Genomic DNA, 288,358 nt, shown 5'->3' on the forward strand with positions numbered 1-288,358 from the left:
ACAAAGCCATCCAGGTGCCCCTTGTGAAGATTTTTTAAATGCAGGGTTTTGTTTTGGTTTTTTTTAACATTAACTTTGGAAAACTATAAAGAGCAAATTTTTTTTACTTTAATTTTGGTAATAATCTGATTTTGCCGTATCGATTATAGGAGATACCATCAGCAATTTGAACTTTAGGATTTATAGAGGAATGCAAAGTGATTTCTTAACAGTATACAACATGAAAGCAGCTAGGTTGATTTTGTGATTCTTAAAAACAAACGAACAAACCAAGAAACAAGGAAAAAAAAAAAAAACCAAAAAACCATGTACTGCAGGTGAAGGAATTTTAGCCAGTGTCTCGGGTTATCTTTTTCTAGATTCTGCTGAAGAAACTGAAGTATTTCCTGCTTATTCAGATCCAAGCAGGTTGCTTTCCTTCAGGCAGGTGCTATCTCAATTCATCATCTATCCACTGCTGGCTTTTGCCAGGCCTGTGGAGTTTGAAACTCTCACTGGAGCCTTCAGAGTGTCCGTGTTCCTGCTCACCATGGTTCTCCCTCCCCTCCAGCCGGTCACCACCCCCTTGTTTCTTTTCCTACAAACTCTAGAGTCTGTGCAGAGCTGCTCTGAAGTCCGCGTGTCTTCTGTAGAGCTGAGAGTGAAAGAAAAAGATCTGCAGTATTAGTCTTGTATTTTGTTCCATTCTCAGATGAGTGAGCCATTTGGACACAATCTTTTTAAAAGTCACCTCCTTTTTAAAAGTCACTTTTTAAGGGAAAGTATTTTCTTAATAAGTTAAAATAAGCTTTTTCCTCTCTTATGTTCCTACTAGGAAGTGGTAAACTACTCAATTTTACTGTAAGATACACTGGATATTCTAAACAGAAGAGATACATTTTTGAGAACTGATTCTCTGGAAATATAACTTCTGGTGAAATGCTGAATAATTTCTACACATCTGTTAAATGGTTTTAAATATATCCCTTTTAACTCCAAGCTTCAAATTATCATGTGTATAAAATCTTTATAAATCCCTATAAGGTGTAGTGATGGCACATTATTGAATAACAAGGTGATGAAATTCAACCTCATAAGACTTCAAATGAATAAGAGAAGGTTCATACTAAGTGTAAGGGAAGAGGAATTAAATATTCAAACAGTAATTCTCAATAGCGGGATTGTTAGTGGGGGAAAGTAGTAATGAGCTTCCCCATTAGGAATTTGTCACAATATTTGGTGCAAGGTACAGTAAGGGCACCTTTTGATTCACATACATTTAGAGGGTGCTCCTTTCATTCCAATGAAAGATGTTTCTCCTAGGACATTTTAGTACACACAGTGTGACAAGCATAAAAAAAAAAAAAAAGCTGCAGATAATTGTACCAGATACTTTAGTTATCAATGTATTTTTCTCAACTACACTAAATTTGAAGTTTGGATTACCAATATTGTAACTTTGTATTTCACTACTGTCTCTTAGAAATAGAAGTCTAGGGGCGCCTGGGTGGCGCAGTCGTTAAGCGTCTGCCTTCGGCTCAAGGCGTGATCCTGGCGTTATGGGATCGAGCCCCACATCAGGCTCCTCCGCTATGAGCCTGCTTCTTCCTCTCACACTCCCCTGCTTGTGTTCCCTCTCTCGCTGGCTGTCTCTATCTCTGTCAAATAAATAAATAAAATCTTTAAAAAAAAAAAGAAAGAAATAGAAGTCTATCCATTTGATATGGATAAGTACTTTGTTCTGGATTGCTTCAGCTAGTGCATACACAAGTGAACACTCAGGGGTCAAGACTCCCATGGATTCCTTCAACATGATGTGGTACAACCTTGAAAATGGTTTTCATAACTCTTATTTATATTATGTTGAGGACAGAAGATTTAGAATTTTTTTTTTTTTAAGCTGAAAACTATAGGTGTTAAAACAGTGAACTGGGACTAGGTAATATATGAAGGTGACACCGCTTCTCACAGAACATGGAGAATGACAGGGGGTGTCCTTCATGAACTTCAGGAGAGGCTGGGTCACAGTGAGAGTCCTAGGCTGCTTCCAGGGATCCAGGTCTCCTTGGAGACTGAGGCATATGTATCTCATCCTTAGATGACCAACTCTGTCAGGGAAAAAGGTATCAGCAGCCACCTAGCCTCCAGGTAATCACCAAGCCTCCTTCTTTCCTTTGTCAAGGAATAAGCCACAGATTAAATCTAGATAGAGAAAAGTAAGGTCAACCCACCAGTAGAGTGCAGTGTGGCTTGAGCCTGTCTCAGCTGGGGAGTTTCTATACTTCCGCAGGGCAGAAACTAGTCCCAGGCTGTCCAGCACATGAGGCGTGGGGTATAAGTGTGGGAGTAACAACCCCTATCTTATCAGAATTGAGAGGACAATGGTTAGAAGTTGTTCTGAGAACAAGGATCTTGATGTCTTAGAGACCGTCTCCGAACCCATCACCCAAGCAAAGCTGAGGCAGGGTAGGATGGCTTACGGAAAACTGGGGGGATCATGTTAAATTCTGCACGCTGAACATAATCCTCTCGCCCAGGAAAGCCTCTGACATGAAAGACAGAGACAAAAATAAACTCTGCAAGAAATGCAACGGAGGGTAAACTAGGATGATTCAGGGAACAGGAGAAAACTTCTAAACAATATATAGAGAGATAAGAGAAGATTTTCCATTTGTGAAACAAGAGTAAGTTTCTATAAAAGAAACTATCAGAGAACAACCAAAAACTTTTGGAAATCAAAAATATGACCAAACATTTAACAGAAAGGCTGGAAGAAAAAGCTAAAGAAATCTCCCAGAAAACGTATTTAAAAGAGAGAGAATGTAGAGGGGCAGGGAACGTAGAAAAAATGAGAAAGATAAGAAAATTAAGGATCTCTGAGGTTCTACATCCAGAAAATAGGAAAAAAAGAAGCCAACTTGTATCTTCTCTGGTTAAAGCTTAAACTATCTCATTAACATATGGATAGAGTTTGTTTTCAATTTTGAAAGGGCTATAATTACAAAAAGCCATTTTATATCATTTCCAACCTTACAAAAATAACTTAAAAGGTGGAATTTTTGAAGTATAATTGGTTTTTAATATTTTTTGAAATAACAATTTGAGAACTGGGAATAGCAGCGCACATCCCCACCAGCAAGCATCTCAGAGTGAAACTTTCTTACTGTTGATGATGACTTGCGTTTATCAAGAGCTGTGCACATTCTGGGAAAGGACAGACTGAACTGTCCTGGATGACTTACTTACCAGTTACCCGGTTGTGGGGTCCTTCCTGTCAGTTCTGGATGCTAAAAGGAAAAGGCTATCCCACGCTCTAGTCCAAATTCCGTGGTTTTTTGTTTTTTGTGGGGTTTTTTGGTGCATGACTCACTTCTAAAACTGAAAAAAAAACATTTATTGAGCAATTACTAGGATTATGACCTTGCCCTGGTCCTGTAGTTATGCCACAGTCAACATTCTGTCCACATCATGAGCAGGTGCCTTCGTTCTTTCCTTCTTCTGATGTCCAGCTGTGCCCATTTGTCCCTGCCAGCTGCCCATCCCTTCCCTCATAGCCCTGAGGACCAGAATCCTCAAAGAACTCTTCTCTCAACTGAAGACATCCCAGGTGCTAGGAGGCCTCCAAGGGTTTGAAATTTCCTACGGCTTGGTAAGGTACTTTGAGAATGCAAATACATGCTTATTATTGGCTGTCTAACAACTTTAGAAGTGAGAATATTCCCATCTCCTGCAAACACATTTTTGAAAAAGCTTCTCAAGGATGATTCAAAATAATAGACCTCCCAGAAAGAAAATGCTTATTTATGATAATCACTCAGCTCTTTTGAGCTATGGAAAGAATGAATCACACAGACATACATTATAAATTCTGTAATAAATGGGACTATTGTTGATTTTTTTACATTCACTGTTTAAAAGGGAAACTTGGACTATATCTTCCCAGATTGTACTGCAATGTAAGAAATCATCTATGAATGATTATGGTGTGTTTAACTGAATATAATTTTCTGAAGTATCTATGGATGAGCATGTGTTGCCTTTGCAATGGAAGGATAAATATGTTATTTTTTAAATCCGTGGACAAGTGAGGGGAAAAAAGGAGAACGATTTAATAAGCAGAAGGCAGCTTGTTGGTTATGCCACATCATTAAAATGTGACTTAACTTTAGGTACCAAATAATCATTCCTCTTGTGAGAGCTGAATCCACAGCCTCAAAGAATACCATACATTTATCTACAACTTCTCTCTGAAGAATTAAATAGGCTTTACTGACATTATTTTTTTTAGACCACTCAGCATTTTGTGAGGAAAGTGGAGTTATTTAGGTTCTATAGGTAAGAAAACGTGTAAAGAAATTAAGTGGCGTGTTTAAGATTATTTAGCCACTCATAGATCTAGGAAGAGAACAATGGTCTCCTGAGTCCAGGGAATACTTTATCAACTGACTGGAATGTCACTGGAGGAAAGGGCACAGAGTCAGTATAACCTCAGATACTCTAAACATTGACAGTTGTATTTCGGAACCTTCCAGAAGGCAGAACTTTGCTTTTAAAAGGACCCAAGGACAAAAGTTTGGCACAACTAATGTTACCAAAATCTTCAACACGATTTGTTTTCTCTTCTGAAGATATGTTTATATTGAGAAATAGCCCTTCTGATTCTTAAGTAGTCCAAAGTGCTGCTGTTATCCCATAAGCACCCATGCTTCCCACACAGAAGGTAGATTTCTTGAACATCATGCAAATTATATTTTCCCAGATACAACTAATATTTAAGCAGGACTCTGAACTCAACTATGAAATCTCAACTCTGGGAACACACAGAAAGTCGTTTGAGAAATGACAGAAGTCAGGTTTACTGGAGAAAAGTTCTAAGCCACGTAAGTTTTAGTCCTGGTCTTCCTATTATCAGTTTATGAGGTAATTCAAATATGAATTCATTTTCCTATATAAAATCAATACATTAATACTGAAGATCGTTTCCTACTAATACTTCATATACTAGAGATATTTTTTATGCACCTTGTAAAGCCACCAAGTATTTATTACTTTTGTCAGTCTGTGGGATATTTATTCAGCCATTACCACCTACATTAGAGATTTCGTGTCCCTCTGTAAAATTGGTTCCTCCCAAACAAAACTCTGATTCAAAGCCTTGTTTGTTTTAATTGCAGATAGTACTGGAGGAGGTGAGAGGAGCATTCACTGAGATTCCTCAGCAACTCCACTTCAAATCTCCAATGGAAGTAAGCATATTTAACACACATATACATAAAATGCCAAGTCCCTATTGTGTTCCACTATGTTCATATCAGGCTTTCTTAAGGAATATTGATATATTATCCACATTTCAGAGGTAATGAAAAGGAGCCTTAGAAATGTTGAGAAACTCACCCAAGTTCATAGAGCTAGGTCCACCCAAATTCAAATCCATACTCTGTTTATTATACCATTCTAACTTCCAGAAAGGGATTGTTTTGCAGGGGGGAGGGAGGGGTGTTCCTTGTAATATAAAGGCTGCTTGTGAATTACCTCCCTGATCATGGAAATGTATAACTCCTTTATTCACTTACTTGACCATATGTATTTCAAGTTACTTACGTGGTTGTATTTTCCATGGAAACATTGAGTTGGATTTTCAAATACTAAAAAAATAAAAATAAAAATAAACATTTTTTTAAAAAGGAAAGACAGAAAGAAAGGTGAATAATATTTCTAACCCAAGTTTTTCTTCTAGTATTGGAACAGATGATGACTTCTCTGGTTGAGTACCAAATGAACAGCTGGCTTGTACTCAGCAGCCAGATTGTGTGAAAGATAGGAATCTTGAGGGGGTGCCTGGGTGGCTCAGTCAGTTGGGAGTCCTACTCTTGATTTCAGCTCAGGTCATGATCTCAGGGTTCTGGGATCAAGTCCAGCGTTGGGCTCCACGCTCATCATGGAGGCTGCTTGAGATTATCTCTCTCCTTCTCCCTCTTTCCCCCTCCCAGTCTCCCTTTCTATAAATAAATAAATAAATAAATAAATAAATAAATAAATAAATAAATAAAATTTGAAAAAAAAAAGATAACAAATCTTGAAACACCAGAATCACACTAAATATGGTAAGATGATCACACTGAAAATGGCACTTGAGAACTGAGACCTGCAGAGAGAAAAGCAGTTATGAGCCCCGTGTTACATATATTGCAAAGAACAAAATAGCTAAGAGAAATAGTGGACAAATCCCCAGCCTCATTAAGCTTTCTGTTTCTTTTTTCTTCCTTCTCTCTCTCTCTCTTTCTTTCTTTCTTTCTTTCTTTCTTTCTTTCTTTCTTTCTTTTTTTTGTTAAACCTTCCTCTCATTCCATATCATTGATTTTTCCAAAGTTAAAAGGGACTCTCTAGATTAATGTAAAGAGCCTAGAAAGGACTGGGAGTAAGAAAAGCCATATCTCATTGGGGTTCCATACTTGCCAGCGGGTAGCCTTGTGTACCTCTTTAAGCTTCAGTATTCCTGGAAAATAAGGGGGTTGCACAGATCATCCTTAACTTTGATTTAGAACATTCCATAACCCTATAAAAGGGGTATAACCCAGCTAGTTCAGCTTTAATACACTAAAGCTAATTGTGGAGAAACTTGCAATGTGAGGGCCACTTCCTAAGGGAGAAGGGACAATCCTAGCTTGCCATGGGGCTTGGGAGAGAAGGAGGAAAAGTCGAGGAGTGTCTTCATTCAATATTTGGGAAGGATGCTTAGCAGGGTAAAGGCAAGTATGGTTCCTGTCTTGGAGCTGCATGGGGTGGGAGGGAGGGAGGTTGTAGGTGGAGGTGCTGCAGATAGACTACTACTATTTGTTGACAAAGTGAGGACGCTTTTTTACAAATACACGATGTATTTGTTAAGTTTAGCATCTCCTGTTTAAGAAAATACACCACAACAAAAAAGTTATGATTTTACTTTGAAATAAATGTTTAAAAATAAATCATCATGGTATCTATGTACATATGAAAACTAGCTATGTGTGCAGGACACATCGGTTATTCAGTCTGTCCACAATGGTTGGTGCACATATTTATTTGCAGACCTCTTGTAGTATCAGCAGCGGCCCACAGGCCAGAAATCAAGGGATTACACTGATTTTCAGTCTAAGAGCCCAACCCTAATTTTTATTATTTTCTTGTCTTCTTCCCCTTCCCCTACCACCTGGCTGTTTCTCTGGGTCACTGCCAAGCCCCCTCCAGCCCTGAAGGCTGATGGAAAGTTGGTCTTCTGACTGACAATGCTGTGATCCGAGGCTGAAAATCTTAGAGTTTGGTCACCATTTGCCCATAGGAATGAATGGCCCCATTAGATTATTTCAACTATGGTGCAGAGGAGGCAGGGCTGTGTTGTGTGCCAAAGTCAACACTGGATCTAATTTTATTAACATCAAATGGATGCACAAAGTCTCCAATAACATGATTTTAGACTAGGCTATTCCTTCTTGTGATAAAAGGCTGATTAGTAAGATTTGGCTGACCATGTGATCAAGTTCATCTCAGGCAAGTTTCCAAAGCAATTCACAACCACTGAAAAATGAGAGGCATGCAAGTTGGACCAAATTAAAAAAAAAAAATGCTGTAAGTTCTTATCTGTATGATCAAAAACTATTGGAATCAGAGAATTAGTTAGCTGATAGGCATTCCAAAGCAGATTTTGAAGTCATAATACGAGTTTAATTTATAAGGGGCATGATGTTTAAAGCTTCTAGCAAATAATGCTAACAAGCAATAGAGTTACTCATGCTGAAATCTGTTCTAACTTTAAATCAATCGGAATGGCAATAAACATCAATGGCTACTGCTGGGAGTGGGGAGGATATAAACTAAGGTCTCATGTCCAGGATCACAGCTTAATTCTTAGGCATGAAGATGGGATCTATAAATGCCACTTGGTAATAAGATAAACAATATCTCCATATTGCTACTGAATGTTTTACTATTATGCATGCCTCCTTGAGAGTGCAATTTATCAATACCCTATTGCAAGAAGCTCAGGAAGCAATCGTGTGACAATAATATTTAGCAAAGAAGAAAAAGAGAAAGAACAAGCCGAGCCTTTCATCCTTAAATTTAATTAACATGACCTTCCTTATTCTTTTGAGAAGGAAATCCAGGAATTTTTTTTGAGATTCATTTTAAAAATGGCCTACAATATTATGTTTTAATTAAAATTGAATAAGCCTCCCTATGAATATTAAATTTTTAAAAGCCTAGCCAGCAATAGTACATTATTAAAAGCTGCATCACTCTTGTCAAAGAAATTAGTACTTGATTTTTAGAAATTCATCATCAAGTTCTTAAATGATCAGTATCCTGAAACTCAAATTCAAATAATGTTAGTACTTCAGTTACCCAAAGTAGAAGAATAATGTTCATTAACTGCAACGAAGTTCCACGACCTCCAGTGTGGAAACGCTTAAATAAAAACCGGTATTTTTATTTACCTGTAAAACCTAAAATAAATAAATAAATAAGGTTCTGGAAAAAATTCATTATGTAGCCAAAATCAATTACTCTTCACCCCTCCCTCCATTGCACAAATGCTTGTATCCCAAACTTGTAAAGTCTCTCACTTTTTGTATACCATTCCAAGTTCATGCCTTAAGGAGAGGAAGCAAAACTCCTTTACTTGGTGCGAACTCTGTGTCAGTCATTGTATCTTTCAGATAATCCTATTTTCATCCCGAGTTCTGGCCTTAGGTTGTTTACCCCATCTCTTTCTTTTCTGTTTTTCTTTGTTGACGTTGTTGGAGGTGGTGTGGGGAGGAAGTCCAAGTCCCTGAAACTGTTTACTAAAAATTGTGAACAGTACCACTAACGAGTTAGAAATATAAAACGGGAGGCTTCAAATAAAATAACACGCACTCTCAAACTCTCAGAGGGAACAAAAGAAAACGAAACAAGAACACACAAACTTGGGCTGTTCCAGCACATTCGCAAAGGTGGGAGAAGTACGAGCGCTGGAGAGAAACCGTGGCCTCCGCCCTCCCCGGCCCGCAGGTGGCTCAAGGCAAGCACCTCAGACAACAATGGCCAGGAGGGGCTCTGCCTGCCTCGCCAGTTTGCTGTGTCTGCCCCTACCCAGAAAAATAATCTATCTCGAAAGAATGACAAAACAGAAAAAGAAGCGTGTGTTAGGCTACCTAGGAGGCACTCTTCCGTCTCCTAATCTCTGATTCCCCATCGCGGTCCAACGAGGAACCTGCCAACCATCAAGTTCCCGTGCAAGTTATTTTATTTCCCGCAGCTCCTCCACCTGCCGGGGCGGTGCTCCGCGCACCCCAGACTTCCCTCCGGCGACCCCCCGCGGGCTGCAGCAAAAACGGGGTGCTTTGGGGGGGTGGGGGCGGGCGGCTGCCGCGGATCTGGCCGGCTACCGCCGCAGCTCGGTGGCCTCCGATTGGCCACGACGCGGGCGGGGAAGCTTGGCGGAGGAGGGAGGCGGGGGCGAGGGCGGCGGCGGCAGCGGCGGCGGGAGGGGAGAGGAGAGGAGAGAGGGCCGCGCAGCCTGGCAGCGCGTGCGGCGAGCGCGGGGAGAGTGGCGGCGGCGGCTGCGGCTCGCGTCGGTCGCGCTCGCGGAGGCCGAGCGGGGTGCGCGGGCGGCAGCGGCGGCGGCGACTGGGGGTGGGGCGGCGCGCGCGAGTGAGCCGCGCCGGGCAAGGACCGGCAGGCGGGTGCCGGCGCGCAGGCAGCAGGGGCGGCCGCGGCGGCAGCTGCGCGGGACGGAGCCGAGGCAGTAGCGGCTGCGCCGGCCCCTGGCCTCACCCCCGCGCGGCCGAGGCCGGAGAACAATCTCCAACTCTGCGGGGAGCCGGAAAGGGGCTCCGGGAAGCGGCGCTCAGCCCCCACGCAGCGGAGGCGCCGGGCAGCGAGACTGCTGCCCTTTGTGGGCGCAGTGCGCACGGCCCGGAGCGCCCTCCCCGCGGCGCTCTCCTCGGCATCTTCGTCTTGCAGAGCGGCCCTGGAGAGGGGACCCAGAGGAACCAAAGCCACGAGCCCGAAACCTCGCGCTGCGGAGCTCCTCCGGAGCGCCAGCCGCTCCACTTCCACCTCCGCATCCTACACCGGCCAAGGTCCCCGCCGCCTGCATCCCTCCCGGCTTCCGCTGCGCTTAGGGCCGGAGCCTAGCCGCCTACGCTGCCACCGCGGCCGCCTACACACACGCACGCACACACACTCTCTCTTTCTCTTTCTCCCTCTCTCTCTCTCTCACACCCTCACACGCACGCCCGCCTTCTCCCCCGCCCCCTCCCCAGCTCCTTGATCTCTCGGTCTGTTTTATTACTCCTGGTGCGAGTCCCGCGGACTCCGCGGCCCGCTATTTGTCATCAGCTCGCTCTCCATTGGCGGGGAGAGGAGAGCAGCGGTGAAGGGGGTGGGGTGGGGAGGGGAAGGGAAGGGGGTGGAAACTGCCTGGAGCCGTCTCTCCGCGCCGCTGTTGGTGCTGCCGCTGCTGCCGCCGCCGCCTCCGGCTCCTCGCTCGGCCCCTCTCCGCCTCCATGTGCCGGATAGTGGGAGCGTCGCGGACCCTGCTGCCGCTGCTGGCGGCCCTGCTTCAGGTACGCGGCGGTCTCCGCGGGCCGGGCCGCGGGCGGGGTGGGGCGGGCGGCGCCGGGTCCCTTTGTTCCCCGCGCCGCTGCGGGGCCAGGCTGCGCACCCGGGAAGGGAGGTGCCGCACCGCGCGGTCGGGAGCTGCGCAGGCACGAGGCTCGGGCCGGGCGCTGGGGCAGGGCTGGCCGGGCCGGCTGGTCTTCCGCGCCGCTCCCGGCGGGTCCCGAAGGGACCGGTCGCCGGCCCCTCCTGTTCTTCCTTCCGGGCCGGGCGAGCTTGTAGGGGGTGTCTCCAGGCAGCAGAAGGGTGAGGCAGGATAGCTCCCAGGTTTTGCAGTTTTCTATGCTTCTCGCCCCTCGCTTTGCACTTTGCTCCAATTTTTTTTGTTTATTTCTGCAGGGATGGGTCGCGAGTTTGCAGTCGGAATTCTCACTCTAGTGTCTTAGTTACGGGACGTGCCTCCACCCCACCCCACCCTGGCACCCGCGCGCCTCCCGGTGCCCGAGGGCTCCACTGTCCTATTGTCTTTTCGCCAGCCCAGAGTTGCTTTCTCTTCTTGTCCTCTTGCCCTCCCTGTGTTCTGTGCCGGTCCCACCTGGAAGAAAACCTCGTCGTCCCCTTGCCCCGAAGAGTCTATGCGGGCCGGGGCCTCCGCACCCAGCCGTTGGCCCCGCACGCCCCTTATCCTGGCGAGCGGGGAGAAGTTCCGTTACTCGGTTATTATTCCTCTCCCTCTGTCCGCTGTCTCTCTCCTGCTGCGTCTTCGGGGACGCCTTCGCGGGGAGCCTCCGCACTTTTCACGCCTTCGGGAGAGCGCCAGACAGCCTCTTCATGGAATCGGTACTAGGAGGCTTTTCCGGGGCAGGAAGCACCTGCTTCAGGCAGGTCGCAGGCTCCCTTGCCACTCCGAGCCACCGGTCCCCAGCCCGGCTGACCGCCCAACTTTCCCGCGGCGTCCGGCCGGAGGATACTCCGAGGCCCCTCTCGGCCGCCCACAGGGTCCCGGGAAGCGACGCCGCGCGCCTCACCGGCGACCCCCACGCAGGGCGGGGGCAGGGCGGGGGTCCAGAATCGGCCCCCGCAGGAGATGAGGTTCCAAAGAGGCTCCAGGAGAGGGGCGTGCCCGCCCTGAATGCAGGTCAGAGTCTCCCGGGAAATCCGCCCGAGGGCCCCCCTGCGCACCCTTGCAGCTGGGGGTGGCCAGCGGGTGGCAGCTCTGAAAAGTGCGGGCGCGGCTCGGAAGTGCCCTTGCGCCGGGGGCGGTCTGGGCTGGGACAGATGGTGCGGATCTCCCCCCTCCGTGGTCTTCACGGGTCAGGGCCTGGCGCGCTCTGGCCGGGGCGCGGGGCGGTGGTGGGGGGGACTGCGGGCGCCGGGGGCGGGACGGGGTCGGCGCCCGCGGTCTCTAGCGCCTTCTCCCGCCGCCCCCTAGAGGGGTGTGAGCAGAGGCGGATGAAGCCCTGTCCATGGTGCGCCGTGGAGCGGCGCGCCCTGCCCGGCTCTGCGCTCTCTTCCCCCAGGTCGTGCTCTCCTGCTCCCCGGCTCTCTCTCTCTCTTTCTCTCTCCCTCTGACTCCGTGGCCGCCCGGTCCCGTCTTTTCTCCTTTCTTGGGTTTCTCCTTTTGTTCTTTCGTCTCCTGCTGGTCTCTCCCCCTTCCCCCACTCTCGAGTCCGCCCCCCTCGGCTCTCCTGACTCCGGGGTTTCAGAACTATTAGACTAGCCGTTTTCGGCCTCTGCAGTTTTGGGAAGTGGATGGAATTTCTTCTAACTAGGGGAGGAGACCCGTCAGTCACTTGCTAACAAAAGTATCTCCTGTTATAAAACCGTCCTTTATTCTTGGAGTGCGCACTCCTCATTCTTTCACCTCTTGTCACTTCATTTATTGTTTCTTCTTCTCAAATAGGGTTTACCAAAGAGGTTAGGCTGAAGGGGAAGAAGGAAAAAAAAAATGCTACTTCAGTGGTTTGAAGTTAGGGAGAAGGCAAGATAAACTTAAGAATCCTATGGACATCAGCTATTCTCTTTTCTAAACAAAGAAAATGTCATAGATCAAAAAAATCTGATTTTTAAAAGCATTAATTTTGAACATCATTGAGTGGTCTTGCTAATTTACGAACAACTTTTCATAAATTTTCAGAGTGTGAGACCAGCAGTAGATGGTATTATGTTCACTAACTTTTTGATCTGAAAGTAAGTTCTAATTGAATACTGTGCAGTGAAGTTAGGACAGGAGGAGAGGTTTGTTGGTCATTGGTACAGCAGGACTAAGTGTTGTACCATTGGAGCATTCTCGTTTTCTCTTAGTCATCTGCCTTGAAGTCAGGTGTGAATTCTCTAAGTCATTTTCTTCTTGAAGAATTTTTTAAAAATAGCATTTATAAATATCACATAATGCCCTTATCTTTACCATCCCATGTTCTTTCTCAGTTTCTTCTAGACGGATGTCACGTTGACGTTTGTAAACCCCCAGGAAAGGGGAAATCATAACTTTGTCATAAAGTTATTTGGCATCTCCTAATTCCTGGGTGCCAGTTAAGTAATCACATTGAATGATTTGCAAGGTCATTAGGAGGGAAAGGAGAGCAGTTTATGCAACATGAGTTTTAGGGTTAAGTACGCCATGTGGATTGTACAACTGAGATTAGAAATGACTTTGTGCTAATGGCCTGCTTTACACACCAGAATAACAAAGATCTATCTGCAAGGTGAAAATGGCCCCTCTGCAGTCATCTGCTATTCAAGTCTAGTTTTTTTTTTTTTTTTTAAGGTCAGACTAAGAAGACAAGAGTTTTAGGAAGAGAATGAATAGGTTATTAATGTAGATACAGAGCAACCTTATTTTTTCAGACCAGTTAAAGAATAATTAAATATCCAAAAGGACTTTATGAGTTTATGTGTTAACTGAAGTGTTCCTTGTTTTACTTTGAACACTTTTTTTTTTACTTTGAGAGATTCTTTATTAGTTTAGTTGTTCTATTATTTAGACTTACATAATTCTAGTCGATTTTGCACATTATGATATTCAGCTTTAAGATTTTCTCTGTTCTTCCTCATTTTAACCTATGGCATTAGCATTTTCCTTTGCACTAAACACAAAAAAGTCAAATTTAACCATTAAATTTCAAGGATCAAAGGATATCACAAAGTTACGACAAACTTTCGTTTTAAATTATACAAGTGACTTTCAAGGCCTTCGATGGATTTATCATCAGGCAAAAAAAAAAAAAAAAAGGAAAAGAAATCAATTTTATTTTTACTACCTACCCAGTAATTACTAGACTAGAAACCTGCTTTGTTTTTCTAGTTCACATTTTAATTGCATAGTTCCTTTGTTCTAATTTAAATACACTTGTATTGGTTATGAAGCATCAAGGACATCACCTTAATATTTATAGATACTCTGCATTCTTAGTCTTATCACATAGGTCCTGCTTTCAATGCTGGGTGAGGAATTATGATAAAAGATGCATAAACCATATGTGATTTTCACCTGTTAGGTGTATACACTTTGAAGAGATTAATATTCAACATATGAAACATGTTAAGAAGAAGCCTTATTTTAAGATGTGGGGAATCTAGGATGCAGTAATCATTTTAGGTATAAAACATTTATTCTCAGTGTTTATTTGATTTTCATGTGCCTTTGTAACAACTTATTGTAAAAGTAAGGAGAATTAACATAGTTAGTATTCACAGTTTATTCTACTTAGTGGCCATAGTTATGCATATCTTTGCTCTTTTCTTATCTTGTGGTATGTGGTCATTACTCACAGATGGTGCATTGCAAGCATACTAGGTGTGATTTGAAAAGTAATAAATTGTGCATCCTAGAATATTTTATGGGTACATTTAAAATATATATATGGAGATATAGATAGATAATTTATATCTATCTATTGATCTATATACATATATAATTTTTTAGGCCCCAATGGCAAGTTCAGAATTTACATACAGTTGTACTTTTTGACTTTCATACCTTCCGGAAAGTCTGCTCTGACCTTCTTCTAAAAGTTCAGACTGAGATTTTAAGAGGAAATTCTTTTCAGATTATATTTTTTACATATAGAGACTTAAGTCTTCTTGGAACAGATTATTTTGGTGACAGTGTATTACACCAAACTGTCCTTAATTTCCCTTTTCATTAAAAATTCTCAATTCTTAAATCTGTTGTGCCTCATTAAGCTTTAGGGTTATTAATCGGGAAATGTCAAGACTTAAAGCAACAGTTAATCTTGCTTTAAAATGCCTTAAAAAAATCCTAAGTAACTCAAATCCCCATTCTGTTTTCAAAGGGATATTCTTAAGTTAGAAGAGTGATTTTTAAAGAAAAATCCTAGATATTATTTAAGAAATGTAGTGTTTTTGTGTATACTCTATGGTTTTGCCCAAGTTAACATTATTCAAATTTGTTCTTTTGGCTCAAATACAAAATGTAATCAAGTTTAAGCACTGCACAGACTGGTGGTGAATTTTATCAACCATTTAAAAAATATGATAGATTTGGAGTTTGGATTTTGTCATTTGAGTATTTCATATCTGCCATTAGTATACCTAAAAATCTAAGCATTTTCAAGTTGGGTTAAGAACTGTAAGTTGAAATGTAATTTGTATCAACAAATCATTATGCCCCACATTTCTGTCTATTTCTACCAAAAACTTATTTTTGTTTTAATTTTTTAGCTAATTATATCAGTTAATTTGAGCAGATGCTACGTCTTTGTGTATTTAACTAAATGTAGATCCGTTTTAATTAAACAACCCTATTCATGCCAGGGAAGAGGTATATACAGATAAATGTTCTATTTAGAACCACATCTTCTGCCTATGTAGAGGGATGCCTTTAGGCAGGAGAAGGTGAATTCCAGAGCTAAATAGGACCTTTTAAAATATTTGGATTTAAAAGATTACGATTTGTGTTACAGCAGAGTTTCTTAAAGGAGAATTTAGGTTATAAGTAAATGCTTCTCGGTTCTTATTTCTGGTTACTCTCTTTCATACTCAGGATACTTCCTTATCTGAGCTTCCCCTGTAATAACAGAAGCGCACAAGCCCTTGGGTTGTGTATGTGTATATAACATGCATGTTGAGGATTGCTCTCTACACATGTGTCTCCTGCAACATTTATCACAGTTTAGCATGAAGTGTCAATCCATAGTTAATTGACATCTTTGTGTTTTTTCCAATCCAAGCTGATTTGGGCACCAAAGGTGTCATTCTGTGCAAACGAGTTGATGTTACATAGTGTCAAGGGCAAGAGCTAGTGTCAAGGGCAGGAAGCCTGGGGTTCTAATCTAGTCCAGATGTAGTTTATGCCCTGAAACTCTCATGACCTCATTTTCCTCAACAGTAAAATACTGGGCCTGGTTGGATTAGTTGATCTCTAAGGGACTTTCCAGTTCTAGGACTCTTGGGGCTGCTTAAAAATATCCCCCAAATGACTCCTTTTCAAAGGCTTTGGAATGACTTTAATTTTTAACCTGAAATGCAAAGATTTCCACATACCCAGAGTGGTAGAATATTACTTTGAAGGTCATTAACAATAGTTTATTATATATGGTGGGTGAGAAGTCATCTATATTTTTTATATGCTTGACTTTCAAAAATTATTTTTTTTCATTGGCAATTCTGTTTTTACCACTAAAAGTAAACTATTTTTTTTGGGTTAGACTTAAAGGAAGGGGAATAAAAATTATTCCTTTTATTCCTTTTATTCTTCTATGTTTCTTTGAAAGAAGATAGCTTCCATGAGAACCTTTGAATTGAGTGATATTTTTAGTCAGCACTAAAAATATAGCCCATTGACCTAGCAAGTTATTTTTCCACAGATATGTCTGTATTCATGATGTACACATGATATATAAATATATATGCCTAGATAATGATATGTATTAAAATGTTTATAATTACAAAGAATTGGATTAGTTGAACTCTGAATGTCATTAGTAAGAATTGATTTAATGAAGTATGTGTAATAGGCAGTCAGATTTGAGATCCCTTACTGTGTGGAGAAAAGCATTTTAGTTCTAGTTCCAGGTCAAGAAAATGACTGTTAAACCACCCAATGTTTATGGCATAGCCACGTACCTAGAAATGCTTCACAGAAAGAGCAAGAATGATCAGTGGGATTTCAGGGCTTCTGAATGAGAAGAACTTGGATGAAGACCACAACAGAAGCTATAACAAAAGAATAGAAAATCAAGCATTGTAGAAATAGGATGAAGATGACCTAAAGTAACAGTAGAACGTCCTAGAGTTGTGTTGAGAACAACCTATAGCAGGCTGAGCTACAAGTAGGTCTAAAGAAGATTGGCTAAGTTAATGGGTAGTTAAATAATAGATTAGTTTCCATGTTGTATCATAAAATGACTACCGGTGCTGAGTTATTTGTGCCTGAGAGATTACGTTAGTTGGTTAAACCATTGTGATATTTCTTACATTCCTTTGACCGAATATTTAATTTTTCATCTATTCCTGGTGGTCTAAAGTATAGTCTAAACACCTTACTACTATCTAGAGCTTGAGATGCAGAAGAATATTTAGTATAGGAATCAGACGTTCTGGTCTCCTGCCTTGATTAAATAAACTGTTTAACTTGGGTTTTTCCCAAGTAGCATTGGAAAATTAATCGTATAATGCCTTTAAAACAGCTTGAGCTATTTAAAAGGAAGTGCTATTATAAATACAATATGGTAGTCATATAGGGAAATGCTTGGAGATGTACTTGATCCATGATCCGTTCTTTGATTTTCCTTTATAAAATATACCTACGCATAACAAAAATAAATAAGCGCTGGAGTAATAATATATACTTCTATATATTGGAATTTTCATATTGGTTTTTATGTTAACTTAAAAATCTACTTGACCACAGTGTACTGATGTATATTATAGTTTTAATATAGGTTTTTGTGTTAATTTAAAAACAATTGTTTACTTGACCATCATAATTGAAAATATTTATACCCAGATTCCCTCCCCCCATTCTGAGATATTACTTAATTTAATGTTTCAGTGAATTAATAAAAGGAATTAAAAAAAAGTTAATTGAAGGGGCATAATTTAGAATATTATTCTAGAAATTACGGGAAATGAAAATGTGAATGACCATTTTTCTGTCATTATTAAAATAAATTTTGAGCCTATTCAAGTTTCTTCTGTTGCATTAAATATTGAAGTTTTTAAAAAGTGTATTTATTTATTTATTTAGGTAATCTCTACACCCAACACAGGGCTCAAACTCAGGACCTCAAGGTCAGGAGTCTCACACTCTACTGACTGAACCAGCCAGGTGCCCCTAAATATTGAACTTTTCTATTACGCTTTCAGTAACGGTTGTAAGCCTGGCCCTTCAGGGTTTTTTTCCCTCATATGCAGTTTTAAGACAGCTCACAATTTATTTTATTTTTATTAATTGTCAGTAGGTCATTCATGTAACTCAGAAAAGCACATACAACAGAGAAAGCCGTTAAAACTTCCCGATATTTGCTGCCACTTCTTCGAATCTTTTTTTTTTAAACTAATGTCTGATAGTACTAAACCATTACAATAAAATATTTTTAATTTCAGTGGAGGAAACTAATATGTTATCCCAGTTAATTATTTCGATAACCTCGTGAGATAAAATTCCCATTTTAGAGATGATGAAAGTAGAACTCAGTTTGAGTAGTTTTTCTGAGAATCCAGAGTGAAATGGTATCTGTTAGAGTAGATTGAGTCTGACTGCAAGATACATGGTTTTCTCCCTCCGTCAACTGAGACCCTTTCAATACAATGGTACTCAAGGAACGAATATCACATTAGAGAGGAATTTCAATTCCTCTATACCGAGTTGGTAAGATTTTTTTTTTTTAAATAGCTTCTGAGTTATATTTTCTCTTAATTTGACCTTAAATATTTTGACTTATTTTGGCATCTGAAGCCAAAATGTAATGCTTGGTTAGGATTTTCACTCATTTTTAAAGTATGTTATCTTAGAGAAAGAAGAAAATATCATAGGGAAATGATTCAAAATCAGTTTTATAATGTTCTTCAAATTGTCTCGATCAACAAATAATATGCTGATAAGTGCTCAAAAATAATTTTTTTGCACGAATCCTAGAACTTAAAATACTTCCGAAGAGCCTAGAAGCCCTCAGGCTATGCATGTTTCTTTTTCGTTTTTTGATACTGTTTTTTCAGCGTTCTTTTCTGTGAAAATAAATTCAAGAGACTAGATCACCAAGTTTTGAAATACGTTTAGTGCCACCTTTTCCATGTTTGAATCATCTGAGTTACTTTTTCTCCCACAAATGAAATTATTTGGGGCCTTTTAAAATATATATGTCCACGTTCCGAAAGAAACTACTAAAGCAGATTCATGCGAATGTTTTGTGGAGGGACAGAGTAGAGATGCAGATTTGTTTTGCCAAGGAGAAAGCCTAGAACTATTTTGCTTGTAACTTGACCTATTGTAACTGGGCGGATTCAGTTGGCTTGACTATAATCGCCAATAAATTGTCTCTTGGTTGATTGGGAAGCTATTAAGTGAACTCTGAAATAAATGACTAAAAAGCCATTCATTTTACTAAGTTTAAAGGGTATATAATCCACTCCCTCTGCTTAACATAAATCTTTCATAAACTAGAGACTGTGACCACTTTAATGTTTTTTTCTTTTGTTGTCTTAATTGGTTAACACAATGGTTCGAAGTCTGAAGTTCATTCTTTATGGCTTTCTGGTCCAGTAAATAAAGAAAAAATGTGTTTTGTGTGGCCAAAATATTAGCCTTTTGCAGCTCCTTTGGCATCCACTCCCAGTGGAGTCCATTTGGTGGTAACACGTTCAAAATTAGCTTCTCATGTCCTGCTTCCCCAAATTGTGCTTCAGGGAATTCAAAATTCAGATTTGACACACACCTCAACATAGACACTCACACTTTATGGAACTATCAAATGCATCCAGGAAAGTGCACATGTAAGTGGATAAGCTGCTGAATGTTCATAAAGTGAACACGTTATTGAATCAGTTTCCCCAACACCTCGTAAGTACCCTCCTCCAATTTTAACCATCCTCCAGTGCTGAGTATTTACTTGACTTCTAGTAACATCTATTACTTTTGCTTATTCTTATGGAATCTTAGTACTTTATGAAATCATATATTCCCTTTTGTGTCTGGCATCTTCCGCTCAATTTTAGAATAGTCCATATGTTTGTGTCATATGTGTTTTAATAGAAATTATAGAAGATTCATGGATGTTATAGAAATATCCAGGAAGTTAAGGAAGTTGAAAACTGATTAAAAAAAAAAAGAATGGAGTGAATATTTCATTGCAGCTAAAATTTGCTTACATATTTATGGCCTGTCAAGCCATGAAACATCTTTTGTGGGTTTTCCTACTCAGATTTTTTCTTCTGTAGTTCTTTCAATTTGGCAGTAGTGTTTAGCCAAAAGCCAAAAACGTTTAGACCGTAGTAAGTTACAGCCTCTATCAGAAGGAGGATGGAGGCAAAGAATCAAATGTCTTTTTGATTCGAAGTCTTCAAGCAGAGGGTTTGGGTGTTAACGGATTCTAATCTTTTCAGCGATGCTTCTTAATACCCTCTCTGAGCTTACCGGTGACCCACTTCTCCAGGAGATCTTACCCAGATTTAATTTTAATTTAAAAAAAGGTTAAATGGAGGGGTTATAATGCCCATAAACTGCTAGTTTTCCAGCTGTTCAGTGCATCTTTGGGTTCAGTTGACCCTCTTTTGTGTTTGTATAGGTTTTTTTAAAGATCTGAGAGGGCGCCATGAAGGATGCAGAGTGCCATATTTGTCCCAAGATCTTTCTTCCCAGAGGCCTTTCCTCTCCATTTATAATGGTTTTTAGTAGATCCAGATTCTAGGTGGCGGATTCCGTGCATGGTGATGAGGACTAAAGAATCAAATTCCAGCCCCTCAAGGATTTGTTTGCTTCAGGGCAGCTCTAATTTTTTTTTCAGGTTTTTAAACGTGTGGACTTTATTTTGCAGTATCTAAAGAGACTGTACTTTTTCCACGGGCTTAGCTTATTGATACATAATATGTATTTTTCACTTCTGTTTCACCCCAACCCGTGGCTTTTCTCCCATAAAAGTAATTGTTTGCATTCGGTGTTTGTGTTTTTGGCACTACGTTTTATTTACAGTTCTGTCTTTTCTGTTTGACAAATACTAAGAACATTTGGGGGGAACATCATAATCATTGATTTAATTTACAAATCGATTTATAGTTAACTTCTTCGTAAACGAAACTGAGTTATCCATGATTTGGTTTATGGCCTTCCCTTTATTTGAGGCTGTCTCTAAGGAGCTGTGTTTAAAAGGGGGATACTGGTATATTTAAATGTAGATAACACTGGACTCTCTGCAGATGGCTTATAGCCTTTTATGACCTAAAATAAAGGCATTTTGGAAAACAGTGAGGTTACTTTTTTAGTATTGGCATTTGTAATGGATAGTGTCATGATTCTTATTCCTTATTTTCTTAAGTCTTGGTTCTTCATAATTTAAATTTATATGTACGTAATTTAAATATATATACACATACATAGTTACATACACACACACATACATACATACGGTGTGTTTATGGAATACTACTCTGGTGGTTGTGCCGATATACGAATTGAGACCATGCACCTCCCAACACAGGCTTCTCAGACCTCATGCTATGTCAAATTGTATTTTTCTGTTTATATTTTCACATTTCGATATTTACTTACCTGAAATTTCTTTTGGTATGTGGTCTGAGGGTAGAGAGTCTTGCTCAGTTTCTCCCACCAAGATTTTGTACGCAATACACAGACTAACACACGAGTGACTGTTGTTTGTCAAATGAAGCTTCTCGTTTTCTGACCTGAAATGCTCCCTTTATTACGTTTAACATTTCCTTAGATTTTTGGTTCTTGTCCTTTTTTCTCTCCAGTTGTACTGATTTAGTTGCCTAGAGAGGCAGTGAGGCAGTGGTCAAGATTGGGGTCTCCGGGCTAGTTGACCTGTGTTTGTGCCCCCGTTCTGACACTTGCGTGTTGTGTGCACCTGGACAACATGACATTTTTAGGATGGTCTATCATAAGGCAGTAATGAAAAGTAAATGAGTTAATATATACATATATATATATATATATACAAATCACTTAGAAAAGTGCTTTCATATGGTAAACAAGGTATAATAAGCTCTTTAACTGAAGATTGTGGGGCGTAGCCATTACCTCTGTTTTACGCAAACACAATCAAGGGACAATTTAATTATTTGAATACATTTGAGCTCTTATATGTCCAAAGCTTTGTTCTACATTCAGCGTTGTAGCCAGGTATCTTGTAACTCTGAAGGGACTACCACCAGTGTCCCTTTGACCCCACTGGGAAGCCACAGTTGAAGGACACATATTTTAACATTCCTCCTTAAATTCTAACAGATGTTGTCTAGGCTGACAGGATTAGGGAAAGGGGTTAATATATATGGAGTGTTATTTTGCCAGCAATTTGATTTGGGAATTACAGGTAATCGAACAGAAGCTATTCTGGTGTCTTCCAGGTCTGTCTCTTTGCTTCTGTGATTTAATTCTTTAATGTTCTGATATTGATGCGTGTGTGTGTGTGTGTGTGTGTGTGTGTGTGTGTGTGTGTGAGACTAGCCTGGAACCAGAGTAAGTTACTCACCTCTGAATAGTTTCAACATGATGAGGACCTAATAGGAGGGGGTTGAAGGTAATGTTGGTTGGTTTCAGCACAGAAGCTGCAAAAACGGAGTGAAGATTCATTGTTCCTGTAGATGCTGATGATTTATTGGCGATTAGATGCAGGAAATGTTACTTTTAACTCAGTTTCATCCTGTCCTAATAATAGCACATCATTTTTGAGTAATTACTATGTGCCAGGCACTGTTCTAAGTACTTTAAGTGTATTAACTCATTTAATTCACAAAAGATTATACTCGTTTTACATATGAGGACACCAGTGCCCAGATAGTTTAGAACAAGGTACCCAAAGTGATTTTGTTAAGAGAAGGAACTAGGATTCAAATGCCAGCAGCCTGATGTCAGAGCCTGTGTTCTGGTTTGGTGTTTATTTGAATGCAGGTAAAAAAAAATTAAGGCAGGATTGGCATTCAGTTCTATTTTGTATATATATGAAGTTCAACCTTTAAAAAAATCTTTTTTTTATTGTAAAATGTGGTTCTTGCGGAGGAGTATATAAAGCATATATGTGCAGTGTAAGAAATAATTATAGTATACAAATATGTCAGTGTAACTACCAGATAGGTTAAGAAATGGAATATTGCCAGTACCTTGGAAGTCTCCAGAATAAGGTTTCCATTCCCCCTTTTTGCCCCAGAGGTAACCACTATCTTAATTTTTCTAATTAATTATTCATTGCTTTTCTTCACAGTGTTACCATCTATGTATATATCCCATATATATGGGGGAGGAGAGATGTGTTTATGTAAATGTGTGTGTATTATGCGTTTATAAATGTACCATGCATATGTGTGTATTTATGTGCACATATATATAAAATGTACTTTTTGTGATTTGCTTCTTCTGCTTAGCATTCTGTCTGTAAGATTCATTCAGTTGAGTTGTGTAACTATAATTTGTTCATTTTCACTGCTCTAGGGCATTGCATGCTATGAATATGGTAGAATTTACTTATTCAATTTATTGTGATGGGTTTGTGTGTGTGGTTTCAGAATTTTGCTACTACGAACATTGCTGTACTTGCCACCTGGGCATTAAGTGTCAGGGACACTCCAGGACTGCATTTCTCAAACTTGAGCTCATGTAAGAATGACCAGAAAGCCCGTTAAACGGAGATTCCTGGCCGCACCCTCTGAGCTTCTGGTTCCGTAAACCTGTGGTGGAACCCGAGAATTTGCATGTCTAGCAAGCTCCCAGGTGATGGAAAGCTGGGCTGCTCTGGGATATGTACCAAGGAGTAGAATTTCTGGGTTGAAAACAAGAATGTTTTCTAAATCGGTCCACCAGCACCATGTATGTATTTCTGTTTTTCCATGAATTTAATGTATGTGTTATAGCCAAACTTAAATATTTTTAACAACGTAGTGGACTGTGTAATAGTATCTCTTTGGTTTTAATTTGCGCTCTCCTGGTTACTAATGAGTTGAAGCTTGTTTTGATATGTGTTTTGGCCTTTGTCTCTTCCGTGAGGACCAGATGAAATTTGTAATTTGCCTATAGCTTGGCCTTGCTGTTTATTGCCTCTTCTTTTTGCCTAACATTGTCAACTGTGGCTTGTATGGGATGTTGCCAAGGATTGAGCCTTCTTGAAAGCTGACTCGTGATTAAATCTAATATTTGCCGAGTGCTTACTGTGGGCCAGGCCAAGCCCTTTACCTGCATTGTCTTGTGTAATCTTACATCAGCCCCCTGAGATAAGGTGGGCTATTATCATCACTATCCATTTTACAAATGTCTGAATGAAGTCTGGCTTAACCCATTCACTCAAAGACATACCTCTAGGATGTGGCCAGTGGGGACTTGAACAGGGTTTTGCCTTGCTGGTCACAACCAGTTTCTTGGAAGTCTGCAAGAGTGTATGCAGTAGGAGCAAAGTAAGCTTGTCTGTTCTAGATTTTGAAAGATTGCAGCCGGTGTAGGATTTGGACTTTAGAATCCAGACTTTAAGGATCTATGTTTCAGAGAGCAACGTTGGCCTTATGAATGGGGAAATTTAATAGACTGAGCCACCATGAAGATCAGATACTATGGAAGGAGGCAGTTTCTGTCACTGGCCACATGGTCCCTTGGTGGTGATCTTAAGAGATGCAAGTAACTGATGAGTGGTTGAGGGTTCTCTGAATTGCCCTGTTTTTCCTGACCTCAAGCTGGCTGGGCCCAGCACCATAGTCACTGAGCAATCTGGAGGTACATGTGACTTTCTCTTCCTAGCACCTGGGCTCTCCCAAGAACTTGAAGAGACTTGGATGTCTGCTCTCTCACCCTCAGTGTTCAGCCACCCTGGTGGGCTTGTGGCCCTGCTGGTGGTATCAGGAAGTTATATAGTCTGGCCTCTTTTCAATCTTTGAGCCTTGGCCTTTGAGTATTCAGTAATATTGAGACTTTGTATGTAATTTTGGTGTCTTTGAAGAGACCTAATAAATAGTGCTTCTTATCCATCTAAGTTCTGGACAAATAAGACAAAAGCGTCAGTAGGTACAGAGCCAAAATACAACCTTTATTACTGACAAAGGCAAGGGTGGAGAATGTGGGTTAAATATGTTGGATCTCTGAATTAATTCCCCCACCCCTTACCTCCCATCTTTAGCAACGCAGTCCTCCGGCCTGGGGACCCTGCTCTTTGTATCTGCCTCATTATGATATCTGCAGCATCAGGTATCTGCACTGTGGAGGCAGCCTGGCTCCCAACAGAAAAGAGGTGATGAAGGTCCCAGTCTACAAAGTTAGAAGGCAAACCCATCTCGATCCTAGAAGAATTATCCCAGGCGAAGTTAGGACCCCACGGCCTGTCTCTAAGTGTCCCAACGACCATGATACAGAGCCCATGACGTCTGAGGGAAAGACTCACAGTGGGCGGAGAAAGCCTTCTTCAGTTTAGCCTTCCCCCGTTGCTAATCAGGCTAAGCCTCTTGTCTATCATCCATGACCTTTGAACTGAACACAGAGTTCAAAGGGGAAATGAAGACTTAAAGATATTCAATCTGAAGGATGGAAGTCAAAGAGGACAGGGATTGCCACCTTCGGATATTTCCGAACGTTGCACACAGGGGACAGTATCTCAAATGCCAGCTTTCTCAAGGAGAACCCAGAATGTGTGGGTGCATCCCCTACCCCCGAGGTAAGTGCAGAGTGCTGAATATAACCTCCCACGGGGAGCCTCTCCCTGATGAGTTTCGATTTGCAACCAGCACATTGAAACCTCCTACTTTACCTTTCCCTGTGAGCCCCTGGAGACTGCCAGCCTGGTGTTGTCACTAGCGTGGGCTCTGTCGGGTGGGTAGTCGTGGGACGCGTGGTCTTGGGAGCAAGTGTTTTCAGTCTCTTGCCACTGGTTGTGGGATTGCTTTAGCCGAAAAGGCCCTCGGCAAGGCAAGATTTCTCCTCCATTTGTCAAGACCAGTTCAGACGAGCTAGTTCGAGGCTGATCCTGGAGCCCGTGGGCAAATTAAGAGAATCCAAGATGTGCCTTCTTTTGCCTCTGAATGCAGAACAGAATTAGAGGCAGCCAGTCCGGTGCTGCCCTCCAGACCTGTCCATAATTTCATGTGAGAACCTTGATAAGGCTCGGGAATCCACGGTCTTTTAAAAATGGCCGATATTATTCTGCTCAGTAGTCTTTAGGCAGTAGCTGTTGAACCATCTTTTTCCGTGCCTCCGCTGTCCCTGTATATTCAGCCTGGGGCCCATGGGCACCTGCAGAAGCTCTGAGCCGCCCCAAGCCTTCGCCAAGGGGCCAAGCTACGGTGGCCCTCACCCAAAAGTGTTCGTCCTTTGGCTAAGGTCACCCCATGTGTCCTGCCTCTTTTCCGAGATCCTTGGCCTACAGCCTTTCCTGAGGCCCCCTTGTCTGCGCTAGACCCTACCTACCTCTGTAAACAGCCACTTCCCTGGGGAATAACCACCATAAGTTGTGGTCACACATCAAGATCAAAATACCCTGTGGTTTAGGAATTAAAGCCTCTCGATGTTAAAAGCTACCTGCCCAACTATAAAAACCAGCCACACTGCACAATCAAGGCTGCAAACCACCAAGTTGAGAAACATGCAGGGTCATAGTAAAACATCCTTTCTCTCCTGCCCAGAGACCCGGTACTTCCATGAGTGTTTTCTTCCCCCAGTGTTGGATTCTGTTTTTTTTTTTTTTTTTAAGATTATTTATTTATTTATTAGACAGAGAGAGAGAGAGACAGCCAGCGAGACAGGGAACACAAGCAGGGGGAGTGGGAGAGGAAGAAGCAGGCTCATAGCGGACCAGCCTGACGTGGGGCTCGATCCCATAATGCCGGGATCACGCCCTGAGCTGAAGGCAGACGCCCAACCGCTGTGCCACCCAGGCGCCCCTGGATTCTGTTTTTAACATTTGCCGAGATCTCCAGATAATATACCAAATGCAAGTCTCTGAAGAGGCCCAGGAAATAGGACCTTTCCTCCTGAACCAAGTTCTGAACCAAGTGAAATAGAAGCCAGCAGAGCCAACACTTGGGAAAGGAGGGTATCACGTGGTTCTGATGAAGGCTGGGCTGCAGGACGTGATGCTAATAGGGGACCCCGGAATTCCACCGACATGTGCACTCAGTTGCAGGCAGTTCTGGACACCCTCCCCCAACCCCCAAATGCTGCAGGGGATCCGTGAACTCCCAGCATGGAAAATGAGATCACCACACTTGTTTTCTGCGGGCCTGTGACTACCCAGTGGGAGCAGCAGGAGACAGAGCTGGGCACCAGCTGCCCAGACTGTTCTTTTGAACTCAGCCTTCAGATCAGTCCAGCCCATCCTTCTCTCTAGCGCAGTCGTTCACAAACTTCTCAGTCTTAGGATCCTCTTACGCGCTTAACAATTACTGAGAGCCCCCGTGAGCTTTTGCAATGTGGGTAATATCTGTTGGTGTTTAGCATATTAGAAATTAAACTGAGAAAACTATATATTTAATTCATTTAAAAATATTAAACCCATTATATATGTAACATAAATACCAATTATTATGAAAAATAGCTGTATTTTCCAAAACAGAAAAGAGAAGTTAGTGGGAAGACTAGCCTTGTGCTTATATGTTTTGTAAATCTCCTTAATGTCTGGCTTACTGGAAGACAGTTGGATTCCTGTATCTGCTTCTGCATTTGCTCTGTTATGATATCACACTTCACTTGGCCTCAGGAATACTCCACTTTATACTTGTGAGAGATTGAGAGTGAAAAGACAAATAGCGTTATTGTATTAGAAGAGGTTTTACCTTTTCAGATCTCCTGGAAGGATCTTGGGGACCCCTAGCGTTCCCCAGCCCACACTTTGAGAACTGCCATTCAGGGTAGGACTGGCTAGTGGAGTGGAAAGAGGTGGGAGTGTTCAGAGTTAGCCGCGTTCCTTCCACATGGAGAGAAGCTTCTGGAGGGGAGGAAGCACTCCCCCTCCACAGGTTACGCAGTGGAACCGTCCAAATGCCAGCCTTAAATCACTCACCATGGCCAGGGGTGGAAAAAAACGCTAGTCTTCAGCCCCCGAGTTGAGACCGGAACTGATGATATTAGCTCTGTAACCTCTGAGTTAGCATGCAGGGCTCATGGGTTTGCTTCTTTATTGCTTAACCTATTAGAACACCACTGGGCCGGGTGCAGCTTGGGGAACGAGTTCAGGAATGACTTTGAACTCTGATGTTATTGACAGTGCCCTCTTCTCACTGCAGTACATTTCTGGAAGCTGTGCTGTGAATGTTATTTTCTCACAAGAATAATGGTATAATTGGGTTGGGTTTATCTTATCAAGGACTTAGAATTAGATAAATCATCACTATGGCCAGCTATTCAAATTAAATCAGAGTTATGGGGACTGTAAACGTCTGTAACCATTTTTAAAAAATGAAACCATTAAAAAAAAAAAGAAAAAGTGAAACCATGCTCCAGGTTTTATGAAACGGGCCTAATTGTAGATGACTGCAAGGGAGCCTGGAGTATAGGAAGTACACAAAGCGTCTATTATAGACGATGATTATTTCCCCATCAATATCACCTACTGAAAATTCATATACTCACTATGATATGTATTTGCTAATAATTTTTCCACATGTACTTTTAGAAGAGCTTGAGGGAGGTGGGGTTTTGGTTTGGATGGCTTAAAAAAACAGAAGTTTATACATGTTTGCGCTATCTCTTTCTCTCCAATTTTTCCCCTAGTGTACAGAAACATTGGAATTATTTTAAAAGGAGGTATCATATCATCTCACAATCATGTGAGAACATTTTAGGAAAAAATTTACAATGGTAGCAGGTAGATTTGTCATGTGGTCTTAACTCATAGAGGACAAGTTCCAGCCCTTACTCAGTTAGGTAATATGTGTCGTTATGTGTGGATACTTTCTGATGTTTTTGTCCCCGATTCGTAGTGGGGAAGGGTGGTCCCCAAAGCCATTTCGCGCTGGTTTGAATACCATCCCTAAAGGGACTAGCTGAATAACCTAGGGCAATTTCCTTTTACTTTGCTTCCTTGCCTGCAAAATGACACTATTATCGCACCTACCACATAGGGTTGTTGTGAGGATTATTGGGATATAATGCGTGGAAGGCATTGGAGTGTAGATCCTGAAACGTGATAAGCACTCCATAAATATTAGTAATCAGTCATACACAGTGCGTTTAGTCAGATGAATTCCCCAGTTGGTTATAAACACCGTCTAATGCTAAGTAATATACTATTTGATGACATTTCGAACATTGTGTCTAAGCCTCTTGCAATCTCTGGTGAGTGTAATGAGTTGATGGGGCAAAATCAATGTAAGCCGGGATTGGTTGTCTCTACTGAATTGCCTTAGGCACTTGTGGAACTTTTACCGGCAGTTTAATTGCAGAACGGTCCGAGCCACAATCTCTTGATAGTGTTACCCTTTCATAAGCCAAGTCTGGGAGTATCTGTAGGGTTGCTAACCATGACATTAAATCCACGACACTACTGGTAAACTCTTGGCTGTGTTTCGGGATTGCACTCCACAAAGCCTTGATGCCTCGAAAGCCTCTTCTCACGTGGCTGACGAGCTAGGGGATGGCACAGATCTCCCCGGACTTGATCGATGTTTGTGTGTGGTCCTGAGCTTTGATAGGTCCAATTCCTGAGAAGTTGATGATCTAAACCACCTTTTGCATGCGGAACTCAGACTTCTGTCCATCAGGCTCTTGTATTGTGGTGCTGTCCTCTGGCTTTGAGTTCCGTTTCAGCAGAGTCATCAGGTTTCCTGGCCAGCATCGACGCTGTTATTTGACTACTTGCCATTAAAAGAAATGGGAATCAGAAAAAGAAAAGTACTGATGCTAGAGATATTCAAGGACTCATCCTAATAATATAATGGAGGCAAAGGCGGAAATTACTAGGTGGGTCACAGGGCTCAGTGGGTGGCCTTGTTCAGGGATTCTTTGCATCCAAGCTGGTCTAGATTGTGTCATGAAGTCAAGAAAGAGTTAAAGAACCAGTTCGAAATGCTGGGCTCTCCCTTCAGAGTAGTACCTGGCAAAACAAAAATATCAAAGGGCAGGGTTAAACTTCTGCACATTTCAAGCATGTTTCCGGGGATATGAAATTCAAAGTGTCATCGGTGGCATGGCTGACACAGAGAAAAATCTTTGAAGAGTGGCAGCAGCTCTTGAATAATCTTCTTAACGTAGCCTCCAACATCATGGATGGAATCCTGTGAAATGTAGAGAATCTGGCAAATGTAATTGTCTGGTGATAAATTGGATTAAAAAATAAAAAATTAGTCATGCAGACTTGGTCCTGAACAGTCCATTATATTATTACCGTGTACCCCACTAACCACTTAAAAATATCTTCACTAGTTGTTTATTTTTGCGTCTAGCGTTTGGAGGACCTAACTACATAATAAACGTATTACCATAGTTGTCCCCCTTCCTTTTCCAACACTGCCCGCCCCCACCCCACAAATACACATCAGGGATTCTACTTGTTTTCTGGGTTTTTTTTTTTTTTTAAGATTTTATTTATTTATTTGATAGAACACAAGCAGGGGGAGCAGCAGGCAGAGGAAGAAGCAGACTCCCCGCTGAGCAGGGAGCCCAACATGGGGCTCCATCCCAAGACCCTGGGATCATGACCTGAGCTGAAGGCAGACGCTTAATAGACTGAGCCCCCAGGGATCCCTCCACTTGTTTTCTTTTGCACATGAATGAATTTTTGTCACTTGGTCTTTGTTGTTTTCTTTTTCCCTTTTTATTTTCCCGGAATTCCTACTTTATAAAATGCTTTAAAAATACTTCTCAGGTACTCATGTAGCAAAGCAATAAAAGTCTCCACAACAGAAAAAACAACAATATCATAATAATAGCTACCCCTTGTCTTGTGGTGAATCCGGTATTATCTTTAAGCCCTTTACATGCTTCCCAGCAATCCCATGAGGCTGGTACTCCGTGAGTGGTAGTAGTCGATGGTTGTGACAGGAGAAGAAGCCGGGGTACGGGTGAACTTCTGTAGCTTGTTCAGCTCGCACAGGTCACACAGGGAGTGGGGACAGGGTTTAAACCTAAGCAGGTTTGCTCCAGAGCCCTGAGTCTTAACCAGGACGCACATTACTGCCTTTATTTCCATGAAAAGGTAAGAGACAAACATAAAGAAAAAGGAAGTTTCCAGCTTTGTTGACTGAATTATATAATCTACTTCACAGAACTTAAAATTCTTACTAGATTCTGACCTTAGAGTATCTGGAAGGGAAAAAATGAAGAGATTGATGCTTTGGGGGAAAATATCCAATTGATTAAATTTGATAAGCAAGAGAGCCTAGGTTTTCGTCAGGCGGTCTTCAAAGCCAGAAAGGAAAGATAAAGATTCCATTAGCTTTGGGCTGCTTTCCGATGTGAAATTTTTAGCCAATAATCATAGATAATCTCAATCTGGTGGAAGATGGAGAGGCAAGGAGATTGACCACTGTGGCTTTCAGGGGAATATTTAAAAGCTTGGATTTAGGAGTGATTTGGAGGAAAGTGGAAAGCGGAGCCGGTGACCGCGGAGGACTATAAAAAAGAGTCACGATAACGGGGCCTGGAAGAGTAGTGGACTCAGGGCTTTAAAGCTCACAATATTGAGACTACGGAAAGAATTCTAACGGGAACAAAAGTGACGTCATTGCGAGTGCAGGACCGGAACAGATAGACTAATACTAACAGGCAAGCAGTACTCCTCAACTCCTGTTACACTTGTCCTTTCTAGACAAGGAGCTCGGTCTTCCGCCTGGGAGGAGTGGAGCAAATACTTGTAAGAGGAAATTGAAACTCAAGATAGGTGAACCGATTGTGCGAAGGCGCGGGGCGGCTCTGAGTGAGTCCAGCGCCTCCGGCCGGCGCGCACATCGTCCTAGTGGGCCACGGGGACTTTCGCTGCCTGCTGGTCATCTTGGAAGAATTGCGGAGACGAGGAGAATCACTAACGGATCAGGGGTGGGATCATGCCCGATTAAGAGCAAAGCCAGGGGCGCCTGGGTGGCACAGCGGTTAAGCGTCTGCCTTCGGCTCAGGGCGTGATCCCGGCGTTATGGGATCGAGCCCCACATCAGGCTCTTCAGCTATGAGCCTGCTTCTTCCTCTCCCACTCCCCCTGCTTGTGTTCCCTCTCTCGCTGGCTGTCTCTCTCTGTCAAATAAATAAATAAAATCTTTAAAAAAAAAAAGAGCAAAGCCAAAAACAAAATCAAGGAAGTACAGTTTTCCAAGAAAAGAATAGAGAGCCCCATGCCGACCTGGGGCAAAATTCTGGAACCAGTAATTACAAAAGGAGGGCTTGCAGATTCAATTTTCACATGTACACGGTAGCTAGGAGACCGCATGGGATTGTTAAAAGCAGGAAAAATAATTGTTTCTTTATTGCTTTTTGTTGCTAGGTTCTTAGACTTGAAGGCCAGGGCACACAGGTATGCTGTGCCTGAGTCCAGGGAAGTTTCAGGAGACACACGGGGACTGGATGTGTGGCCACTGCATGCTGTGTAGGCACTTGCTACGTGTACCGGTTTATCCACCGCGTGTCTTGAAATTCTGTTTTAGTGAGTCGTGATTTAGATCCAGGAGTCTGGATTATAGGCCAGTGTTCCAGAATTCTTGCTATGCTGGAGCAAGTTTGGGAAGTACTGAGCTGTAGAGACATGTCGTGCACGTTGAATTTATGTTGTCATCATAGTGTTAAAACTATTACTGACAGCTGATGCATTGAATAACCACGTGCCAGACACCATCCCCAGTGCTGTACACATATGATCTCAGTTAATCCCCACCCAGCGCAGTGAGTGGGTGCTGTCTTTATTGTACATATAGTCCAGATGGGAAACTGTGACGTCTCTGAAGTCTCACAGGCATAAGTGATGGGGCAGGATTCAAACTTGGAAGTCTGGCACTTTGAAAGTCTGAGCTCCGCACCATTCAGCAGATAGCCCCTCTTTTTTTTTTTTTTTTTTTTTGAAGATTTTATTTATTTATTTGTGAGAGAGAGAGCACAAGCAGGGGGAGCTGCAGGCAGAGGGAGAAGCAGACACCCTGCTAAGTAGGGAGCCCAACGTGGGGCTTGATCCCAGGACCCTGGGATCATGACCTGAGCTGAAGGCAGATGCTTAACTGACTGAGCCACCCAGGCGCCCCATCGGATAACCCCTCTTAGGCTTGGGGTTGGAGGGAAGGGTGATGTGTCACACCCCGTCTTTAGTATCTGAGTAGCATCTTTATGAAGACATTGAGGAGTCTCAGACTTTCTTGATGCAGAGAACTGGAGGGTGGGAGATGACTAAATCTAGGTGGAATTATTAATTTATCACGATCAAATCTGGGAAGGTTACATGTAAATTGCTGCCCCTTGGGACCCCAAATCAGCAGCACAGATACTGGAAGCCATGACTTAATAGTTTTCTGGTAAAAAAGATCAGGGTTGTTTGGGTGGACTACAAGCTCAGTATAAATCAGCAAGCCTTTGTCTGCTCTGCTCCTCTTGCCTGGAATGCCCTTTTCTACTTCCTCCTCTTTGTCCTGGCAAATTTTTAATCATCTTTAAAGACAGAGCCTAAATGTCACTTCGGCTATGGAGTCTTCTTTGATTTCTACAGGCAGATTTATCATGCCATTCTTTCTGCTTCTTTAGCACCTTGTTCCCGGTGTTATAATGTTGCGAGTATCTTTCTTAGTTTGTGCCGCCCAAGTTCACAGTCACTCAGCTGGAAACGTGGGGGAGGGCATCCTTCCCTCCCTTTCTCCCTTCCACCCCAAATCCCTGCCCTCACTAAGCCTGTCAGTTTTAACTGTCTGCATACTGATACAATCTGCCCCTTCCTCATTCCTGCAGCCCCTGTCGGACTCAAGGCTGTGTCCTGACTTGTACCCCAGCTGTCACTTGTCCCCGCCCCCCCCATTTTCCCAGGAAGCATCAGAGACTTCTCTATCAAATGTAATCTGCCTGTGATTAAAATCTATGCCCGACTCCCCACAGCCAACAGGATAACCCCACGCCCCTAACCATTTATGATCTAACCCTGTCTAACTCTCCATCCTCAACTTTTGACTTCCTGCCTTGCTCCTTGGACTCCAGTGACACTGAACTCATTGTAATTCTCCAGGCAGTATGCTGTTTCTTGCCGCCTTGTTCCAGCTCAACAGCGACTGCCTGGGATGGCTTCCCACCACCCTACACCGCCTGGCTACTCCTGGGCTCTGCGTGGGAGGCCCCCAGACCTCTGCCCTGGGCGCTGTGGGTCTCTACCTCCTGGTCGCCCCTTTCTGTAGCAATCACTTCTTTATTTTGCACTCACATTAAGCCTTGAACTTCTTAAAGGCAGTGAGGCTGTTTGGTTCTGTTTCCATTGGCAAATGGATCCTCAGTACAAGTTTCTGGAAAGAACTGTGTTGTAATTATTTGCTCTACTTGGAAAGACTGTAGGGTTAGCGTCTTGCCTCTTCCTCTTCCTGTATGTGAGGTCTTGAGTATTTTACCACTCCTCCGAGTGAGAACCTGTTTGCTCATTTGTAAAATGAGAATAATTTCACCGCCCCCACGCCCACCCCCAAGGGGCTCTCCTGAGAATCAGGTGAGATAGTAATGTTTTCTAAATCTTAACATGCCGTTCCAGGGATGGCAGACTACAGCCCTGATGCCCGTTTTTGTATGGCCAAGAATGGTTTTCACATTTTTAAATGCTTATAGAAAATCAAAAGAAGAAGAATATTTTTGCCGCTCGAAAATTAAATGAAAGTCACATTTCAGTGTGTATAAATAAAGTTTTATTTGAATGAATAGAGCCGTGTTCATTCCTTTCCCATTGTCTATTACGGCTTTGGCCTTGCAACAGCAGAGTTCAGTCATTTCAACAGAGTTGCTATGGCTTGTCGAACCTCAAATATTTACTATCTGGCCCCTTATACAGAAAAATGTTTGCTGACCCCTACCTTGTTCAAATATAAGGAAAATGCATTTGATTCACAGCCGCCTCCTTGTACCACAGAGTACTTTCTGAGAGGAAAGTTTCTCTCTCTGAACTTTTGGAGCCTCATACTGGGTCCAGCAGAGTGATCAGCCGATGTTGGGGCAAGCCACAGGGGCATGGCTTTGGTTTTCTGAAAACGAGGATGTCCCAAAAAGAGTATGGAGTACTGTTTGAAAAGACAGCGACCTTCCTACTACTGGCGGGGTGGTGCTTAAAGGGTAGGTGGACACCAGTTTTCATGGGTTGCTAAAGAATAGGTTGTCTCACTCTTGGCCCTATTGACATTTTGGGCTGGATCATTCTCTGTGGCAGGGGCTGTCCTGTGTGTTTTGTGATGATTCGCAGCAACCCTGGCCTTCAGCCACTAAAAGCCAGTAGTACCCCCTCCCCAGTGGCACCAACCAAAAAGGCGTCCATACATTTAATAATTTTTGGAGCTTGTTTTTAAGAAAACACATTATGGAATAACAGCATGTTATGTTGTGAATCCTTTTTGTCTCGGGGAAGAAGAATTTAGAGAAGTTTTAGCTATTTAAAATGAGTATGAGTGGCTCAGTGGGTTAAGCGTCTGCTTTTGGCTCAGGTCAGGATCCCAGGGTCTTGGTATCGAGCCCTGCATCGGGCTCCCTGCTCAGTGGGGAGTCTGCTTCTCCCTCTCCCTCTGATCCTCCCCCTGCTTGTGCTTTCTCTCTCAAATAAATAAATAAAATCTTAAAAAAAAATGAGTATGAAAATCTCAGAAAGTAATATATGACCCATGGGTATTTAATATCGGTAGCCAGTATTTGTTAGAGATGTGCTTTACAAGCAGGTTTCAGAAATTCTCACAGCCACCTTATGCAGTTAGGGCCCTTTTGTTAGATGAGGAAGCGGGGCAGAGAGGTTGCGCAAAGGGTAACATGTTGAGGACAGAAATTCCCTTCTTCGAAATAAGGTGGAGACGGAAACTCAGAAGCGAACATACCCAGGATCACTGATGGACTTTATTGGGCCTTGAAATTCCGTTCCTGTAGGTTTGGATGAGGGGCATACATCTCCCACCTTAGGGCAGATCCACTGGAAAACAAGACCATAGCAGTGGAGCTCAAGAAAAGGTTACAGTTTTCCTCTAGTCTTTAGACTTCATGGCTCTCTGGGTGCTTATCCAGCTGCGGGCTGCCCTAACCCGAACGGTCACGTTGGAATGTGACCCCTGCTACTGCATGCTGACCATTGTTTGCCTCTGCCCTGCTGCCCTTCCAGGGCCCTGCTCCCACCTGTCTACGATTGGAAACCTGCCACGGCCTCCCTCTGCAGAAGCCTGGACTGGAGGGCAATAGGCCGACTTCTGACCCATCGGTGGGACACAGATTTACAGCACATTGGTCCATTTTATCTGGTGAACCGGGGAGTTCCCTTCAGTTGTTTTGGTTAGCTCAAAGCAAAAGCTTTTACTTACTGAGTGCCTGCTCTTTGCCAGGCCCAGTACAAGTGCCTGAATATTTCCAGCTGGCAAGAATCAAAATAGCATCCAGTGTCCCAAACTTGATGGGTGTTGGAAGCCCTACTCCTTACTTCTCACTTAGCCCCTAATGTTTGCTCTTTCTTATTATGGAGTAATAGAGCATACAGGATAAATAGGGAATAACAGAATTTGCACCCGTGTTCCTGTGCATATCTTCACATTTTACTGAAAGAAATGAATTATTACAAATAAAATCAAAGCCACCTGCCTGTACGACCCTTCCTGGGACCTTTCCTATCTTGCCTCCCCCCTCCTGCACTACCCCTCCTGCTGGGGGGTGGGGGGTAGCCGCTGTCCTCAGTTCTGTGTTTATCACTACCTTGTGCATTTTTATATTCTTGCTTTATAAGTGTCAGTAACTTCACATCTTTTATATTAAACTTTATGTATAAAAAATGGAGTCCTCAATCATGCTTTTATTTATTTATCTATTTATTTATTTGCAAGATTCATGCTACAGAGTGCTTTGTCTCTGGTCTGAGTTTGGAGTGTTGCATAAATAGGTTTCTGAACTTACTTAAAAAGAATAGTCATCCCTAGGTTGATTTAGAATTAAATTTCTCTTGCAGTCTTGCATGGAAGTTCAAGAAACTGACTGTTTGGAAATGGAACCCCGTGGATAAATGCAGCTTCTATCCTTCTGTTCTAATGCTGTCGAGTGCTCCTTTTTTTGGCGAAGTGAAAATTTTGATGGCTGTTTAGGTAATCTTCAGGTCCCGCCGTTGAAACCGTGCCATGTGGACGTGAGAACATGCCCTCACGTATTGACGAGAGCACCCACAGGGAAGTTTCCACAGGAATATACCTAGCACATAGGCTACGATATATCCACATTCGTTTTTACTAGAATTTCCCAAACAGTACTCCCGATGTGCCTGTTCCAGCTTCTGCTAACACCTGTGTGAGCGGTTTGGTTGCTCCAGACCCTTGACCTGATAACACTCCTTTCTTGCACATAACAGACTTAAAACTATTTGAAGGGTCTGAACTATTCTCTCACTGTGGCTCCTAATACTTTTTTTTTTTTTTTGAGATTAAAGACTGTGTAATATTTAACAAAGTTCAAATTGACTTTTTTCTTTATTTTCCCAGATCAGAAAATAACGGTTTAAATATTAGATTAGTGTGGATTTTTATGACTTTAGTATTTGCACAACTTCTCATGCAGAATCCAGGTAGGCCTTTAATTGTGAAGCTGTGTGGTATTGCTTTGACATCGGCTTTCGGGTCTCTCTCTTTCTGGGACTTCCCTTCCTCCTTCCTCCCAATTTCTGATTCTCCTCGCCAGGGCAAACTGCGCCTAATGCTGGCCCTGCAGCTACTTCGATCCCTCCCGCAGCCCGTGTCCACTCCTCCCCCTCCTTGTATATGGGTGCCCACCAGTGCAGGGCGAAGTGTCCTGTGATTAATGGAAGCGCTGCAGGAGTTCTGTTGAGCGCTCTGAGGATGTCCGTAGGGCTGGAAGACATAGTGAGACTGCCTTGGAGGGCTAAGTGGATAGCACTTCCTACGGCTGAGTTGTAACCACATGGGGTAGTTAGCTGCGTATGGGATAATCGAGGCAAAGATGGCAAGAGAGACTTCCTAATCTTTACGTATAAAAAGGAAACATAATTATATTAATCTTTGTTTATATTTTTAATGTGTCCCTGCCTTTCAAATTAGAGACATACCTACTATTGATCGATTGGTTTTAAACTTGGTACAAAGTACTCTCTATCGTGCAGTAAGTATGTCGTAGTTTTGTGATTTAATGAACAGGGTATATCCAAACCAACTTCGCAGCCAGAGAATTGGACGAGAACATAAAAATCTGTATACTTAATGTATGCATTTTTCTTGAAAAGTTAAGCTGATGATGGAGATTTGTGGAGCCTAGAAACTAGTTGGCTCTCCCCTCCTCCCAGATCCACTTGATAATACTTCAGCCACAATGCCCATTTTAATGGAAATGTGCGGTCTTTAGAAGAACCTAGAATGTGTATTATTTAGATTTTACTGGACAAGACAAGTGGGATTTGTTTCTTCTACTCCAGTTATCAAAAAGATTAACCCTTTGCCCTCTACATTCTAATTGTAACCGTTCGGAAACAAAGGGGTTGTTTGTACAAGATAGCTGAAAAATTGAGGCTTTATGCCAAGTGGAATGTTTCTCGGTTGAAGGAGGTAGCAATCATTGCACACATTTTTTTTCTTGTGTTGCAGGCGTCTGTAGATGCTTCTGGTGAAATCGCATTATGCAAGACTGGATTTCCTGAAGATGTTTACAGTGCAGTCTTATCACAGGATGTGCACGAAGGACAGCCTCTTCTCAATGGTACTATCTCAAAAGATATATTTGTACATACAGTGTCTATGCTCTTGAAACAAATTAGCCATTAAAAAGTCTCTAAATCATCCCTACTGTATAACAAGTATGAATTTTTCACAATCACTATAATGAGACTGTAGGGACTTTATTTTAGGATTACAGAAGAGCTTATGAATCTCTTATGTACATAATTGGAAGGCTCCTAATCTCTTGAAAACTTCCGATTTCTTCCATTTTTAATTTCTAGTAGAAACCATTATGTAATTAATTTTTAGTTTTTCTGCACATATTTTACTTATTTTTGAAGGATATTTGCCAAATATCTGATTCTAATAGTTTTGGGAATTATTTACAGCAAAAATCCACTTAGTATTTTGAATTAAAGAAATAAAGAAATATTTATGATATTATCTTTGATAAAACACATAAACTTTAATATTTAGCTAAATTATAATAAACGACTTAGCAGGTTAAATCTTGAGGCAGGAGCATGAGATCCATATTTTTGTTATGACATTGTTTATAGAAATTATTAGATAGCTAATTTATCTGTTAACGTATGTGAATTTCGAATATAGACACATCTCCTTTTTAAATGTGGCTCAAGTTCATTGTGGTCATCATGCCAGTAAATCTAGATAAAACCTGAGATAAAACTTTGCTATCCTAAGCAAAATTGAAAGCCCCTTCCTTTATCTCTAATTGAAAGCAAAAAAAAAATTTGGTTGGTAGTATTTTCATGGACTTATTTATCATTACACAAAATGTCATTGAAATGTGAAAGCAAGAAGAATTGATTAGTGAGTTGTATTTAAATTGTTATTCCCCACAAATCGTGCATATCTCTAAGGCTGTTTTAGAGAGCTCCTTTTAGAAAATCCGTGCAGCCTCAACTAATTAATTTACACAGGGCTCTACCACACAGCCTTAACTGAAGTGTCTCTGCAGCACTGACAAACCTTGGTGGTATGATACTTAAGACCATAGGCAGAGGACTTTGAAATGTAAATGGCCTCTTAGCTACTATGGTTCTTTAGTGCAAGATTATCATTTTATTTTCATTTCCATTCTAATTGTGATTTGCTTACACCTATGTATTCTTTCTGAAGTTGATTTTTTTCTAAAGACTTCTTTCTGCCCTTGCCTTATTTCATGGTATTTTAATGAGTAAGTGTTAAATTAGTCTGGCTCCACACTGAATTGCTCAGCTAGTAGGTCATGGTTGACACGGTAGAGGTTTAATTCAAATCAAATCACAAGTGTAGATTTTGAGTCTTGGGGTTCATTTTCTTTAGATCTGTGAATTATTATGTGGTATCCTAGGACCTATGTGACCAGTAAATATTATTCGAATACTGAAAAAAATGTATCGATGACGTTTCTCTAGAATAACCCCGAGGAAAAAAAATGTCAGTGGAATTTGTTGCATTTTTGCAATTTATTTCTGAGATTCATTTTTAAATGGATACATCTTTCTCCCAGTCTCTTTTCGTAAGAGCTTGTTGAAATTTGCTGGTTACAAATCAACACACGGTCTGTCATTAAAAACCCCGGATTTAAGATGAAGTACATTGGCACGTGGAATGGTTTTGCAAATGAAAGCCTGTTTTCTAATTATTAGATAATGCCGGTAAGAGTAGAAATTGGGCGTGGTTGCTTGCCAGGGTCTTTTTAGTATAACCTAGAAACGGATTTTGCTAGAGTTGTAAATGTGAAAGACTGAAACGACTTTTGACTTTGTGCCCTAGCCGTCAGTGAGAGAAGCATGTACCGCAGTCTGCGACAGAACTTCATGCTTCTGTACACCCAGTTACCTTCTCTATCTTGAAGCTTCCCCCCCAAACTATTTCTCTCATGCCGCACCATTACTTTTCTCTTTATCATTCATAGAATATGTGAAAGGCCAAAATATTGGTTAGAGAAAAAGGTGTTTTGGAGTGAGGAAGAAAACTTACACAGGCTTTTGTGAAATATCCACTTTTTTGTTTTGTTTTTTTAGCAAGAGTGTTGTCACCAGTATGTTTCCTTTGGAGAATTGTTATTTAGAAGGATTCTACATTTTTTACCTCTTACGTCTTTTTGGAGTCTTTAGTGGGATAATAACCCAAAGATACATCTATACCCTGAATCCAGATCCCATGCCCTGACTCTGTTCATGAATTCTGTGCCCTGCAGGAAATTCGTTACCTTGCTCGTACTAAATCTGGAAGGGATCTATTGCTAGGCCCACCTTTTGTCAAGTTCAGTGGTCTACGGTGTTTAAGGAAAGAAGTAATTGTACATAAAATATGTACAGCAATTCTCTAAGGCATTTGCTTCACGGCAAGGTCTGCTGTATTAAATTTAGAGTTCACAGCAGAGTCCGCAAGCCTACTGAAATCATAACTCCTGACTCTTGATGCTTCCTCTGATTTCCCGCTGGTGACATCTGGGGAGAGGGCAGTCCAGCCATATGTATAGTGGTTTCATAGGATACATCCCTGGCACGCTAGTCCTTGTACCAGACTTTGACATTTTGATGTAGAGGTGTCACGCGTGCTGGTTATTTTTCAGACAACAAAACACCATAATCTTTGTGAAAGTGCTTGGAGAACATTAAGCATGAGATGGAGATCTAAGCTGGTATTGGTCATGTTAGCGAAGCTAGGTAGAAGAAGCATAGAAATGCCAAAGCTAGGCCGTAGCGCGGAGAGCATCTTTTCCTTCCATCTGCCTTTTGTTTTTTGCTGTTGTGATGAATTTCATAGGAAGAATGGACCCAATGAGCTAGTTCGGTCCCTCCAGTTTCTCCTCCGGTTGTCATCGGTATGTCTTCTCTAAAATCATAAAGAAGACAAATGTATTTTGTGATCGGCCTTTACATTTCATGTGATACCATGTTGAATATTTGCACTCTTTTGAGACTAGTTCAGAATTTAAAAATGGCCGTGTAGACCTTTGTTCCATTTTGTAAGCAAACCCAGATTTTGCTTAACTGGGCCTCTATTTTTGCACTTCCAGGTTGTTCCCAATTTTTCTCTCTTACATAGAGTGCTGCTATGGAGATGCTTTTTTAGAGAACTTTGATTTTTCTTCAGGGATATTTTTTAGGGGGATTTATACTCAAAAGGAGAATTACCAGGCCAAAGAGAACGTAGACTATTGACGGAATTTTTTTTTTTTTTTTTTTACATTTTTGTAGGACACTTCCTTCCAAGGCTGAACGTTAGTTCTTTTCTACATCCTCATGACCATTTAATTCTATAATAGTTTTCATTTTTCTGTTTCCCCTCGAGTGAAAAACATTCCTTTTTTTATCCTGTGGTTATTCTCTGCTTGCCTTTATAAGTTAGGATCCATTGTAACATGTTGAGGTACTCATTTTTATCTTGCATTTTTCTCTTCCGTTTTAAAAGCCTTTATTACAACCCCCCTCATTTTACAGATGAGCAAATTGGAGCTCAGAGAGATTTTAGGCTTTTCCTGTGATTATACAGCTCTTTAGACAGTTAGCTGCAGATCTGGACTTAGAACCCGGGTTTTCTGATTCCTAATTTAATCCCGATGATGGCGATGATTAAAAAACAAAACAAAACATTATGGTATAACCCAGGAAAGAGTGAGAGCTAAGGAGAGCTAGCCTAACTGGCCAGGTGTCTTAGGACAAGTTCATCGTAGAGCTGGTCTTCTTTATTCCCACTTCACACCATGACTCGTGTGTTACTGGACATATCTGGGAGTTGGTGACTATGGGGCAACCAAAGCTCCCTATAATTAAAAAAGACATTTCAATTATTGTCACCATTCGTATTTTGTGCATACTTGTTTACAAGCAGCAAACTTTAGGGCTTTGGAAAATAATATTTAGTCTTTAGTATTTAACTTCTACTCCGCTGGACTAGAAAAAATCTGTGGTGGTAGCGTATTACCTGGAAGTAAAGTAACTGCAGTCATAAATTTTCATTTTGTCACCAACAGTGTGTCTGACACTGTGAAATAACAACCACACAGTGACACGGCAGAGAGGATGCAGGCTGTTCTTCATGTGGATGTCAAGAGTGATTTTCCTGTGTGTTGCACATTGGTGGTCTGCGTGCTTAGACATTTCACTAAGTAAACTCCTCCAACTCTGGTCAACATAAATAGCAACCTGCAATTACCAAGAATATTTTCAGTAATCCATTTATACTCACCAACTCTGGGCAGGACATGATGATTATTTTCAACTGGAGGGAATTTGATTTAGATTAGTTTACTTACTGATTGAAGCTTGCCTGCATTTACAAGCTCGGGGGAAGCTGTAGCGTATGGTATCTTTAGATGACAGTACCAAAATATTTTTTATTAGTTTAGCAGGACTTTACAACGACACTACTTCTTTTTTTAAATAACATGAGTACTTTGGTGTATGTGTTACTGAATTGGGAAGCCATCTTTATTTTAGCTCGCTGCGTTCAAGGCTTGTATTGAATTGTTGTGAAAACCTTGGGTTTGTTTTAAATTCTTTTTTTATTTTGACACATATTTTTTTGGTATTAAATGTGGAGATGTTTTTAAATATTTGAAAGGTAGGTCTATACACATTGTATTTATACAGTTGGCTAAGCGCTTGAACTTTACTCATTTCCGATGATTGGGGGAAAAGGCCGTAGGTACTGAGATTGTTCTCTTGGATATTATGATAAGCTCTAAGGAGTTACAAATGAAATGCAGCCCTTTGGATTCTCAGGGGTGGAGACCTTGTTTTAATACCGCGAGGCAGTTTTTTTTTTTTTTTAAGAGCAATTAAGTATGTAATAAGATCAACATAAGAACTAAAAAATTTCATCCTTGTTTTCATCATCTCATTTAGACTTTGATACCTGGAATTTTTTATATCCCTTTTGATGTATTTTAGGTCCATTTTTCTTAATGCAATGCTGCCAACCAAGATAAGCCAGTGTGAGTGGTTACTTTTTTTTTTTTTTTTAAGTCCTTTTACAGTTATTTATAGCCTTCAGTGATTTGGAGTAGGTGAGGCCTACTGTCTCACAAACTTACAACCAGGTCTGTGTTGAAGACAGTAAGTAAGTCACAGTTCACGTAGGCAAACATATTAGCAAGCAGGCACCCAGGTGGTTTAAAATCTGTCCTTCCAAGATCCAGAGAGCCCCTTTCTCACTGTCCCTTGGATTTTCTAGTAAACATCTCGTGGGGGATAGAAAATAGACATACTAGGGGCACCTGGGTAGATCAGTCGTTAAGCATCTGCCTTCGGCTCAGGTCATGATCCCAGAGTCCAGGGATTGAGCCCCACATCAGGCTCCCTGCTCAGTAGGAAGCCTGTTTCTCCTTTTCCACTCCCCCTGCTTGTGTTCCCTCTCTCGCTGTCTCTCTCTGTCAAATAAATGAATAAAATCTTAAAAAAAAAAAAAAGAAAATAGGCATAGTAAATACATAAAATTTACTGTATGTTAGACAGTGTAAATGCTATGGAGAAAAGTAATGCAGAGAAGAGAGATAGGGAGAATGTGTTGTTCTGGAGTTTAAATAGGATGCTTAGGGGAGGCATCACTGCATAGGAGATAATTGAGTAAGAACTGATGTTGGAGGAGATGGTCCAGAGCCATAGATATATATGGGAAGAGCATTCAAAATAGAGCAAACATCAAGTGCAAGGGCCCTGAAGCAGGAGTGTGTTTGGGATGTTGGTGGAGCAGCAAGGACCCAGGTATGATCTGTGAGGAAAGAAGGGGCAGAGTAGTCAGGGATGAGGTCAGATAAGGTTAGAGCAGTAATGGACCACACTGTGAGGGGCCTTGTAGACCGCTGTAAGGACTTTGGCTTTTACTATGAGGAGGTAAAAAGCTATTAGAGAGCCTTCAACAGAAGAAAGACATGATCTGACTGACAAAATGGCATCATTCTGGCTGTCGTGTTGAGAAAAACCAAAGGGGATAAGACGGGACAAGGAGACCTCTTAGGAGACTAGTGATAATGTCGGTAAGAGAAGATGGCAGCTTGGACCAAAGCAGTAGAAGTAAGAGAAGAGGTTGGATTCTGAATATCTTAAAAAATAATTTATTGACGTGAAATTCACATAACATAAACTTAACCATTTTAGTGTGAACCATTCAATGAATTTAGGACATTTCAATGTTTTACAACCACCATCTCTATCTAGTTTCACATCGCTTTCATCACTTAAAGGAAAACCTCTTCTCCATTAAGATTTTTCTCCCAAATCATCCTCCCCCACCCAGTCCCATAAACCTTTTGTATGTGGCTTCTTTCACTTAGTGTCATGTTTTGGAGGTTCACCCACATTGTAGCCTGTGTCAGTACCTCATTCCTTATCATGGCCAAATGGTACTTCATTGAATGTATATAAATTTGTATATGGTTTACCATTTGTCTGTAAACTATTTACTCATTCATTGGTTGATGGACATTGGGGTGTTTTCACCTCTTGGCTATTTTGAATAGAGCTGGTAAGAACATGTGTGTACATAGACTTTTTGAGTACTCGTTTTCAGTTCTTTTGGGTATATATCTGGGAGTGGAATTGAGGGGTCATATGGTAATTCTGCATTTAACTTTTTGAGGAACTGCCAAACTGTTTTGCACAGCAGCTGCACCATTTTGCATGCCCAGTGGCAATATACAAGGATTCCAGTTTCTCCACGTCCTCGCCAACACTTGTTATTTTCCATTTATTTTTATTTCTTTTTTTTAAAGATTTTATTTATTCATTTGAGACACAGAGATACAGAGAGAGAGAGCATGAGCAGGTGGAGAAGCAGAGGGAGAGGGAGAAGCAGGTTCCCCGCTGAGCCAGGAGCCCGATGCGGGGCTCTATCCCAGGACCCTGGGATCACGACCTGAGCCAAAGGCAGATGCTTAACCATCTGAGCCACCCAGGTGCCCCCAAACTTGTTATTATCCATTTATTTTTATTGTAGCCATCCTAGTGAGTGCGATGTGGTACCTCTTTGTGGTTTTGATTTGCATTTCCCTAATGACCGCTGATATTGAGTATCTTTTCATATGAGTCATTTGTGTCTCTTCTCTGGAGGAATGTCTGTTCAAGTCCTTTGCCCATTTTTAAATTGGGTTGTTTGTTTTTTGTCCTTCATTTGTCGGAGTTCCTTATATATTTTGGATACTAGACCCTTAACAGATACATGATTGACAAAGATTTTCTCCCACCCTCTAGGTTGTCTTTTCACCTTTTTGGCAATGTCCATTTATGCACGAAAGTTTTTAACTTTGATGAAGTCCAATTTATCTATTTATTTTCCCCTCTTGTTGCTCTTGCTTTTGGTGTCATACCTTAAGAATCCATTGCAGAATCCAAGGTCATAAAGATTTCTCCGTTGTTTTCTTCAAAGATTTTTTATGGTTTTAGCTCTTTTGTGTAGGTCATTGACCATTTTGAGTTAATTTTTGTTATGTAGTGTGAGATAGAAGTCTTAGTTTATTCTCTGAATCTGTTTTGATAATAGAGCTGATGGGATTTGATGGCTTGGATGGATGGTGTGTAAACAGAGTCAAGGATGACTATTTGATAATTTTGTCCGAACAGTGGGAAGGATGTTAGTCACTGTGATGGGGAAGATCAGGAACTTGGTTTGCCCCTATGGAGAAGAGTATCAGAGATGTCAAAGGGACATTTGAATATAGGTTTGTGGTTCGGTGGCATAAGCTGGGCTGCAGAATGGGAAGTACTAAGTGTATAAACAATAAGTAGAACCAGGATTCAGGTTGAAGTCACTAAGGAGCCCAGTGTGAGAAGTAGAAAACCAACGAAAGTAAAGAAATGGTTTCGTATGACGAATTTGAGCACTCCAGTGTTTGGAAGTCAGGATTAAGAGGTGGAGTAGAGACTGAGAAAGAGTGACCAGGGAGGTAGGATAAAAATCAGTAAGGTATGGTGTCTCTGGAGGCATGTGAGGAAATGTGTTAAAGGGAGGGCCTAATCATCTGTGCCAGATGCTACTGTGAAGGATCAACTCGGGGATGAGGACTGGAAGTTGACCATTGATTCCACAACATGGAGTAACTGGTGTCTTTGATTTGGGTGTGTTCAACAGTCAGGTGGAGGCGGGAAGCTGGATACAGATTGAGTTTTCCTTTAAAAGGAAGAAGAGAAGTTAGGTGGTGGTTGGAGAGAGAAGCGGGGTTAATTGAGGATATTTTTTAAAGAAGGGAGTGACAGGTTTGCACGATGATGGGGTACAGACTCCAGTGTGGGGGGGTGATGGTGCTGAAGAGAGGAGCTAATTGCTAAGACAATGTCACGGAGTAGACTAGAGAAAGGAGATCAAGTGGGACTTAGAAACCTGTATTTATGACAAGCTCCACAGATGTTTTTATGTACCTGCATTTGGGAACCACTCTAACACATTTTGTTGAGTCACTCCTAAAATGGTTTAAAATCCTTCATTTCAGCTTGATGATTTCATGTCAGCAGAAGGTTTGCTCTACAGAAATGGCAGATAGGATAAAAATGAAACCCTTGTGGTGTTCGATGATGTAAACAGTGTTTTCATTGCTGTAGCATCCTTGACAGATGGTTATCCAGTTTCTGCAAGAATACCACTGCTGCTCCCTCCCCCCAAACGAGGAGGAGATCCCTCCCTTACAAAGTCTGCTCCGTCTTTGGAGAGCTCTAACTGTTAAAAAGTGGTTTCTTAAAAAGTTTAACTGGAGCATATGTTCCTAAAATTCTTACCCACTGGTGCCTGTCTGATTTCTTGGCACCGTACAGAACAGCAAGTATATTCTCTTATGCTCCGAGGTCATTCATTTCATCGTTTTTCATTCAACAGTATTTTTGAGCATTTGTCATATGTCAGGCCTTTTTCAAGGAGCAGGCAGTGGTGGTCAACAAGACAGGCGAAAGCCCTGTGGTAGGAACCTACCATGTAGCGATCCTTCGCATCCCTGAGCGTAGTCACCTTGGCTCCTTCAATCTGGTCTGCCACAGGCTGAACATCACATGGTTTCCTGTGGTTTCCTCGGTGGTGTTTGGGCATTCTGGCCAACTCCTTCTTTTCAGTAGAGGAAACTGGGTTCCCGCCACCACTGAACTCATTCCTTCTGTGTCCTGCCCACGCCGCAGAGGCGTTCTTGCCTTTGAAGTGGATGCGGCCCTTCCAGCGCAGCCCAAGGTGGACTTGGCATTGTTTCCTGCTGCGTGATTCTGTTGGCTTCTGTTAAGACCGTGGTTAACTAAAACTCCTGGGTCTTTTTCAGATGAACTGCTTACCATCTTGCACTTGTAAAATTGATTTTTGAACTCAAATGTGAGACCTGTAAGTTGATTCTTTTTTCAAAAAGGCCCTCGTTTCAACATCATCTGGAGACCCCACTGGCAACCCAAACACATAGTAGCCTCAGAAATCAATGCCGGTACTTACTTTAAATCCTCATTTGAACAAAGGGTGTACGATAACATCTACAAGTTTCAGATGACATAAGCTGCCAAATCGATGGGAGTAAACCACACACACACACACACACACACACACACACACACACACTTTAAATTGTTAAATAACCAAAAAGGGGTTAATGAGTTTCAGCCTACAGCAACTTCAAGAGACATATTAAGACTATATTTCAGTTCATGGCCTACAATTTTCTTAAATAAGATTTCTTAACATCAGGCAATGGAGAAAAGGCCTATTGTAGATGCATGAAGGTATAAATAACAAGGGATTTAGATCACCCCAGTTACTACTGTTTCAGATTCCTGCTGAAAAATGAATTTCATTAACTTTAACAAAAGGTAAAAAATGATCTGTTTTCAAGAATGCATATATCTTTCAAAGCACATCTAAGTTGCTACCAAGTCTCTTTTTCTTCTTGAGGACTTTTATGTCAGTAAACGGTTGTGCCCTAAACTGATAGAACATATAACAAAGGTGAATCCATTATGGCAAATTCATTACATTTGCAAATTGAGCACTATTGGGGGAGGCCTTCAGTAACGTCGTGTTTTGAATCTTATCTCTGTAGGAGTTTCAGGTTTACTTCTTCAGTTGTTCTTTGTTGAATCTTTTATAGATCACTCTGGTTGGGGTTTGTTCACTCGGAAGGGAAAGTCACTGTCCCCTTGACCTGTTATTTTTCCTTCTTCCACGTGGATGAATTTCCTTTTATGGATGCTATACTTTGCTGTTGTTTTGGGGGAAAAATGTCTTTTGGCTTTTTTCCCAAGTGGAATCATCTTTGATGCTAATATTCATAATCTGAGTTGTATCAAGAATGAAACTGAGAATGCCAGCCACTTTTGAAGATGTGTGTCCTTACACCTGGTCGTGCGTTCCCGGTGTCCCCCTGTAGGAGCAGATGGTTCTTTGTGACAATGCGTCCTCTCACCTCGTTTTGAGATTTCCAGCAGTATGAGGGAGTATCCCTTTATGAAGAGAACTCATCAGATTTCAATCCGACTGCTTAAATTGACGGTTACATAGTTCTGTGCTGTGTCTATGCTTTTATTATTTCCAGTTTAACTTCTGTTGCTGGTGTCTATATTAAAAAGTGCAGGCAATCACTCTAACAAAGTGCTCTTGTTTTAACTTTTTTTAAGCCAATATCATTGGCCTTCAGATTTTGGGGTGCTTGAGAGTTCCCCTGGGAGGAGCTTGTTAAAATTCAGGTTCCAAGGCCTACCCTAGATTTTAAGGTCTTAGTCCTAAGAACACACATTATTACAAGTGAACTCCAGGTGATTCTAATAATGGTGGTTTTCTACCAAACGGACATAGTTGGATTTCGTGTGTATTTCCATGACAGAAACACAGATCAGATGGAATTTTAGAGGTATCATATTTTGGAGGTTGTCTCTTACCTCCTCTTTCTTGTTTTTTGTTTTGTTTTGTTTTGTTTGTTTGTTTAATATAGAAGCCTACTTTCTGTCTTCAGACAAATACTATCTGCATTTAAAATAGACATTGGTGACACCTTTGTTCATGTTAATGATTGATCAGGACATATCTATATACACTATAATTACATTTCTGTTTATTTTAAAATATCTTGATACTTATTTCACCAGATGCTCAAATAAGGAGACTAGTAAATTCTAGTATAAGTGTGAATAAATAGACTAAGATTCTGCACTTACCTGGTTAAAAAAAAAAAATTATGGCAAAGAAAATGGTTCATAAGTTCTACTTCCAGTTATTCCTAGTGCTGAAATCTCCTCCTTTCTGGCTGCTTCATTTACTTGCTGATATTATGGTTTAACTAAAGGACTTTCTGTCCGGAGGGGAAGCACTGGTATATTGCATTTGATTTTCCTCTGACATCAGCTGGCCTTCCTGATGTTCTCCTTTCGTATTGGCACTTGACTTGATTTAGCAGATTGTCGAACTACATTTTATTTTTCTTTAAGATTTTATTTATTTGTTTGAGAGAGAGAGAGAGAGCGAGGGCCTGCACGAATGGGGGAGAGGGAGGGGGAGAAGCAGGCTCCCCGGTGAGCAGGGAGCCTGAAGCAGGACTCCATCCCAGGCCCTTGAGGTCATGACCTGAGCCAAAGGCAGACACTCAACCAACTGAGCCACCCAGGCGCCCCTTGAATTACATTTTAAAACCTTACAAAAAAGGGTCAGTTCATTATTACTTTGCCTTTTATTTTAGAAATTCACTTGAAATGAACTACTCTGGATTAGCAGGCATTATGAATTTAAGAAAGTGTTGATATGGAAATTTCCAGAGCCTGGCATGGCTTTGTGTTGTATATGTTTCTTCCACAAATATTTGTTTCCTGGCATGTATAATGAAGTCAGTGTACATTGCCTTGGAAAACGTCAGTGCCCAGCTCACACTTACTAGTTGTGGTGGTGGGGAAAATAGTCACAATCTGTGGGGATCATTTAAATGATAAATATTTCTGTGTAGAATCTCTGTGTGGTTTTCAAGGCCAGAAAGAATGGGCCACCTTAATGAAATGATGAGAGAAAAATCTCAACAGCACTGAATATTTGTTCTCCTAATTCCTTTGTGAAATTAAATCCTGCAGATTTTCACATTCTGCGTCTATGTAATTATTCCTTCAGTTCAGTCACTTAGATCTGCGATGACATCTTTTGTTGACTTGTCATCTATTCTGTTGATGCTGAAGACATTTAGTAAAGCGTCTTGTTGCATTTATGTTGTAGGAAAATGGTCCCTTATGAGGTAAGCTCACACTAACTACTCAAACTGAGAAAGCTCTGGTACGGGATTGTCACTGCACTAATGATCCGCAAATTAGCAGAAAGCATGAATTCCAGTCCACATTAGTGCCCCCTTGTCCGACGTTTGGTAGTCTTCCCTTCAAATGTCCTAATTGTTTAATGCATCTCAAATAGTAATTGTAATTTATCATTTTCCAGGCAGCCGTTTAAAGAAACTAGGCAATTAAGAACAGATGCATCTTTTATTTCGCTGGTTATTCATATAGAATGTCTAGTGGGTTCAACGGGGACCTTTCATCTGGGCTGTATTGAAATTTGTGAGGCTCGCTTTACCTTTGGCATTCAGAATGGTTTTTTTATAAATGTGTTACATTTGCATAGCCTTTTCTACTTCTTCAGAAATTTAATAAATTTTATTTAGCTGCTGCAACTCTAAGTAGGACAAGGGGGTGCAGTGGGGGTGTGTGGTGGGGGACATTTCTATTTTCGTGTAATGAAACTGAGTTCACAGAGGTGAAGTGATTCACTTAGAATCATAAGATTAGTAAGTGGCTGAATGTGGTCTGGATATTGTCTTCTAATTTCTGTCCATTATACAGTCCTTCCCCTCAAGCCTATGAAGTCAGTGTTTCTCATAAAGGCTGGTTCTGATGAGGCATTTCATGTACCATCAGCTTCCCATCCCCCACTTGCCAGTACTCTGTTGCTTGTTTGGTGTTTTTTTTAAATCTATGTTGCCAGTGCCTGTTCATTTTACCATTCCTTTTTTCCCAAGAATGATCACAAAACCTTGCTCAGTTTCCTTGAGGTATTAGTAAGTGCCCCAGAGTTTTACCTTTTTTCCTGCCATTTTGGTCTCAACATTCTACCCAGAATACTCTTATGCCATGAATGTTTTCTCCTTAAGAAATAGCAAGTATTTTTTATGGAAGGTGCTAGAAGACAAATGTAGCCCCCGTGAAGCAGCATCTTGGTTTTACCAGACCCAGTGCCCGGCAGTTAGGGGATACAGATAGAGAGATGACTCTCCTGCTTGCCCCAGATTACTTGTTGAGTGAAGACCTGGTGTATGAGAACATGAGAGAACCAGAACCAGAAGACTGCATACAAGCAAGAGATCTCATGATTCAATAATGATGATAGATATTTAAAAAATTTATCAAGTGACTGTATGCACAAGGTCCTTGATAATAGGGCCTGGCAAAAGCGGTAATCCAGTGTTGCAGGTAAGGAAATTCAGAAGTAAGCAGTTGTAACATGATTTACCCAAGGCATACCATTAACAGGTGGTGGTACCAAGAGTTGAACCCAGGTCTGTGTGATTTCCATTCCTGTGCCCCTTCTGATATACTGTGCTCTCTCCATCGGGTGTGCCTGGAAATTCAGACCAGCGAGGAACCAGATCTGCAGGGATGACTTCATGGAGAGGCCGATGGGCTACACTTTGGAGAGTGGCAGTTTAGATAGAGGAGGAGAGATGGATAAAGGAGTATGTGAGTGGGATCAGATTGACACGGGAGGGAGATTTTTATTGGAGATTACTTAACCAAAACCGTAGACTGACGGGACCAAGTCTTGAAGGCCCTCGAGTGCCAGAGGGAGGGATTGAGTTGGCTGATGAGGTGGGAGTCTTCTAGAGCTGGGAAGGAGAATTAGGCAATCAGGAATTCTGCAGAGGACATTATGGATGGAGCTGACTCTGAAGGCTGTAAGCAGTAGGTGAATAATGCTGTGTGTGAAGTCAGTTATGTAATAGACATCATGGTGACCTCTGCTGAGAGTCCTTCCTCAGTCACTCTTTGGGTATCTACTCCTGGCAACTGCATAGAGTTCGTAACTTTAGGAGAAGCTCAGTCCTCCTCTGGTTCTAGGGAAGAGGCATCATACTCCTCTTCCTCGGACGACATTGGAACACTTGAACTGAGCTCACGTTTAAGGAAAGAAATATTGTTCCCTCTCAACTTGTGTCTAGATCTTTTGCCCCCTCATTGCCCCCATCCCCCCCACCTCCTTCCCTTTCCCTCCGTGGTTCTCACCCTCCCTGGATGGGGACAAGGAAGCAGATAATGTCAAGAGCTCTTGTTAGTCATCCGCTTCCCAGCAGAGTGGAGAGAAGGAAAGAAGCAGTTACTCAACAGCTGAATTACTATGATCCAGGGCTTTTCCTATTCCTGGGCTTCTGGTCATGTTAGCTGATAAGCCCCATCGATTGTGTAAGGCAGCATGAGATGAGTTTTCCGTTATGGGCAGTGAGTTGCATCCTAGCTGACAGTGGGTTTTGCTGAAGGTCTCAGTCAAGATGGAGCACAAACTTCATAAACTTTGGGGGAATGAGAAGCTGGTGTATGTGGTTATGGCCAGAAAGGGGAAATATCAAGGTAAGGAAATGAAAGGTGTCACTTCCATCAGGGGTCTGTGCCTTTCTGCCATGGGCCTGAGATAGTGCTCATCGCTGTGAGTGAGGACTGTGCAGCTTATTCTTCCAGTACCCTCAGTGCCTAGCGCAGTGCCTGACAAATCCTTCCTAGAACACTAGTTGGTAGATCAGATGAATGAATGCGTGGGAACAACAGTTTGGCGATTTACTGAACAGTAGGAAATGAGGTCAAGGAGAGTATCATCTATTGAGGGAATAATATGGAAATTAAAAGAAAAATGAAGTACTCAGTAACTTAGAAAGGTGGAAATGCGATGATAGTTTGTGAATTGGTGGAAAGTATCTGGGTAAAAGGAAATTTTAACGAGGCCGTAGGATCACACCGTTTTAGGCTACACAAAACTGCTTTGGGAACAATTTCTTCTTTCTCCTTAATTTTTTCTCTCTCTAAATGGACCAATTTTTCTAAATGTCTTCCAAAATATTTTGATTTTCTTGTAAGAATATATTGTAAGATAAAGTAGAAAGAAAAATTAAGGGCTTTTTCTAGGTCAGATCTTAATAGAAAATCACCATGGCATTGAGAGATGTTGCTATGCAAAGATTCTATCAAAGTGTTCCTGTAACTTGCCTAGGTGGGAAGTGAGGTGTTGTCATCAAAAACCTGCAGTGTGCTTGCATAGACGCCTTTCTAGGATCACTTTTACTCCTATGCCCTCTTTTCTTACAAAGTAGGGATGCCAAAGCCATTCAGAGTGTTAGATTTTTAAAAATTGACAGAAAATTCACTATCTGAGACTTTTTTTCTTTAGTCCATTCGGGATGCAGTAAGAGAATACCATAGACTGAATGACACGTAAACAACAGAAATGGATTTCTCACTGTTCTGGAGGCCGGGAAGTCCCGAGGGTGGCCGATCAGGTGAGGGCCAGCTTCTTGGTTCATAGACAGCTGTCTTATCCACTCTGTCCTCACATGGTGGAAGTGATGAAGGAACTCACCTTTTTTTTTTTTTTTTTTTTTTTTAATATGAGGACACCAATCCCCTTATGGGGGCTCCACCCTCATGACCTAATCACCTCCTAAAAGCCCCACCTCCAAATGCCAGGTATCAGGGAATAGATTTCGACATAAGAATTTTGGGTGGCCGCAAGTATTCAGTTGATAGCAAATTCCTAACAGAAAAGATAAATTTTAATATTTTTGAAAAACATGTGATTATATTTTAGTAGATTTGTGAAGAGGTCAGAAGAAACTTGTAATTATCACTGTCAGATACTGTAGGTGGTATTTATTGGTCCAAAATGACATTTCCTATCTCAGAATTTTGGAACTGTTTTTTGTTTTGTTTTGTTTTTGGTTATATGTCTGGTTAGCTAAGGAAATGGTATAAAGAGCCTTTTTAAAAATAAAGATTCCATTGAATGGATGAATGTGTGTTCCCATATATATGTCTGATGGTAAATGTTTCACTAACTCTTAGGGAGCTCGTTGAAATTTGGGATTATGGAAGCTTCAGTTTCTCATGGAAATTTAGTTCTTTCACTCTTCTGGAGAAGTTCTTGCTCTCACAGTCAAATTCTACTTTGGAAAGTATTGGCAGCAATACAACTCTCTACGCCCCAGAGGAGGTAACACAATTTTAGACTTTAGTCACTGGGGACGGAGCCCAAATCCTCTCCGACGGGGCTCCCTGGAAGAGGCCTGCTCAGCTGCTATGCTCACATCTTGAAGCTCTCTGTCGTGTCAGGACTTTTGCCAATGAATTCTGCCTTAGAAACCTTAGCTGGGTGTGGTGTGATTGCTTCACAGGTGTCCTAGCTGAGTAGGTAGAGAGTCACGTCCATTAGAGCACTAGTTTGCAAATCGTTATGACTGGGAAACGTTGTCAGCAGTGCATTTCACATCACAATTCTGTTTTTACATATATATGTGTTTACGTGTGTATGAATGCATGTGGGAGTGTATATAGACACACCACACATCTGTATGTCACAAGACAATATACTTACCGTGGACGGCGATGTACTCCATTTTCCATTTCATTCCATTCCAGATGATACTAATAATCTGTTCTTATATCTGCACTTTGAAAAGCATTGCCTTCACCCTGCATTCTAGGATAGGGGAAGTACTCAGCCTCAGAGACTTCTGTCTCTTTTCCAGTAGAAATGGACCTCTGATGCCTGGCTGTGATGTACCCACCCGTGCCCGTGGTCGCTCTGTTAGTGATAATACAATTCCAGAATGTTCATAATGCTTCTAATTAATATTTATTTATTGGACACTGTGTACTGGATCCGAAAATGTTTTTTTTGTGTGTGAGTTGGCACCTGTGTGCCTCACAGTCCTGTGTTAGGTGTGAACACTATGATTGTATATCATCTATTTTACAAATGAAAAGAGAGGTTCATTATTCTGCCAAGGAAGAAGCAGAGCACAGGGACACTGCTTAATGCTGCACTATTCCAAAAATTCTGCTTTTTGACCTAATAACACTTTTCTTATGAAGTTCTAAAGGTTCTAAAAATGGGTAATAATAAAGTTATATAAATTATGATTGCTGACATACAGAATCATCACTCAGTTTTCATAGTTAATACTTTATATTTTCCAAATTGTGGCCAGAACTACAGTCTTAACTGATACCCATCTGTTTTACAAATTATTGGCTGGACATTGAGAAAAATAAACTTTTGATGTATTATCTTTGGTTTATGCTTATTGAAGACATCAAGGCCAACTTCTTTCCCATATTTTTTTTCTTTTCACTTTTTTGGATAATTACTACAATCAAAGTGTATTTGCTTAAGTGTAAGTAGATAGTTTTTTATATGCAGGTAGTTAGGTTTTTCTTTATGAGCTTAAAATCTAAAGCTATGATTTAAAAGTATTAAAGCGAAGGAAGTAAATTCTTTCTAAGAGAATAGCTTTACATTAGGAATATGTCAGTCTTGGACTCGATGATGTTTTGAAAGGCAAATTATAATTTTCAGTGGAGTAGCTGTTAACCAGATCACAAAATGGCAATTCTAATGCCTGTTTGCAGGTAAAAGGGACAACAATCACATAATATATGATGCCTAGTTGTTTTGAGTAGGATGGATATGTCTGAAACCCATAAGTAAATGTCTAATGTCATTAGAGATTATGGGCGTGACCCATCTGGTGTGGGCTGCACGTGAAATTAATTTACAACTTTACTTTCGAATATAAGCAAAACAGCAACTCAGATAGGCTTTGATTTGTACCACTGGTGTATCTGCCAGAACTGAATAATAGTGTGTGTGTTGAACGTGTGGCAAAGCTCAATCTATTTATTGTGTGTTTGCGTCCTTCCGTGGGAGGCAGCCTCGTTAATAATGGGGCTAATGCTAAACCCAGTCTTCAGTTAGCGCCTTAATTCACGAATGCCATTGAGACATATTAAAATAACCCTTTGGATATTATAGTTTAGCAGTGAAGGTTCTTTGGAGGGTAGCCAAATATATGAGGAATAAATATATATATATCTGATATTTTAGGCACAGACATTATATTGTACACATAGAGTTCTTGATGCATAATCTATGAAATAATATAAGTGATAAGATTATGAGACTTCGTTTAATTTAAGAACTTTTCTAGAACCTAATTATATATTCTGGTGTGGCCGATTAAGTCACTTTAAAAAATCCACTTTAATTTTATATTTGATTATGGAAAAACCAAAGAAAAAACTACATGAGATTTCATGATAACATTTTTAAAGTATATCAAAAGTGTGGGGTGCCTGGGTGGCGCAGTCGTTAAGCATCTGCCTTCGGCTCAGGGCATGATCCCAGTGTTCTGGGATTGAGCCCCACATCAGGCTCCTCCATTAGGAGCCTGCTTCTTCCTCTCCCACTCTCCCTGCTTGTGTTCCCTCTCTCACTGGCTGGCTCTCTCTGTGTCAAATAAATAAATAAAATATTTAAAAAAAAATAAAAATAAAGTGTATCAAAAGTGTAATAATGAGTTGCGTACTCCATTTAGTTGTTAGGGGTGTCCTGGCATACTCACCAAACAGTTTCAGTGTTTCCTTTAGTTGTGTGTCCTGGGAACATTGGAGGTGTCCCAGGATGGCAGCTAACTAGTCATCAGTCATTTCTTTATTTTCTCTTTCATTATCTAAAATATTTGTTCCTGAGCATTCTTTTAGGATTACAAGTTACTGGGTAATAGTTCAGCTTGGCAAAATATTTGAGCACCATCCTCTTTGGCCAGCATCACCAGACACTTTGATGCCTAAGCACATAGGGCTTCGCAATATACTAGCCATACAATTAGCTGAGTTCATGTGTATATATGGAATGAAAGAGGAAATGTGACACATTTTTGTTCCTTTGTGAAGTAATTTTCTGATTGCATGTGTACTATAATAGCCTTGAAGGACTTGTAAGCAGTAGGGCAGCACTGTCTCCAACCATAATTAAACCCCACTTTTTTTTTTTTTTTTTAGATTTTATTTATTTATTTGACAGAGACAGCCAGCGAGAGAGGGAACACAAGCAGGGGGAGTGGGAGAGGAAGAAGCAGGCTCCTAGCTGAGGAGCCTGACGTGGGCCTCGATCCCAGAACGCTGGGATCACACCCTGAGCCGAAGGCAGACACTTAACGACTGCACCACCCAGGTGCCCCAAACCCCACTTTTTTTCCAGATCTAGTTCTAGCTATATATAATTGTATATATATAATTGTAGTAAATTTTCTTCTCTTGGCATGACTTAAATTACTGTATCGTAATCAGTCTTTGTGCTCTGTTAATATATTATTTTCCTTATTAAAAAGAGGAATGAGCATTATTTTGAGAAGGTTAAATAAAATCTTAAGTGTGTTTTTGAATATATGTTGAATACTTGTTGACTATTGTTCAGGAAAAAGTATTTTTCCCTTACTTGAGGGCCTTGCTTTTGGTTGCTTCCCAAACTTCAGATAAGGCTATAATAACCTGTCACTATGGCTACCAGAATTTAAATTTGCTGTTATTAAGGGGAAGCTTATAAATTCCCAAGGCCCTCAAAAGTTGAATCCATCAGCTAAATCCCTACGTGCTCCTCTGGGAACTGGGGGAAAGCCCTGTAGATTTTAGTGTTGTTCCCTCCATATCAGCGTGGAGGATTTGGATGACTTGCCAATTTTTTTTCTATACAAAAGAAGATGATTTAATAAGTAACAAAACTTAATCTTTTTTTTTTTTTTTTTTTTTTTTTTTTTTTTTTTTTAAATAACACAGTTTCTCTTTGAGCTATCTCTCCCTCATGCTGCTGCTGGAATTCTTTATACAAGGCATATATTTTGTCTGTCTCCTGCCCAAGGACTCACAGTGGGCCTACATGGGCCCCCAGTGCCTTGAGGAGAAAGTCTAGCCACTTGGGCCTAAAGTAGAAGGCCCTTTCTTGCAGGGTCTGGCCCTGGAGCCTGCCTCTGCAGCTTCTTTGCCCTTTAGCCCTTGTGGACATTCTGGGCTCATTTGTGGAACTGTTATTGTTTTTTTAAGATTTCTTTATTTGAGAGAGACAGAGAGAGGAGAAGCAGCCTCTCCACTGAGCTGGGAGCCCAATGTGGGCTCGATCCCAGGACTCCGGGATCATGACCTGAGCCGAAGGCAGATGCTTAACCGATTGAGCCACCCAGGCCCCCCATGTGGAACTAATTGATGGGTCCTGGCTGCACCATTTGGTCACGTTGCCTTATCTTTGCTTGTGCTGATCTGCCTCTCCAGAACCTACTAGCCCCCTCTGTTCACCTTTCAATGCTAGAAAGTCGCTTTTCCATACTCACCTTGTAGTTCTTCTAGGATGGCCTCTGTCTTATTCACATCTCTATCTCCAGTGCCAAGCACAGCATACTCAATAATGTTGGAAATCAGTGATGGCTATCACTCACTCGTTCTATTTCAGAGATTAGAGAATTGGAGAGATTTACCCAATCTTAAGATTTTTTTTCAAAGGTAACTATTTGTAGGCAAAAGATTGGAAACCCTTTGACTGTGTTTTATATTTATGTAAATGTACCAAATTTGCTTGAGTTCCAGATACTGTTAGGGGCTTTAGATGGTTATTTAGCTTAATTATCATAACAACCAGTTGGGATACATTTTATATATATTTTAAAGGGATTGGGTAAACAGATTTTATTTATTTATTTATTTATTTATTTATTTATTTATTTATTTAACAGAGAGAGAGACAGAGAGAGAGAGCACAAGCAGGGGGATCAGAAGAGGGAGAAGCAGGCTCCAGACTGAGCAGGGAGCCCAATGCAGGACCCTGGGATCATGACCTGAGCTGAAGGCAGACACTTAACTGACTGAGCCACCCAGGTGCCCCGAGTAAACAGATTTAGAAAAAGCTAGAGAATTTGCAGAAGTACCCAGTTATTAATATATGGAAGATTCCATGTTTTTTCCAAAGGCAGCGTATCATCTTTCCAAGGCTAGCATAGACACTGTACTGTATTTTAAAGAAATGATTCATTTTGATTTTTTAAAGTTTATTATATAGTCATATAACCTCCCCCAATTATTCTATATAAGTTTAATTTTGTATTCCCATTTGAGAACAATGTATAATTGAGCCAATAGTTATGTATTTCTAAGGTCCATTTTTTTTTCAGAATGATGACAATCTCCAAAATGAAAATACTTGAGGACTTTTAAAACCATAGGCATCTGGGTGTTTCCTCTAGAATAACAATATATGACCTTTTTAACAATGTCCATTTACTAAGCGTGAACCATCGTTGTTTCAGTCTGAGCAGTTCCAATTGTCAGACAACGCAATTGACCGTGAACTCCCTCTTTTCCTATAAAGATACTATGCTTAGGGGTGCCTGGCTGGCTCAGTCAGTGAAGCATGCAACTCTTGATCTTGGGGTTGTGAGTTCGAGCCCCATGTTGGGTGTAGACATGACTTAAAAATAAAATCTTAAAAAAAGAGATACTATACTTACGGTAAGCTTTCAGTTTCCCTACTATTTTCAGTGCAAAATTAAGGAAAATGATTAAATTATCTTTCATATTTTCCACACCCCCAAATATTTCTCAAATGTAAATGCATATTTTGTAATCAGGATCTGTGAGCTCTAGGTCATAAACGATACCCAAGATTTAGCCCCTTCAGTTAACTTCAGTTTCCTGAAGATAAGGACAGTCCCTATTTACATGCCTATTAAGATGAGTAGATGAATTAATACCTATAAAGTGCTTAGAACAATGCCCACTACATAAATAAATATTCATGGTGATAAGTTAGCATTTTTTTCTTACACCCCTTCCTTTTCAACATGAAGCATTTTCAGAAACTGAGTCAATTAATGGTTACGTTTAGTAAATTAATATATTAGGGTAAATAAGTCCATTTTATAAAGCAAGGATTTGGGTTCACTTCCTCCTTACTGCCCCTTTGCAGTGTATTTCTGATTAATCCCGGCCCGCTTTTTAAGAAGAAAATGAATTTAAATATCTTCTTTGAGTCTTACACCCTTCCACCTCCTGTCTTCTTTGGAATCACTGCTGGCAGATAATAGCTTTTGCATTCCGTGTAGTCACTGAACACCAGCCGCTACTTTATTCATTCGAGGTACTTTGTAAATATTGGTTAAATGAATCAATGGCTGAACAGTAATGTAGTGGGTTTCTGGCTTCTTGACCTTCCGAGGAAGGAACTTGAAGAGTTTTCTCATATGTGATATACTGAAACATAAATATTAAAGCAGAAGTCTCTCTGCTCCTCTTCCCCAACTAAAATGTCCTCAATATTTGTGTAACAGCTATGGCTTTCTCCTGATAAAGTGGACATAAAGGTATTAGAATCTAAACCCTGGGCAGTTTTTAAAATAACTAATATTTGTCTCTAACGGTAATTTCAAACAATTATCTTCAAACTTTAGAAGCAACCCAGCGAGTAGGCAGTGTCTGCTCCATAATACAGAAGCTCGGAGGCATAACAACTTGCCCAAGATACTGTACCGTGCAGCTCTTCGGAAGCTAAACCAAGATTTGGATTGCATTCAAGTTTGGATTCAGTCCCTAGGCTGGTCCCCTCCGCCCCCCACCTCCCGACTACAGCCAATTACTTTATTTCGTTAAGTGAGTCATCCTTGAATCATTATTAGTCAGTGAGGTTGAAAAGACAAGAAAAATCGGAGAGATTCATGTAGTGATTTAATACTAAATTATTGCCATCCTCTCTTTTAAATACCAAAATATTGGAGTAGTAATGGTAGAGTAAGAATAATGGGTAATTGTGGTAGTACGTCAGAGTACTTAACCCTTAGAATTGGGAAGGAAGGTGGAAAAGCTTTCTGGAAATACTCCCTTGGCTGATGTTTAAAAAAACATTTATTGTTTTAAAATCGAGAACTTTTTGAAAGTGTAAAGATGAGCACTAACAACATTTGGAAGCACGTGCTTGGCCTGTGCTCTGAAAACCAGGGTAAAGGGGCATGGTTTCTCTTTTGCTGAGATTAAAGCCTCCTATAAATTTTGGCAGCAATATTTTATTGTAATAAGATCCGTTCGCAGCACATTCAGGCTTAGTTTGAATGAAAATTGAGTTTGACTAAAGAAAATCGTGTTCTTCCAAATGAAAATGAGCAGATGTACAAAACTAACCTTACCTTAATCTCGGATTTGCCCCTCCCTGTGTGCACCATTTTATAGTAATAGTGGACGTGACAAGGTGGGGGGAGCCGCTGCTGCGTGAGAGTTAAAAAGTCACTACAGACATATTTGGGGGTTTCAAGGGAACAACTCTGTTAAGGAGGCGGAATTGCCTTTCTGTTTAGTAATCTGAAAAGCAAATATTCCTCTCTTAAAAAAAGTCATTTTACCTTTACGTTACCATTACATCACTTTTTAAAAACGAGAAATCTTTGAATTGAACACGACTTTTACCTCCCGGCTGTTCTCTAGCTGCATGCTATTATTTTAATCATGTCCATCTACTACCTAGTGTAAAATGTGCTCTTTGGCTGCCCAAGAACAAAAGTGCTTTGTGCTCTTCCTTGTTCCGTGAACCGGCTTTCACATCATGCAGGGTCCTGCAAACAGCTAGGGGTTTAATCCAAGCCGATCAATACATGTAGACCCCTTTATTTAGTGAGATCAGCACAGTGTAATGAAGTCTGTGTTCCAGTTCCCTTCTAAGCATCACTGCTGGGCTAGGAAGGCGTCTGTTTTCCTGTTCTAAGCACAATCAAAATTATGTTTGAGGGTTTTTTTTTTCCTTATTACCCGGGACGGAGCAACACTTTGCAACCCCCTCCGGACAGGCTCCCCAAAACTCACTCCCCAGGTTGGTCCCAAGACACGTCCTCTAGCATAATGCAGAAGGAGTGAAGAGAAACCATGGCATCCCGGGAAGAAAAATTAAGTATCAGCAAAATAACTGTTTCAGTTCATATCTATGACTTAATCACATAAGATGATTGCTGCTAAATGGTTTTGAATAAAATCCTTCGTTTTATGAAAGTATGCCCACAGGTTAGCAGCATGATTGTGGAAAGTATATGGATTATCGTAGCGCTGAAGAGGTAATCTGTCAACTGTAATTTTAACACAGATTCATTTATATGCAAAATGAATAAAACAAATTGGAATCTATTATACTTGCTTTCTGGGTTTTTATGCTTTGTTCAGGATTTGCTCTTAGACTTTTTAGCAGCTTTCGTCTTAGCTTCAAAAATCTCTGTGTATTTGTAGGAGTGTTTTAGAGTATTTGGGATATCAGTTTTCTGACACTTGCGTTGAGATAGACAGAACTGCGATGTGAAAATTGATCCCTTGTACAAGGCGCTAAAGCAGTTTGTCACCTTGTTGGCTCTTATATCTTCGTGTGTTTTTTATGAACTTTCATCATCACCCAGAAATGTCCTCAGATTGTTTTTGCTGGAATAATCCTATCTCAATAGAGGTGGTCCTATTTATTAGAAATGGCTTATTTTTAATAGAAGATAGTTAAATCATTAATATAAGGCCCATTGAAGAATTTCTGTTTTTTTAGTTTCCCTTTCAGGGTTGTAAGATGCTGTTTATATTCTTAGGCAAGAATGAAGAGCATGACTTCAAGTGTGCTAAAAGAGTTGTGTTTAAGTTTGGAGGAAGAAAAAAAGAAAGTTTGGAGAAATCTTACAACGTGTTGATTTAAAAGCTTACTTCTCAGTGTCTAACAATTAGAAATAGTAACACTAATCATTTTTGGTTAACCATATTTATAAGGTGGAAGACTAGAATTCTACACTTGGAAGGAATTTGGCAAATGGCCTAGGCCCCCTTCCTTCCATGGAGTGCGTTAATTAAAAAAAAATAAAAGACAACTTAGCCAACTGAATTTATGATGGCTTCGCTAATAGAGTTATATGAGAGTATTAAAATACTCTCCATAATAAGAGGCAGTGTAAAGTAGGAAATTTTAAAAAGTACTTCAAGAAAAGGCAACATCTTTGAGTACCTGCTGTGTAAAAACACCGTAGTGCAGATGTGACTAGACACGGCTACGCATTCTGTGAGCTTTCTGTCAAATCGTGGCGCTGAATACGAATAGAGAGAGTTGAAGTATTTGAGATCCCTGAAGGAGTTATTACTTGTGTCTGTGGTGGAGATTGGAAAAGCTTCCTGGAGACATGGCAGTTGAGCTTGGCCTTAAAACTTAGGCATGAATTGGATGAAACCAACTGGGATTTTCTGCTCAGCATTTGTTGGGCATGAGGTACCAGGAGAAGGGAGCTTAAGACTTTCAAGATAGAAGAAATTAGAACAACATTGATGTGAAATATGGAAGCACCAAGACTAAAGATCAAAAGTGATAAAGGAAGACCATCCTCCTCTCCTGACATCTTGAGTTATAGTTCTGCTGAGCAAAGTGTGTACAATTCCTGCCCTCCCTCATCGACACACCTTGGTACATATCGCTTGTAGCCTTGTTGCCCTGTCTCCCACTCTGTCCTGCTAATTCCTCTGCTTGTGGTTTTTATAAAACTGAGGTCAAATGTGGCAGCTTTGTGGACCACCATGGGGATAGGTGTTCTCATCCTCCCAGTGCAACTTTTTATGGTTGACCGCACTAATGTGAGTGTGGTTCTATTTTATGGCACTCTGGCGATCTTATTTTTCTTGGTAACCCTAATCCGGGCACACAGTCAATACTCAAATTTCTGTTGGATTAATGAAAAAGGATAAAGAATTCCGGTTGTTGGAAAGGTAACTAAGGGGAGGACATCCAACAGCTGTGGCTTAGGTTTACTAGAGTGGAAAAGAGTTTCGAGAATCTAATCTATAGTTAGAGTTGGCCCTTTGAGACTAGAATCTAGAGAAAAGAAAAGCATGTGGAAGACTGAATCATGGGACTGAAATGTGGAGCTGAAGGAGGTTAGAGGGAAATCAGTACATCAGTTAAGGACAAAGAGAATCTCGAAAATTGAGGAATGACCAAAGAGTTGAAATACTGCAGGGAAGCCAAGAAAAATGAGACATAATGAAAAGGTTGCAGCTGGTGAAGGCGCAGTCTTTGAGGCCCCCGAGAGTAGTTTAAACTGAGTGGTTAAGATGAAAATATGTGTTTCTCTAAGAAAACATTCACATGTTTTTGTATGTCATTTGTAATGATGTGCTGGACAATTTAGTTTATTTAGGTGTTTTCTATTGACCCTTCACCTCTGGTAACCAGAAGGCTGAGGACGTCTTGTGGTCGTTTTTAGCTGATTGAAAGCTGGAGATTGAGTAAAACATATTCCAAGTACTGGATACTTAGGTGAAACTGCACAGAATAACATTAGTGTTTCACTGTGGTTTCCATGGGTTTCTCTATTTGTCCTTGACTCATAATGAGCCTATTAGCTATCAGCTGACACACTGCCTGTGGGGACAGTTGGATTCCATGAGTAAAAGTTTACACTTGTGGCCAAAGGGGCTTTCTCTTGAGAAGGGCTGAAATCCTTGATAAACAATTTTAATTTTCTAATCAGGAAATTGTTCTCGAAGGAAATAACAACAAGACAACTTCTTGATAGTCTGGGTGATATCTGTGTCCAGGGATGACCTGTGTATGTTGTGTCTGAGTATTTCTTCAATACTGTTCTTTCACTTTTAGGTTACAATTTAGGACAGGATAGATGGGGTCGATGAAGTACCATAGGTTTTCTGTCCGGCTTGGGCATAAATCATGCCTTCCTTTTATATCTATCTCTTTTACATTACTGCTCATCTGTCTTCTTTATTACGGCCATGTCTCATCTTCTAAAAACACACAGGCTGTCTAGCCATGTACTATTGGATGAAATATCAATTTTGGTCATAAACAGGCATATATTTGTTTTATGTCTAGGACTACATAACAGCAAAACTTGGGGGAAAACTAAGTGATGCATACAACTGACGTATCAAAATCTATATCTTTTCTATGACTGAATATTCTGTAATTTCTTTGCTCAGATTCTCAACTAGCCATATTTAAAAGCCTCCAGTGCAAATGAATGCATTAAGGGGGAGAGAGTTTGAGAAATATGTTGGGCCTTTGATATGGACCAGATATGGCATCTGAAAATGATTGGGACCTATACACACACACTACAGACATATGTGTCTCTCTCTCCATTGTTCCAGTCGTGTGTGTGTGTGTGTGTGTGTGTGTGTGTGTGTGTGTGTGAGAGAGAGAGAGAGAGATTTTTTAGCTAGAGTACTTAGGAATAATTAAAAGGAGTGGCTTTTGTTCACTTGCTTTATGAATTATGTACTACGCAAATTTGGCTGTGTGAAACAAGACCTAGAAATAATAGTAACTTGGGAAAGAAGTTTATTTCTCTCACAAGTGGCCATTTGGATGTTAGCATTCAGGGAAAGTAGGGTGGCTTTCCTCCATGAAGTTATCCAGAGATCCAGGCTCCCTCTGTCACCGTTTTGCCTTCCTAGAGTGATGCTCTCATTTGCATTCCAAGATGGCTAACGGTCAAGTTCACAGTCCGGGCAGCTGGAAGGCAGAGAATGCCCCTTCTTTCTAAAGGCATGATCTGGAAGTTGCACATATCCCTCACCCTGGCGTCCCATTAGCCAGAGGTTTCTTCTGAGGCACAACAACTTAAAGGGAGGCAAGGAAATGACCTCTGTATTCTGAGCTGCAGTATGCCCAGCTAAAAATTCTTTTACTTTGAAAGTAGGTGAGAATGGATATTGGGTTACAGTTTCTGTCCCCGGGTGCGAAAGAGTTGGTAATTATAAATAGCCGAAATGCCATTTTCTATAGCTACATTATTATAGATCATTTATTGAATGTCCACTCAATATTGCTCCATACTAAGGCATTACTGAAGGGTTTATAAATTATGCATAAGACATCTCCTTCAATTGGAAAACTCGATGATCTCAAATTCCAGAATTTTCATCTCTGAGGACTTTGGTCGTGTGGTAGATGGCACTTAATTACTGATGGAGATCTGTTTGTTTCCTAGCAGGTGAAGGGTGGTCTGTGTCTGATTACTCCTTGAATATTGCTTTATTTCTTCACTCACTTCAGTTCTTTATTAAGCTCTCTTATGTGGGGGTCCTGTGCCAGGCACTGCATGACATACAAAATGAGTTGGACATAAACTGCAAGCGATGAAGTTTTTACAGCTGTGTGTACATCCCTGTGAAAGGCTGGCCTTGGCAATAATGGCTGTACCTGGTGGAAATCAAGGGAACTTTTCCCCAAAGTCTCTTCGTCATTCACTCAGAGCCTGCTCTGCGCCATATTCCCTGAACATAATCCACTCTTGACCTTGTGGAATGGTGGGAAAATTTCTTGAAGGTTTATTTATGTTCCTTGGATTGTTTTTTGGTTTTGAATTTTCTGATGGATCGTGAGGTTGACCCCAGCATTGCTAGTGGGTATGTCTGGGAACAAGGAAAAAGCTTTATTGATGTCTATTTAAAAAGTGATTTTCAGGATTTGGAAAATTCCTTTTTTTTAACATAAAATATTCTTTTAGTTAGTAATTATGCATATTCTCTTTTCTTAAGCAACTCAGATTTAAAATTTTCCCATTTAGGGGGTGCCTGGGTAGCGCAGTCATTAAGTGTCTGCCTTCCGCTCAGGGCGTGATCCCGGCGTTCCGGGATCGAGTCCCAATCGGGCTCCTCAGCTGGGAGCCTGCTTCTTCCTCTCCCACTCCCCTGCTGTGTTCCCTCTCTCGCTGACTGTCTCTCTGTCACATAAATAAATAAAATCTTTAAAAAAAATTTTTTTTCCCATTTAATCAGAGTGTAACTTTTAAACTTTTGGAATAGTCTTTAAGAAATAAAAAGCTGGTTTTAATACATATTAGTGCGATACATCAATAATCATTAAGGTGTATTGACTAAGCCTTCCTTAGGTGCATGATTTGGGTTTTATTCTTAAAATTCCCAGCAAAACCTTGTGTGACCTTCATACTGCTTATAACCTGAAGTCGGGGCACGCGCGCGCACGCGCACACACACACACACACGCACACGCACACACACACACAGCCAAACAGCTACTAATCAAACCTTAAATGCATTATAAAACAACAATAAGGGAACACCGGTTCACCCAGTTTTACCTTTTTTTTTTTTTTTTTGGTCATTCTTTAATGAGAACTCTAGAACTTTTTTTTTAACAGTATTCTTTTGAAATGGGATGATCATTTTTTTTGTTACATTAGAATAGTGAGGAGTAATATTAATGTTATTAAAAATCATGTATAATAGGGGTGCCTGGCTGACTCAGTTGGTAGAACATGCAACTCTCGAGCCTCACATTGGGTGTAGAAATTACTAAAAAAAAAAATAAACCTTAAAGAAAAAAATCGTGTATTCTAGAAGAAGGAACCCTTTACTTGGCCGTAAATATGCTACAGTACATGGAGCACAATCAGCACTTCTTCCTAATCCCTGTTTCCCTATTGCACTTCTGTCCCTTTGTTTCTTACTCTTCTTGTGACCTCAGTTTACTCTATGTCTGATATAGAGGCATGTGAATATTAATTATCACATAAACAATTCTTGAAAGATTTTGTTTTATGATATGGATAGAATCAGATCATTGGGAGAAAACAAAACTCAACAGAAAAAAAAACAGAAAAGGAAAATGTCTGTGTTGCCCCAGACTTGTCAGGAGGGCAGGTAGATAAGGTTTAAATAAAGATGGAGATATCACATCCCTATTCTTTGCTTTTATTTTTAATATAGTAAGTCAAATGAAGTGCTTAAGTTGGTATGTATGTCAGCTCTTAAACTCTTTCCCGCAGGATTGTGCATATGAGTTAGACGACAGGTAGTCTAGCCTGCTAGAAAGCAATCATCCCCGAGTCCAGACACTTGGGTTTCAGGGTCAGCTCAGCAACTAACGTCCAAATAATCCCACTATGGTGTGTACTCTCGGGTGCCTGCTTTCTCATTTGTAAAATGCAGGGCTTGCACTCTGTCATTACTAAGAGTGCTCTCAGGTCAGTGATTAGCATGGTACCGGTCACTTTTATCTTAAAAATAACACAAAATACAACAACAAAAAAATCAATGTTTTTAAAAGCCATGTCCTATAAAAGCAGGATTGGTGCCCAAGTCTGTATAATTCATCTCAAGGCTGCATAACTTTCTTGATGGTTTCAACTGCTCATGAATAAATTTTGTGACCTACCAATGTTAAGCTCCAGTGTCGGAGTGTTGGCATGGAGCCCCTTGCTGCTAGTGTATTCTAGGAGCATTCTAGAGTCTCCTTGAACCGGCTCCCGAGTGAAGCTGTTGGGGGGGCTCTGTGCAGGCAGACCTGCAGTGGCGCGTCCTCTGCTGCGGGTGAGGGGCCAGCTGGCCAGCCTGGAAGGGCTATCTCTGACCTGCTGGTTGTGAACAGTTGTCCCAGTTGTATATTTTGACTTTAGCCATCGTCCCCTTGGATCACATGTCTAGCCATATGGACTTAGTTTACTTAATTTGAGGTTGGTATTTCCAGTTTCAATTAATCTCGTTTAGACCAATTTGGTTTTTTACAAAGAGGTAAATGGATTTCTCTTTGTGTGTCATCGCTTCCCTTTTTGTGAGTAACAATCAATTTCAATTTCAGGGGAATATTAAATATCAGTGTGGGAAAGAATGAGTAAGATTAAACAAGCCACTTTTCAAACTTCAGAATTTAGAAGATGAATTTCAAATACACTATAATTGGTACAGGAAGGAGAGTATGAAAACCAGATTGTGGGCACAGTTGTGGCTGATGAACCCTACCCCACCTACAAAATTTTAGTAATCAAGTTTTTAAAAAGATGAAATGCTGACTCTTTCGTCATTCTAAGATAAATACTTGGTCCATTCAGCAAACAGCTATTCCTTTAGAGTACGCCTGTGTCGACTCTGATAGGTGGCCCAGTTACTTTTAGTAAGGTCTGTTTTGGTTCATGAAGTCAGGAGTTCAGACTTGGAGTCATTCAAACCATGTCTACAGTGTCTACCGTCACATGGGTTCTGGGCTCAGAATCAAAGACAAACAGCGTGAAAAATTAACGAATGACAGAATTGTTTGAAAAAGTGTGAAACACTATATATAGTCTTTGTTGTTGATCGGTTTTATAGAAAAACCTTGAATGTCAGTGACCTTTGGTATCACCTCGGTTACTTCTCTGGCCTTTTGGGAGTTCTTTCAAAAACAGGCACATGCCTGGTCATCCATTCTCCACTTAAAATCATATAGTGATAAGGAACTCACTTCTTATTGGGACCGCTGTTGCCTTGAGGAACTGCTTTATACTAAAGTCCATGTAGTATGACCCAAAATGGTTCACAAAAGGACAGTCAAAATAATATGTAGAGTTTGATCAGAAAATAAGTTAAAGCAGGTAGTAAAACTTAAAACAGAATGTAAATATATCATCTATTATCATTCTTACAGATAATCAGGTTTCAAAGTTATCTAGTCCAAAAATTCTTTGATTATTAAACTATCAACTGGTGATCTCTCCCTGACAACTCGTCCTTTTTTTTTTTTTTAAAGATTTTATTTATTTATTCGACAGAGATAGAAACAGCCAGCGAGAGAGGGAACACAAGCAGGGGGAGTGGGAGAGGAAGAAGCAGGCTCATAGCGGAGGAGCCTGATGTGGGGCTCGATCCCATAACGGCAGGATCACGCCCTGAGCCGAAGGTAGACGCCCAACCTCTGTGCCACCCAGGCGCCCCACAACTCGTCCTTTTTAGCCTAGCAATCTCAGGTCATTCATTGGGATTAAAAAAATAAGTAAAATTTCAAAAAAAAATTTGCCTCGTGAAGACTTTTTGCTTGGGTTTCTCAACCTTGGCATTACTGACATTTTGAAACAGAGAATCCTTTGATGTGTGGGACTATCCCAGGCATTAATGGTTAGCAACCTCCCTGATCTCCACCCATTAGGTGCCCCAGTTGTGATAACCAAAAATATCTCCAAAGATTGCCAAAAGCCAGCTGAAAGGCAGAATCACCCGCAATTGAGAACTGCTGCTTTACATTTTAATTGTTATCACCATTTAACACCAAAAATATCCTAGCAAAGGATAAGCCTTCTCAAAGAGGAAAAGGATGGAACTAATGAAAATGTAATATTAAAATTTTATGAGACTTATTGAATTCAGTTGTTTTCTTGATACATGTTTGACAGATCTAGACCACATTGTACAAGGTGAGATGGAGTTTAGATGGCCCGCTCGTACTGTCACTTGGAGAAGGTCATTGTACAAATTCTGATTCACTGAGGCATGCTTGTATAAATGGAAGTAAACATTTTAGCCATAGGTACTTGACTTTGGAATATCCTGGGCACACTGGAAAGCTGGCCAGTAAATTAGTTGTAATGGTGCTGGTATGGTTCTAACGGGAGTTGGTTCTGACTCCCTGGTGATCATCAGTATGGTGCAGCCAGAGGCCCGATGTCAGGAAATTCTTAGGAAAGATACCAGTGACCAGTGGGAAGATTTGTCACCAACTGGTGGGAAATCCTGGCCTCTGTTTGAGAATCCTTAGGTGTTGACTAATTTGATTTCCTCTCCCTCATCACTGATTGTGCTTGAAATGGCCGGCCCCAGAGGGGGATGGTGATTCCCATTGAGGACTCTCCTGCATTTTCCAGGTTAGAGGGTGTGAAGAATAGTGCAGGAATTAAAATGATACAGCTCATGTTGTATCATGCCCCTCCCACATGGCATTTCTTATGGAAGTGATCCCTGTGGCACATTGCATGTAGGGAGACCTTTGCCAGGAACTTCCTGTAAGATCTTTCAGCCATAACTCCCATATACGGGAATGAGTACTCTCTACATAACCCCTGTTTTTCCCCAGGCTATCGCTTTGTTTCCCAGGGTTCAAGGAGAGGCCGAAGACTCCTGGCACGCCTAGATTCTTGACTCAGTGAGTTTTAACAGATAAGATACATTCTCCAGGAGTGACAACGTGGGGGGTGGCACTGTCCCCTTTGACATCATCACTTTGAATCATCATTTAGGACTCGCGGTTCTTCTTAGGGATTTGTCATATCAAATCCTCAGCTGGGTTGGGCAAGAAAATGGTTGAGAACCACTGGAGGCTGAGACATTTTTGACAAACAGCAGCTAACCTTAACACTGTTCATTGTAAGGTATTTTCCAATGATTTGCTTTCCTTTATGCAGGCAGCCTACAATTTAGATGGAGAGTATTACATTGATATTTTTAGAAGACAGACAGATTGAGCCAAAGGTTAAAATGTGCCTAAGGTCATGGCATATTAATAACAGATTCAAGGCCTCAAAATTTAGAGGCCCCGTAACTAAAACTTCTCATGACATAGTAACCTAAGTATTTTACTGACACCAAATCCAGATAATGCCAGTGTTAAACTACAGCTTGATAGGTGAGTCATTAGTAAAAACACCTTTGACAGCTACATGGCTTAGAACTTAAAGGAGAAGAACACAGTTCAAATGAAACAAAAGCCTATTTTATTGCTCATCAATTGTCAATTAAATTTAAAAACGAATTCAAATAAAAGTTGAAGTAATTCAGATATGAAATATTTAATCACTTATTTTTTTTTCCTTATTAAACACATGTTTCTGTACAAGTTGTATGTCGGAGAATGCATAGAAAAAATAATTAGTAGGTGTATAAACAGGCCTGGAATAAATAGGAAATATTTTAGGATCCGGTTCTCTTATCCCACCTAACATCTTAATTGTTGGGGAGCAGAGGAGAGCAGTACTAAATACTGTGAAATCTGATTTCTTTCCAAATGACTGCTCTTGTCTACATAGTCTTTTCCCTTCTTCCTTTTTAATATATTGATGTTTTTTCTTAGGCTTTTTTTTTTTTTTTAAAGGAAAATGTATATCTTCGCTATGCGCCTTTGGGGTTTGTATACATGACTCCGTCTTCTATGGAAGGTAATTCTTTATATACATTAGAAGGCATCACTAGAAGCTTGAAGGACTAGATGGCAGTGGTAGTCCATATTCCCTGTCTTCTTTTCAGTGCTAATTCGGTTACATTTAAAAATCATGTTCATTTTGTACAGTATTCCAAGAAGGTTCTGTGTCAATGCTTACAGTGAAAATGTGTCAGTCCCAATAGCTATCAGGTTCTTTCTAATATTTAGATTTAAGTCATTCACATTTTGTTTGTGCCTAATCTCTCTCTCTGTTACCTTCCCTTCTCAGGCAAGAGAGAGTATTTGGGCCACATCTTTGGTAAACACACGCTCTTTCTTTCTTTTTTTCTGTTTCTGTTTCTTTTCCTGGCTTATCACAGTATATTGACTTCTGCATTCCAGGCAATTAACTATGCATGTATTTAAATGTTCTGTTCAATATGACAGCGAGTAGCCACATGTGGCTAGGGAGCATTTATAATGTGGCTACTCCAGATTTTGAAGACTGAGTACAAAAAACGAATGTAAAATGTCTCCTTTTTTAATATTGATTCCATCTTGGAATGATAATATTTTAGATATATTGGGTTACATATCATAGACTATGTAAATTAATTTCACCTCTTTCCTTTTACCTTTGTAAATGGCTGCTGGAAACTTTAAAATTACACATGCAACTCACATAGTATTTCTATTGGGCGGCACTGCTGTCTGGACTCTGCTATCCACTTTCTTGGCCCGTTAGTACCCAGCTTCAGTATTTTAAAGGCCTGATCACTATAGATCGTGTTGAAAGAATACTTTCTTCACAGTCTATGAATATTTCCCTATACTTTCACCCACTCCTCTAGTAGTCTTAAATTTTAACACAAAACGATGTATATATTTAAACATTTTTTTGTTGTTTGTTCCACAAATTTGGCCCCCTTAATTTTTTTTCCTGTGTTGTCTCGATGCCATTGACTTTTCTTCCTTAAGAGAATTAGTGGACACACTTTCAATGGCTGTGTCTTGTTTGCTCACCAGCCTGTAGAGATAAGGGGTCTTAAAGTGTGGGCTTTGATCTGCATGTTAGAGGGTTTGGGTTTTTTGTGGGTCGGTTGTTTTTTTTGTGTGTGTGGTTTTTTGTTTTTTTTTTGGTTTTCTTTTTTGGGATCTACTTGTTTGAGTTTGTAAATCTGCTACTTTGAATGTGGGCAAGGATCCTCAGGAAGTTTTTTGGTTTTTGGTTTTTTCCTTTTTCTTTTAAGATAAATCCTGAGTTACCAATTAGAGGACATTTAGAAGGAGTCACATACTACACTTCATGGAAATAAATAAAGGTTATTGAAAACTAGAAGATGACCAAATGAGCACTAGGAAACTTTTTTTTTTCTTCTTTGAAACCAGACTGGTAATTTCTTTTTGGAGTGTTTGAAGCTTAGTAAAGTTTCACATACACTTCGCAGCCTTTTGTTGAATCCGTCACCTTTGCCTCCTTCAAAGGAATTTGGGTCTGGCCTTTCACTGGCCATTTGGTGTCCTTTCTGCGAAGGGCTGCACAGAAGGCCTTCCTGCTCATTAAGATCCCAGTGTGGAATTCTGCAGGCCCAGACATCACTGACCCATTTGAGGACAGTGAATACAGAAAGTCAGGCTTTATTTTGGATCAGTGCATTTGTCTGTGACCATGGGGCTGAAATATGAAACAAACCAGCTCTGCAGACATGGCGTCTTGCATTCATAGTGGAAGAGATTAGACAAGTGGTCGGGTAGTGACACAGACATGATTCATGCTCTATCTACTGATGACGAAACTTTCCAAATACTTTCAGTGTACTGATAGTACATTTCTTAAATGCTAAATATATCTAACTCTTAACAGCTAATTGTCTGTCAGGCTCATTGTCCATTACCCTTAAATGCTAAGGTCATACTGTCCTTCTAGTTCTGTAGATGTAAAAATATGTATGTGTAGCAGAGGCTGGGAAGGAAAGTATGTAAAAAATAAGCGTACGCTTGTAAAACTCCTCTTAGAATTTTGAAGGTAATCATTGTGAACGCAGTGAACCTATTTACACTTTATTCTTGTTGTTTACTCTTGTTCAGTGTGGGACAGAATCACAGAACTTTAGGTCTGGGGGAAAAATAGCTCTAGAGATCATCTCTTTTAAGCCCTTCTTCTTTCCATGTTGCTTACTAGTAAACTGGGTTTAAAGAAAGTAAATGCCTTTTTTGAGTCTCCATACTAGCAGGCAGCCACGGATTCAACCAAAATTTGAATCTCTGGCATTGAAGTGTAGTGTTCTTTCTGCTTGCACTTGACTTTTCTCACTCAAAAAGTTGCAGGCGGATCAAGACATCTAAGAACTCAGTGGTTTTAATTTCAAAGAAACAACACCTGCCTCTCTGATCCTCAGTTATGAAAAGATAGATCTTGGTTAGATGATTTCTTAGATTCTTTTTGCTCGCACAAATTATAGCACAGAGTTGTTTCCTTTTTTAACGTGGACAGTGTTATTACCTCAAACACATATGTTTTTAATCTTCAAAAAAGCAACTTCTATTTCCAGGTTGTATTAAGTAACATTCAAAATCCAGATGAAACCAAAGAGAAAAGAAGGGACGTGCGATTCGACTGCTGGGCTGGGGAGGAGGGGCACAGGCCCACGTGCGCGTGCGACTCACACGCGCTCTGACGTGTCTCCATGTAGGTCAGCAGGCGGGCTCCAGGAGGGAGGGCGAGGCTGAGGCCAACGTGCCGAGGCTTTGAGATTTGATAATAGAAGCCCTGCTCTGCTGTTTTCTTCCCGGGCAGTATTTGTCTTGCCTCTCTCCGAGACCTGTAAGTAGGCCAGGGGAGCCACTGAAGGTCAGCCTTGAGAATTGATAGGAGAGTTGATAAGAACTCTCTTCCCCCGATGCAGCTAAGAAGGCCCGCCTTCTGTGACTCTGCACGGCCTGTCACATGGACACGTTCTTCCTTTCTCCTCCTCTTTAATTTCTCTCCCTACTCACCCAGTTCAGCTGGACTCACCTTCAGTCCTCCTGCTTCTACAAAATGGACCATGGAGACAGTGTGGCCTGGTGAAGAAAAGCCACAATTTGGAGAATAGTGATCTGGGTGCTACAGCCAGCTTCGCCCTGTGCTGCTGGATACCCGGGGCCAAGTCTAGCCACCCACCTCTGGCCTGCATAAGCACAAGCATCTTTCTCCTTTGAACTCTTGATGCGGTAAATAACACATTCACTTTAGCACTTACTTTGCACCTTTATTTCATGTTTGTCACTGTCCTTTTGCCAGCAGAAGGGCATTGTCAGTCTACCCTTAGGTCTCAATAACATGTACATTCATTATCCCTCTCCAGACACGTCCTGTTGCTTAGGACGGTTGGCCCACTAGCTTGCAGAGCAGATCCATTATTTTAGGATTGGGGAGCAAAGGTGAAGGCGAAGAAATAATTGATGCAGTGAAAGAATGTGCTGCTTGAGAGTCCCACGTAGGGAAATGTGTTTTCTTGTTAGCCTTTGGCTGGAACTAAAACAAAGCAGAATTAACCAGAGGATGATGTGACACAGCGGACATAGCGACATGGGTCCCCGTGTGTAATGAGTACGGTGTGAGCGTGGTCTTACTTCCTGCGTTAACATGGGCAGCTTCAAGTTCATAGTTCAGAAAGGGAATAAACTCCCACGTGTGTCAGGTTTATTGCCTTTTGCCTCTTATCTCAAGAACGGACACCATATGGCTCTGTATTTGTGTACTCTTGCCATGACAATTCCTTCTGTCAAAAATGATTTTCTCCAGAAGTATGGTATGTAAATTCTTGGCCGATCATTCAAAAAAAGGAAGGGAATTGCATTTTTTAACCAGCATTTTTCAAAATACTGTTTTGGCATACAAAAGGAATTAACAACTCCCTGTAAGTGTTGGCATCATGTATGTGCATTTAATAATAATAAGGCATAAGACATAATTGTATAAACAGTAGAAGAAGCTTTCCTCCTGATCTTCTGATTATCTAGACATGGAAGATTTTTTTTCCCCTCAGAGTTTCATTTTCCAAAGTAGTAGGGAAAAGTGTCAAGAGATTTTGACATCAATTATTTGTGAAATCACCTTGAAGCTAAGACTTGCTTTTGTCTAGAATGATATTGAAACGTGTGATACTAAATCACTCCCCAGTTCTTAAGAAGAACAGCCCCAAGTATCTTATCTGTGTGGTTATTCCGTACCTAGCTCATGTATTGTTTTGTTCATTATTAGAATACCCAAAAGGGGATGTGGTCAGTGAATTCCACTTGAAGTTTTCCTTACGCTCAGTGACCCTTTCTTCTGAAATCTTTCATGAACTGTGTAAGGAGGAAGAAAGCATTGCCCTTTACTTCTAAGTATGTGGGGATATAGGGATTCTCCAACTTAAAACTAGATGGCATGCCATTTTTTATTTATTTGTCAGTTCTTTGTAAATTAGTAGAACTTTTCTGTAGAAACAGTGTTAAAAACTAAAAGAAAAGAAAAGGTTACTTAGGGTCATGGGCCAGTCTACCAAAACTGTATTTATTTTGTATTATTTTCCCTTCTATGGAAAATTTTCTTAATTAGTATTGGGCATTTCAAGAATGAAATCTTCTCTTTTGCTCCTTATTAGCTCCAGTCATAGGAGTTTGTAGATACAGTATTTGTCATTAATTATCTAATTATTTGCCCATCACACAGTGATTTGCCCATGGTGCCCATGGTTCAGATGCTGGTTTAATAAGATTAATCATAATGCTTTTAGTACCAGAGAAGGTGCTGTCATGTTGTCAAAGGATTATTTAATGTTCAACATGAACAAAGCCTGTTGAGGTATGACTGTTCTTGGGTTTTTTTTCTTTTATTCTGCCTTTCTTGACGGTCAGTTAAATGGAATCCTACAGACATGAAGGAAGAGAGGGAAGTTGCTGTTATTTGTTTAGACCTTACCCCTCCTTCTAGTTAAGGTGAAGAAAATTTGGGAGAAGCTATTCTATTCTAACCATGACCTTGTTTTGTTTTGTTTTTATTTTTTAAAGTACCTCTGATGTTTTCTCAAAGCAGAGCACCCATCCATAGAAAATGCTAGTTAAAAAACCTTCTGAGGGGCACCTGGGTGGCTCAGTCCACTAAGCATCTGCCTTCGGCTCAGGTCGTGATCCCAGGGTCCTGGGATCGAGCCCCACATCGGGCTCCCCGCTTCGCGGAAGCCTGCTTCTCCCTCTCCTACTCCGCCTATTTGTGTTCCCTCTCTTGCTGTATCTCTCTCTGTCAAATAAATAAAGCCTTAAAAAAAAAAAAAACCTTCTGAGAAGTCACATGCCTAAAGCAAAATATTATCAGAGAATAAACTAGAGTTTGTAACTTTGCAGTCGAGGCATGTGTCTATCGGGCATGCACCAATGCATTTTGAGGACTTAGAATAAACTTGATTTTCTGTAACTCCTCATCGGGCAAGAGTTGTGTTTGACTGTTAAAGGGACACAAATGTGTCTTTGAGCAGCTGCCTGATGAAAAGCTGAGCCCCAGTCTGTCAGGGTGACTTAGAATTGGCCAGGACTCAAGTGTATGTGATTGCATTTCATCTATTTGCTATCTCAACAGATGGATCTGTTTCTTCGAGTATTTGCGGTTTGTCCTTCAGCAATGACTAGCTCTCCCAACGACTGTAGATTCCATTGACCAGAGTTAATGATGCTTTTCCGTAGATGTTATGTTTCCCATAGTAGTTTTTAAATTTATGGATCAAATAAGCAACTGAGTTTTTTCAGCACTTTTTCAGATCTTTGGAAGTTGTCTCAAAAGCCTGATCCAAGGAAAATGAGGCCATTTATCTTTCCAGGGGTTTCTATGCCCTCTCAACACCTAAGTGTTAATGGGATAAGTAAGAGTGGTTTTTGCTTCTTGAAACCTGCAGGCTATCAAGTGGAGAGGGGAAAAAATGGAAAGGTTACTGCTTCCTCTGTCTATCAGGTTTTATTATGGAAACTGTTCACCAGATAATTGGGTTTAATTTGTAACAGAGGGGAAGATTTGTATTGTAAACAAGAAAGTTCTTTGAAGATAAATCTTGTCAGTAGCTGCTGGTAGGATGCTGGAGGAAGCCTTGATTTTTTTTTTTTTTTTTTTAATGGCCTGGAGTGGGAGGGTGTTTTTCTTTCTTGGTTTTTTTTTTGTTTGTTTGTTTTGTTTTGTTTTAATTATTTAGTTAGTTAGTTAGTTCCCTTTCCTTCCTTTTTGCTAGACTACAAAGTGTTAGTGGGGCTGGAAGGTGATAATTAGTTGTCTTCACCTGATTTTTCTTTTGCAAGCAGACTAATTAAAATGCATAAAAACTTCTTTTTTTTTTCCCCAAAGGGAAACACACCTCTTTTGACAGCTGCCTTTCTGAACGTCTGCACTCTTTCTGGCACCTTCTTTGTTTTATTGGCTGCTTCTTTACGCAGTTGAGAACTCTAATGCCTTATTTGTAACTCTTAAATATTAGAATTAACCCTACTTGTCAACACCAGGTTTGTACCAATATTAGTAACTTAGCATACATATTATGCTCCTATTAAGCTATTTATTCAGTTCTTCTATTATTATTTTACATTGGGCTTTTTCTCCTTTCGATTTGTGCCTTTTTAAGTGCCCGAGGTAGTAGTGTCCGTAGTCTTCTGTATTACAGCATATCACTGATGCAGCGGTTTCTATATGCATCCATCGCTCATTCCACACATTCCTGTCACTCCGAGAATCCACAAATTTTTCAACATTTCGAACTCAATCTCAGTAAGTATTAGGTATGGTTTGTTGTAGACTTAGGTTTTTTTTAGTTTTAAGTGCCTTGCTTCAGATAATACATCATTCTTGATGAACTTCGATTCGATAGTCTAAAATGATGCCAGGTTTTTGTAACATATTCAACAGCAAATATACTGTAGTCGTACATTCTAGTTTTGCCTACTTTTAATTGTCAAACTGACTGCATTTTTCAGTTGTACTGTTTCCGGACTTTTCACCATCTAAGAAAATATTTGTCGTGGAATTGGTAATGAATGTTTTAGTAGGTGTGTGTTTTCTAATCGATTGGGTTACCTCTTTGTGCATGAGTTTGATTTTTGTGCTTACATCCAAAATTTTAATTAAACGTTTGTGTAACTAGATACACTGTAAAAAAAAAAAAGAAAGAAAATCTCATGCTACCCCTGATATAAATAATACAATTAGAGATGCTAAGTCAAAATTATAAATTATTGTAAGGAGTTGAATTCGAATTTTTAAATGTTGATATGTAAGGTACTATTATATAAGAAAATAGTTTTAAAAATAACAGTTTACTCAAGCCAGAAAAAAAGAGTCTATTAGCTGAGACAGATGCTCTGAAACTCTGAAACAGATGAGTAGCTCATCTTTTAGGCTTCTCACTGTTTAATAGTTTTGTGTACGTGACTTTTTTTTTAAATCTGTAAATTTATAACTGTAGTGGGTAATTCCTATAGATAATTTTTTTTCTTTCTCCGATGAAAAAGTAAGTTCAAACCATCTATCTAGGAGGAAAAAGTACCTTGATAAATTAATGCCTATAAGATACATATAACTAACACTATCTTACCCCACATTTGTTGATGGTAACTGCTGGCAAGAAATAAAAATTTTTAAGAATCGCACTTTCAAAATCTCAGAGCACAGAGCTTGTGAATAGCCCTTTCAGTGAAGTAATAGTATGAATATTATTAAAGAGAACATATTCTACTCATTTCCTATCCATTGCAACTTGTGTTTATTGTTTTTACTATAAATTCTTAATTAATTAATCCACATAGTGGAATGGTTTTTTTTTTCTGGTTCAGTCATGAAGGGGTTAACCAGGAATCCATTTATATCAAGGTTTATTTTTAAAGATCTTTTTTAAAAAATATTTTATTTATTTATTAGAGAGAGAGCACGAGTGGGGTGAGGGTCAGCGGGAGAAGCAGACTCCCCACCGAGCAGGGAGCCCAATGTGGGGCTCGATCCTGAGACCCCAGGATCATGACCTGAGCTGAAGGCAGATGCTTCACTGACTGAGCCACCCAGGCTTTCCTATTTTTAAATGTCTTTATAAAATGTGTTAGAATACTTTGGCTGTAATAACACTACTAATGAACATGATTGTATTTTTAATTAAGGACTCTTCATTGACCTGGATGAACGTTTTTCTGAATTTGAGTTTTTATTGTAGAGTTCTGTGACACAGGCCATGCCCCAGAAGTTAGAGGACAGGGAAAAGTGTTTATTGAATGACTGATATAAATTTGTTCTGTTGTCAGATTGAACTTTTCTTCTAAGACAGGGGTAAAAAAATTTTTTTAAACTTCAAATGTATATAATGGATGGGTTCTGTTTAAGAGTTTACTGTATTTCTTCTTTTAAAAAGCCTATTTTGAAAAGAATACAAGGAATTTGGAAGTATTCCAGAACTCTCTAAAATTCACACTTAATAATTTGCTTCATTCAGATTTTTTTTGATTGGCATGTGATCCCTCTGTTGTGTTCTGAAATATCTGAAATCACAACATCTTGATAGAGTCTACTCTATTTTTGAATTGTTTTAAATAGTAACTTTAAAATTTGCATTAATTGAAAAGTACCTTGTCATAACATTTGCTTTGTGTCATGAAAGGTTATCTATATTTGGAAGTAACATTTTGGTAAAAGGAAGATTATGGAATATTTATGAACTTTCTCTGTCACAGATTCATAGGTTATTAGAACAGGATGGAACTTTAGAGATTGGCAACCACAACCTTCTCAGTTTACAGTCGAAGGAAATGAGGGCCGGAGAGATTAAATGACTTGCCCAAGGACACACAGCTGAAGAGTAGTATAAGAATGATTGTAACCCTGGACTTTGGGCTCTAGGTCATGTATTTTTATCATGGAAAATTCACTCCAATAAAGTTATGTAACTTTTCAAAAGATCATGGTGTAAAGCTGGGAGTCAATTATAAGTATACTTTATTATGGTCAATTTAGTTTTGCATCTTTGTGTATGTTTAGGTGGTTAATTTTTTTTCCTATTAAAGTATGCTTAATTCAATTTGTGAATTAATTACAAAAACGAGAATAATTGTGCTTGGATGAGGATAATTTAACTTACTCTCATGACCTGGTTTTTGGACAATGCTCTTTAATAACACCTCCATAATGGGGCGCTGTGTAAAACAGTTCGTTTAAATTCTTGGATTACTTCGTGGTTTTAAAAAAAAAAAATAGTTGAAGAAGGATGCAAATTAAATATTGTCTGTTTATGGCCCTTGATTTCAAGATAGCAATCAGTTATAATCTCAATTTTCATGTAACCAAAGTTTATGGTATAGAGCAAATACCTGCCCCCCCAAATATTTTATTTATGTATTTATTTTAGAGAGGCGGGAGAGGCAAAGGGAGGGAGAGGGATAGAATATCTCTTTTTTTTTAAAGATTTTATTTATTTATTCGACAGAGATAGAGACAGCCAGCGAGAGAGGGAACACAGCAGGGGAGTGGGAGAGGAAGAAGCAGGCTCATAGCAGAGGAGCCTGATGTGGGGCTCGATCCCATAACGCCCTGAGCCGAAGGCAGACGCTTAACCGCTGTGCCACCCAGGCGCCCCGAGGGAGAAAATATCTCAAGCAGACTCAGTGCTGAGCACAGAGCCAGACGCGGGGCTCGATCCCATGACCCCTGAGATCATGACTGGAGCCAAAATCAAGAGTCAGAGGCTCACCCAACAGAGCCGCCCAGGAGCCCCTACCTGTGCACTTTTAATTCATTTTGTTGTAACGCATTTCTTCACAAGCAGATGCTTTGGGAACCTTTTAATGACTATATATAATAAATATTTTCACAGTCATAATAGAACCAAGCGAACCAACAGAAACTCTTGATAACATTATTTATAATCTTCCTTCATTATAAATCTGTTTAAGTAACCAAAAGCAATAATATAACCAACTGGAATTAACACTGATTGTTTTCTTGGAGAGGCAGACAGGAAGAAGTCACAGCCAGTTGGCATCAAGAAGGTACCAAAGAGCTCAGTGCCACTGGCCACAGCTGGTAGAGTTTGCCAGAAAAAGTGCTGCTCCCACTTCTCCTGGTCCATTGGTATTCACAGTATGCAGCTCGTTTTCTTACTAGAGAGCCAAAATTTTTTTAAGCTGCATTTTAAAATCCTGTTGACTTTTGGGGGGGGGGTGGAGGGAGGGGTGTTACATAGTAAGTATGTACTAATAAGAGCTTGTCCGTTGGGCTTGAGATCCTTACTCTATCATTACTTTTATTTTTTATCTTTTTAAGTAGGCTCCACACCCAGTGTGGAGCCCAACATGGGGGGCTTGAACTCATGACCCTGAGATCAAGACCTGAGCTGAGATCAAGAGTCAGCCGCTTAAACAACTGAGCCACCCAGGCGCCCCCCACTCATTTATTTTTTAACTGGTTATTTACTGAGTACCTACTTACTAGAAATACCTCCTGTTAAGTAACTAGTGAAAACAGGGTGTTCTTTCTAGGCACGTAACGTTTTGATGATTATAATCAGTTCTGCTGTATGTACGCATGCATGTATTTTACCTGATTCAGATTTCCACTATGGATTTTTTTTATCATCTGGAAACCAATGTCAGTTGCACTGCAGGGGATTCTTAGATATTTAGCATTACTCACTCTATACTGATTGTCTATTTTTATACGTCATGTTTCCCTCTAATTTGCATTTGAGTCTCTCGGATAAGGAGTTTGGGGCTACAACCTCCACCCCTTGTCACGTAGCCCACAAATAAGCCAAATAAATGAGGCCTGTGATGACATTAACTCATTCCAAACCATCAGATATGTTTTAGGATTTTTCTATATTTAATTTACATTAAGTGCCTAAATCCTTGACTTAAAAAGTCAAGGGAATGATTTGCATATTCATTTTTAAAAAATAAATACTCTGCTCTGCAACCGCTCTTCCCCAAGGTACCAAGTGCTGTCATTCACTGTTGGGTAGCCAGTGTGGAAATGGGCTTCCGGTCCCGCGTAGGGATTGCATATATGGAACCAGGAAACAGCAGTATTGGTCCAGGGTACCGTACTCTGCGTTTCTAGTTATAACAGAACAAAACATTTCAAGAAGTGATTCTGCAGAGATGGGTCAGAATACCCAGACTGTACTTGAAATTTTCATTTCTTGAGTCTTGAGGCACTTTGCAGTTAATCAGTTCCAAACACCTGGGATTTTATTTCTTCATTTAATACAGTTAAACACACACACACACACCCCAAAACATTTTTTTTCTAGTAAAATTAACCCATGATTTCTTGGTTTATAGAAAACACAACAGGTCCCCCCCCCCCCCCCACCCAGAGAGGGAGGAACCACTCGCTTTCACTCTCTCTTCTCACTGGAAAAGTAGGCCAGTTTCATAGAAGTGGTTTCAGCCCCATGATAAAGGTGAGTTGACTTGTGGGCATTTCTCTACCGATGGCCGTAGGAAACGGGAACGTGCTTTATTTAGCTTCTCACCCTGCACAGCCATCGCGTTTCCTCTTGAGTAGTTTGCGAAATAGGAAGATACGTAGGTAAAAATGGAGAGGGCCGAGAGGAACTGGGACAGGTGCACAAGTGGCTAATTTTGGCTTCGACAAGATATTCATTAATGGCCGAAGTTGGAAGTCTTTTTAGGGTGAAGTAATGTTTTTTACTTTTGTGCATTTGGGAACCTTCTTAAGCAATCGAGGAAATTAGAAACCCTTTTCATGCTTAGGGCAGATTTTTGTAATCTATTGTGTGCTTCAAGCTATGCAATTTAGTTTCCTGGATTCCAGAAAAGTTTATTCTTGTACTTTAATCAATTCTTTCTCTTTTTAAACTCTGAATCCCCAAGAACTGCTATTTCGGGCAAACATAACATGTTACTCAAATTAAATTGCGCATAGGTATTAAATAAGCTGGGTGAGATGTAATTCCCAAATGGGTTCGGATGTATTTGTTTATAAATCACAGGTGTGGTTACAGTTAAGTCTCCAGGTGGCTTTTGGAGAAATATAAGTTAATAAGGTGCTGGTGAAGAAGTGCATACAGGTGCAAATGAATTAGAAAGGCAGGAAATTTTTCCACTAACTTCATTATGGTAGATGAAAATTAAGTTGTGTGTAGTTGGGAGGGTCACGTAAATAGCTACAGGGGTCATATGACACAGCTAGGGAGGTGGAGGCTTATGTGTGTAGCTAAAAATTGTGAAACATGGAAAGCTCTGGAGTGACCTGGAACGAAAATTTGGATATATAAAATATTAAGTGGGAAGCAAACTATGAAGGTATTCTAGACACAGTGTAACTGGAATTAACACTAATTCTAGTCATAGCAGTAGCTGAGCTCACGGTAAAATATATTTTACTTTCCCAGGTCGTCGGGTGCACTGGATGGTCCGTTCTCCGGTGGGGGTTCCTCAAACACGTTTGTTGAGATACGTGATATGCCATGAGTAATATGATATTAATGCTTGTTAACAAATCTTACAAAATTCCTCCTTTTTAAAGTATTTGAGTGAAGTCCAGTTTTCTCCTGTTCGTGGTGTTGGTCCCACTCACCTGTATTCAGACCCTCCTGCTCAGTGGGAAGGAGCGGGGGGGGGGGGGGGGGGAGGAACGTTTCAGCTCGTGAGTTGCTACACGTCACTGCCACACCAGGACCTGTCAGGACTTCGCTTGTCAAATTTATTGTCATAACTGTAGAGGTTCCAGTAATTGTAGTTTTTAAAATTCCAACAAAGTTTTTAGGTTTTATTAGAAATTTCTTAAAACTTTGGGAATATGTGTCGATGAGTGACATGGGATTATGTCATGGTAGAAAAATCTGCCAAGCTAGACTAAGGACCACAGAGAAGCTGTGCCATATACGAGGTTTGGAGAAGCTCAGGACTCCTTCTGGCTTGTTCCTATATACTTTGGTAGTCTAGCACAGTGTATGAGTAAGTGTTCTCCAGAGAAAAAGGAATGATAGGAGGTGTGTGTGTGTGTGTGTGTGTGTGTGTATGATTTATTATAAGGAATTAGCTCACGTGATTATGGAGGGTGGCCGATCCCAAGATCTGCAGAGTGAGTAGGCAATTTGGAGACCCAGAAGACCTGAAGTAGTTCTAGCCCAGAGGCCCTCAGATTTAAGACCCATGAGAAGTCAGTGTTTCAGCTGCAGTCTAGAGGCAGGAAAAGCTGATGTCCCACTTTAAAGGCATCCAGACAGGAGGATTTCTCTTTTATTCAAGGAAAGGTCAGTCTTTTTGTTCTACTCAGACCTTTGCCTGATTAGATGAGGCCCACCTACTGCAGGGAGGACAATCTGCTTTACTCAGTCTACCTACTGAAATGTCCATTTCATCCAAAAACGCCTTCACAGAAACACCCAGCGTAATATTTGACCAAATACTTGAGCACTCTGTAGTCCAGTTAAGTTGACACATAAAATTAACCGTCACATGGTATGTGTACATGTCCAGGACAGTACTTCACAAACATCGGCGCTCAATAAATATTGATGGATGGATGGATGTTTGTTGGATGGATGGATGGATGAATGTTTGTCACAGGTGTTAAAGAATTGTAAGTTTCCATTTTATAAATCTGGGAATACTTCTGTTTTTGCTGGTTAAAAAGCTAAAACTTCGGGGCGCCTGGGTGGCACAGCGGTTAAGCGTCTGCCTTTGGCTCAGGGCGTGGTCCTGGCGTTATGGGATCAAGCCCCACATCAGGCTCCTCTGCTGTGAGCCTGCTTCTTCCTCTCCCACTCCTCCTGCTTGTGTTCCCTCTCTCGCTGGATGTCTCTATCTCTGTCAAATAAATAAATAAAATCTTTAAAAAAAAAAAAAGCTAAAACTTCACAGGTGTTTGTTTGAATTTTAGTATTCTTTGACCATGGTGTTTAGCATATCAGCCAGGCTGAAGGAGATTCCTACCTTCGAATACTCCAAAATATTCAAAAGGATCTAAACCTTTTTCTTCTCTGAAATTGCATGTCTTTTTTCTTACTATTTGTTTCCTTTAATATCATACTACCTCTCAATTTTTCTTGCCTCAAATTTCCATGCCTCTTTTTTTTCTTACCAAGGAGGTATTTAATATTTATATTTCATTTTGTATCTTTATTTATATTTAGTATTTATCTTTTCTTCACCCTAATTCATTTTAGTTTTTGTTAGTTCTGCCTTTACAAACGTCCTTTTAGTGACTTCTTGCCAATTGCTTTACTTTTACTGTGCGATAACTTTGACTGATTAGATGTGGCCCACCTACTGCAGGGAGGACAATCTGCTTTACTTTTCAGAAAATAACTTTTCAGATTTTGATTGATGTAAAAGTGTTTGTTGAAATCCCATGAGTGATGACAACCTCAGTAGTATGACTACAACCATAAAAAACTGAGCTACAAGGTCCATATTTTGCAAATGAATTGTGTATTCTATTAGTAACAAGTTTCCTTTCTTTTTTTCTGATACGTGCCACATAGAATTGTGAAGTTTTCTTGTCTTGCATTTCTTTTAGTCCCTCCTGAATAGATAAACGGCCAGTATTTAGGGGACGTGGTTAATGTCAGAAACTCTCACTATTACAAAATGCTTAACAGTGTAAGGTAGTTCCTAAAATATGATAGAAGCACCATAATTTGAAGGATTTTGCTAGCAATAACCTTCCTCCTCTGATCAAAAAGTTAATAGGTTTGCTGTAGAAAATTTGAATAGATAATCATGTGTTTTTTTAAACAACTCAAGTGTGGTAAGTTTACTTTGAAAGAGCAGATGAGCAAAAAGAAGAAATAGGCATACCTACTTGGCCGCCACCTGGAGAGACTTCTGTTCTTGATTAGCTAGATCCCTCCAGTTCCTCCCTTTGCCTGTGTCCCTGTACAGTTGACCCTCATTCTTTATGGATTCCATATTTGTGAAGGATTCCCTAAAAATGATTTGTAACCCCCAAATCAGTATCTGCGGCCCTTTCAAGGTTATTCGCGGACATGGGCACAGTGGTGAAAATGCAAGTCATCTAACACATTCCATCCCAACAGATGTCCAACAAAACGACACAGCTTTCTAGTGGCAGTTCTGATGCTGTAAGTAAGTGTCCTTTCTGCAGTCTCTTTAGTGCCACGTTTTCACATTTTTGTGTGCTTTGTTGGTGATTTCATTGTTAAAAATGGCTCACAGGTGTACTGAAATGCTGCCTGGTGTTCGTAAGTGCAAAAAGGCTGTGATGTGCATTTTGGAGACAATCCATGTGTTAGAGAAGCTTCATTCAGGCATGAGCCATAGTGCTATTGGCCGTTAATGAATTAACAGTATATATTCAATCAGGTGTTTTTAAACATAAACACACATAAAACAAGGTTGTGTATTGACCGGGTGATGACAATGTTATGACCAGAGGCTCCCAGGACTCTAACACCGTATTTCTCCTAGGAGCAAGAGAAATATCTGCTAAATCAGCATTTGCCACAACTTTTTTTTTGAACATAACTTCCTGGGGTAATGAAGACCAACTTCAATTTTTTTTTTTCTTAAAAATTTGAGTTCCACTGTACATTTGTGCATTTTTCATTAATAGTACATTTTTAATATTTTACTGCCTCATTCAGTGCTCTTTAACATCTTTTTAATATTTATGCAGCAGGACAGCATACAGATGGGATGCCAGTTTATTTAATAATTCTCCTTTTAGAGAATACTTACTAGGCTCTCCCCTGGTAAGTAATTTTTACTACTTTAGGCAATTCTGGAATAAACATCCTTGTAGCTTAATCTTGATTATATCCATGATTATTTCCTCAGGGTAAATTTTCTGCAAATGAAATTTTTGGAACATGGAATATGCAAATTGAGACTTTTGCTCTTTGCAAGATTGCTTTGTGGCCTTTCTAATATATTCCTTTCTAAATAAGATGAAATTAACAATAAACTATCCATTTTTATCAAATTTCAAAAACATAGGAATTTGAGAAAAAAGCCGTTAAAGTTACTTTTATCTTTTATTTCGGTGGCCATTTAGAGCAAATGTGTTTTGATGTATTTAAGTCGCAGGGCCTTGTATTTCAGACGTGCAGAGAATTACAGATTAGGTAAGAAATGTTAGGTTTCTTCGGTCCAGCCTCCTCTTTTGTATTGATATTGGAGGCTGGTTTGAATATTTTATTGTGAATTCAGTTTTTTTTTTTAAACACACCGAACTACAGAGATTTATTTTCTTCTGAATATTATTAACCATAGGTGTAGAGGAGAACTCAGACTGTTTACCTCCGTTTCCAGCCACTCTTTGGTTTCTTTCTTCTAGCTTTGTTTCAGATGTCTAAATTCAGGAAACAGGAGCCACACATGTATTCTTTGTAGCGACAGATGCTAAGTGAAGAGGGAACATGAGGACCCTCTAGGGTAAGGGAGATCCTGATTCATGTCTCAGGAGGAATCTAAGCAGAATGCATTAGAAATACAGAGGCTGGAGCGAATATTACTGTCTGCTGTGTTGCTGACCTAAAGAAACGGCATGTGTGCTAGACATTGAAAGATGACTTGTGTTCATGGGGGAAATTATCTAATGCCATAAATTTGCAGACTTCTACTACATTGGCAGATTTTAAATTTTGCTTATGATCTTTCTCGAGTAGGGAGCACGTCTAGCTTCCTTATTTTTAGCCTTGCTGCTACAAGAAAGCAAATGTTGACTTATGCTATCTAATTCCTATTTACAAAGTACACGTGGCATTTCATAGTTTGTACGTTTCCTCTCGACAAACTCTTTGGTTTGTTTTTGCAGTGCCTTTGTGATCATAAGTCATCGAAGACGTAATATTTAGATTGTGTCGATATATTTTAATTTATTGACACCCTTCCCCAATTCAATCATTTTGGATTTCATTACACTTTTTGATTAGTGCATGTAATGCCAAGTGAACAACTTATTGCTTATATCTTTTTTATTTCTGGTGAGGTATTTTTAGTGCGTATATTCCTATGAATGGAAATACATGGAAGTACTTTATTGCTTTTGTCATGTATTTGCCTTCCAAAAATGTGTTACTAATTAGTAGTAATCCCTACAATAGTTACTCATGATTGTGTGTTATGTGTGGTGTTTAAAAAAAAAAAAGAAAAAAAAAAAAAGAATCCTGCTTTCTTAGTGGCCGTCAAGTTGCATCTCAAGGTTGCTTTAATTTATACAATTTTGATCCCTAGCGAGGATCAATCTTTTTCTAATAGTATTTATTTCGGAATTTTGTCTTGTGTAAAATCATTGTTCATCATTTTTACCCAAATGCATGCTTCAGAGAGCCTTCTCTTTGTCACAGTTAAGGTCGTTCCATTCTTTATGGAGTTATTCCAAGTTAAATATGTTTTGTGTATGTAAAATGTAAAGCCCGTACGGGTAACTTTTGTAGACCCAGTGGTAGAGGGGAAACAGCACCTCACGTTATTGGGTTCTCGCTTGAATGCAGACACTTGAAGGAATAAAAACACGTCTGAACCACCTTCATAAGGAAGCAGCCAGGGCTAGTCCAAAATGCTGAATTCCCAAATAGTTCATTTTCTGACATTGGAATGCCCCCAGTTTTTCACAGCCATAACGTCTTCTGCCCCACACGAATTCATCCGCCCCTCTTCTGAGTTCCTGTACCTCTCCGTTGTGGAGCTTAATCCCAGTACATTGTAATGCTTTTTTCTGTGCCTGTGTTTTTCCCTTCTGGATGCTTCCCAAGGAGTGGAAACCCAGTCAGAGTCTTTTTTTTTTTTTTTTTAATTCTTCATGCCAAAGTTTGTTTATTCATTCAACAAGCATTTATTGGATTTCTGAATGCTGTCCTAAGCTTTATTGGGTATGGAGGTGAAAAATCCCTGGTCTCTGTAATCTGGCCAGATCATTTACAGCGAGGGGAAAACTTGGGTCCTTATGTAATTAACAGAGTGTGAAGTCTGAGTTTAGAGCTTAGGATGGTTTTTAAGCCCTAAAAAAATAACAGGTTCAGACACCTTAAGGCTGCAGTGATTGGGAATTTTGGGGGAAAAAAACATGTAATAACATGTTATAAATTTTTTAAAGGTTATTTTCTCAAACTTGAGAGATTTTTTAAGTTAAATTGGCCTGGCCAATTGTAAATCCCCACCCTCATTCGTTAAAAATTTTGTCAGAGGAATGTAGTATTTAGAGCTGGCAGAGATCACAGAAATCGTCTATTTAAAACTCCTTTTTACAGTTGAGGAAATGAAACTCTAAAGCAGTTGTGACTTTCCCCAGCCTAGCTGAGGGTTTTTCCAAAAAGAAAATATTTCAAAAATGTAGAAGGGTAAATTTCCTCATAAATATGATGGAGAACTTTACACACCTCTTTGTGCATTTGAGCCCAAGAGTTTGTAGTCAGATCCAAGAATAGTTTGGATTCACCCATATATGTGGGCTGTGACCGTGTGTCTGGCTGGCCTGTCCCATCTTCATCCTGTATGTGTTTCTCAAAATGCTTCAAGGATCTGGGACCTGTGGTGATTCTTATATTTGTATGCTCTTCGCTTTTTAAAAAGTGAGATTGAAATTTGCTTTTGGGGTCTATTCTGGATCCTCTTTGTGACCAAGACCTAGATTAATTACTATAGGGTTTTGGGTTTTAGTTTTTCAGTATAATACATAATATGGAAAGGAATGCAATAAAATATGTCAAGGAAATCATATTAATCATGCATCTGGCTGGCTGTGATTGTGTTTTTCACAATGTTTTATCTGAACTCTATGGTCAAGTGTTTTATTGTTTTTGAGAATAATCCAGTGCTTTCTTTTCTTTTCTACTTTGCTTAGACTTTAAAAGATAAAGACAAATTTATCTTAATCACACCAGACAAAGCTAACATAGTGGCCTCCACATGGGATTAGACTGTGTAAAGGACAGAAAGAGGCCTTTGAAACTGTATTGTCTCTTCACTGAATTATAAAAATTTAGAACTCCTACCTTATTACTTTATTACATGGAAACTCTTTCAGTTAAGATGAGGGCTCTGGGGCAAGAAACTCCACTTAACATCTTCTAACTTGGGCTTTGTTTTGGTATGTGTCAGAGATTTTTATTTTTGAGTGCTTTTTAGGGGAATATTTGATTTCCCTGAAATACCGAATTTTGTGTATATATGTATTTTTTTTTTCTGGAGAAGGGTTTCATAGCATCATCAATCGTATCCTCAAAGGTGTCCTTGAACAAAAAGATGATGAGAACCATTGCCCCAAACTTTGATCCAGTATGTGCTGGAATGTAGTAACTTAGGAAATGATGAATAACTTTGTTGTCACTCTCTTTGTAAACAAGTCCCTCAGAATGACAGAAATCACAGTTCAGTGTTATCTACCACTTTTAATTTGCCCAATAATATGAAAAATATTCAAACTCATTGATCGTCTTTGAAAAGAGCATGTAACTGAGATGGGGACGACATGACCTAGGCTTGACTATTGATTGCTTCCCCTTGATGGCCAAGAAAATTTCTGTATAATGGACCTCATCCCTTACTGTTAAAATGAGGGGATAGATGTGAAGATTTCTGTGTTTGTGTCTTTCTCCCATAATTTCATTCATTCATTGAGATATAAATAAAATTAGAAATAAATACTAGAAGTACGATTTGATACCACCCCCGAATTATGGATTTTTGTGGTTTCTTCAAAGATTGGATTTCTAATAAAATAACATTATACATTAGGATTCTCAACTGCTTAGTTTTTGTGAGGCTTTTACTATTTTCATGCTTTTGGGTTTTTTTTTTTTTCCTCATCTGATTAATATTTTATTCCTGTTTCTTGAAAATAGGGCCACTGAAGGAATTTTGATAATGGAATTAAGTGCTGTTTAATGATACAGGGCTTTTGAAAGGTGATTGCTAGAATTTATGTGCCCATTGGTTTGTCTGACTGATTTATGCTTCATTTTATAATAACCATTTCTAATTCAAACACACACAGGGGCACCTGGGTGGCTCAGTCGGTTGAGCATCTGCCTTCAGCTCGAGTCATGATCCTTGGGTCATGGGTTTGAGCCCCATGTCAGGTTCCTTCCCCAGAGGGGCATCTGCTTCTTCCTTTCCCTCTGTCCTTCCCCCTGCTTGAGCTCTCTCTCTCTCTCACTCATTCTCTCTCTCAAATAAATAAAATCTTTTTAAAAAATTTCAAACACAAACATAATCATTCCTTTAATTTAGAAAAAGCTAAGAAAAACATTTTTAAAAATAAAAACACTAAGGTTACATATAACACTACTAACAGCAACGTGGTTTGATGTCATGGTCGGTAATTTCTCTGACTTTCCCACAGTCTTCTTTCCTTGGCCTTGGAGACAAAGAAACAATGTTGGGCTGAATACATCAGACATTGTAGAGCTACTCAGAAGTGAAAGATTAATTTCTGGTTAGGATATTGTGGGATGAATTTGTTCCCCCCAAATTCATTTGTCAAAGTCCTAATCCAAGTACCTCAAAAAAATTACTATATTTGGAGATAGGGCCTTTACAGAGGTATTTAAGTCAAACTGAGGTCATCAGGATGGGCCTTAATCCAGTCTGACCTCAGTCCTTATAAGAAAAGGAGATTAGGATGCAGCCAAACACAGGGAAGAGCATGTGAAGATAAATGCAGAAGAGGGTCATAAAATTAGAAATAAATACTAGAAGTACGATTTGATACCACCCCCGAAGAGAGGGGCCACAGAGAGAGGCCTCAGAAGAAACCAGCCCCACCGGCACCTCCACCTCAGATTTCCAGCCTCCAGAGCTATGAGAAAATAAATTTCTGTTGTTCAAGCCACCCAGTCTGTGGTACTTTGTTATGGCCGGTCCGGCAAACTAATGCCGGGGGCCTTGTTTAAAGAGTGATTAAAACCGTTCAGTTAATCAAATGAAAAAATAGATCTATCATTTTCTTTAGAAACAAGTTTTTACTAATGTTGCTTCCTCCTAATCCCTTTGAGGGTCTCCTAAAACCAATGGTATTTTGTTAATTAATTTTCCAACGGCAGCTCCTTCAAACATCAGATCAGTATGTTGTCTTAAAGTGTCTTTTTCTGAGAAGCTTCAGGAAACCTATACTTTGAAAAATAATTGGAGTTAATCATTAGGATTCATTGCTTCATTCACATCAACAGATTATTTTATCTTCTTTGATGGTAACAAAAATTAATGAGGGTTTTGTTTTGTTTTGTTTTTGTCCCAACACTTTACAAAAACGTATCGGAGGGTTTGTGAAATATTTGCCAGACGGACTGAAGGACAAAGTCTACAGGCTAACTGAAGGAGAGGGAATTAAACCCAATTAGTTACAAAGTAGGTGAAAGGTGTCAGGGGCTATTTCCATTTTCTTCCTATTTCTCAAAGTAATTTAAGAACAGTGGAGGAAAATGAGGGAAAGGGGAGAAAGTGCTATTTTATCACCTCTGCTCTTATTTTGGTCTTGATGTCAGTTTCTAGTAGGAAAAAAACCAAAAAACAAACAGAAAATCCCCCACCTCTTTGCAATCATAGAGGTATTACAGAAACCAGTACTCTTAAGTTTACTTTCTTCGTTTGGCTTCATATCAGAGTATATCTAGATCCTATCATTTTTACAACTTTGTCCTGGAAAGTATGGGATAGTCAGCCTATGCAATTAAATGCAAAATCAATGTAAACCGCCCAAAGGACTAGCATATTGGGTATTCGCTTGTAGAAACAAATGCTTTTTCAGTCCTCTTGTGATTCTACTACTTTTGGATATAGAAATTTAAGGCTTAATCTCTATTATCTCAGTGTTTTAGTTGTAGGCAGAGTGAAAAGAATAACGGTCCTTTTTCTTTCCTTCCCCAAACCGGAAAGATACATGTTGCATTAGAAATATTATACTAGCTTCTGGGTGTTTTTAGGCCATGATAGATACAACATTCTACAGTACAATAAAAGAAAATTTGTCTTTTGCCCTGAAGTTATATTTTAGCTTTCGTTAAATTCTTATCTAGCATAAGATTGCAAGGAGAAAAGCATATGTAGCATTTCCAAGAGTTTGCTGGAATGCAGAAGAAGATACTCTGATAAATGTGCATAGGGTTTACTTTTGCATTTTGCAGGCCAAGGAGGAATGTCCTCTTTGGCAGGAAGGCTGGAGGTAGCCCCCAAACAAATGGTTTTAGGTACTACCTAGGTGGAAACTTGTGGACCTCAGTGTAGCCCAGTCAGCTATATTGCTAGCCAGTGGTGTCACCTTGGAAGGTGGTTCAGTCATTTCTGGCCTTAAGTATACTTCAGTGGTGACATGAAGGAAATAGATGAGATTTTTGGTTCTTTCCTTTAAGGGGCCACATCTTCAAATTAATTTAAATGTTATTGAGATTAGTGTAATAAACGTGTATTTAAACACATACTGAATTTAAAGTATTTTTTCCATTATGTATTATCTTAGTTAACAGATGCTAAAAAGAACGATTATTAATAGGTTCTAGGGAGTCCGCAGAGTTCTGTATTTTTATGTAGTTTTGTTTGTAAATTAAAAAATAGTCCTTATATTTGGGACGCCTGGGTGGCTCAGTCGGTTAAGCGTCTGACTCTTGGTTCCCACTTGGGTTAGGATCTCAGGGTCCTGGGATCAGCCCTGCAACAGGCTCCACATTCAGCATGGAGTCTGTTTGGGATCCTCTCTCTCCCTCTGCCTCTGCCCCCCGCCTGACCCCCACAATCTCTCTCTCTCTCAAAATAAATAAATAAAATTTTTAAAAATAAAAAAATAGTACTTGTATTCAAAAAGGAAGGGAAGAGCCAGGCTGATCTCCAAGACCTTTACAGGTATGGCATCCAATAACTTTTTGCAGCATGCTAACTACATTTTAGATTGTTCTCACTGAAACCTCAAAGATATACTAAAAGGATATAATCAAAGAGTTTGTAAAAGCAGAGTTTATGGTATTGAAGACTCTCTGTCCACCAGACATGGATCTGAACTATGGAGGTCTCCATTAGGACAGGAATCAGGCTCTGTCTTGTTTCCTTCTGTATTCCTGGCACCTTTTATATACATTTTATATACACAGTACATTTAGGTACTGTGTGCCCAATAAATAAATATGTGTTGAATGTATGTCTTGGAATAAGACCTGGTAAGTGTATTAATCATAATTTCAGCTAACCTTTCTTTCTTTAAATAAAACAAAACAAACAAACAACAACAACAACAAAACCCCCCAAAAACCTTTTATAACCAAATAGGAAATCAATAAATTAGATTTAATTAACCATGTGCTTTAGAAAGATTATTGGACCTGAGCTGTAGTTTCAGTTTTGAAATTCAGTTTAGTTCAGAATTGAAATTCAGAATTTCAGAAACTGAAATTTCAACTGTAGTTGAAATTATTTTAAATTATTTAAATAATTTAAGAACATTTAAAGTCTGACGTTATTTACAGACCATCAATTTATATGCAACTTTTTGGGGAAAAGAGATTGTGAAAAACTAGATATTCCTAGGTAGAGAGCCATAATAACCGCTTAAAAAGTTCCTTGCATTTAGGAAATGCTGTTAACTTTAATAATAATTATGTGAAGAAATGTATGCAATTGGTTATACTTTTTAAGTTGAGACTGAATATTACTGTTTGATTTTTCTGTGGTAGTGGTTACCTGGAAGAACTTTGGTGGTGTTTTGACTCCTTTATTTGAAGTCCTATTTTTTTTTTTCCAGAAAGTTATCAGTTCATTGTGTCCTGATCTGCTTAGAGTCAAAGTAAGTTTATTTGGCATTTAGGCTTTTATACAGTCTGTTTTTTGCAGTTCTTTATTACAAAATAGTCTTCTGGAGTGTATAAATGGTTTTGAATGGCAAGTAAAGAGAGCATACTTCTGATGTGTTATCAAACTCTGTTCCCATCTCTTTTCTGCGTATATTCAGTTATGAGAAAGAACAGATGAGTCAAACGAAGTCACCGGCATGTAGGTTTTTATTTGTTTACAAAGCTCTTTCAGCGCAGTTAAAGTTATACGTAAGTGTACTAATCTGTGTATTTTTTTCTAAGTCAGCTGTAGTTTTTTTCCCTTTGAATTTGCACTTTATTCTTTACCCAGCACCCAGTATAAAACTCGTGCTTTCTCTCATGGTACACAGTATCTGCTTTCATTCTTTTTTCACTTACACTACTTTGAGTTGTGGTTATCTTTTGATAAGTAGAGACAGCCCCCAGTTTAGAAACACTCGACTGGTTGCAAAGGTGGCCACCATGGGACACTCCCACCCCCACCCACCCAGCCCAGTAGGAAGCTTTCCTCACCACTGGGGGCACTGTTGGCGCTGGGAATCTTTATTCCCTTGCCCTCCCACTTTGGAAGGTACCCAGCTCCCCAGAGCCCTCTAGGACAGACCTACACCCAGGACGTTCCTCCCCCATGACTCTGTCTGCGTGCCTTCAAGGGCACGAGATAGCAGGCGAAGCCCTGAGGTCCTTTGTGCTATTCGTTCACTCTGCTCTAGATTAGAAATGATTCTCCGACCTTGATTGCAGAAGTCCCCATGACTTTCAGTTTACTTTGGAAAAACTTGTGGTTCAAATGTCAGATTTACAGATTAATCTTCAGAGCCATTTGCACGTTCAGGGCTTCTTATGTATGGCTCATTTCGGAGACTAGATTTTCCCCGTCGTTGTGCAAGGACAGTTGCTTAAAAGTGCCTGTAGAGATTTCAGAGATTTTGGTTTATATGCTCAAAAATGTAGATGGTTTTTGAGTATCAGCCTATCCTCCCCCCTCAAAAAGAAAAAGAAATTATACTTTAATTTGATGTGAAGTTCTCTTTTTCTCTTTTTAACCTATTTTTGTCAGCTTAGCTTTATAAATTAGTTGCTTCTTACCCATTAAGCCTAATTAATCAAGGTAGCATTTAATTTTCTCTGACTTACTGTCTAGTTTAATATTTTTGCCAAGCAGCCTAGTTACCAAAGAATCATTTTTCCATTTTGACAAATCAGGTATGTCTACTTGAGGAGCATGTGTTTGTAAATTTTATATTCTACCTTCTCTCAGGGGGAGGAAAAAAAGATGAGACAAACAACAAAAATCTGAGTATTGGTAGCCTGGATTTGCCGGCGCTTCTGTGACACAGCTGTAATTTCCCTGTCCGGGGCTCCCATAATGAAGGTCTGGTCAGCATGGTTTTTTGTTTTCTTTTCTTCTTGATTTTAAGATCAGAACAGAGCAGAAGACAATGACAGTGAGGTGGTCTCGCCACACTTAAAAAAATATAACAATATTATATCAAAGGAATTTGTATTTGGGTATTGAAGTAGTCCGGGTGCAGAGAGAGGATATTTTTTTTTTTTCTTTTGAACCCAGTGTAATAGAAAGATTGAATGAAGATGGTCCCAGGAGTAAAAAACCCAATGTGTTGAAATGGTGTCATTGGAGGAGGGCATGATGCCCGTGGCGTTCAGACTCTGTGGTTTGTTTCTCTTGGCATGCCTGCATGTATAGAGGGCATTGTAAAATACCTTGGCATGTGAAAGAGGGCGAAGATGCTTTTAGTACTTTATCCTGGTTACTGTTTCTGTTAGAACATGTGCTCTTGCTTTCTTCGGGCCGGCTTGTTGTGTTTACATCATTCTGTCTTTTTCCCTCCTCGTGGCGTGGGGAGCGCCGCTTTATGCTTGACCTCGTGCTTCTCTCCACGCAGGTGCACAGCCCGTGGTGTGCTTTGCATCAAACTTGTCTTTCATCCTGGCTTTTGTATCTTTTGCAAGGAAATTGATCTCATAAAGACTGCTATCAAATTCATCAACTGGCAAAAAATATCATTTCAAAGTCTGAGGAAGAGACATAAAAAGGACGCAATCGTAAGCTTGACTGTTTCAACAGATCTGCTTAGCAGAAAATATTAAATCTGCCTCGCATGCCATTAAATCACTCTGGGCATAACTAGCCAAAGAATTTCACAATGTGGATAACCTCCAGCCCTCTGACTGTATGCAAAGTAGGAGGCCTGAATACGAGCATTGTGTTATAAAACCTTAAGCTGGAGAGAGACTAAAAAGCCCAATCTTGCTGGTTATTTTGGACATTCAAATGCTGTCTAAGAGAAAAGAACTCATTATGACTCAGTTCCGTTAATTAGACGTAAATTACCATCTTTTGTCTAATACAAAAGAAGGTAAAGGGAACTCTGCAAGACCAGAGGATACAGAAATTCTAATGAGATGAGAGCATGGGCTGGGAAACTGACAGAATACAAGGAGCCATTGAACTTGAGGCAAGCCCCTAGTGTGGCTTGTGTATGAGCAAAAAGCAAAAACATACATTTGTAATTGTCCAGATTCATATGCTGTTTAGAACCATGGTCAATGTCCCCACAGAACTGTAGGATCCTGATTTTGACAGGATGTGAGGCTGGCCCAGGGAATTTGCCCTTCTATTCCTGATTATACTCTGAAGATTTTTGTTACGTACACAGTCTGTCCTCAGCGGGAGATGAAAGGCCTCAAATGTGATTGAATGATAAGTAAAGGACCTTTTACTTAGAAACAATAACGGCTTAATAAATAAAGGAAATTAGCAAAGTTTGACCAGGAGACTTAAGGAATTAGACAGAAGTAGAAGAATTGCTTAAGCATAGCAGTAACTGGAGAATTACAGAATTCTGACGTTGGAAAGGACTGTGGGGTAATTCTGGAACTGAAAAGCTACTTCATTAGGCTAAGAAAATAGTAACCCCATTAAGCCCTCCTTTGGAAATGTATAAACACATTTTCTTAATTGCATCAACTTCTCAATTGCAAACCAGGTTGTTCCAGAGTAAATTTAGCTTCCCTGTTTCTACCTGCTAGAATGTTGAACTTCTCCCTTGTGTTAGGCAGAAATTAACATGGTCTCAAAGGCCCTATAATCTGGTCAGTAATTATCATTAGTTTCTGAAACAAGTTTGTAATAGAGTGGTGAACATGCTTCCCGGTAGGTGATATTTGTATTATTACCCTTTGAGAAGATGGGCCCGGTAGGAGTTTATAACTTGTGTCCTATGGCATTGACCCATGTTATTCACATGGTCCAAATGCTAATTTTCTTAGGATATTATAATAGTAGAAGTAATTAATCAGTTCATTCATTCAGCACATTAAATATGTAGGAAGTCCCAAAGGCAGTGTTATGCAGTGTGGATTCAAGGGTTGTGATGACCCCAGTGCCAGGAAGAGGGATAGAGTGTATAGGACCAGACTGAGAAGAAAGTTCCCTCAGAAGTTTGATTTTCATAGGCCCATGAACATGGCAACACCATGCAAGCTCCAAGCAGATCACTGGCCATAGTTTTCTGAAGATGGAGGTTAGGTCTGGGCTACTAGGTCGGGATCTAGGAGCTGCCAGGAGGGAGTTGCTTGTTAATGCCACGTGGTGGTGGATGGAATCATACAGGGTGACTTAGAAGAGCCGCGACATGGAAATGATGCCTCAGGGAATGAAGATTTAAGGGGCAGGTGGGAAATTAGGAGCCTGAGATGGGAAATCAAGCCTATTCAGAGAAGCGAGGGGAAATAAGTAGAATAGATTATTGGGATCGCTAGGTGAAGCAGTATCTTTTCTCAACGCGTTTGAGCTGTGCGGTGCGTGCATCTGTCAATATGCATGAGTCGTGTGTGTGAGCGGTGGGTGCAGAGACTGACAGAGCTGAGAAGTGCATTAAGATAAGGCCTGGGGAGGAAAATGACCATTTTTGAACAGGTTTATGTCCTACGTACAAGGAAAGTGTAAAGACAGATGTCGAAAAAGGAAAGGATGTCTCCACGTGACGTCAGGGTCAAGGACACGGTTGGAAGCCTAGTCCTGAAGGACTTCCGAGGGGAGTCCTGGAGTTAGGAGTGGGTGTGGCTGTTGATAGGTTTATAGGATGAAGAGTGGAGAGCTGAACTTTGACCAAGGCTGAGAGCCTCCATCTTCCCAGGAGCGATGTGGTCTTGGCAAATGAAGTTACCTATAGGTTGGGCTGAGCCTCGTGAAGGTTCAGAATGGTCCCTGAAGGAATGGGAGAAAGAGGGATAACAAGGACAGCAACAAAATAAAATCACAGATGCTGGTCAGTCAGTCAGGACTCAAGACATGCACTGGAGCGGATGCATAGTTTTAAGATTTTTCTCCAGAAACTCTCAGCTTCCCGCATCTGGATGAGAGATTGTACTTTGCTCTATTGATTCTAGTTTTGAGGTTTTGCTGGATGGATCGGGTTTGAAGGATTGGGCCAAACTGGAACAAACAGTTATTCAGCTGGCCAAGAAGCTAGTAAGCGTGGCCTGGGGTGTGTATGTTTGCGTGTGTGTATGTGTGTGTGTGAGAGAGAGAGATCTGTGTGCTGCACTGCCCCTTGCTTCGCAGTACCCTTCCTTTTCTGTGAAATAGTGTTGAAATTGGCTTCCTTCCTATGCGGCTTGGAGAAACCAGATTAACAGGGAGACAGGGAGATTTTCTGGCATTTTTCAGATAAAGACACAAAAGCAGCTCCTGAAATGTCAGTAACTCTTACTGCTGTTCTTTGGTACTCTTGAGTCTTCCTGTAAAAACAAAACAGCAAAGAAACTACAATAAACGAAATGAGAAAATCTCTTCCCCCTGGTGCTTGAGCTTCGTGACTTTCTTGCAGAACTAGCCCCATTTGGTGTCCTTAGAATTCTGAGGAAGGGGTTGACTTCTGTCTTTAGAACTGCTGGCCAGCTCTCAGGTGACATAAAAATGGTAGCCACTGCCCTTGAGTAGTATTCGTAAAGGCTCAGAGGCCAAGAGGTATAGAGAGAATTAAATAAATAGGATTCATTTATGCTAGCTGCTAGCACTGAGTCATGTGTTGTTGGTATTTGGTAATTCGAATTTGTCAGACAAAAGTCTTCATGGCTGATTTGCTTACTGGCTGCGCAGGACAAGCTGCAGATTATGTGTGACCCAAGCTGGGGGACAGCTCTGTGAGTTCTGCAAAATTGCTCTCTGCTGAACTCTGCAAGGCAGATAGACATAGAGCTCACTAAACCGGAACATGCAGAACCCCACCCCCGGCAAAAATGTGATTGTGAGGAGCTGATCCCAGGGCCAACGTCGCGTGTTCTCCAAATGCTGAATTTAGGACAGCGATCGCCAACCCGCCTTTATGATCTCTGTGCCTGTTTGCATTCGCCTCAAAGAAAAACATGGTTTGATTCATTTGACTACAGTGTGTGTGTACATTTTTGATCAGCTTTAAAATGCATCCTACTTTTTAGGAACAAGAGAGCCAGTCGCCATAAACGTTCAATAAGGTGTGGGGACTTGGCGAGTCAACTTGGGACTGGAAATAAGGAACGTCTCGGTTCCTGTCCTTGTTCGGCAGCTAACCAAGCTTTGTGACCTTGAGTGAGTCGCTTGTATTTGAGGTCTTAGTGTCTTCACCCATCAAGTGATCTTTAAGGTCTTTTTCCCTCCAGTTTTTAATAATTTATAATCCTTTAAGTTGTGTTTAAAAGATATAAAATTTTTTTTCTTGCTCTTTCCCACTCAGGCCAAAGTGGTCCTGCCATTTTGTGTGGACAACGGTGCTTATGGTCGAACTGTAGATTCTCCAGGCTTCTGTGGGGTCCAAGTGCTTCCTTCTCAGATGCTTAGTCTTCTTCATTGTGTGACTTTGGGGCTTTTGTCTATTCATTAGCACCTCCAGCAGAAGGTGGGCAGGGACAATAAAATATGAAATTTAGGCAAGATACTGCTGCAGTCTTAGTCTTGAGGCTGAAAATGAGTTTCTTGGGGGATGTTATCTTTAGTGACTTAATTATACTATCAGTGTCTCCAGGAGCTAATTGACGGAATGGCTCTGCAGACAGGTCCACAGCATCAGACATGTTTTACCAGGCCTTCTCCTGTAGGAAGTCCATAGGCAGCAAATTTAATATCAGCATTCTTTTCTGCTCCGTTGGCATAAATTGTCACTTGCTTTTAGGCTGCTCACAAAGTATTTTTAGACTCCTTTAGTTTTGTTCACTGTGAAGAAGAACAACAAACCGAACTCCTGTGGTCAGAGACCAAGGAGAGAAAGAACCTTCTAGTTGGAGCAGACAGCCCTCCACCAGTGCTGAAATACTCCCCTTAAGATAGGGTGTGCACTCCTGCCTGTGGGTATTGACAGGAGTTTTCCTGTTGTTTTTTTTCCTTGTGTCCTAAATAATGAAAACAAGTCACAGAGTATTTGCGTTAGATTCAAGAAACTAAGTACAATTAAGAAAACAACCATTTAAGGAACAGCTGTGTGGCCGTAAAACACCATGTGTAACACACCATTTTATAATCTAATATAAAATTGGATTAATGAGATGATAAGAATTGCTTTGTGAATCTTTGAACAATTTGTTGGAAAAAAATGTAAATTAATTTCTAGATGGGCTGCCGAATAAAATCTTTGGTGTGACAAAAATACTTCCTAGGAATTTGACCCACTTTGGCTAGTCGTCCACATCAGTGCACATGATGGAGTCTCCAGAGAAGAAATGTAACTATGACTCTTAAGTTTTGGTTGCCATCTTAAGGGCTCTTTGAAAACCTTGAGGTGAATGTGATCCTTATTATAATAAGTACAAAATATTCAGATCCATCATTTGGTTACAATAAAATTGTCAGTAGTTCTTGGCAAGGTTTTATGAGGCTATAATCCTACTCTTGGACTTGATGTTATTCGAGGAGCAGATATGGAAAAAATTGCTATTTAAGAGATGACAATGAAGAAAATTATAAACTCTTGCTTTCTTACCTGCTGCTGCTATATATTTTGATCAAATGAAATACCCCATTCTGAAATGTTTCACCTTTGACAAACTTTATTCACATATACTTCATTACCTTAATGCTGAATTATATGTCACGTGCGATAGCCACTAAGCTAACCATTTAACCATGCGGACAGGTGCTGATGCTTGTAGCATAGAAAATAATTAATCTTACAAATGCAACGTAATCATTCTTTAGGAAAGTCTTACGAACAGTCCTGAGGCCAGATGGTATTTTCCTCATGGAGCCCTGTTACACATGATAGTGAAATAATACAATTAATGTTGTACTTTACTCATGTGACGGAGAAAATTTACAGGATGATCTAAGAACTAAGATTTATAATATTGGAACTTGGAAAACATTAGCAGATAAGATACTACAACTAGTTTGTTCAAAAAGTTTAAAAGTAGCTTGTTTATGAGGGATTTCTTAAAATTTTAAAACATTTTGTAAAAGTTAATTGTACTATCTAAGCTATTTGCTTTTTGGAAAAATTACTTTAAACGGCTCTACTCTGGGCTTCAACAATAAGTGAATCAGTGAATATTTATTTTGCTTACTATTGGACCAAGTGCTTCAAGGGTATAAAATGGGACCTGTCCTAGGGGAATAAAATAGATCTGGGGAGAATTATTAACTTAACAGTTAAAAAAACAATGAGACGCTAAATTGTTAGAGTTGAAGGATTTCAGAAAAGGAGAGATTATCCTGACCTAGATGGACAAATAGCATCTTGGGCTGGTTCTGGAAGGATGAGAGTTTGTGTGAGTCCTGCAGTGTCCCTGAAATCAGGCTCATAGAGGCCTTTTCTTAATGAGGAGGCCAAAGCTCAGAGATTAGTCTTTTACCCTTTATCACAAAGCTGCTCAGTAGGCTGCTTGTCTTTGGGATAAGAAGGCATTCAAGGTGGAAGGAGTGGTTGAATAAAAGACACCAAGGTAGGCACAGCTGTGCTTTCCAGGAGTTAGAAGGTGCTAAGCTTATAAGGAGTCTGCACATGACTGGAAATCTAGTTTAGGTATGAAGCATGACCTTTTTGATTACTGTTAAATATTTTTCCTTGTATTACAAGGCATGGAATATCCTGGGAGCTCAGCAGTATTAACTGATTGAGTGAAGGAGGATTGAAAAATTTCCCAATTTATTGTATAACACGTAAGTTAGGTTGATCACTGGGTTAAATTTTAGCATGAACATGATTTCACAAATAAGCTGTATTAGATGAACAAGATAACTTTAAATTCTATCAAAACTCGTGAAAATTTGTTTCAGCATTCTTTGATCAAGATTTCAGGGTTGGGGGGGCGCCTGGGTGGCTCAGTCGTTAAGCGTCTGCCTTCAGCTCAGGGCGTGATCCTGGAGTCCTAGGATTGAGCCCCACATGGGGCTCCTCTTCTGGGAGCCTGCTTCTTCCTCTCCCACTCCCCCTGCTTGTGTTCCCTCTCTCACTGGCTGTCTTTCTCTCTGTCAAATAAATAAATAAAATCTTAAAAAAAAAAAAGAAAGATTTCAGGGTTTTTTTTTTTTTTTAAAGTATTTCCTTTTCCTCTGTTGTCTTGGGCTGTGTTCATTTCTGAAAGACCTAATTATTAAATTTATGGGGTATCATCTAACAACTTCAAAATTTAGAAAGTGAGGCATTTTACAGCACAAACCAACCAGTTAGGATTATAAACTTATGTTTTCAAATAACTTCTGTGAAATTTTTATTTCTTTCTGAATAGGAATAGGGGATATTTCAAGTTGCCTTATTAAGTAGGAAATAACAACTGAGATTGCTGTATTCTGTTATTATTTGTAGTTTGCAGAATATCCCCGAGAGGCCCTTGCTTCTGTGTTAAATTTTCAGGTAGTGACCTTCGATATTCATTGCTAATTTCTCTTTTGCCTTAAAGCAAGTGTCTTTTTGGTTTTTGCTTTGCCCTCAGGGTCTTGTCTTTTCTCCACCTTCTGGTAAATTAATTACCAGAATATTCTTCTGTCTCTTTTGAATATCAGCCCTGCGTCCTCTTTCTGAGGAATCTGTCATTCATCACTGAAAGCTCCTCAGGGTCCCTGGATCAGAATCTGGGTAATGTCATTCTGGAGAATTTCAGTTTGTGTGTTAGAGGTAGGAAGGTATTTTTCCGACTTCGAGTTTCCCTTTGCTTAAGTTTTTTTTTTTATTACTTATAAAATAAATGGGCCAGTTTTTAAAAATCAGTTAAGTCCCTATGATCCTATGACATATGACTTCTTTTTCCTCTGGGGAAAAAAAAAAGTTCACCTTTCAAAAAACCACCCACTCTATTTGCTACAATTAAAGTCTTTGTCATAGGGATTTGCCCTAGCCATGCAGGGCTGGGGTTTCGTGACAATGTCCCGCTCGACACCTTCTCAAAGACGTGTCATCTTGCCTTTGACTTAGTAGCTGGACTGGAATTGGGACTCTTTACCACTTCAAAACATTGACCAAAATATCCTTTCTTTTCCTTCTTCTTTTCTCTCTCTCTCTCTTTTTTAATAAATTGATCCTACAAAGGAAAAATTATTCATTGGGAGTAGGAAACCTAAGCTATGATCTCTGAAAAAGTAGAATAATTTGCCTCAAAGGAAAATACACAGCTTATACAGAACCGCAGATAATCGGAGAGACCTAAAGAAAGCTGAATATGTATTTTGACAGTACAGAGACAGGACTGTGACCCACACGAGAATGCAAATAAAGTAAACCCTCTGCTGTGCTTCTACTGTAAAATATTATTTGCAGGATATATTGCCATACTTTAAGGACTAATGGGGAAATTAAACAATAGAATAGAGAGAATGATTGGAGAGCAAGGGTATTTATAATCTAGAGCAAGGATGAAAAATGTTGCTTGTCCCCATCTATGGACAGTGAGGAGGAGGAAAATGACTTTTTTTTAGCTTCAGCTTTATTTTGGGAAATTAAGCTAAGCTTAGGAAGGAACCTTAGACAATTTAGGTAGTTAAATGTTGGACTGTTTTAATTATTTATTTAGTCAATATTTATTGGGACTTACTAAGTTCCTAGATGCGAAGATAACAAGAAATATTCCTGTAGGCTTAAGAAACTTGAAGTCCATTAATAAAACCAGGTAAGCAGATAATTACATCTCAAAGAGGGGTTCTACTCTCCGATTAGAGAATAGGCAAATGATGTTATTAATGTCCAGAGGAAAAGTCCCATTCTAATATAAGCAGCGATTTTCGCGTGTTGTTGTACTGATTTTACTTTTAAAGGAAATTCTTTAAATCTTATTTTAATTTCTAGTTTAATCATACCTTCCTTTGTAAGTTTTCATTTTATTCAATTTGAAAATTCTGTAAATCTCTGATGTAATTTATCCATTTAATATTTATTCCAAAGATTATAGCTTCTGCTGTTATAAACAGAATTATATGCTATTACTCAACTGGTTGGTTTTTACCAGCTTTAGCATACTTATAACAGCAAAGCATGTAGCCAATGTACCAGAAAAACAATAATTACCTAAAAAAGGAATGATGAAATTAATATGCATTGCCGTTTTGGCTATTTGATGCAAATAGCACCAGGTTTCATTCTCAAAATGGTAGATGGGTAGATGCTTCTATAGGTGATGATGATGATGATGCTGATGGTGATGGGTAGATGCTTCTATAGGTGATGATGATGATGATGATGATGGTGGTGCTGGTGGTGAGGACAATGGTATAGATGATGATGATGATGATGATGATGACAATGGTATAGATGATGATGATGATGATGATGACAATGGTATAGATGATGATGATGATGATGATGACGGTGCTGGTGGTGAAGACAATGGTATAGATGATGATGATGATGATGATGATGATGATGAAGGTGCTGGTGGTGAGGACAATGGTATAGATGATGATGATGATGATGATGATGGTGGTGGTGGTGCTGGTGGTGATGACAATGGTATAGATTATGATGACAGTGATCACATGATAGAAAATGGTATAGGTGATGAGGATGATGATGATGATGATGATGATAGATGCTTCTATGGGTGACGACGATGATGATGGTGTTGTGGTAATGACAATGGTATACCTTTATTGAGGGCAAAAGACAGTACATGGAGTTCTTCTTGTCCATTAACTCAGTTAATTTTCACAATTCTCTGTTTTTTCATCCATCAGTGATTGGCAAAGATGGTTGGGTATAATTCTGTGAGTGACCTGATGAATGAATCAATGCTTTCCCTAAAAACAGTGTTTCCCAAGCTTGAGAAATAAAAGGGCCTCTTTCAGTGAAAATGTAAATTATATCTTGGTAATTATAAATGTGCAAAATGTGAAACTAGTTAAGCCTTTCTTACAATACATCTCATATAATTGTAAAAGCGAAGTAATTGTAAACATACACCAAAAAAACTAAGAAGCCTTTAAAATTGGAATTGGAGTATTGATCCATCGTCCTGGATGGTGACATTTTGCTGAAACTATCGTTGTACAAAAGTGTGCCTTGTTATGCTAGGGGGTTCAGTGTTCTCATGTATTCATGTGTCCTCTGACAGCCAACTTTTCTTACTGCTTTCCTTATTCAAATTATGTCAAAACTTCATACAATGAGGGTGTGGTATAATTTCACTCTTGCTTGATGAGAGTATCAACTACATATTAAGTGCACCTTTCCATCACTGCTTGGCATCATTTTGTACATGTGGACACAAGTGGGCATCACATACTCCTGTTAACTTCAAAGATTATCATGTGAATAAAAGCAAAAGTTTAATTTTCCTGTAGAGAGAGAATTTGTAGTTTCCCAGAATTTGTTGGCCACATCTCCCTGCTTTCTCCTCCTGGCAACATGCTAATGAAATTAATGCAATGGAAATAATAAGAGAATGAATGTCTAGGTGCTGTGCAAAGCTCTTTCTATGCACTATCTCATTGAATCTTGTAGCAACCGTAGGAGCTAGGTAGTCTTGTTATACCGTTTTTGGAGGTAAGGACATTGGACCTTGGGCATGATAAGTAAATTCCTCCCAAGGTCACATGATAGAGAATCAAACTGATTTTGGACCCAGGTGCTCTCTCACTCCAGAGCCTATAATACCCCCACCAGAAGCTTTATTTCTTCACCGATGCTATAAATATGTATAGTGTAACTTCCAGTGCACCAAATACCAGGCCAAATGCTTCCCATGCATTAAAATCTTTACAACAGTCTCAGCAGAGTGATGCTGTCATCTGCCTTTAGTAAGGTAAGAAGGCTCAAGGTCACCCTTTTAGTAAGAGTCACCCCCCTACCTTAGAAGATATAAGCGTTTCAGGACTCGTAAAGGGACAATTTTAAAAGCAGAACTTAAAATAGTGTTTTCATTTTCTAGAGTTTCGGGAGCTTGATTTATAGTTTTCAAAGAAAAACAATCAAATAAGAGCTCCTATATTTATATTGATTTTTTAAAAATAAAAACTTAAAAAAAATGTCATTCGACAACAGGCCTGTTAAGCTTTTTAAAGGCCTCCATTGTATGTGAACCTTGACAAAGGGTATGAAATAAATGCTTTGTGAAATGAAGTTCTCTACATTAAAAACATTTTTGGTCAGCAAATTTTGTGGCGAATTTATTGATGCAGTAAATATTTCATTTACTGATAGGGCTATTTGGGAGAAGATTTGTTTACACTGGAGAACTGAAGGAAATGCAGTCCAAATTACAGGCATAATGATTCTCATTGATATTCTTGCAGTACCCTCTAGCTTATATGCATCTATAAAATGATTATTTTTTTGAAAAAAATGGTCTGTGTCACCGTCTATATAATTTACGTTAGATTATTGCCAGTTGGTATACTGATTGCCTAGACAGAAATAGGAACTCTAGGTGAGGGTGTCTGGGAGCATATATGTATACAGTTAGATACATACACACATAACCGTGTGTGTAACCCACAAATCCAAATAAGGTTCATATGCTTTTGAACATTGATGGATTTTTATTTTGAGTTTATGATAACCACTAATGTGTTCAAGTATTACTTTGCACAGAGCAGAGATTATTGCCTTGGGCACAATTATTTAAGGTCTTTCAATTACTTTTGTTTAGAGAATAATACATTGTAATAGTAAATGTATCATAAAGCTCAGAAAGTCTCCTTGTGTTACGTGTAAACGTTTCACAGAAATCTGTTGGTTTGTGTTGTATTGGTCTCTATCATTTGGATATGACCCTCTAGTCTGTTTTATTACTCGGAACTCTTTTATTAGTGACTTGCTCAGTCCTAGAGGAATCCAGTGCTTAACTAAAGGGACGGAGTCCGACCCAGTGGCCTGGTGGAAGTGGTGGGTCAGAGGGACAATTAAGAAGCACACGGTCCAAAATTGTGGTGAGGACGGAGACCCAGGCCAGGTGGGGTCTTCAAGGTCGAGGAGGCCTTTGTCAAGTGGGGATGGGGACATTGAAAAGGAAAGAGAGCCACATCAGTGTAGATGTGGCTCAGAACTTGGAAGGCATGAAGGATAGCAGTTGTGTGTAAGGCTCGTGTGGGGGCAGGCGGGGCATTAGCTGGGACGGGCAAAGGCCTCTGTAGAGCAGTTAAAGGACATTCGAACCAGGGAGCCCCGGGGCACACCCATGCTCCAGAGAGCTAGAGGAGACGGATAAGGAGAAGACACAGGAATGGGAGAGGATCAGCAGAGAGTGATATGATAACCAGGGCTAGATTGGTGAGCAGTGGGGCAGGTTCCAGGCAGAAGGAATAGGGGACCCAGGATATTGGGTCAAATATTGCTGTTTATTTCAAGAGAACCACACTACAGGGGCGCCTGGATGGCTCAGTCGGTTAAGTGTCCAACTCTTGATTTCGGCCTGAGATCATGACCTCAGGGTTCTGGGCTCGAGCCCTGCATCAGGGTCTGTGTTCAGCTGGGAGTCTGCTTGAAGATTTTGCTCCTTCTCCCTCTGCCCCTCCCCCTCCCTTGCTCGTGCGGGCTCTTTTTATCAAATAAATCTTTTAAAAAAAGAAAGAGAAGCACTCTGCAGTGTCATTGACTTTAGCAATTAAGCAGTCATTGGTGGCCTCATCAAGAGCGATTTCATTATCCCTATTGTCTGTTGAATTTCTAGGATCTCAGAAGAGGAACTGTATGATAAGAAAGTCTCATAAATGTGATCATTTCTCCTAATGGTGGTGGAACTGCCATAGACACAATTATCGCCACTCTTTGGGTTACTAGTATAGTCCCTGAGTGTGACAGGGAGCCACATTGTGGGCTGGAATGAGGAGCAAGGCTGGGAGAGAGCATTTACTCAAGCTGCTCCAAGGAAATGGACAGTGTACATAGGCTCATCTGCAATATTTAAGTGACAGGATTTATCTTAAGTGGCTTATAAACAAAATTACTTGGGTGGGCTGCTGATTAAGAAAATGCATGCCAGCTTGTCAGAATGCCAGCGCTTTGTTAATTATTTAGCAATAAAAAAGGTTTAATTCTTTCCCTGCTTTCGGGCTAATGGGATGGTAAGAGGTGGGTGGGGGTGGGGAGGCTGGTCAAAGTCGTGCAGTCCCAGGAAGGCTGAGGTCGGCCTCGTCGCTCAGTTTCTGCTGGGGAGGCATGGTGATGGAGGGGCGGTTATGGACACAGGTCCCTCCCGCCTGCTTCTCTGCTCCTTGCACGCGCTCACACTTGCCCTTGTTACCTTCCTGCTTTGTTCTCCGAGGAGCAGAGAGCGACCTTGCAGCTGGTGCACACCTGCGTTTTTGCTCACTAGCATTTTTACTCTGTTCCTTTAGGAACCAGGAGAAACATACTTCCCCAATTTCTTTCTCTTACTTCGAAGAAGTAAAAAAAGGAGGGGAGAGGGAAGGAGAGAGAGAGAGAGAGCGCGCGAGCGCGCGCGCGCAAACGTGCGCAAAAATTGGCAGAAAACCCTGCAAGAAAATGAGTTTGACAGATTTGTTCAGTTTTGGATTTCTGTCTTCCTGTTTCCTGAATCTGTCAGAAAAGCTAAGGCCCTGCCCCCACGATGAATAAAATCCCTAAGGCCACTGTCTGAAAAGAGGGGAGATACACATCATTTTCTCTCCAAATTATCAGAGGAAGATCCATGCAGACAGAACCAAGACACAAATCATTATCTTCAAATTATTGGCGGGAAATCAAATTAATGCTTGAGGCTTTAAAATGGGTGGGCTAATGTGGAGGAGAAAAAAAAATAATTGAAAAACAGAATGTCTCATGAATAATAAATAAATAAAATGTAGTTGTAATTTAATCCAAATCCTACCACTAATGGATTGCTCGTGATTAGCGGTGTGGTATGCTTTTTTACCATTTCCTGATATTTCGCCTCTCTACCTTTGCTGTCTCTCCTAAAACATTTACCTTATGACATTTAATTACTTGTTTATACTTTGTTGTCTCCAGTTAGGCCCTGAGCTCTGTGGGGCCTGGGACCAGGCTTACTGTGTGCTCAGTGCTCTACGCATAGTAGGTGTTCCAGAAGGTTCCTCTGTGTACCAGAGCAAGTCAAGAGGTTGTCATTTTGCAAACCTGGTCTGATCCAGTGAGGAGTGGAGGCTAAAGGAGTAGTGCTGTCTTCTCGGATGCACTGACTCAACACTTTGCTCTCTGCATTCTGTCCCTGGCTTCCTCTGGGCTGGCCGATGGGAGAGTCCTGCTGCCTGATGGAACGAACGCTTTGCTGGTAGTCAGGAGAAAACCCAGTGCAAATCCCACCTCCACTCCACCCCATGAAGGACCTCAGCAGGTTTTACTCACTTTTCCCAGCCTTTAGAAATTAAATAGAGTAATTATACCTACCTCATTCGGTTGTAAGATGACTCAAATAAGATAATAACTATGAGAGCACTTTATAAATTATAAAGGTGGCAGTTGTAGTTGGGCTTGTAAAAGGGCAGAACAATAGCTGCAAATACTATACTTCCTGTGCAACTTTCACTCCTGGCAAGACGCCTTATATAGAGGAGGCTTTATGTACCTTCAGCATAAATTTGCTTGGCCTCCAGAGCTCCTCCTGCTTCAAAGCCACGTCCCTGTATCACATCCTGATTTTCCCCCATATCTGATCCTGTGCAGATTGGGTCCTAATCTCTTGACCCACCCCGACCCACCCCTGACTCACCCCATTTATGCAGATTGAGTCCTAATCTCCTGACCCACCCCTGGGCTAATTGTGGCTGTTGATGCCCCGGAGGCCATAAGGTAGACCTTGCCTTTGTTGCATTATTCTCTGTTGGGAAGTTGCTTCCAACACAATTTTTATAGCGTTCTCAGGAAAATGGAACCTTGGGGGCAGTTTGAGGAGGGGTTGAGGTCTAAGCAGCTCGTTGGAGATGTGTCCAGATGAGTTGAAGGGTCAGCACTGAATCCAGCTCAGGCTCATTTTGGTGGTAACTCCACCCCTACGTAAAACATGGTTGATGCCTTCCTGTGTCTCCTGTTCTGATGGGACAGCTAATTCCTTCCGTGTGTGCCATAGTAACAGGCATCAAATAAGCCTGTGAGAGCCCAGAGACTGGGTACTGATTATCTACAGGTAGGACATCAAAGGTTGTCTTTTATTCTTAAGATCTCAGGGAGGAGTGCTTAAAGTAATCGCCTGGAAGAGGCTGAGGTACCCTGGAAAGTAGCATTGAAGTGACTTGGTTGTCATTGAGTCTCTTGGTTCTGGACATTTGAAACTTGGAACAACAACCAAAAAAAAAAAAAAAAAAAACGGGATTACTATTATAGAAAGAGAATAAAATGAGGAGGGTATTTCCTTTGGGAAGAATGAAATTCAATGTCCATTGCTTGGGGGTATAGAGATTCTGAATAAAATTGATTTTTTTTCCACTCAAAGAGTAATCAGATAGACCTTTTCAGATTGTTGCCTCAAAAATTTTTGAAGATTCTAAATTAACAAGACAAGCAAAGTTAGCACTACAGTGTCACTGAATTTCCAAAATTGCAAATACTATACTACAAAGATACACATAAAACTTTGCGCATCTGAACTAATGTGCATCTTCCCAGATTTAAAAAAAAAAAAAGTGTCAAGATTACTACAGTTTCAGAGTGGTTGAACTGAATGAGTTTTCATGATGGTTTCACTTCATAATGGTAAATAGAAATATCCTCAATCATTTGTCAGGCTTCATCTCAGAATTAAGGGAAACCAAGAATATGCCTCTTGTGTAACATGGGACAATGCTGTGCCTTTCTAGTCTCCAAAAATAGCAAAAGAGAAAAAGAATAAAGATGGTTTATTACATGGTAGGGAATGGCTTGTCCTTTTCTTGTTTAATTAAAATTTTTTATGTTATTAAATAGATCTCAGCCTGAATAGCTTTTCACTGGCATAGCACCTATCGGGTTGTGTCAAGTTAGTCTCTAGTTAATGGAATACCATGGGATCTAGTTCACCTTGATGAGATAGTTCTTGGTTCAGCAGCTCTACTTTAGCTAGAGGGCATTTCTTGTCAGCCTTTTTGAGACCAAGTTTAGTCTTAAAGCTGCTCGTACTGATTGATAGTAGCTAACGTTACTATCTTCATGTATGGACCCTAGGTGTCGTAGCCTTGCCTCAAGACTTGATGAAGCTATTTTGGTCATGCTGTTAACACTTCTTCCATTTTTAATACCGAGTATCTGCATTATCTGCTGGATGAGTAAATTCAGTTTATTTTTAATTTGTTGATAAGTTGTGTACTGGTCGGGAACATTTTTCCATGTGTCTTATCAGAATGTTCAAAATGGTCTTGGTCGTGGCATTGTGTTTGGATGTGTGCGTTTGTTAATTTCGCTCCCTTGGAACTTCAGAAATACATACTGACTACTTATGGGTTGGAGTCTCTGGAACATTCCTTGCATTTATAAATAACCATTATGTATGCTAATAATGTTGAGACCTTATAGCTAGCAACTCTGGTATTTTTATTCCCTCTTCTATTCTTAGCTTTCAAAATTGGAAATGCTGTTTGTAGTGCTTGGAGACCAGATGTCTTCTCTTTGCCCCTCCAGATCTACTCTCAGCCCCAGGAGGCTTACCTGTGTGACTACATCAATGGGTTCTTTTGCCCTCTGTTTCTAGGTGGATTTAATCAATGCAAGCCTTGGCTGAGATTGGAGGGAGAGAGAACAGGGGAATCAGGACACGTATTACTCTCTCTTCCTGTGGGAGAGCTTTAGACTACTGTCATGATACTACATTTTGAGTTTTACTCAGCTATATTTTGATAATGCTTTACAATGCATTATGAGCATTCATTTCCAGATCCCTAAATCTGAAACTCAAAAATAATTTCTATTTCACTTTAACTAGAAAATCCATTTCGTCTATAAGAAAAATGATATAAGGTGGTGGGTCTTGCTCATGAATATTAGAACTTGACTCTCAGGACATCCATAATCTTGAGCAGAAAGTAAATTAGTTTATTTTGAGGAGAGGATGCTTTATTGAAAGAGCTTGAGGGGATGAATATCTTTAGTCAAAAAAGTAAAAATAAGAAATAGTATTCTTTGAACTAGGTGAAAAAGTAGTCAACTTGAAGTAACCCAAATGTCCATCTGCTGGACGAACGGACACATAAAATGTGGTATATCCATCTAATATAATATTATTTGGCCATAAAAAGAAATGAAGTACTGATACATTGCTGCAACATGGATGAATCTTGAAAATATTATGCTAAGTGAAACAAGCCAGTTACAAAGCACCACATATTGTATGATTCCACTTATATGTAATGTCCAGAATAGGTCTACCAATAGACATAGAAAGTAAATCAGTGGATGCCTAGGGTTGGGTGGTAGGGAGCTGCGATGAGGTTGGTAACAGAGGTGATGACAAGGAGGTACAGGGTCTTTCCGGGTAAAAAAATGTTCTAACATTGATTGTAGTAATGGACGTACAACTCTGTGGATGTACTAAAAGCCATTAACTTGTATACTTTAAATGGGTGAATTGTATACTATGAGAATTACACTTCAATAAAGGCGTTAAAATAGTGTCACTAAAAATAAAGAAAAACCAAGACAAAACCAAAATCACAAAGATATATATTGCATAATCAATATGAGTTTGCAAATATTTGCTTTCAGATTCTGTGAATTTTTAAAATAAGTATCTGATTATTACCATTACTAGGAAATACATAAATATCTGTGTGATTGGTTTGTTAGTTCGTTCACAGAGTTTGTCTTTCTCTCCTGCTTATGAAGTTTTGTTTTCATAGGTTGGTTTGTTTATGAGGAGAAAGATCCAAGTAGAAAACTAAATTTCTACAATGTTCTTATTTTAGGGCTTTTATTTCAATGTTACTTGAAATTTACTTTAGGTTTTTATATTTTGTGGGCTTTGCCAGTTCTTTCCTATTGGAGGCGCATATGTATATATACTGCAAGAATTGAGTCTTCTTCTGAATGCTAATGTGTTCATATGTGGATTTCAGATTCTGACAATAAACATTTGTGTAATTTACAGATTAAAATTTTTTTACCATGTGATCCAATAGTAAAACTTATCCTTTGTACAATTCAGATTCAACTTGACTATAATAGAAATCATTATTCAAACAGTGGAGTAGTACCAGCTTTTCAGTGGCACCTAAACTAAGAAGAGAATTAGTAAAATGGTTTTAATTACATGCTTGTCTGTTTGATAGGCAGTAAGAAAAGGAGAGTTTTGCCTTTGAAAAGTGAAGGGGTCTGTTTGGAGAAGGGGCTTGTCAATACAATTCCATGCCTTGCTATCAAGAATTATTCTAAAAATTGTTGATGCATTAAACATAAGAGCCTTTGTTCGAACTCTTGCTCTAAAGGTGACAACCTTAAAAATCTAAAAATAGTCTGATTAGAAACCCTGGTTTTACTTTAATAATGTAAAACCCGTATTTCTCTTTATGAAATATCTGCATTTATGAAGTCCATCTGTAATTAGTTTTGAAGATAAGATTATTTTATATTTAATAAATGTATGCCAGGGCTGTCTTTTCTTTTTCCTGTGTGCAATTCAAATGTGCCGTCCAGCTCAAGCTGGTTGAGTTCTAGTTTTTTAGATAAACATTTTGAATTTAAGAATAATTGTTTTAAAGGCAGTGACTAAGTACTTTTCACATGGTTATCAAAGAGAGTCGTGGCATACATTGACATCCCAATCCTGAAACCTAGGAGGCTCTCAAATATTTGATGAACAAAATGGGGGGATTATAGCCTGAGCCCTATCACACTCTACTCCCACTTTTAACTAGAAAGCCCCAAGATGCATTTTTTTTTTTGTCAGATTGAGTACCTATCTGAGTGAATAATCATCAGAGCCTAGAGAGTGTGAAATTTAATTTTGTGATCTTCTTCAAACCCCTAACGCTTAAGTCTGGTATCACCTAAAGAAATCGATGGTTTGTCCTGCTTTTCTGAGTTACTAATTATTTCATCACCCAGGGTACGACTGTAGGGGTCTACCCTTGCTTATAGTCTTCTACAGAATTTTGTGTTGCAGAATTATGATGATGATGATGACAGTGATAGCGGTGATGATGAGGACGATGATGATGCGGTAGGCGGGACGATGGTAACGATGGTGATGACCACAAGGTTGGAGAAGTAAGAGGTTGATGTAATATTTCTTATAATGTCAGCACCCGGGGCAAACAAAGAACCAATTCTATAGCAAGTGACCATGGATTTCCTTCGAGGTTGACAATGACTGGATTATCACTGTAGCAGCATTCTTGGCACTTGAGCCAGTGTCTGAGAATGTAGAACAGTAATCCCTTTTCCATATAAGGAGATGGAGGCATTTGTAGTTGAAAATAGCTGTCCTTTCAAGAGATTCCTTTATTACATTTGCTCTAGAATGGATTCTTCTTACCCGGTAACTCAGGTGCCTTTTTCTGGTAAGACGTCTGCTGTAATGGAAATGTTGTATTGGATACTCCTTCATCAGCCTGTTACTACCTGCCCCCTGGTACCCGGGTGCTATGTTGTGTAGATAATTAGCTGTGAAGCCGAATAGAATAGAGCTGGGACCCTGGTTTAAGATCTTGGCTTATTAGATCTTGTCACCTCTCTGAACAATGAAGTGTCAACAAGAGATAAACCCCTTGGGGACTGAGTTTCTGGCTCAGCTCCCAAGGGCTTCCTTTATAAGCAGGACCGAGGACTGCTGGAGTAGCTGCAAACCCGGAAGTCACTGCAATTTACAGTTTTTTAGTAGCCACTGAGCGTAGCACCTGAATTGTGGTACATCTTGGTCTGTGACGTTCTTGGGTATGAGAAATCTTATGGTGAACGGCCGCCAGGAAGGAAGGGACCTGAGCATGCATGGTTCTTGGAGAAGACAAGCGGAGGGAGTAGGAGACAGCAAAGGCAGGTTTATCAAGAATCTAAGGAAGCTGGAAGTTCAAGGCCCTTCACTTTTAGACCCTGAGTGATGGCTTTGCTGAAAGTTATTTCAGGGCTCCTAGGAGGGAAAGAGAGGCCAGGTTGTAATCTGGAAACACTTCTGGTAAATTGCCTGAAGAGATCTCTGAAGAATGAGACCTGAATCTCTCAAGGCTCCAGTAATTTTGACAGTGTATTTTCCCATTTTAAGTAATATTCATTTTAATTTGGACTTTGTACCTTTGTTAAATAGGCTCCAGGTTTCTGAATACTCTGGTTTGTTGGCTCAGCACATTCATTTATTTGTTCTTTTTCTTCAAGCCGCCTTAGAACTGGGGGAGGTGAATAGTTACATCCATCCCTATTTGCCTTCCTTCCTTCCTGCCTTCCTTCCTTCCTTCCTTCCTTCCTTCCTTCCTTTTCTTATATTGGCACCCTTCTGTTTCCCTCTTACCACACTCTGGTATATCTTCACATGCTGTGGCTAGTGCTTCATGGAAAAATTACTAGTTTAGGAAGCCAGCGAAAGAACAGGGAAGAGAGAAACTGTTCAAATCCCCAGGAATTGCTTCCAAACAAATGTCACCTTCAGACTTGAGGTTCCTTTTGACACAGGAGAGAGAAAATCTCCCTCTGCCCCACTCCCCCCTTTGAGGAATTCATAGTTTTTAAGAAATCTCCAGATGTTTCTCATCCAGACATGTCTGGAGAAATAAATGAAGGACAGCATATATTTTAAGTTGTTTTGGCCGTTAGTGCCTCTCAGGCAGGCAATAAATATTATATTACTTTTTCCTCTGCCTAAGTCGATCTTAATGATAGAATAAATTGGGGCTGGTTATATGCAGTGTAGTGTGGCACTAGTGATTTTTGAAGATTGTAGACTATAGATGGGTTACCAATAATCATCGGAAGCTCCTTTAGGAAGAAAATGTAGAAAAGCCGGTTAATGCTTTTTGAAGCATGAAAGAGGATACTTTTGTCTACAAATCCCAGGGATGTGTAGCTTAAATGGTGTGAAGTTTTACATATATGCTGTTATGCTGTCAGATCTGTCCTAGTCAAGTCAATTTGTCTCAGCTGATACCCTGCTGCAGATCATTATGGAGTTCAAGCTTCTCTTAGAGCTTCCAGAAGCTCTCGGCCTCCTGCTGACATTTAGTTTTGCATGTAGATGAGAAAAGAGTCCCTGCGAAAAGTTTGTATTAGGATGTGTTAATGATGCTTTCGTGCTCAGTACAACGGGGGAGAGAGATCTGCTCTGGTTGTGGGTGTGAGTCACCATAAATAACTTGCTGGCTTGCCCCATTTCTCTTTGCTCCAGATGAGAAAGACCGCTTCCCCTCCCATCCCTCCCACACAATAGGGTATTCTTCTGCCCTCCGTCAATGGACTTCCTTCGTGGTTGTTGGCTGGTGACTCCCTTGCCCATTTTGCCTTAAACAAACAAAACAAAACAAGAAAACACCAAATAGTGACAATGTTCTAGTAGTGACATCTCCAGGAAAACGATTCAGATTCAAAATACAAGAAATGTAATACAAACGTTGCTGTTACCCCTGTAATAATTCTGGGATGTGATTTCTTTTTCAAGTACGTTTTAAAGAAAGACATAGAATTTTACAAAGCCGTATGCTTTTATTTCTTAAAAATCACCATACAAATGACTTAGGAGGGCTGTGCAGTGCTCCTCAGATCGAACATTGAATTGCGACTTTCTAAAGTACTGCTTATTTTTTTTACATAGTATAATATAGTTTTCACAATCCTGGAAATTGTTACGCTTTGATGAGAGATGCGTTTCACAACTTGGGTTGTTTCGTTCCATTTTTCTCAATGTTGTACCATTAAAATTTGAGAAGCTCTTATTGCTGTAACACCTGACTTCACGTCAGGGTGGTGAGTATTTGCATTATTCCGTCAGTCGTATGATGTGGGCTACTTGCTTTACAGTATCGGGAGCGGGTTTAAAAATGATTTTATAGGGGCGCCTGGGTGGCACAGCGGTTAAGCATCTGCCTTCGGCTCAGGGCGTGATCCCGGCGATCTGGGATCGAGCCCCACATCAGGCTCCTCTGCTATGAGCCTGCTTCTTCCTCTCCCACTCCCCCTGCTTGTGTTCCCTCTCTCGCTGGCTGTCTCTATCTCTGTCGAATAAATAAATAAAATCTTTAAAAAAAAATGATTTTATAATTCTTAGAAAGCTTAGGAATTTTAACACTTTTCTTCTATAGTATGCTATAAAAATAATGAGGATGTACAAAACAGAGACTCTTGTTGACTCCAGTTGAATATATTAGATTATAAACTGTGGTCCTTAGTTGAATAAGTTCTATATTTTCTGTGGGAAAAGTTGCTAAATTCATTCAGTTAGCGGACAAGGGCGTGAGTAGTTGCCAGGAGTCTATCCTATTGCATTATATCCCCTTCCTTTGGAAATCATTTTAGCCTTTTGAAATTATTTAGCTAAAATGTGAAATAATTTTAGCTAAATTATTTTAGCCATTTTAAATTATTTTTAAAATTTAAAAAAAGAAATAGAAACACGGCTAGAAAAATGATCGTCACTTGTTTATTGGAAAGAACGAGGCTGTTCATTGCAGCTGTTTATAAAATTTAAAGACGGTAACAAACCAAATGACCATGAGTTGGGAACTGGTTGAATAGATTATAGTACAACCATCTGACGAAGCACCCTGCAGATTAAAAAGGAATGAGAGCTATCTGTAGACTGCTGTGGAGAGATCCTTCCAATAACATATTAAGTGAAAACAACGCAGCTAAGGAAAGTACTTAAATAAACATTGCTACTGTTTATCTAAGGGAGCCAGTGTTTTGTGGATTTGACTCTGGAAATGTGTCCATACTTTTTTTTTTTTTTTTAAGAGAGAGAGTGAGGGAGCACGAGCTGGGAGGAGGGCAGAGGGGAAGAGAGAGAGAGAGAGAGAGAATCCTCAGCAGACTCCACTCCACACCCAGCACAGAGCCCGACACGGGGCTCAGTCTCTCAACCCTGAGATCCTGACCTGTGCCGAAATCAAGAGTAGGAGGCTTAACCGACTGAGCCACCCAGGTGTCCCAAAATGTGTCCATATTTTACATAAGTATAAAACAAAACCAACAAAATAAAGACAGCTATTAAAGATGAAATAAATAACTTCATTGTATAAAGCAGTTGCTGGTATAACCAGTAACACAGAGAAGAATCATTTCAAATGTTACTAAGGCACAGAAATTTGAGTGTACATCCTCACTGGGATAGACTCTGAGATCTAAAGAAAAGAGGTAAAATTTTAAACTGTCTCACAGTTATATTTGGTAATAGTGTTATTCTTAGAAACTGTTGTCGGTCTGTGTTGTGGGGTAAAGCAAGTGAGTAACCATGCTTTTGGTTGGGAGAGAAAGGAAGCAGATAGAGGAGTAAGATCAGTGTTACTGACATCCCGACATCCTGAATTTGAATGAGAAGTATCAAAATGCATTTTCAAAAAATTACAGATTTATTTGTATCCTTTGAAGATGCCTGAAAGCAATGACCTTCTAGTAACAATGAGTAGCCCAGAGATCCATATTGGGGTTCACCAGAAGGAACGAGGGCTCTTTGAAGGAATGACTAAGTCTGTGTCTATGGCGAGATGATTGGGGGTGACTTGGAATACCACGTTGCCCTACCACACAGCAGTGTAACTATGAACAATTACTGGTTTAATACAAAGGTCTCTCCAGGCTGGGTCAGTGTGAGCGTTAACGAGGTTAATATCTGCAGTGGAAAAGAGAAACTAACCCATTTTGGTCACTGTTTTGAAAGTGTTCAGTAAGGGGAAATAATGTATTTATATTGTTTTTTCCGTGATGATTATTTCATGCTAACCCTGTAATGAGTAGATGATGCAAGTGGGTTCTTTTTTTATAGGAATATTTCAGCTAATAAATGAAGAAGGAATTATAGAAATTGATGATCACCATTTTGTGTCTCTTATTAAGATAGTGGGTCTAGGCAATGATCACCTACAACTAAAAGAAAGAAAATCTATTATCGCCTCCTGATAGGAATACACAACATCATCTGTGACCTAGTTTGCACCTTCCCCGCCCACCAAAAAAATAATAATAACTCTGGATCTGATCAAACAGAAAGTGGATTACTGACTGAATATTTGGTAATTTTAATGAATTTTAGTTTACTTTTAGGTGTGATCTATATTAGAATCTTAAAAAATGTTTAATACTTAATATTGAAAAAATTAAGGTCTTACTAACCTGACTGAGTGTAAACGAAGTCAATGACTAATATTTAGAGTTTTCAGTGTTGCAGAGTGTGTTAATTTGCCTGGGCTGTCATAATAACGAAACACCACACACTGGGTGGCTTAAACAACAGAAACTTACTTTCTCACGGTTCTGGAGGCTGGACGTCCAAGATGAAAGTGTCGGCAGGTTTGGTTTCTGTTGAGCCGTCTCTCCTTGGCTTGCAGCCACCTTTTTGCTGTGTCCTCACGTGGTCTTGTCTCTGGGTACTTGCGTGTCTCTCCCCAGGTTTTCTCTACTTATAGGGACACCAGTCATACTGGATTAGAACCCACCCCTATGACCTCATTTCACCTTAATTACGTCCTTGAAGGTCTTATCTCCCAATACAGTCATATTCTGCCTGAGGGTTAGAGTTACAACATATGAATTTGGGGGTGACAAAATGCAGCCTATAACACATGAAGTGTGATCTGAAGGAGAGAGATTAATTTTTTAAGCTTCAAAAAATAAGTCTACTGATTTCAGTGAACTATTTGTTGATGCTGAACAAGTAGAAGCACCCAGAAAGCGTCTGGCCACTTTGTCATGGCATGTATTTTCACTTTCAGTGCTTTCCCAGTTTCTACTTTGTTCCCATGTGCTTGCTTTCTCTCTCTCTCTCTCTCTCTCTCTCTATGCCTTGGCATCACTGAGGTTAGAGCATTATTTAATAACTTTAAAACACTTCTCTGTGATCTTTGGAATTTCTCTACCTTTCCAAATAAATATAAGTAAGACATTATAGAGAAGCAAACCATTAAATAAGATGTTACCTTTCTTTAAATAAATTTAAGAAAGGAGGTCCTTTGGAGTTTACTTGTGTATGCCTTTTTTTTTTTAAGATTTTATTATTTATTTGACAGAGAGCTAGGGAGCGAGAGAGGGAACACAAGCAGGGGGAGTGGGAGAGGGGAAGCAGGGCTCCCGCCGATCAGGGAGCCCAATGCAGCGGGAGCCCAATGTGGGGCTCGATCCCAGAACGCTGGGATCACGACCCCAGCCAAAGGCAGTCGCTTAAGGACTGAGCCACCCAGGGGCCCCCACTCATGTATGCCTTTTAATGACAATGAACACTGAGAAGTTTAAATTTAATTTTTTTTTGCTATTGCTATAGCCTAAATATAAGTTAAAGTTCAAGTAATGATTTCTCTTCCTTTATCTATTTATTTATTTATTTTTAAAGATTTTATTTATTTATTTGACAGAGAGAGAGACAGCCAGTGAGAGAGGGAACACAAGCAGGGGGAGTGGGAGAGGAAGAAGCAGGCTCATAGTGGAGGAGCCTGATGTGGGACTCGATCCTATAACGCCGAGATCACGCCCTGAGCCGAAGGCAGACGCTTAACCGCTGTGCCACCCAGGCGCCCCTCCTTTATCTATTTAATTACAAGGCTATATACATATTGATATAGTGTCTTCTCTTAGTTATAACTCCCATACACAAATTATTTTCCATGTGTAATAAACTCAAAATGGAAATTATGATTTTTCTAATCACGTTCTCTTCATTTTTCCTTTTGGAAAACCAGCATAGTGTTGGGATATAGAAATAATTTCCCTTGTGGGGCACCTGGGTGGCACAGCGGTTAAGCGTCTGCCTTCGGCTCAGGGCATGATCCTGGCGTTATGGGATCGAGCCCCACATCAGGCTTCTCTGCTAGGAGCCTGCTTCTTCCTCTCCCACTCCCCCTGCTTGTGTTCCCTCTCTCGCTGGCTGTCTCTATCTCTGTCGAATAAATAAATAAAATCTTAAAAAAACAAAAAAAAAACCAAAAAAAAAAAGAAAGAATTTCCCTTGTAAAGCAGATTATGCTGGAAAAGGAAACTTGCTTTAACTTCACAGATTGGTTATTCCGTGATGCCAAGCAGTAAGCATTAACTGTGTTAGGGCTGCAGTGGCATTGTGAATCTCTAAGAAAGTGTTCCATGTTTTTTGAAGTGCACACCAATGGGATCAGGGATTTGCTTTCAAGTACTTAAGCAGTGACAAAAGGGAGCAGATGAAACATATGTGGTAAAATTCTGATAATTGTCCAATCTGGACGATCAGCATGAGTTCATTAGACTATCCTTTTTTATAATTATTCTCAGTAAAATAATTTTATAATTATTCTCAGTAAAAATTAATGCCATGGCAGAGTTGTCATTGTTACACACTGATTTCCTAGAAAAGTACATAACGGTATTTACCACATTGCAGTGGTTGAGCCATGTAGGCTGTCTTCCTGTAGACATAGAGGCCTTCCTAACAGGACCCACATAATGTGTGCTGGGAAACTTATTCACAAAGAGTCTTGCGTCAAGGGTGGGGCAGTTCTGCAGCTGGTAGGAAGCATTTTGGTGTATGATCCATTTGTAGCAAAAGATTAAATTACCTTTATTTTTTTGAAAATGGTTGGCACTGAATTTCTTAATTTTTCAAAGTCAGGCACTCCTGAGCGCTACTGGGATGATTCTGACATAGAATGTACCATTCTACATGCAAATTCCTCCTTTTTCTTTATAGACTGCATTTCTGAGGATGAGCAGACATCTTTAATTGCAAGCCTGATATTACTGTCTGTAGAGATAACATCATCCTATTAATTATGCAGGGGTTATTTTTTTAGTGCACCTGGCGTCTTCCCAAGGTCACTGTTACTCCTCATCATTATATCTAGTTTTACCACATCTTGAAGTTTTGAAAGATCTTTGCCCAGTGTCATGTTTGCTATACTTCAGTTTCCACTACCATGAAATAGCAGTAGCCTGACTAGTCTGACATATTTGGAAATCTATCTGATAAAAGCTGATCTGAACAATAGAAATATTAATAATAATTTAATATAATGCTTAGAAGGACTCAGTCTGTGCATCAGCATCTTTTAAAAGCAACCTCAGGAAAAACATTCATAGAAAAATGTTCATAGTTATTGATTTTTAAAATATGCGTAAGATTTAGAATCGGGAAAGGAGGGGGCGCCTGTGTGGCTCAGTCAGTTTAGCGTCCAGCTCTTAATTTTGGCTCAGGTCATGATCTCGGCGTCCTGGGATTGAGCCCCAAGTCTGGCTCCGTGCTCAGCAGGGAGTCTGCTTGAGATTCTTTCCCTCCCCCTCTGCACCCCTTTCTAAAAAAAAAAGAATGGGCAGAAAAGAAATTGAGAGAATTAAGTATTTTCAGTTCTTAGCATGGCTTAATTAGGAATACACCTGGTTAGAGAGATGTATGTTTAAATAAAAACAAACACAAAAACAACTCTGATTTTTCTTTTGCGTAGTCCCTGTCAAGACTGAACTAACTTAATGGTCAGAGATGAAAAGAAGAAAACTTTTTTAAGGTATCCTCTTGAGCTAAATTGTATGGCTATCTTAGGAATTTTCTAGGCTGTACTTCTCCTTTGCAAGAAGAGAGCTTTCAGGCATCCCCAGAGGCCTCTCCTTGTCAAGTGGACCATCTGGGAGTGGGAATGGGAGAGCTATTTCAGTGCCAGATGAGTCCCTACAGAGCAACAAAAGTGAAAAAGACATTATATCTCCTCGATGCAGTTGGCTTGTTCCTCCGTTAAACATTTTTAAATAGAAAAAACTTTCCTGAAATATGGTAAGTATTAGGGAAGCACCTACTTGAAACCGAAAGCTGCCACCTATTAACTCTGTGGTCTGAATTACTTAACCTCTGTGAGTCTCGATTTCCTTATCAGTAAGGGGGATAAAGTTACCTTAGGGGAATTGTTTTAAGAGACAAATGAATAGACAGTGACCATTTTGGTGCCTGAAAAGGTTGGAGGGGGCAAAACCAAGAAGGTCCACTTTGACTAAGGTTTATAACTATATGTCTTCTATCAGCAATAATGAAATCTCCGTATTTTCATTTCACCCTATATCATTTAATATACAGGCACTATTTATGATGCTATATTAGCTGGACCAATATTAATATTGCTAATCTCAGTTAGCTATTGCAAAAGCCATACTGCCAAACAAACCAGTCCAAAACTCAGTGGCCAGGACAGCAGTCGTGATTCTTGCTCATGCATTGGTGGGCTGGGTAGGGCTCAACTGATCCAGGCTGGGCTTGGATACAAGCTGCAGATTGAGCTTGGATGTGCCCCCATTCCCTTCACCCTCCTTAACTAGTGGGTAGCCAGGACACGTCCGTTTGCATGGTGATGGCATCCTCCAAGAAGGCAAGCTTCATAGTACATTTCAAACATTTGCTTGTGCCACGCCCACGGACGTCCCAGTGGCCAAAACACGACACATTTCCAAGCCCAGCATCAATGGAATGGGAAAGTATATTCTGCCCATAGTGGGAAGAGGAAGCTGGTGAATATTTGCTGTATAATAATTCAAATTATTGAAATGATTTCCATCATAATAATCATTAATGCATGCAGGTTAAATTATATTGAGTTTCTAAAAGCAGGAATCAGGTCTGTACGATGTGCTGGGAAGGTTTTTGGTTGTTGTTGTTGCTAATTGTTTACTTTTTTTTTTTAAGATTTTTTATTTATTTATTTGACAGAGATAGAGACAGCCAGCAAGAGAGGGAACACAAGCAGGGGAAGTGGGAGAGGAAGAAGCAGGCTCATAGAGGAGGAGCCTGATGTGGGGCTCAATCCCATAACGCCGGGATCACGCCCTGAGCCGAAGGCAGATGCTTAACCGCTGTGCCACCCAGGCGCCCCAGTTGTTTACTTTTTGACATTTAATGTGCATGTGGCCTTGTCACAGATACTATCCAGTGATGAGTTAATCTAGTAACTTAGCTTCCTTGTGGTCCATACACCGGGTGTAATGAGCAAATGCATATAGAATTTTTGTAGCTCATTGGCACTTCTCTGGTCCCATTAATAGTCTAGTCAAGCGGAAGATGTTTTCCACCTGTTTTATCAATCTTCTTTATTCCATCTAACTTCCGCTTCAGTACTACCACGGCGTGTGTTTGTACTGTTCATTTCATCTCTGTGTGAAGAGTTTCCTTTCTCACAGAAGCCAGAGTCTCGGGAGCGTGTTTGGCATTGTAACAGGTGAATTGGCAAGACCCGCCCAGACTGTAATAGACTGTTGTTTTGGTGCAAGTACGACGCGGCCACAGCGCGTTTTCGTGGCTTCATCACAGAGGGGGCTTTTGAAATGCATCCCCCTGGCTGGTTGGATTCGCCAGTCATCACTTCTAAGTGCTTATTTTTTTCAGACTTTTCCTTTTACCTCCGCATGACCCCAAACAAATCAATCAGCAGCCCTCTGGTTGAAAACTTTTCCAACAGATGATGTGACACCGGCAGAATCTTTTCAAGAATTTCCGTGTATTCCTCTGACCGCACAGTGACGAGAAGTAGCACAGGGGGTCAGGCAATGAAAGAGAGCCTAGATAGCATTTGTGACTGCGGGAGTGCAGTGACTAGCCTGACAAGTTTTGTCCCCCTGCTTGCATGCCCATGGTATTGTCTGTTTTCTGGGTTTTTTTCTTTTTCTTTTTCTTTTTCTTTTTCTTTTTCTTTTTCTTTTCCTTTTTCTCTTTCTCTTTCTTTTTCTTTTTTCCTGCAGAAGTGGGAGGCGAGGGCTGTTTCAGCTGCCGTTGATGAAAATCGAGCTCCCGATGTCGTTCTTGGTTCAGCAGAAAATTCAGTTTGTTGTTTTTGCTGGCCGTGTTTGCTTATTCTAACGTGGCGAGACTGCTGCATTTAGGGAGGGGTGCGGCGTTCTTTGCTTATTCAAATTCACGTCATGGTTACGCTGCTCCAGATTTATTAAGCAGAAACACCTTAATGTGCACGGGGAAATAGCATCATGAGTAACATCGTACTCTTGAAGAAATGCCAAAAAACTTTCACGTCGGTCCCTAGGTACCCACTTGGAATGCTTTGGGGGGCATTTGACCCATATTACCTATCAAATACAGTTATTCTTTATAACAACCGGAATCATTATTTATCACCGTGTGAGGTACATTTGTGCCGGGTTGGGTCTGTGTATACATTTCACGTAATAAGATCTCCGCCCATAATTTCAAGTGAAAAGCAGGTAAGGGAAGCACAGGGATAATGGGAAATTTTACTTCCGCTCCCCTCCCCCTTCAGTTTTTAGCATTAAACACTAAATAAAGGTTAAAATCGATCGCAGTTCAAACTTACCAAGGCCTTATTCTTCATACGGAAACAATCTGTTGATGTCAATCTAAAATCTTTTAAGATAAGAACTTGGATAGTTAGGTAAAAACTTAATTTTTTTCCCTTACCTGATACCCACTGAATTCAAGTCTCACATGGTTTCAGAAGGCAAGTTGGTTTTTTTCCCCCTTTATTTTAAAAAGGTAATCGTAAGTACTTCAATCTTTTGGCCGCTTGGCAGGCTAATCTTAACCTCTGGTCTTAAAACATCATGAGGTGTAAAATGAAAAGTATTTGATGTTTCCTTGCTCAGCTATGAATATAGACGGCCAAGGCTTTCAATGATAGATATCTACTTTTTATCAGTATCTCATTTCTTTCTAGCTCCTAGCAAGCTTCTAGGTATTTAAATCTCTTAGTGCTTTTTTGTAACTTAGTTGCTTTTCCTATAGCTAGGAAGCCACTTCCTAGGGAAGTGATGGTAATTTGTTTGTTGAACTGCCTGGAGCACGGCCGATCGCAAGACCACGGAAGATCTGAAGCGTAAAGGAATCCCTGTAGGAATCACATCAAATACAATCATTTGGTTTCTAACACATCCCAGTAATGCATGATTCTTAAAATTCATAGTCTTCCTTTTGCAAGCCTCCCCTTGATTTCACAAAGATAATATTGTGTACCTACCTTAAGGCTTCTTTGAAAGAAGAAATTTACTTGTACTTAATCAGTCATGCCTCCTTTCACTTTTATCCATTACTGCAGTTCAGCAGAAGTGAAATTTTAAATGCAAAATTACGATTTTGCTCTGAGTGAAGTTCTTTGGAAAGGCCAAACTTTCCAAACACTGTTTTTTGTTTTTTTGTTTTTTTGGAAAGACTATTTTTTAAAGTTAAAAGGCATAGCTCATCTAAAAATCTATCAAAACATCTATTCTTTTCTTTTAGTTTTTTTTTTTTTTTACCGATTAGGTTGAAAACTAATGGATAAAATGCATCAATTTTATTCTGATCTGTGACAATATTTCATACAAGGTCTGTTACCTAGGATGAACTCTGTAAATTTGCAGAGCATTTTTCTTAGTACTGAGTCTTGTATTAAGACTTAATTTGATTCCATAACGTAAGATTTTCCTCTCAATTACGGTTTATATTTATATCCCTTCCCACCTGAATCAGTTTATGTCAAAAAACATTCTTATTTTTTGGTTTCTGACAACATCTTTGCATATACTCTTAATGTTTCACTATGGGCGCTATAGCTACCAACATTTTTGAAGAAATAATTCTGTATTTTAATCTGCTATTAAGCAGATTCTCCCAGTGTGTTTTTATCTTCCAGGTTTTTTCTGACCATTTCACTACCCACCAAGGAAGTTATGTGCAAATTAATTAAAGTTGCCCAAATTTCCCAACAATATAAGAGATGGTCACAAATTACTAGAAAGTAAGTAAGCTATTTTATGTTATCTCTCAGTAATGCATCATATTTAAATTATTTAGACTTAGAGCATTGATAACACTCTTAAATTGTCACTTAAGGGCAGTAGCTATCTTACAAAAACCAACACTGACTCAACCCCTTCTGGAACAATGTGTCAGCTTCATCACACACTTGATTACCTGAAATAGGGTATTCTGAATAACTACGACGGAATGTTTTCTTAATTAGTAGAAATCATAATTGCCAACACTTAGCATTTTCTGTATTGTTGTGGATCCTGTGAGACACTGAACGTCTACAAATTCCGAACCATACTCTGAACTTTGTTTCTCATTCTTGGAATTCACAGTCTAAATTCCCTCCACTGTCTCTTTCTGTTTGTTACCTTTGTTCATTCAGCAAGCACATAGGAAGGGCCTGCTGTGTACCCGGCCTGAGCTGAGCACCAGAGCCCCTAAAGGAGTAAGGCACAACTTTGCCCTTCAGCTTGGGAAAATATATACCTGGGCATGTGAAACACGAGTGTGAGTGCTATGGGAGAAGTGTTTAAGGGTGACAGCTGGAGCACAGACACGGGGAGGGCCGTATCAGCTGGAAGTGACCTGGAAAGCTGTGTAGCCACCTGCCAGGTGCTGCAGTGAGGGCAGTCCATTCAGAAGGCCCAGCACGAAGAAGGCAAGGACAGCCTGACCCCAGTCCGGCGGGTGCAGGTGGATTTGATTGGAGTGGAGGTCACTAACAAGGCATAATGAGAGAATTAACGTTAGACATGGCCACATTGTCAAGGACATGTGTAACTGTCCAAAGAGTACATCTTCATTCTCTAATCAATGGAGAGCTATTAATAGATTTAAACTTGATCAGCTTTGAGTTGTAGAAAGACTCATTAGTCGTTGGGAAGGTAGATTTGATGAGTGTAGCAAAGGCAAAGTATATTGGTTAGGAAGCTCCCCCTGGAGGCCTGATGAGCAGTGTAGAGGGTCTTTGTGCAGGGAAAAGCAGAGAGGATGTATCTAGGTGTTAAAGGGGGAAGTCTACAGGTCGTGGAAACTAGCTGATCGAGGCAGGATTCTAAAATTATCATATTTGCAGCTCTGTGCCTGGCAGATGGTATCACGCTTCAAGGTAAGGGATGGAGGAGAACCCAGGTTGGGAGGAATGTGGTTGTTAATTTTTCTTTTGTACAGATTGATTTTGGGATTTGAGGTATGTCCACACGGAAAGGTCATGTAGACAATTAAATCTGTGTCTCTGAATCTCAAGAAAGATTTTGGGTTTGAGATGCAGATTTAAGTCATAATGAAATAAAAATAACTCTCATTTATTGAAAACATCCTTTGTGCCAGGCCTTGTTCTAGGTGATTAAATATAAGTATAAAAAATATGACATTTACTTATTTATTTATATATAGTATTTTTAAATCGCTAACATAACTCTAAGAACAAAATAATATTATCTTCATTTTATTAAAGAGTAAGTGAGGCTTAGAGCAGTAAACTTGTGCAAGCTTCCACGTCTCATAATTTGATGATTTGGTTTGATTTGCATTTGATCACAAACATGATTAAAGTAATGTTCACCGGTAGTTTCTAGTATCTAGTATCTAGTCTAGGTAGTGCCCTATCTGTGCACTTGGACTTGGTTTCGAAAGCCTATGAGTATCATACAGAGAAGAGTGGAATGTTGGTAGATTTCATTTTATCTTACCGGCAGTAGGAAACATTGAAAGTTCTCAGCAGGATGATGAGAAAAAAGGAAGGTGAATTCAACTGCGTATATAAAATGGACCAGTGGGAGGGAATATAATATTAATGTTCTTTTGGTTGCAAATAGCAGAAACCAGCTTAAGCCAACAGGATTGTTTATTGGAGGAATACCAGGAAAATCTCAGAGAAACAAAGAGGTGAACAGCCAAGAAGTGGAGCAGTTTGTGGAATTTCCCCTTCAGGGTCCAGCCAAAAATTAACACACTATCAGCAGGTCCCTGTGTTTCTGTATCTCTGTTCAAAAATACCAAGAGGCTGAGAAACAGATGAGCGGTCCTGCCGGTGTGGGGCCTTCACTGTTGATCCTGTCAGTTGTGATCGTTCACTTGTAAACGTGGCATCTTTGGGTCCTTTGGGTCTCTGTCCAGCTTTTGATCTTAGGGCAAACATTTCTTCTGTCTTTACTTTATTCTTTTAATTTGATGTAAAAATGATCTTTTTCAAAGATGACGATCATAAGAATAGTGCTGGTGGGATATTTATTTCATGAGGAAAAGCCACAAAGTTTGAAGTGAAATGAAGTGTAATGAAAACTCAGTGCCATCAACCACTAAGGAACTTATTTAAGGGCCCTTAAAAGTCACGTCTCCCTCAGCTTCTCCAGATCAAGCCTGTTTTCCAGATATGCACATTTCTTCTCTTCAGTGGGAAGGAGCTCTGGCCTTCCTTCCATTCCTATGTCAGGTCTAGTTTCCTATCAGAAGTTACTAGTTCTAATTACTCTGTTTTTTTTCCTTCTTCTTTAATGGAAAATGGTGAAATCCTTTCATTTCATAGACTTCAAACAGAAAGATGGCAAGATCATACTTTTAAAACCTTAATTTCCTGTGAAAACTTTTTTTACAATGCAAATGTTGCCTTAATTTTTCTTAAATGTGTGTGTGTGTGTGTGTGTGTTTGTTTTGTTCACCTCTGTATCCCTAGGGTTCATAGCAGTGCCTACACAGAAGGGCTCAGTAACTAATTGCTGAATGAATGAATGATTTTATAAGACAAGTGAAATGACTTTACTCATTTTCAACATGAAAAATAGAACAGAGGGGCACCCGGGTGGCCAGTCGTTAAGCGTCTGCCTTCGGCTCAGGGTGTGATCCCGGCGTTGTGGGATTGAGCCCCACATCAGGCTCCTCCGCTATGAGCCTGCTTCTTCCTCTCCCACTCCCCCTGCTTGTGTTCCCTCTCTCGCTGGCTGTCTCTATCTCTGTCGAATAAATAAATAAAATCTTAAAAAAAAAAAAAAACAGAATACTCTTAAAGTAGAGTAAATAAAGAAAGCATTATTCCAATAATTCCAATGTTATGTTATTAGGTATTATAAAAGCAGAAAATTTTGTTTATGACTAAACAGAAAAAAAATCAATTGTTAAAAACGTAATATCTCAATTTTAAGATTCCCATATTCATACAGTCAAAAATATTTAACAATAAAATGTGTTAGTAAAATATAAAAGCACATATATCATTACTAAAAAGTGCTTATTAACCAGTTTGGTGTTTCAAATATACCAGCTTTAGCTTTCCTATTTTCTGTTTTTATGGTGATGATTTCCTTCCTAGTGTGGAGCTTTTTCTCAGTTGTAACTACAAAAGGCATAACAAAAGTTACTGACAACTACTTAAAGGGAGAGTCATTTCTTGTTGTTAATTCATTTCTTTCATTAATTGTATTTAGAAATTTTCAGCTATACGATGAATAGGGTCTGAGGATTTAATGTATAACATGGTGACCATAGTTAATAATGTTGTATTGTGTAATCGAAATTTTCTAGGAGAGTAGAACTTATTTTCACCAAAAATACATACACATATGTGTGTGTGTGTGTGTGTGTGCATATACGTGAGGTCATACATGTGTTTAGTAACTGGATGGGAGGAATATTTTCACAATGATACATATATCAAATCATCGTGATGTACATTTTAAATATCTTCACAATGTTATTTGTCTCTTACACCTCAATGAGCTAAAAAACTTATATTTAAGTGAAATCGGGGTAAAATTCTTAAGGTAATGGGGACCATTTCAACGGAATGTATACTTTTACATATTCATTTTTAGGACATAGATTTATATTTTTATTCATTTCATTCATTCTGTTACTGGGAACTTTAAAAGTTGTTTCTGAACTATATGTAAGGTGTAGGATTGTTGGAAAGTGCTAGATGGGCTGCACTCAGCATCCGGGCCCTCTATCGGCTCAGGAACAGGTGTAAAAGTAACATGGAGGCAGGTGCACGCTTCTGCAATGCTTCCAAACTCCGTTAAGAATGATTCACCTAGAGGAAGGAAGGGAGAGAGGTAGATTGATCTCTAGGCTCATTCTGTTCCTAATCTCTCTGAGCCTGCTCACAGTGGTGCTTGCACTGCTGCGGCATTTTTTCCTGTTGTCATGGACACTTATCCATTGAAAACACACAGACGCCTGCTGACTGTCCATTTTTTCACTTTGCCTGGTGAGTCTTGGGTTTGATTCAGGCTTTGATTAAAGTGGAAAGTACTCAATGGAAATTCATTCTTCTTCTTTCATATAAAACTTGATGCGTGATTTCAGTGAGAAATTAAATTAATTCTGATTTTTTTTTTTCCCCATGGAAAAGTCATTTATGAAGCCCAGGTGCCTCCGGATACCTGATTTTAAGTAGAATGGGCAAATTTTCACTTCAGGAAACCAGTTTTATAAACAGGCGCATTAAAAAGAGATTGTTTTAAGAATGCACCAAATGATAAAGATTTCATTATTCTGTAAATGTATAATCTAGCGTGATTCCTAAGGGAAAGACATTTTTATTCATAATGATATCAATTTATGGCTCGTGTTCTTACTCTCAACTTGTGCTCACTATGGACCCCTCTCCCATAACTACAAGCAGTGAAGCATTTGGAAAACGTGTACTTGGCTTTGGAATCACACAACTGTGTTTAAATACTGGCTGTACCACTGCGTGAACTTGGCCCTGGTACTTTATCTCTCTCTAACTTTTTTTTTTTTTTGCATCTCTAAAATAACGTCTACCTTTTATAGTAGTCCTTGGGATTAAATGAGGTGGTATATGGAGAGGCATCTTTGGCATAACTGCTGAGTCAATGGACCAAAGATCTTTCATTATGAGAATAATGAACTAAAATCCTTGATATTTGTTTCTCCTTCATTATACTGTGAGTCTCTGGTGGGGCCAGGACTGGAGTCATCCGTCTTGGTGGCCTGTGTTTAATATTGTTGCACTTAGTAGGGCAGTATTTACCATAGTGAGGGTTTGCCGAGTTGTATATCAAAGCTCAGCTGGACTCCATTGGTTCAGCTTCTACTTCTAGTGTTTTCTCTGCGTTCCTGCCTCTGATGCTTTTCAAGCAGTTGCCAGTTTTGCTACCTATGGATAATTTTGTCCCTAACACTTTTGTTAACAGGAGGTAAAACTTAGAGTTTTTGTGTTGAATGCAGATTGTAGAAACACAATTTTTATCTGGGCACGGACCTAAGAACATGAACATGATCTGTCCGTCACGGAATTTTAGCGACTTGGAAGTGAGTTAATTATTTTGCTGGTGTGGTGGGCCCTGCCCATTGGTACTCAGTTTTTGGAGTACCGCCATACCTGAAATCATGATGTGCCTTGGCTTCTAGAAAGGCAGTTGTGTAACTGCCAAGGCGCCCTAAAGCAATAAGGTAGCGTTCTTATTGTTATCCTGGTCAGACAGTAAGACACGTGACGTTATCGTTCCCTTTGCTAAAGAGCAGTGTCTTACCTGTACAGCAAGGCAAGGGGAAAGGCCTGCAGTGTGCCACAGTCTTGCCTAAACTCTTCACTCCAAGGCTCTGTGCACAAATGCCCAGTCAATTTCAATAAACATCTCGGGCTCCAACTAAGAAAATACTTATTTATTCTTCAGGAACACCATTTTAAGATATTACCATAATAAACACTACTCACAATTTGTGTCTGTGTTTAATTAATCAAAAGAGACTTACTTCTGTTTTGGACATTGTCAGTCAGTTGTTGCCAATCTTAAAACATGCGTTATCACCAGAATAATGGCTCGGAAGACACTGACTCGTTGTTGTCTGATACTCTCATTTTCTTGAACTGTCAAAGTTGACTGACCTTAAGTTTGCTTTCTTTGTGTTTACAGAATCACTCTAAAATACCACAATCTATTAAATAGTCGCATAAGACTCGAAATGTTGTGGACTTGCTTCTCCCCACAGCTCATAGAATTGGAAGAAAATGCTCTTTACAAATTAGTGGTGAGAAGAATTTGACAAAAAAACATGTGATACAGACTGTGAAGTCCAGACTCGGCAGTGCTAGAGCAGAAAATAGGTAATTATAACAAGCCAGAAACTAAATGTGAGCTAGAAACCCGTCATTATTTGTAGTTCATTTGGTCCCTAATAATGGTAGTTTGTTCTCTTTGACAGTTGTGGAACCTGGGCAGGTTGCTTAATCTCCCTGAGCCATAATTAATTCATTTATAAAATGCAAATATGAGTTGCTGCCTACTCGGGTTGAAGTGAGGGATCAGATACGATCAGGTCTGTGAAATCATTGAAATATCAACACCACTCTCCTAAATCCAAGAGCAGAATAGAAGGAGCACTGGACAAATGCAGGGAGCAAAGAGTATCACTGCACCAGTGCGCCCAGGAACACCTGACATCCCAAGCATCATGATGTCCTCATCCCCCCATCCCCCCAACCCCCCAGAACCAAGCCTCAGAATCCTCAGTTGTCAGAAATGTGGGTTCGCAGGAGAGGCCAATAGTAGAGGTTGTGGGTTTATCAGAGACAACTTTCAATGGCTGTGCAAAGGAGAGAAATGAAGGGACGTTTCATGACATGAGACCCAAGGCGTGCCTCTAGAAGAGTGTTAAGCAAGGGGCCGAGAGCCTTAAGGATGACTGACAGAGGCCACTATACCTAATACCAGAGATGGGACTCGCATCGCTCACTCATCATGCATACTTCCAAAGATTTTTAAGCTTACAAACAATTGCACAGTCTGAGAGGAGTTACAAAAGCTGAAAAGTATTTTACTTTCAGTAGGTATTCAGATGTTCTTAACTCCACAATGATTTGCACCGCATTTGAGCTTAAGGAATCAGTTTTGTAAGTTTTATATTTGAAAAGGTAGCAGCAAGTTTGAATATGGTGCAGAGGGAAAAAAACAAAAAAAAATGACCTAAGGTCCATGAGTGAAGAAACTAATGCATTTAATAAGGAGGGGGGAGAAAAAAAGACGAGGGCTGAAATCAGTACATTTTTTAAAAATCTTTTTGAAGAGATACCTGTGAGATGGGTACCAAGTATCTTTTGTCAATAAGAAGAGTAAACAAAATAATCTCGGCAGGAAAAGTTTAGATTAGACATGACTTTCTCCCTGAAAGGTTTCACCCCATTCCCATGACTTCAGCTAAGCAAATGATTTATGTGTGTCTCTGTCCCTGGGTGGCGAGGTGCTCCTCCAGAGATGGTCATGTGTGAGTTGTCCACACCTCACCAGCATCAGACACTCAGAAGATGTGCAGTTCATATATATGTTTTAATGCCAAATTAAATCAGCGGTTCTGAAAAAATGATCTTTCGTAAACTGCTTGCTCCTTTAAATTGTACACATTTCCATTCATCTTCCCACTAGTCGGCCAGATTCAAAACACTAGGATCCTTTTCGATTTCTTCTTTTCCTTTCATAGCCAGTCCTTAGCCTTACATCAGATTGGTTCTCCTCCGGATCCTATCTTCACACCCTCTCTGGGTATATATTTCTCCTTTTGAGGTTCCTTAGTTCAGACTCCAACGCTGACCTCGTCAGTACTCTGCCAGTCTTTGGATTTTCATTCATAATTCCAGCCTTAATGTTTACGTTAGGTCCTTGTCCCCAAACACGGAGTGTGCTTCCCCAGCCCTAAAGCTTTCAGCATCTGTCTCATGAATTTTTGCAAGTAATCTCTTGTATGTCCTTACTGAATTTACAAATGTATCTTCCACGTTCTCCTTATATGAAGTAGATTTTAAGCAATGGCTGGTTTTTGCCTTTCTCTGGACCTGTCATCCGCCCACTTTATTCTGCTCAGTCATTCGTCTTCTCACTGGAATCCCCTTTCTTCCTATTCCTGCCTCTCAGGACCCTCCAGGGTTCAGCATGGCCCCAGAGTATTTCTGTAGACTTTCTTTCCCACAAGATTCTTGTGCTGTCCTAGCCTATTTAGTGTATGGTATGAACTGCAAAGTTAATAGTTGAAAGGGGAATGTTTCAGAACAACACAACATGCACTAAGTCATTGTAAAAAGTAGTTCTGCCATCGTGGAGGAAATCTGTCTGAAACCCCATAAAGTTTCATGGTGTATTTAATATCTACAGAAATCTGGGAGGAAAAGCACCCTGTAAGAATCCAGTTTCTTTCTATTAGCAAAATTATTGGAAGGCATGTTTTGCACTTAGAACATCTTCGATCTTACATGGAGTGCATTTCTTTAATTATGGAATTCTGTATTTTAGCAAGTATTCTCAGATACATCCTTTTGACATTTAATCTCGAATCCTTACCCAGTTTAAAACCCAGTATATAAACCAGTTTATATATAAAACTATATATTATATATATATTATATATAAAGCTATATATTATATATATATTATATATAAAGCTATATATATATATATATATATATATATATATATATATATATATATATATAAAACCCAGTATATAAAACCCAGTTTATACCCAGTATAAAACCAATGACTCCTTACCAGTCCTAATTATCTTATAAGCACTTTGAGTGCTGCTGGGTACACAAAGCACATTTACTATTGACTTTTCATTTAAGTTGCTTCTTTAGAGAAAGCTAGGAGAGCTACAGATATTTTTACCTAGCAGATTGCTAAATAACAGGTGATGGATAGTTACTAGCTGAAAAACTAGAAAGAACATGAATCTTAAGGTAGCCAAAGGGAGATAATTGTCCAAATGGAAATGCTGTTTTACCCCCTAAGAGTTTATTCTTGTGTTGTATTTTGTTTTGCAAACGGACAAAAGGACCGGCAGAACTCAGGAAGGTTTTGTGTTACTCCGAGGTTGGGGGCAAGAATTTGAAAGGGATCAGTGAATCAGATGTAATATGGGCTCTGTTTGAGCCATCCAATCTCTGTTTTGCTGACGGTCAGTATTCCAGTTATAAAAGCCTGCATAGGCATTTCCGTCAGCTTGAAAGAACTTTATCCCTGTTTTCATTCTGACATACCTATTATGACTTTGTTCACTAAGCAGAAGGAATTATGGGAAATGGAAACTCGGTGGCATGTTTTTATTAAAGAGCGATGTGTGTTTCTTCACTGAGAGAGTAAGGAACCAAGCCGAATCCTATGTTTTCCTTTCAGGTAGCAAAAATCGCCTGATTCATCCCCTCCGACAGTGATTTAGTTAGATTGGCGAGCAAAGTAGCATAAAATGAGAAGGCTTATGTACAAAGCATGTTTTTGTATTTTAAACAAAGAATTCAGTGATTCTATGAATTTCCGTTATTCTAAAATCAAACTAAAACATAATCACAGAAAGACTGTGCAAATACATTCAAGGGGGGAGGACCGGTGGCTTAGGGAAGGAATGTTTAAAAGCTGTCTTTCCACTGGGCCTTCTTTAGAGTGAATTGAACGTTTACTTTTCAAAATAAGGGACATGTTTTCAAATCTGGACAGGGGTACTTTGCAACAACCTATATTTTCCCCTCTGTATACAGCAGGCATTTTCCTGCAAACTGCAAGTAAATTAAAATTTTACAAACCAAATATTTCTGTGGCAACTTTATACCATGTGTGATACTCTGTTTAATCATGGTGTTAAATGTCAACTTCAGCTTTTAAATTTCTTGGCCTAATTTCCCTAATCCCCACTCTGTAGCTCTTCATTTTAATTCACGTAATTTGCTAGGGAAATTTTTCGATGAGACTTTGACTTCCTGATGGTAGACCCCATGCTCTGTTCACTTTTATATTCCTAGGTGCTCTCCCAGTACTTCCCCTGTATGAAGACACATATTTTCAGGCACGCAAAGGAGGAACAAGGCAGAATATCATGCAGCTATGGAAGGGAGTCTTATAAAGTGAAAAACATTATTGATGTCTCTTTAAATTTAAGTTCATATGTCTGTATTTTCATAAATCTAATTCATTTTCAACGGGATTAATCTGTATTCAGTTGCCTACATGTGTTTAAGAAAGTGTCCCACGCTTCTTTTTGTAAGATCTACTTTGAGCTTAGTAGAATTTTCCCCAAAATAAAGTCAGACTTAAAAGTCCTTGACTGTGAGTCATCTCTAAATAAGAGGTCTATGTTAACATAAAGTAACTCTGCCAGTCTGAAAAATGAAGGTTAACCTCATTAATTTTGTAAAAATTTGCCAAACATCAAGGGATTTGAAACCGCCTAGAAAAACAATAAGGTATTCAACAAAGTTGCTTGTTTTAAAGTCTACACTGTAATCCATTAAAGAATTATCAAAAGGTTCTGTGTGCATATAAAATAGACTGTTTAAAGAAAATGACTTTGAACCTGAGACACAGAATGCTGCTCATTAGAAACCCAAACTTACAGTGGAATGTTTCTGTGGGGCCATTATGATAAGAACCGAATAGAGGATGTCTCTCTTTGTAACAACTACTGAGTTTATTTTATTAGACACTTTTAAAAGTAAATATGACATGTAAAAGTTAAAGGAGCACCTTTTCTGTTGTAACTTTTTTTTTCTGTTATTAATTAAGCTTGAAACAGTCATATTGGTTTTCTGGCCATGTATCTCCCAAGGAACTTTGAAGGTCTTCAGGTCATCTTTCCTGAAAAGCGTTTATCCCATCAAGCCTGGAAACTCAGGAGACAGTGGATGCTGTCCTGTCCTCAGTTGTCTCAAATGCATATTTTCATTTTCCAGAGTCATAAGAGTTTTGTGCTCCTTACTAAATAGTTCTAAAGAACTGTTCTAAGGACGTTTGGGTTTTACCCTTCCTCGTTGACGTGCATTATTTAAAGGGGATGAACCAGAGAATTTGTAACTTGAAATACTGGGAGTATCTTTTGATCATCAAGATTTATACTCATTGTGACACTTAGTGCTGCAGTGACTGAAATCTGTTTCATGCAAAGAAGGTGACAGATCTGTTCCAGGAAGAGTTGTGTTTTAAACAGAAAAACTGGAGCTTCTTTTGCTTTTTGCGATGGCATACAAAGTTGAGTGAAAGAAAAGCACCTAGATTATAAATTACAATTCATTAATTGTAACTCGTTCACCTGTTGAAGAGTGGCCATTGAATACTTGCGGTGAGTTTTATCGCTGTTCCTGTTACTACCTCCTTCATCTGTAATTACATGGGATGTGATATCTGGACTTTAACTTTGCTGTAGGATTTATAACTTTTTGAAAACTAGGGGAAAATACATGAAAAAAAAATTATTCTTCCGAGAGTTTTCCTGGGCTTTTTGTTCCAGAGAAGCCATTGTATTTTACTGAAAACCTGCTCAAACAACAAGGAAAACAAAAACAAACCAAAATAACCTGAGGAGAACCATCAGCGGTGATCGTCCCTCTGGAACTTGTTATGATCCCCAATTTTAGACTATGTGTCTGCGTATTTTTAGTGCTATAAAAGATATTAGCAGTGACCGAGTGAAACTCCCTCCCATGACGGCCGAAATGAAAATGCAAAGCTGTGTAGAGAATTATCTGGTATTAATAGACCCACAACCAGAACTCAATTTACTGGCTGTAGTCCACTGCTCTTTTTACTTATGTTTTTTTGCTCCAAATAAGAACAAAATGATAAAAATCTCATTATCGATGCTATTTCTTCCTATTCAGAGGAAAGTACACTATGTCAGGCTACCCGAGGATATGGTTCAATTGAGTATAAAATGATAATGTCTTATTGAAGATTACTTATAAAATACATGAGATTAGAGTTGGCCTTTATACAAGCAGGTTTTTTGTAGTATCTTTTAGCTTCATTAATAATTCATCTCATTAGATCATAAAGTTACTTCGGTATTGTACTCTAAATTAAAGTGCATATTTAGTGCCCCGTTGGTTGGACTCTAATTTATACAAGGCGTGCTTGTTATGTAATGAATCTGATTTTTCTGTGTGACTTGTGGAATTAATCCCATTTCTTTATAATCACATCTTGCATATTATATTGTGTATTCTTTAATAATTCCTGTGTTTTAAAAGTACCACTAATGGTCTTCCTCATATTACTAGATCTAACCCGTGGCTCAGGAAAAGGGGAGATGCTGAACTACAATGACATTTAAATTTTAAAGCTTAATCTTACTATCAGATATGCATGTTACACACACACACACACACACACACACACACACACACACATACACTGTTCCTAAATTCTGTAACCAATTCATGTGCATCAGTAATTTGATCTTCAGTGTGTGCCTGTGTTGACTTTCTTTCAACCTAATAGATTTCAGTTTACCTGAAGACTGCAGTAACAGACTTTAGTCCATAAATATTCCTACTCCACAAAGATAATATGTCGTACAAACACCTCGCCAAACAAATTTGCCTTAGGAAAAAATCCTTTACAAATACTCATCCTGAACAAAAGCATTGAGTGAGGAACAATTGTGATTCAGGTGCTGGTCTTAACATAAACACTGATGCTGGGGCTCCTGGGTGGCTCAGTCGGTTAAGCAACTGCCTTCGGCTCAGGTCATGATCTCAGGGTCCCGGGATCAAGCCCCACTCAGGCTCCCTGCTCAGCGGAGAGCTTTCTTCTCCCTCTCCCTCTGCCTGCTGCTCTCCTTGCTTGTGCTCTTTCTCTATCTCTCTGTCTAATAAATAAATGAAATCTTCAACAACAACAAAAAACCAAACCAAACACTGATGCTTCTGTGAAGACACCATCACTGCTGAGGTTCCGTGCCCCGTCATGCGGAAGCCACCACCGTTCCCCTGTCCCCACACAGCCTGTTGGAATCTTGTGCTTCCCCTGTGTTCAGATCAAAAGCCAGCTGCCATTTCCGTTCCGTGTTCAGTGATTCTCTTCCTCCCCTCGAACGTAATTGTCAAGAGCTTTGGCTTAGCCCACCTTGTTATATGTCGTTTTACTTTACTGTTAGTTATTAAAGGCATTTCCCCTAAATGTAAACTCCTAGAGATCGGGAACCTTGCCATATCCATCTCTATAGTCACCTTAGACAGGAGACTGGGAATCATTTGGCTAATTTTCATTCAGTGCAGGCAGTTCAACAAGAACTGGACATCTCCCTTGGTCCTGAACGATAGTGGGTTCTTCGCAGACGGCCCCCAAGAATTTCAGGCCGCTGTGCCATCATGAGCAGGTCACTTACACTCTGCAGCATTTTGTTTCCGTACCTGTAGAGGTGGGAAACTATGGTATGAACAGGAAGAGGGGAAAAAAGGACATGAAAGTATTTGGATCATCGGAGGTGGTATCCAGATGAGATGTTGGATCACAAACATTCTGAGCTCTGAACTCCTGACTTAGAGCAGTAATGAGAGCCCTAGCTGACTACCTACTCTATTCAGAGTATAGCACCAAGTACTTCACTTTTATATGTAGAGAGAATGATGGATTCACACATACGTACAAGACAAGGGAGTGTGATCTGAGGAAGTGTGCGCATATCCCCCTTTGCTATTGTTTCCGTATATCGAGAATCATGCTGTGCACATTCTCCTTGGAGCAGGACTGTAATTGGTGTTTGAGACGCTGAAGCTACAAGTTGATGGTAACTGTTAACCAGTCCCCAGTTTTGAGAAGAACTAATATACATATGAATGAACACCGGCTCAACACTAGGCTGTTGTTATCCTTGACCTTGTCCTTTACTACTGAAGAGCTAGTTGGAATTCCTTCTTTCCTCCTGCAAGTTTTCAAGTGAGTTGGAATTCATGTATTCCTCCTGCGGGGTTTCAAATTCCAGCGTTGTTTGCGAGGCTCCGTGGTGCAGTAGACCAAGGCTCTGGGTGATCATGGCTGCATGTTCTGGTGGTTAGACTGCTTACTAGATTACAGACGTCAAAACACTTCTGTTTGCTGCCTCTCTATTTGCTTAGCTCTTGCTAAAATGCATAATATGCTACACCCCTCCCTATGCTGCTGTGATTCATAGCACTTTTCTCTAGTCAAACCAGCTAATGAATGAGAAGGGGTCTCACGTGCCTTTTAATCATTAATTGGTTTGACTGAAAAAAGTCAACACTAATCATTCATTGGTACCAGTGACATGGAAAGAAAGAAAAAAAGGAAGAAAGTTGGAAAAATTAAAGAAGGTAACTTCAATAATAAAGCCTAGAAAAAGACCAAAATAAACCTAGCCATCTTTTACTTGGACGGTTGGTTTTCCAAGTTTTCTTGCTCCTTTCCTGTTTTATTTTTTCTTTTCTCTCTTCTGCATTGTGTGATATTTCAAATATACAAAAAAGGACTTGAGGCCTGTTAGAGGAATCACGAGACCAGGGGTCCCATGAGCGAGAAGAGGAAAGGAAGATGAGGTTGCAGGGCCAAGGGCTTTTGTTAAGGATTTTATTCTCTGTGTCATAGGAGGCCTTTGAGTATGATCTAACTTATATTTTTTAAAGGCCACTGTAGGTATCATGTAGAGTGGAAGTCATAGACTGTTTAGAGGCTCTAGCTAGGAGTCGGCCCCGGTAACGGCTGATAGTAAAACGGTAGCCATAGAGGTGATGAGAAATGGCTGTGTTGGGAATATATTTTGAAAATAGAGCTGACAGGATCTTCAAATTGATCCATTTGGAATAAGACAGGAGTCAAACTCAACGGCTAGACTTGCAGTCTGAGCATTTATTTGGGTATGGCGTGACAGTGTCTACCATGCTTCATTTTGGGGGACAGGAAGGAATCAAGAGTTGGTTTTGGCACCTGCTTCGTTTGAGTTACTTTTTGCATATCCAACTGGAGACAGCAAGTTGGATGTAGGAGTTTAGATCTCAGGAGAGCAAAGTTTGTAGATACATAGTCAATATTCATTTTTGTACAGGTGTTTTTTAAAACCTTGGGGTGAGTTGAAGTCACCTAGGGTGAGAATGTAGAGAAGTGAAAGGTCCTAGCCTGATCCTTGAAGCATCTTTCAGAGAAGGAGAAGGAATGGGAAGTGGAATCTGGACAATCAGAACGGTCCATGAAGTTAATTTCATTGGGTGCCTTGGGTTCTGATGTCCCCCTCACATTCAAGGGCCTTTACCCCATAGAAGCTGTATTTCAGTTCTCCCTGCTTGCCTCCTATCCGGGTGACAATTCACATTAAGTTCATTCTGGTTTAGTGTGACAATCGTCTTGTTTTTGAGCCTGCCTGGATTTTATCTCATTTTGTTTCAACTCTTTATACTTTATTATGATGGCTGTGTATTTGGAACAAAGGCAGTACACCAAAAACATGGACCCACTGCCACACCAGGCTATCTGGAGTCTCCTTCATACCTTACATTTCTATCTGCTCTTGGTTTTTATACCTCTCCTTTAAAAAAAAATGATGGTTTTCTTTTAATGAAAAATTCACATTTAATACGTCTCTCATTATTACTGTTAGGTGTGTGTGTTTTTCTGCCATTGTCCTATTTATTTACATCTATTGTTCTACTTCATTTTCATGCCTCTGGAAGTCAGGTATCTAAGTTAATTTTTTAAAGTAGGGTTTTAATATATTATCCTAAAGCATTAGTATTGCTGGGGCTTTTAGGCAAAAGATGTAATTCAGACTAGTCTGCTTATTGCCTCTGCTTATCAGGACAGGATAAGGATATTGTTTTAGCCTAACTCAATTTATTGTAGCTAATGCATACAGATTGGCAAATGGTAAAGTTGGAAGCAAATAATAAGAGCACAGGATATTTGCCTTGACATCCTCATGGTTAATGTAATGAAAATACTTTAATACATGCTCATGTATTTTCATGGGGTAAATTAAATGTGCAAAATCTTTTATCTCTATAAAAGTTTACAGATATCTTGAGCCTTCGTAAGTATACCTAAGAGTTGGACCACGAGTGCTACAGTGGCCTTTGGGGAAGGGTTGGTGCGATGATTGCTCCTGGACAGAACGCTCATGAACCTATGATGTTTCTAGATAAGTTGCACACTGAGGAGTATACATGAGATGGCCATAAAGTTACAGTATATGACAATTAATCCCGTTCAGTCTGATATAATTAAAGAGAATGGTGAAATAGAAACGTAATCATTTCTCCAAGAGGAAATGTCAACCCCTTAATGAGGGTGAGGCTTATTAATGTCATTTGAAGCAGCAGCTTTTTGCCCAGCTATTCAGACTGCTGAATTGGTGTGTTCACAGAGGTAGATGTTCATTTCAGGCTGTGATGGAGGGAGGGAACACTTTTGAAGAGTATTTTTTGTTTCTTTGTTTGTTTGTTTGTTTGTTTGTTTGTATGAAGCCAGGGACAGCATTTTGAAATGATCACAGTTCAGGACACATTAGTAAAAACTTAATAAGCATAAGATATATTTCTAAATATAAGTAATTGGTATTTAAAATGGGTATTGGTCAACTAAAGTATTTCTACATTTGCATAAAATCATAATCTTCAAATAGACCTTTAGTACTGTTACATTACTGCATTAAAAATCATAGCCTATTTTTTAAATTACGTGTCATAGATTACTTGCCCTTGTTTTCCTTGTTACTGTATGTGACAGACCAGAGTAAGCTGAACTGGATCTAAGAAATACTGTCAAAAAGGTTGTTGGGAGAATACTTTCATGTTCCTGGAACAGCTTTCTAGGGTTTATACAGTAATTCTTTAAAAAGTTAGACAGTGGGTTACTGAGACAATAATAATAGGATAGATTGGGAAACCATATTTTTTTTTGTTTTTTTAAAGATTTTATTTATTTATTTGAGAGAGATCATGAACACGTGGGGGGAGGAGCAGAGGGAGAAGGACAGGCAGATTCAGTGCTGAGTGTGGAGTCTGATGTGGGGCTTGATCCCACAACCCTGAGATCATGACCTGCACTGAAATCAAGAGCTGGATGCCCAACCAGCTGAGCCACTCGGTGCTGCTGGGAGACCATGTTTTTTCCCAGGTTATATGGTGATATTTCCCAAGCAGAAACAGATTAATTGAATTTGTATTAGTATTTGTTAATTGTTTTACTACTTAAATTTTATTGCCAACTTAGGAATTTTATGTAATTTTTTGATAACTTTATTGGATTTATGAGAAAAATAGTAACTGATGAAATTTTTATGGAATCCTGCATTTTTAAATTCTTAATTCACATCATGTTGCTAGTTCAGAAAGTATAGGCAAGCCTTTAGAAATAACACATGTAACATCACGTGGGTTTTGGTATGCTTTTATTATATTTGTATAGTTTTTGTTCTGTAGAAAGTCCAACTTTACTATTTATACAGTTCTTTATAGTGGATGGAGAGCTGATACATCTTTCGAGTGGATTGGCAGTAATAATTGGGAATTCATCTTTTAAAGTATGAGTTACGTATCATTATGGTATATTTTCAAGAGCTATTTAGGGGCACCTGGGGGACTCAGTCAGTTAAGTGTCTGCCTTCAGCTCAGATCATGGTCTCAGGGTCCTGGGATCAAGTCCCACATCGGGCTTCCTGCTCAGTGGGGAGTCTGCTTCTCCCTCTGCCTCCTCCCCCTGCTCATGCTCTTTCTCTTTCTCCCTTTCTCTCTCTCAAATAAATGAATACAATTTTTTAAGAGCTATTTTAAATACATTGTTATTTCTTCATATGTGACCATGATCTTTTTCTCCTAATAGCCAGTAAAGGAATAAGTATTTCTTCAATTGTTTTACATGCTTAGGATAAAGTCTTACCCTGTTTGTTTCATAATTTCACTATCGGCAAATGGCTTTGGATTTAATAGTGCAATAGTTCAGTGGATTTTAATTTCAGTTAATGTGATATCATGTAATACCAGTAGGGCTAATTTGGCTAATGAGCATTATGTTCTATGTACCTCGTTCTTTTATTCAAGTTTTATAAAACATATACCATCCTTTTGTCCCTTGCCTCAGCAAGCCGGGCATTCTGGGGAAACATTCGCTCTTTCTGGTTTCTGTGGCACATTTGGCCACGGCCGCATTGTCGAAGTTGATTTAGATACATGATTCGTTTAGTTCTGCTTTTTCCTTTTTCAGTGGGGTTTTTGAAAACTCCCAATTAGCAAGAACTTCTCTTTTCGGTAAAATTTATTATGAAACTCTATTTTCTTTAAAAATTAACAGAAACCCATCACAAAAATTAGGAATGAGGATTCCTTCTTTGTTGACATAAGTAGCCCGATAATCAATTTAGGAGAACTAAATTGCATCAGATTTCAGAGATTAATAATCATATAGTTGGGAAAAGGACCTTCTATACAGCCTGTGCTCTGTCAGAGTAATTTAATTAGAGGTAGTGATATTTCAATGTAATTTGTTAATGGGTACATTGTGCAGAAAAAAGGAGAATCATTCTGCCTGAGCACTGATAATTTTATATATTTTAGGTGGAATCTGTAAAAGAAAAAAAAAAGGAAGTTTTCATTGAATTTCATGCATAGAGATGCCTGGAGGAAGAATATCAATGAAGTGAAGAACAGCTTTAAATTTTTTGAGTTATTAGAATGCATACAAGAGAAAATGCAATAATCTTACTGCTTTTCCAATAGTTTAATGTATAAAATTACATGGATATTATCGGACTGCTGAAAATCCAAATTTCATATTTTTAATGTCATAATCATTCTTCTATATCATTCCAGCTGCTTGTTTTGATTTTTTTTTTCAATTTCATATCAAAGAGGAATATCATAGCTCAGTGTTCCTTTCTTTCATTTATGTGCAACTTATATACAGATGTTAGTTAATATTACATGACTTTACCTAGAAAGGAAATGAAATAACAGCTTGTCTAAGAGATTTCATAACATTCTAGAGTCTATGATATTAAAACCTTTCCTTTTTGGTAGGGACGTACCAAGAGTTTTTTAAGAATAAGAAATGTTTTTGTTTTAATCTACAGTAATCTTGATTCCAGTTTATTTTTTTTTAGGGACACTTCATCCTAGTTCTCCTGCCCTGAGAGGGTTTCAGGTCACTGCAGGTGAGGCTTTAGCAGACATGGTAGGCTGCGATGTGCTGCCCTAACACTCACCTGCAGCCTTCTAGGCCAGACACACAAAAAAACATCAATCGATCTTTCATGGGAAGTCCATTTTGGAACAGGTGACCCCCCCCCCCCAGAGAAGCTCCCTGTAGAGAGGCTCCCTCATCCTGGGTGTTTTGGTCTTGCATTATCCACATTTAACACCTTCTTTAATCATTGCCACTGCTGGGAAAGAGGGTATCAACTTGTAAATGCTTCTGCTGAGAAGTGATGTATGTCACTTCAATCCCCAGATTTTATTGTCCAAAGCAAACCACGTGGTCCTACCTAAGGTCAAGGGAGATGAACAGTGTCAGGGGAGAAAACCTGAAAATATTGGTGAGCATTAATAATGCCTACTGCAGCCTTACTATTTTAGAAGTATGGCAAAATAAATCAGCGTTTCCCAACCAGAATGCCAAGAATAGGGTACCGTTGTGCTACCGATATGCATGGTTGAACATTTTCTATAATGTTAAAAAAGATGTGAAGGCATTTTTATAATAAAACAGTTCAGTAAGTTAACTCACAACAGTTAACATTCTATTTGAAAGCTCCTTTATGGCTTTCTCTAAAAACTTGCTGACAGTTTTTATTACTTTTATTATTTTCTATTTGGCTGAGTAAGACTTATGTGGACCCAAGTGTACACATAGCATCTCCCCAGATCTTCTCATCGACCAAGAACTCACCAGTGCAGCTGGCACCAAAATGTCCCCTTTCCCACCAAATCGGGTTATCTGGTCCTTACTTTTATATCAGTGTGTTTATCCTAAGTGAAGATTTTATGCAAGTATTCATTTAATTTTCTTTTCCATTTCATTCGCTTATATTTTTTGCTCACAGTTTTCCCTGTTTGATTCTAAAATAAAAGGTATGTGTAAATTTTAATTTTTTATGTTTTTGTCAGGTACCAGAGAATCATTAATTGTATTAATTTTCTTAATGGTTTATTTCTTCTCCTCTCCCTCTTTTTCTTTTTTTCTCTTTCTTCTTTTGCTATTTTTCCTTTCTTTCTATTGGATTTTAAGGTTAACAATTTGTCAAAGTCTTATTTTTTATGGAAATCAAGAATTTTTGTGTGATTTTTAGAATTAATATGTATGTATTGTGTTAAATTTATATAGGTTTTTAGAAACAAATCCCTTAGAATTAAATTTGTTGTTTTTTTCTGGACGTAAAATTGACTAAATTATTAAAGAGGACTATAGTTTCCAGAAGTTGATTGTTTTCAAAATATTTTTTGCTTATCCAGAAATATGAGTATATTTTGTATACTTCTTATACTTTTTAAATGAAGTGAAAGTGAATATTCTATATTCTAATTTAGATTACAGGACATTTGATTTTTTAAAGTTTTTCATGTCTTTATTTTTTTTTAAGATTTTATTTATTTGAGAGAGACAGAGAGAGAGCAGGAGTGGGGTGGTTTGGGATAGAGGGAGAGGGAGAAGCAGACTCTCTGCTGAGCAGGGAGCCCAATGGGAGGCTTGATCCCAGGACCCTGGGATCATGACCAGAACCGGAGGCAGACTCTTAACCAACTGAGCCACCCAGGCACCCTTCCTGTCTTTATTTTAAAGTATTTTGAAAATGCAGAAGACCTTAGATATATAATGTATATTATATACTTATTTGTCTGTCTTATATTACTTTATACAATCACATGATATTACTTACATATATTACACATATATTATATTATTTTACAAGTAGATTTCTGAAGCAAAAATGCCAGGGTCTGTTTTTAGATGTCATTTTTACATACCTTTACTTTTCCAACTCAATGGATAATTTGGGATGAAAGCTGGAAAGACTTCAGCATCAAAAGAACCCACTCATGTTTAAGATATTAATTCGATATAATAATGATGCCCTCATATTGGAATTCATGTGTTCTTATCATTATTCTCATACTGGGTCTAAACATTTTACTTAATGCTAAGTGGTCAAGTGAAGCCACATGCAGGACAAACTTTGTGGGCCCTTGTCCCCACCCAGCCATTTTAGGCAGCAGAAATTTTGCACGCTCTTAAACAGGAACTGAGAACATTTCTTTATGAGATTGAGTACGGCACTATATGACCAACCTCTTACAGTCGTTTATAGCATTTCCCATATAATGCTTTAAGCCAAATGCAGAATTCCTTGTTTTACCAGCCTATATATCCATCATCGGACGGTAGGAGAAACAGAAAATGAGTCTCTCTTGAATAATACACTCAGGAGAGGTAGTGATGGCATGTCACACATCGTGGTGACAGCACTAAGCAAAAAGATTCTTAAATCAAGGTTATAGTTGCACGTCGATGACTTTAAGGAACAAATCCATATGGTAGTTGATGACAATGGTTAGAATCCCTGAAAAGCATTATTCTATTCTGGAAAAAAAAAAAGAAGCAAAACAAACTTCTGTACATTATATGTTCAAAGAGACAAATGAATAGTTCACAATAGGATGGTAAGCAAATATTGCATGAGGCTGATTCCCTGGCCCTAATGACATGAAGGTTATAAAAGCTATAAATGGCATGAAGATATAAAAGCCAAGAGTTTAATCTGAGAACCACATGATTCTGTTAGTTTTACTCACGTAAAAGCTCTTGTACATAAAAGATTGCTCATAAATCTTAAATCCACATAAAATGATATTATGAAAATGAATGGCTCCAGCTTTGTGCAAAGATAAGGGAATGCCATATTTGCTGATCTACGCCAAAGTGCACGAGCCGTCCAGAGGACACTTTTTGTTTCAGGAGTTTATTAGCTAGTAGAAAAATGACTGTGTGTTCGAGTGTTGTTCGCTGTAGATTTGTTGAAGGAGAGTTATTCACTTGAAAAAAGAGCTTACTTAACTGACATTTTGGAGCACCTGAATGAACTTAATTGACAACTGCAAAAGCCGTGTAAAAAATATTGCACACAGTCACAGAGTTTATGGAATTGAAGCAAAAATTCAACTCTGGGAAAAGGATTAAAATGATTCATTTGTGATATTTAGTTGGTGTTACATTTTTAAATCCTAGAGAAAAATGATTAAGGCTATTAGAGCAATACCTGTGTATTCTTGAAGTCAGGTTATATGATTATTTTAAAATACTTAATGTGAAAAAATTTGAAAAGCTTTCACATTTCCACAAGGAATGTCGGTGTTATATTTGTCAGTGCAAGAAAAGGAAGAACCATGAAATTTCATAAATGTATTCCTCATGGTTCATGCCAAGAAAGAACTTTCTGCCAGTTGGAGAAAAAGTGATGAATTCTTTGCTATCATTTGCTACCACTAACTTTTGTGAGTAAAGCTTTCATGGATGGTAATTATCAAGACTTTGATATCCAAATCCTAAAACTTGTTATAAAAAAAGGTATTTCATGAAAACAAGCTCAGATTTCGAGCATTAAAGAATTTTAAAGGATTTTGGAAGCCTTATGTATATTTAATAGTCAATATGTATAGCTAAAATTCCGTATTTCATTTTTCTTATTATAATTAAATGCCATAAAGAAAATGTAATGACTTTCTCCACCAAGGTCCAGACGGACATTCCCACACTACCTCTAGCGGATCCCCACAGTACAGGTGCGGAAAGGGTTGGTCCACTCTGAAACGGCTACTCAAGTGTTTCAGGAAGAGTCGTTTCCTGGATTGAAACTCAGTAAGGGCCTGGGAGGGCAAAAGAATATCTAGGCAGATTTTTCAGATCTGTAAGTGAACGTGCCACTTGGTCACCATTCTCCATTGGAATCTATAAGTAGTAAAAACCCGGTGAAATCCCGACTGTTGAGACAGTTCCTCCCTACCTTCCCTGCTCTCATTTCTTCATTTAGCTGTCAAGTTCATTGATTAATATTGCTCTTTGCCTGTGGAAGGAGATCTTCTCTCAGCATGGTGAAACTATTTCTGCTGTCCCAACATGCCTTCAAAAATAGCAATTACTGTGGAAAAAACACAATAACAAGGTGAAGGAATATTTAGGCACAAAAATATTTTTAAGTGTTCTCTTATAATTGTGTTCTAACTATGGTGTGATGCTTTACTTGAATGAAAATTATAAGCCGTATGTGAGTATTTTGCACATTTTCACTCATATGGTTTATGTAGTGCTATTAAGTGGTAACGCATTTAATATATAAGATCTGTGGTTTCCTGTTAATATTTTATAAAGATATTATGGCTTTACGGTTAACATTAATTTGAGGTATTGCTTTAAGAGTCAAAAAGTACTTTAAAATAATTATTTCCCTGATGTTTAATTTTGTTAACCGTGTTAACAAAGTTTTATGTAGGCTAGAACACAATAACTACATTTTATGTAGGAAAACTATGCAATAGCTCTAATAATAAATTTCTTGTTTAAGATTGTAATGTTTTCAGCCACAGATATTTAATTGTGTATAGAGTTGTTTGAAATTTGAATAATCCCCTGGATCAAGCCTGTTCTTTTAGTTGTCTGAGGAAATTGAGTTCCTTCTCCTATGTTATGAAATTCTGGAGTTTCTACTTTGAGTTATTTGCGCATTTAAGTAAAGTTAATGTTTTAATGTAAGGAAGATTATTCTGCCAGAAAAAATATTTCAAGTGCCTTGATTATTTTTAAAATAATAGAATTTCTGCTTTATGACACGTGTCTAATAAGAAATTATGACTTTTGTGGAACACTCACTCAATATCCCCATGCCTGAGATATTTATGTCTAGTTACTGATTCGGTTACATTGGATAGCTCCAAGTAATACCCCTTTGAGACAATTCGCTGGAACTCAGGTTTGTGAGAGACTGAAGATATTGGCAATTATCCCTTCCCAATATCTAATAATATAGTAGGTTAGATCATCACCGGTGAGGGAGTTTCCCCTATTACTTACATCTTGCATTAGTGTGGCACATTTGTTGCAACCAATCATGATACATTATAAGTAAATAAAATCCATAGTTTCCGTGAGGACTCACTCTCTGTGTTTTGCTGTTGGTTGAGTTTTGACAAACGCAGAATGCCATGTATCCGCCATTACACGATCATTTAGAACAGTTGCACTGCAAAGGATGCATTTTAATTTAAAATAAATTTATCATATTTTCTTAAAAACCCATGTATTAAAAAATGATTAAACTGTTTCATGTTTTGGAAGATAAAAGTTGAAAATTGTCTGCATTATGTTACTCAGAGTTCTTTACCTGCCATTTATTAGGAAAATGTTTTAACAACAGGAACAGCTTGGTTCCAGTGAACTATGTATTTCTTCTAACCAGAGTAACATGTCTATGATGGTTACCTTATTTTCCTCATCTTGAAAGTTAAATTTTAAGTCTAATTTTAATAATTAAGCCATGTCCCTTGGATAGCTCTTTCTTCCTTCCAAAATGCTTCTACCCACTCCTTTTTATTTTTAACCAGTTTTTTTGTACACACACTTTGTCATAGTCCTGAAAACTGCTTTGAAATGCTATAAGTAAATTTAATTTATAAATTATATTAGTGGTATAACTAAGATTCTATATGATAGCCATTGTCCACTATTTTTTTTCATAAACGTCTATGTTTCTGTGAAAAAAAAAATCCTCTTGAGTAATTTCAGTGGTTGTTTCAAGAAGAGAATTTTCTCAAATTTGAGAAAATATTCTTAGCTGCGTCTAAGTCATAAGTGGAACAAAATAATAGGCAATAAACACTGATCAGTGGTTAATAAGTGGAATCCACACATTACCCATCGTGTTAGAGCACAGACTAGGTGGTTTAAAAAACAGAAATTATTTTCTCCATTTCTGAAGGGTGTAAGTCCAAGACCCAGGTGACAGCAGGTTTGGCTTCTCTCAAGACCTTTCTCTGCTTACAGATGGCCTCCTTCTTGCTGTGTCCTCACATGGTCTTCCTCTGTGTTCATGCACGTCTATGTCCAAATTTCTTCTCCTTATAAGGACACTAGTTATATTGGGTGAGGGCCTACCCATACGAGCTTTGGAAATCTTAATTACCGCTTTAAAGACCGGTATGTCCAGTTACAGTCATATTCAAAGGTCCTGGGAGTTAGTGCTTCAGCATAGGAATTTTGAGAAGCGCAATTCAGTTTGTAACACCCATTGAAATTAGTGAGTCTTTTTAATTTGTGTGACTTGAAAACAGTAACATGTGGTTATCATGGATGAAGCATGTCACCGTGAACCAGACACTCTACATGCATTAGTTCACGACCACAGGATGAAGTCAGGACTAAGCTTTCACCGAGGAGGATTTTTTCAGTTGGCAAAGGACTTATTTTCAGTTAAGGTGTTGACTCTAATGGTTCGATGTACAAAGGGAATTACGTAATGAAAAACACTTCTTTAAACCTGAATACTCCCCCAATATGTTGCTTATTTTAGTATTTGAGCAAATGCGGATTAACATCTGTTTAAAAAACCCAGAAGAATTTAATAATAGATATGTTAAACCAATTCATGGTAGTTATAGGTGAGGAGCAGAGGTGATAGAAAACTAATTGACTTTAAAGAACTGACCTTTATGCAATTGTCTTCAGAGAGTTTTCCCCAGTGTCAGAATCCCTGAGGTCAACCACTTCTCATTCGTAGGATGTTCCATGACCCTTTATAGGAAAAGGCTCATTTTTTTTCCTTCTTTGCAAATGCATTTTGCTTTAGAGGCCTTTCTTCTTCCCTGCATCATTCTGACCCCCGAATCCAAACAGGCAGCTGAGCACCAAATTCACAGAATCCTCAGGCACTGGAACAGTGAGCATGCATTTCCCCTGCCGCACACGTCAGGGGCCCACCTACTCCCCTTTATGGGACATTTAGGGTACACTCCAACTTAAGGACTTCTTACTCTGGTACTTTTGGAGATCTCAATGTGGCATTATCCTCTTCATGAGCATATAGCAAACCTCTTTGTCTTTTCTCTGTTTCCTAAAGGTTTCGGTTTCAGTAATTTACAAGTCAAGAGTTTAGTTGGATTCCTTTTTGCTTTCATAGGAGAATCCCTAGAAGCCAAGCAGCCCTGGGCACAGATGGCTCTCAGAATCTTCTTTCCCCATTTGTCGAACAGAAATAATGATTCCTACTTCAGGAGGTTATTGCTAAGACTAAAGTAATAACCTAATCCTCAGTATCTTGTTCAGTGCTGGACATGCAAACAAATGTTAATTTATTTTCTTTCACTCCCAACAACCAAATGCAAAGTCAAACTACTTAAAGTTCCTGGGTTTTTTTGTTGTGGTGGTCGCCGAATGTTATTGCTACAGCAGGTTGGACATACTTCTACGTTTCCCACCTATTTTTGACTTTTTTGAAAAGTTGCAAGGTATTCACCTATATGTTTGGTCTGTGAAAATTTAATGAGCATTTATACTGTTTCTGTCACTGCTAGGAAACAGAAGAACCAAAACTCACTATCAGGAAGCCACAATGAGTTTATAGTCTACTTAACAGAGAGAAGATCTAGTCACTTGAAACCATTAATAAGTAGATATTATTTCTTATAATCATTATCCTAATAAAAATAAGTGCTAATATGTGCTTCTATGGACAGGAAATGTAAAAAAAAAAAAAAGTTAAAAATAAATTAAAATTAAAAATTTGAAGATTTCCCAAATGAGGGCATTGGCTACCATCTTCTAAAGATCATCTAGGTGGACCTTTGCCCAAATGATGGCCTGGGTCTGGAGCTGTGGCATGGAGAATGGGGGTGGAGGAACTTTCTAGAAAAAGTGGTGAACATGGGGTATGGGCGGCAGTGAGATGGGGGAATGACTGAGAAATCCAATTGCGTAGAATATGTTTTAGAAGATGATGTACAAAAATTACCAGAGAGACCAAGTGACCAAGAGTGAAAAGAGCATTGTACACCACATGAAAGCAGATGTATAAATTATGGATATTAAGTGAGGAGGAGAACTGACTGAGCAACAGAGGTTTAGTCCAGGAGTAGATGCTCAATGACCTGGAGCAGGGAGAGAACCTATAGGCGGCAGGTGCAACAGTTGAGGTGTGAATTGATGAGGGTCCATGCCAGAGTGGTAAAAAGGAACCAAAAAGTGCAGAAGGTCTGATCTAGGTTGTATGTTTTTAAGTTCACAATACGTTTTTTGCTATAAAAAGTTGTTTTTATACAGAAAGATGTTTAAAAGTCTTTCGTTTTGCTTTCTCAGCAGGGTTCCCCCAAATCAATTTTACTTTTCATTTTGTCTTTAATAAAAGATTAGCAGTAGGTGGCATTGTTCTGTAGAAGAGATTACCTGTTTTTCACTTTTTAAATCTCATGGCAGGTAAGAGGGGGTAAATAGGTATCTTTTGGGATACTTCTGCTCCAAAGACAAATATTTTGATTTAACATTATTTAGTGTGAGATATAACTTGTATTTTCATTTTTAGATGTTTGAAAAATGAAGGATGATATATGTGGGACTATGTGGGAAATAATATATTCAGTAAAGTATTTTATTACTGTTATCAAGGATTTTATGGTAACTAAGGGAAATAAGTATGCGTGTTATCTGGCTGTGATCTTGTGCACATCTCAGTGAATTTATATTAATGAGGACAAAGGAACTCGTCAATCCATATGTGGAGTGGGAGTTTGAAAAAATTTACTTAGATACTTGACAAATGCGAAAAGTAGTATAGATTATATTTCGTAATGTGTATCTATTAATTGCTTTCCAAGATGTAGCCTATGTAATTGTGGTTAGGATGCAACATCATATGTTTACAGAATTAAAAAATTGCTTTTTCTTTGATCCCTTTTTGCGATTCCCAGAGACATTTTCCTCATAAGGGATGATTAAGGATTTCAAAGGAAATCATCTTCCTTAGAGAATATTTTAGTATTTTATAACTTTATTTTGGCTTGAATATGTTTGGTCCTACATTTATAAGCATGTGGTTTAACTTTCGTATTGTTATCCAATGAGACATAAGCTGATGGATGTTGCTTTTAAGAAAGCATTGATTTTTTTTTCAATTTTAAGTCATTGCATGTAAGACAAAGGTAAAGATACTAAAATCTTTTTCATTTTCTATTCTTAAGACATAGATATTTTTAGTGAAACTTTATTTTGAGATACATCTTTATTTTTGTTTGTCTGAAAATTTATAAATTCTTACTGCCTCATGGAACTATTATAAGCACCATGAGGACTAGAAATTCCAGATGATTCCCCTTTCATTACTACTACAGTCTTGTAATTCTAGAGCATGGTGGGCATTCAACATTAATAAAAGTTATTGTTTTCTTCCTGTAAGAATTTATTCAAAAATTATAAAATAAGCCTGTGTGCCAGGAAAAGTACAAAGGACTCAAGATAGCTCAGGAAATTGTCCCTGACGTACCTTTCACCGTGAATGTCAGGAATGGCTATAAAACTGGGGGAGTAGAGTTCAGGTTGGTACGTGAAGACAGAGAACAAGGGGTGGTTCCACCTCCGTTGACTTTGGAGCTGGGATCCGAAGGATGAGTGGGAGTGTGTTAGGGAGTGGCAGGTCATATCAGGGAGAGGCATGGGGGGAAAAGGCAGGTGTAGCCAAGACCTGCAAGATCCAGGAGAATGTGAAGGGAGGGGGAAGGCTTTGGAACAAGGATATTCTGGGGAACCACTCAAAACCATAATCTGGTATTCTCTAGTGTGAGAATACCTTTAATAATGTAACACTAACACTTTGGTGTTTTATGCCGACCGCGTTTTATCCTTGAACCTCAGTGGGATCTGGACTTGGATGTTTCTGCCTTTGTCTTATCATGAGACTTGTATGTTTGTTCTCTCTCGCAGTGAAGTTCAGCAACTGCAATGGAAAAAGGAAAGTCCAGTATGAAAGCAGTGAGCCAGCAGATTTTAAGGTGGATGAAGACGGCATGGTGTATGCTGTGAGAAGCTTTCCCCTCTCCTCTGAGCATGCCAAGTTCCTGATATACGCCCAAGATAAAGAGACTCAGGAAAAGTGGCAAGTAGCAGTAAAATTGAGCCTCAAGCCCACCTTACCTGAGGATTCTGTGAAGGTAGAGTATCCACATATGGCTCTGGAGTTACATTTAAAACTCACATGTATACAGTTGGAACTACATAGATGCTTTGCTCTACGTCACATTGGCCAGTATTTGAATTTGTATCAACTTCAGCCACTTCAATAGTATTTTGTTGTTGTTTTTTTTTAATCTTACAAGATAGACTAAATATATATTTAAGCTATCCGAAATTGTGTTTGAAACGGTTGTTGATACTTTGAGATTTATAACTTAATTCAAATTAGAAGTAGTTGTTTGTTTTAAATTTCTTAGAATTTCTTAGAAGCTTTACAAGCTGTTAACTATAACCCCAAAATAATTCTTTGCAAGATGTCACTAGTCAAGTCTATTAAATGGGAAGTACAGATATACGGTAGCAATAGGAAAGCATTTCTAGCTAGGAGTATTGGGTTTTTGTCTTGTCCCTTAATCATCAAATTGGGGAGTATGAATTATTTATACTACTGACATAACTTTAAGGAATGATATACTCCCTCTGGTGGAAGCTGCTATGAATGAGGATGAAAGAAATAGATATACCTCCAACAAAGTACAGTTTGATTAAATTCAGCAAACATTTACTGAGCACTTATTTTGTATAAATCACTATATTAGAAATTTTTCATAAGATACAATAGCTTCTTCAGTAAAGTTATGAAAACATTAGTAGTTTCTGAATATTCTAGTTCATGTTAATTCGAAACAAATATGAGGAGGCACCACAATCACCTATTACGAAGTCCATAATTTCATGAAGTATAGCTATTACATTTTGTCATTTTATTGCACTGTGAGAGATAAGCATACACACATTCACTTCTGCTCTTTAATTGTAACATTCACACCCATAATCAAATGTGAATAAGTGTATTCGTGGAAAAGATACCATTTTTCTCTTGTCCCAATGTTAGATTTTTATTATGTGAAATGTAATTTATGAATCTATTAACTGTTAAGGGAAATCCTGTCATTTGGGGAATACAGAATGAGAAACCAGTAACTAATTGAGTGAAAAGATGCTTTCGTTGTTGATGATTCGCTGTGTTCCAGCAAACTAGCTTGGATATTTGCACTGAAGCAGCAAGGGCTAATGGCTAAAATGTCTACAGATATAAGGAGAAACAGAAGAAAATGTTGACATCCAGCAGAGATTAATACCCGATGTGCAAAGTGGGTCATCTGCGGCATCCATCATGGCTGACATAGGTTTAGAATAATTACAGCATTAATTCTGTGGGATTTAATAGGGTCATAAATATTTGAGACATGCCTTAGCAGTATGTATTAAACTTCTCTTGGAATTCAAATTATATTTTAGCACATCAAGATCTAAATTTAATGTACAGTAGCACATTACCTGAACTGTGGTTGAAACTAATGAGAGATATATAAAAGGGTACCATTAAATTTTGCTCAATATTAACTCCTATCTAAGATGGTTTATAGAAACTGCAAATAGTTTACACAGCTGTGCCACATAATAAATTGTTTGGAATTCAATTCTTCAATGATCAGTGTAACCCCCAATTTTACGGTGTTTTCCGTTATTTTAATAGAGGGATGAGGAGAGGGCCTCCAGGCGTATTTTCTTGTTCGTAACAGTGAGCTCTACACTGTCAGGTATCCATTGATACTGCTGTCTTTCAGAAAATGTTCTTCCTAGCACTCAGCAATGTCTTGTATTTTAATGCAAAGGAATCACAAGAAATTGAAGAAATAGTATTCCCAAGACAAGCGACGAAGCACAATGGCCACCTACAAAGGCAGAAGAGAGACTGGGTTATCCCTCCAATCAACTTGCCAGAAAACTCCAGGGGACCTTTTCCTCAAGAGCTTGTCAGGGTAGGCTGGCACAATTTTAATTGTCTCCATGGCATGTGTCAAGTGTATGTTAGAAACGCTTTTTTCTCTGTTATCACAAGATAGACTTTACAACATGTATTCAAAATACATTTTTTTGTATAGATGGAATGTCTGTAATGTTGTACAGGGCCTCTTTTTTTTTCATTATTATCTCAGATTATGTATAAGTAGAGCTCTCTGTGGGTCCCCCACACCTCGGACAATGAAGTATGTTGAGCGTGTGAATACGTAAGCCCTAACTCCAGCATGCGTCCACACCCAGACCATATCCTTTCTCGCCAGATGCGCACACACACCCCTTCACTCCCCTGTCTGACAGCTGTGCTCTCCATGCTGATCTTTGCCCTCTACAGATAGCTTTTGAGCCAAAGAAGAAACAAAGGGGCAATCACTGCTAAAAATGCCAGCATCAAGTGCATTTGAGAGTTTTTTAAAGAAAAAAGGAAATAACCTCTGATACCATTAACAGAATCCCCAGGGCTGTGCAAAACCATAGGCTTTTATAAATCTGAGAAGTAATTTTTTTCCAGTTACTCCAAATGTATACCCACCAGATGTAGAGGAAAAAAAAATCACAGATATTTCTACATGTTTAGTAAAATTAGCAACCCATATTGCAAAAGGAAAAAAAGACAAAGTAATTGTGTATTTATTTATTTGATCATAGATGTCTGTGTGTATGATTAATTTAGCATTCCAATACATACTTACTGAAAGCTGTATTTTTTAATGTCATTTTTTTGTCCTGCATATTTTATTTTAAGGCACATTATAATTCAATTTAACAATGAACAACATAACCCCCCAAATAAAGGCTTTTTTTTCCCTACTTTAATGGACAATGAGTAAAAAGAGAATTCTGCCTTAACAAGAAAAATAATAAATTAGATTCTGTTACTGGGTTAAGCATAGCTACCTAATACATAAAGATCTGTTATTATCACCTGCAAAGGTATTGTCAATTGGCCTTTTCTCCGATGGCTATTCTTCTTCCTTCCTTCCTATAGCCTTTTCCTGTGACTGCTCACCTCTAAACTTATTTTTCTGGGGAATTGTTATATTTGGAGGAAAGGCAGTGAGCCTACAGTGGGCATAATTTTTGAGAGCATAAAAATGTATTGTAAAATGATTTCTTGTATGTTTTGTTATTAATAAAGAATTTGGAGTAATAAGTGCCACCTTAAAATGACACGGAAGGCTTTGGTGGCAGTGAATAATGTCAGTGTAATGGGAGTGCAGCAATCTGACTTCCAAGCTCAACCATAGTATTAGAGTTCCCATGTGAGGCCGTTTCACACCATGGCCTAGACAGTCATTTCTTCTCCTAAGTGATACGAAAAGGTAAACAAGTTTTATTTCAATTAAATTGGACACCTGTTCCTGTGTTAAATATTCTAACCTACAATCTCCCTGGATAGAATTTGATGCAGTTTAAAAACTGACACTGCTTAATTTTGACTTTTTTGCACTGCTCCTAGAGAGTGTCCTTTTAGATGTTAATGTTGGCCCCAGTCTTTCCGGGGATAGGTGACATCTCTTTTGGAAGCCTGTCACCGAGAAACAAGGATGAGAAACAGGACTGGTTTTCTGGGAAGAGATGCTGTAAGTTTGTAACTGAAAAAGGGCCTGAGGTGTGGCGTGTCCTGTCTCTGATAATGAGCTCATTTAGTCTCTCATTTAATATGATTGTCTTCTTGATCCTCAGATCAGGTCGGATAGAGATAAAAACCTTTCACTGCGGTATAGCGTAACTGGGCCAGGAGCGGATCAGCCTCCCACCGGCATCTTCATTATCAACCCCATCTCAGGTCAGCTGTCAGTGACCAAGCCTCTGGATCGTGAGCTGATAGCCCGGTTTCATGTAAGATTTCAGCCAGCTGATAATCTGATGTATTAATACTCTTCTAACTGTGTCGAGTTTAACATTTGCCTCTTATATTGGTCTTAGAGCTTTGGTACTGACAGGTTTAATACCAGAAACGCGCTTTGTAGCCTTTTCAATTTGCTGTAACGATTTCACTGTTTTTATAGAGTTGATGAATGCTTAGGGTAAAAAACAAACAGTGCCAAAGAAGAAAGTGAAATTGCCTAAAATCTCCGTACCCTTTACATGTTGGTGTGGCTAAGGACTTACAGGAACAAATTTACATGAAGAAGGTTAAAAGTGTTGCCTGTAAATTATAGAGATCGCAACACTTTTAATGACTGCATAGTACCCCATTAAATGTATAGGCTATGATTTTAATAACCGTTTCTTAAGATTTCAATAGATATCTGTGTTTGTCATCTTTATTCTTCGTGGTCTGATTGTTACTAGAAAAGGGGTAGTACACTTTAATTTTGGTATTTGTTGGCAATTTTCCTACCAGAAAGGTGTGCCATTTTGATGCTCCCAACTAGAAATTGAGATTTCTCTTTCTCTCATAATCCAGCCAACACCTGGTTTCATCAATCTGCCAATCTGAGCAATCTTTTCTTAGATATAGTATCTTATATTTCTTCTGTTCATTTTTATGCTCTTTATTTTTCTGTTTTATTTATTTTCTTATTGAGTTATCACAACTTTTTGATTATATGTTCATATTTTTAAACATACGTATACATTTGAAACTGATTTTTCCAACTTAAAAATGTTAATTGTGTTTTAAAACTCAAGAATTGCCTAATATTAATCAAATTCCAGGAGGCTTTTTTTTTTTTAAGCCATGCTTACACATTTCCTGGAACAAGATTTCAACAATTTTTTCATGAGTTTAATATAGAAACCTAAGTTGGTCTTTATTACTTCTCTCATTTCTGCATGAATAACTAAAACTTGCAATGAAATTATCATTCTTTTTAGACAGAATATATGCGTATTATAAAAACTTTCAAATAATGCAGTACAAATAAGAAAGTAAAAATGATTTGTAATCTCAGAACATAAAACCAACCTGTTTCTTTTTTTTCTTTTTTAACACTTTGGTGATATGCTGTAAGATGTTTTTCTTTGCATAGATTCATAAATGTATTTCTTTGAAAGTGGCATCATTCTCTGAAACCAGCTTTTGTCACTTTTGCAATCACAAGATTTAACATCTTTCCATGTCAGTAAATATTTATTTATAGCATCATTTTCGATTGCTTCAAATTATTTTGTTGAATGAATGTAATGTAATTTTAACTAATTACTTATGCGTAGATATTTGGGTAATACAGGTTTTTTATTTTACTTTGCAACTAGAAATAATGTGGCAATGAACATTTTTTCTGTACATTTGCCCATTTTATCCTTGGAATAAATTCCTGAAATTGGAATTATTTTAATAAATATAGTGAAATTATTCTCTAGAATGTTTGTATTATGTTGCACTGCCTGCCTACCGTATGGGAGATGTGCTTTCTCCACTCTATTACCTATTCCAGGCATTATTTACTTATCGAACTAGCGTTTGCAAAGAAATGATCTTAATGCTTTAAGTTGCCTAAGTTGAATGTCTAATCAAAGTGAATTACCTGTTCCTGGTCTCTGTTGAATTTTGGTTTAGAGGTGGGGGTGGGGTAGAGGGAGATGGAGACAATCCCAAGCAGGCTCCATGTCCAGTGTGGAGCCCGACTCAGGGCTCAGTCTCACGACCCTGAAATCATGACCTGCACTGAAATCAAGAGTGGGACGCTTAGCCGACTGAGCCACCCAGGCGCCCCTCTCTGTTGAATTTTCTTTGGGTTTGTTTACCTTTCATTCTTACTGTTAACAACCTCATCTATTAGGGATGTTAACGTTGAATTTGTCACATATTTTCCTCTTTTGTTGTTTGCTTTTAAACTTCGTTAATAATTTTTACCCTACTCTAGTTTTTGCATTGTAAAATTAATTGTGTTTTTCAATTTTATCATACAGTCTGGTTTTAGAGATGGTTAGAAAACCCTACTCTACCCCAAGATTCTAATCTCCCCAGTTTTATCTGTTGTATGTATGTATGTATGTATGTATGTATGTATTTATTTATTTATTTATTTATTTATTTATTTATTTATTTCTGCATCTATATTTTTAACCTCTGTGGACTTTATTTTACTAAAAGGAGAGAGGTATATGGATCCACTTTGTTTTTCCTTTATAGATAGCCAGTTGTCCCGTGTATTGAATTAGTATTCCCAGTGGTTTATCACTGATATTTAGTCATTCAAAGCTTTTTATTCTACGTATGCATGTGTTTGTTTTTAGATTTCTTATTTTGCACAATAACGTATTTGTTGAATTTTTGCACTTGTAGAAACTTTTTAAATTATTGAAGTTTTGAAAATTGTTAAAATATTGATATGTGGTAGAGCAAGACTCCTGTAGATCTAAACAGACGAATAAATATAGGAGAAATTTTCAAACGTTTTCAAGGGGTGCCTGGCTGGCTCAGTGGGTAGCACATGTGACTCTTGATCTCGTGGTCTTGAGTTCAAGCCCCATATTGGATATAGAGCTTAAAAAAATAAAATGAAAGTTATTCCATAAAAAGGGAGGGTGATGACTGGCTGGCTCAGTCTGTAGAGTATCCAACTTCTGATTTTGGGGTCATGAGTTCGAGCCCCACTTTGGTTGTAAAAATTAAAAAAAAAAATTTAAAACTGTTTTCTCTCTTGTGTACTACTCAACTCTCCGTTCTTCCAAGGACTTGATTGTTTCTTCAACCAGGTTTTCTTTAATCCTTCAGGAACATGTAATGCTAGTGCTTTTTATGTTGTTCTAAAGCATAAAGAAAGAAGTAAAACTTCCAAACCTTTCATAAAGACAAAATCTCCATAATAGGGAAACTTGATAAAGATAGCACCCGATAGGCCAGTCTCTAATTAGACTAGTCTCGAATTTATGAATATAAATAATATCAATACAAAAATTCTAAATAATGCTTCCTGTATGAAGGCTCATTATCTGAACTCCTGTGGTTAAAACCAGGAAATAAATAGTTTCAGGTCAATCTGGGGTAAATTCTTGCTCTTCAGATTCTTACTGCCAGTGCAGAAAAGAGCGGTACTCATAAAAAAGAAAAATAGAATCAATTATCGAATTGCAAGGATGTTTCAGTGTGAAGATTTATTAATATGTAATATATTAAATAAGGGAAGGAAAAAAGGATTATGTTAGAGCTGTTGAAAGGCAGTAATAAAATTTACATTGTTTCATGTGTTAAGTAACCTCTAAATTAAAAAAATGGGGGAGGATATGTAGCTGCTTCTTTAACTTGATGAAGCGATATCCAACAGAAACCAACAGCCAGCATCATACTTAGCAGGGAAACCACAGAAGCATTCCCATTAAAAAGAAGCGATTCAACGGAACACTACACAGCTACTGAAAAGAATGTAATGGATCTCAATGCATGGCATTAAAAGATTTTGAGGATATTCTGCCAAGACTAGCTGAGTGACTATATTTATTTAAAAAAGAAAAAAAAGATAAAATTTTTAGAATATCTGTAAAACTGAGAAATCAAGCTGGGGAGAGGAACAGCTGTTTTACATACTCACACACTTTTATTGTTTATGAGTGACTTTTACAGTTAAAAAAAAAACGCACCTAGTGTCAAAATTCTCTACGCACACTTAATTGTAAGTTCTCTTCTGTTCTTTTAATCTCTACGACTACTCTGTGCTCAGTACATGTTTAATTACCCTGACTGCTATGTATGGATTTAGCAAAAGGATTTGGAAACTGGGCAGAACTGGCTTTGGATATGGGCTCTGTCAAAGTTACTTAGCTTTTCTGAAGCTCAGTTTCTTCATTCAAGAGCTTATCATTTCTGCCTCACTCTTGTATATGGATCAAATGAGTTAAAATCCATAAAACTGAGTACAATGCCTAGCAAATAGTAAGTGTTGGCTTTTTGCTACTCTATCTGTCCTAATCACATCAAATTTGGCTAACTTAAATTTTTTTTTAAGGTTTTATTTATTTATTTTGGTGGGGGACAGAGGGAGAGAGAGAATCTGAAGTAGACTCCATGACCAGTGGGGAGCCTGACACAGGGCTCAGTCCCAGGACCCTGAGATCAGGACCTGAGCCGAAATCAAGAGTCAGACGCTTAACAGAATGAGCCACCCAGGTGCCCCTGGCTAACTTAAATTTTGATGGGGAGAGTAGCTTTTTCTTCAGTTTCTCTGTTTCTCCATTGCTATTTTGGTAACATGGTGATTGTATATTTTATCTTCTCACTTGAGACATCAATCTGTTAAATAGTTTTGTTTTCTAATTATTTTTGCAGTTGAGGGCACATGCGGTGGATATTAATGGAAATCAAGTGGAGAACCCTATTGACATTGTCATCAATGTTATTGATATGAACGATAACAGACCAGAGTTCTTACACCAGGTTTGGAATGGGACAGTCCCTGAGGGGTCAAAGCCCGGTAAGTTTCAATGTAATAATCAGAGATTCAGGAAATGCCATGTATTCAGCACTGGTTATAAGCAAGAGAAGGAGAAATCATGTGAGCCTTTTGGTGTTACTCTCTTTCATGAGAAATGATTTTAGGGAAAAAAAGAACGTAACAGGAAATAACCAACTGAAGAGAGAAAACAGAAAAATACCACTTCCCGCTTTTGAAAAAGTATACACTAGGGTCTCTGATTCTGTAACGGGATCCTCTCGTTGTGCTGCGGTTGGTAAAGTCAGGTTGGCAAAAAGTGAGCACTGGAAGACGAGGGGCTTTCTGTTCATAAAGTACGCATTCCATCATATTAGTCGGAGCAGCAAGTAAAACTCAACTGGAGAGTCTGAAAGGTACTAGGTATTCAATACCTAGGTAGAGCCAAACGCAGAGACGGGGCTTGGAGACAGCTGTGGTTACACTGGATATTTACTTCAGGATGACCCTAATGTCTTTTGCAAACCACATTTTTTTTTAAAGATTTTATTTATTTATGTGACAGAGAGACAGCCAGCGAGAGAGGGAACGCAGCAGGGGAGTGGGAGAGGAAGAAGCAGGCTCCCAGCGGAGGAGCCTGATGTGGGGCTCGATCCCGGAACGCCAGGATCCCGCCCTGAGCCGAAGGCAGCCGCCTAACGACTGCGCTACCCAGGCGCCCAGGCAGCCACATTTTTAAACTAGTGCCATGGAAAGGGTCCTAGCCTGGAAACAGGAGCTGCCAAAGCCTCTCACCATTGCGCAGTGATGTTTGACTACAATTTTAGACTCCTGTCCTGAAAACACTGTAGATGTCAGAAGAGCAAGGCTAGGAAGGCCAATTTAGTTTGAAAAACTAGTGGACAAGAAAACCAGCAGGTAGAGAGATGGGAAAAGAAGAGAGCGTTTCACCAGCCTTCCTGGGATGATTTGGTGTTGAAAGATTTAATTAGCTATGTTGTTATTATTATTGTTATTTTGTATTTAAAAGAGCCTCAACATTTAAAATAGTGCTACATATTACTTTTGTCACCTCTACCAGTTTATACCAATAGCTCCCTTATGCATACGCCAATTTATAGATCTAGCCACATATGCCTTAAGTTGGCACTTTTTCTTGGTCCAAATGTACCTGTCTATATCCTCAGAGAGGAAGTAGAGGTGGGGGTGAGGGGAACCGGAGGGGGAGGACAGGGCTGTGCGGGAAGTTCAGCCATCTGTGGCTGCTTCTGAGTCACATTCCAGAGTAGCTTTCTTTGGTATTTCAAAATACTATAAAATCGAAGAATATGAAACATATCCTTACTAGAACACAAGCCCTATACACATATTCTAAAGATAAATGAAGATAAAGATTTTTTACTTGGGGAAATAATTTTTTTTTGTTTCTTTAATCATTGTTTCATTTGTTCCTCTGTTGTTTCTAATTTTATTTAAAGTACTGCTTCACGAAAATTATCAAAAATAAACCATTAAAGACATATTTATTATGCATTTGATCATGAATTTCCATTAAAGCCTCCCAGAAATAAAAGACTCAATGTTCGTAAGAACTAAAGACGTTTCATGCATGTATTTCCTGTAATCGTTCTGTAAGGATCTTGAATTAAACTGCGTTGTAATCTGTATTTTGGTTCAACATTCCGGAATATACGTTTTTGTTTTAGCCGTTCATTTGTTCGTATGGCAAACGTTCTATAGAGTCTGCACCGTGTGCTTGGCCCTGTGGGTACAGCAGTGACACACTAGTTCCTAACCGTAACCCGAACCTGTCCTACTGGAGTTTACATTCTAGTAGGGAGAAGAATAAAAGCCAAGGAAGCAAGCACATGCACAATGAAGTAAAAACAAAAGAAGGGTGTAGAGTGAACACATAACCCAAAGTGTCTCACTCAAAGGGGCAAGCTCAGGAAAGAGATTTGAACAACATGATCAAGCCTTCATGAATTCTGGGGCAAAATTGTAGCATGGAGATGTTCTAAAGTAGAACTGAGCTTAGAACACTCATGAAAAAGGTTAAGTTAGAGATGCAACATTTTATATCCTGGTTCTTACAAATATCTCACACAACAAACCTGCCTAAATAGTAACTACTTTTCTCTCTACTTCTAAATTACACAGTCTGTGTAGCTAGTTTGAACTTATTTTATTCTGATGCTTTGTAGACTTCCTTTCCAAAATACCTAATAAATTGAAGTCCCTGAGTTTGTTACAGTGCTCTTGTAATCTCCTAGGAAATAACGAACCACAATGCCAAACCCCTATTCAATGTACCAAAACAGTAATGCATGGAATGAGTCCTTATGACCTGAGTAAATGGAGTGTGTATCATTATGCACACAGCTTACTTCCAGAAAGTGACTTAGGCATTGAGAAGAATCATGCTCAGCATGTCATTTTCGATGTTATTGTGTAACAGAGGAAAGTATCCGTGACCACAAAATATGTTGCCAACGGTATCTACGTTATTATTCGCAGTTTACATAAATAAAGGTCTGATGCGATCCTTTCTTTGAGTTGTATAGTGAGCTTATCTTCTAAGTTATGGAAAAAACGAGTCTTTACAAATGTATACATTTTTAATAATTTTCCTTTCAAGTATCTAAGCCATGTTTTATACTTTTTAAAGGGGGTACTGTTCTTATCAGGAGCATTTTCAATTACATCTAAATGACTAAATGTTTGTTTTTAAAAAGTGAAATTAAGATTGATCCGTAAGGCAAATAGACCTTCTAGGTGTATCTATTTAGAAGACCCTGACGTGCAGGGTGACCATTCATTTTCATGTGCGCTGTGTCTAGGAACGTACGTGATGACGGTCACTGCGATTGATGCTGATGATCCGAATGCCCTAAATGGGATGTTGAGGTACAGAATCCTGTCCCAGGCTCCAAGCACCCCTTCGCCCAACATGTTTACAATCAACAACGAGACTGGTGATATTATCACAGTGGCAGCGGGACTTGATAGAGAAGTAAGCCAACCAAAAACTACTTGAATTTGTCTTTAATCTTAAAGGTACACGGTATCACATGCAGTTTATCTCCAGGTAATAATACATCAACAGTATCACTCTACATCAACTTTTTAAAGAGATCTTGTTATACTGTTTTCCACCGAACTTCGAATTGGTTCAATGCTGTATGCACACTGGATAAATCATTGCTGGTCCATGTAATATTTAGTGCGTAACTGACTAAGTTAATTAGATACATCTGGTATCTAATTTTTAAAATTCTTGGCATTTTCTCAGTTTTCCCTTACGTTCAAAGGTTTTCGTGAGGAATTAAATGAAAAACCGTGCCCAAATAATGTGTACAAAACTTTAGGATAATTTTTAACAGTCATAGTGCTTTTAAGATTTATATATTTATTTTAGGGGTGAGGGCCTGGGGAGGGGCAGAGGGAGAGGGAGAGAGAGAGAGTCTCAAGCAGTCTGTGCACTGAGCATGGAGCCCCATGTGGGGCTCGATCCCCTGACCCTGAGATCACGACCCGAGCCAAAACCGAGGGTCAGATGCTCAACCGACCGCACCAGCCAGGTGCCCCAACAGTCATGTTTTTAAGAGGCTACAAATAACATGTTTGCTGAGGTGTTTTGTAGCCTCTCTGGATAACCTGGGTTAGTAAAAAGAGATGATCTCCTTAATTAGAACTTGCCCCTTAACTCTAAGACTAACTTACTTATAACAGGTTTGAAGACCAGCAATGGTATTAATTCCACTGACAAGCCTTTGAAGTTATAAATGGAGAAAAACAGACTTCCGGCCTAATTTTTGTTGAAAGGCATAAAATGTTGACAGCGTTGAAATACCATGTAGTGTCACAGTCTGAGAGGGGATGGGCATGTCAGTGAATTCCCAGTGCTCATCTCACTGTGACAGACCTCCACCCACGGTCCTCAGACACACCTCTGTGTTTTTGTTCATGTGATTCCTTTCACCAGGAATGCCTTGCACCTTTTTCTTGCTCTTGAACCTTCGATTTCTTCATGTTTCAGTTTAAGCCCCACTTACATCCTTTCCCAAAAACCCTGTCCCTAATGAATCTTTTACACTCTTTCTCTGTGCTGTTCTCACCATTTTCTGAAGAGATTCTCAAGGTCATTGTTGACCATCAGTAATCATTGTGTGAGTGAATTATCAAAGTGCTAACTCAGAGACATTTGTGCTTTGTAGATTTCTGGCTGAGCCAGCTTTTATAATAATGAGACCTCAGCTTATGTTTGTCAAAAGGAAACATTATACCTACAGTAATAAATATTATTGACAAGGAGTTTAGGAGTTGGTTTTTATGACGCTTTATTTGCCTCAGTAGCGTCCACTTGGATTGGATCGAAGAAAACATTACTATTGCAATTAATTATATACCGAAGATAGTGCTAGAAGCACTTTAATAAAGTCGTACGAACAAATCAAGATTACTTTATTCACAACCGAACTGCGCTGAGAGCCTTACTTAGGAGTTAGATGTGTGCCTATAACATTGTACCTATTAACTTCTGGGTGTCACCGATTCTTTTTCCAGGAATATTCCGTGTTGGAGATAGATAGTTGAAATTTAGCGTTTGCAATAGTACTTTTTCGTTCAGTGATACTTGGAACAAGTATGTCTTTTCACCTCTTCCACTATCGTATGAAGGGCAGTTCTTAAATGCCCACAAGCTCAGCATACGTGCATATTTTGTTTGAGAAGAGGGGGTATTTTTTAACATTCTCTCTTGAGTGCCTGGTTGCTCACATACGGTGTAGGCATATAGCTCATCCCCCAACACGAGTATTTCTCTTTCATTCACACTCTCATGAGATACAGAGATAGGGCTTCATTATGTTTGCACAAGCAGTCTTCTCATCGCATTGAGTCTGGCTATTTCAGGACAAGAAAGAGGCAGTGAGATAGATGGTTTTACGAAAGCAGACCAGCCATATTTAAAAACCAGAGTGACTGCATTTCGTTTAGAGGATGAAAGCCTGAAGTCGTACCCTAATCATGGTTAAGTTTATTTTGCAGGGAACCGAAGCCATTGTGCCCCACCCCTGAGGAAATGAATGTGGAAACGGATTAGAAACGATAGAATCATGTGTGAGAAATAGCTTCTTGACAGTGAAATTATTAAACACAACAATGAGTTACTAGGGAAAGTTATGGAAAACCTTCCTTTTCTGAAAGTCATTTAACGGAAAAAAAATGTATCTATCTCGGATGGTTTATGGTAATTCTGCCTGAGGCCAGGGATAAATTACTCTGACTTCTTCAGGCCTCGTGCAGGCCTGAGATTCTTTTATTTCTATTAGAATTCACAGTTTTCTTTCTGTCAAAAGTAATTTTGGTTGTCGTTCTCCCAGGATATATGACACCTACAAGTGACTGAACTCCTAATCATTGAAATGTTTACTGAGATTCCGTTTCTTATTTTACTTTAATCAGTAGGTTTAGAAAAGTACCAATTCTTCGGGTTGTGTTACTTGGCAGTGCCTCTTCCTGGCATTTCTTTTCTCCACCCCTTTCCCTTAACGTCCATCTCCTGCCCTTTTCGGTAGGACTACTGATGACTTGCCCTCTGCTTCAGCAGGTGTAAATCCTGGGACTGCCTGTTATGGGCTATCTGACCTTCGGGGTTTTAACCTGAAACCTTGGTTCCCACATCTGTGAATGGGGATAAAAATATTACCTCCCTCATGGGATGGTTGTAAGGGTGATGGAACACAAGGCATAAAGCATTCAGCACTGTGTCCGATAAATATTGGCCATTGTTTTCCCCCGTCGCCATCATAAATCCAGCCGCAGAGTCTACTGGGTGGGCCCTATCACTTTGGCCCCTCAGCATCGTTTTCTCATGGCAAAGAAAGAATGATACTTCCTGTTTTCCAAGCCCACTGATCCTTTCCATTGGGCTCTTGGCTCCATGTACGCCTGTGTTCCACTGTGTTGGTCTTCCCTTCTCTACAGGTTCCCTTCTACAACCCCACAAGTATCTTTATAATCTGTAAACATGCTGAGTCTCCCCTGTGGTAAAATGACTCTCCACAACCTGTAGGATGATGTCAGAGTTCTTTAACATGGCACTCCAAACCCCTCTTGTGACGTTGGTCCCAAAGCCTTCTTTGGTCTAACCTTCTGGGATTCCTTGCTTCTCGTTGAGGATCAATGATGTCCAACATCATATAACCACATGCAACTCCTTGTACAAACCTTCTGTTCCTGTGGTTTCGTCTGCGTGAAGATTTCCTTTCCCATCTCTTTAGAGCAGGGTGACCCTCACTCTCCAAGAGCCAGTCCCCAACCCCTCCCTGGGCACCCCCAGTACTCTCTGCATTCCCAGAGATGGGCAAAGACTATGTCCCATAGACATTGTATCTGCCTTCTTGTTCTCAATATTTGGTGAGGCTGATGTTGCTCCTTTTTACCCTGAATAGGAACCCTGAAGAAATGTCCACATTATGCGATTTTCTCCTTCCCAACACCATACTCCTTGAAAGGACAGCCCACACTCATGCTCAGCTTCCCGTCCCTCCTCATCTTGCTGTTTGGCTCTGTGCCTGCCTACCCCACTCAGGATGCACCCTCATCATGCACGTATTCTCACTTTCTAGGGGGGCACTAATACAGCGGAGCAATTAACACTACAGACTCTGGACTCAGAGAGACCTGGGTTCAAATCTTGTCTCTACCACTTTTGGCTGGGTGTCAGTGGGCAAGCTTCCTTGCCTCCCTAAGCCTTGGTCTCCTTATCTGGAAAATGAGGATTTAAAAAAAAAATCCACCTGCCCTATGAGATTATTGTGAGGACTGAATAAGATGATGTACAGTGCTTAGCAGTATGAGTGGCACATAGTTAGTACTCAGTCTCAAAAAATGTTATTTTTTTTTCTTATCAAGGCCCTTAGAACAATGTCAGCATTCAGTAAGCATTCAAAAAATTTTTAGACTCCAGACATACAAGGTAGATGGTACCATCAGCCCCATTTCACGGATGAGGGAACTGGGGCTTCGCATTTAAGAATTTGAACAGGGTCCCAAACCTGTGCTTATCTTCTGAGTTCTCATGACCTTATTACGTAATTGTCCGTCGCCTAACCCAGTGCATCCAAAAGCAACCTATCATCTCCCTCCATCTGGAATTCCTGATCCATTTCCCATTTCACGTGACCAGTGCCATCTCCGTAGTCTCCCAAAATCATGGTCTACATGCCTTTTCCTTGCACTGCCATGCATCCACTGATAAATTCAGTTACCAGGTTCCTCTCAGTTTACCTCCACAATGTCTCTTGCATTCATTCTTCCAGACTTTGAGGACTGATAGGGATGCCCCTCCTGAAAGTCCCTGCATCACTCCTGCCAACTCTTACTACAGGGGCCTCGTACAGTTGTTCCTGTGAACCATTAATGTCTGCCTCCATCACTTAAGGATATCAAGGCCATCTGTGGAGTCATTCATTATTTTATCCAAGTAAATACTACAACGACATCTGGTAGACGAACATTAAATGTGTGCCAAACTGAATGAATGAATGACCGAATGCTCTCACTTCTTCATTCGTGCATATCTTTAGTTCAGTGTTTCAGAAGCGTGGTGCACAGGTGTGAGGATTTTACTTGATAGGTGTAGGGAAGCCTCTAGAGAAAACTTGAGACCACAAGTCTTCACATGCTACTTCATCAAGTAGAGACTGCCGGAGCATGAGGATTATATTGTGTTTATTTTTACAGTTATATTTATGACAGGTGATGCTGTCTTCCCCTTACAGTACTTCTACAACAAATTAAATTTTTTAAAAGGGAGTGAATGTCAAGATAAATGTTAAGTGACTCATGGTATAGAAACACGAGGCTATGACGGCGTTGGGAAGATGATGCATGAATCACTGTAGTTTGGGAAACTGAGCTCGTTTATCCTCCCAGTATATGATTCAATGAATAAATAAGAGTTACAATGTAAATAAGATGGTTTTTCCCAAACCTGGAATGATTTTTGTAATGTAAAGCAAGGCCCAAGACTTCTCATCCATTCACCCATCCAATCCCCAAGTCAAAAGCATTTATCACTTGCTTACTCTGTGTCAGGCATCAGGTGTATATCAATGACACAAACACTGACAAAGCAGGGGCCCGAGGAGGGGCGTGTGTTTGTGTGTACGTAACGGGAGGACAGACGTATGGACTGATAGCAGCCATATAAACTAGAAACAGGGATAGAGATGTATCCATGACAGTCCAACAGCTCTGCCTCCAGGACCTTCTGAAGTCATCTCCGAGGTGGCTTCCCAGCTTTGTGTTTGCCAGGCTCAGGGTGATGGGAAGGGTTCTGAAGCCCAGAGTTTCTCAACCTCGGCACTATTGACATATTGGATTGGATAAATCTTTTTTGTGGGGCCTGTCCTATGTATAAAAATAAATATAATTTAGCATCTCTGGCCTCTGTGGCCATCCATTAGGTGTCAGTAGCAACCCCCAATGGTGACAACCAAAAATGTCCCAGGAATGGCCAAATGTCCTCTTGGGGGGGAGGGGCGAAATTCCCTCCATTGTGAACCACCATTCTCGCCTGAGGGAAACACCACAGTGGTGCTGGAGGGTCATGGTAGGCATTTGAAAGTAGATAGAAGAAGCTCAAGGTGTAGGGTAAGTGGGTGAAAGGTGATACAGAGCTTTGATAAGTAGGATAGGAAAATCACAGGGAGGGAAGGGTTGACAGCAAACAGACGAGTGGAGATTTTTCTCACCTAGAACAGGAAGTAAGGAAACGTTTTTAAGCCAAGTCCCTTGATCAGATGTGGGATTGAGGATGGGGAGTCAAATTCTTATGGAATCTAAATGTCAGTCATTTGGGACCAGATGCCCAAGGACTAAATTAGGCAAGAAGCCCTAAATAGTTTGGTTGTCTGAAACAGGCTGTCATGTCTTCCTTACTAAATGTAAGAACATTTTACCAACCAAGCATTTGAAAATGGAGATTATATTATTTACTAAGTCGGAGTTGTTGTTTTTTTTTTTATTTGAAGAGACATTGTATTTTAGAAATAACAATGTTCTTTTGTAACTTAAAATTCGAAGACTAACTTGAAGCGGTAGGAAATTTCACATATTAGCTACTGATCCCCATATTTCAGCTTAGTGGAAAATTGTATATATTATGCTTATATAATTTTCAAGTAGACATTATAATTTAAAGAGCGGATATTAACAAAGAGCTATATTTCCATACAATATCTGTGGGTTTTTTATCTTCTTTAACAACAACAACAACAACAACAAAAAACTTCCTTTTTTTGAAAATGTTCGTCTGCTTCTGCAAATAACAGCTAAGAGAAATGGCATTTCAAAGTCATAACAAATTTTTATTTTCATGATTTTCAGCTGAGAAGCTGAACTGAGTGCCCTACAAAATTCTCTCACGAACCATGAGATCATTAAGCTGAAATGACACTTGATTGGGAAAGGAAATCATTGAGAAATATTTTAGCCTAAGTAAGCATTATGGTGAGGTGTTATGGGTTAAGAAAAAATTTAAACGGCTCAACTAGCACTATTCCTTTGTTTCTTTTTTTTTTAATTCAAATAAGTGGTATTTTCTTTTTTTAGGAAGACGAATAAATAACTGCTAGAATTTGGCATTTGGGTGGACAGAGACTTAAAATCAGATGTGTGGGGTTTGGCTTTTTCTCTCCCACCCATTTCTTCTTCCTTGTCCTTCCCACTAACAACTAAATCAAAAGCTACAATTTGTGTCTGTTCTAGCCAAGCTCCAGAAATCCCTTAAGAATGGCCATTCATAATGTTAGCTATATTTAGAATCAGGGAAAACTGTACTTCTCCGTGACAGTTTATTTTTGTATGAAGAAGTGTGTTTTGTTGTTCAGGATGTTTTAACATTTATGAAAAAGATCTATATTTTTTATCTGTGCCAATTTCCACAGAGATTCCAAATGACTTTAGAAAATCATTCTGGTTAGGTTGTCCTAATATAAAGTGTATTTGCCAGCTAGTGCTATAGACTTCTCAGACAGTCTCCAGATATTCTCTTGGATATAGTGCAACGTAATTTGGTTCACCCTTTTAAAAATTCAATTTGGATGGCACGCCTGGGTGGCTCTGTCTATTGGATGTCCAACTCTTGGTTTTAGCTCAGGTCATGATCCCAGGGTCATGAGATCGAGCCCTGCATCAGGGGCTGAGCTCAGCTCAGAGTCTGCTTGAGATTCTCTCCCTCTTCCTCTCCCCTCTCCCTGCCTCTCCCTGCTCTTTCTCTCTCTCTCTCTTTCAAATAAATAAATAAATTTATTTAAAAATTTCAGTTTGAAATTTAAAAGCATTGATACCTATTTGGTAATAACCATCTCCATGCAGATGTATCTATGTCCCTCATAGGTATGTGGACAAAATGAGCATTAGGCCAATCTGTTGAGTATGCAATTATTAAGTACTACTGTGTTCCTTAGTTACCACTAAGGTCCTAAACATAAACCCTTTAATTAGGTTTTAACTTCACTTAAGAATATATCTCTCCTATATAGTTGTGAATCATATGTACTAATGGAAAGTAGGAGAAAATACTCTATTAACCTTGTTATAATAGAGAGAACATATATGAGAATATCTTAAAAGAAAGTGTACTCTGTAAAAAGAAATATATGAAAGCAAATATATATACTCTGTCAAGATTTTTCATTGTCTTTAGTATTCCAAACTGGGTAGAAAGTAAACACAAACCCAGCGACTTGAATGCTGGATCACAATGTTGTGAAGTTCCGAAGAAAGGGGAAGGTTGAGACCAGATGGAAGTCTCGGCTTCTCTGTGAATTTCACACATCTGCAATGCGATCTTTTCCGCAAGTAGAGGTGAAAAGATACAGTCGCATCTCTCTAGACGAGAACCAGACCTGTGCTTCTCACGTTAAAATCAGCTCCACTTGGGAGAATTTCAAGCAATGTTAATCAGAATGAATGATGTTGTGCTTTCTGTGTGTAATAAAGAGCTATTTACAAAACAACTGCTATGTCTTCTTGAGGAATTAGTTTCATCTAAGGTGTTATCTTTTTGTCTTTCTAGAAAGTGCAACAGTATACATTAATAATTCAAGCTACAGACATGGAAGGCAATCCCACATACGGCCTTTCAAACACAGCTACGGCTGTCATCACGGTGACAGATGTCAATGACAATCCTCCAGAGTTTACTGCCATGACAGTAAGTACAGACTGTCACTCACAGAACTTAAGTCTGTGGTCCATTACTGAGAAGTTTTGTCATGAATAATAAATGAATTAAATAGAGGTGGAACTTGCTTAACCTCATTGTGGACTGGCTACTACTCTCGCAGATGTTTTCTGTCATCAGGACTTTTAAATGAGGCACCTAAGTAATTTGTTTTCTCCTAGTCTCCCAAGTCCACTGATAAAGTTGTTAAAATATGCCACCTGGAAGAAATGGCCGAAAATACTTTGTGCTGTTATAACAGAATATTTATAAATATTTTCAGGTGCATGAAATTGAACGGATATCACATGACTGATTTATGCGACTCTGTCAAGCACATAAATATTATCTCTTGAGGAAAATTATTTCCCTCAGACAAGTCCTTTTCTCCAGCCCTGCATTCATCACCCAGATACTCACAAATGGACACTAATTTTAATATTAATGAAACTATAACATTTGGAAGAAATTTTGACTGCTGAGAAAAGTGATAGTATTTTAAAGTTAAATATAAATGCTGTGATTACCTGCATTACCGATACCCTCATTTAGTGTGGGTAATAAAGATTTAATGGGCAGTAAAATCAGGGCCGTGTGGTCATCAAGACGCCCTGTCCTTCACTGGTCTGCGTCACTCCTCTGACCGAGGTTTGTTTTTCTTGTAGTTCTATGGTGAAGTCCCTGAGAACCGCGTAGATGTCATAGTGGCCAATCTAACTGTGACCGACAAGGACCAGCCCCACACGCCGGCCTGGAACGCCGTGTACAGGATCAGCGGTGGGGACCCCACGGGGCGCTTCGCCATTCAGACGGACCCCAACAGCAATGACGGCCTAGTCACCGTCGTCAAAGTAAGTGCCACGGGGGCCGCTGATCTCTCTGACGGGCACCCTGCATCGACCAGTCCATGCTCCTTAGCCTGTCGTTTCCTTTTGAATATTAGGGTTTTTTTTTTTTTTCTTTCAGACATCTTTAAATCTGGAATTAATATATTTTGGGGAGTCACATTTGTTTTGTGGTTTTTTGTTTAGTTTATGTTGAGGCTGCGTTGAGGCCAACATAGATGTTCTCACATTGTCTCTGGAATACGATTGTGCCTCAATCATTTTGGACAGTTTTAACATTCTGAAGACAGGGCGGTCCTCCACCGTGTGGACTGTCCGTGCAGTTAGGTGTGTTCGTGATATGGCACGGCCTAAGTATTGATCACCAGTTGATAGCTATTAGGAAGGAGGCCCCACACCTATTATTGTCAAGGTGCCCTTTGAGTATTGACTCAGAGAACAAACCAGAAAATCTCACAAAAGTAAAATGGGATGAGTAGGGACAAAGAGGGCCTACATCTTGAAAATGTTGTGAATATATACTCCTGTTTTTACGTGCTGTATTCGAGACTTCAAGAAATGAGTTCTTCTGATCTTTAATTGTCAAAAACAAAACAAAACAAACCCTGAGCGCTGGAAGCAAGGGGATGTTAACTTCACGTGTCATAAATACATGGCTGTAACGTAGACGTTCCTTAAAGTGAGCACGTCTTCCTTGGAGCCCCCAGTGAAGAGATGTGTTTCCTTGCCTCCCATCCCAACACTGTTGATTTGTAAGTGAACCCAAATGTGGGTCTGGCCTAGAAAGGTGCTCTGAGGTGTCCGTTGCCTAGACTTTTATATGTGTGTGAGCAAAATGGGAATTTCCCCCAGGAGGCGGGCGTTGGACATTTCTCTGCACGAAGAGCCTAGTGATCGGGAAGCACGCCCCAGACCCCAACCATCTGTGTTCGAATCCCAGCCCTGCTTCTGGGAGTGGTGTGAGCACAGCGAGCTGTGGACCCTCATGCGGAAGGTAGCGCCGAAGTCATAACATCATTCTGAGCGATGAATATACTTAATACGCATTTAAGGACAGACTTGTTCTTACCATGTAGCATAAATAAATGTTATGTCCTGGACTTTTCACGTAGCTAATGAAATGACTCAAAGAATTCTATTTCACTTTCTGGCTTCTCTACTGTCTTGTTTAAAATGGTTGAGAAAGGGAAGTTGAATTGGTGATTTTAGAGTGAAAGAAAAAACTCTGTGTTTGAAGGTTTTGAGGAGGTGGTCTAGGGTAGGAAACTGGTGCAGTGTGTGCTGATAATGGGGCTTTCTCATTAGTTTCCCTCTTAATCCTTCCTAGACCACCTATGAGGGTATGAGAGCTCGCCAAGCTCTTTGTTTCAAATTCTTACGGCACAGTCACATTTATCTGCACCCCCACTAGAAGGTGATCAGGGGAAATCAAGAGTGAAATGGAAATCCAGTCTGATCACTTGACTCCTGGTAACTCTTCTGTTGACAGTAGGATTCAATGGAAATTTGGAAGTTAATATTTACATTATGGTTTATTTGTGCATTGCCTTTATCGAAAGTGTTGTTCTTAGATTAGGGATTCTTCTAGACCAGTAGAATACCTAAAATTAATTTGCTAAGTAAGGGGAAAAAAAACAAGAGAGTCCTTCCACCTACAAATACTATTATTTTTACAAGCATGTGTGTACATGTCTGTACTTTAAAATGTGCTTCAAATTATGAATGATACTTTTAAATAGAATTAAATTTCTGCTTTATGAAAAAAATCAGATTTTATAGTTTGGGGGCATCGTTTTATTTATTTATTTATTTATTTATTTATTTATTTATTTATTTATTTTTGCACTTTATCACAGATGTAAAAGGTCTCCTGGATGTGGAGTGGTCTTGATACCAATGTTTGAGGGTATAATCTAGACATTCAGGTTCTCACGTGACCTTAGACTATTTAGTATTTTTGGTTACCGATGCTGTTCTTAAGAATTATCAGGTTTTTAGATGTAGCTGAATGAAAGCAATCAGTCCAGTAGTAATAGGCATTTTTTTGTGAACATATATCTTTGAAGTACCCGAGATTTACAAATATCTCATACAAACAGGCTCAATTGTGATAACTATTTCAATCATTGACCCTGCTAATGCATGTTTTCCAGACATTTGAGAGGAACCTATGGTGTAGTGAATGAAACATTAATGCTTTGGAAATGGAGTTGAAAAGAAGAATAAACCATAGAATGCAAATATTCTTATTTCCTACAAAAATATGGTTTCCTTTTTTTTTTTTCTTTTTTCCCAGCCAATTGACTTTGAAACAAATCGGATGTTTGTTCTCACTGTCGCTGCTGAAAATCAAGTGCCATTAGCTAAGGGTATCCAGCACCCACCTCAGTCAACCGCAACTGTGTCTGTCACAGTCATTGACGTGAATGAAAACCCTTATTTTGCCCCAAATCCCAAGATCATTCGCCAAGAAGAAGGCCTTCATGCTGGTACCATGTTAACGACGTTCACCGCTCAGGACCCAGATCGATATATGCAGCAAAATATTAGGTATCAAATGCCACTTGTGGCGTTTTTAAAAATTTACTTTATATTCTGGGCTGTATTCAACATTTATCTACCATTTGAACGAGACATTTGAACTGGAACCCAAACTACTCATTACAGAATTATTTTTAATTCCTTGATGAAGCTTCCTGTTAGGAAATGCATCACTGAGTCTATCAGATAGGAAATAAAAGAATAGATCTACTCATGTATTATTTGAAGAAAAAAAGTCCCCGCTTCTTTTTTTTTCTGCCCCTTTTATCTCTTTATATCTCATAATTACTTAGCCAGTGCTGTCACACCACACGTTGCAAAAAGTTTCACTGCGAGTCAATGGGGGACTCTCAGAAGCTGTAACATTTCTCTCTTCTCCACGCATCAGGAAAAAAAGAAAACTCATGCCAAAAACAAGATATAAGAGCTAATTATTTTTGTCTCTTACCTGTATAGTAGTTATAGGACTTATAAAACATATCTGTAAGAGATTTCCGACCTCAGCAGAATCTAATTTATCCTTCCTGATGAGGGAGTGGATTGTTGGCAGAGCCTACCCCACATGACTATTATCCATCACTGGTGATGATAATTTTTTTAATTAGCTTATATTTTATTTAACTTCTTTCTGAACTGCTGCTAACAGATAATTGCATATCTTCTGCATTTCTCTATACATTGATATCAAGATAGATAAATAGCTTACTAATAGGCGTATTGAACTCCTACAACTTTTTACCTTTCAAAACATAGGAATTTTTTTTCCGATTTGTATATTGGTTACCTGAGCTTGAAAAGCTTATCCTCCACCCAGAATAAAAAGGAGTTTAAGCTGATAAACCTACTGATACTTATAAATCTACTTTATATAGACTCAGACAGTAGCACTTTCTTTGAGGAGTGTAGTTCTGGGTAGTGTAGTTATTTTTTAAGTTGATCAAAAAATTTAAACTTACTAATGCTTTCATTTTGTAGATACACAAAATTATCTGATCCTGCCAATTGGCTAAAAATAGATCCTGTGAATGGGCAGATAACAACAATTGCTGTTTTGGACAGAGAATCACCAAATGTGAAAAACAATATATATAATGCTACTTTCCTTGCTTCTGACAATGGTACGTAATTAAATATGGTCATTGTAGTACCGCGCATGTCGTTAAAGAGACTAGAGCCTCATCACGAAAGCATCATCGGGAAACGAGGTTTTCTCCCAAATTCAATTGTCTAGAAAACTGACCTTTATGAAGCTGAGGCCCCTATGTCTATTTTCCATTTCCGCTGGATGTTCTCACATGTTCTCACATGTTCTCTGTCTTCTATAATGAGTGTTCCCAATGTCCACATGCCCTCGGGGGTAGCCTCGCATTGTAACAACCAAACTCTGTAGTCCTTCTGCCCTGCGACACGTTGACTGCTCATTACTGCAAGCTGAGTCTAACCTCATGGCTCAGTGGCCCAGACACTGGTTTTTGAGGTGATCTTTTTATATGGTCAGTCGATTATCCTAACATCAGTTGGTTCTGTCTCTAGCATTTTTTTCTCTTTGTAATTCTCTCCCTCTCATCCACCATGAATAGGAAACTCTTAATTTCATGCATAAAGTGAGGTGAGTACACAAGCTTTTATGTGTTAGTTTTGGAACATATAGTCTAGCCCCTTTTTTTCCTTTCTGGGTCTCTACTGGATTCTAAATGATTGAGATTAATAGGTAGCCTTCTTTTTTCTTTCTTTCTTTTTTCTTTTTTTTTTTTTTAGTTATATGAGACAAAAAGGGCTTACATAAACCTGGTGATGGATTTGTATTGCTTTGTTAGTAGGACGTGTGTTTAAGAGTACGAGCTCTGAAGGTCTGCCTGACCACTGGGGTCCAGACTCCAGCTCTACTACTTTCTAACTTTGGGGTTGGCAACGAGATTTTAAATATGTCCATTTCCTATTTCTCTTAACTAAGGGTAATGGCAGTGGTACCAAAGTCAGTGTAGCAGGGAAGATAAAGTGGTTCGAACACAGAGTTTTTAAAGCAGTGCCTGACATAAAAACTCAAATAAATATTTCTGTTATATGTTAATAGTTTTAAAACTGCATCACAACCATGTTTGAAAATCCTTTAGTTCTAGACCATCAACGTTAGCATCTAATAAAATTAGCAGCCTTCAATTTGGCTGTCAAGACGAGCAGTTTGAAAAACGTGGCCTGTGGACACTTTTGATAAGAACAGTTTCAATGGACTTTTTGAATCCTGCATAATAAGATTCAGTGAGATTATTCGCTATCCTAAGTCTACATGGTGACAGGGTCACAGCAATATTTCTTTTCCTTTCTAATGTCAGACCTACTGTTCAGATATTTAGAGTTGCAACGTAGTAGGGGTAGCTTCTGCCATTGCACGTCAGAGCACAGCGTCAGTGTGCATTTTACGTTCTCTCTGCGTGTAAATGGTCGCTTTCCTCCATGATGAAACTTAAAGCAATATATCTTGCACCATTACATCGAGATTTAAAGAGCTATAAAATTATATGTATGAATGTTGGTTGTGAGTTACAACCAGATTTGTCATTCACCAAGGTGGATTTTTTCTAATCGAAAGGGTGTTTGATAGGAGAGAGAAGTGCGTGGTGACATCTGTGTCAGCCGTGATGCTTGGCAAATGCACCTGACTTTAAATCGAGGCTGGGATGTGGAGCCCGGTTCTGCTCCTTAATGACAGGGCGAACTCTGATACTCTCTGTGCCTTCGTTTCATTATTGATAAGCTGGTTTTGCGGCTTCCCTGTTCTATAAAGTAGTTATGAGAGTCAAATAATATTACATGTGATGATGAGTGTGAAAGTTCTTCGAACTGTGGAGTATCCCAGAGCTCTCGGTGCTATATTCATTATTAGACTATTGTTCACAGCCACCTCGCCCCCCGACTCTTATTCTCCCTGCTCCCAGAACCATGCGTGTTCCTCAGACAAGTCCAGAGAGATTTCTCCTTGTCTCCTCTCAGCAGTGTATGTATGTCCATTCCTAATTGCACGTTCTTGGGCAGGTCACTTAAACCTCTGGGTCTCAGATGTATTATTTTAACATTTTTAATATTTCTATTCTATTCTATTTATATAATGTATGTAATATAATTAAACTAAATAAAATAATTATGTCATTGTTTATATGTAATAATATAATATTAAAAATGCATATAATATAGCAGAGGCCAAACTACCAGACTAAATTATCACAAAAAGTAGTAGAGACAGTTTTCAGGGTGGAATGAGAATGGGTTTGGGGTCAGGCAGACCCATCTTGAGTAGCAGCCCCACCACTTACAAGAGTGTGTGACCGTGAGCAGCGTACAGAGCCTGAGATTCCTCATCTGTTTAAATCTACTTCGTAGGGTTACAATGAAATAATGTATATAGAGCAACCTGATTCTTGGTCAAACAGGTAGTTGGTTGCTCAGTAAATCCTATTTCTCTTCTCCATGGCATTCCTTCCCAAGATGAGGTCTGTGGGTCTGTGTTCCCTGTGTGTAGACTGGTTGAATATTTCATAGCTGTGTGTGAGCCTTAAAAGCATTCTCACACTCTTTCATGCATACGTCTTGGTTCTCCATCAAAAGAGTAGGGTATACAGGGTCATGAGCCCCATGTTCTGCTTTTCTTGTATTCCCCCCAGTAGCTAGAGGAGTGTGGTATGCACCAGGCCCAGCGTGATGGACAGCGAGGGCAGGACAGGTGCAGAATGGCACTCTGCAGGGACATGCATTGTCCCAGCGCTCAGTTGGGCACAGCAAAGGTGGCAGCTCGGGGTCATCCTAGAAAGGAAGCAAGAAGTGTTCTTGTTGGAGAAACAGTCTGCCAGATGGTGGAGCGACTAGATTTTTCCAAGGTTATGCAATGATGAGGGCAAGCAGGCTAGAAGCTTTGAGAATTCCACCGTAATTGAGACCTCATGGGAAAGAACTGGTCAGCATTGGTTTGTGATTTTTCTCCTTTTAAGGAATCCCCCCTATGAGTGGAACGGGAACACTGCAGATCTATTTACTTGATATTAATGACAATGCCCCTCAAGTGTTACCTCAAGAGGCAGAGACTTGTGAAACTCCAGACCCCAATTCAATTAACATCACAGCACTTGATTATGACATCGATCCGAATGCTGGACCGTTTGCTTTTGATCTTCCTTTGTCTCCGGCGACTATTAAGAGAAATTGGACCATCACTCGGCTTAATGGTAAGAACAGGTTAATTATTTGACTATATGTGCAGTTGAGAGGTTTTGAAGCCTAATATGAAAAGTTAATTTTAGGTGCTTTATAATCTTCTCATTAAATATATTTTAAAAGCTACTTAAATAAGATATTAAAAACTTTTATAGCTAGGAAAAAAAAAAACTTCATCGTGCAGCCTAGTTGCATTGCTTGATATATACTCTTAAGTAGTAAGTGCATTCTAGAAAATGCTGCGTGTTTTTTTATCGTATGATGTATTAACTATCCACCGTACTTTTTCCTTTTTCATGTAGGTGATTTTGCTCAGCTTAATTTGAAGATAAAATTTCTTGAAGCTGGGATTTATGAAGTTCCAATCATAATCACAGATTCGGGTAATCCCCCCAAGTCAAATATCTCCATCCTTCGCGTGAAGGTTTGCCAGTGCGACTCCAACGGGGACTGCACAGACGTGGACAGAATCGTGGGCGCCGGGCTGGGCACAGGTGCCATTATTGCCATCCTCTTGTGCATGATCATTCTGCTCAGTAAGTACTGGCATTGTCTCCTGGAGTTCCGTTCTTCTCCCTCCTAAGACGTTTTGCAAAGTAACTTCTTGCCGTTGCCTTTGAACATAATCTCACAACTCTCTTCGACCTCTGAGCACATTCTCGCCAACCCTGTACGGGACAGTCAGGTCCACCGCAGAACGAGAAAATCCCCCAGCACTGTTTCGAGCGCTTACATGCTTGCAGCACACCCAGCCAGCACACCTCTCCCGTGACCCGCTGCAGCGGTTTTCTGATGCCGATGGCTGGATGAGCTGTAGCAAACTCTTTTCATAGAAAAATGTGAGACAGTCCTAAGGGTGAGCGCTTAGCGTATGATTTGAGTAGGAATTTATGGCACTTAGTTGATAATTTAGGAAAATAAGTATATTGCTTTCCTTAGCTTGCCTTCGTAGAAAGCACAGTCAGCAGCCAACTCCAGTCATGCAGGGATCAAGGTATTTGTTACTGAAGGGCTACGTAAAGTAGTGAGAGAGTGTACTTCATACAGCACATTTGATAATAGAAATGATTGCATAGCTCAATAAATTGTCTGTCTTTCGAGCAAGTCTAGATTAAGGAATTGCTCCTTTTTCAGATACTTTGCAATCTTGGTTCAATGGAATGCAAGAAATTAACCACTGGAAAGTACTTTAGAGCCACTTCTAAGCGTGCAGGTTAAAAGGATAAACTGCCTGGGCCCTGTGTTTTATTGTTAAATAGCAGCAGGACTTAGTTTATTGTGTGATCATGCTATGCACCAATCACTTTCTTGAAAATGTTGGCCATTTCTTTTATGTTTTCTCCATTTACAAGTGTTCTGGTAATTTAGAATTCTGTCCCTTTATTCTAAGCAATTACTATAGAAGCTTGGGCATTTTTTACTTCCTGTGTGGAGCCTACTTTGACTATAATTTGAAACCTGCATGCTATACTAATAATCCGCTTGCTAGATTTAGCCCTGGAACAATGGCAAATGAGATCATGTATCTGGCTTTAAAAGGAGGATATTTACTTTTATGGCCAATAATAAAAATGTGCTCAAATAGGAGTCGTTAAATCTCTTGCTTCAGGATGTAAACTGATATCCTCAGATTTGCGGGAGAATGAGCTCCTAGATGTGCGTTTAGGGATATGTTTCAGTTTGAACTAAAATGTGGCCTATATGCCAACCCTATCAAGAAAGACTTCGATATGATGGATAACGGCATGGGGAAGTGACTGTAGCGTTTTGAAGGAAAATGAATTGGTGCTGATTTTAACATCAACCCTCTGGAAAATTCATGGTGCCAGGCCTGGCACAAAAGTGTAAAGCAGGAAAGCCTAATGTTATTTCAGTGCTCAAAGGAATCCTGTGGGCTTCTCACCTGAAATGTGTGTTTTCATAGGAGAAGGAACGCAGAATAGCACAGGAGAAAAACACCAGCCTTTGGGAGCCAAAAATCCTCAAGACCCAATTGCTGATCCAATTCCGATTTACTACTCAAGTCTTCCTGGCAAACACCTTCCTTCCGTGTTCCCTCTGATACAGAGAGGGTAATGAGGGCTGACCCACCTCCGTGAGATAACAATTGCATAACAAGGAACAATTAACTTACTCTTGTTTGTTGGTTTAGAATTTACAAACCATTCATTATATTAGGAGTGTCCTATCCTCCAGCAAGCCAGAGACAGAAACGGTTATTGTCCCCATCCGTAAATGATAGAATGGGGGTGAGCATTCAGCCAATGAGCTCACAGGGCACCAGGTTCTGGAACCCGCGGTTTCAGGCTCTCTGTCCAGTGCTCCAGCCCCGCTCGGTCTTCTCTCTCCTCACGGCAGGCCAGAGAGAGGTTGAACAGACTGGAAGAGGCCTTACAAACTCTTGACCCAGTTAAGTATGTTAATAGTGTGAAAAGCGGTGATTGGAGAGGTCATGTTTTTAAAATTATGACACTATGGGTTTTTTTGGTTTTTTTTTTACTCTTTCTACCTAGTCCTCGTTTTGATGTTTGTGGTATGGATGAAACGCCGGGATAAGGAACGCCAGGCCAAGCAACTTTTAATTGATCCAGAAGATGATGTAAGAGATAATATTTTAAAATACGATGAAGAAGGTGGAGGAGAAGAAGACCAGGTGAGCTATATTTTAAACTTCTAAGATGAAATTTTGTGATCATGTAATTCAAGGGGTAGGACAAATGTTAATACACACAGGAAGTAAGGAAATGGTCTCGAGTTTTCTATGTTTGTCACATTATCAAATACTTAGGCCGGGAGGGAATTCTTGCCTAGGTGTGCTGCACATTTCTTGATTTTTTTTTCAAGGTGCCAAATGTCATTGTATTTCTTTTATAAGAAAATTGTTCACACTGAGGAGCTAGGATATAAACCCAGTTCCAATTATAATAATGCTAATAAAAATATTTTTCTTTAAGTTTTTCTTCATTGGATATCTAAAGTATAAGTAAAATTAGTTTCTACAACAGGATTTTTATATATATATATATATATATTCTTGTGTGTATATATATATACAAGAAAAGCACATTCTACAAACATTTACCAAGCAAATTCAAATTTTAGATATCATAGCTCACATCTGTAATGTCTGTACCACATACCAGGCATTCTGTTGAGTGCAAAAAATGTTGGTGTCTCTTCAATCTTTGAAACCTGTGATATTATACTATGAGTATCTCCCCTTTTGTGATCGAAAACAGAGCTAAAGATGACTGGATTCTCGTAAAGAAGTAGGAAGTGATGGACACAGGGTTTGAATCCAGGTCTGTCTGATGTCACAGCCTAAACTAACTACTCCGATATCGTACCTCTTATAATTACCTGGAAGATACCACTAATGTCATCTACAAAAAGTCACCGTGACAGGTGACTATATTTTAGATACTTCGATAATTATGTTATTTCCACTTACAAATACAAATGTCGGGGCAGTAGTCCAAAAAAAGAACCCAGAATTCTTGGGTCTTGGATCATTGTCAGTAAATTCAAATGTACTGTCTTGAGTATATATGTAGACAATTAGTGATAAAACTGTTAACTTTAAAAAAGCAAATTTTCATGAACATATTTTCTCTTTCCCTTCTCTATTCATTTGAGGAAATAATGTATCACTTTAGGGGTGGTTTTTTCTTTTGCTTTTTTTGTTTAAAGATTTTTTAAATTTATTTATGTATTTATTTAGAGAGAGACAAGGAGACAAGTGGGGGGACAGGGAGAGAGAGAAAGGGAGAGAGCATCTCAAACAGACCCCGAGCTGAGCATGATCTCATGACCCTAAGATCAGCCCTGAGCTGAAACCAAGAGCCAGACGCCCAACTGACTTCTTCACCCAGGAGCCCCTATATCACTTTTTGTTTTACAAAGCACATTCACACCCACTGCTACACTTCATCTTTGTGGCGACCCCTTAGAGTTTTCCATTTTCCATTTGTAGCAAGTTGTGTGATGAGCTCTGAGTTTGTAACTGGCAGAGCCAGAGCTGAGGTCCACCTTTTCTGATTCCAGATTCCATGCTTGGTTTACAGTACCTCAACTCTCGCATTTAGAAGAGATGCTTATTAACTGGGGTGCCTGGGTGGCACAGCGGTTAAGCGTCTGCCTTCGGCTCAGGGCGTGATCCCGGCGTTATGGGATCGAGCCCCACATCAGGCTCCTCCGCTATGAGCCTGCTTCTTCCTCTCCCACTCCCCCTGCTTGTGTTCCCTCTCTCGCTGGCTGTCTCTATCTCTGTCGAATAAATAAATAAAATCTTTAAAAAAAAAAAAGACAGAAGAGATGCTTATTAAAATATGTTGAAAACTTGACTCATGTGTAAAGCTGCCTTGAATACTGACTAATTAAAGTGGCTCTATAAATATGCCCCAGGGTTTCTTGCTTATAAATGTCTTTGGATATTAAAATTCATGTTTGGCTTAATCCTTAATTAATCTATCCTTTCACTTTCCTGAGCTGTGTTCAGGATCAGCAAATGTATATTGATCACGTTATCTCATAAATCTTCTACTTTCGGTATTTTATTTTTCATGTCATTGTGCATAATATTCTAGGCATAAATCTAAACCCAACTCCATGAAGCTCCAGTATAAATAGTAATAGCCGGAAGGCTACCAGTCATAACTGGGTGCTGTATAGAATTGTGAGGCCCAGAGGCAAGAACCAAGATCGTTCTCAACATCTGGGGCACTCAGCATTACCTAATCTGGCTCTTTTTTGCCCTCCTTCCCATCAATCCCTTTGAGAACGTGTTGCATGATGTTTTATTGTTTTCGTTATTTTAGGAAAGACTGACTTCCTTTATTGACTTTATTCACTTAGATTGATTCTTGAGATCAAATAAGTCAAACTTACCTATTGCAAGGTTTATTAAAATCATCCTCATAAATGTTCAGCCCCTTCTTTTACTGACCTCTGAAGTTTCCTTTGCCCCCAGATAAGCTCCTAGGCGCAAATGTTTTGTTTTCTACCCACTTCCCCAAAAGTCGAAAGATTTCTCTGGAACTTTCTCTATATTGTCCTCTGTGTCTAATTTATTTATTTAGTACGGTTTTCCTGTGGTATCTTTTGGTAGCTAGCCTCTTGGTTCTTTGATGCCATGTTCATCTAGAGCAAAAGCCTCTCTCCATCATGGATTCTTGGTCACAATTTCCGTTTGCAGTTCTCATTATAGAAAATTGTGAAAAAATTGGGGCGCCTGGGTGGCTCAGTCAGCAGGGTATCCCACTCGATTTTGGTTCAGCTCATGATCTCAGGATCATGAGATCAAGCCCCATGTCGGGCTCTGAGCTTAGCAGGGAGTCTGCTTGAGATTCTCTCTCTCTTCCCACCTTGCCCTCTGCCCCTCCCCCACCACATGTGCTCTCACTCTCTGTCTCTCTCTGTCTCCCAAATAAACACATAAATCTTTAAAAAATTGAAAAGAAAATTGTGACAAAATTAAATAATGGCCTTTTTATTCATTCTATGATTTACCTCATAATAGAATACAATATGCAGTGTGGGGATGCTACACAAAGGGTTTTGTCTCTACCTCAAGTGGTTCATGAAATCCCTTTGCTTATCTCCATCACCAAGGCGACCGCCTTAACTTGGATCAGAATCATCACTGTCCTGCAATAGCATCCTGATGAGTGTCCCGTCTCTGGACCAGCTGTTTGGAAATTAATAAATCCAGACTTCCTCCTTAGCAGGACAGGTCTTCGGCCCTTTGGTGCACTCCCTTAGGGAGCAGATGGAGGGTTGTGGGAAACAGTTGATGGTGGGTGTGCACCCCCTCAAGATGCAAATCCATCAGGCTTGTCAACACATGCAAGTCTGGGTGATTTGTCCTTATGCTCCCCTCTCTGCCTTTTTTGGAGTCAAGACATAGTTTCTAAAAATATTTTCTTTATTGGATGGAGTGTTCCCTTTTTTATTGAAGTATAGTTGACATACAATGTTATATTAGTTTCAGGTGTACAATATAATGACTCAACAAGTCTTTACATTATACTGTGCACATCACGAGTGCGGTTACCATCTGTCACATACAACACTATTAGAGTGTCATTGACTATATGCCCTATGCTGTGCCTTTTATTCTCACGACTTATTCATTCCGTGACGGGAAACCTGGACCTCCTTAATGACAGATTCCTTTCTTCCACTCTCTCCTCCTCCAGAGATAAAAGCAGCTATGGGTCTTATTTCTCTTAGAGCTTGTTAGCTTCTTTATTTTTATTCAGTTAGCCTCATTATGTTCTCAGTTATGGCTTCAAAAATCTGTGATTTGGTAACTTATCTGGCTTGTTCTTTGCATTAGAGTGTGAGTAATAGTCTCATGGCTTTCTATAGTCCAGCCAGAAGCAAAAGCCTTCCTACAAGGCTCAAGAGTGTAGCCACCATGCATATCAACAAGAGCATTTCCAGCACCCCAGGAGCCTTCCTTGCAGCCCCTTGCCAGGAAGTATGCCCTCTGCCAAAAAGTAACTAGTATTTTTTATTTCTATCACCCTAGAACAGCATAACCGGTTTTTGGATTTCATTATGTAAATGGGTGTCATACAGTAGGTACTTTTTGTCTCTGGCTTCCTTTACTCAGACTTATATCTGTAAGACTCATCCGTGCTATATACAGAATTAGTTCATTTTTATAGTTGCTGAAAAGTATTCTGTTGTAGGAATTAGCCACATTTTATTCATCCATTCTACAATGCTTGGACTGAGTTCATGCAGTTGAATTATTATGAATAAAACTGCTATGAACATTCTTGTGTGTGTGCGTATGTTGGTGCATTTCTGTTGGCGTGTGCGTAGGGATTGAATTTCTACGTCCTAGTTGCTACCTCCCCTCATCACAGTGGTGCATGAGAATTCCAGTGGCCCTACATTCTCACTAGCGCTTGGCTTTTTCCAGTCTTTAAATTTCAGTCTCTCTGATGGCATGTATCTCAGTATGATTTCATTGGGATGTTCCTACTGACTCACTTACCATTTTGATATCTTTGTGAGGTTTCTGTTCGGCTTTTTTGTCCACTTTTCTATTGGAGTCGTCTGCCTTTATCTTATTGATTTGTAGGAGGTCCTTCCATATTATGGATATCATTTCTTTGTCAGATAAAAAATATGGTCAATATCTTTTCTCTTCCCGTAGCTTGCTTTTTAAATTCTCTTCATGGTGTCTTATGATGAACAAACGTGTTTAACTTTAATGAAGTCCAATGTAACAATTTTATTCCATTAGGGTTAATACATTCATGTCCTATTTAAAAAAAAAACTTTGTCGACTCTGATGTAATGAATTCTCTCCCTAAAAAAACAAAAGAAAAACAAAAAACTTCATGGTGTCTCCTCTAAGCTTTGCGGTTTTACCTATCACATTAAGTCTGTGATCTCTCTCTAATGGATTATTCATTTGCTATATTTATCAGAATTCTTTTTTGTTTTCTTCCTTGATGTCCAGCACTGTGTACTAAAAAGATAACCCTTCTCCACTGCACTGCAGAGGTCCACTTGTCATGAAGCAGGTGGCCTTGTGCGTGCGAGTCTGCGGGAGGGCTCTGTGCGTGTGCGGGGGGGGGGGTCGGCTCTGTGCATGTGCGGGGGGGCTCTGTGCGTGCACATCTGTGGGGTCTCTGTGCGTGTGCGTCTGCGACCTGCCTCTGTGCGTGCGCGTCTGCGGGGTCTCTGTGCGTGTGCGTCTGCGACCTGGCTCTGTGCGTGTGCGTCTGCGGGTTGGCTCTGTGCTTGCACGTCTGCGGGCTGGCTCTGTGGGTCCGCGTCTGCGGGTTGGCTCTGTGCGTGTGCGTCTGCGACCTGGCTCTGTGCGTGCGCGTCCGCGGGTTGGCTCTGTGCGTGCACGTCTGCGACCTGGCTCTGTGCGTGCGCGTCTGCGGGCTGGCCTCCTGACCCTGTGCTGTACTGCTTGTTCTGTCTTGCTGCTCTTGGGCCAGTACCACTTGTTTTCACTGCTGTCACTTTACAGTGCCTGCCTATGTAGTTGGATCAATGCTCCAACTGAATTCATCAAGATTTGCGTCAAAGTTTTTGGTGGAATTTCTCATTTACTTTTTTTTTCCTTAAGAAAAACTAAACCCTTTATATAATACTCTTACTTTCTGAGTAAATTTGATCCAAATCTTTTTCCATTTTCTTTTTTTTTTTTTTTAAGATTTTATTTACTTGAGAGAGAGCATGCACATGAGTAGGGGGAGCAGAGGGAGAGGGAGAAGCAGGCTCCTTGCTGAGCAGGGAGTCTGACATGGGACTCGATCCCAGGACCCTGAGATCATGGCCTGAGCTGAAGGTAGATGCTTCACCGACTGAGCCACCCAGGCGCCCCACTTTTCCATTTCCTAAACAAGATGTTACTGCTTTAAATCTTAAAATTATGGTCAGTTCCTGAGAAGTTCAGCTTCGTGATATACATTCTATTTCTGTTTTCCATAATTCACATGTGACTTCCTGTTAAAAAGTCTATACTTTCTTCTTTTTTATATTGACACAAAATTTTACATTAGTTTCAGGTGTACAACCTAGTGATTGAACAAGTCTGTAGGTTAGCTCATGTTCACCACAAGTGTAGTTGCCACCTGTCACCATAGGACGCTGTGACAGTACCACTGACTGTATACCAGATGCTGTGCCTTCTATTCCCATGACTTATTTCTTTGTGGTGTGCATTAAGCCTTTTTGGCCACAGAATATGAATCATACATTTTTATTAGTTTTGGGGGAAGATATTATCTCTTTACAAGAGTAGGCTTCAGAAATGGGATTGCTGCCATGTAACATTTTAGACAAGTTTTAGTCGATTTTTATTACACAGTATGTAGTATTTTAGGGAGCATGCACGTCGCCTCAAGATGTGGGCAGAGACCATGTCATACAGGGCAGACATGGCTTGTCATAATCAGGCAGTGGTCAGCTTGATGTCTCAGCTGGACAATCCCAGAGAATCACCAGCTTCTTCCAAGGATGGGCAGGTCTCAGAGGGTAGTTTAGGCCATTAGGGAAGCCAGGTAGTGACTGTGGTGAATGGCAACGACAGCTGTGCTGGGGAGGCTGTAAAACCCAGCCTCAGGCTGGCTTAGTCAACATTCCTATGTTTCCCGCCAAGAGAAAGCATCCTTCTTAAGAAGCTAACTGATTAGAAAGACAAGAAAGCAAAGCAGTCCTTTACAAGGGTAGTCCTTATCTTCCCGGCCATTGATTAGTATCTCTGGCTGTCTTAGTTCCGTGCCAGGACACAGGCTGCTAATTTCTTTAACAGAATAGCTAAGAAGCCCAAGAAAAGAAAAACAACAACACATCTGTATCTTCTGTCTGGTGTATAGCAGACTTTTACCGGTGCGTGTCGATGCTCTGCTCTGGGTTAGGTTGTCAGCACCCTAGAGGGGTCCCCATATTCAGTGTCAGCACTGGGTACCTTCTGAACAGGAGGACCATCTGATGGCTATTGGGACAGACACTTTTAACATAATGTCTGTTCTCTTTTCAGAGGGCGAGGTTCCTTCTTTGTCTGCTTCGCTGCCCTATCATCTGGGCTTTGGGTAGTTATCAAGTCATGTTTAATTACCCTCATTCGTAAATGTTCATTGGTGCACTTTTGGCCAGTGCGGCCGGTTGCAGATACTCTGTAGCTTGTAATGTTTTTTCAATGAGCTCCCCCCGTATTAGCATCACTAATAAAATCAGGGTGAACGTACAATATAGCCGATAGCTTGTTTTTCATGGAACCATCCGTTTAGCCCCAGGATAGGAAACAGAAACTGTTAGCTTCCTGCAATTTAAAGCTTAGACTTCATTACGATTGCTTTTATATTAAATAAACATTTATGGAGTGTGTCTTATGTTTACAACGCTCACTGGTGCTCACTTTAAACAATCTCTATCTAAATCACTTCCCATTACACAGTTTCATTCTTCGTAATAATAGCAAAAGCTATTGTTTGGGGTACCCTGCGAATTAGGCACTGTAGTAAGTGGTAAGTGCTTCGTATACAGTATTTCATTTGACCCTGCCACAGCACAGCAGGGTGGGCACGCATGGTTAAAAAGTAGTGACGTGGGGATTAAGTCCCTGTCCATCCGAGTCTGAAGAAAGTGGTGTGTTGACCGGATCCTGTACCATCCTTGGCAAAGCTCAGGCTCAACCAGGCGATTAAAACAGTGCCTTTCCGAATGTCATTTGAATTTATCAGAAGCTGTCCCTTCCTTGTAACGGACTCTGGGACATCCGGTGGCTTCCTCTGCTCTTTGAGTTTGACTTGGCAAATCTCCCATTCTGAGTTTGGGGTTGGAGGACTCCTATGGGGACTCTGGATCCGTGAGAGAGGAGACTGCTGCCCGAGTGGGGAGGTTTCGCAGGTGACAGTGAGTGGACCATGGCTGCTGGCTCACGGGCAGCATTAAGGGAGCCGGGCTTGCCCTGTCTACCAGACAAACACACCCAAGGTTAGAGCTGACGCCGGTCAGAGCTGGTCGTGACAGAAAGTGTGAGCGGCTAATTAGAGGTTCCGCATCAGTGTTCTCTTGCTCGCTCTTGGACTCTTGGCCCTTACTCTCCCCTGGGTACCAGGCCTGTCTTCCCACGCAGCTGCTGCTGAGTGTAATGTCACAATCGGCTCGATTTTTTTGTCTCTCAGTTTCTTCAGAAGAGGCCCAGCACCTCTTGGGCTCAGGAGGGTTCACATTCCAGAACTGAGAGGACTCTTATCTGAATTCCCACATTTGGTTTCTTAAGTTTTAGAGTCTTGCTCTCGAGCTAGAGTGTTTCCTTCGCATCAGTGATGGTTCTGAGCTCTCAGAGAAAGTGCCTGATGTCAACCCTGATGATGTGGGGGGCATGTCTGAAAGCTGGATTCCCTTTCACTTTAAAAGTCAAATTTCATCAAGTATGTGTAGGGGGGGAGTGTGTGTCTGGACTTTTTAATTTAGCTTGCAAGGTGTAGAAATTGAAAAAATTCACATAAATTTTGAATCTCCCCAGCCTCTCCAAAAAGTTGAAAGATCTAGAAACATGGCCAGCATTCCACCTTGACAGCAATCATTGGAAACCAAATAGAGGCTTCTCTCTTTAAGCAGGGCAGACATGCTCTGATAATTGTTTTTGTTTTCTTCTTTTCATCCCAGGCCAGCTTTATTGACTTATGTTATAAGCCAGTCCTTCATAGAAATCTATTTTTGCTGACTCTGATTAAATTATATAATAATTATTAGACATTGGATTAACAAATAACAGATTTCTACAAGGAGAAGATACCATAGTGGTCTGAAACAATGGAACAATTTTCTGTAGTACTGTTTTTTGGGGGTTGTTTTTTTTTTTAAGGAAAAGAAAGTGGATTCACCACAAATATATTTAGCCAGATGAATTAGTTAAAATAGTCTAGCTGCTGTAACAAACTAAAATTTCAGTGACCTAAGCCTGATTGAAATGCATTTCTCACTTACTTCGTGGTCGTTGGGTTTCACGTCATGGGAATTGGGGGTGGGAAGGGAAGGTCCACTCTACTCCATATGGCTTCCAGGATCACCGCAGCCATACATACCTGCAACCCCTGAATGACCAAAGGGCAGGGAGGATGATGACTTCGGGGAGATTTTTATGGGGCCTGACGCACATCACTTCCATTCTCCATTCCCTAGGAAACACCTGTTGGCTGGGTACCTAGTAAGAAGAAGTGGGTTTGGTGACCAGCTGGAAGTCTCTGCCCCATCCTGTTAGGTACTTGAGTTTAGAGAATCTTTTCTGAGATTCTTTGAGAAGGGTTTCCTCCTAGGACCCACCCCCAGGAGAGTGCTAGCCTACGTGCATGATTTTGTGACCCCTGCAGATATGCCGGAAGGAAGTGGGTCACAGGGGACACACGGGAGGTGCACAGCTCATGAAAATGAGACCCTCTATGTAGGGCTCACAAAAACCGGGGAAGGCAGCTTTTCCTTACCTGCAGGATGCTCCCCGTGCTCCCTGGGATCCTAGTCTTCTTGATCAGGGACCAGCACTTGCACGTGTGAAAAAGTCGCATGCAATTGGGATAAACTGAGTCAGGATAGGAGCTCTTTGTGGTGGCCCAGGATGTCAAAACCCAAAAGATCCAGATGTAATTGCTGTATGAGTGACCATTGCCTTTTTTTTTTTTTTAATGAGCTTGAATTCTTATGTGATTTGTGGAAATCAGTGTCAGTATTTCTGTAGCTGAGATCCCCGGAATCTCCATGGCACAGGAAGCACGTTCAGTGCCTGAGATGGAGTAAGAACCCACAGCTCCTATGAGCCGGGAGTTGGCTATGAGCCCTGGGGACTCCGCGGGTTGATGACGTGGTTTCTTCTCACATTGCCCCTCCCCTTTGCATGTTCAACTGCAGTAGGATTCAACACCTGTACCTCTGTACCTGTGACATGTGACTTCACACTTCTCTGGCTTTCGTCCATGGTCTGCACTGGCAACTCTCTTTAGCCCCCAAGACTCCTCTCAAGACATCTTCCCTTGGAATCCCAGCTGGATCGAGTGTCTCTGCTCGGGACCCACAGCATCCCATGTCTACTTTGTTTTGAGCTTTGGTGTCTAGTCCTGCTTCCGACCTTAAGCTCTGTGAGGATGGGATTTTGTCCTCTTCGTTTTTTATTCCTGTACCTAGGACGTTGCGCACCTGACAGGTGCTCACAGAATGTTCATGCATTGGGCCTTCCTCCCGAACCTCTTAGCTTGTATGTCTGTGTACAGGGTTAATTGAACTAGTACACCCATGATAACTTGACTTTCATCCTTTGAAATCCCTGCTGTCTTCCGGAAGTGATGATAACATTCATAAATGCTAGCACTCGTCACACACTTGTTCTGTGTCAGCCTCTGTGCTGTGCCCTTAGTTTGCATTTCTCTTATAATCTTCCCAACAACCCTGCGCAGTAGATGCTGCTCTTAGTCCAGTGTTCAAACCCAGGTCCACGTGACTTGAGAGGCCAAACTCCTAATGCATTTGCTGGTGGTCATATGATAGCTGTCGTATGTGGGGTTGCTGATTTGTAGCACGCAGGTGTTACTGGTAGGACCAGTGAGGCTGGGCGCTTAGCCACAGTTTATTAGAAGACCACTGGTAATCGGCTTTAGAACAGGCAAAGAGTAAGACTCAGTTAATTGGTTAAACATGGCTTGCAGAATTGACCACGTTTTGACATTAACAAAGTTAGAATCTGGAGAAGCAATCTGAACAGCCAAGTTATTACAAAAAAAAAAAAAAAAATCCAAGTATACAATCTGGGTGACAGGAGCTAAAATTTTAAATCCAGGATGGATGCCTAGACAGAGGGATGGAGTACAGGTGTAAGAAAGCCCCTTGAGACCAAAGGAGTGACTTCCCCGAGTCAAGGGATCTTTGCTTGAGCCAGGGCGGTCTGTCTCCATGCACTTCCTACGAATCTCAGAAACCAGCCCCGGTGTGGGCAGCCCACCCAGGCCCTCTGACTCAAGCAGAGAATGAAATTATATAATTTAACCATGGTATATTGGATTTTCTGGGGTAATTGTTTTACAAAATCTTTCTGCCGTATAAGCAAACTGACAGATGGCTGAATCTGGACACAACTGTGGAGATTTTATTGTTGGCTGAAGCCACACTCTGGTATGTTCTCAAGTTGTTCGTCCACTTATACCCACATGCAAATACGGGTGTATGTTAGTTATTCAAAGACCAATACTGATTTCACAAGGTGAGAGCTTCACCAGGGGTGGGATTAGTACATTGTCATTCCCTTCGTGCAAGCTGTTCTCAGAATGCTTACCACCAGGTGACACACATCGGTAGGCTACCGGCGGCGTATTCTCAGCTGGTCAGGGCCCGTTCATTCCCCACTGGGCATGAAGTAGTTTTAACGGGCACGTGATTTGCACACAACCTTTTATTTGCTATTCCTATCACTTGACGTGAAGGAACAAAATATTTTCTGGAATTCATTTTAACGTTCATTCTTCCCGACTAATCATGTTTACTAGATTTCGTTTTAGAGGAATAGAAAGTTATCAGTGTCCCGGTAATAACAGGGATAAAGATTTTGAATGCCAACTATGTGTTAACACTATGCCAGGAAAAAAAAAAAAAAGCTAAGAGACTAAGTGGCATTTGCCAGAGTTCTGTCACCTGGCCAGATCCACCAACTGCCTGTTTTGGTAAAGTTGTATCAGAACACAACCGGGCACCTTGTTCATGTGCGATCTGTGGCTGCTTTTACACTGAAGCAGTGGCAGAGTTGAGACCATATACCTGAGATTATATGGCCCAGAGATACTGCAATGTCTGCTCTCTGGGCCTTACCGAAAAAGCTTTGCTAATCCCCTGAGTGGTTAGAGAATATGGAGCCCTCGTTAGTGTTTGGTCTGAAGTTTATGGAACCTGCCCAAGGTCATGGAGTTGGATATGGTGAAGTCAGGATTCGAATCAAGGCATTTTGATTTCAGACTCTTATCTTTTGCAATCACCATACTGTGCTCCCTTTGTATGTACATTTATCTTAAGCAATGATGAGTTCTCCTTAGGAAATTCCAAAACAATGTGACTTAATGTGGAGAAGGATTTGTGATGCTCTGTCACCATATTCGCAACCAAATCTTGTCATTTCTTTACTCCCTATTTTTAGGTTTCCTCTGAGATAGAACACTAGGTCAGGCTAACACGGAATGACTTTGATCTTGTCAGAATGGTGACATCTGTATGTTTTGTCAGAAGAAGTTGGAGCTTGGGGTGGGAATGTGGCCTAAAGATGTATTTAGAAAGTATACTGTGAGTCTCCCAGACAGATATGCTTGAACGGGTTAAGAAGTATAGGGCTGTAACTAAATTGCATGGAAAAGGAATGTTTTATACAAACATTAGTATAAACAATAAATGTCAGATTTCAGGAGCAACATCGTCTTTCTGAAGCCCTGTTACTCTGCTCCATCCTACAGGCCCCACACAGCCACATCCTTTCTTCCTCCAGCAGCTTACACCTTCCCCTTCCATATTTTTGTAATTGTTTATATATGCATTATATCAGGTTTCATCATTTTTGAATGCATTCCTTTCAAAGACACTAGACTGAGAGCTCTATGGGCCACTGCGTCTGTGACCCAAGAGACTCTCCAAAAAATATTTGTTGAATCAAATCTAATGGAACCGTAATTTGCAACACTTTTCCAAGAGAATATGCCATAATTTTACAATAGGAAGTAAGCTGTGATAAAATTTCAACAATGTCAGTGTCTGCAGCAGAACCATCCTTTTGCGCCAAAGAGTGAAACTTGAGCTCATTCAGAATTCGGAAGAGGGAATTTCGAAAGAAGCCGTGACAGGGCAGCATGAACAGTAAACCATGGAGGCAGAAACTATGTATGCATGGTTCCCTCCTCCTGGGGACCCGGCCACGTCCCTCGTGGGAAGGGGAAACCTGGCCCTCTCGCAAGAGATTACGATGTGTATGAAAGCGGAGAATAGAGGTCCTTCAGCTGTCCCCAAGTTATGTTATCTCTGTGAGGCTCACGATTCAAACCAGAAAAGCTTTTAGCAAACCTTTTGTTTCGGGGGGGCTTTCATAATCCATAGAATCTGCTTAGTCTTCTGCATCATTTCTCCTGGGTAGAGAGTTAACCATCATAACTATATTTCGCCGGGCAGGAAAATCACGTAGGATTGTCATTTACATAAAGCTTGCAAGGGTATTTGACTGACTTGTCAGCAGTTGTATGGTACTGTGTTGACACCTTATCACTATTTCAGTCAATTATTTTAATGCCAGGAGCTATAGAGGGTGAGATAATAATGTTCTTCCTTTCCACCTTCCCTTCCTTTTTGTGTCTGTCGGAAGAGTTTCTTGCTTGTGCCACAGTCAGCTCTTTTTCCAGATAACTTTTTTTTTCCTTCAGAATTTGGTCCATTTACTTTCATGTTAGTATTTTTACTTCTCTCAGTCACTCGGTCTTGAAACATGAAAAATGTTTCCCTTATCTCTATGGGAATTTGAAAGTTCCTTGCCTTTGCTGCTATAAAAGGAAAGTTTCCCACTCGTACCAGCCCTTGCCTAGGAGATAGGGAAGCTGGCCGCTGTGTTCCTTCACTCTTCTCCCCATGGAGGCTGATAAAGGACCAGGAACTTTCAGTGCCTCCCTTCCCGCCCCCACCCCTCAACCCTTCTGCTCAGGCGGAGGTGTGGGACCTAAAGGAAGAATCCTAGTTCTGACTAAAACTCAGTGAGGCACGTTTGAACCAACTGAGCACAGACAGGCCCTTAGCATAACCACCCTGAACTCCTCTTCCAGCACGGGAAACCCCTCACATTTCCCACCTCAGCAGACTGCCCTGTGCATTTCTTCACTGGCCTCGGGGGCAACAAGATACAGCCCTTTTTTAAAAATTTAATATATATATATTTTTTAATTTCGCTTGCTCTGGTGGTCTCTGTTTTATCCTTCCACACTGCTTACCTGAGTCGGTGACCTTGGGCAAATCATTAACCTCTCTGACCTGCAGTCATCAATGGAATAGAACAATACCCACTTAGAAGGATTTGTGCTGTGAGGACGGGAGGTGATCACTTGAGAAAGCACCTAGTGTCATTCCTGATAGATGATGGGCACCAGGTGAAGCTTGGCTTCCTTCTTCCATCCACACCCAGAGCTGAAAATGGCATCTGGCACCCGGTAGGCTCTCCTTAAATACTTGTGAAACAGTAAATGAATATTTTCGTCACTCTCTAAAACAGATTTAATTGCACGATTCTATAGATGCTACCAGCAATGTAGATTTCTGATTTTTTTTTTTTTTTTTTTTTAGCTCTCAGAAATTTTTACCTCAGTTCCAGAATTTCTATCTATACTGATGCGGCATTTTAATTTATTTAAACATAACCAAATGCTTTAGGGTAGATTCATGGTATCTTTACTGAACCAATTATAAATCATTGCCAGTCAGTGGAATTTAACAAGAAAAGCCAAAACCAGAATGTTAGCTGCTAACTAACTTTTTACTAACTCTCCCATAATTGTATCACCCTTAAGACATTTTAAATCATAGATGGACCAAAAAAGGGCTTTAAGTTGCTTGCAACTTTAGTTAATTAACTTTAGTTAATATTCTAAAAACCATAATTCCATGTCTACTTCTAATGTTTGTTGCCAAATTACATATGTTCCAAATATTTTAAAACAAGATTTTCCCTGGCCTTCATTTGACAACTAGATTTCTTTAGGAAGTTAACATGGCAAGTAAAGGTTGACAATCGCAAGAGAATTTTCAGATCTACTTTTTCTCTAGAGAGTTTTAGGAACAAAATAAAAGATTTCTTCTTGGATTGTTTCTTTGTAATCTTCAGAAGTAAGACCGTGAACCCAATGACCTTGAGAATGTTTTCAGTCTCTGTAATTGTCTTTATAATTCTCATCCTACATGTTGTAATTTGTGTGTTTAAGTAAAGTATTATGGGATTGTAAAGATGTATAATTTAGGAGGCTTGCATAGAGTGACCCCTTATCAAAAGGCTTAAAATTGGACCCTCAGGACAGGACCTCTGCCATATAACACAGATGGATGTGGACAGAAAAACCCGTGCCTGTGACCTGAAGACTTTTCTGCCCACTTCCTAGCATTATCAGGTTTTTTTTATATTCCATATTTGTCATAGACAGGAGAAGCCATCACAGAGAAATGTTAAGCTACCCATTTTAACCCAGTTTCTAACTTCCCATAAATCAGTGGTTTTCTGCCCTTTTTTTTTTTTTTTTTTTTTTTGATACCAGCACAGCTGAGAAACGTGACACGTTTCCATCATTGTGGGGGGCTCACCAGGGCAATAAATCTCAGCGACAGGACCGGGTCTTTCTGTCCCTCCCCATTGTGAATTACTGCTATGGGATGTAATGTGATCCAAGGCACGTTTCTTAAATTGGTTGCTTTTTTGAACATCTGGCATGAATGTCATCGCTGAGACTTTATTCAACACATTTTTTAATGAGCACTTTCTACGGGCTTGCCATTTTGATGGTGGAAAGGACGGAACACGACTACGAACCTTTGAAGGCTATTCCTGCTCTCTGGTTCTTAAGGTGGTAGGGAAAGGCTATCAAAAGAAAGATTAAAAAAAAAAAACCTATAAATTAATATGCTGTTATATATATCCCTAATAAGTGAAGCAGGCCAGGTGGAGATGCTGTCCTTGTCTGGAGGAGATAGCTGGAGTCAGTTCTAACAAATTATGTCAGAATTTAAGCTCTTTTTTTTACCAGATCTTCCCCCATTTTCAGGTGAACTATCCCTATGTCTAGATGTCAGCAATTTATTAGAAAATTCTGCTGGCCAGTCAAAATGCATTCACCTTTGTAACCTTTGGGTGTCGTGGGAGCTATATAAGCAATCGGGGAGTGCAGGTTCATTTCAGGTAAAGAACACCATGAGCAAAGCCGCATGCCTCTGTTGTCTCTAGTTATGCCAAGGAAATTCCTCTGCATTTCTATGCAGAATTATCATATAAGGTACTGAGTATCAAGGAATTGTCACCAGGTAAAAGACAGTCCTTAACCATAAGGTTCAATTACTTACTTTCATGTAATTCAGACTTCTAATAAAATATTTTACATTCTCAGCATAAAAATATTTAGTAACTGTTATCTGTATACTTACAGTCTGTTTTTCCCTTTCTATATAAAGCTTCAGTCATTGTCAGGAGGCACAGTTATTCAGTTTATCCCACTCTATTATGCTTGGGAGTTATGCAGTTAAACATGACCTGGAAAAACATGCTTCTGGTGTGTAAGCATTTGGAATTCTCTAAATAAATCCTTGTTTTTATGTTGTAGAACCTTTTAGCATTTCAAAGGCCTTCACATCTGTTATATCATTGTATGTCTTCAAGGTAGCCTATAAATTGCTCATAAATTCCATAAAATTTAAAATGGAGCACATTTGTGCACGATCGGGATGTTTTCACGCAGGTTTTAAATGGAGAATCTGAAATGCTGTATCCGGACAAGAGAAAACAGCATTCCCATACCTTTGCTCATGCTGTTGATAATCCCAGAAGGGTCCTTTCTCCCTGGCGCATGGGTTGTTCAAGGTTCAGACCTCTGAGCATTTTATACTTTGCAGTATACCAGGTTTACCTCCCACACTGGCTTGTCCTGCTCTGTGTACCTGCCTCATGTCCCGTCGCCCCTTGTACAGTCCTGAGAGGAGGGGCTTTTCCTCAGTGCCTTCCGCGGTTAGGTTAGCTGAATCTCTTGATAAAGAGTTGTTTCCAGGGCGGTGGTCAGGATGAGAGTGTCTCAGGAAGCAGAGAGTTACGTTGTAGGTGAACGCTTTGAAGTCGGACACACCTGGTTCGGAGTCCCATCCTAATCACAGACTAGATGTGTGACCTTGGACAAGTTACTCTAGCTCTCTGAGTCTGTTTCTTCACTTAAAACGATGATAATAAAACATTCTCCACAGGTTTGTTAGAAAGTATCCATGGGGGGGGGCGCCTGGGTGGCACAGTGGTTAAGCGTCTGCCTTCGGCTCAGGGCGTGATCCCAGCGTTATGGGATCGAGCCCCACATCAGGCTCCTCCGCTATGAGCCTGCTTCTTCCTCTCCCACTCCCCCTGCTTGTGTTCCCTCTCTCACTGGCTGTCTCTATCTCTGTCAAATAAAAAAATAAAATAAAATAAAATAAAAAATAAATTTAAAAAATTAAAAAAAATTTTAAAAAAAGAAAGTATCCATGAGGGGCATCTGGGTGGCTCAGTTGGCTAAGCGTTGGCTCAGGTCATGATCTCAGGGTCCTGGGTTTGAGCTCCGTCCGCATCAGGCTCTGTACTGGGTGGGGAGTCTGCTTCCTCCTTTCCCTCTGCCCTCCCCCACCCCGGTCTGGTGCACTCTCTCTCTCAGCCCCCCTCTCTCTCAAATAAATAAGTAAAATATTCAATTAAGAAAAAGAAAGTATCGTGAGAAGGCACTTCTCAAGAGGCTGGTAGAGTGCCTGGTGCCTAGTGGGTGTGAGTGCCAGTGACCTTCTTCGCCTTGCTGTCCTTTGTGATTGTCATCATCCCTTACGCTCCTGGCCCTCCACACTCATCTGTCCAGGCTGTTACTCTTTCATTCCGGCCTCGTAGCTTGGACTTGACTCACTCTCCTAGGAGACTGTCAAAGAGCTAGGCTTTGAAGTAAGCCGACCATGCTGGGACTTGGAGCCGGTCTCGAGTCATAGTAGATTGGGACCGGGGACTTAGTTACTTGGGTCATTTGAGGTTCCATACCTCAACTCTTACATGAGGATAAGAAAACTTACTGTAGAACGGTGCTGGTCTGAGGATCCCATGAGGGAACGCATGCAAGGCGGCTACACGAATGCCAGTACAGGGTGAGTACTCAAGTGTTAGATAAATCACAACCGCTATAGAGATCCTACAAACGGTGCTAAGCTGGTTTTAGACAAAAAGATAAAGCCTGAGCTGTGAAGAGTCCCAGAAAGTCTGCACTCTCTGTAAACGTCCACATTAAGTTGGAGAATTTTATATCATCAGAATTTAGGAGCTTGAAAACTACAGAGTATTTGCCCAAACCTAAAATTCTGATGCATTTCCACGTTATAGTCAGCTTCTTTATTCCTGTCTCACTGGCTGATGTTAAAGCCGAAAATAGTTCTGAGAGCCCAGCCTGTGCCCAGAGCATCCTTCCCCACGATTTCTGCTCTGCCCTTCTGAAAGTGGACAGGCTGTTTTTCCAGGACATTCCCACAGGGCTCACTGGAAGGGAATCTACTCCCCCTCGTCTCACACCATGGGGCCAGAGATTGGCAAACTTTGTCTGTAAAAGGCCTGATAGTAAAACTTTGTAGGCCAGGTATAGTTTCTGTGCCATATTCTTCTCCTTTGTTGTTATTCTTGCTTTAAATAACCCTTTACAAGTGTAAAACCATTCTTTGAGAAAAATAGGAAATGGGTCCGAGGACAGGCCCATAGACCATAGTTTGCCAACTCTAGACCACTGAAGGGAGGGAGGAGTGGAGAATGGCTTTGAAACCTTGGTGAACTGATGCCTTTCTTTAAGGAAAACACATCAGCATCATTTTTTAAATAAATTTTAATGTTAAAGACATGGTAGGAAAGGAAAAAGTCTTCCTCGACCCTCTCAGGGTGCCTGGCTGAGTATGAAAATTAAACTAGCAAAGAGGGGTGAACAGGAGAAAAGCATGCACATTAAACTTCCACATGTCCGTGGAAGCCTCACAAGAGAATGAAGCCCCAAAGTGTCCAGAGTGGGAAGCTTTTATACCTTTTAGACAAAGAAACAATACATTTCTGAGAATTGACAAGATCAAGGTTTGGGCGAGGCCTAGTAAATGGTGAAGAAGTAACTAGGGAAACAAAGGTTAGTCCAACAAGGTTTGTTGGTACAGTTTCCTTGGCCCCAAAGTCTCTGTCTCTGATGATAAGAATGTCTTTCCTCCTCCCGGTACAGGGAGGGGACCTTTCATGTGGGAGTTTTATGACCTGTTTCAAGAAAAAAGGGCAAAGGTGAGGGGAGTTAGAGTGACCTCCCTACTCTTTTAGGTTTTTGGTGTTTTTTTTTTTAATTCTTTCCACTTGAAATACCAAATACGCTAAGGTGCTCTAAGTTAGGGTAGTGGGTCTCGAACCCCACATGAAGTTAGTACCTTTGCTGGTATGGTACTGCTCTATCTTCTAGGCAGTTTTTAGTCATTTCATAGTGGGACCTCATCTCACTGCTGTTTTCCATTGGAAACTGATGAGAAACATAGGAAAGCAGATGGAGCACAGACTGTAGAAATGAAAAGCACAGAAGAAAGAGCTGTGTGAAAGAAATATTTAATCATAACATGAAAAACTCATGGTGGCAACTTTTCCATTATGTTAAATTTCACTCATTTCTATGCATTCTGGGTATGTGTTTAAAAACAAAGGTTGTAATTTTCCATCTTTATGCCCATCTACCATGGGTTTTTGATTTTGTCTTTTGCAGGATTATGATTTGAGCCAGCTCCAGCAGCCTGATACCGTGGAACCTGATGCCATCAAGCCTGTAGGAATCCGACGATTGGATGAGAGACCCATCCACGCCGAGCCCCAGTACCCGGTCCGATCTGCAGCCCCGCACCCTGGGGACATCGGGGACTTCATTAATGAGGTGCAAAGACAGGCTCACTTTCTTTATAAGGGTGTTTATTTTATGCTAATGGTTAGCTGTACATAGACCACAGATTGCTTGGAATACAGCTATGTAGGTCGTTAAAACACACTTGATTTTTCTCGAGCTTATCTTCGTGTTAAAGCAAATGTGGCTTCAGTAGCAGAGAACAGATATAATTGGTTTGATGGGCCAAAAAACAGATCTATCAATTAACATCCTGTATTTGTAAACGACATTCATATACATTATCAGTATTAGTCACACTATCTCCGAAAGGCTTTTTTCCCTCGATTACAAGTAATAAATAGACTAACGATATTATAGTGTATTCTAATTTCATTTATTAGCACTGATGAATGTAAGAATAGTTCATTTTCATTTTCCTCACACTACCCTTTGAATCCCACAAATGTTGAGAATTCAGTGCCTACCCAATGACTAGAGTTCCATCAAATGAGATTAGTAGGAAGAAGAGCTAAATTAAATATTATGTAAGTGATTTAAATACTTGTCTAGTTGAGGAGTTTTAAGGGCTTCTGTAAGAGGCAGCTAATTCTCTGTTGAATGTAACAGATATGATTTCCACTGTCAAAATTACTATGGCATTCTTTCATTTCATTACTGACCACGAGTTCCGCTACATTTAATACTTAAGTTTTGAAGTAAAATGATTTCTGCTGCTTCTTTTGATCATGTCTGTAGTTTTACTGCAATTCTCCTTTTGAATTTTTAGTGTTAAGTGTAAGAGAGCAGTGCGTATTGATGTCAATCGCGACTATATGGCAGAACTCGTGTTCTCTGGCCATGTCCTGCCACTCAGTATCTCTAAGATCAGAATAGGTCTCAGTGCATTACAAGGTGGAATACTTCTCTTATTTCCCGGGCTTCCCTGCGGTCATATATTATATATACAAAATCAGTCTACTTTAGGTTTTTAGATGCAGTTATCATTTGTAAAAAAAAAAGTTTTGAAACAAGCTTAGAGTATTTATCTCCCTTTACAACTCTTCATTACTGTCTATTCCTGAAATGCACGCTGCTTTCCGAACATATGCGTTCACTTCTGTTCAACAGGTAATAGGTTAATTTGTTTTAGTCATGATTTGAAAGCAGATGGGAGGCAAAACAACAGAGTGCCAATAACTCCTTTATCGACAAAAATATGCCCTGACTTTTCCAGTTATTTGTAGAGAGACCTGGTTAGGGGATTTGCAGGAATTTATATCTATGACTAGATCTTTTTTGAATACTTACGAGTGCCTGCCGATTTTACTTCTAAATTAGCATTTGTTGTCATGAGAAATTGTTTCATTAGCCCTGTGGTTGTGGGATTCGAGATACAGCGAATCTTTTGAATGGAGGTGCAGAAACTGGACTTTCTTAAAACAAGGATTTTTGCCTCAGTGTCATTCAACAAGAACTTAACGGAATGTCCCTTCCTGTCCCCAGAGTGTCAGTATTCTGTGGGATTCCATTCCATCCATGACATTGTTCTTTTCTCAGTGACAGAGGTCCGGCATTAGGCGTCATGTGTATGATGTTGTCCCAATCTGACTCCTGCCCTCTTCCCCATGACGTTTCCTTCCAGGGCTGCAGCCCCATTGAACTATTTGCAGTTCCTCAAAAGCATCCCAAGTTTGACTACAGTGTAACTTTTGCAAAGCCCTTACCTTCTTAACCATCAGTGAAACACCCACTTAGCCTTCAGCTTCACCTCAGACACCCCCTTCTCTGTGAGGGTCTCTTTGATCTCTCTGGGAAGAGTTAACAAGGTGCTTCCTGCATGATAACCCTGACCACGGAGGTGTAACTGTCGATATTTCTCTCTCCTGCATGAACATGTGCCTGCTCGCCAGGACAGGGCTATTTCTTGTTCATCTTTGAGCAACCTCAGCAGCCAGAGTGTTGCCTAGCTCTTAGATTTTGTTGTTTGAAGGAATCCAAGCGCTGTGGCAGGTGTAGGACGTAAAGCGATGAACACCACCCGATTTGCATTTCATTGGGATTCATCGGGGCCCAAGTCTGGGGCCTTTACTCCACTGGAGCAGACAAAATTCAGAAAATGAGGGTATTGTTTGTTCTAAGTTGTGTTTTAGTGTATGTTTTATGTTTGTGTCTACGTGTGTGTTCATTCATCTTTTTTACAGGGACTAGATTTTCTTCAGTAGGTAGAGAAGCGTGTCTAGTGAGTAAGACTCAGTTTCCCAGCCCCTCAAATACCACAGTAGAGAGAGTTACAGTCACAATTTCCATTTGCAATTTCCTTTTCCTAGAACAGTGCTCAGCCTAAAAAGTACACAGCCTAAAAAGTAGCTGGAGACCATAACGAACATGTTTCAGTACTTCTATGAAAAACTTGGTGCCAAGCGACTGACTTGCAAATTAACTTCTAGAATGCAGTCAGTTCATAATTTGAAGACTGTCTGCATTGGCTAAAAACGGCTCATTTTGAAATGATCTTGAGCTTGGTTTAGGATCGTTCATTCAGTAAATAACTATTGAACGTCTCCTGTGTGTACATATTTGTACTAGTAATATGTAGAAAGAAAATAAATTATACCTGGATTCCCTTTGTGCGTACTCCCTACTTTGCTGCAAGAGCGGTCTTTGTACCAGGCAAACACTCCGGGATCCAACTCCTTCCTTTGTGGGACACTATTGGGTGTAATCCTTCTTTGGCTTTACAGTTTCATCTCAGCGCCCTCCCCCCCACCCAGCCCGGCCAAACCTGCATCTTACAGGCCAGGGACAGGGACTCTACTTGTGTCTCCCAGGCTCAGCTCATAATTCCATGTTGGTACCTGTTCCCATGCTGTCCTCCCTGCGCAGAATGCCATTCCCTCTTTTTCTAGATGTTAGTTCCTTCAGTAAGTCTTTACCCACCCAAGGAGGGTCAGGTACACAGAGTTTGGGGTACGCACCATCCAGTGCCATCCTGTCTTACCCAGGACTTACCTTCCTTCATAACTCCTGTCTCAGGGTCCCCTTCTGCCTCCAGGGGAAGAGGTGAGGGCAGTGTGGGGCACATTGGTTTGGTGAGTACATGCATGCACCAGAGGAACACATTTGGAAATGTTTCTCCAAATGACTACAGAATCATGACTCTGAATGGGATTGTATGATGGAGAAATGTGGACGAGTCGGAAGACCAAACATTCCACACGAGAAATGCCCTTCATTTGGACATAGGAAGAAAGTCTACGGAGGTGAAGGTGTCACAGAAGAAAGTAAAATGAGGGTCTAGCGATGAGATGGTCAGGTCTGTGGGAGAATTCAGGGAGTTGACACTGTCAAAAGGCCTAAGTCAAGTACCATTCAAATAGACCTCGTAGATTCTTCCATCTAAGACACCCATGAAGACTTACTCAATATCTTTCTATAACTGGATAGATAAAAATACATTTATGTAAAGTTTTAAAACAGTTGAGGGCACCTAGAAAGAATTCAAGCATATTTTATAAATACATGGAAAATGCAAACAGATTTCTTTATCCCCAGGTCTTCTTCGATTTAGCACAGTACCGAATATTCCGAAGGAAGAAGAGTATGGTGCGATTATAATTGGGGTGTTTTTATAATGTAAGGAATAAGTAAGCTCATGAGAACATTTTCTAGTTTGCTTATTTAAATAATCAATGAATGTTGCCTTGAATATCAAAAATATAACATATTTCTAGTCTGATAGGTAGAGTAAAACAAATCACACTTTTTTATTTCAACCACCGACTTTCATTCTCTTTTGAGATTTTTAAATATGACCTTCAGAGGGTGAAAAGTTGAAACAAATTCATTTAATCTCAGCCCGACAGTAGGTATTAGCATACCTCCAATAACTTTACTAATCCTATATATTTCTTTATCTCAGAAATACAAAAACCAAGGACATATTTCTGTTAAAAGACCAACGTTTGACTGATATTTAAAAACTTACAGAAAGTGCTTCTAAAATAACTTGCATGAAACTACTAAAGCTTAAAACTTTTGTCTTTTTTCCCTTATTAAATTCATTTGTCCTCTTTAAAATATCTCTGTCCACTTCTTACAGTAGTTGAGCATTTGTTTGAGTTCAAATCTAGCTGCCTCACCCAACAGCTCTGTTACCCTGCACAAAGTCACGGTCCTTGGTTTTAACCTCTTGGATTTCCAGCTTTCATATGTATATATAAAATGAGGATGATAATAAAATCCTCTTTTAAGATTTCTATAAGGACTGAATGAGATAATCCACATAAAGTGCTTGGTATAGTGCCCATCACATAGTAAAATCTCTTAATTATTACCAGTGTCATGTTCGTTATTAGTACAAGTTACTGTTCTCTAATTATAAATAAAACAAATTCCTCTCCTTCCAAAAAATTGCTTTAAGTAAAGTGAAATTCTCAGAAAGGGACATAGTAATGTTGACGTTCAGTCACAGAATTCCACTGTCATGTAAACCTGGTATACTTTTATGTCCACATGTGTTTTAAACCTAAATCCTAGCTTCTTCTGAAAGGAGCGTCTATGAATATGAACAAGGTGAGGAGGTGAGAACCCAAGCCCAGGACAGCAGTAGCAAGCTACCTTCTAGGATGCTTGCTGGATGTCAGGCCCTGTGGTGGACTGCAGGGTATGAAAAGACTATCAACATCCTTAGCAGAAAAGGGTGTCACAATCTAGTGTAACCAAAACATGACAATAAAAGTAAAGGGGACCCTGGGAATGACTCCCAGTCATGATTGGGGGAAAAATCCATGCTGTGGAACTGACATTTTAAATGGGCTTTCAATGGTGGATGGATGGATGGATGGATATTAATCAAATGAGAAATTGAGTGGGGAAGTTTCAAACATAGGAAATCACATTTCAGCTAGCAGGAAATGAATGTACAAATAACATAGGGTACACAAAAACATGACATTTTTAGATTTGGGGGGATTTTGGTGAATAATTTAGTTGTGGTTGCTGGAGTTGAGAATAGCTGAGACGGAAAAGGTGCATGGACACTCCAGGTTCACGGAATGCTCTGCTAAAGAGTTTTAATTTTATCCTGTAGGTTACCCAAATGTTTGAGTAACGCCTTCTAGTTTTTTTTCACGTCCACACACCTCTTCTATTATTCACTGAAACTTTTAATCAGTTTTTTATTTCATTTTTTAATAGAGGTAATTGTTTTAAAGTGCTCATGCACCAATGAAAAATCATCTTACCCACCCCCAGCGGAACCCCTCCCTTATTTGGGAAACACCACAATACGTGATGGAGAGCAGTCAGCGTTGTACTTGGGGAGTGACTTCAAATAACGTCTGAGAAAGAAACCACTAGTAGTTTGTAGGAAAGAAGCAGGAATAGTTCTGGCGAGCGGCAGACCAGGTAGAGAGGCTTTTGCTGTGGTCCAGGCAGGATATAAAGAGGGCTCGAACTAAGGCAGGTGGCATTGAGCTAACAGAAGACAGAATGTAGGGGAATCAATAGGGCTCTTTCCTCTTATATCCCTCCTGTGTTCCCTCACTGAAGAATGTGGGTTTTTATAGCTCCTGTAAAAGCAGATCTCCATCCATAAAGCATAGGATCAGAAGTCTATAAATACAAGCTCAGCAAGAATTCAGCCAGAGCCACAGGCTTTTTCATTTTACAGAGACACCTCAAAGTATAGAAAATAGTTCCGATTTATCCAGAGTTCAAGATCTGCCCCTCCAGGAAAGGTCAAACAGGCACCTACTCTTCTAGATTTAGTCACACCAGGTGGAGAAGAGAAACACGCGCAGTTAGTTGGTGGAGTTGACAACAGTACATTACACTTCGTGTGGAATGGTGTCCACACCTAAGAATAAAGGAATCCCATAAGGGAGGACCAGATGGGTACGTGGCCCACCGGATTTCTCCTGCATATTCACTCTGCTTGCGTGCCTGTCATTTTCAGTCTTTCAGAACTTGACTAGGATCTTTTTAGAATTACCAAAATAGTACCCAGAATTTATATAATTTATATGATACCTCATCCACAAGATGAGGTATTTTATTCTCAGATAAAATCAGTGCTATTCCAAGCGGACTTAGGTTACTTAACTTTCAGCCTAGAAAGATGGCTTGCCTAAGAGTTCTTGAAAAGTTCAGGGATTTTCTTTTTTGTAATTATTTAAAACCTGAGACGGTGTGCAGTGTTCTGGCACAGTACAATGATCTCTAATGGACTGCATGGCCTTAACCTCCGAAGGAAGGAAGGAAGGAAGGAAGGAAGGAAGGAAGGAAGGAAGGAAGGGAGGAAGGATTGAGGGAAGGAGGAAACAAATTAAAAAATGACCAGGATGATCCAAAAACCAGGGCAGGAGCTAAAAGAAATTTAGAAGAAATGCATATATTTTTGAATCTCCGTAGTGAGTAGGGGACTGGACTTTCAGCAGTGTTATGCTTATTTTAAGGCGTTGGATTAGGTGGCTTAGACATGCGATGGAGGGGCTCAGGTCCTTTTATACTCCAGTGAAGACCAGACAGCGTCCCACGTTCGTCCCTAAGTCGTAGTGAACACAAGCCATTGCTTCCTCTCCACTGAATCCATACACATTTGACATCCTGCCACTGACTCTTTAGAACTAATTTTTGTCTTAACCTTTTCATGTTTCCAGTTTGGTGCCGACACCATAAAGACTGGGCAGGGCTCTGCATGTATTTCTATTTAAATTTTGAATCGTGATCAAAGCAGATGACCTGAACGTGATGACCTTGGTCACTGTCTCTGTTCTGTGCATTAGAAAGCAGTTTTACTTCAGGTCATAATGAAAATACCGCGGGTACCCCCTGCGTTTCAAACGCCCCCCTGCGTTTCAAACGCCCCTCCGCGTTCCGCCCGTTCACGATGGAAGACCTACATCAGCGCTTGGCTTCACTAAGGAAATCCAAAGACAGGTTCTGCTTTTATGAAACAAGGTGAAAAGTGAAAAATCGTGCAGAGCATTTGTTTTGCAGGGAGCTGTTAGAGAGGCAGCACGCACCCCAGGCAGCGAGAGCGCCCCGCCGGGCCCCTTCCCCAGAACTACCTCCGCTCCTCACCATCCAGCTGCACAGCTTCGAACGGTGGCTCTGAGCATCTCTGCTTCATCTCCATTTATCTTGTGCATCTGTTAGCAACATGTGTTCTAAGGCACCAGAAAAGCCTCAGAGGCATTATTTTTGGGGTCTGGGAATGCTCAAAAAATGTCCTATATAAATGAATGGTAATTGCTACTTTGCGTTCTGCCATTTCAGCTTTCGGAAGGTTTCGTCTTCGCGAACGCTCTACTTTCAGATAGCCCAGGAAACCTGTATTTGTCTTCAGAAACCAAGTCTCCTTATTAGGACTTCCTTTGTTTTCTTGATTTGCCCTCAGATCTTGTGGGGTCCGGTTCTTGTGTGGACCCGACGTAACCCACGCTGAACTAAGAGAATCGCCTGTTGCTTACGTTTGCAGTTGCTAGATTTTGCTGGGAAAAGGGGAAAAAGGGCACATGCAAACCTTTTAATTTAAACTCCGTGAGAACAGGTGTGGGATCTAGCTTCTTAATAGCTGTGTCCCCTCCACTAAGCAGAATACATGGTAATATACCTACTCAATAATTATATTTTGAATTGAGTAAATAAACACAAAGAAAATGAACGAAGGTGCTTTGTTTAATTTTTACCAGCTAAGGCTGCAGTAACTGACCACTCCCAAGTGTTGATGGCTTACAGTAGCCAAGGTTTACTTCTTGTCCAAATTCTCTGTTCAGCCGGCAATGGCTGGGTCCTCGTGTCTTCTGCCTTTCAGGATCCAGGCAGGAGGCAAACTCCCAGCTGGGGCAGGCCGTTCTCCTGGGAGAAGGGCAAGAAGGAACTGGTGGAAACACACCAGACACAGGTCTTAGAGTCTTCGCGTTGCTGCTGACGTTGTGTTGGCCAAAGCCAGCCCATAGCCATGCCTGATAGTGGGTTTGGGAAATGAAGTCTGGTCTAGGGAGACACTTGTGGGTAGTGTGGGCATGTGACCCACCTACAAGGAAAGGATAGTGAATCACTGAGGACAGTAACACGGTCTACCACAGAAAGGAATGATGACTTCTGAGAAATTATAGTTTGTGATTTTCAGCCTTAGCAAAATTGCCTGGTAGCTTATTCTATAAATATGATAAATAAAATCCTTTCTAAAATTATTTATGTTTTATACATTGGAGTAGTTCTCTGAAGACGTGCTTTATTTTACCCTGGCTTTTCTGGGCTATACGTAGTCCAACCAGACATGAGGGAAAGTAGTGGTTAATTAAATGGTTAGGATGGTTGGTAAGAGAGACTTCGGGATGGGAAACTGGTAGTGTGTAGTTTTCGCTCTTGCTTTTGATGGAAGTCAAGCAGCTCCCATTTTGTTTCTTAAAATATTACGTCTTCACATTTATTCTTTTTTTTCAAGTTCCAAAGCAAAAAATTTTTCACTAAACTTAAAAGGTTTTTTTTGTTTTGTTTTGTTTTTTGGACTAATATTCATTGAGTGCCAACAGACGCTGTGATGAGCCCACGGGTGCTTTTATTCTATTTAGTCTTTATAATAATCTTATTATTGTTATTACAACTGCAGATGAGGAAACAAAGCCTGTAGAACTTAGCTGAGATCCCACAGCCAATACTGCGTAGAGCTGGGGTGTCACCCAGTATATGAGGGGTGAGAGGCCTGATTTGCTCACCACTAACCACTGTACATACTGAGTCGTACCTCAGTTCTCATGCTCCTTTGTTCTCTTCCTCCTCTATCAACTTGGAGAATAACTAGATGAACATATACCGATTACAAAGTTCCACATACACATCCTCCTCAAATACATGTGGACTGGAAGGATTGGTCCACGGGACAATAAGGGAGGCCACCATGCCCCACTAGCATTTAAAAAGCAGAGTGAAAAGCAGATGCTGGCATATCTCAGAGTTCTAGAATGGAAGTGGGGGAAAATTAGAGAGAACACCAAAAGGACCCAGTTGTAAACCGTAAAGATTTTGTAGAGCATAATTACGAATTGGCTGCAGATACATGAATTATATATTAAAAAGCATCTTTTTGCACGAGTTAAATTTATGGATAATAATTTCATCAGTTCTTATTTTTTTACAATAATTTTAACGATCTTTAATTTAGATTTGCAAGATTCCCCCCTCCCAGTATTTATACTACATACAGACATTCGATTATTACTTTTGTAGGGCCTATGGGAACTAGAGGTCAGTCACTCCATTCTTAAAAAATAATCCCTGATCATAGTTTATCAATTAATGTCACATTTTATGTTTTATGAAGAACGTAAATGTTATAGCAAGTAACTTTCCTTATATTGTGATCACAGCTGGCCAGTTTTCCTTTTTCCCTCATTTTCCTTTGATTTTCCTTCTTTTTCCTTCCAAATTTAGGTCAAATATGCCACTTCTTCCTTGAATGCCTAGCTTTCAGTGTTAGTCTGGATTTTTTTTTTTTTTTTAGCATTCTGATGATTTTTGCCTAGACTTTGTAGTTTTATTACTTATTTATCATTTATTTCACACTGTACTACAGTAACGCCTGTTACGCTAGATTACAAGCTTGTCAAAGGGCAAGGACCATATGGCACTCATTTGTATATCCCTGCCTTTGCCTTGCATGTATAATTCCTGTTCAGCCTGTTCGCTGTCAGAATCCTTTGCCTCCGACTCTGGATTAGCGTCCACGTGTGACATGATTTCATAGCCCTCTGTATTATTTCATGTTAAGTTATTCCAGCGGTAATTACTCACTCAGGGCACTATTATACAGATACTTTGCCAGACTTCGAGATCCCTCCTTCTCAGCCTCAAGCAGCTGGCCATTAATTTCTGCCACCTGTCAAGCACATGCTCCAGTCATTTCCCCCCCATTGTATGTCTTGGCCTCCCTGAGCTAGACTTCCTCGGGTTCTTTCCCACAGAGGAAAGACTTCGTCCAGCTTTCAAACATGGTGAGAACCCCAGTTTCTGTAGATTGAAAATGTTGTTGTCTGCAGGTGGAAACTTATAAACAAGTGTTTGATCCCATGGGACCCCTAGGAGCTGCTTGTGGTTTGCAAATTGTAACCCTCTCTGCATTCTTTCTTTGTGTTTCCAAATTTAGGGCCTTAAAGCTGCTGACAATGATCCCACAGCTCCGCCATATGACTCCCTCTTAGTCTTTGACTATGAAGGCAGTGGCTCCACCGCTGGGTCCTTGAGCTCCCTTAATTCCTCAAGTAGTGGCGGCGAGCAGGACTATGACTACCTGAATGACTGGGGGCCACGCTTCAAGAAACTTGCTGACATGTATGGTGGCGGTGATGACTGAACTTCAGGGTGAACTTGGTTTTTGGACAAGGACAAACAATTTCAACTGATATTCCCAAAAAGCATTCAGAGCTAGGCTTTAACTTTGTAGTCTACTAGCACAGTGCTTGCTGGAGGCTTTGGCATAGGCTGCAAACCGATTCGGGCTCAGAGGGAATATCAGTGATCCAATACTGTTTGGAAAAACACTGAGCTCAGTTACACTTGAATTTTACAGTACAGAAGCACTGGGATTTTATGTGCCTTTTTGTACCTTTTTCAGATTGGAATTAGTTTTATGTTTAAGGCTTTAATGGTACTGATTTCTGAAACGATAAGTAAAAGACAAAATATTTTGTGGCGGGAGCAGTAAGTTAAACCATGATATGCTTCAATACGCTTTTGTTACATTGCATTTGCTTTTATTAAAACACAGAATTAAACAAACAAAAAAAACAAAAACTCATGGAGCGATTTTATTATCTTGGGGGATGAGACCATGAGATTGGAAAATGTACATTACTTCTAGTTTTAGACTTTAGTTTTCTTTTTTCACTAAAATCTTAAAACTTACGCAGCTGGTTGCAAATAAAGGGAGTTTTCATATCACCAATTTGTAGCAAAATTGAATTTTTTCATAAACTAGAATGTTAGATACATTTTGGTCTTAATCCATGTACACTTTTTTTATTTACTGTATTTTTTCCACTTCACTGTAAAAATGGTATGTGTACATAATGTTTTATTGGCATAGTCTATGGACAGTGCAGAAACTTCAGAACATGTGTATGTATTATTTGGACTATGGATTCAGGTTTTTTGCATGTTTATATCTTTCGTTATGGATAAAGTATTTACAAAACAAAGTGACATTTGATTCAATTGTTGAGCTGTAGTTAGAATACTCAATTTTTAATTTTTTAATTTTTTTTATTTTTTATTTTCTTTTTTGTTTGGGGAGGGAGAAAAGTTCTTAGCACAAATGTTTTACATAATTTGTACCAAAAAAAAAAAAAAGGAAGGAAAAGAAAAGAAAGGGGTGGCCTGACACTGGAGGCACTACTAAGTGTGTGTTTTTAAAAAAAAAAAATGAAAAAAAAAACAAGCTTTTAAACTGGAGAGACTTCTGACAGCAGCTTTGCCTCTGTATTGTGTACCAGAATATACATGATACATCTCTGACCCCAGCGTTCTGAATAAAATGCTAATTTTGGATCTGGTGACTGGTTTGAACTTTTTCTTTTCTACTTGAGCTGCTACGAATGTTGCAAAAATCCCAAGTATTGGAGTTTTGTCAAGAACAACAGTTTGACCGAAGTATGTATTTGTTCTTGTACCATCCACCCTTGACGCCCTTAGCGTGGCAGCCGTGGCCAGTGCGCGACGGAGAGAAGCACCGCGGATCTTACCGGCACCGAAGAAAAACAGATGATGTTCGTAACTTCGGTGAACTTTGTATAATAATTAGTATCACGCTTTCATTCCTTTCTGCTCAAGCTTATGGTTACAGCGACTCTAACGGGCCTTTCCCATTAGAGCACCGGCGTTAGGAAAACCTTGGTTAAAAAGTTACAGGACTGGCCCTAAAAACCGCACGGGGCACCTAGTAGCTCAGGTAATTCACTGAAGCCATTTTCTGTACTTAGCGAACTATACTCGGGTACTTCTGTTTATTGACTATTTTTTTCTGGCTTCACTGAGGTATCATTGATAAATAAAATTGTATGTGTTTAAGAACCACACCATGATGATTTGATATATGGATACATTATGAAATGATTTCCACAATCAAGTTAATTAACACATCCATCACTTCACATAGTCACCTCTGTGTGTGTGTGTGTGTGTGTGTGTGTGTGTGTGAGATGAGAACACAGAAGATCGACTCAGCAAATTTTAAGTATACAGAACAGTATTAGCCGTATATAGAGAGTCATGGAGAACAAAAAAGGGAAATGATCCTACTAAATTTTGTAAAATTATGCATGCATCTTAACAATGATTCAGAAGTGAATTTTAAGAGACTTGAAGAAAGTTTTGCTGTATTTTCTATTTGCTTCGTGATAATTATCACACTGTGTTATATTGTACAGTTCAAAAAACATTTACATAATATACTTCCTCTAATTAGCTCTGTGTCTTTTTGCTTAACATAAAGATTATTTTATATTAAGGAAATTCACTTTTCTATTGATTCACTCTGTAAGCAATACTTTCTTGTTACTTCTCTAATCATTAAATGCCAGGGGTTGCCTCTGGGAATTTCCGTAATGAAACTTACTTAATTTGCTAATTGGAGTAGTCTTTTTAAAAATGGATTCTTCGTCCGTGCCACTGTGTTGCTGTACAGCCAAATGAATACTGAACTATTTTTTTAATTCAAATGCTGAACTTAAATTTGCCTCCTTTAGGTAAACAAACACTCTCCCAATTATTTATTTATTGTTGACATATAGTCACAGATCATATCTAATACTTATTTTTTTTTAAAGATTTTATTTATTTATTTGACAGAGACAGCCAGCGAGAGAGGGAACACAGGCAGGGGGAGTGGGAGAGGAAGAAGCAGGCTCACAGCGGAGGAGCCTGATGTGGGGCTCGATCCCAGAACGCCGGGATCATGCCCTGAGTCGAAGGCAGACGCTTAACGACTGCGCTACCCAGGCACCCCATATCTAATACTTATACACATTTTAAGCATTAATAATAAGCATTCTCTACATGCACAATCAGTAACTATCATAAACAATCTTTTTCAAAACTGACTCTTTTTGCTGGAAGTAATCCATGACTCTTTTTTATTTTGTGAAAACACTTTTCAAAACAAACAAACAAAAAGGAAACCAATAAAAAGTGGAAGCCCCGCCCCTGCCCTGCTACAGGAGTAACTTTTGTTAGCTCTTTGGTGTGTCATTTCTAGTCTTTTCCAATAAGTATCTTTACACACACATTTCCATTAAGATTCTGTTTGGTTTTCGTGAAAGTGGGATTGTATATTACATACTTTCTGTAACTTGCCTTTTTCACTAAGCCATGCACCTGGGAAAATTTTCTATATTAGTGTGTGTGTGTGTATTTATATCTGTATCTATATATAACTATATATAGATATGGTTGCTGTATAGTATTCCTTAATATGGGCATATGGTTAACTTGGCCATTTCCTAAGTAATTTGTCATTTTCAATTTTTTCACTACTGAAAACAATGCTACAATTAACATTCTTTGACATAGGTCTTTCATGGGCTATTTCTCTAAATAAGATGTTTGGAGATGGAATTGATGGATTAAAAAATGTGGAGAGAAATGAATTAAATATGACTGAATTTATAAGTATTTTAATGGCATTTAAAATTGACTTTTAGCTAAAAGTAGATGAGGTTTTCTAAAAGCCAGCAACTTCTTCTTTTGGCAAAAGGATTTTATGCGGCTCAAAATAGTAACCACAAAATGTAAGACAATCTAACCAAGGCCTTTTTCTTTGGAAGGTAGTCTTTGAGTCGGGCAACAGTACTAGTTTCAAGTACTCTGAAATGACTGTCGCCATGTGATGTAATAAAACCTTGACAACCATATTTGCGAACGTGGTTTATGGATCCCATCCAGAAACATGTTTCACTAGGTTGTTCCTAGTGATTTGGATCTCTTCGGTGACATTACCCAGAAAAAAAAAAAAAGAAAGAAAAAAAATTGCGTACAGAGTGGTAAAATCTCTGTGCAATGGGCTGTTTTCCGTGATAAAATATGTGTGTTTTACATTTTAATGAGACAGTCAAGTTGCCCTGATAAAGACTAAACCAATTGACCTTCCAACCGACACTTTGTGCAAAAATCTGTAGACCTTCGTCTGCAGCAATCATGGACATTACACGTGTTTAAAAGTTGTCCCAATGTGATGAGCGGCGAGAGATTGCTCAGGCTAATTATGACTTCCCTGATTACTAATGAGACAGAATGGTGATTTTTTTCCTTATGTGTATTAGCCATTTGTGTTTCTTTGAACTGCCTATTTTTATTTCCCTGTCGAATTACTTGGCGTTTCCAATTAATTACTAAGAACTTGTTAAATGCATTCTTTTTTCCTGCTCTTTTGCTAATCTTGTAAATTTGTCTATGGTGTTTTTACCCACTGAAATTTTTGTTTTATGTCCTTTCCTCTCTCAGTATTTTCAACTGTAGATTTTCGAAAAGGTCTTCCCACCTCTAAATTAGAAAGTTGTTATCCTATATTTTCTGGGATTTTTTTATTGTTTTGCATTTACTCAGCTTTTTAGTTCACCTAGAAATTCCTTTGTATGAGGTAGAAATCTAACACTTAAAAGAAATTCTAGATACATGATCTATTTTCTAAACGTCACTTGTCAAAAAATCCAACCTTAACCCAATCGTGTGAAATAACGCATTCTTCATACACACAATTCCCATTAAGTGTATGTTTGTTTCTAGATCATTTATTGTGTTCCATTGATCTTTAATTCCTGCACAATGCTAAACTGTTATTCCAGGATATCAGCTGGATTAGCCACTCGTTTCTTCTATTCAAAATTTTCTATACTCTTTTCCCACATTGTCTCTTGTGCATGAATTTTAGAAACACCGAGTTCCATAACAAATTTTATTGGAAATTTTATTAAGTTGTGAAAAGGTAGTCGTTTCATCATTTATCCCGTCCAATACTATGTGAATCTCTCACTTTTGAAATCACATTTACACTTTCATAGAGTCTTATTGAACATTTTCTTACACTGTTTTATGATTTTAATTCCTATAATGAGTGGGCTCTACATCTCACAGCATTGTCTTGAGTAATTCTTTTACTGCTGTAGTGGAAATTTATCCACTTTTATGTATTTATCTTCTTTTCGTCTTACTTTATTCCTATATTAGTTCTAATTGCTTTTTGGTGATTCTCTTGAATTTTCCTGACAGACAATCATGCTGCAAATCATGACAGTTTGTTTTCTCTGAGATTAATACTTAGTTCATTTTCTGTATAGTTAATAGTAATGATCGCAAGCATTTTGTTGTTTCTCACTATTGGAGGAAGGTTTTGTATATTTTGTCATTCTATATAACACCAACTATAGATATAAATATATTTCATGGTATAATTGGATTATTTTGAGATTTTATGAGTATACATATTGAATTTTATAAAAATTTTCTTCATCTACAAAAATTATAATATATTAACCCCTTAATAATAGTGAATTATGCATTAATTTTCTAATATTAACCAAACTTCTCTGGAATAAACCCTACTTGGTCACAATGTTATTTTTTTTTTTTAATTTTTAAAAAATTTTAACTCCAGTATAGTCAACATACAGTGTTATATTAATTTCAGGTGTACAGTATAGTGACTCAACAATTGTATGCATCGCTCAGTCCTCATCATGATAAGTGTACTCTTAATCCCCTTCACCTATTGTACACATCCCCCCACCCACCTCCCCTCTGGTAACCACCCTCTTGTTCTCTATAGTTAAGAGTCTGTTTCTTGGTTTGTCCCTTTTTTCTTTATTCATTCGTTTTGTTTCTTAAATTTCACATATGAGGGAAAACATGATATTTGCCTGTCTCTGACTTATTTCACTTAGCATAATACTCTTTAGATCCAACCATGTTGTTGCAAATGTCAAGGTTTCATTCTCTTTTATGGCTAAGTAATATTTCAGTGTGTGTGTGTGTGTGTGTGTGCCACATTTTCTTTATTCATTCATCTATCAGTGGACACATGCATTGCTTCCATAATTTGGCTATTTTAAATAATGTCGCTATAAACATAGGGGTATGTGTATCTTTTCGAATAAGTGTTTTCATATTCTTTGGGTAAATACCCAGTAGTGGAATAACTGGATCATATGGCAGTTCTATTTTTTAATTTTTTGAGGCACTTCCATACTGTTTTCTACAGTGGCTGCACCAGTTTGCATTTCCACCTACAGTGCGTGAGGGTTCCTTTTTCTCCACATCCTGACCAACACTTGTTTCTTGTGTTTTTGATTTTAGCATTCTGACAGGTGTGAGGAGATGCCTCCTTGTGACTTTCATTTGCATTTCCCTGGTGATTAGTGATTTTGAGCATCTTTTCATGTGTCTGTTGGCCATCTGTATGTCTTGTCTTCTGCCCATTTTTAATTGGATTACTTTGTGTGTGTGTGTTGAGTTGTGTAAATTCTTTATATATTTTAGATACCAACTCTTTATCAGATAAGTCATTTGCAAATATCTTCTTTCATTTAGTAGGTTGTCTTTTAGTTTCGTTGGTGGTTTCCTTTGCTGTGCAGAAGCTTTTAATTTTGGTGTAGTCCCAATAAGCTTATTTTTGGTTTTGTTTCCCTTGCTTCAGGAAATAGATCTAGAAAATATTGTATGGCTGATGTCAGAGAAATTACTGCCTGTGCTTTCTTCCAGGATTTTTATGGTTTCAGATCTCACATTTAGGTTCTTAATCCATTTTAGGTTTATTTTTGTGTATGGAGTAAGAAGGTGATCCAGTTTTTCTTTTTCTTTTTCTTTTCTTTCTTTCTTTTTTTTTTTTTTTTTTTTTTTTTGCATGTGGCTATCCATTTTTCCCCCATCATTTATTGAAGATATTATCTTTTTCCCATGGCATATTCTGGTCTCCTTTGCTGAGATTAACTCACCATACAATTGTGGGTTTATTTCTGGGCTCTCTATCCTGTTCCCTTGATCTGTGCGTCTATGTTTGTGCCAGTATCTTGCTCTTTTGATTACTACAGTTTTATAGTGTATCTAGATAGTGTGATACTTTCAGTTTTGTTCTTATTCAAGATTGCTTTGGCTATTCAGGGTCTTTTGTAATTCCATACAAATTTTAGGATTGTTTGTTCTATCTAGTTCTGTGAAAAATGCTATTGGTATTTTGATAGGGATTGCATTAAACCTGTAGATTGCTTTGGGTAGTACGGACATTTTAACAATATTCTAATACATGAAGAGGAAATATCGTTCCATTTGTGTCATCTTCCATTTCTTTCAGGAATGTCTTATAGTTTTCAGAGTGTAGGCCTTTCACCCCTTTCAGTGTTTATTCCTAGCTATTTCATTATTTTTGGTGCAATTATAAGCGGGATTGTTTTCTTAATTTCTCTTTCTGCTACTTCATTATTAGTGCATAGAAATGCAATGGATTCTGTACCTTGGTTTTGTATCCTGTGACCATACTGAATTCATTTACCAGTTTTTAGGGTTTTCTATATATACTATTATGTCATCGGCAAATAGTGAAAGTTTTACTTCTTCCTTACCGTTTGGATGTCTTTTTTTTTTTCCTTTTTCTTGTCTGATTGCTGTGGCTAGGACTTCCAGTACTATGTTCAATAAAAGTGGTGAGAGTGGACATCTTTTCCTTGTTCCTGATCTTAAGGAGAAGGTTCTCAGTTTTTCACAATTGAGTCTGACATTCGCTGTGGGTTTTTCATATATGGTCTTTATTATGTTGGGGTATGTTCCATCTCAACCTACTTTGTTGAGGTTTTTATCATGAGTGGATGTTGTACTTTGTCAAATGCTTTTTTCTGCATCTATTGAGATGATTGTGTGTGTTTTTTTCTCTTATTGATGTGATATATCTTGTAAATTGATCTGCAAATATTGAACCACCACCTCAGAAATAAATCCCACTTGACCATGATCATAATGTTATCCTTTTAATGGGCTGATGGATTTGATCTGCTGCTATTTTACTTAGGAATTATAATTCATATGTGATTTTCTTGTACTTTTCTGTTTACTTATGTTCTTGCTCAGTTTTAGTCTGAGATTTATGCTAGCCTCACATAAAAAATTAAGAAGACTGCCATTTTTCTGTGCTCAAATTGTCCATATAAACTGAGATTATATATTCATAAAAATTTTTAGAATTCTACTACAATTTTACCATTGTGGTGATTAGGTTTCCCCAATAGGAATTGGTGTATTCAGGCATTATGTTTTTTAACCAATTTTTCCAATTTTTATCTTCCTAAAAAATTGGCTATTTTATGTAGCTTCTAAAAAATTTATTGATAGAATGTTACATACAGGGGCGCCTGGGTGGCTCAGACGTTAAGCATCTGCCTTCAGCTCAGGGCGTGATCCCAGAGTCCTGGGATCGAGTCCCACATCAGGCTCCTCCACTGGAAGCCTGCTTCTTCCTCTCCCACTCCCCCCACTTGTGTTCCCTCTCTTGCTGGCTGTCTCTCTGTCAAGTAAATAAATAAAATCTTTTAAAAAAAAAAAAGAATGTTACATACATATTTTAAAGATCTGTTGTATAACTTATGTTTCCTTTTCTCCCTTTTTATCTTTTGCTTTTTTCCCCTTTTTTCTTCAGCAGAGCTTAAAAGTGTCTACTTATTGTTCTGTTAAAAGAACTAGTTGTTTTGGGGCTCCTGGGTGGCTCAGTCGTTAAGCATCTGCCTTCGGCTCAGGGCGTGATCCCGGCGTTATGGGATCGAGCCCCACATCAGGCTCCTCCGCTATGAGCCTGCTTCTTCCTCTCCCACTCCCCCTGCTTGTGTTCCCTCTCTCGCTGGCTGTCTCTATCTCTGTCAAATAAATAAATAAAATCTTTAAAAAAAAAGAGAACTAACTGTTTTATTTATTGATATAAAATATTTATTCACTTGCTTAGAGGGCACACATTTTTCTAACTCTGTAATTTTTGTTTTTCAAATAATTGGTGTTTTACTAATTTTTGATTTATCAGTTCCTGAGAAAGGTTTACTAACATTTCCCATTAGTGTTTTGGATTTGTGTATTTCTAGGCCATATTGATATGTGCTGAAAACTGTTCTATCCTCAAGTTTGGATTGTAGCTTTTCTCAATGGGAAATATCTTTCTTGGCAACTTCTAGTGCTTTCGGCTCTAAAATCCATTTTGTGTGATATGAATATTTGTATAGCCATCCTGTCTTTCTTTTTCTTTTTTAAGATTTGCCTGAGGAAGCTTTGTCCATCTCTTTATTGAAGACTTTTGGATAATTTTTTCTTTTATATCTCTGTAAACAACATATTAATTTACCTTTATTTCACTGCCATTTTCAAATGGGGGCTATAAGAGAGGACTGGCCAAAACATCAGTCTTCCATAATGATTTGGTTTTTACAATGCACTGTCTTTGCACCCAGTAACCTCCATTCATGTATTTTTAGAGCGACCTCCATGGACTGGACATGTGAGGAGTCACTCTCAGTAATCGTTCACACTGCTTTTTGGGGTATCTCCTAGCTACCAGCATGTGAATTGACGTCATTGATGTAAAGAATAGAAAAAGCACTAAAAAGCCAGATTTCTTCCCCCCTCATTTTACAGTAGCTTTATAGTTGTTTATTTAAAATCCACTCTATTATTTTCCCTCATTAGGAGAATAAAAGCATCATTTTCATATTTAAAGAAAAAACTGGAAGACCGAAGCTAAGAGATTCATACTGTCCTGAACTCATTCAGAATGATAGTAACATAAAACAAATATAAAATACCTGGTAGTATTTTACCATGTGTTCAATGAAAAAACAAACAAAAACCCTCCTTCCTAGAAAAATATCATTTGATTGACCCCCGTTAAGAAGGCATTTGAAGGGAGGGCAGCAAGACCCTTTCTCTTTCTTTTTCTTGATGCAGTAAATTTAGTCTTACTGTAGATACTACTTTTTAACTGATCATTAGTGCTTCTGCAAGATTGATAATAAAAGCCCCTATATCACCATTTTTTCCTGTCTATTAGCCAGTCTGATTAAGAGTTCAGTGGTTGGAAGAAGAGATGATGGATGCTTCAGCAGCTAAAATGAGTTTGGGGGAGATTATTTGTAGACGTAAAGTGATTTAGAGTCCCTTAATTTCTCTTACAACGAACGATTGTGCTGACTATAAGTATAGCTTAAAGTTGGAGAATATATTCACTCTCTATGGGTTGTTTTAGCAAAACAGGTGCACATATAGAGTTATGATACTGATTATTTTAAGTGCCTGCTCTTAGGTGGGGTTGGGATGGGGTGGAGCAGGTCTCTCAAAGAGAAACATTCCTGTGAATCAGAAACATGATGGTGGACAGGTATTTTTGAGGTATTCTATTTCTCTAGAATCAATATATACTTAACATATTGGATTCATTTATTCCATTTTTAAAGTTGGAACATGTTGATCTCAAGAATGATTCGTAAAAGAATTCATACGTTTGGGAATGTACGGTGACCTTAATTACTAAATGGCTGTCTGCTTCTACAGTAGTCTGTTTCTTGATCTTTCTCTGTAACTAACATACTTGGAATAAGAAACCCCAAGTTTAAGAATGGTGACTTTTATATTTTATATGTCATTATATAGACATTTGTCAGTAATAGTTTATTTTTTTCAGTTTCTACCTTTTGGGAAAACTAGTTCTCATGGCAGAATTTTAGAGTGTATTGCCTTTTTCTAATAGGGTACTTGTGGTAAAGTCATTTATCGTAGTAACATCAGAGGTCAGAGGAGAAATATGACCATATTGGATAAGAATATATCTAATTTAGATGATTTTTTAAACTGTATTTTATAATGTTTTCCTTGTTTCATTAGATATTTTCCTGTCTTCCTGTTTCAACTCCATCTCGATCGTTAAGTATCAGTAAAGGCATTAGAATCACAGACTGAAAGAAACTTCTTCTGTTTGCCCCAGTGTTGTCTCGCCTTCTGCATTTAACTCATGTCACTGCGCTAGGATCTCTGGGACTTTCAGAGTAATTCAAACTGAATCAATGTCCTGTCTTCCGGGCCTCGTTATGAATTATAAATATACATTATAAATTGAAGTTGATCTCTCTTGTATTTGCACAGAACGTGGCCTCATAGACTATATATGAACCGAAACAGTTGCCAGTCTCAAAGAAACCCATACATGTATACACATTCAGCAATGTGGATATATTTCAATAATACTGAATTCTTTTTATGTGCAGAGATTCTATTCTATTCACTTGGCCTATTAGCTCATTTAATCCTTCCAGCAACTACCTTCTTTCTTCCCTCCTATTGGACTTACCGCTTCCCCCCACAACTGAACAATTCTAAGATCAAGAAGCTTCATACGATGACTGAGTCCCAGCCAGGGGACTCAGTGCTGTTGTCGTTGTGAGAAATTTCACCTCGATGCCCTTCAGTAACAATAAAGCTTAGCATCCATGACTTTGAATCTGAAATGCGTATTAACGGTCAGATCGCTTTCCTGTTGCCCTGTTTCTTCAGATGGAGAGGCCATCTGAAGTTCCATGGCTCGTCTACTGACACTCGGCGGGTCAGTGGCAGAGCTGAGACTTGAGGCCAGCTCTCCGGCCCCTGAACTCACACTTATGTCTACCAGCTGGCCGCAGCAGGCATGGAGTGAAAATCACAGCGCCGGCGAAGGAAAGGAGAAAGCTGCTCTATCGCTCGGTATCATTTTTACGTTGGGGGGAGCCGTATATCATCGCCAACTCTTAGACGTCAAGGCAGTCAAATATTTTAATTTCCAAATGTAAGGTAAACTTTGAAATTAGTTCAACATAAATTTTCAAACTAAACCACATACGTTACAAGGAACCATACACGTCCTAGGAAACACTGAGCACATCAGCGAAGGTGCGTGTGACCTAAAAGAGAATCAGAGACGCTAGGATCAGAGGGAGTTCTTTTTTCTTTTTTTTAATTTAATAATTTCTCAGACTTATTAAGTCCTTTTCTCTCACTGCTGACACCAAGACTGGCACATTCTTAGCATTCTCATTCCTCAGTCTGTCCCCAGTCCCAGGCAGACAGCGCTGCGCTCTGCTGACCTCAGGGTCTAGAAAGCTGCTCAAAGCCTCCCTCTGCTCTCTGGCACCATCGACAATCTCACTCATTCCTACGTGCAACGAGACCTGCCTGCCATCTCTGGCCCAAACGTTTCATTTTCTAGTTGTAAGCCGAACAATTTTGGAAATCAAAATAACATTTCCAGGCTCTAGGGGAACATTTAGTCTGCTAGCAGAAGCTCATTTTCTTCTCCAGGAAGAAAGATGAATCTTTTATTCTGTTTCTTTATCCAACATAGCTGGTTTGTTTCTCCAATACACTAACTCAAGGCCTTCCCGAACACGCAGCAGCTTCAAGTGCCTTGAGGAGAGACTGAAGTTGACCAGAAGGCCTAGAAGGATTTTCTCTGGGTTCAGATTCCCCTTCTGCCCCTAAAGGGCTGCATAGCCTCTAGTAATTTGTTTGCTCTTTCAGTGACCTTGACTGTAAATTAGGGATGCATCACAGGACAATGCTTGTGACCCAGCGTAAGCATTCTGGAAATGTTAGCTACTTTTATCTATAGTTATGAAGACACAGTCATATTTATCTCCATGCTCGTATGTACTTTTATAATTTACAAAAGAAGAAAATGTTCTCATTCTCAAAAGCTTCTCCACTTTAAGTTAGTGCCATTTCTTGCATTTTTCAAAAATGATGGTCAAGGTTCAGTCCGAATTTTTATAAGAACGTTATAATTCTGTAATACGTATTCTTTTTACGCATTCAGTGTAAACACTTACCTTGATAGGGGACTTTATTTTACTCCTTAACGTTGAGGAAAATTCCTATGTTAGTTTTACATCCTGTGTTTTAAACTCTTTTACCGTTATTAAAAGCAGTATTCAATGTGTTTTATGGAATGTACTTGGCCCTAGTGAAGCTCGTTGAAGCAAAACTGCATGATCCCAGATCCCAATGGCCAGAATGCTTTAACACCTGTCAATTTTGTTTCCTTAATCGCCAGATCTGGAAAAACATGCAAGTATATCCAGGAAACTTGGAACTACAGGAATTGTAAAAATTGATTCAATTGCCTGGAAGTGATAGTTCCTAAAGAGATCAAACTTTATTACTTTGGAGATTTTCCTTGTGGACTTGGGTGTGAAAATTGCAGACTTCATAACTCAGCTCTGTGGGCAGAATCATCCATTTTAGCTTGGCTCACCTAATTCTAAATCCACTTTCTAGTGTTCCCCTTCTTAATAGTATCATTCCTCTTAAAGCCTTTGACTGCATATATAGAAATCTTGAAAAAATTAGGTCATCATGAAACACTAAAGTTTAATAACTGGATGTACAGGGCATAGAGGCAAATATATCAAATTGCTTTTTGTCAATCATGATTACATTTTTTTAAGAACCTAATGCTGGTATCACCCAGTTTATTAAGTCACTCAGCACAATTGAAGAATGACAAATGAGATAATTGATGTGAAGACACTTTAAAAACTGGAAGGGGCTGTATAAATGTTAGGTTTGAAATGTTAAATTAGTAACTTGAAAAAGCGAATGGCATAGGTATCATCAAAAAGAGGCTATTTAGATAGAAGCTTCAAATATACCTCTCCCTTATGTACTAAAAGCGAGTACTTGGCGATCCCAGAATATACTAATGTCACAACCCAGAAAGACAGAACAGATAGAGAGATGTTTGTGCATTTGGTCCAGTATTTGTTTGCTTGTTGCTTTTATTTTTCCAAATAATTTATTGTAACTGTGACTTCTTTTTAATATCGAGGTATAATTGACATATAAAATCACAGTAGTTTCAGGTATACTATGTAATGATTTGATATGGGTATATATTGTGAAATGATTACCAGAACATTAAGTTCTGATACTAAGTTTACTTAATATCTATCCCTACACATAATTGCATTTTTTTCTTTTGGTCAGAACGTTTAAGATCTGCTCTCTTTGTAACTGTCAAATATACAACACAGTATTGTTAACTCTAGTCACCATGTTGTAGATTATATCCCCAGAACTTATTTATAACTGGAACTTTGTGCATTTTGACCACCTCCACACTTGAGCTGTTAATGGTGGGATAAAGTGATTCAATGGTATGCTAAAACAATTCCTTGTCCTTTGACAGCTACTGTCTTTGACTATTTCTGCATGTTAGGTTGATTCTTCTATTGTCAAACCATAATTGTAACATGACTACACTCATTCTCTAGGAGAGATGGAATATGTGGATAAATCATGGCATTCCTGAAGAATGGAGAAGCTGTAATTTCAGCTAAGAAGACTGGAGTCACCCATTAGTGTCAGGGTGCTAAAAGCATGGCTCTTCAGATGAGCATTAAGTAACTATTCCCCAGGTCAAACACAAAAACACCAAAGAGGTAGCAAGGGTTCTTTTAAGAAGGAAATGCAGCCAAGAAGGTAGAGAGACTTGAGGAAGAGTAGGGAGATGCTCGAATGTGCCTATACATTAGTACACCTAAGGGTCCTCCAAAAATACTAATACTTGTTTCCTAACCTAATATACCCAAGGCCCACCCAGAGCAAATGAACCTGTCATGCAGGCTCGCCCAAGAGAAGAACCTGTCCTGGTTTGCCTAAAAGCATTGTTGGCACTGTGACTGAAATGCTTGGTAACCATATGGAGAAACACTAATTAAGAACGTGGCCCAGGATGGGTTCCAGAGGAAGCAGACTCTGAGATAATTGGCATGCAGAAAGTTTATCAGAGAGGGCTTTGGGGGTCACGTGTATGGATGGGAAGAGAAAGAAGTTGGATTAGGGAGAAGAAGTTGGGCTGACTTACAGTCTCAATGAAGACCTCAGCTGACATCTTAGGGTGCTGTAAAGCTACAGTGGCCCTCAAGGGTAGTTACAAATTGAGATGAGGGGACCACACCTACCTACATAGACCAGTCATTGAATGCAGGCCCCCCAGGAGGGTTTTTGACCTTGAGTGCGTAGACCATCTTCAGGGGAGCTGAGGCAATCTTGGAAGAGGGCTGTCAGTAGGGCTATCTGGCAGCAGCAATCTCAGCAACTGGGCAAATACATTCCTCAGTTCTCTAGAAGGTTCTGGGCGGCACACTGTATTGAATACTTATTAATTTGTTTTAACTTTGGTAACTTAGCCATTTTATTATGTGGCATAATTAAAGTAAATTAAAGTACCCGGTATAAGATCTCCCCCTATAGGAAAGAAGTCTTTGTTGAGGAAGATAACTTCTTGGGATCGAGACTGAGGGCAAAAAGAGGTGAAGAGAGTGCCACAAGGAAATGACAGGAGTGGGGTAGGGGTGGGGGAATGGAGGGAGGATAGAGCACAGAGGTAAAGGTGGGAGAAGATATATGATTAAATAACACTGGGAAAAAGTTTAATATCGGGGACATTTGATACGCAATTTCAATTTGTTTGCACTGTTGTAAATAAATCACCCCCTCTATTTCCAGCGTAAAAGACATGTCCAAAATTTGGGAGATTTAGCTTTGTTTTTTGTCCTATTGTATGTTTCGGGTGTTTTGTGGAAATCATGTAAAGAGTCAGCAGAAATGTTGGTGCAGTGGGGGTGGCAGATTGAAACAGAAGTAATGGAGTTCTTAAGGACACTGAGACCCCAGGAAATAGCTAAAATTACAGGTGATTTTTGTTTTGTTTTTACTACTCCTAACTTTTGTCCACAGCAATTAGTTCATATATGGAAAGGGCTGTATGCTTGCTCTGGTAGCTGCCAGAAAGAAAATGGAAGGAAAGTCACTAGGCCTTAACGTGCAGCCAAACTGAAAGGAGAGGAAATCCCCAAACAGAAGGGGTGGGAAATGCGGAATGCATTCCCAAAAACACGAGAAAAGAAAGAAAAGTAATTTGATTCAAAAAGCCCACAAACATTCTTCTGACAAATGGAGATACACTCTTTGTGTAAATATCTAGGAATATATTTTTACAATTTAAAGGAGTTCCTTCTATCTAGAGGGATGCCTGGGTGGCTCAGTCGGTGGTTAAGCCACCGACTCTTGATTTCAGCTCAGGTCATGATCTGAGGGTCATGATATCAAGCCCCATGTTGGGCTCCATGTTGGGCTCCTCGCTGAGCATGGAGCCTGCTTGAGATTCTCTCTCTCTTCTCCTTTTGCCCTCCACCCCTCACTCATGTGCATGCACTCTCACTCTCTCTCTCTTGAAAAATAAAATAAAATAAAATAATAAAATAAAATGAAATAAAGGAGTTCCTTCTATCTAGATTGTGAATATTATGACCCTGAATATTTTAATTACTTGTTAAAACTGTCTTTGCTTTCCTTCAACTATCCAAATTAAGCAGATAAAATTTGCATGTACTTGCACATTAGTAGACCAATTAATTGGTGTGCATGCCCTAATTCTATTAGATTATATGTATAGAAGTTTAGATATGATATTAATGGTATTACACTGTGCTGTTCAGTCCTGTGTAAGTAACTAATTAAAAAAAAATACTAGAGGTTGGTTCCCCAAGATAAAAAAAAAAAAATCTAGAAAGTAATAAAGTAAATTTAAATTTGTTAAAGGGAGGTAGCATATAATTAATTCCCACTTAATATATATTAAGTAGCATTTTCTAAAACAAATTTAAAGCTAACTTTATCCTCAGAGCTTTGAAAACTGCTTTCAATTGGGAAAAGACAATTGAAGATTGATTCATCTTTTTCTTCTCTTACAACTTTATATCACCTTAAGAATGTTGGTGTCAGAGATAAGAATTATGTTATAAAATTCATCAAGATGCAAATATGTGAGCATAAACATGGTCTATAAACATTGACTATATTGTCAAATTATATATATCCAATTTATGAATACCATGTGTGATTTTCCAAATGTGTGTCTATACTTTTAAAGAAGGTTAGAAAAAATTGGTGTTTTCAAAATAAATGCAAGCTGCAAGTCTCCATTTATAGCAGATGTTTTTCTGACTTGACTATCTGGATTCGACACTTTCTTGATTAACCAAAGTCCTTGGTTATTAGTTCAATTTCTGTCTAGAAAGCTTAAAACGTAGTTCCTACATCTCTGACTCCCTCCTAATCCTGCCGTTGCGTTGTGTTCACCATAGGTATTGTAGAAAAACAGGGAACAGAATTTTGAGAGAAAATTAGATCAGATGAGTGTGTAGATTTTTTTTTCATGTTACCTAGGGATACATATTAATGATTATTGACTAAAAAATACATATTAAAAATAACAAAAAGATAAATCAGCCTAATGTCATGTTGTGATCACAAGAATTCATTCTGCACATGTCTTACACTTACTGATGTGCTGTAAATAAATTATCTTACTTGATCCAAACATCAATCTGTCTTACAGTTAATTAAACTAATGTTCAAGAAAATAAGTAAGTTGCCTAAAATCACGTAGTGAATTACAGAGTTTGAAGGAAAACTCAGGCATGTCTATAATCCTATTATTTTTAACCACTACATATTCTTTAAAGAAAATTTTTATTTTAATTATAATAAATATCCATACAAACTGATTTTATCGCTAATAAAGCAAGATTTCAGACTTCACTTCTAAATTTTGCATGTTCTGGAAAGATATCAGGCTTTTAACAAATTTGAAAGATGACCTTATCATTTCAGTGCTGTTAATGTTCCCAGCAAAGAGAAATAAAATGTGGAATTTCAGGATGTTCGTTATCCCAACATAGAATTTACTCTGTATTTTGAATTTGAATGAATATAGCCATTCATCCTGCACTCTTTCTTCATATTAAATTGGCATTAATAAAGGCTTCCTTTTCAAGCAGAATATCTTTAAAAATTGAGTGTTTCGTTACTTTGAGTAAAGTGAATATGTCAGCCTCCTACCTCAAGTTGTTTTGAGGCCAAGCAGAAGTAACTACTTCAGTTCAAAACAGGAAAAGAGGAGGTAAGAAAGAAAAACATATGATCTAAAGAAGAATGAGTGAGAACTAGACTGCCATGTTTACTAGGAGGAGTTTGCAGGTAGCCAGATTCATGGCATCAGGAAAGATGTACAGTTTAGTAGAAAGAGAAGGGTTTCGAAGCTTGAAGTCCTGAGTTAGCATCCCAGAATGACAATGAGTAATGATATGAGCACAAAGGAGCCACATAGACTCTGGCCACGTCTGCATCCTTATCTGTACCATGGTCCTAATAACAATGCCCGCCATGTACTTAATTTAAAAGGCTATACTGAGAAGCAAAACAGAAAACATATAGAAAAGACTCTGTAGATGTAAATGTATATAAATATTAATTTTGATCTTTTAACCCCAACTGGTGATTATCACAGTAGTTGTTCATTATGATTAAGCCCATGACCTGAGTCTATAACTTCAGCTCAGTTTTTTCATGGTCAAGACAAAGTGAAATTAAAAACATAAACTAAAAATATTTGACCTTCCCTAGATAATCTATCTTCTGCTAATATTACAGTTGCATCCCCAGTGCAGCCGAATAATATAGTCATTCATATAGATCAAAGAGTTCAGTTTTTAGTGAAGTCTCTTAAATAGGTTTTGTTAAGTTTAACATTTTCAATGGGAATAAAAAAATATTTTTTTAATCATTAAGAGACAAATCCTGTACTGCAAGAAAAAAATACAAAGCATTAAGAAAGCACATTTCACTTTGTCCTTTAACCTAGAAAGATACATAGTCATTCATGAATGGATATAGATTGTCTGTACTTTGCTGAACACCATGCCAAGCACAAGTCTGTAAAGGGATTAAGACTTGTGGTCTTATAAGGTGATATAGGTCTAATAAGGTGGTAAGTCACATGACCAACCACTACATAAGGTAGTACATGTATAGCAGAAATGGGCCCTACTTCATTGGAACTATTAAAGGGAATATATAGCTCCATTTTGAATTACCTCTTCATCATGGCAATATTTTATATGAGTGTGGAAGGATAATTTTCGTAAGCCCAAAAGAACATTCTAGAAAGGAACAACATAATCAAAAGCATCAAGGTGTGTGATTAAAAGGCACAGTTTAGGAATGGTCAGGCCATTTGACACAACAGCTAAATAGGGTAGAGTAGCAAGAAATTAGGCTTACTTGAAGTGAAGACAGGTTTAAACAAAGTTCAGCCCTGTGTAGCATGCTAAAGAATTCAAAATTTTATTCCTTGGGTTATAGAAAGCTACGGAAGAACTTGAAATGAAGGGCAGATATCATTAGTTTTGTTGTTTTTGTTTGTTTCCTTTTTTTTAGTAGTCATACCAGTAGCTCCATAGAGTCCACAGGGCCCAAATAAAATATTAAAAGAGTTCCTATGTACTGATAATATTATCGTGATTCTGCCATATGTAAAAAGTAAAAACAACATGAAATTGTAAAAATCAATGTGCAGAAATCTGACCATGTTCTGATATTTCCCATGTTGATTATTTCAATATTGTTTTGAAATGTTAACTATGAAATCATCTCAATTATTTCCTCATCTTCCCATACGCTAGCATTTAGCCCAGTACAGAAAGAATGCATGAGGGTGAGCTAAGGTTACAGGAAGAGACACGTTAGACATCCACTGCAGGAGTCCAGAAGTGAGATGACGGAGTCACAGATGCTTGGCTTTGTCTGTGGGCCTGGACAGAGATGGGTAGATTAAACAAATTTAAGAGGTGTTTCAATATGGTTTGAATAAATGAATCCATAGAGCAAATAAAATCCATAAAACCAAGGAAATGATTATTGATGGTTGATGGAGAGAGAAAAAGACTAGTCAGCATTGGATTTACCACATTTACCAGGTTTCTAGACTGGCAGTTAAGACCACAGTCATTGTTACTAGTCTAGGGAGGGTGTAAAAATGAATTTCAAAATAGCATAATGCCAAAATGCTGCTGTTGCAAACCAACCAAACCACTAGGTGGTTAGTCTCTCCTTCTTGCTGTCTACTGAAGAAAAAGAAGAAAGGGAAAGCCACAAGAAACAGAATGCTGAAATCCTCACTGTGAATTGAACAACAATATAATCCTAAAGCCCAAGGTCACATTGTAATCCACTTATGTGGACAATATTCAGGATTTGGGGGCACTAATCCAATTGACCACTGAATTCCATAGGCTTAGTACAAAGGTCACACTTATCGTGTTTTCGGTGTAGATATGACTCTTTTCCAGACTCTTGCACCAAAAAACTTTTAAAAATGTTAAAATAAAATAAAATAGAGCATTGTGGCTGCATAAAATGTCTCTTGACCACCCCCCCCCCCGCCGGCCCCCAACCACCAACAACCAAAATTTGGCATCCATCCATGGACAGAGTGCCTTTGTGGGAGCTTTGGGATCTAGCACCATATGCCAAGGGACCTGAGAATTTTTACCACCTATGTGTTCAGTAATAAGTAGGCAGATCTTGGTCCAGCTATGGACCCTGAAGTGGCCGGTAAACCAATTTCATTCCTTTCCCACCGTGGTCTGGGAGCTCCTGGACAATACTGTCTTAAACAGTCACTCACTTCCTTTTGGAAGTCAATGTTTCCAGAAGAGAAGTTCCAGCACTCCACTAGAGAAAAACGAACAAACACACAAGTTTGGAAGCAGTGAAGTGGGTAAAAGAAACAGCGTGACTTTACCTGCATCATGCTTCCTCAAGGCAGCCCAGCTTAGGGCTAAGAGAGATATTCTTAGCCATGATTTCTCCTTTGGGGGAAGAGGGAGTGTGTGAGTGAGCTTCCCCAGGTTGTGGCTGTGCAGGATGCAAGCAAAAGGGTTTACTACTCACTCACCTCATCCAGAGTACTGAAGCATGAGCTAATTAACTGGGGGGCAGGAAGAGGCTGGGAGAGCAGCAGATAAAACTCTCAGTAAGCATTCAAAGGATGTGGATTCTACTCTCTGCCTTGCAGACTCCATCAAGAAGCCTGTCAGTAAGCTACTGGCAACACCCGACATGCAGATCCCCCCGCTGGCTCACGGGCACCCTGAGGACTCTGTGCACTTCACCCACATCCCCACCCCCACCACCTTGTGGCTGGCTCTCTGTAAGTGCTTCTGATGGGGGGCAAGAGCAAGCTTCAGCAAACTGCTAGTAAGCATGCAGAGAAAGCTGGCCTGTGGGCGAGAGAGAGACCACAATCTTGAGCGTTAGCACCATGTTTGGAAAAACAAAGCAGAAACTGTCAGCACTCGGCCTGGAGTGTTGCAGGATCCAGAGAAAGCAAGCAAGCTCAAGAATTCTCCCACAAGAAGAGCAAGAAACATGGAGCAAGTGTACCCATGGAAAGTCTGAGATAGCATCCAAATTTCTAGCCCATCTAGACATTATCTCTCTCCTGAAGGCAGTTGGTAAAGACTGCAGGAGGTGACTACTACTTCAAATGTGAGGGCAGCAACTCAAATCTTCAAGGAACATGAAAAATCAAGATTCATGACACCACAGGAGAATCGCAATAGTCTTCCAGTAATTGAATCCAAAGATAGGGAGATCTGTGATCTAGCTGATAAAGAATTCAAAATAGCTGCTTTATGGAAACTCAATGAGCCACAAGCAGAAAGACAAGTCAATGAAATCAGCAAAGGAATACACAAATAAAAGAAGTTTAACCAAGAGATAGAAATCATAAAAAAAAAGAGCCAAAAGAAATTGTGGTGCTGAAGAACACAATGAATTAAATGAAAAAGAAATGCAATAGAAAGCAATAACATCAGACTTGATCAGGCAGAAGAAAGAATCCGTGTGATTGAAGACAAGAACTTCAAAATTATCCAGTAAAAGAAGAACAAAGAAAAAGGAATAACGAAGAGTGAAGAAAGTCAATGTGAGCTATGGATGGAGCCATCAAGAGAATCATTTTGTGAGTTATTGGAGTCCCAGAAGGAGAAGAGAGGCAGAAGAAGGCAGAAAACTTATTTAAAGAAATTATAGTGGACAACTTCCCAAATCTGGGGAGAGATTCAGATATCCAGGTTCATGAAACTCCTATGTCACCAAACAAAATCAACTTAAAGAGATCTCCTCTAAGACACATTAAAATAAAACTGTCAAAATCAAAGCCAGAGAATCTTAAAAGCAACCAGAGGGAAAAAGATGCTTGTAATGTATAGGAGAAACTCCATAACATAAATTTCTCAACAGAACCCTTACTGGCCAGAAGAAAATAGGATGATATACTCAAAATGCTGAAAGGAAGAAAACTGCCAACGAATGCTCGACACAGTAAAGCTTTCCTTCAAAAATGAAGGAGAGATGAAGACTTTCCCAGGCAAAAAAAAAAAAAAAAAAAAGAGCTGAGGGATTTTATGACCACTAGATCTGCCTCACATGAAATGCTGAAAGAAGTCCTTAAAGTTGAAATGAAAAGATACAAATTAGTCACATGAAAACATATGAAAATATATAACACACTGGTAAACATAAGTATATAGTCAAATTCAGAATAATATTGTTATTTGTGGAGTGTTAACCCCTGAACTCTAAAACAAAGGTTAAAGGACAAGAGTATTAAAAATAACTATAGCTATAATAATTTGTTAATGAATATATAATTTAAAAAGAGGCAAATCATGACGTAAAAAACATAAAGGGGGGGAAGAAAAGGTAGAGATTTTGCATGTGATCAAGGTTAAATTGTTGTCAGCATAAAACAGACCGTTATGTCTATAAGATGTTTTATGTAATCACAAAGCAACAACTTAGAGTAGTTTTACAAAAGATGAAGACAAGGGAACCAAAGCCACCGAAATGTAAATCATCAACTCACAAAGGAAGTCAGCGAGAGAGGAAGCTAGCAACAAGGGAACCAGAAAACAGCCAGAAAACAATTAGTGAGATGTTATCTTTCCCTATCAATAACGACTCTACATGTAAATGGATAGAATTCTCCAATCAAAAGACATGGAGTAGTTACATGGATTAGAAAACAAAACCCAACTCTACGCTGCCTACAAGAGATGCGCGTCAGCTTTCCACATACTCAAAGGCTCAATACAAAGGGATGGAAGAATATATTCTATGTAAGTGGAAACCAAAAGAGAACAGGGATGGTCATAACACACAAAATATATTTTCAGCCCAAAGAGTAATAAGACACAAAGAATGTCATTATATAATAAAAAGGGGTCAGTTCATCAAGAAGGTGTAACAATCGTAAATATATATCACTCGACATCAGAGCACCTAAATATATTAAGCAAATGCTAACAGATCTGAAGGGAGAAATAGACAGTAATATAATATTAACAGGGGGCTTTCAACAATGGATAGATCCCCACTTTCAACAGTGGATAGACAGATACCCCACTTTCAACAATGGATAGATCATCTAGACAGAATATCAACAAGAAAACATTAGACCTGAATGCTACTTCAGAGCAGTGGACCCAACAGACACACACAGATCGTTCCATCCAGCAGCAACAGAATACACACTCTTCTCCAGCACAAATGGAGCATTCTACAGGAGAGATCGCATGATAGGCATAAAGCAAGTTTTAGAAAATTTAAGAAGATTGAAATAATACCAACTATCTTTTTTGATCACAGTGGTAGTGTGAAATCACTACCAAGAGGAAAGCTGCAAAATTCAGAAATATGTGGCAATTAATACGCTCCTGAACAACCAATGGGTCAAGGAAGAAATCAAAAGGTAAATCAAAAATATCTTGAAACAAACAAAAATGGAAACACAACATACCAAAACCTATGGAATGCTTCGGAAGCAGATCCCAGAGGGAAGTTTATAGTGATAAATGCCTACAATGAGAAAAAGAGACAAATCTCAAATAAACATCTTAACTTTATACCGCAAGGAACTAGAAAAAGAAGTGCAAACTGTGACCCAGCTTAGCAGAAGGAAGGAAATCACAAAGATCAGAGCAGAAATAAATGGAATAGAGACCAAAAAAACCCCAAAAAACAAAAACAAAAACAAAAAACCAATAGAAAAAATCAACACAACTGAGCTGGTTATTTGAAAAGATAGAATTGAAAAAACCGTTAGCTAGACTAAGTAAGAGAGAAGACTCAAGAAAGTAAAATCAGGAATGAAAGAGGAGATATTACAACTGAGAGCACAGAATTACAAAACATCGTAAGAGACTGCTATGAACAATTATTTTTTTAAAAGATTTTATGTATTTATTTGACAGAGAGAGAGCACAAGCAGAGGGATCAGCAGGCAGAGGGAGAGGGAGAAGCAGGCTCCCCGTGGAGCAGGAAGCCTGATGCAGGGCTTGATCCCAGGACCCTGGGGTCATGACCTGAGCTGAAGGCAGGCACTCAAGTGACCGAGCCACCCAGTCACCCTACTATGAACAATTATATGACAAAAAATTGAATAACCTAGAAGAAACATACAGCCTAGGGGCTTGAGGAAATGGGAGATTTGGGTCAAAATGTACAAATTTCCAATTATAAGATTAATTAGTTATGGGGATGTAAGGTACAATATGGTAATTATAGTAAATAACATTATTATTATTATTATGGTAATTATAGTAAATAACATTATTATTATTACTATTATTATTATATTAGTAGTAGTAGTAGTAGTATATACTGGGCAGTTGCTAACAGAGTAGATCTTAAACATTCTCACCCCTAAAAGGAAACAGTGATTACGTGACAGGATAGAAGTGTTAGCTAACACTTTGCTGGGAATCATTCTGCAATATGTAAGCGCATCAAATCAACAGGTGGTACACTTTAAGCTCGTACAGTGTTACATGGCTACTATAGCTTAATAAAGCTAGAAAAAAATGAAATGAGATAAAATAAAATGGTTTGCATAAAGTCCTGCACTGAATGACCAAAAAAAGCACAGTTGTGTGACTATTTCACTGTATTTTCATGTTTCTAGGGTGGTTTAGCACTTACTGTGATTATGTTTTATCTAATAATGGATTATTAAAATTGTGGCATGGCCCTTTAAGGGACATGTTAGGTTAGAAAATAACTGATTTTTAGGGTAGAAAGAGATATCATACTAAAATTGGAAAGGGTCCCTGAAAGAAAATCCAACAGTATCAAAGAGACAATAGACTACTCTGATTCCAGTAGAAAAAAAAATCTATTCCTCCTAGTAGCCGTAATGGAACCTTCACTGCCTTGAAAGGAAATCTGAACATCAAAGCCTAAATGGCACTGAGATTGCTCTTAGAATCATGTCAGAAGGTGATGGGGAGTTAACTGATAACAACCTACAGACTTGCTTGATGGACGGGGACACAGCGGCATAAACCAGACCCAGAATGGACACACACAGCACCAGGAAAAGAAACAGTCTTAGAATATTCATATCTGCGTACTTTGCTGCTGTAAGTAAAATAAAATTGTAATAAAAGAGACATCACAATGATTTCGGCTATATTTTACCCTATTATGTGTTTATTAAAATGAAAAGGGCATAGGCAGGTCCGTCTTCACCTCAACCTTTCACAATTGTGTGAGAAACACTTTAACTGTTTCTGTTAGTGGAAAATATTCTCTTCTTCTTTAATTTACTTTATTTCCGCAAAACTATTCATATGGATCGCAAATAGGTCAAGCTCTTCAATCAGAGCTACCTAAAATTATTAGCGCGTGTTAATACACCATGTCATCAACGTCAGTAAGTTCTGGTAAATTTTTAGCTGGGTTTGGAAAACCTTAGTTAAGAATAACTTCAAGTTTCTAAGGAAATATACACTGAGGCATAATACCATGTTGTATAATTCCCAAACACTTCTAGCTTGCTTTTCTTGAAACATCCTTTCACTCATCAGCTGGTTTCAAAACTTAGTGACTTTGGGCATCCAAGATAGATTAAAGTTACAAGATGTTTAACTTCTCATTATACCACAAATGATGGGCCCCAAGTCATATATTTTCTTCTAAGGTTATAAATATTTATTTCTCTATCTCTTCTTTTGTCCCTCTTTTCCTCCCCCTTTTCTTTTTCTAACCTAAGAACTGGAATTAAACAGATTCAAACAGATACCTGGTATTGTAGTAAAATCATAGTAATCAAGAAATGTTATAGATTTCAGGAATGATAATAATACACATTATGATTTATTTAGGCCATGGAAATGGCTGCACGATTGTTAGTTTATAATGTGCTTGTGCCTTTTTTTTAGATTAATAAAGTAAAGAGAATCTATTTCCGTAAAAAACAGAGTATATAAGTTTCCCAGATTCACTCTTGAACAAAGATATTCTTTTGATTAAATAAGAAATTCCTTTAATATATGTAGTTGATATTAGATCGGTAAAGGGGACATGTATTTTGGTTAAGAAATCTCTTTAGTATCACCAGTTTCCCTCCTGCTTAATGGTATGTGTGAGTAATAAGAATAAGTGAGAATGGAGATGCAGGCTTTTCATTTTCTTGGAACAGAAATCACGGCCCACATGGAGCTTACACCTTTGACCTTGGCTTCAACAACACCATGATCTCAGCAATTTGTCTACCGTCCCCGCCTTTTGACCTCATGCTTATGAGCTACATTAGATCAGAGAATGCCAGGGTCAACAATTAATATTTTAAAATTACAACCACATATGAACCTACGGGCTTGCATTTTCTGCAATACTGCTGTCTAGTGCTATTTTATTTTTAAAATAAAAAAGGAGCAAATATATTATATGATTTGCTAACCAATATGATTCCAAATAGGCAAATATTGTTAACATCTCCGTACACTAGCTAATTGGATTCTATAGGCCTGGTTACAAACCAAAGCCAATTCTAGCTTTCCCTTCCTAGCTTTATTTGAGCCATACCTGATTGATCATGGATAAATATTAAAAATCAATGAATGTAACTGGTTGACTCAATGCTATACATATCTATCTCTCTTTTGACAAAGCTCAAAATTTTGTGAAGCGATCTGAGAGTTCAAAATCAAGGCATATTGCACCTTGAAAGCTCTCCCCATTGTTTACACGATTTATAACAGCCACCCCTACGGCTGCGTAACACAATTCTGCCTTCAGGTCAGAATGGATGGGGCCCCGGAAATATGTCATTCATTGCAATTAGGACTTCAGCTTCATCTTGCACATCTCTCAATGGAGACAGTGTAAACGTGGAGTTATTAAATACCCACTTTGTATCATATGAATGAGAAACAAAGGGAACTGGTTTGCAACTAGGAATGAGGAACCCAGCAACTGCCCAAGGGCAAGACTAATGGGGATGACAGCACAGTGCTCCTTCCCAGACGTTCTTCAGCATGAGCCCCATTGCCACCGGTAGGTTCCAAAAGACACACTTGCACCCTTGTACTAAATTTGACTTTCCTTAGAATAATTTTCTTTTAGCAAAAATCAAAGAAGCCCTAAGAACTATAATCGGGACCCAGAAAGTCTCAAATCAAGGATGGTTAATTGGTTCATAATCCCCAAAGAGTCTGGCCAAAAATTTCTTGCAGAAGGAACAGTCAATTTCACTTAAATGTTTTCCTTGTGTATATAATATTAATCAATTTTCATAAAGAGACAGTAGAAAAAAAATCTCTAGTAAGCTTGCTGTCTCTTATACAATAACCCCCCAAAATAACTATACCATTTGAAGAGGGGAAAGCCATATATAATGTTAATAGTTTACCCAAAAACATGTCATTCTGCATGTCAGGCAGGTGGCATTAATTTCTTACAATAAGTGGATTAAAGTGAAATTTAGGGACGCCTGGGTGGCTCAGTCAATTAAGCCTCTGCCTTCGTCTCAGGTCATGATCTCAGGGTCCTGGGATGGAGTCCAGCATCGGGCTCCTTGCTCTGCGAGAAGCCTGCTTCTCCCTCTGCCTGCTGCTCTCCCCACTTGTGCTCTCTCTCTCTGACAAAGAAATAAATAAAATCTTTAAAAAAATTTTTTAAATGAAATTTAATTTGATTCTTGTTCATTTGGGAGAAAACAAGGTAGTGCCCACCTTGAGACAGAGGCACATATGGAGATAAACACAGGCAGTGAGAAAAGGGGCCAGAAGAAGGCACATTGCCAAATATCATGACTTTTAATCTGTTTACCAATTGCATCCTAGATACCTCTAAAGGCCTTTACTTTTTACCTCTGAGTTTTTAGGCTACAGCAAAAATATAAATATGTATAAAGAGTGATAAATGATTCAACTAGGATTTATTCTGTTGGCTAGGAGAGCCAAAGGCAATTTCATATTTGCATTTTTATCATCATCTCTCAAAATAAGATTATAGAAATTGTAAATTATCCAGTTGTTTTTCAAAACTTTTTTTGGCGTCAAATTTTGAATTAAAATTTATATTTGAAATAATTAGTCATGTTATGGGAAAAAATTACTCTTTTTAACCTATGGGATTTGGTGGAAACTTTAAATTTCTGTTTTTATAATACTTTCCAAAGACTATTGACCATGTAATCAATATTTTAATTTCTAAATTCGAGTCTGGTGGTTCATTAATGTTAATATTTTAAAAAATACAAAGTGATTCAATGAGGCAAGGTAAGTATACTGGTTCATACATCTAGCAGAAATGGATCAAACCTCCAATAACCAGAAAATTCAGATAGATTGTCTTGTTCCTTAAATTACACTGAATAACTGAGGTGTACTTTTATTTTAATATTTGCACATATTCATTAAATGCTAATAGATAACATATCTGTGATTTTCAGTCATTGCTAATTCCATTATATTATGGGGCAACGTAGTTTCGAAATCATTACAAACAGAAATCTTGATAATGCTAAGTGAAATAAGTCAAGCAGAGGAAGACAATTATCATATGATTTCTCTCATCTATGGAACATAAGAACTAGGAAGATCGGTAGGGGAAGAAAGGGATAAAGAAGGGGGGGTAATCAGAAGGGGAAATGAAGCATGAGAGACTATGGACTCTGAGAAACAAACTGAGGGCTTCAGAGGGGAGGGGGGTGGGGGAATGGGATAGACTGGTGATGGGTAGTAAGGAGGGCACGTGTTGCATGGTGCACTGGGTGTTATACGCAACTAATGAATCATCGAACTTTATATCAGAAACCAGGGATGTACTGTATGGTGACTAACATAATATAATAAAAAAAAAAAAAAAGAAATCTTGACCTTTTGAACTGGGGTTTGAAAATAGTAGAAAGAGAGTTAGAAAGATGTTATCAATCCTTAGATGTTGGCTCCAGGAAATTACATTTCAGCTGCTCACTCACTTTTATTTTTATAAACAAAAAGAAATGGTTATTGCCAGTATAATTATGGGATGCACTTCAGAGACTGATATTATTACACAGTGGATAAGCCACTACATAAATCAGAACTTTAGAAACAGGCAAATTTGACATGTTGCTTCAAGAGCACTTATGGGCATAGTGCCCTCTCAGTGTGAATGACTAACCTCCATGATTGTTAATAATATTTTCTCATATAGGCAGCTCAGAGAAGGAAACCATTTTCCTTTTATTGGTTGCCATTTCCATGTTTCTCAGTGAGTGCCGGCTCTTTGCAGATCGAACTAAAAATACTGATTTAAATGTATACTAAAGCTCCCCATAAGATGTTGAGCTACTTAAGACTAACTGTTACTAGTTTTTAATACTAGAACAAAGATGATGCCCCATGTTGAGACGTTCATAAGTTATCATTTAATCGCCCTTCATGTAAATGGCATCCCCCCCCCTTTTTTTTTTTTTTTTTTTTGTATTCTGGAAGAGTATCTTATGAGGTCGCAAAAAATTTTTTTGCTGTATCTTTTATAAAAAAGCAAACTTCAATTTTTAAGTGCCTGGTGACATGAAAAACCAAAAAAAAAAAAAAAAAGGATCTATCACCCCCCACTCAAAAGGTCTTAGGACCTAAGGATTTAGAAGAAATGAGATTAGGAGATTGGTAATGTCAAACCCATCCCTACTGGACATCAAGTCACCTCAATGTATCATTACACATAATTCAACATGGAGACAGACAACTGAGAGAAGTTTGACGATTGTTGTACTGGGGACAGAGATTGCTTATTGCTTCTTGTAATTGAAAAGAATTATTTCGTCAAGTCAAAATCAGTATTAATGACAGGAAGTCTGAAAGTTAGAAAGACAAAATGGACACTCACTGGAGTGATGGAGAAATGTCGGTGTTTGCCAAGACTGGAGAGTATTTTTAACGATAAAGAAAAAGTAGATTTTAGGTAACTTACCACTATCAAAATCATGTCAAATGAAGAACACGAAAGGCAAACATGAAGTATTGAAGGAGGAAGGAGTGGGTAAAAATACAAGTACCAGAAATAAGTATGGGAGGAGAGATTACACTCTGTACCCACAGAGCAGTTTCTTGGTTATAAAAATAAAGACTAAAATATCTTCAGCTTATTTCTGCCTAAGTCTCAATGTACTGAACTAGGACACAGAAATATTAATAATCATCCCTATTTCATAGCATTATTCTCAGTATTAAATGAATTAATATAGATGAAATGCTTTGAACAATACCTTGAATATATAGTAACAACTCAATAAATGTTGGCTTTTACTATTTCGATAATGAAAAAGAGTTTGAAAGTGGTCACTTTCCAAGTGATGTGTCCCTCCTCCTCATATCAGAAAGAGATTACATATTATATAACTCTTCCCAAAGTATATATAACTCAACATTTTTGTGAAGAAGGGCTCCTTTCTCTTTCACTAGTAGGTCAGGTAGATGTCAATATCACATGAACTTCACAATTAAATATTTGTCTTTAAAAGTGTCTCTGTAAGTGGTGGGGAATAATGTGTCACTTCACTCTATTCCTCAAACCTCCTGTAGAAGCCTATTGAGAAAAATTTTGAAAAATAACTTAAGAAAAATGATGCTTTGTATACAAAAATATAAATTATAGTCCGGTTTTCTTTTCTTCAGAAACGGTGACATCAAAAGACAATGGAACAACATTCTCTAAACTGCCAAAAAATAAAATCTAACAACTCAAAATTCTATACCTAGTTAAAATATTCTTTAAAAATGAAAGTTAACATTCTAAGATAAACAAAAATTGGCATATTCTTTTCCATCCCACAGGCACTACACTGTGTGCTAAATGGAGTTCTTTAGGCTAATGTAAAAACACCTTATGGCAGCTCAGATCTACTGGATGAAACGAAGAGCACTGGAAATGATACCTGTAGGTAAATGGAGAAGAGTTTATATTTTTCTTCTCCTAGCATAAAGAAACATTATTTCCTCAGAAGATAATTGAAATGCTCTAATGATGGAGTTTATAATATATTTAGACTTAATACATATGAAAACATTAGGACAGAAAATGAGGATGGTAAATGAAACTATACAGTAACAATGTTCTTATATTTTAGATGACCTAGTACAATATTAACTATAAGTAGACTGATAATTTAAAGATACGTACTTATAATTGCTAGAGTAACTCCTAAAAACAATAGGGAAATGGCATACTAATAAAAAATATTTAATTGGCTCAAAAGGAAGAGGAGATAAAAGATAAATTGACTATAGATGAGAGGGATAAAAATAAAATAACGCAATGGTAGACAAATAAAACCAAGTCAATGTTAGCATTGACTATAAGTGGAACAAATCCTTTGTTTAAAAGGCAATGAATGTCAGGGGAAAAAAAAAAAAGGAAGGCCCCAATTTTTGCTGTATAGAAGAGATGCACTTTAAATATAGACTTTGGGGCGCCTGGGTGACTCGGTTGAGCATCTGACTCTTGATTTTGTCTCAGCTCATGATCTTGGGGTCCTAGCATCAAGCCCCTGCACTCCGCAGGGAGTCTGCTTGTGATTGTCTCCCACTGCCCCTCTCCCCACCCATGTGTTCTCTCTCTCCTTCTCTCTCATAAATAAATAAATCCTTAAAAATAAATAAATAAATAAAGACTTAAAGGCAAAAAGTAGCACAGACAAGAGGAAGATTCGAGTATGATGGAATGGTTAATTTATCAAAAAGACATACAATCTTCAATACATATGTACGTACCTACACAACTGCAAAATACAAAAGCAAAAGTTGATGAAACTAAAAAGAAGAATAGATAAATCAAAAGTAAGAGTCGGAGATTTTAACACTCCTCTCTCGGTAACAGAAGAAATATATGAAAGATCCAGTACTGATATAAAGAATTGCACAACACTATCCAACAACTTGACCTAATTGACATTTATGGAATAGTCAACAACTGTCCAATACATACATATTCCTTAAAAGTGTACATGAAATGTTCAAGAAGGTAAATCATAAAACAAGTCTCAATAAATTTCGAAAGATTAAAACATTACAGATTAGGAGTTCTGGCCACAATAAAACTAAAGTAGAAGTAAATAATAAGATATTTTAAAACTCCAAATATTGGAAATTAAACAACAAACTTCTAAATAACCCGTGTCTAAGAAATCATGAGAGAAATTAGACATTACAGCAAACTAAGAGATAATGAAAATACTTGTCAAAATTTGTGGCAGACAACTAAAACAGTGTTTAGAAAGAAACGAATAACTTCAAATGTTTATATTATAAAAGAACGGTTGAAATTATTTACATTTCCACCTTAATAAAAAGTCAAACAAATTAAATCCAAAGTAAGTGAAAGAAAGGAACAAATAAAAGTAAGACCAGAAATTACTGAGCTGGGAAAAAGATAGAAAGAAATACAGAATATGAAAACAGTTAATAAAGCCAAAATTTGGCTCTTTGAATGGATCGACAAATTGACAAGCATCTAGCATGACTGAATAATAAGAAAACAACTACCAATATCAGGATTGAAAGGAGTTGTATTAGTCAGAATTGTACAAAGAAACAGAACCAACAGGATACTTATCTTGTTTGTTTATTATGAGAAAATGGCTCATGCAGTTACGGATACTAGCAAGTACAAAATGTGCAGGCTGGGGCTGGCAGCCTGGAGAGTCAGGAGAGCCAATGTTCTTGTTCAAGACCAAAGGCAGTTTGCTGTAGAAGTATGAAGAGCTGATATTGTAGATGAAATCCAAAGTCATCTGCTGGAGAATTCTCTTTTGCTCAGGGAACACTAGTCTATTTGCTTTATTCAAGCCTTCAACTGATTAGATGAGGCCCACCAACATTATGGAACTCCACCTGTTTTACTCAAAGTCCGCTGATTTCAATGTTAATATCATCCAAAATTATGTTTTGGAAACACCCTCACAGGAGCATGCAGGATAATATTTGACCAAATAAATGGACACCACGTGGCCCAGCCAAATCGACACATAAAATTAACCATCACAAGTGTGATACTGCTATAGATTTTACAGATTTAAAAGGATAAGAAGAAAATACTACTATAAACTTTATGTACTTATATTTGATAATTTAGATGAAAAAGATGAATTATTTGAAAATGTTACTTATCAAAGCTGCCATAAGATAAAAGGAAAACACTGTATATTCTTTTATTTATTAAGAAAACTGAATTCATAATCAAAACCTTCCTTCACTGAATATGTCATATCTAGATGCCTTCACCTGTGATTTCTTTTTTTTTTTTCCCAAAGATTTATTCATTTGTTTGAGAGAGGGAGAGAGAGCAAGTGAGGGTGGGGAGGGGCAGAGGGACAGGGAGAGAGAAATTTTAGCAGACTCTTTGCTGAGCTCAGAGCCCAACACGGGGCCTGATCCCATGACCCCGAGATCATGACCTGAGCTGAAACCAAGAGTCCAACACTTAACAGACTGAGCCACCCAAGGGCCCCCACTTGTGATTTCCATCAAAGAAACACTTAGGAAACAATACAAACCTGACACGACTATTTCCAAAAATAGAAGAACGAATACGTCGAAACTCATTTTCTGAGGTCAACATAATCCTGATGCCAAAACCTTGCAAAGACATTATAAGAAAACTACAGACTGCTATCACTCATGACCATCGTCATAAAAACCCTTAAGAAAATAATAGCAAAGCAAGTCTCCAGTATATTAAAAGGATAATACTCCAGGAAGACTTAGGATTAATCCCAGAATTGGTTTAATATTTGAAAATCAATCAATGTAATTCACTACATTATTAGAACAAAAGAGAATAATTATATAGTCACCTCAATAGATGCAGAAAAAGAATTTAATGAAATTTTAAAATTCTATACTCATTCATGCTTTTAAAAAAATTCTTAGCAAACTAGAAATTGAAGGAAACTTCCCTAATGCAAATAAAGTCTTCTTAGATGCAGAAAGCAATAAGCACAAAAGAAAAAAAATGACAAATTAGAGGGTTTCTTCAAAACTAAAGCCTTCTATGAATAGGCACACTTCAGCCTTGAAGAAAATATTGTCCAAAAAAATCTATGGACAAAGAACTTGTATACAAAATATTTAACTCTCAGAACTCAATAACTGAATGACCAAAAAAAAAAAAAAAAAAATCAAAACACCTAGCAGGAAGACCTCTAACAAATCCAAGAAAGATCATTATGAGACGAGGTAGTTTCTTCCACGTAGCAGACAACGTCCTCCTTTATTCACTTGTGCATCTATTTAATAAAAATTCAGTGAGGCCCTGGGAACACAAAAGGGAAGAGCACCTAGCGTTGCTGGTGATCGCTGGCAACATCAAAGGGAGCGAAAGGCGGGAGTGAAATGCCAGGACCACACCAGAAAATGGGCAGTGACGAGGGGCTTTTATAAGCACCAATAGAAGGGAAGTCGAGAGCGCTGCAGAAGCAAATGGGAGGGCTAGCACGCGCTCTCCGGCCATCGGCAAAGTTATCCGAGGGGGAAACATCAAAGCCAAGGCCTGAAGGACAGCAAAAGTTGGTAAGAGGAAGCGAAGGTGCGGGGAGGCGGGAGGAGGAGACGCGGTGCAACGGGGAGATTTTGGACAGATGGAACGAAATGAGCAAAGGGCAGAAAAAACATGGCACATTTGGCAAACAAAATAGCTGCGCCTGGGCATTCACATGGGGTCTGTCAGCGAGCCTGCTCCTTGGAACACCCGGGTGGGCGGAAGAGGCCGAGGGAGCGGTGAGGCTGGCCCTCACTTAGCAGAGGGAATGAAGAAGTTCCTGATTTGGAGAGACGCTACCCGCTAGTGTCACCAGCACCTGATTTCACCTGCTGGTCACCCTTCGAATGGTTCAAAATTCAATCGAGGAGGCCTTCTTGCCTTCTCTCATAGCACCTCCGCTCTCTTTACAGAGACCTCACGTGGTATTGGAATTGCTCGTTTCCTCAGCAGACGAAGAGTGCCAAAGGCAGGAGTGACAAGTCACTCATCTGTGGTAGCAGCTCCTCGTAGGGAGCCTGGCACACAGCTGGCTGTCACTAGTCAATGCCAGCCTCCTCCCCAGGCCCTATACAGCGTAGAAGTCGGATACACTGCAACCCTGTTCCTCTGACCCGGACCAACAGGCTGATTTTTCAAATTCTCTGTCTTGTTCCCTCTCAATAAACAATCAAAATATCCCAGCAACTCCGAAAGACATCTTTCACAATGCCTTTTGCAATTTGAGTGAACACAGCAGTTCTTTGTCTAACCCTGGGTCCCCATTTTTTTTTTTTCATTCAGAGAATGAGTTCACCGAAGTAGTAGATGCCTGTTGCTGTCAAGCGTTAGAGCCTCAGAGGCAGAAATTAATTGTGAGAATGTTCAGCTCAATTGAGAGCATGCTGCGGTTGCTCGATACTCATTTAAAATATCAACAAAACTTGTTTCTTTGCTTTGACATTTGAACCAGCTATAGAATGTTGGGCAAGAATTTTGATTCCCATACATCTACATGCCAAAGTTGAAAAATAAGGGATCTATTTTCCCCTCAGAATTGTTTCATGCCTGTATCAAAATACCAAGTTACCATGGTGATAGCTTCTCTTGTAAATAGGGCAACTCTACCCCCCTATAGCCAGCCTACCCCCCTGAAGCAAACGTAGCACAAAAGGGAAGCAAAATAAGCCCTGAAAGAGAGGACAAAAGAGCCTGGGGAAAATCCCCACAGTGAAAGAGATAAAGGCCGGTCCAGATAAAAGTCTTGTAAGGTGACAGAATTCCCCTTGCCCGGAGCTCCTCAAGGCCTAAGCGCCAGGCCAGCAGGAGGAGAGGGGTGGGCCCTTGAATACGCCCAGCCCAGCGAGGGCCCCGGAGGGCGGCACAGAGAGGGTGCATTTGCTGAGCGCGGGGGAAGTCGGTGTTAATGAGAACAATGGTAACCCCGTTCACTGAGGGCTCGTTCTGGCCTTCAATGCTCAATCTTCACAGCGCGTTTGCGAGGTCAGTCTCACAGCTATCCCGGAAGTGAGGCAGAGATTCGAACCTGTGCACTTAACCGCCCTCCTGCATGGCCTCAAAAGTAATGAGGAAGCAATTTGAAAAGCTAGAGGAGAGAAAGGGGCCTCATCTATCTTTCGAAAAGCGTGAGGGGGAGAGGAAACAAAATCCGAAGTCAGGATATGACTCTCCGGAGCCATCGGTCGCCCCAAGCTCTGTGGGGGCCCTTGGGATGGACAGCCAGGCAGGACGCCGAGGAGGATGCCGGGAGGAGGGAAGTGAGCGGCAAGTTGGGGAGAAAAGCTGCCGTCAGGGGAAGAGACAAGTCGCTGCCAACTGTTTTCGACAGAAATGGAGGTCTCTGCATATAATTAGTACCTTTTGGTGAAACGCTCCCTTGCTTGTTCCCCACATGTCTCTCAGCTGTGTGTCTTCCTTTAGTGAACTTGTTTACCATTTCGTTTTGATCAAATTTCAACAAATTAGTAGGTTCGGGGGGTTTGGTAACCCTGTGGCTTTTATTGTCATGTACTCCAGCTCTTGAAACAGCCTTCATTTGCGGCTTCCTTCAGGCCGCGGGCTCTGTGAGGAAAGAAAAGAGAAGCTGCAACCTTCTGTGTCGCACCCGTTCTAGAACAAGACGGAGGAACTCAGGGCAGTACCCCACGGTGATAGTGCTGAAGTGACTTCTAGCAAGAGACCTAGCCCAGCAGAAACAGAATGGCTTGTCACAGCTGTGTGCAACCCTCGTCCGACACTGAAGACAGCAGAAGCAGCCCCTTGTGTAAATGTCAACACCAGAACTAATGCGAACCAATGAAGATTGTGCTTCAAAACAGGTTCCTTGGAAGCTTATGTGCTCATTTTAATGAACGTGCCATTTGTGTAAAATCCATTTGAAAGCAATCCTGCCTCATTTTTAGTCTAGAATTCTACTGACCAGATTCATCACCCATTTTGTTTGCTGTCCTGAATTCCACATCACTTTCTTTTCAAAAATCGAATCCGTTGTCAAAGGATTAAGATTCCCTACTGACAATTCTCTGGAATCCCAAGCTCTGAGAGCCATTCCAAAAGAGGAACTCCAGAAATGTTTTGGTCAAGGGTCAGCATCACTGGTAAATATGACCCCCAAGGTGAGTGTTTTGATGTGGTCTGCCCTCACACAGACCTGTGAAATTGCTAGACTTGAAATAGATCAGCTCCTTTCCTTATCAGACGTACCTATTAGCTTATGGCTAACAACTTGGAGTAACGACCTAAACAGTGAAGACAATTTTAAGGAAATTTATGACCAAATGTCTGTATCTTTCTTATTGGAAGAATTTTTTTTTTAATTTGTTTTATTGCAAAGTTTTTAATGCAGAGTTTGCTTTTGGAAACTCTATCTTTAAGGGAAAAAATATCTTACTAAGCAAATTCAGATTTGCATTCATTCGAGCACACTTGTGGAATTAAATACATATTTTTCTACAACAACTGGATGGAGTTCCCCAGAAGGTGATTTCAATTTGTGATGAAAGTAAATCCAATTACTTTGATCAATGAAATTACTAATAGACACTTTCCAAGGACATTCAGAGTGTACGTGCCATTGTTGTGCCCATGGGTCTGCTGCTGGCCATTTTATGCATTTAACTCTGTACAAGCTACCTAAAATGTGTGGATCGTATCCAAACAAAAGTGTTAGCTCTTTGAGGGTAGAGCATTACCTATGATAGTGCTAAACACCTGAGAGAGAGGCTGTTGCTTTCAATGCAATTGGTCACAATAAGCAAAACTACAAGTCAATAACCAGTGCAAGTAATAAAAGTGTAATGAAATGTTTTTCTATTACTACTGTTCCCCGATTGAAAAAATATATAAAACATTTTTGTCTTTTCTACTGTTCCTTGCTACTTGATATAAAGAAATTTGACTGATAATAAGACTCACCCCTGGCAAATTTAGCTGGATCAATATTTGCATGATTTAATTTTATCTTAATTGGGTACCTTGAGACTCACTGCAGGGGGATTTTTCTCGGTTTGTGCCAATAAGTACTCTCTTCCATTTGTTCTTCTTAAAATTGTATCCAAAGGCAAATATTCCAACTGTTTCCCTTTCTCCATTGATACCACACTCAGAACTAAACTGCATTGTTGCCAAGATTTTACTATCCTTAAATGCAAGCCAGCTCACATTAGGGACCTACAGATGGAGGAGTAAGCAAACCTAACACTTCAAATTTTAACATCGGAAGGCCTTTTTGAGAGTATTCTGATTTAATACAATGCAACTTCAAATTGCTACAAAAAGCGCCTTTGCAATGTAAACTTTATATTTCTGCTAGGATCATATATTGTACTTATTACATGTATGGCATTGATTCAAAAGAATCTTCAAATATATAAAAGGTATAAAATAGTCATGTTACAATGAACTCATGTAGTCACACCTATTCTAAGAAAAGGAATATTAAAACTACCCTGGAAGTCCCCTGAGTGCCCCTCCCCAATCCGTTTCCCATCTGTCACCTTCAGATGTAACCACTAGTCTATATTTTATTCTTACCATTCCCTTATGATTCTTAGTAGTGTTACTGAAAATGTTGTAAACTTAAATATATTGTTTTTTAAAACTTTTTATTTGGAAATGATTTCAGGCTTACTGAACTGTTACAAAAATGGTACAGAGAATCCCTGTACAGTATATTCTTCACCCAGCTTCCCCTAAAGTTTCTGTCTTGCAATAGTTAGTGATCAAAGCCAGGAAACTAACATTGGGAAAATGCTATTAACGACAGACCCTTTTGAATCTCACTGAATTTTCTACCAGTGCTTTTTCTGGTCCAGGTTCCAATCCAGGATCTTACCCTACATTTAGGGTTGTTTTAATTTACATATCCCCATTGTGATTGAATTTGAATATTTTCCCATATATTTCGGGATTGTTTTATTTCGTGTGTGTGTATGTGTGCGCACGCGCGCGTGTGTGTGTGTGAATTGTTTATTTGGGTCTTTTTTTTTTTTGAGGCTTTTGAACCTTTGTCCCTCAAATTTTAAAAGTTTTACATATATATATCAAACATTTAGCCATTTGAAGTATATATGTCAAGTATTTTCTCCCACTTTTTCATTTGTACTTTGGCTTTATTTTTTATATGTTGTGTCGCATGAAATTTCAATTTTTATGTGGTCATGTTTAATGTTTTCTTTTATCACCTCTGTATCTTGAGTCATAGTTAGAAAGCCTTCATCTACTCTGAAGTTAAAGAATAACTTAACCCATGTTTTATTCTTGTACTTTTATGGTTTCACTTTTTTACATGTAGATACCTAAACCATTGGGAGTTTACTTTGGTGAATGGTGTGAGATATAGGTCTACTGGGTTTTTTTCCCAAGTAACTAAACATTTATCTTGGCACCAGTTTTATAAAGTCAGCCCAGTCCCAGTGATTTGAGATGCCACCTCTACCATATACTGAATTTGTACATGTATTTGATTCTATTTCAGGGCTATGTATTTTATTCCATCGGTCTGGCTAGGCATGCACCAGCGCTATAGAGTGGTTTAATCATAGCATCTTCAGCAGCGAGCAGAGTGGAGCCGTGGAAGCCTGCTGAACCCATAATTAGAGTCTCCAATATGCTTCAATGTCTGGTGAGGTAGTCTTCCTCATCCTTTTACTCTCTTAGTGTTTTTCTAGCTGCAATTACATATTTGTAATTTTCATATGAATATTAGTATCATATCAACTTTTATTAATCTTTTGGCTGTGTTTTGTCAAAGTACAATTCAGTTATTTATCACTTTCGTGTAGTATTCCATTATAGAATATGCCAAGATTTATCCATTCTGCTGTTGATGGGCATTTAGATTTTTTTTACTCTTTTATTGTCACAACCTCTACTGTTTTGAACAATTTAGAGCATGCCTTCTATTGCACACATGCAAGATTTTCTCTAGGGTATGTGCCTACAAGTGGAACTGTGGGACCACAGAATATAAACATTTTCAGCCTAACTACAGAATGCCAACTTCCTTTCCAAGGAAGCTGTTTCAGTTAAGATTTCCAGCATTTTTTAAAAGAGTGCTTGTTAATTTTTAATCACATGGAATTTTCTAGTTACTGTTTTCTTTTTTATTGAAGTAAAATACATATAACGTAAAATTTACCATCGTAACCATTTTTAAGTATACAGTTAAGTGTATAGTTAAGGTATTAAATATATTCTTAATGTGCAACCCTCCTCGCCACCATCCATATCAAGAATTCTTTACATTTTATAAAACTGAAATTCTATACCAATTAAATAACTTCCCATTCCCCCCTCCTTCTAGCCCCTGGCAACCACTGTTCTTTTCTTTTTTTTTTTTTTAAAGATTTATTTATTTATTTGACAGAGAGAGAGAGACAGCCAGCGAGAGAGGGAACACAGCAGGGGGAGTGGGAGAGGAAGAAGCAGGCTCCCAGCAGAGGAGTCTGATGCGGGGCTCGATCCCAGGACCCCGGGATCACTCCCTGAGCCAAAGGCAGACGCCTAACAACTGAGCCACCCAGGCGCCCCGGCAACCACTGTTCTACTTCCTGTCCATGATTTTGACGACTCTCAGTACCTCATGTAAGTGAAATCATACTATTTGTCATTGTGACTGGCTTATTTTACGTAGCATAGTGTCCTCAAGGTTCACTATGTTGTAGTGTTTGTCAAAATTTCCTTCTTTTTAAGACTGAACAATATTCTGTTTTATGTATATACCGCATTTTGCTTATCCATTTATCTGACGACGGATAAGGGTTGTGTTCATGCTTTAGCTACTACTAATAATGCTACTCTGATCATGGGTGTAAAAATATCTCTCCAAGGCCCTGCTTTCAGTTTTTTAGGGTGTGTATCCTGAAGTGGAATTGTTGGATCATATGGTGGTTCTACTTTTAATTTTTGAGAAAGCGCCACACTGTTTTTCACAGCAACTGTACCATTTAACATTCTCACCAGCGATGCAGGAAGGTTCCGATTCCTCCACATCCTCACTAACACTAGCTATTTTCTGGTTTTGGTTTGTTTTGTTTTGTTTTGGGGGGGAGGGGTTTGATAGCAGCCATCCTTATGGTATGAGGTGGTATCTCATTGCAGTTTTGATTTGCAATTGCCTAATGATTAGTGATATACTTTTCATGTACTTAATAGCCATTTGGAGATCTTCTTTGGAAAAATGTCTATTTAAATTCTTTGCCTATTTTTGAATTAGGTTTTTCCTGGTTGTTATATTTTAGGAGTTCTCTATATATTTTGGGTGTTAATCCCTTACCAGATACATGATTTACAAATATTTTCCCCCATTCTGTGGATTTCCTTTTTCTCTGTTGATAATGTCTTTTGGTGCACAGAATTCTAGAGTTTCGGGGCGCCTGGGTGGCACAGTGGTTAAACATCTGCCTTCGGCTCAGGACGTGATCCCAGCGTTATGGGATCGAGCCCCACATCAGGCTCCTCCACTATGAGCCTGCTTCTTCCTCTCCCACTCCCCCTGCTTGTGTTCCCTCTCTCGCTGGCTGTTTCTATCTCTGTCAAATAAATAAATAAAATCTTTAAAAAAAAAAAAAGAATTCTAGAGTTTCATGAAGTCCAATTTTTTGCTGTAGTTGTTACCTATGCCTTTGGCATCATATCCAGGAAATCATGGCCAAATCCAGCATCATAAGGCTTTTGTCCTATGTTTTCTTTGAAGACTTTTGTAGTTTTGGCATTTACTTTTAGGGCTTTGATCCATTTTGAGTTGATTTTTGTATATGGTGTTAGGTGCAACTTCATTTCTTTCCTTCTTATATAGCTTTCACAGCACTATTTATCGAAAAGATAGCCCTTTCCCCATTGAATGGTCTTTGCACCCTTATCAAAAATTGCTTGACTATATGTGAGGGTTCATTTCTGGGGTCTCTGTTCTATTCCATTGGACTCTATGTTTGTTTTTATGTTAGTACCATATTGTTTAGTGAATGAATTTAGTAACATCTGTAGAGAATTTAAAAAACCAAGTTACAAACTAGAAGACAATATTTACAAATCATATATTCAACAAAGAACTTGTACTCAGAATATATAAAGAACTATTAAACTCAACAATAAGAAAACAAACAACTCAATTAAAACTGAGAAAAAGGACTTGAAAAGATAGTTCGCCAAAAAGGTTGGGAAATAAACACATGAAAAATAGTCCAATATCATCAGTCATTGTGAAAACACAAATTCAGGCTACAGTGAGATACCATATATGCCTGTTACAATAGCTAAAATAAACAATACTGACAATACCAAATATTGACAAGGGTGCAGAGCAATTGGAACCCTTACACGTTACTGGAGGGGATGAAAAATGGTACAGTCACTTTCAAAATGGTTTGGCAGTTTCTTTCAAGGTTAACTATACACGTGCCTTATGACCTTTCAATCCCACTACTGGTTATTTACCAGAGAGAATTTGTGCTCATACAAATGAAGAACGCCTTCCACGGGCTCATCAGGAAACTTGACACAGCCAAAGAAAGGGCCAGTGAGCTTGAAGAGAGGTCAAGAGAAACTTACCATACTGCAAATGCAAAGAGAAAGAGCAAAGCAGAAGTAAAACCAGAGCAGAACATGCAAGAACCGTGGTTCAATGGTGAAAGGAGCACCACACCCAGCACCGGACTATCGGAGAAAGGAGAGAATGGAGTAGAAGAACTATTCCAAGTAACAATGGCCAGGAACTTTTCAATATTAATGGCAGCAGGAAACCACAGATCCAGGAGCCCCAGAGAACATCCAAGGGCATGAATACCAAATAAGACACGCCTAGGCAGAGTATATTCAAACTGCAGAAAGTCGTAGACAAAGAGAAAATCTTACGGGAGGTTTACACAGTTCTACCAATTTACTCGACACCATTGAGTTATCCAATTAAAATGGGTGAATTGTATGATATGTAAATTATACCTCCATAAAGATGGTCAAAGAAATTGAGTTAGTTACTCAGAGAAGTTTTACAAACGAGTGTTGATGTCAAGGCATAAAACTGTTTATCTACATCAGGCAATCATTTCATATCTAGGCAATCAAGACTCTCCGGAAGTGAATTGAAAGGAGGGGCCCAGCTCTGGCCACGTTCTGGGGCAGGTGGATTACTGAGTGGAAATCCACAGCGTTGCCATTCTCTTTATGCTTGGTGACCTCTATGACCCGGGTGAGGCAATGTGAAATAAATCAGCGTTTTATCTGTTGCCGTCCCACCGCCCAACTTTGAATCTGAGTGTGTTTCAACCATATGTTTTCCCTCATTTTAAATTTTTTTCATGTGTTTCACATTTACTTTTACACCTGACTGGCGTATATTTTTGAGACTCAACTTTTCAGAAAAGATAAGGGAGAGCTGCCATGGCACAGGGTTACACGCAAAGTAAGCCCCCAAACTCCCAGGGACAAGAGTCTACCAGGCAAATACGCCTCCATTGACACTCCTCTTTCTTTTTAAAATGCATACAAATTTTCTATTTCTAATCAGTGCCTTCTCTCTTCAAGAGAGAGGGGGAAAAGCTTCCAGAGCAAAATAGCTTCACTGACATTTTCCCTCTGATGCGATGCTTATCTGCTTCCCTCTGAAGGCTTCTCATTGGGTTTATCTGTCTTATGCTTTTAACAGTTTCTGGTCTGATTATTGTTATTTGTACAGCCCTGAAGCCTTTTAATCTCTGCGGGTGGAGATCTATTATAAGAGCTTATTGCTGGAGAAGAACATGATTTTCAAAAAGACTTTTGTCCTTCAACGGTAATCAGCACACAAATGCATCCTGCTTCTTCCTCCTTTAACCTTTGCTGCCATTAGGGATGTTTTCATAGGGTTTTAGGTTTCCTAATCCAGTAATGAGCTACAACAATTTTATTAGGAAAAAAAAATGCAGTGAGAGAGGATAGAATATTGGTTTAGGAATGAGGAAATCCAGTCTAAGCGTAGTCCTCCACTCTGTGTAACCCTGGCTGGGCAAATTCTTTCAGGCAGTTTGGTTTGTCAACCTAAACACCTCTGAAACATTTGGGGGTTGACCTGGTAAGAGTCATATGCATGGAACAAAGCAAGTTGTGCATAAAAGATTAACCGAAATGATTTCATTAAAATTGATTTACCCCATCCAGACAAAAAGGGCAGAGGACAAAATGATTCCTCTGGAATTGGTTTGGTAAATTCCTCCTTAGGGGGCAGTGAGCCATTACTCAAATGGCTAATCCATAGGCCCACTTGCCCAGCTTCTAGGGGTCCCGCTCAGAATAGACCCATCTTCACTGCCATGATCACAGAGGAGACTGAATGAAAAAAAATTTTTTTTTCTTCCTTGTTTTAACAGAGCAGGAAGGAGAAAGGGGGTGGACAGAGTACTGGATTCAGGAAATCACACTGATGGAGAGAGAAGTTCCTCCAAGGAGAAAAAGAGGAATTGTAAACTTTCTCAAGGGATTCAACAGCATTGTTGTGTGAGTAAGTAAACTGTGTCCCCAGGCTGGGAGCAATTTAACGTCATTCAGTTTTCTCTCTCTCTTTCCTGGATCTCTCACCAATGGTGCAGACCTTAAAACCCTAGATTATAGACACTAGAGATGTCCCTGGACCTACAAATGTGAGGTCAAACTATTGGACTTTTTCTAGGAAGTATACTTCTATTGCATTTTTGTAAAGCAAATTGATTCATGACAAATTTCTTAGATTTGTTCTTCATGGGGTTCTGGAATCATACAATTTTGGTGAAATATAGTTAAATAAGTAACACAGGTATATACCTTGGCATAGATCAGATGCCAGGCAAAATGAACACCACCAAGACAAAAACAAAAAAAAACCCACAAAACAATATCTGCCCAAGTTATAATCTCAAATAGAATTAAATAGAGCAATTTTATTTGGGCCACAGTTTTTAATAATTTTGAAGCGTGATTTCCAATTGTGTTACGTAGCCTTTTGTGGGACTGAGTTTCTTCACCTTGAAAGTGGGTATAATTCCTAACTTTCTTGATTGTTGCAAATGTTAAATTATAGAATGTATTTACACGTCAAGCATGGTGTCTGACATATAAATTATAATCTTCACTTCTATTTTCTGCACCTTAATTTATTATATTGCAAACTGGAATTGCTTTTACATCCTGCTTTAAAATTACTGTGAGACAAAGGCCTAACAAATAATGGGGAAATATTGATAAAATCATTAGAGGACACATTGAGTATGAATAGATCACTTGCGTACTTCGCATTCTAGTAAAGTTTGAACCCGGGGAGAGCTCAAGAGTTCTGCCACATGGAGATGCATGACTGGACAAGGAAGCATTTGGCCAGGTGTTTTCACTGGCGTGTTGGTCAGAAAGCCACAAGAAATGGTGACGTTTGTACTTCTAGGTCCTCCATGTGACCCGACCCTATTGACAAGCTGTGACTATTCAACCTGACCATTTATAATCCTGGTGTAGTTTGTTCATCAGATGATCCAAAGTCACAGTCGTAAGTCCCTTAAACCTGAGAGTATGTGAGTCTTTCAAAAGAGCGAGCGGTACCTACTAGGGGTGACCGTGCTTGCAGACTTCACTGGGAGGGGCCAAGCAACTTTTCGAGGCTAATAAGATGGGCAAATGATGTGAGCAAACGAGGGCAGAGGTCTGACTGTGCAGCTTCTAGGACAGCAGCACAGAAGAGTCCCGTGCCCTTGGATAGTCTTACCTTTCCTCTTGAAGCAGTGGTGAGAATAGATCTCCTAATCCCGGAACAGTATAGAGAATCTGAGAACCAACCTGCAGATATTTTGAGCAAATCTATGTCAACTTTCTTCATCACATTGTGTCCCTGCTTATCCAACACTGAGGTGTATCCATGGGCTGTTCTTAGCCATTATACTGTTCATTCGGCATTTATACATCATACAAATACAGTGTATGATGCTGGTCACTTTCAACTGAGTTTCTCACCGTGGACTGTAATTTCCCCACCATATTTCCGCTCATTACCCCAGGTGCTTCTGCTGCTGCAGAGAATCTAAGAACTTCTCGAACTCCTTGAAAAGCAACTGTTGGAAGTTTTTGTTCTTTAATTAATCAAAGATGTTCCAGGCAGTCAAATACGGTTCAGTTCTCAGGGAACGATGTTGCACATATGCACCATAAACTAGGAAAATAAATGCAAGTTGCACACCTCACTACATTCAGGTAGTGCTTTCTGGGAAAATAATTAGTGCGTTATATTTAAGCTTATTTTTTCTCTTTTGTTCCTCTTTACCAGAGGATTATAGCTTTTGTTTTGGCTTAAAGTTGCTAATGAGACTATTACCAAGCACAGCTATTCTCTTTTTCCAACAAATGATTTCAGCTCACATACTTTCTCATTGTTAAGACTGTCAGTCTATTCTGTGATAATCAAACCTTAAAGTATTCTTTGGTATAGTAAATGATCCCTATTGGTATTGAAGTCAAAATACTTATATACCCAGTCTAAGATTTAGGTCTGTGTGAGATGCAGTAAGAATTAGAAAAATCTTCTTGCTAAATTCATACCGAACTCCCATAACAGGCAGCAGCCAATAGTGTAGACATCCGTGTGTGTCTAGCAGAGGCCAAGGAGAAAACTAATTATAGGTTCTCCCAAACAAACCACTAAAATGTATTTGTTTCACAAAACCGAAGAGTAAATGTTCTGTTAAAGGATGTGTAAGATAAATGAAGACAGGAGGTTCAAAAATGTCCACTAGATGAGCTAATCTTTTCTCCTTTTCCATGAGCTTTCATTAAACTGTGGGGTTCTCTTTGTATCCCCAGCGCCTGATAGAGCCTGGCACATAGTTGAGACGCCATAAAAGACTATTGAGTCAATGAGGAACAGCACATCTTCAATCTCAAAAGAATATAATGCTGGGTATTTTTTTGTAACTTCATAGACTCATGTGTTTGTCTTTAGCTATCAAATGGTTGTGTGGATGTATGTATGCACGAAGACTTCAGATTGCAGTTTCTTTAGTTAAAAAATATCTATAGACTATCTATGCTCACTGAATGAGATACAGAAATAAATATGGTACAATGTTCAGCCTCCGAGGAGTAAGTAAATGATTCCCTTTTTATCATGGACAGCAAGATGGCAAAAGGAAATTGATTTCATGGTTGAAAATGTTAAATTTTCACTCAACTTTTTGGGTCGGATTGCCAGTTAAAATATGGAATACTTAGTTAAATTTGAATTTCAGATAAATAACAACTAATTTTTTAGGATAAGTATGTTCCAGATAGTTTTTGGCACATATCTATCCAAATATTCACCATCTGAAATTCAAATTTAACTAGACATCATCGTATATTTGTGTGTGTGTGTTTACACATGTGCATTAAATCCAGTAACCATACTTTTCAGGCTATTTTTTATACAGCAGAATCATCCAAATTGGTTTTCCTCTTTTTTAGACACCGTGGAGAGGGTACAAATTGTAAAATGCTTTAGTGGTAGAGAAAAGTAGGAGCTCAGAAGAGCATCAGGAGGAGAGCAAGGCCCTTGGATGATAATTAACCACAAAAGAAGCTACTTGTTCAAAATGTTGAGGTTGATCATGGGAACAGAAATGTTTATTCATTTGTTTGTGGAAGCATAATACTGTGTTTTAGGACCTAGGCTTTTAAGGCAGGCTGGGCAGTTCTATAACCTAATAATGCTATGATTCTGGACAAGAAACTTGTGTTTTCCATGACTGAGTGTCTCCATGCGACAAATGAAGACAAGTAGAGTACCAAAAGATAGACGAGCATTCCCTGGCATCTAGAAGCTAGCCTGACACTCACAATTTGGCCTTTTCCTGTTGGGTATAAGCAATTTCACAGAACACCGAGACCAGACAAAGTCACTCTGACCATATTGGATCAAGACAAAACTAAAATCAGTTCATAACCATGTATGAATACAGACAAACACATGAAGAGTAACCACACATCAAAAATGACCTAACACTGCCCCATCCTGGCTACTATGAGTGACTGGCTTATATAAAAGTTGTAAGAAGTTCCTTATCTACAACTTTATCCTTGGTCTAGTTTTCCCTCTTTCTAGAGAAGATTCATTAAGTTGTCCAGTCATGATATTAGTGCCACTTCCTGAGAGTATCCAGTTCAGAACAAAGACCTCAGTCCTTCAAATCTTCTGCAAATCACGTCACACAAACACCAATCCTTTCCAGCATGGTCTTACTGAGATGTCCTTTGCCATGTCCCTCCCCCATGGTATGCATTTTCCTTTGTCGCAAGGAGCCATTCAACTTATTCAACTGAAGGTGTGTTCCTGGTGGTCTTTGGTTGGAGAGCAATTTCATCATCACCTTCTCTTTCCCTTCTTTATTTGTCTTCAGGGTTCCATTTTCTCCTTGTGCCTTTTCCATGTATTATCACTAAACTGGGTCTGGGAGATATGGGTCTTATAAAAATATCAGTGAAAGAGTCATCATCATGAGTTCATGAAGTTAAATAAATAAAATCAAATGCCAAATTCTGGTAACTCTGTGATTGCTTCTGGGTTTCAAATAGGCATTTCAGGCTTACTTATTTTCCAGGTCCTTCTCCATTTTAGTAAGTGGTCTCTCAAGGACACTAGAATATTTTCAGAGTTGCTCACATTTTCCCATTTTTCAGCAGAAAAGAATCCAATGATACAATACCATGAAGAAAACGTTTACGGATAACAATATTTATTATGCTGGTTTTCTTGGATGTAGTTTCAGAGAACAATAATGATGGATATAGATGGGAAGTGAATGATACTTTCCATCCTTGAAGGCACTATCTATCTACTTCTAGGCCAACTTTAGGGGTGTGGATTCTGCTATGGACCACAATCCTGGGACATGAGCAACCCTGATTCTTTGGTCCCACACCCCTCTGTAGTCCTCTTCTATCATTAGTGGTAAAAACATTTCCCTTTCTCATTATTTTTGTTGAGTGAGGAATCCCATAATATTTCAGCTCCAAGTTTGGCAGCATAAAACCCAGCCCAGCAATCCCCATAATTTGTGATATTGGATGGTGCTGGGTATCAAAAATATTGATTGAGTTTTTTCAAATTACACACACCTGGGGTGGAGAAAGTTAGAGAACTGGAATGAAAGTTTGAATCAGAAGTATATGCTTTGAAAACTCTCCAGGTGATTCTTATTTGACCCAATTCCTAATTCTCTAAGAACTACTCCATAAATGCAGCACTACCTCTAAATCAAAATGAAATAGAATACTTTAAAAAAAAATCAAATTTAGGATCAAGGTACAATCTACGATTTAATACTATTTGTAGTTCAAACTCTTAGCAAATTTAGAACAGAATCCCACATTTACCTGAGCTGATCTAATTGCTGGTTCTGCCACAATTCCACGGCACATGATGAACCAGGGCCAAGCCCTGAAGAGCAGTAGCAGATCTCACTGAAAATCTAATTTAAGGGGTAGGAGCAGGGATGCTTCAGTTACGGTTGCTGAGGTCATGGCTAGCCAACCTCTATTTTTCATTCCCTAATAATTTTCTCAGAATAACACCTTTGGATATACAATCTATCTTGCTTAGTTTGGTCTCAAAAGTGAATTTGAGAGAGAAGTCTTCAGCGAAATTCAGTATGTTTTAAAGTTATGCTGCCGTGATCAGCTGAATTGTCTTTGCTTCAAGAATAAACCAGCAGAATTTGCTTCAGGATATATACCGCTCGATGTTTATGGCTTGATTTCAACCCCAGAATGGTTTATTTTGAATGTCCAAATTACGTGGACATTCTAATACGGGCAATGATAAATGATAAATGAAGTTTAAACAAAATGTTTCTTGTCTACTGGATTGCTCAAAGCATAATATAGATGTGACAGAATGAGTCTTTCCTCCATGCTGAAAATAGATGAATGGTAAATATTTCCTCCTTAATTTAATCACGATGTCTTCAAAACAGAGGCCAGAAGCAATTTATTGAAGAGCTCCACATAACCATTGTAAAGCCCAGTAGTTCAGCCTGAAATCTTTCCAGATAGGAAGAAGACAGACTGAATCACAACTTGGGTTTTAGTATCAGGTAGTTCGTGAGTTACTCAGAGGAAAGATGTCAGTCTTTGCACCGAGTACCTGTTCTTTTGTCAGATACTGGGTAAAACCCCATGCACAAATAAAAATCAGTCAAACAAACAAGCAAATAACAACAGCAAAAAAAAAAAAAAAAATGAGGTGGATCTTTGGCCTGCTATTATCGAATCTTTCAAAAAGGACGGCCTGGATATTCTTTGGCATTCCTAGGTTTGGTCATCACCCAAGGAGAGGGCTAAGGTTTGAACTTGGAGGGAAGTTTTCTGGAGTGCTCACCAATTAGCAACGTTTCGAATATTTTATGTCAATTAAGTGATGGATAAAAACCACCTTTCAAAAAGCCTATCTCAAAAAGCCAGGTAACTATAATTTTTATGTTTGTTTGATTAAAAAACACGATAGAAAACAGGAGGTAACATTCAAATGCTTCTGTTCATTGTTCATGTTTAGATGTTCATAAATTTTGCAGTGATTTGGGTGATGGAAAATGCGAGCAACCGGGAGAAGAAAATACCCAACACCTTCTTCAAAGCAAAAGCTATTTTCTGTAACAAACCAATGTAAAGAATTTCTTTGCCTTCTTATCTCCCAGTTTGACTTGTTGCTCCCCCATCCCGCAGTCACCTTCCCCACCCCCCACCCAAGCTTGGCTTCCCCTTGCCTTTAACTATTCAATGCTAGGGAAGGCTCTGGCTCTACCTACATCGTGGATTAGATTAGATTCTGAATAGGTTAGATGATACTTGAGCTTTGCATGTTTGAATATTTTGGCTTCTGACTTCAGTTTCTGCAACTCATGAAAATTAAACATACTTATTTCTAGGACAATATGCATTTATTTATTTCTAGTATAACTTGTATTTTTACTTCTGGTACAACTGACACCTTCATGAGGTGAGCGTATCTGGAATCTGGTCAGTTTGGGGGTATTTATCTCTGCGCAATTCCTGGAGAAACTCTGACTCTCTTTACAGTTTAATGGTCCTCTAGAGTTAAAGGACAGGAGCAGCACTGCCAGCCTGCCCTTCAGGCCGGCGGAGGAACTCTGTAGAAACTGGCTCCTACGTGAGCTGCCTGGAACAGGAGGGAAGGAGCTGCCGCACACGACACCAGGCGTGTTTGCTGGGAAGCAGGGAGGCATCTGGTCATGTTTTATTTGCCACCACTCAGGCCTGCAGTCATCTTCACGGCAACAAATAAATTCTAGAACATATAATCCTGATGAATGAATTTCTGAGAAAACCACTTGATGAGGAAGTGCTTTAAAAAAAACACTCATTGTATATCTTTATTGTTCAATGTTTAAAATAATTGACTATTTTAACTTTTGCTGCTTTTCTTACTGGAGTAACCTTAACAATCCTGAATATGAGACCTTACGTTGCAGGGCAGCAAATAGAGTGTCCGAAGTCTTGGGAGTACTAAATAAATGGCAATCAGGAAAAATCGTGAAAATGCCATCCATTGCTGTTATCGGCTGAGGTGTTTGATCAGCCCCTAGTCTATTTGTAATTAATTTAATCAGTGTGTTTGACCCCAGTATGTGGAAGCACTGTGCAAGGAGAGGGTGGAGGGAGGCAAGAGAAAAAGGGCACCTACCTTAGCCTTCCATGGTTACGTGACAAAGAGAAGAAAGAACGTGGTAGAAAGAACAAAATATTGCGAGACCACTAAAGAGAAGCAGTGATTTCTGTTTGCAAGATCTCATGGAGAATAAATCATCCACTCAGCTCAATTTCGTATATCTTTACAGATGCCAATTACATGACAAGCTCTGTGCAGGTGCGAGGTCTGTGAGGGCCTCTAAATCCTCCCTGAAAGGCTCTCAGAGTCTAATCAGGAAACAGACACAGAAACAAACAAACAAACAGGCATGAATGGAGGCAGAGGAGAATATGACCCATCTTTAGAAATTATTATTAATTATTCCTGGGTTGTACATTGAAACAAGAGGAAGTGATTGGAAATGTATGAGCTAGATGAAAGACAACTGTTTATGTCATGCAAATGACTTGAAATGTAACATTAAAATATTACATTTTATGCTTAAGATAGGCCATTTCCAGCATTAGAGTGACTCCAAAATATTTATCCATATTCCTGTCATAACATATATGACACGTTTTATGTTTTAACTCAGTTTCTCTTACCATAGTCTGAATTCCTTCAAGGTAATCAATATATCTTGATTGCCATACCTCATCCATAGTAGATGCAATGTAAATAGTGTTTGAACCTAATTGATTATCAGCACAAATTATTTTGGAGGAAAAAAATATTTAGCACAGGCCCACTACACCAACTACTTCCTAAACAGTAGTTTTCAAAATAAGCTGGTAGTTGCCAAAATTAAACGTACTTTTTTTCTCCAGACAGATCTTTGTTGAAAATACAGCCTCGGTTGCAAGCATAATTGCTTCTATAATTCTAGAACTAGCAGTGAATAAAAATTAGAATAAGTAATAAACAGCAAATAGTTTGCAGTTATTAAATAGTCCCATTTTTATGGAAGATTTGGTGGCATGTTTATATATCATCCATGGGGAAAAAAATACCCTAAATTCTTTTATCCACTGTAGGCTTTTTTTTTTTTTTTAATAATGATTTTTTATTATATTATGTTAGTCACCATACAGTACATCCCCGGTTTTCGATGTAAGGCTCGATGATTCATTAGTTGTGTATAACACCCAGTGCACCATGCAATATGTGCCCTCCTTACTACCCATCACCGGTCTATCCCATTCCCCCACCCCCCTCCCCTCTGTATCCCTCAGTTTGTTTCTCATAGTCCATAGTCTCTCATGTTTCATTCCCACTTCTGACTACCCCCCCTTTCTTTATCCCTTTCATCCCCTACTGATCATTCTAGTTCTTATGTTCCATAGATGAGAGAAATCATATGATAGTTGTCTTTCTCTGTTTGACTTATTTCACTAAGCATTATCTCCTCCAGTGCCGTCCATGTTGTAGCAAATGTTGAGAACTCATTCTTTCTGATTGCTGAGTAATATTCCATTGTATATATGGACCACAACTTCTTAATCCAGTCATCTGTTGCAGGGCATCTCGGCTCCTTCCATGATTTAGCTATTGTGGACATTGCTGCTATGAACATTGGGGTGCATATGGCTCTTCTCTTCACTATGTCTGTATCTTTGGGGTAAACACCCAGTAGTGCAATGGCTGGATCATAGGGTAGCTCAATTTTTAACTTTTTAAGGGACCTCCACACTGTTTTCCAGAGTGGCTGTACCAACTTGCATTCCCACCAACAATGTAGGAGGGATCCCCTTTCTCCACATCCTCTCCAACAATTGTTGTTTCTTGCCTTGTCTATTTTTGCCATTCTAACTGGCGTAAGGTGGTATCTCAGTGTGGTTTTGATTTGAATTTCCTTGATGGCTAATGATTTTGAACATTTTTTCATGTGTCTGTTAGCCATTTGTATGTCTTCATTGGAAAAGTGTCTGTTCATATCTTCTGCCCATTTTTTGATTTGTTTATTTGTTTCTCGTGTATTGAGTTTGAGAAGTTCTTTGTAGATCTTGGATACCAGTCCTTTATCTGTAGTGTCATTTGCAAATATCTTCTCCCATTCCGTGGGCTGCCTCTTAGTTTTTTTGACTGTTTCCTTGGCTGTGCAGAAACTTTTAATCTTGATGAAGTCCCATAAATTCATTTTATCTTTTGTTTCTCTTGCCTTTGGGGATGTATCATGAAAAAGGTTGCTTTGGCCGATGTCATAGAGGTTGCTGCCTATGTTCTCCTCTAGAATTTTGATGGATTCCTGTCTCACATCGAGGTCTTTCATCCATTTGGAGTTTATTTTTGTGTATGGTGTGAGATAGTGGTCAAGTTTCATTCTTTTGCATGTAGCTGTCCAATTTTCCCAGCACCATTTATTGAAGAGACTGTCTTTTTCCCACCGGATGTTTTTTCCTGCTTTATCAAATATTAGTTACCCAAAGAGCTGAGGGTCCATTTCTGGGCTCTCTATTCTGTTCCATTGGTCTATGTGTCTGTTTTTGTGCCAGTACCATGCTGTCTTTGTGATCACAGCTTTGTAGTACAGCTCGAAATCCGGCATTGTGATGCCCCCAGCTTTGTTTTTCCTTTTCAACAGTTCCTTGGAGATTCGGGGTCTTTTCTGGTTCCATACAAATTTAAGGACTATTTGTTCCAGTTCTTTGAAAAACGTTCTCGGTATTTTGATCGGGATAGCATTGAAAGTGTAGATTGCTCTGGGTAGCATGGACATTTTAACTATGTTAATTCTTCCGATCCATGAGCATGGAATATCTTTCCATCTTTTTATGTCTTCCTCAATGTCTTTTAAGAGTGATTTATAGTTTCTAGAATAAAGGTCCTTTACGTCTCTGGTTAAGTTAATTCCAAGGTAACGTATGGTTTTTGGTGCTATTGTAAATGGGATGGATTCCCTGATTTCTCTTTCTTCGTTCTCGTTATTCGTGTACAGAAATGCAACTGATTTCTGAGCATTGATTTTGTATCCCGCCACGTTACTGAATTGCTCTATAACTTCTAATAGTTTGGGAGTGGCTTCTTTTGGGTTTTCCATATAGAGTATCATGTCGTCTGCGAAGAGAGACATTTTGACTTCTTCTTTGCCGATTTGAATACCTTTGATCCCTTTTTGTTGTCTGATTGCTGTTGCAAGGACTTCTAGTACTATGTTGAATAATAGTGGCGAGAGTGGGCATCCTTGTCGTGTTCCTGATCTTAAGGGAAAGGCTTCCAGCTTTTCCCCATTGAGAATAATATTTGCAGTAGGCTTTTCATAGATGGCTTTTATGAGATTGAGAAATGTACCTTCTATTCCTCACTGTAGGCTTTTTTATAAGGAATTGTAATACCTGAATAGTGTCAGGGAATCCAAATGATGCAGTCCCTTTCTCATGATTTAAATACTCTTACTTTTAAGTGGCCGTGATTCTGGTAGTTAAAAATCAGAACCAGCTAATAGTATTCCATCATTAAGTTGTGTTTCCTGGGTTATTTGGGATGCTCCCACCTCGACCCCATTTAACTATTGGTGTGCTTCTTAGGTTCCCAGAGAATACATGCAGAAAATGCACACCAGACAGACGCGTAATCTTTATACTTGCCTGAGTTCCATCCCTGAATCTCTGACGGGACCCTGACTCTGCTGAGCTATGTTTCCCCGTGGGTGCCGTACAAAGGTCCACTTTGTTAAGAGCAGACATGAGGGCCACCTGGATGGCTCAGTCGGTTAAGCATCTGCCTTCTACTCAGGTCATGCTCCTGGAGTCCTGGGATCCAGCCCCACATCGGGCTCCCTGCTCGTCGGGGAGACTGCTTCTGTCTCTGTCTGCTGCTCCCCCTGCTTGTGCTCTCTCTTTCTCTCTGAACAAATTAAAAAAAAAAAAAAAGAAAAAGAAAAAAAGAGCAGACATGAGAAACCTAGGCCCTGCCTTCATTCTTCTGCCCCCTTCCCTGTTTTCACTCCACTTTCCAACAGAAAAGGCTCCTGCTCTACTGGCTACATAGGAGAGAAGAAAGGGAAGAAAGCGGCGATGTGAAGAAAGCAATTTTTCAAGGGGTTGTCCCAGACCGGTACTGTTCATTTCCCCTCTGAAAGCCATAGCCCTTGGTACGATAGCCTTGTCATATGTCCTCAGCATACATTCTTCTTTTGGAGTGAGAAGAATCCCTGATTCATGCTGGAGGATGAAAGAATGTGACCAACTTGAACCTACTTAGAACCCTTGTCAGAGCTAGAAGGGGCTTTTGAGGCGGCCCAGACGAGTGGTTCCCAGCCTCAGCTTTGCCGCAGGCCCCCTGACGACAGTGACACACTCCATGGGTAACATGGAGGGTGGTGACTAGGGAAGCGATTCTTCTGAAGAGAGCACAGAGCAGGCTCTACAGGACCTTGCAGGGTAAGAGAGCACTTGCATCAAAAGACCAGCCTGCCACCAGCGCCATGCAAGACATTTAAAAGGACACTGCTTGGGACAGAACTGCCTAGAGGTGGGAGGACCTTTGTGGATTGTTGCTTGAAATAATCCTATTTAGAGGGGAGAAAACTGAAGCTCAGGAAGGTGAAGAGATTTGTTCTCATCCCACCGCTAGCTACCAACAGACTCAGAGAGACGTCAATCTTACCTCCGTAAGTGGTTTTATCACATCCTACTGCGTCCTCATTGCATGTAGATTTCGTGTAGCATTTCTCTGTGCCCAGTAGGAAAGATGGGTGGCAGGCAAGAAGGAAGCAGAGAGGGTGGAAGGAGTGGAGGAAAGGAGGAATGTAAGGAAGGAAGGAGGGACAAAGAGGCAAACAACAATAAAATATAAGAGAACAAACACGGGGAGCAGACAGGACCCAGAGTAGCCTGGCAGCGGAGTTCAGACTGAACAAGGTCCGTGAGCACCGCTGTCCAGCGACCGGGCTGTATGCCTGAGGAATGGAGGGGCTGGTAGAGCAAGTTCACAATTGCTTGGGAGGACTTCCTGTCCTACAGATGGCGTGGGCAAGGCGAACAGGCTCTTCTCTGTGTCCGGGTGCTATTCTCCTAGGAAGTCCCTCATGTCCCCAAAGGGGACAACTTAATGGAGCATCAGCCAGCTGGAGCCTTCACCTGTCAAACCTCATCCATTCAGAACGGTTGGAATTCTAAGGTCAGAGTTGCCTTCCTTTTCCTTGAGATTCTTATTTCTGTTAAAATGTACATAGTCCGGAGGAAGCACCCAAGAGGGTTCTGGTCAGGACTGCATGATGAAAGCAGGAAGCCACTGTCCGTGAGGCGCAGTTACTAACGAGAGTTACCTCTGAAAGTGGAGCAATTCCAGCAGATTTTGAGCGGCTTGTGCGCTGAAGATGAGCATGACGTCAGTACGTTTCTGCCCGACTTTGACCCTGCTCGGAAGGAAGTCCTTGCCTCTCATTTCCAGTTAAAGTAAAAAAAGAGATCTTTTTTTTCCCCCCAAGAGTCATGGAGAAACTGAAAAATAATTAAAGTGGAGATGTTTAAAAGAGTGTTTTGGGGAGCATAAAAAAGACACACTTTCTAGATTAAATGTGTTCTCGAGTTGATTTTGTTTTATTCTGCACCTATTAATAATCCAGAATATATACCAATACATCATTCCAATTAATGTTTATTAGGTACTATGTTCTTGTCACTATGCAGATAGTTTACTTACTTTTTTAGATTTTTGATGGGGAGCGGGTTCCATCCAGTACTTCCTTCCCCGTTTCGGGGAAAGAACACCCTGCCTCCTTCCATGTGATTCGGGGATCTGCCACCACTGGTATCCCACATACGACTCACTCCTCTGTTCCCTCCCCTATTTCTGTTCCAATACTTTCCCCTCAAGCTTGGCACACGGATATATGCCTGTGTTCTAAGGGAGAGTTGGATTCTGTCCCAATAACATGAATTTTGAAGCAGGATGCACAAGGGCACAAAGGAGACTGACATTTAATACTCTCACTTTGGGAGTCCGCAGGGTGGGCTGTGGCTCTTGCTGCTGAGATCTGCAAAGCTACCCCGGCACTCAGCTTCCCTGGGGCCTGACTGTTTCCTCTTCCTTTGACTCATTGAGCCCCTGTAGGTTCCAATTAATCCCCCCTTTTTGGCTTTAATTAGTCAGATATGATGCTTTTAAACAGAAGAATCATTTTGCATATAGAATTGCAAGGATAGAGAGGTGAAGTAAAGTCACATGACTGCCAAGATTTTTATGGAAAACTACATTTTTTTTGAAAGATTTTATTTGTCAGAGAGAGAAAGCACATGCAGGAAAAGTGGCAGGGAGAGGGAGAAGCAGGCTCCTGCTGACCAGAGAGCCTGACGAGGGGCTCAATCCAGCACCCTGGGATCATGAGCTGAGCCGAAGGCAGAGGCTTAACCCACTGAGCCACCCACGCACCTCGGAAAACTACATTTTCAAGAGAAAGTTCTATTGCTGATTTGTTGTTGTGTTGTACTACTCGTCTTTTTCTTTTTTTTTCCTTTCTTTGCTTTGACATGGTCATCTTACTCTTTTATTCCTTTAGTTAAACCAACTTCAGGGCCAGAAATCAAAGATTGTCTTTGGCCACCTTAAGAAACACTCTAATATTCATTCTAAGTGTATAAATTGAAATCCAGTATAAAATTCTGATTACCCCTTCTGGTGAACTGTGGTGTGGCAAGCATATTTCTGAAATGTGACTGTTTGCACTTGAAAGGATTTTGTTCCATACTTCAGTGTCCTCAAAGCATCATTTCTTCTTTACCACTCTGCATTAAAAACTCAAAGCTCCACTTTTCATTCCCCAAAGTTTTTCCGAAAAACATACTTTGAAATAAGCCCTTAGAGTAGAGCAATCGGCTGGATATAGGGACTGAAGAGTGTTGGCTTATTCTTCCATTTTTGTTCTTGTGAATTAGCAAATGCATTTCTGATTATGACCCTTAAATCAGAAGGAAATGTTGGATAAATTCAACATTATAAATAATTCAGTAAGTAGGATGCATAATTTTGTCTTTCTTTACGAGATAACATGCTGACATTGCTGTATTCAGAAAGGCTCATTTCAGTAGGTATGATTACAGCAAGTCTTCATTTAAGGGGCTATGAATACTTTTCTTTATCTTTAGATAAGATATGCAGAATTCTTTTTTTTCCCTAACAAAGAATGATATTTTTGATCTTGGAAACAACAAATATTCTGATAGAGATAGAAATTTAACATATTACTTCGGAGACATCTCGTTCATTGCACGCTCCTTACTCTGCAGAACACTAAACCTGTGGAGCCATAGATGTATTTTCATGACAAATCTCTTCTTAATGCTAAGCAGGGTTGAGAAGTTCATAGAAAATGTGCTGGTTAGCCATTCTCATTCCCTCCATTTGTCCAGAGAAGTTTTGGTAAAGGAAATTGTGTATATAACTGAATAAATAAAACACAACAATTCCATACCTCTTGTCCAATTTTTTTTCACTAGACACACAATTATTTTCATTCATTCCCCAAAGTCTCTACTATTAAAAAGATGAGTAAATTGCAGACGGAAGCTTTTTAAAGGTGTCTAAGCACAAAGAAAAGGAATGATTTCACATTTCTGAGAACCATTGTATTGCTTCTGGAGTGAGTTTTACTTTTTCATAAATATCATGTCAATTCAATAGAAGTTAGATAAAAGCAAATGGCATTATTGTGTTTAGAAATCGAGAGGCAAATGAAATATCCAAAATATACACTTAGATGTAATTCTCTCTCTTTTGGTAGATAACCTAGTAGTAGCTTTCTTTTTAGCAGCTCAGAAATATTTTTTCCTTTTGTCCCTTTATATTATAAAGTGGAATAAAGGGATGATAAGATACTTTCTAAAGACAATTTTATTATAAATTAAAATTTATCAGATGTGAAAAATTTATTTTATCCATATGATTTGCTTTGGTCATGGATTTTAAGAAACTAGTGTAAAAATAAAATTATAAATATTTTTCTCAATAGCTATCACATTTCAAAACTAAAATTATGTGGTTATTTCATAAAGCTTTTCTGCTATCTAATATATGGAATTATTTGGAAAAGTTGTTTAGGGACCAGTTTATTGTTTTCTGAGAGAAACTTGGATCAACTGATTTTTAAAAATTATTTACTTATTTGTTCATCTATTTACTTATGTCATCTCTACACCCAACATGGGGCTCGAACTCATGACCCCAAGATGAAGAGACACACGTTCCTCCGACTGAGCCAGCCGGGTACCCCTGGATCCACTGATTTATTTATTTATTTTTTTGAGGTTTCTTAGCTGGACTTTTAGTAATTTTGTGCCTAACCTAAGAAATAACCCACAGAGCTGAAGACTGAGCCTTAATTAAACCTAAGAACTCTTTACAAAACATGTATTTAAGGAGTTCTCATATATTTTCCTAAGTGAAAAGGATATAATACAGTGTTTGGTTGAATAAATATTCACATCCACATCTTTGGGCTAAATACAAAGCAAGTGAGAGTTAAGTGGGGTCAGGATGAACTCTCTATTACCTTGAAGGTGGTTCATAATGGTAAAGCTGCTGGTTGTCCAGCGCCACAGTGAGCCAAGGACGTCCATGGTGCTCACATTGTCTCACTTACGCCTTGCAACAACCTTATGAGCAATATGGATTTATGAGCAATAGAGAATGTTAAGCAGTTAATGACGTTGTATGGCTTGTAAGCGGCAGGGCTACATTTTTTTTTTTAAGGTTTTATTTATTTATTTGACAGAGATAGAGACAGCCAGCAAGAGAGGGAACACAAGCAGGGGGAGTGGGAGAGGAAGAAGCAGCCTTCCAGCAGAGGAGCCTGATGCAGGGCTGGAGCCCAAAACACCGGGATCATGCCCTGAGCCAAAGGCAGACGCTTAACCGCTGTGCCACCCAGGCACCCCGCAGGGCTACATTTTAATCTGACTTTAGAATTTGTTCTGTTAACTGCTAGGCTAGGGACTAGTGTGTTTGCCGTCTTGGTCCCATTTTCTCCAGTTCCTTCTCCACTCTGATAATCCTGTTGAACTCTTCATTTCACAGATCCAGAGCGTAATAACAGATGGCCTATGATCGTATCAGCTAATACTTACTCAGCCTATTGTGCTCCCAGTCTTGTTCTAAACGTTTTAGTATCCCGTGTTAATGACAGAGAACGTATTTACATCATAAGGCTAGGGAGGAAGACTAAGAAGGAAGCTGTTAGTGCTGAGTTGTGTCCCTTCAAAACCCATATGTTTAATCCTAACCCCCAGTACCTCAGAATGGGCTTGTATTTGGAGATAGGGTCTTTCAAAAGGTAATTAAATTAGGGCCCAATCCAATATGACTGGAGTCTTTATATGAAGAGGAAATTTAGACACAGACAGGTTTGGAGGGAAGACCATGTTGAAGACACAGGGCAAAGATGGTCATCTACAAGCCAAGGAAAGAGGCCTCAAAGGAGCTAACCTTGCTGATGGCTTGATCTCAGACTTCCAGCCTCCAGAATTGTAGGAAATTAATTCTATTATGTAAATTTCTGTTGTGTACCCGGTCTCTGGTACTTTGTTCAGTGGCTCTAGCAAATAATATCGAAGTCGATAAAAAGGTTATTTGCTAAAATAAGTTAACACGTGGAATAAATTTATTCCACAATCCCAATGACTTGCATTGATTGGAGATTATATCTAAATAGGTTGAATTGTTATTACCCAGATATGTTAAGTTGGTTGCATTCTGAGCTCTCACAACTTAGGCAGTGGAAACATGCAAACAATATAATCTAGTCCACTTTTTTTTTTTATGTCTGTTGACCAGTAAAGACTGGTGCTTGGATCAAATAAGAAAATGGCTGTAAGATGAAAATTAATGGATTCCTAACAATTGATTAACCAAGAAAAAAAGCAAAAAAAAAAAACAAACAAACCATAAAACACTTAGTTGCCAATGAGAATCAAATGCCAAAAAGGAAGAATTTAACGAATGAGAAATGCTTAACGAGAAGACATGAGAGTTGTTTTTGTTATCATTTGTTCCAAGAAAGGTCATTGCTTTTATAGGTCAAATTGAACTCTGAGAACGTTCTCTCCCTTTCTCTGCCCTGTGAGGATTCATTATTATAATGCATGACCACCAGCATTCATCACAGCTGGATTTTCAAGGGGACTTTCCAGAGTTCTTTGAAAAATTTGTTTCATGGTTCTTTATTTCTTTGGTGGGAAGTAAGATAATTAACTTTTATCTGCTTTTTACTTGTGCAGTCTTTAAAAGAGCAGAGAGTATTTCACCTGTGACATTTTCCATTTAGCCATCATCACCTAAGAGTAGTGAATCCCAAAGTGTTTTACAAAACTCCAGTTCTATAGACTATTAATAGAAATTGCATCTTTCTACTTAGAACTCACTTTTGAGAAATTTGTGTTGTATAACCAACTCACATCAAACCAGTAAAGGTCCATAATTTTATTTTAACATCCAAAATTTCCAAAATCAAACATTTTAGAACTTTATAAACTTATTTCAAAATTATTTTTTAATCTAGACTAACATTGAAAGCCAACTGGCTGGATGAATCTGAGAGGTAGATCAATGAATTATAAAGTGCCAAGGATCTGAACAGACAAATTTAATTTGTAGCTAGCAAATAATAAGGGTAATGATGGTGGCATGCTTGGGTGGCTCAGTCTATTGAGTGTCCGACCCCTGGTTTCAGCTCAGGTCCTGTTCTCAGGGTCCTGGGATCAAGCCCCGCGTCGGGGTTCATGCTCAGTGGGGAGTCTGCTTTCCTCCCTCTCTCCCTCTGACAGTGCCCCCTGCTCGTGCTCTCTCTCCCTCTAAAATAAATAAATGAGTCTTTTTTAAAAAAAGGATGGTGGTGATGATGATAATGCTGACAATGATGAGCATCTGGTGACTATTGACTAGGTTTTAGACCATGAACTCACAGCTTTGTAGAGGCTGTGCGTGCTAAGGTCCATTGTGAAGTTCCGATAATAGAATGTGGTATGCACCCTTTCTTAAAATGATTTCACATCGGCGATTTCTCTTTTTGTGAGCATCTAGTAGGACTCATGCCTGGATGAGGACAGTTTGGGAAAGGGTATGGTAAGCTCATATTTTCCCTTAAGATTGGCATCAGTTTCAGTTACTACTTGCTCTTAGAATTATAGAATTATTTCTGGGAACCGGAGAGGATGCTATGTAAGCCCCCTTTAACTTCTCACAACAGAAAGAAATACTCACAACAAGTGTATAAGTTAGCTATGTCTGCATAACAAGCCCACCAAACTTCAGTGGCTTAAAACAGCATAACCATTTATTTAGCTCACAGATTAATGTGAGTTAATTTATTTAGGTCTGCAGATTAATGACTTAGACTGGGCTCAAGTGTGTGGTTTTTCTGGTTTTTGCTGGGCTCACTCCCATGGCTGCAGGCTATAGACAGTGGGCTTTCTCATGTCTCTTGAGCCCCAGATAGAGTAACAGAGTTCTCTTCCAAGTAGTCTCTTATCCTCCCTAATCCAGGGTTGTTCACATGGTAGCTGCCAAGTTCCAGAAGACGAAAGGGAAGCATGCAAGGACTCTTAAGGCCTAGGATTAAAACTGGCACACTATCACATTTTATAAGTCACAGGTGCAGCCCAGCTACCCAGTATTCGTTTTAGGCTGGTCTTTTAACCTGATTTATAGTAAATTTTTGCCATTCATAAATAGTTAAATAGTATAATTTGTCAATTATTAATTTAAGGGTTCCAGGCTTGATGTCTTATTTAGAAAAACTTATTTATTTGATAATTTTTCCTTAAAAAATTAAAAAATTCATGAAAGTATAAACTTATACATTAAAAACCTTGAAGAAAATATGGAGATTTTTAAACCGACCTCAATATGGGAAAGGACTCCTAAAACTGAAAAGCAGTAGGAGAAATTGCCAAAAAACAAGGCTCAACAGATTTGCCCTTATAAAAAACAAAGTGTGTGTCACTCCCAGCTAATGAACTTGCCTTCCAATTTAGTAAAGAAAACAGAAGGCAATCAGAAGGGAACTTTCCAGTTTTTACCAGTATATCCATCTACCAGCATCCATGTCTTCATCTTCTATCTCACCTCATGTCACTATGGATAAAGGATCCATATTCCCATCTAAAGTCAAAACTTCCATTGGTCTAGTAGATTCCTGGGCCTCTTTCGAACTCAGTACATTGCTGCATTGAATCTTCTCTGTTTAGAGTCTTTTCCCCTCTTTCTAGGTCTTTCTCATCAACATACAAACAAGCCCTATTACTCTCTCTAAAATAAATGCCTCTCATTCACCTTCCCTCTAGCTACCACTGTTCCCCTTTGCAGCGAAGCTCAACCCAACCACTGTCTTTACTTGCCATTACCAACTCCTTTCCTCCTATTGTTCTCTCAAACCCCTTTGAGGAGGATATCACCCAAACTCTTCCTGTCAAGGTGACCCATAACTTCCATGTCATTGTACGCATGGGATGTCTGAATCTCTGTCTCCATCTTACCTAATCTATCACCGGCATTTGATTCCTTTGATTATTCTCTCTTCTTTGAACTTTTTCCCCTATATTTGAGGACTCTTACAGCTTTCTTCCTCCCAAATGGCCCCTTCGACTCTTCTGCTGGTTGGTATTCTCCAGAACTCAGACTTTGTTTCTCTTCTCTTAAATATCTACAGTCATTCCTTTAGTGACCTCAATCTCATCTACTGGTTTCATGCATTACTCATGTGTGATGACTCCCAAATGAGTATCTCTAACTCTAACTTCTCTCTTAAAGTTGCTTTATTTCCAATTGACTACTGATCATCTTCATGAACATTCCATCCTTTGGCTGAGGCCAAAAATCTTAGAGTCATCATTGACTCATTTGCACCTTCCGGAAACTTGCCTTGAGTAAATCCTATCAAGTCTTCCTCAGTGTATATCTCAAGACTGACAACGCTATGTTATTAACACCCTGTTCTATCTCTTGTTTGGATTATTACAGTAACCTCCTAACCAGGGTACCTGCTTCAACTCATTCCCAATATGACATGCAGAATAAGCTCAGAGTCAAATGCACTTATGTATGTAGAATTCCGTAATGATCCATGTCTCATTCAAAGTGAATGCCAAAGTCTAACAAGGCTTTGCACCAGGCTTTATGATAGAGGTTCCCATAACCTCTCCTATAGCATCCCAACCTCAATCGATTCCAGCCCACACTAGTATTTCCTTGACTCTTCCTGAAACATAACTGGCATATCTCCCCTGTCAACTTTGCACTGTTATTTCTTCTGGCTGGCTAGCCCCACACGTCCTTCAAGTTTTCGCTCAAGTGTCACCCCTCCTGGACCCTACTGAAAATTGCATCTTTTATGTCCTCTGTATCACTTTGATCCATGGTATCATCACCTAACATGATATCAATTAATTTCTGTTTGTTGTTGTCCTCCCTCAGCTAGAACACAAACTTCCTGAAGGACGGGATCTTTAACTATTTTCTTCGAGTTTCACAAAGGTTCAAACTTTTTATTGTTTTGTTCATTCCTGTATCATAGAGCTCAGAACTGTATGCAGCCCACAGCAAGCTTTCAATAATTATATCATGAAAGAATGTCGAAAGGAACTCTGAAGAAAATTAAAATAGAAATTAAAGTTGGGGAAATATTTAAAAAGTTATCACTTATATATTCGATATCTGGTGTGTTTATAGATAAATAAGAAAAACACTAACATCTCTATTAAAAAATAAGCAATCACTGATGAAAAAATTCTCAGAAATAAAGTATACACACAAAACTGTGCAACCTTATTATGTAATAAAATACGCATTACAATAATACAATTTTATGTTTTTTCATGAATTTGGTAGAGATAAAATTTTTAATGGTTAAGTATATTAAGTTTGTGAAGAAATGGATACTTTGATATATTTTTAATGTCCTTTAAACAATTTTGTCATATACGTAAAAAAGCCTTCGTGGTATTTAAACGTTTTGACTCCAAAAGTTTACTTTCAGAGATTTGTCTTACTAATTAGAGATACCTAACAATGCATAAGAGAAAAACAAACAAATAAACAGACAAACATGAAAACCATCGAAATACCTACAATGGGGGAATGGCTTAAAACATAATGACTATATATTTAAATATTGTACAGCTATTAAAAACATGCTTTATAAAAATATTTACAACAGGAAGATAAACTTTTTATAGCAATGAGCTTGACCTTGAATCTATCCATAAACCCAATTCTAAATTTAACCCTTACCTCAAACTGAAAATATAATATAGTCATAATCACAATTTTACAAGGAGAATTTAAATGTATATATGCACAGATAAAATTGAAGGAAATGCAATATCATTTTCACAATGGCTTGTAGCACCGTTGTAGCCCTAGGAGTCGGTCTTATATATTTCTTATGCTTTTCTTAATTCTCCGAATGTGAAAATGAACACTTATTTTTAACAATCAAAACCAACACAACTTAAATAATCTAAATAAAAATAATTATAATTCTGCATCTGTTTCCCTAGTCGGCTACGGCTGGTCTTCTATCTCCCTGCAGAGTATCTGCTTACAACACACTTCTATGTATTGATGTACTGATTGCACTAAGTGGAATTTAAATTCCCCTCAGTGGGTAGGACAGGTATCTTGTGAAACCAAAGCAGCCAGTATCTACATCTAATTTTTAATTAAGTACAGTAATTCCTAGCCAGTACCAGCTGTTATCATGTTTCTTCAATTCTGTGCCTTGATAAATAGCTCAAGGAATGTTCTCTGAAAAACATAATCACGCAAACCTTTTCTCACTTTTAAAATAAGCTTTGAAAATAAATTCCCTTTGAATTTCTATCTTCTCAAAAAAGCTGTGACTGGATGTTTGTTGAGAATAACCAACACATACCCACACCCACACCCACAATTCACACAATTTTTTTCTTCCGTAACAGCTTTTTAATATCAGATTAAAGTACTTATCAAAGATTAATGAAACACCTTGAAGAAGGCACAACTATTGTTCCATTTTACAGCTGAAGAAGCATTTCTCAGTCGACTTTTTCATTCTTGGACTCAGATCCTTGATCAGGTTCATGCCTGGTTTACTGGCTTAGATTCCTCTTGCTATTTGCTTCTAGTCTGAAGTTGCCAATCTCTTTTCCTGTATTTTAAGGTGTCTTGAGTTTTCTGAAGGCTATTAGCAACGTGGGCACCAGGTTTTCAGCTGAGATATTCTGATCTGCGCTGTATGTTTCTCATAACCGTAAGCGGACCTGAGCGCAGTCGGGAGACAGCTGTCCTCCTCTGCAGGTGCACGCTCCTATCCCTTGTGAAGCATCTTCAGGTCAGCTAGAGAGGGTGAAAGAAAGTGATAATAAAATTTTGCTTTAAAGTTACTATAAAACGTAGATGGGGGGCGCCTGGGTGGCTCAGTCGTTAAGTGTCTGCCTTCGGCTCAGGGCGTGATCCCAGAGTCCTGGGATCAAGCCCCGCATCAGGCTCCTCTGCTGGGAGCCTGCTTCTTCCTCTCCCACTCCCCCTGCTTGTGTTCCCTCTCTCGCTGGCTGTCTCTCTCTCTGTCAAATAAATAAATAAAATCTTAAAAAAAAACATAGATGGATGGATGGAAGGATGGAGGGAGGGATGGAGGAAGGGATGGATAGATAAATAGATAACTTATTCAATGTATTCAGCAGACCTTTATTGAGCCCTTATATATTTTAAAAATTCTTCTTATCATGGAAACAAAGGTTATCAGTCTATTTCTAAAACTGAATACACTTCTGTTAGAATATAGAAGCAGAGAAAGTGCTTCGTGTTTGAAATGTAGGATTGCAAGACTATGGATTTTGGAAGAGTTCTCCATGCTATGGGGGTGTTGTAGAGTTATGGGAGGCAAAGAGCTCCTTGAGGGCAGGGATTGTTCTTATTTCACGGGTGTTTCCCAGACGTGTGGTGTCTGGTTTGTGAAGAGTGCTCGTAAGGTGGGAGGCAAAGATGAGGGCTGTTTCTGGTGGGTTAGATCACTCCCCGCATATACTTGAAATACAGTGAGGTGCGATGTTTACATTTTACCTGCCTGCGTTTGCCTTGTTAGCCAAGTATTTAATTTATTTATTTAAGATTTTATTTATTTATTTGAGAGAGAGAGAGAGAAAGAAAGAGCAGGGGAGAGGCAGAGGGACAAGCAGAGTCCCTGCTGTGCACAGAGCCCCAGCGGGGCTTGATCCCAGGACCCTGAGATCATGACCTGAGCCAAAGGCAGATGTTTATCCAACTGAGCCAGCCAGGTGCTCTGCTAGCCAGGTATTTAGACATTTCTGTTGCTTACCAAAGTTTTTTTTTGAGGGCCTACCATATATCAAACATTTCACATTGACAAAAAAACGCCAATTTCTACCACTTACAGTAACAGCAAGGCAATCCCTAAACTGTGTGTTAGGTACATAACAAAAACATCATGTTGGCTTTTAGGGGGAAAAAAGCCCAGAAAGGTAAAGGAACAGAGAGAAAACATAACGTACTCTTGGCTTTCATTCATTCATTCCCTGAGTGTTCATTTTATGAGCAGAACCCCACTGAATGCTGAGGACCTAATGATGGGAAAATCTAATGTGGTCACCGCACCACTGGAGCTTCATGGATAGTGGAGACTAAGACTTTACTCACATAAGTCCGCAAATACGTAAATCGGTGACTGGCATGAGGAAAAAGATGAGGATGCTGACTGTGAGTCCAGTGGTGGATCTGACCTATGCTGGAGGGTCAGGAAAGGCTTCCCTGAATGGAGATCTGAATGTGAGCAGAGCTCACTCAGTGAGGGATAGCGTGCAAATGGACATTCAGACAAAGTATGAGTAGCAGGAGCAAGAGCTATGATGCTGGGTGGGTTGGCCAAGGTAGGGAGGGAGACACCTTGATTGCAGGGAAAAATGAAAGGATGTGCACGAAGTACCAAGAACAGTGAACAGACGGCATAACATGCGCAGGAAGGGTAGGTAAGGGTGAGATCGGGCCCCATATTAATAGGAGGCCATCCAGGTATCTTAAGAGGCCTGGTGTGGGGAAGGATAGAAGATAGAGTTTGTGGTGATGGTGATATGTTCCAAATTGGGTTCTGAAACTAACACTCTGACTCCAAAGTGAGGACAGATTGAAGTGGGAAGTGGCTTATATAATATGATCAGGAGGTTGGTTGAGATTCAGGGTGAGATGTGGTGGCTGGAACTGGGTGACGGTAAAGATAAAACGAATCCTTGAAGGGCCACTGGGGATTTGAACACTGGATCTTCAAAATAAAAATTTAGAAATTTATATAAGCAATGAAATCCTGGGGGAGAGGATGTCATGTTGAGGTAACCAACTGTAGCAGTTTACTTACCCAATGAAGTAATTCTTGTCATCCTTTGGACAGGTTGATTATCAGAAACGAAGCTCAACTACCTATAAAATGTGACAAACTTAATAAGACAACGGAACCAGATGGCCTTTCAGCTTAATTTTGACAAAGTTATGCCTGACATGCATAGTTTTTTTCCTCATAGTTTTTAACAATACTTTGAAACCTGGGAAGTTGCCAGAGTCAATAAGAAAGGCCATAGTGGAACTTCCCAAGAAGCTAAGCCAAATTGAGTTTTAAATTGTGCATATTGCCTGAGTTATTTTATTTTAGTTTAACTACCAAGGATAGCATTCTAACATGAAATTGTTACTGAAACCATGGGTAGTAGGGGAGACTGCTTAAAGAACTGCTTTCCTCACTCTATCTGCTGTTGTGGCTACACTCTTGAATTCTGGTGACGATGAGGAAGACTTTGACAGAATTGAGCTGTTGTAGGTTAGACTGTGGCTTTGTGAGGGAAGGATATTGGTATCATGAACTTGAAAACACGAAACATCATTATAATAAAAATCATAGTAAAAGAAAAAAAGTCACGTTTCTCTGACATCCAAACTGTTTTCGTTTACCCATGTTTTAATTAATAATTTTGCATAAATATAATCATAATAGAGATAACTTATGGTATGAGTTATTATATAATAAATATATGTCCATGTTGCTATATTGTGTTAGTGAATTATTCAACAGCATTATAATCTACAAAGCTGGTGGTCTGCAGTGTATTTAACTGTTCTCTTATTGAACATATAGGTCTTTAGTTTTCCAACTAAATGTTACTATAATGACTTGCATTGAATATCCTGATGCCTGTTGGTATTATCCTTCCTTTTGTAATTTCTTTAAATGATACATTCCAACAACTTGGAAATCTTACAAAATGCTAGAAACATTATTTAAAAATTTGAGACATATTCTCTACTCTCTACCATAGTTATGTTAACTGCTACGAGCAATGCATGAGTGCCTAACAGGGTTGGGTATGATTATTTTAAAGTTTTAGTACTTTCATAGATAGATCGTGATATGCCATTTTAATTTTCTAATTGTTGAAAAGGTGAGGTTAGTATTTTTCCGACGTTTGCCTACAATCTATCTTCCCTTGTGGGATGAACATATTCATACCCTTTTTCTATGTATCTGCGGGTAATGTTACTAATCTGTATGAACGTGGCTTGTGGGACCAGGACTGAGAAGAATAACAGGAAATAGTAAACCTTTTTTTTTTCCTTAATATCTTCTGCTTTAAGACTTCTTTCATACGCCTCTGAGTTATGGGGTAAGCTGGTGGAAATTCCTCCATTCCCATTCCAGCCAGTGCTGTCCATTAGTCAAAAGCACAAACTTTCAGTCAGTCATCGCTGCCCACTAACTTTTCTCAGGATCACGTAATTCATCTGAAGAATAACCAAACTTTATCAATACAAAACGAGGGAGGAAGAGTTTTGTGCAAGTTTGGAAGCAAAAGAGCATGAGGTGTGTATGGAATATAAATGGAGCTTTTGCAACACCTGGTGCTTTGCTCCCAGGAAAGGGTGAGCGCATGCAGGGAACCAAGACCTACCCCCAAGCAGAGCTGCTCAAAGCCATCTGCTCTCTGCAGGTGCACCTGGAAGACTTTTCTACTGCCAAGATTATGTTAAGAGCGTCACAAAATAGAATTATGACTATCCGAAAGAAAACTTGTGGCGTTCA

At 39.4% G+C, this 288,358-nt stretch overlaps 2 protein-coding genes across 2 annotated transcripts; one reads left to right on the plus strand and one right to left on the minus strand.

Annotated features, from left to right (window-relative positions):
• Positions 1–8,410: 8,410 nt before the first annotated feature.
• Positions 8,411–29,470, minus strand: LOC148108500 (uncharacterized). Its single transcript, XM_087870010.1, is given in 8 exon segments — positions 8,411–11,696; positions 11,699–11,743; positions 11,746–11,890; positions 11,892–12,322; positions 24,833–24,935; positions 25,470–25,685; positions 29,081–29,281; positions 29,381–29,470. Coding segments are annotated over 8 exon segments (1,530 nt in total). The 3' UTR covers positions 8,411–11,397.
• CDH2 (cadherin 2) lies at positions 10,058–218,992 on the plus strand. The gene is made up of 16 exons (XM_045781875.2): positions 10,058–10,562; positions 38,413–38,524; positions 158,060–158,286; positions 159,988–160,134; positions 161,861–162,016; positions 166,392–166,536; positions 169,335–169,507; positions 177,584–177,721; positions 178,396–178,581; positions 180,872–181,125; positions 182,092–182,234; positions 185,100–185,333; positions 185,625–185,858; positions 187,836–187,975; positions 207,324–207,488; positions 217,588–218,992. Exons 1-16 carry the CDS (start codon positions 10,503–10,505, stop codon positions 217,792–217,794), a joined length of 2,721 nt encoding a protein of 906 aa, XP_045637831.1. The 5' UTR covers positions 10,058–10,502; the 3' UTR covers positions 217,795–218,992.
• The last annotated feature ends 69,366 nt before the right edge of the window (positions 218,993–288,358 follow it).

The sequence above is a fragment of the Ursus americanus genome, chromosome 19, assembly GCF_024610735.1.
Source record: "Ursus americanus isolate L20-20 chromosome 19, mUrsAme1.1.p, whole genome shotgun sequence".
Classification (NCBI taxonomy): domain Eukaryota; kingdom Metazoa; phylum Chordata; class Mammalia; order Carnivora; family Ursidae; genus Ursus; species Ursus americanus.

Bases quoted from the DNA above. Each gene is read 5' to 3' on its own strand.
- CDH2 (XM_045781875.2), top strand. From the start codon at position 10,503: ATGTGCCGGATAGTGGGAGCGTCGCGGACCCTGCTGCCGCTGCTGGCG. The intron at 38,525-158,059 runs GTACTATCTCAA...TCTCTCTCGCAG, and splicing joins AGGACAGCCTCTTCTCAATG to TGAAGTTCAGCAACTGCAAT. The intron at 166,537-169,334 runs GTAAGTTTCAAT...CGCTGTGTCTAG, and splicing joins CCCTGAGGGGTCAAAGCCCG to GAACGTACGTGATGACGGTC.